Genomic DNA, 214,382 nt, shown 5'->3' on the forward strand with positions numbered 1-214,382 from the left:
CAGATTGAAAAGGCTGTAAAATGCTCAGCACAATGAATTTGACATTCATTTAACAAATACTAAGTTGAATGTGTGCTGTGCCTGGCGCTGTTCTAGGAACATGGGATCCATGAGTGTGAGGTTGGAGGGAGAGATCAGTGATGCTTCTGCAAGCCGGGGAGCATCCAAATGCCAGCAAACCACCAGGAGCGTGGGAGTAGGCCTGGAACAGGTTCTTCCTCAGAACCTTCAGAGGGAACCAGCCCTGAAGACACCTCGACCTTAGACTTGTGGCCTCCAAAACTGTGAGTGCATAATTGTGTTGTTTTCATCACCCGGTTTGTGGGATTTTATTATGGCACCCTGAGGAAACGAATGGACTTCCCTGGTGGCTCAGATGGCAAAGAAACTGCCTTCAGTGCAGGAGACCCCAGTTCAATCCCTGAGCTGGAGAAGGGGATGGCAACCCAGTCCAGTATTCTTGCCTGGAGAATCCCATGGACAGAGGAACCTGGCGGGCTACCGTCCACGGGGTCACAAAGAGTCAGACAGGACTGAGTGACTAATACACACACTGAGAGGAAACGAATACAGTGGTGCCTTTATTTTCATACCAAAGGTTCCAATTTATAAACAGAATGACAAGTTTTACAAGTTGATTTTAAAGCAAACAACTAAAATCTGAGATAGTTGCATGCAACAAAGCACCCCCTTGGATGTTTAAAAATCCACGTAACTATACGGGTCTAATTCTGACCATGTATGTTTTCCTAACTCCAAGATTGAAAATTAGGACTTGTTTGTCCAGGAAGTCCTATAAGATGGGGTGAGAAATGGCCGGAGAAGTTCAGAGGGGTTTGGAGAAGAGCGCTGTGCAAAGGCCCCAGCCCTCCACCAGCACCGGACTCCGAGGAGCCCAGGCACCCAAGTGCGCAGCTCACTACGTCGGTCTAGGGTGCCCCCTGCCGTCTGTGCTTAGTCACTGCGTCTCCCGACCTTGAATCCTGGGTGGCCCTGGCCGGAGCGCCTCTCCTGCTCGGGAAATGTGGCTGGAACAACCACGAAAGAGGGTGTAGGGCTGTGGCAGAAGAAAGCGGGGAAAGCAGCAGGTTAGGTGGGTCTTTCAAGCGGCTGTTACTCCGGCTGTGGGGTTGCCAGATACAGCACAGGATGCCCAGCTGAAACTGAATTTCAGATCAACAACTAATACTGGTTTAGTGTGTGTGCTAAGTATCTTCTTCAGTCTTGTCGACTCTTTGCGACCCCATGGACTGTAGCCCGCCAGGCTCCTCTGTCCATGGAATTCTCCAGGTTAGAATACTAGGCTGGGCTGCCCTGCCCTCCTCCAGGAGATCTTCTCTACCCAGGGATGGAACTGGCTTTTCTTATGTCTCCTGCATTGGCCAGGTGGGTTCTTTACCACTAGCACCACCTGGGAAGCCCCTGGTTTAGTATAAGTATGCCCCAGATAGTGCGTAGGACAGTAGTGCATATGCTGAAGTATTTGCTAAATCTGGCAACCCTATCAGGACTGGGCCAGAAAAGGACAGTTTGAACTCAGAGAAATAACTTTATCTGACTTTGTTTTAAAGTGTAAGATAACTTTGAAATTAGTTCGTTTATCCATCTTGTAACTGAGAACTCTTTGGGGCCTTCCCAGGATGGATCCCCTCCCCCACGTCCTCTGTTCTGGCTTCTCTTGGAAGCGCCTAGATAAAAGTATCTGTTGCACAGATCCTGAGTTGTTTTACAGGTGCTAACAACCACCACCAAATGGAAGAAATTAACTTCTTGATGACCATGAGTGTGAAGCCCCAGACCTACTGGTGCTTAAAGGATTGATAATGTTAACCCAGTGACACCATGCATCATAACCCTGTTACCACCACCACCCAATCAGAGAACTGTGTGTGAGCTCATCACATACCCCGTGACGCCCCCTCCCTCACCTGGCCTTTAAAAATGCTTTGCTGAAACCCCCTGGGGAGTTGGGGTATTCCAAGCACCAGCTCTGCTGGACTCCTTGCTCAGCTTCCTTCAATAGATGTCGCTCTTTCTTTCACCATAACCCGGGGGCAGTAGATGGGCTTTGCAATGAACAAGAGAGGGGACCCAAGTTTGGTTCAGTAATAACCTGACTCCTATTTATTAAACATGTATTATTTCAGACAGGGTGCTAGACTCTGGACATTCACCTGTAAGCAAAATGGGCAGGATGCCTGCCATTGTAGGCAGCTCACTCTACCCCCTTGGCATACACCGATCTATCCTTGTCCTTCAGAACACAGTCAAGCGTCCCAGTCTCCAGGAACTTGTCCGATCAAGCCTCCACTAGCAGCACAGTTTAATACACTCAGCACAGCACCTAAGCCTGTCTAAGCACTCTAAAACCTGTTTTTGCCAAACTTGTCTATGCCTTAAGTAAGACATAGTTTTTCTTCCTCCCTCCTTTTAGAAATGTCTGGAAATTGTCGTCCATCCCCCCACCCATGTGTCCCCGGGGTCTCTTGGTCCCTGATGCAGCACAGCTCTGAGCCCCGTGAAGAAGAGATTAGGTCTGTTTTGCTCACAGCTGAGTCCTGGGGCTTAGGGCATGGCCAGGCTGAATGAGCATGTTTTGACTGTGTGGCTATTTGTCCACGCTTGGTTCTCCAGCCTTCCCTGCTGGTGAGGTGAGCAACTTCCCATCTTTTCATGATATGTATTTTTTACTTCTATTTAATTGGAGGATGATTACTATATTGTGATGGTGTCTGCCATACATCAACATGAATCGGCCATAGATATACATATGTCCCCTCCTCTTAAACCTCCCTCCCCATCCTACCCCTCTAGGTTGTCACAGAGCAGGGGCTTTGGGTTCCCTGTGTGTCTTTTCATGATATTTATTTTATTTATATTTTGGCCGCACCTGGAGGCTTATGAGATCTTATTTCCCCCACCAGGGATCGAACCTGGAGCCTTGGCAATGCCAGCTCAGAGTCTTAACCACTGGGGAACTCCCTACTTCAGTTCAGTTCAGTCGCTCAGTGGTGTCCGACTTTTTGCGAGCCCATGGATCGCAGCACACCAGGCCTCCCTGTCCATCACCAACTCCCAGAGTTTACTCAAACTCATGTCCATCTAATCGGTGATGCCATCCAGCCATCTCATCCTCTGTCGTCCCCTTCTTCTCCTGCCCCCAATCCCTCCCAGCATCAGGGTCTTTTCCAATGAGTCAACTCTTCACATGAGGTGGCCAAAGTATTGGAGCTTCAGCTTCAGCATCAGCCCTTCCAATGAATATTCAGGACTGATTTCCCTTAGGATGGACTGGTTGGATCTCCTTGCAGTCCAAGGGGCTCTCAAGAGTCTTCTCCAACACCACAGTTCAAAAGCATCAATTCTTCGGCGCTCAGCTTTCTTCACAGTCCAACTCTCACATCCATACATGACCACTGGAAAAACCATAGCCTTGACTAGACGGAACTTTGTTGGCAATGTGTCTGCTTTTTAATATGCTGTCTACATTGGTCATAACTTTCCTTCCAAGAAGTAAGTGTCTTTTAATTTCATGGCTGCAATCACCATCTGCAGTGATTATGAAGCCCCCAAAAATAAAGTCTGACACTGTGTCCACTGTTTCCCCATCTATTTCCCCACATCTTTTCAATTAAATCTGTTTGGTTAAGATAAACTAGGCTTGGCTTCTGTTGCTTGCAACAGGGAACCTTGATGAACCATCTCCCGTGGGAGCAGTTTTTTGAAGTGATCAGACCAGAGGCGTAGACTAGGTGAAAAGCTGGAGCTCCTTTTCTGCACTCCTGGAGCACCTGCGCATTAGCTCAGGCAGTTAGGGCCTTTCAGAGAACAAGAGACCCCCGGGAATCACGGCTGGGGAATGGACGTCTTTGAGTTTTGTCTTCCCAGCACTTTTCTCCCGGAGAAGGCAATGGCACCCCACTCCAGTGCTCTTGCCTGGAAAATCCCATGGACGGAGGAGCCTGGTAGGCTACAGTCCATGGGGTCTCTAAGAGTCGGACACGACTGAGCGACTTCACTTTCACTTTTCACTTTCATGCATTGGAGAAGGAAATGGCAACCCACTCCAGCGTTCTTGCCTGGAGAATCCCAGGGATGGGGGAGCCTAGTGGGCTGCTGTCTATGGGGTCGCACAGAGTTGGACACGACTGAAACGACTTAGCAGCAGCACTTTTCTCCTGGGTGGGGTTTTTTTTTTTTTTGGCATACAGACCTTACACCTTTGCAGTGGCTGTCACATTGCCCATTCCACAGCTATTTCATGATTTATTCATGTGCTAGTTAACAAAAGAGGGCAAAATGACAATTTCCAGACATTTCCAAAAGGAGGGAGGAGGAAAAACTATGCCTTAGTTAAGAAACCTTGAGGAACCACTTAAAATGACATTTTCATTCACTTAGAAATATACATGTAATAGAATATTAAGTACAAAAAGCAACATAAAAATTATACTCTTTTTCACAAGGTTGCGTATATATATAATACACCGTCCAGTGAAAAAAGATTGGCAGGAAGGATGCCAAGACCCCACTAGCCGTTGTTTCGGGGCGGTGGGGAATTCGGATTCTTTGATCCTTTATCTGGTTTTCTGCATTTTCCAAACTGCATTTAGCAGTGCCAAATGCTCTTGATACACGAAGTTTCCACGCTGTGAGATTCGCAGTGATGAATAAAAATAGCACTGAATTGGAGAATCCTACTCCCCAGTTAAGAAGTTTCAGGGGCAGCTTGCATTTTTCCGGTGAAAGCCTCCAATTCGCTCTAAAAAGTCTCCTCCCCTCTCCTTAAAGGCCCCAAGGCCTCAGTTGTTTTATCTGGCCCACGGGGGTGACTACGAGGACAGCTGCAGCCCGGGCGGGCGGGCGCCGGGTGGAAGTCAGCGCAGCGGACTCCGCCGGGGAGGCGCTCGGCCCGCTCCATGCAGCGCAGGCGTGGATATCTGGTAAGTGAGCCGGCGGCGCCATGTGCTCAGGTGGCCGGTTAGCTCAGTTGGTTAGAGCGTGGTGCTAATAACGCCAAGGTCGCGGGTTCGATCCCCGTACGGGCCACAGACGACAACTTTTTCGTTTTTTCTTTTCTCCAGCTTATGGGTTTGTTTCCCAGCTGCCTTGAAAAATAGGCTTCTTGAGTGCCCTGCGCCGCGTGCAAACAGAAGGAATCGCGGAGTCACTCTGGGCTTGGGTCGGAAGTCGGGGCGGGGTGCGGAGGGAGGGCAGGGTAACTCAAGTCCCCGCGCGCTGGGGGCGTGCTGCCTCTTTAGGGCCTATTTTAGGGTGCTCTCCGATGTGACTGCGGGTTGCTCCCCAATGCAGAGCTTCTGAGAGCCCTCGGGGGGACCTCAGTTTTCAGTTTTCTGGTGTTTCTTAGAGTTGAAAATCCAGCCTTGGAATTCATTCATTCCACACGTTGTTTTTTTTTTTTTTTGAGATGGAACGCTTCACGAATTTGCGTGTCATCTTTGCTCAGGGGCCCTATCTCTGTGTCCTTCAGGTTTTAGTGTATGTGCTGCCAAAGCGAAGGCCATTCCACACGTTTATGCAGCGCCTACTGCATGCGTCTTAGTCCAGCTGGGGAACCCGGAAGGAGATTTGCATCCCGGCAGGCGTGGAGACAAGGACCGGCCCCATGACTGCCCAGTCTATAGTGAGCAGTTAGGGTTAGAAAGCAGACAGGGTAGCAGGCCGGGGGGAACGAGAACCAGGCATAACTTTCAGGACGTGAGAAAAGCCCTTTCAGGCCTAACTAATTAGTGTTCTAAGCCTGGCCACCTTACATGTCCTTGAACAGGTCTCAGTAATAATGAGACCTGTTTAGTTTAAATGCATTTTATTTTTAGACATTAAAGACGCTTGTTCCTTGGAAGAAAAGCTGTGACAAACCTAGAGAGCATATTAAAAAGCAGAGACATCACTTTGCCGACAAAGGTCTGTCTAGTCAAGTCTGTGGTTTATCCAGTAGTCATACAGGGATGTGTGAGTTGAAACTTCATAGAAGGCTGAGCACCAAAGAATCAATGCTTTTGAATTGTGGTAGTAGGGAAGACTTGAGATTCCCTTGGACAGCCAGGAGATCAAACCAGTCCATCCTAAAGGAAATCAACCCTGAATATTCACTGGAAGGACTGATGCTGAAGCTGAAGCTCTAATACTTTGGCCTCCTGATACAAAGAGCTGACTCATTGGAAAAGACCCTGATGCTGGGAAAGACTGAGGGCAAGAGAAGGGGACGACAGATGAAATGGTTGGATGGCATCAATGGACATGAGCTTGAGCAAACTCCGGGAGATGGTGAAGGACAGGAAAGTCTGTCATGCTGCAGTTCATGGGGTCGCAAAGAGTTGGACACGACTTAGTGACTGAACAACAACAATTTTTAGACAACCTACATGACATGTGTTTTTCCCCCTCAAAAACCATACCTCCACTCCACAGGGAAGGAGAGGGTGAGACAAACTGAGACAGTAGCATTGAAACATATGTATTACCATTTGTAAGACAGAGAGCCAGTGGGAATTTGCTGTATGGGGTCGGGAGCTGAACCCAAGTGCTCTGTGACAACCTAGAGGAGTGGGATTGGGTGAGAGGTGGGAGGGAGCTTCAAGAGGGAGGGGACATACGTGTGACCTGTGACTGATTCATGCTGATGTATGACAGACCCCAACACAACACTGTAAAGCAGTTTTCCTCCGATTAAAAATAAATAAAATTTTTAAAATTAAAAAAAAAAAAAACACAAACCTCTGCTCCTGTCTGAGCTACCAGAGAAGCCCTAAATCAATGAGAAAATAAACAAAAAGCTCAGAATGACATCAGTCCCAGTTGTCTAAGTCCTGGTGTTGTGTGGATGAAAAGCAGCAAGCAGCCAGTTTTGAGGATAGGTGATTCAAATTCACAGCCAAGTCTGTTCACATTTTTCCATTTCTAAACCATCCTTAAGGAAAATAATGTATGGGATCACACCATCCTCACAGAAGTCCAGGAGAGCAACCATGCCGTCTGAATCCATGTTTACACTAATAAAGAACCAATAGTTTTTAAAACTAGTAAGGATGTGCTTGATTTGTTCCGCAGCCCCTGTCATAAAAGGTTTTAGTCTTTCTGGTCTCTTCTTCAAGTTTCCCTTTGATTGACTTCATGTAATCTTTCATGTGTTTCTTGTGAAACCGTGCAACCCACATTGGGACTTGAGCTCACGGTCTTTTAACTGAGATCACACACCTGGTCTCAGGACTTAATGAAGCTCAGGTCTTGATGGCTCATCACAGGAACAACTCAGTGAGAGACAAAGTGATAGGTAAGAAGTGGATTTATTTAGAGAGAAACACTCCACAGACACAGCGTGGGCCATCTCGGAAGGCCAGAGCGGCTTCAGGGTATGGGGCTGTCACTTTTTATTGGGGTGGGTAATTTCATATGCTAATGAGTGCCTGTGGGTGTGCCACTTAGCTTGCTGATACGTTACAATGAGCTTATACGGGGGGGCTCAAGGTCTAGTGGAAGTCTGGTCACCGTCTTGGACCCCGCTGGCTCTAACCATTTATATTGTATCCTATGGCCATGCCATTCTTTTAAAGGTTGTGCCCCGCCCCCTTTCTCTCCTGTTTCACTTGTAGGCTTCTTCTGTGATTTCCTGCAAGTGATGGTTCATGACAATATCAATGTCAGTGATTGCTGTGCTTTCAGCACCTTCATCCTTGGGGTCTTCAGCGGAGAAATTTCCACCAGTGAATGAGTCATCAGTGTTACCCTCTGTCCTACTGGCCATATTCCCTTCCACCTCCAGACACAATACGTCCACGACAGTACGTCTGCAACCTCCCGGATGTGGGGGATGTCAGAGCACATCTCATCGTGGCTGATGAGGTCCTCGGAGATGACTATGATGGTGACTGGAGGGAGCCCACAGCGGCGCTAGCTTAGTAGGAAGCTAGAGCCCAGAGCAAACACAGTGCAGCCTAAAGTGGGGGTGAGCAGGAGGAAAAGCTCAGTAATAACAACCTGAAGGGCACAAGAGAACAAGTTGTTATCCGGCAAGAGAAGTGACAGAGCCAAAGATAGTGAATCCGTTGTAAAGACTCCCAGTTCTGTTTCAAAGATAAAGATTAGCCTGAAGCACTTTCTTGAGCTATTTTGCAGAATTTAAACTCCCTCCACCAGATCTACTGGAACCTAAAGGCCCGTGATGTTGACCTTTTCTGACCCTCCTGATTTCAATCGACATCTTTGCCCCAACTCTATGCTGAATTCTCCTCTGCTCAAGCCCCTTCACAAACATGTGTATACCACCCAAGCCCCTTCCCCAGTTTTGCTGTTTGAACTGACACCACTTTAGGAAAGAGCCCTGGTGTTCTCCTTACTTCCTGCAAGGAGCGCATCCTTCCTTCCTTCAGTTTGTGACGTGGCTGTGTTTTGGGTCCATGCTCACCTAGAGGCGAACCCAACTTTTGGGTGACAGAAGCATCTGGAGATCTTTTGCTACATTTTGTTTTTTGTTTTTCAGAGAGATCTCAGACTTCACATTTTCTGTTAACTTTTTATTTTGTATTGGGATATAGCCAGTTAACAATGTTGTGATAGTTTCAGGTGAACAATGACGCGACTCAGCCATTCATATACAAGCATCCATTCTCCCCCAAACTCCCCTCCCATCCAGGCTGCCACATAATATTGACTGGAGTTCCGTGTGCTACACAATAGGTGCTTGTTGGTTATCCATTTTAAACAGAGCAGTGTGTACATGTCCATCCCAAACTCCCTAACTATGCCTTTCTCAGCAATAAATTCATTTTCTAAGTCTGTGAGTCTCTATTTTGAGTTCATTTGTATCATTTCTTTATAAATTCCACATATAAGAGATATCATGTGACATTTCTCCTTCTCTGTCTGACTTCACTCAGTATGATACTCTCTAGGTCCATCCATGTTGCTGCAAAGGGCATTATTCATTCTCTTTAAGGGCTGAGTAATATCCCATTGTGTATATGTACCACATTTTCTTTTTTTTTTTTTAGCACTGACTAAATATCTTTTTAATAGTTATATGCACAAATATACAACTATGTGAGCTTTAATTGGCCGCTCTCTTCTTTTTTCTCTTCTTCACTGGCTTTTTACTTGCTGCTTTTACTTGTGTTGCACTGATGGTCTGTGTTCTTATTTTCTTTGGATTCTTATCTGGTTCTAAAATGATCATTTCTTCTTCTTCACTGTCCGAGAGCACTATAGGGGCATCTTGGCTTCCAATATTAGAGACTTCTACACCTGGGTCCATTTTTACACCATCAAGAATGACAGCTTCATCACTGCCACCTTCATCCTCGTCTTCCTTCTCAGAGTCTTCAAGATGACCCCAGGAGTTTTCTATTCCCTCTCCAATTTGGGCGGTTCCAGGAGTCCACAGCACAGGTTTAGAAACAACTTCTGAAGGAGGTTCAGCTTCAGAAAAGATTTCTTCTGCTTTCTCTTCTACATCGGAGGTATCAATAGGGGCCTTTTCCATTTTAAATGCTGTAATCCTTTGATTTGCCATAGACTCTGCAAAGCCAAACTTTCCACCTTCTTTCCTAACTTTCTGGTCATTCTCCAAAGCTTTTTGTATTAGCTCTGTAATTTCCACTACTTTCACACCAGCTATTTTACTACATCTCAAAACTTGATCTTTTAGCAGCATTATCCCACCACTGGACTGGATGGTACAAATCTCTCGATGCTTATTCATGGCAATCACCAGCAAGCCATCCATTACACGTTCTTCTTGTTCACTGGGATCCACCAATAAATATGTTCCTTGCCGGAAGAAGGCAAAACTGACACAAATGGGCATGTGATGGATGCTCAATGGTACAGGATCACGTTCTTCAAGTGTATACAATGTGACTTCATCTCCTTGGACAGAGACATCAGGCCTTTGGAAGTGACATAAGGCTACAATTGCAGCAATGCTGGCAGCATCGATAATATTTCCATCATGATTTAATAAATGCAGGTCCACGCGTATTTGCCAAACCTTTTCACCAGCAACAACACAGAGAGATTCAGTGTCTATACACTTCGAGTTTCCTAGACATCTTTGCAAGAGGCGATTCAACTTCACCAAGAGATCTGACTGCCTGCCAGGTTCAAAAGCTGGGGCAGCCATCTGAGAGAGTTCAAGGTTAAAAAAAAGAATACCTTCTGTTGCCCTATTGAGTTTTGGAGAAACAAGTTCACAGGAAACCTGTCCAAGAACTCTTGTTTTCCCAAGCTCCACAATGCAGCACCCATAATCTGTTCCAAATGAAATCTTGATGTTCCTATAATCATAGGTTTGTCTGCCATCCAGCCACTTTTTCTCTTCAATGGCTCGGAGCAGAAAGCGGTGCTTGCAGTTTGATAGCGGCGTCTCCTTCATGCCGTCGAATCAGGAGACCAACAAGTACTGGAATCCGCGGGGAAAACAGAACTCGAACCTCTTCACACGCGCCCAGCTCGCACCGCGGCGCCCCACATTTTCTTTATGCATGCCTCTGTCGATGGACATTTAGGTTGCTTCCAAGTCTTGGCTATTGTAAAAAGTGCTGCATTGAACATTGGGGTGCAGGAATCTTTCCAGACCATGTTTTTTTCTGGATATGTGCCCAGGAGTGGGACTGTAGGGTCATATGATAGCTCTGGGCTTCCCGGGTGGCTCAGTGGGTAAAAAACCTGTCTGCGATGCAGGAGATGCTGGAGATATGGGTTCGATCCATTGGTAAGGAAGATCCCCTGGAGGAGGGCACGACAACCCACTCCAGTATCCTCGCCTGGAGAATCCCATGGACAGAGGAGCCTGGAGGGCTACAGTCCAGAGGTTGCAAAGAGTTGGACACTACTGCAGCGACTGATCACAGCACATGGTAGATCTATTTTTAGGGTTTGTTTTTTTTTGGTTTACCATCTGGTGGCTCAGTGGTAAAAGGAACCCCCTGTCAATGCAGGCAACCCACTCCAGTATTCTTGCCTGGGAAATTCCACGGACAGGGAAGCCTGGCAGGCTAGAGTCCATGAGGTCGCAAAAGAATCGGACACGACTTATCGACTAAAAAACAATACTGTTCTCCATAGTGGCTGTACCAATTTACATTCCTCCCCACAGTGTGGGAGAATCCCCTTCTCTCCACACCCTCTCCAGCATTTATTGTTTATGGATTTTTTGATGATAGCCATTGTGGCTGGTTAGACTTCACATTTCTTCTTCTTAGTTCTGCAGTATGTGGCGAGAGGGCAGCTGGATGAATTTCTCACTCATAGTCCAAGTCAGGCATTTTTAGATTTTTAAAAAATATTTGTTATTTATTTGGTTGCCCTGGGTCTTAGCTGAGGCAGCGGAATCTTCCATCTTCATTGCGGCATGCAGGTCTTTAGTTGTGGCATGTGAGCTCTTAGTTGCAGCACGTGGGATCTAATTTCCCCACCAGGGATTGAACTGGGGCCCCCTGCATGAGGAGTATGGAGGTTTAGCCACTGGACTGCCAGGGAAGTTCCCAGGAGTTTTTAGTTTAGTGAAGGCTTTTAAGGGTGGATGCCATCTTACGTCAAGGTTCAATCATGTTTGAGAAAATCCCAGAAGAGAACATCTACTAGATCATTCATTCATTCTTTTCTCAAATATGCCTTAAGCTCTGATTTAAGTGAGTAACAGCTCACATCCACAACTACAGGCTTCTCGCCTTTGGCAGGTGCTCACTGTGTACTAAAAGTGTGATGGAGGGCTTCCCTGGGGGCTCAGTGGTAAAGAATCCACCTGTCAACGCAGGACGCAAGGGTTCAACTTCTGATCTGGGAAGATTCCACATGCCATTGGGCAGCTAAGCCCGTGCACCAACCACGACTGCTGAGCCTGTGCTCTAGAGCCTGGGAAGCAAAACTACTGAAGCCTTTGTGCGACGAGAGAAGCCATCGCAACCACACCGCACACTGCAACCAGAGTAGCCCCCGCCCCGCTCCCTGCACCTAGAGACAGCCTGCATGCATCAGTGAAGACGCAGCACAGCCAAAAATTAAATAAACAAATAGATAAAGTTATTTTTATTTTTTTTTAAAGTTATTTTTTTAAAAAAAGTGCGATGGGACTGTTATTATTATGAACAGTTAGTTAGAAGGAATGCCTGGGGCTCCTGACCCCTAGAATAGGCACCTGTACTCAGATTGCATTTCACACTGAAGTCAAGCAGGACCCTGTGGGCTCCTAGGCATGGAAGCCTTTATTATTTTATTATATTAATTTATTTTTGGCTGTGCTGGGCCTATGTTGCTGCGCAGGCTTTTCTCTAGTTGTGAAGAGTGGAGGCCACTCTGGGTGTGGGCTTCCCTTGGCGGTGGTTTCTCTCGTTGCAGAGCACAGGCTCTAGGGCACGCGGGCTTCAGTAGTTGTGGCTCCCGGGTTCTAGAGCACAGGCTCAGTAGTTTTTGGTGCATGGGTTTAGTTGCTCCACAGCATGTGGGATCTTCCTGGATCAGTGATCGAACCCATGTCTCCTGCATTGGCAGATGATTCTTTACCACTGGGCCACCAGGGAAGACCCCGGAAGCCTTTCTGTCCCCCATGTCTTGTTTGTAGGCAAGACTCCAGCCTCCATGACCTTCCCGGAGTCCCAAGGACAAATTCCAACAGTTGCTAATCGAGGGAGGAACAGCTAAGAAAGGGCCTGAGGCAAGACTGAAAGCCGCAGAGGAGCACCAAGATTAGGAGACTGACCACTTGAGACTCCTGGAGTACCGGCCCTGTACACACTGTAGTCTTGTCAGCAACCCCACCCTGGGGCTGAAGCTATAAAACGCCTCATCAAGTCCTCCCAGGGGAGGACACACTATATTGAGAGACACAAGGCCGCTGCGTCCCCCTTTGCCTGGCAAAGCGATAAAGCTATTCTTTTCTACTTCACCCAAAGCTCTGTCTCCGAGATGTGGTTCCGCACCAGTGCAGAGAGGCTGCGCTTTCGGCATCGACACGTTGGGTGTAGATGACAGGCACCTTCTTAGATGCAGAGACCTCGCAGAGGAGGAGCCAGCCTAAGTTGCTGTCCTCCAAGCCCATAACTTTCCCTAAACAAGGGTTGAAAGAGTCCAGAATTCACCTCTATGGCATAAAAATTATTTTTGAACAGAAGCCGTTTTAGCTCCTGAAAAGTCTCTTCTGCCTAAAGTAGAGCCTTCCAAAAGAATTCGGTTGTCCCAAATCCTCTTCCTTGGCAACAACCAGGCAAGGCTGACTTTCATTACTGGACAGGAGAAGCCGCCATCACCCCTAAGCAGGCATTGTCAGGAAACTATCTTACCTCCCATCTACTCTAGGTAAGGGCCTATTTATCTTTTCTATATTGTTTGTTTTCCCATAAGTGCCGTCTCCACCATCCCTTCCCCTGTTAAGATAATGTGTAAGCCCCACATTCTAACTGCCACATTTTTCTGTGAATTCCATTGGTACATTAATAAAAATACATTATATTAAAATTTGCCTGTTCTTTTTCGTGTGTTTAGGTGTGTATTTTGGCCATGCAGCATGGTTTGCTGACCAGAGATTGAATCCAGAATTCCTCAGTGAAAACACCAGATCCTAGCCACTAGGCCACCAGGGAACACCCTAACATTTGTCTTTTCTCTTGTTAATCTGTCTTTTGTCAGCTTAATTCACAAGCCCCCAGAGACTGAACATAAGAGGATAGAGGGAAAGTTCTTCCTCCCTGACGGGCTCAAAAAAGATAAACAGTATACTATGTTCTAGATGAGGGGACAGTTCTTTCTTAGAGAGGACTTGTCTGACATTTGAGGATGAAAGGATGAGAAAGTCTTTCATTCAAAATTTTTTTTTAAATGAAAGAAGAAAAGGATTAAGAAATTGGAACAAATTCCACAAATCTGATCTCTCTTTTGGCCAATCCTTAGTGAGGCTACTAATGAATTAAGTTAGACACTGCAGAGAGCATAGTGAATGCAAGATGATATGATGATGAGATGATGGTGATGATGATGCTGAATGATGATCGTGGTGGTCCAGTTGAGAGAAAAATTATCAGAAAGATTACTGGAAACTTTTCTGTATAAATAAGCCTGGCCCCCAGCTTCCCCAACCATGAGCATCACGGATTTACCATATTATGCTGCAAACGCTAGTTTCCTCACTTCCAGCCTAGACTGTATGTGGACGGCAGGGATGATGACTCACCCAACAAGCGCTTAGTCAGTACTTGTTGACCTACGGCCCTATGCCCCCATTAGTGCTTGTGGCTATAAGACACTGGGAACCAGGAGGGTAGAGGAGGGGAGACTGGGAAAGGAAGAAGAGGGGGCGACTGACGTGTGAAAAGGGGTGGGGAGGTTCCTCTGCCCATTCATTCATTAATTCATATTCATGCATCTATCATTCATTCCCTGAGCGTGAACCAGCAGGCACTGACGAGTGAAGCATGCCCTCGAGGTGCGCCCCCTCTGGGTGAGTGGGCAGGAGGGCTGGGCTGACAGGGAGACAATTTTGGGGTTGGGGACCACACGTGATAAAAATGCACACTTTGAACTCCCTCTCAGTTCAGTTCAGTTCAGTCCCTCAGTCGTGTCCGACTCTTTGCGACTCCGTGGAGGGCAGCACACCAGGCTTCCCTGTCCATCACCAGCTCCCAGAGCCTGCTCAAACTCATGTCCTTTGGGTCAGGGATGCCATCCGACCATCTCATCTTCTGTCATCCCCTTCTTCTCCTGCCTTCAATCTTCCCCAGAATCAGGGTCTTTTCCAGTAAGTCAGTTCTTCACATCAGGTGGCCAAAGTATTAAAGTTTCAGCTTCAGCATCAGTTCTTCTAATGAATATTCTGGACTGATCTCCTTTAGGACAGACTGGTTTGATCTCCTTGCAGTCCAAGGGACTCTCAAGAGTCTTCTCCAACACCACAGTTCAAAAGCATCAATTCTTCAGCGCTCAGCCTTCTTTATGGTCCAACTCTCACATCCATACATGACTACTGGAAAAACCATAGCTTTGACTAGATGGACCTTTGTTGGCAAAATAATGTCTCTGTTTTTTAATATGCTGTCTGGGTTGGTCACAGCTTTTCTTCCAAGGAGCAAGTGTCTTTTACTTTCATGGCTGCAGTCACCATCTGCAGTGATTTTGGAGGACCCCCCCCCAAAAAAAATAAAGTCTGTCACTGTTTCCATTATTTCCCCATCTATTTGCCATGAAATGATGGGACCGGATGTCATGATCTTAGTTTTCTAAATGTTGAGTTTTAAGCCAACTTTTTCACTCTCCTCTTTCACTTTCATCAAGAGGCTCTTCAGTTCCTCTTACCTTTCTGCCATAAGGGTGGTATCATCTGCGTATCTGAGGTTATTGGTGTCTTGATTCCAGCTTGTGCTTCATCCAGCCCAGCATTTCACGTGATGTACTCTGCATATAAGATAAATAAGCAGGGTGACAATATACAGCCTTGATGTACTCCTTTCCCAATTTGGAACCAGTCTGTTACATGTCTGGTTCTAACTGTTGCTTCTTGACCTGAATATAGATTTCTCAGAAGGCAGGTAAGGTGGTCTGGTATTCCCATCTCTTGAACAAATTTTTCAGTTTGTTGTGACCCACACAGTCAAAGGCTTTGGTGTAGTCAATAAAGCAGAAATAGATGTTTTTCTGGAACTCTCTTGCTTTTTCAATGATCCAATGGATGTTGGCAATTTGATCTTTGCTTCCTCTGCCTTCTGTAAATCCAGTTTGAACATCTGGAAGTTCATGGTTCACATACTGTCGAAGCCTGGCTTGAAGAATTTTGAGCATTACTTTGCTAGCATGTGAGATGAGTGCAATTGTGCGGTAGTTTGAACATTCTTTGGGATTGCCTTTCTTTGAGATTGGAATGAAAACAGACCTTTCCCAGTCCTGTGGCCACTGCTGAGTTTTCCAAATTTGCTGACATATTGAGTGCAGCACTTTCACAGCAACATCTTTTAGGATTTGAAATAGCTCAACTGGAATTCCATCACCTCCACTAGCTTTGCTTGTAGTAATGCTTCCTAAAGCCCACTTGACTTCACATTCCAGGATGTCTGGCTCTAGGTGAGTGATCACACCATTGTGGTTATCTGGGTCATGAAAATATTTTTTGTATAGTTCTTCTGTGTATTCTTGCCGCCTCTTTTTAATATCTTCTGCTTCTGTTAGGTCCATACCATTTCTTTCTTTTATTGTGCCCATCTTTGCATGAAATATTCCCTTGGTATCTCTAATTTTCTTGATGAGATCTCTAGTCTTTCCCATTCTGTTGTTTTCCTCTATTTCTTTGCATTGATCACTGAGGAAGACTTTCTTATCTCTCCTTTCTTCTTTGGAACTCTGCATTCACATGGGTATATCTTTTCCTTTCTTCTTTGCATTTAGCTGCTCTGCTTTTCTCGGCTATTTGTAAAGACTCCTCAACCACTTTGCTTTTTGCATTTCTTTTTCTCTGATTCCTAGAATGTCGATGTTCACTCTTGCCATCTCCTGTTTGACCACTTCCAATTTGCCTTCATTCATGGACCTAACATTCCAGATTCCTATGCAAGCAAGATTGTTCTTACAGCATCTGACTTTACTTCCATCACCAGTCACATCCACAACTGGGTGTTGTTTTCACTTTGGCGCCATCTCTTCATTCTTTCTGGAATTATTTCTCCACTCTTCTCCAGTAGCATATTGGGCATCTACCGACCTGGGAGTTCATCTTTCAGTGTCCTATCTTTTTGCTTTTTCATACTGTTCATGGGGCTCTCAAGGCAAGAATACTGAAGTGGTTTGCCAATGCCTTCTCCAGTGGACCACATTTTGTCGAACTCGCCACCATGACCCGTCCATCTTGGGTGGCCCTATAACGCATGGCTCATAGTTTCATTGAGTTAGACAAGGCTGTGGTCCATGTGATTGGTTTGATTAGTTTTCTGTGATTGTGGTTTTCATTTTATCTGCCCTCTGAGGGATAAGGATAAGAGGCTTATGGAAGCTTCCTGATGGGAGAGATTGACTGTGGGGGAAACTGGGTCTTGTTCTATTTGGCAGAGCCATGCTCAGTAAATCTTCAATTTTCTGTTGATGGGTGGGGCTGTGTTCCCTCCCTGTTGTTTGACTGAGACCAAACTATGGCAGAAGTAATGAAGATAATGGTGGTGATGGTGGTGGTTTAGTTGCTAAGTCTTGTCTGACTCTTGTGACCCCATGGACTGTAGCCCGCAAAGCTCCTCTATCCATGGGATTCTCCAGGCAAGAATACTGGGGTGGGTTGCCATTTCCTTTTCCAGGGGATCTTCCTGACCCAGGGATTGAACCCGGGTCTCCTGCATTGCAGGCAGATTCTTTACCAACTGAGTTAGGAGGGAAGCCCTGACGAAGACAATGGCAACCCCCTTCAAAAGGTCTCATGTGCACACAGCTGCACCCAGTGCCCCTGACCCTGCAGCAGGCCACCGCTGACCCGCGCCTGCCTCTGCGGGAGACTCATGGACACTCACAGGAAAGTCTGAGTCAGTCTCTTGTGGGGTCACTGTTCCTTCCTCCTGGGTCCTGGTGTAAAGAACATTTTGTTTGTGCCCTCCAAGAGTCTATTTCCCCATTCCTGTGTAAATTCTGTAACCAAATCCCACTGCCCTCCAAAGTCAAATTCCCCTGGGGGTTCTCAGTCCCTTTGCCAGATCCCCAGGTTGGGAGATCTGTTTTAGGTGCTAGAACTGTCTTAACAGCGTGAGGATTTATTTGGTGTAACTGTTCTGCAGTTTGTGGGTCATCTGCTCTGTGACTCTATGATGGGGTTAACCTCCAACCTCCTCCAAGAGGGCTTATGCTGCACCCAGGCCTGCTGCACCCAGAGCCCCTGCCCCTGCCGCAGGCCACTGCTGACCCATGCCTCCGCAGGTCCAGACAGGGTCTTCAGGTGACGCTGAGAGCGTTTGGACAATATGACCTTAGGCCAGGAGCTCTGAAACCTCGAAGACTTTTTGCTGGACACCTCTTGCTTGGGGTGATAGGTGAAACATGAACAAGGCCTGGCAATGAGGCAATGTGGCTGGGTAGCCTCCTCGGGGTGGGGAAGGGGCGGTAGGGCGGGGCCAACTGAGGCCCCGCCCACTGGCCGGCTCTGTCAGGTGCGGTCGCCTTCCGCCTTCCGAGGTGTCTTGGCCTGAGGGGCACTCGTAGCTGGCTCCTGTCCCAGGTGACGCACATTTGAGCCGCCGGCGCTCAGCGACCCGGGTTCGAGTCCCCGCGTCGGCTGTCATGGCGGACGCGGAGCCGGAAGCTGAGGATGGCTGTGAGGACGGCTGCAGAGGCGGCCGGGCTCCCTTTTCCCAGCGCGGGAGCGCCGCTCGCGTGGCCCCACTGGGCCCCGAGCAGCTGCGCCGGGTCCTGGAGCAGGTGACGAAGGCGCAGCCGCCCGCGGAGCCGCCGCCGCCGCCGCCGCCGCCCTGCGTGCTGGACGCGGCGCGGCGGCTGCGGGACGCGGCCCAGCAGGCCGCCCTGCAGCGCGGCCCCGGGGCCGAGCCCCCGCGCCCGCCGCGCCTGCTGCCTCCGCAGGTGAGGCGCCGGGAGGGGCCATGGGGAAACTGAGGCCCAGAGGGGGCCGAGAGGCCTCGCGCGGGGAAGGAAGGCTTCTCCGCTTGGGCCTTAGAGCCTTCCTGCCCGAGAGACCGGCCGTTAAAGTTCAGGGCATCCCCATACTCGGCTCCCTGGGGACGGCAGGCCCCCCGCCCCTGTCAGCGCGCCGGCACCGTCAGCTCCACGCCGCCGGGATCCTGCCCGGGGCTCCTCTCGCAGACGTTTCGTCCCGATTTCGTTGAGCACTCACGGTGTCCGGGCGCTGCGGCGGGTGCGGCGTTTGAACACAGTCTGTGAAGAGGGGCCGGACCTGGGGGCTGCTCCAGAGTGAGGGGTTCCCAGGCCTGACACCGGAGCGGAGACCTGAATGGATTAAGAGGAACCAACGTAGAGAGTCTTTCAGGTGGAAGGTGCTGCAAGTGGCCCGGCCGAGACTCGGGGGCAGAACGAAGTACCTTCTAGTGACTTGATGCAGCACCTTCCGCTCGCAGTGGTGGCGTCTGCGTTTGCAACCCCTGTTACAGACCCGGCCGCTGCCTGACGTTCGCTTAATGAATGAAACCCTGATTCCCGGGTCACACAGCTCTTGGCCGCTAAGGAAGCTGCAACTCGAACATGGGTCTTCCCATCCCAGAGGGTCCAGAGTAGCATCTGTCCCTGAGGTCGTTCATGTCACCTGTAAAGTCTCATCCGCTTTCAGCACTGGGCTTGTAAATGTCACCTTGCTTCTTACTCCAAAAGTGCCACAGAGATCCTGCCGTTAGACGACATAGGTCGAGAATAGAATCAGCAGGCTTCACTGAGTTTATGTTTTTGTTTCTGACTGAGGGATTTGGCCAGCTAAGAGTCGTACCCAGTTGGTCATCAAGACTGGAGAGTTGTCTCACTAAAGTCTGGGGAGACAAGTATGACTGCCCAAACATCAAACCTTCTTAGAAGTGTGACCTTGGGTACTTCTAACTCTTTTGACTTTGGCTTCCTCATCTGTAGGAGGTTTGTCTCCTCCTGCGCTGAGGAAACAAATGCCTCCCACTGCAGTCCTGCACGGCAGGTCTGTGGAGTCAGAAGGGCTCCGGTGGCTGAGTCTGTCCATCTCCTCTCTGTATCCGGCACTGTGCTGGACTGCTTGGGTCTCAGCAACCACACAAAAGTGTTTTTATCAGTATTTTACAGATGAAGGAGGAGCTGAGAGAGGCTGAGTGATTACCCCCAGGCTCCCCGAGGCGTGGCTGCACTCCAGGGCCTGTTGAATGTGGCTCTGGCTTTTTGGATTAGATAACTTAGGAAAGAGTCCAAAAATGATGTATTCCCAAAAATGAAAGCAAACTTAATTGGAGTTGGATAGCATGATCATGTTCTGTAGCTCTTCTCATTGGGGTGATATAAATACTTAATGTATTCACGATACTGTGGTTTTGCATTCAGTTCTTATAATACCCTTTGCCCCTGGCTGTGCCACAAAGGCCACAGAGATGGAGGTTATGATGTGACCAGGAGGTGACTCATCACTCAGATAACTTCTGGTCACGGTCAGAAAGCTAGAGATACTCACTAAATAGGACAGTGAGCCAAATGCACTGAGAAAGGGCAAGGTTGTTTCTGGCCAAGGGGATGAGAAGGGGTGGTCTGAACTAGACCTGGGAGGGTGGGTCCGAGTTGAAAATGCAGAAGAGGAGAGGCAATGGGGACGGGGACCCAGGTGTGATTGGAGAACACAGGCAGGGGAAGATGGTGTGGATTAGAAGGTACAGACTGAGTGAACACACTCCCTCAGGTCAGCTCCTACCCCTCCCACATATATCCTGCCCCACAGAGATATTTCCGGTTTCCTCCACACAGTGCCCCCTTTTCATGCATCCATGCATTCACACATGTTTTTCCTTACACCTAGAATATCTGTTCCAAAAATTCTACTCATCCTACAAGTTCCCCTGCGGAGGTCACCTCTTCCGGGAAGCCTAGCAGCCCTGAGCTGTTGCTTCTCTTACTGCACCTGTTGCACCACGGTGGTGGTGTGTTCCTATCAGCATTCCTTGATTAACCTAGTCTGCCTTCAGATTTACCAGTGGAGCTTTTGAAAGTACAGATGTTGAGGCAAAGTACAGACCTGAGTCAGCAGGCCTGCAGGTGACAGGCATGGCAGGGGAAACCCCGCCTCCCCACGGGTGAGGCTGGGACCTGACTTGTTTATGAATTTGCCCCCAGTGATTCTTAGGAAAAGTTTGTTGAATGAAATAGACATATAACAGGTATCAGGTAGAATACCCACTTGGTAAACTAGTCTTCGGAGCAGATTAAAAAATCAGACCAGCTTTGCCTCTGTGGTAATTCAGAAACAATAGGATTTGCTCTGTGTTGGGGTGTGTGTGTGTGTCTGTCTGTCTGTCTTTATTGGCATTATCTGATAATACCTCAAGAGCTTAGAGAAACATTCTAAGTGATTGGTAGTAAAAAGAAACAAATGTGACTCTTAAAAGATATGCAAAGTAAAGCTAGTTGTCATTTGATTCATAGTGACTCAGGGCCAGCTCTGCACACCTCCTCAAAAACCAGTATATTGAATTGTCTGCTGTTTGTAGTAAGTATATAATGTGCAGACAGATCTATTCCAACCTCCAACTTGATTTCAGTGTGGGTTTTCATTCTGTCCTGTGTTATATTTTGATTGACCCTCTCCTTGGTAGAGGGGTTGAGTCCCGGCCTGTTGGTGGCCGCCCTGTTAGTGATGGCTCTCAGCGGGGGCAGTTTTGCCCCACAGAGGGCACTTGGCACGTCTGGCGATATTTTGGTTTTGGTTTTCATCTGTTTGGCTGCATTGGGACTTAGTTGCGGTTCACAGGGTCTTCATTGTGGAGCACAGGCTCTGGAGTTCGGTGCCCCAGCTTAGTTGCCCAGAGACACGTGGGATGTTAGTTCCCCCAACCAGGGGTGGAACCCACATCTCTTGCACTGGAAAGCAGGTTCTTAACCACTGGACCCCCAGGGAAGTCCCTGGAGACATTTTTGATGATGACAGCTTGGGGAGTGCTGCTGGCTTCCGCTGGGTGGAGGCGGGGCTGTGCTCAACGCTGCCCAGCTCAGCTGGCATGACAGACTTACTGGTCCAAGATGTCAGCTGTGGCGAGTTGAGAAAGCCAGCTCTGGGTGATGAGGTTTATCTGTCTTTTCTCCCTGAAGAAAGATGCTCTTTGTTTCTGCTCAGTGAGGGCAGGAACCTCGTTTTGCTGCCCCTGTTCCCCTCGACGTTGTATCAGGCACAAGGTCACTGCTCAGTAACTTGGTGGGGACTTCCCTGGGAGTCTGGTGGCTAAGACTCCACACTCCCAATGCAGGGGGCCCAGTTTGATCCCTGGTCAGGGGACTAGATCTTGCATGTCACAACTAAGAGTTTGCATGCTACACTAAAGATCCTCTGTGCTAGAGTAAAGATTGAAGATACCGAGTGTTGAAACTAAAACCCAGCATGGCCAAATAAATAAATACTCTTTTTAAAAAATACTTGTGGAACCTAGTTGGCCGCAGCCCTCCCCTTTGGTGGGTGCTTTCTGTTACAGACGGCGCTGCCTTCACCCTCCTAGACTTACATCCCTGTGACAGTGCCAGTGTTTCTTCTGGGATCCAAGAAGCAAGATTGCGGGGTCGAAAAGCACATGCATTTAAAATTTTGTTAGGGACTTCCCTGGCCATTCAGTGGTTAGGACTCTGCTCTTTTACTGCCAAGGGCTCAGATTCTATCCCTGGTCGGGAAACTAAGATCCCACAAGCCATGGGGACAAAAGGATAAAATAAAAATTTGTTAGATGTTAAAAAATAAAAGCTGGTGAAGAAATGCAGCCCATCTCCTAGGTGTGTGCCCTGGTGTGTGCACACACATCTGCGATCCGTGACGGCGCAAAGCAGGCGGAGAGCGCAGGGCGGGAGGCCACCTGTTGCCTCTTGCTACAGAGCAATGAGCGCGCGCGGGCTGTGCACCTCCCTACGGGTGAATTTCACAAGCAAGGTAGGGAAAAACCCCACCAGCATACCAGAGATGATGGTCACGTATATAACGTTTGAAAACACATCAAAACAGAACTACTTATTTTTAGGGATACCTACAAGTATAATGTGGGCTTCCCTGGTAGCTCAGCTGGTAAAGAATCCACCTGCAATGCAGGAGACCTGGGTTTGATCCCTGGGTTGAGAAGATGCCCTGGAAGAGGGCATGGAAACCCACTGCAGTATTTTTGCCTGGAGAATCCCCATGGACAAAGGTGGGCTGTGGTCCATGGGGTCGCAGACTTGGACACGACTGAGCGACTAAGCACAAGTGTGACATAAAGAACATGTGCAAACGACAAACAGCATGTCCAGGGTAGGGTGAAAAAAGGCACACCGACGGGGGCCAGAGGACGTCCCAGTCTAGTACTGTGGCGCGGCATAACGTAGGTGGTGGGGACCCGAGTTGCATAGTTCTTTATGGTTTTTTTAATTTCCAGAATTTCACTGAAAACTTTAAAAAAATAAGGCCACGTATTGAACTGAGTCCAATTTAGAGTACTAAGAAAAAGTACACGTGGTAAAACTATAAAGAAGGATATTTTTTAATGGTTCATGAGCTCAACTGAGTGGATTTTTTTTTTTAAATGATGTAGTAGATACTGGTTTAGCTAAAAAGTTGATTCGGTTTTTTCCATAAGATTGTACAGAAAAACCTGAATGAACTTTTTGGCCAACCCAGTGCTATCAGAAGGCATTTATGTAGGAGTGGTCAGTAGTTATTTGAACTTTTTGTGTATATAAGCAAATGCTTCTTATATATGCAAGTACAAGAGATGTGCTATTAAATGTGATATTAACATCAAATAGATGTGACGTAAAATAGATGACTATGGACTGGGCAGAAGGGTTGAGAAACGTCAGTGTAAACACAATAGATGTAGAGTTTTTTTATATATAAGATGTGTAAGAAAAAAATTTCAGCAGTGCATTTAAGATGGGAACAAAATTGCGGAAATGTTGATAAGCACAGTGCTTCTTTTCTTTTTCTGTCTTTAAGCAATTGGAAGCCATTTGCATCAAGGTAAGATCTGGAGAGATGAAAGGCCAGGAGAAGCCGATGCCCGCGCTGGCCGCCATCCAGCCCAAGTCGGCCAGGCCAGGCCCGCCGCCCAGCGGGCGCTGCAGCGCGGCGGGGCTCCGCTCTCAGCTGCTGGGGACACCGCCAGGAGTCCTGAGTCACCCACCCCCGCCTCCCGTTCACGTGTTCATCCAGAGGCCACTGCCCGCCCTCCGGCCAGTCCCCGTGAAGACAGTCTTGGCCGCTGAGCCTCTGAGTGGACAGAGCACTGCAGCAGTCCCTCCGTCGGCCTCTGACCTGCCAGCGATCACATCTGTTTCATCCAGTTCAGCAAATTTATTTATTTCCAGCTCGCAAACAAAACACGCTGAGAAACTAAAGAAGTCTTTAAAAGTGAAAACACGTTCTGGACGGATATCTCGACCTCCCAAGTATAAAGCTAAAGATTATAAATTCATCAAGACAGAGGATTTGGCCGATGGTCACCCATCCGACTCCGACGACTACGCTGAGCTGAGCGTGGAAGAAGACGAAGACCAGAGAGGGAGGCAGGCGCTCTTCGACCTAGCAAGCTGCTCCCTGAGGCCCAAAACTTTCAAGTGTCAGACTTGTGAAAAGTCATACATAGGAAAGGGGGGGCTGGCCCGGCACTTTAAACTTCACCCAGGCCACGGCCAACTGGAGCCTGAGGCATCGCCATCTGGGAAAGCCAACGGGAGCATGATCACGGGCCCCACGGAGGGTGAGACCAGCAGCCTGGCGTCCCGGGGGCCACCTACGCCAGCTCTGCCAGTTGAGGAGGGGGCTGCACCAGCACAACGTGGCCGGCAGGTAACCTTTCTGTCGGTGGTCGTGTCCCCGTTCCTGCACGCTGTCCTTGGCTTTACGTCATGTGTCTGCACTGCTGCTGGGTGGTCACGGAGAGGTGTGTCTCCTGTCTGGGCAGCCTGGCTCACTCAGTGCCCGGGAACACAGGTGCCGGTCCTTCAGGGCCGGTCAGGGAGACATCGCAGGCGCTCTTGCTGACGCTGACGTGACAGTGGCCTTGGGGAAGGTTTGCGGGGGGCGCTGGTCCACAAGGCTGCTTCCTGGACCGTCTGCAGTGACATGCGGCCTGCCAGGTTCTCTCCCCGCTTTTCCCCTTTTGAAACTCACAAAGCAGGTCCAGTCACCGTGGATTTGCATTACCACGCTAGCATTTATTTACTGAAACCCAGTGTGTGTGGTGAGCATTTGTGTGCCGTGTACACTAGTCCGTTATTTCAAAAACAGCAGTTGAGGTGTTTCCCTGGCAGTCCAGTGGTTAGGACTCTGACCTTACACAGCCTGGTTAATTTTCTAAAATCCACCTCTCTGTATATTTCTAAAGGATGACTTTTATGGTATTTGAAGTGTATCCAATAAAAAAAAAGTTTAAAAATCATGGGTGAATTATGAATTAACGAAACTCAGGTCAATTTTTTAGGTGCCAGTGACATCAGATGAGTTTTTCGTTTCATTTTGGGCACCACTCCATGATTATGGTTTGTCAGCCCAGATTTGCAGGCTGGTGTTCATCTGATATCTTAAAGGGAACCTTTGTTTAAGATGCATTGATTATCATTAATGTGTCTTGATTATGCCCAGAAGAATAATTTACAAGTTTCTTGCTTTGACGATATTTTTTCTGCTCTAAGGTTTTCATTACAGAGTATAAAGCATGATTGTTTTATTTTGGTTTGGGTGTGCACCCCAATCTAGAATGGTCAGTCTGTGGAAGTTGAAGAAGCGCTGGTGTCTGAACCAAAAAATGGAAGTTTTTCAGCCCTTTTGGGATCAGAGAGACGTCCCGGACCTAGAAGAAGCGGCTACTCCGTGGTCCCCGCAGAGCCCAGCATGGCCGTCCTGGAGCGGAGTGGCGCGGCTCATCCGCCGGGGGGTGCTGGGGCCGCCAGGAGCAGGGCCAGGCTCCAGGAGGTGCGTCGCTCTTAGAGCCCCGTTCTTGAAACCCGTGTCTCTGGCATGGTATGTGGCAACTCACTCCAGGTTTCTGAATTTCCGAGTAAAATGCCCAGATCGACTCAGACAGTTCACCTGATGTGTAATGAGATGAATGCTCTATTCAAATATAGCATTGCCCGAAATAATTCCTAGGTCTACCAGCTGCTTGCCTTTCTAACTCATAGAATAATTATAACTTGGGTTTGCGTGGAAGTAGTTTAGAAAAGAACAGAAATGATTCTTTTTTTTGGTAAAAAGTCTCAAGATATAAAAGTGTGTTTTGGGTTTTGAACTCTAGAATCTCCATTCCAGCCCCTTGAAAGTAGTTTTATTGAATTTAGTTGGATTGGCGTAGAAGAGTGGGACCCTAAACTTACATTGTCTTTGGCGAGGATGTATTTATTTGCCTGCATCTTAAAGAAAATAAGTAAAAAAAAAAATAGCAAAGGGAAATCACAGATAAGGTCGTGAGACAACCGGCCCCAGAGAGAGTGGCTTTCTGGGCCCTGGCCTCCAAACTACACATGAGGGGAAAGTGGTTTTCAGAGAGGAAATGGCTTTCCTAGAAAGCGTAGGAGGCTGCAGGGTCCAGCGGGAAATTTAAACCCCGGGTGAATTAACTTTCCTCCTCACGGGCTTGTTACCAAGTCCTGGCTGAGTGAGCTTTAGGAGTAGGAGGTCAGGTGGCTTCTGATGCTTTTCGCTCACTAACATTTGAAATGAGCGAATGGCTTCCATCCTGGGAGCGCTTCCTGCTGGGTTCCAGCTGCGCTCAGTTCCCTGTGGGTCAGTAGCTCCACTTAGATGAGGAACTGGAGCCTCAGAGACGCTCCCCGCTGGCTCCGGGTCACCCCACGTAGGGCGGTGGCAGACGCAGCCCTGGGTCAGGCCAGTGAGGCCACCGGAGCGTGTGGCCTGGACCCGCAGCACCGTGCTGTCCCGTGGAGAATCAGGGGCCCTCTGAGGAGCGCCTCTCTTGATCCTGCGCAAGAGAAGCTCCCCAGGGATGGGCACTGGTTTACACACGACTGGAGGTGTCCGGTATTGGGCCCCGTCCAGGGTGTGGGGGGACACCGTGCCCACGACGCTTCTTTTCCCATCACTCGCTCCAGTCCCGTCCCGAGGACTGCACCCTCCTGCGTCTTCCACGCCCCCCAGCCCAGCCCCTCCCCAGGTCCTCGTCCCCTCCTGCCTACACCGCACCCTGGTGTGGCCTCCTGGCTGCGGGCTGCCTCGAGACTTGCCTGCGTTTTCGGCTCTGGCACCAGTTGATGAGCCCTGGGAGTAGAAACCCATTTCCCCACCGCGAATGTGTCCTTATCCAGGGTCTGGTACCCACTGCTCGCTCAGGGCTCTGTTGGAGGGTCAAACTCTGAATGCAGAGTTGATCACAGGACTTGTTATACGTGAGCATGTAAGCTATATAGTAATAGGCACAGCGCTCCCAGTTGAGAGTTGCTTAGTCACTGAGACTTTAGGGAACTTTCTGTCTTCTGTGGTTTTTGTTGCACCAACTTGCTGGCTGCTGGGAAATTCTTTCAAAGATGTCAAATGCTTGCTTCCGGCAGTTTCTCCACCAGTGTGACCGGGCCGATCTAGTGGAGTTGGCTCTGCCTCAGCTGGCTCAGGTCGTGACCGTGTATGAATTTCTTCTGATGAAGGTGGGTCTTCTTAGTGTTTCTGAGTGACTGGGGGGACGATCTGAAATATTTTCTTAGAAGGAGCCAGGCCTTGGGAATCATCTCCTCTCCCCATGCAGGGCTGAAGTGGGCCGGCTGGTCCTGCCCGGGTGCCCCACACGGGGCCGCCAGGCAGGCCCGCATGCCCCGGTGTGCGGGAGGCGCCAAGTCACCTTTCCTCTCGCACCCACGCCCCTGCCCGTCGCCTCCTCTGAGATGCTCAGCAGGATGCTCCCCAAGGAGCCCACTCTGAGATGCGGCCTTGCCGCCTGCACCCACACTTCCAGGAGGCACCCCCAGGAATGGAGACCTGGCCCTCCCCCAGCTGCTGGCCCCAGAACGTGCCTGTTTGGTCCTCAGGGCCTGTCTGTCCTGTTCCCCGGCCACTGTTGTCCGGCGGCCCTCTGCAGGGCTGGCTTGTTTCCTGGGCTGCTTCTCCCAGGCCATCCGCTGCCCCACGGAGCACAGTGCGGGGCACAGGTGGGCTCTCGCTGAGGAGTGAAGGCCGAGTCTGCTGACAGCGGCTTGGGCTTAGGAATGTCCTTCCCACCTTAAGATTCCTCTCTGTATTTCCCACATCTTTGCCTTGGGTTTAAACATTTTTTTTTTTTCCTTTGTCATCTTTATCTTCACTGAGGTTGAAAAAGGTCATCTAGCAAAACCTCTCTTCCCAGCTGTATACAAGGAGTTTGAAGAGCTGCATAAAATGGTTAAGAAAATGTGTCAAGATTACCTCCATAGTTCTGGACCCTGTTCTGAGGAGCCCCTGGAAGTAAACAACAGTAAGGTAATAAGCTCCCGTGGGAAGTTCCACCCAGAGCCAAGGAAAAACTGTTCAGTAGAGGAGGACGAGGTTTATTTTAGTCATGACTTCTTCATAGTCAGCTTCTGTTTAGCTCTTTCTTCCATCAAGGAGGTTTTTTTTTTCTTAATATAAACGTGATACATGCTTTTTTCAGAAAACTCAGAAATGCAGATAAGCTATTAAAAAAAAATGGAAACACCCACCATCCTCCTCCTCACCGATGATCACAGTGAATAGGTGGTATCTTTTCTTCGTTATGTAGGTTTTTGCAAAGGGATGAGTTACACAGGGACCAGCAGTTATTGTCTGTGGTTGTGTTCACAGAGTTCCCATTTCAGTATCCTTGCCTTTAGCTATTTTGGGTCCTTGACAAAAATATGTGAACTGACGTGGTTTTACTTGTTTTGGGTAAAACCTTCCGCTGGGCAGAGCATGTGCCCGTGGGCAGGTCATCCAGGGGAACTTCTTGCACCCAGCTCAGAGACTCAGGTCCTCACCCCACCGAGCACCTCCGACTGCGCCAAGTCCCCACACCCTCCCCCCTCGGCGGAGGGCAGCACTGAATTATCAGTCGTCTTTTCCGGCTTTCACAAAACCAGTAGTCTGGTTTTGCCACACTCTTTTAACAGCATGGGTGAGCTTGGAGGGTATTATGCTGAGTGAGAGAAGTCAGACAGAGGAGGGCAAATGCTGTATCATCTCACTTACATTTAGAATCTCAAAACGTACAACAAACCAGTGAACACAGCAAGGAAGTAGGTGAACGACGCAGGGTCAGGTGTGTTAAAATCAGTAACACTTAGGCCATGTTGACTTTAACTGCTCCTAACATCTGATCATACCGACGATGGAGCTGCCTGTCTAGAAAGGGTAGTGTTTCAGAGTCACTACTTCTATAGCAAGAAGTATCTTGATCCACATTGTCACATACCATATGGGTTTTTTGGGTTGTCCACAGTAGTTTTATACAAATTCAGTACTTAATATAAACGGATAAACGTCTGTTTTCTTTGGCTGCGCTGCGTCTTTGTTGCTCCTGCGGGGGCTTTTCTCTAGCTGCGGTGAGCAGGGGCTGCTCTGAGGCAGTGCTGGGCTTCTCCCTGCACTGGCTTCTCTCGTGGAGCACGGGCTCCAGGGTGCTCATGCTCAGTAGCTGTGGCTCCCGGGCTCCAGGGTGCTCACGCTCAGTAGCTGTGGCTCCCGGGCTCCAGGGTGCTCACGCTCAGTAGCTGTGGCTCCCGGGCTCCAGGGTGCTCAGGCTCAGTAGCTGTGGCTCCCGGGCTCCAGAGTGCTCATGCTCAGTAGCTGTGGCTCCCGGGCTTAGTTGCCCCGAGGCGTGTGGGATCTCCCTGGATCAGGGATCAAACCTGTGTCTCCTGCATCAGCAGGTGAATTCTTTACCCCCGAGCCCCCAGGAAAGTCCTATGTTTTATCTCCTTAAATGACGTAGCTTTTAAAATGTAATGGATTTTTTGCTAAGCCTCACATAGATGCCCCGGTGGGCAGTGGTCACCTGCCTGTTTATAACCTGCCAGTTGAGCAGGCATGGATGCCATCCAGGAAGAAGAGTGGGCAAGAAAGTTACCGTGGTGTCAGATGAACATTATTCTTCTGTGACCACAGTTCGTCTGCATCCTTCCCATTGTCTTCATGGCACCTTGCTGTACAGAGGGATGCCACAGGGTTAAACTCAGTCCTGTATCCTTAAGTGCGGACATGCTTCTGAATCTTGTGTTTTGAGTGAAGCATCTCTATGGGCCCCTTTCTTCTCAGGTTGCCGAGTCCTTAGGAATCACAGAGGAATTCCTAAGGAAAAAAGAAGTACATGCAGACTGCATTCCCTGCACGTGCACCAGCCCGGAGGAGGCCCCAGAGGAGCTGAAGGAAGCGGGTCCACAGAAGAGGGCGACTGAGGTGGGCGTGGCCCGAGGGGCACCAGGCCACCGTCCGGCCAGTGGGGAATTGTTGGGGTCGGACCACTGGGACTCACAGCGCTTCTTCAGGAAGAAGAGGGGCCGGTTGGCCTGTTTCTTCCTAGTCTTAGCTGGTTGGGTCTTCTCTCCCTAGATTGCAGAGGACGGGCTGGCCTCAGTGAAAAGGACCAGGAGAGACGCTGTGCCCCAGGACCCCGCGGAGTGTCCTGCTGACGACGGGGGCCTGCAGAGGCCGGTCCCGTGTGCCCCAGCGGCCGGTGCAGGTAAGACGCCCCTCGTGGTGTGCGCCCTGGGACTCAGAGACCTGCTGCTGGGTGGGGACGGCGCGCCTGTGGCCACGTTTCAGAGACCCCTCTGGATTCTCAAGAGTTTTACCCCAGCCTCCCAGTGTTTATTCCCCAGGAGTCTTGGGTCTTTGGGGTTTTCTTGAGCCCTTTATTGGAATGAAGAGCTGTCTCGTGGTGCTGAGTGGGTTGTACCTGGGAGGGCCCCGAGGAGCTGGGGAGACCCAAGAGCAAGGCCAGGTCCCAGGACACATGAGTCCGTGGCTTGGCGTTCATGAAAGCCCTTTGGCTGTCAGTGCCAGCTGAGAGTTGCCATTTGAAAACAAGACACATTCTAGCTTCTATTTTGGTGCTAGCCAGAACAGATCCATGAGGCACCTGGAATATATTGCAGGCATACTCAGAGTGATTATGTAACTTTCTAAAATGTTATCACAGCTTCCTGATAACCTTACCTGATCCTTCAGTCAGTCAGTCACTTCAGTCGCTCAGTCGTGTCCGACTCCGACCCCATGAATCGCAGCATGCCAGGCCTCCCTGTCCATCACCAACTCCCGGAGTTTACTCAAACTCATGCCCATCGAGTCGGTGATGCCATTCAGCCATCTCATCCTCTGTCGTCGCCTTCTCCTCCCACCCCCAATCCCTCCCAGCATCAGGGTTTTTTCCGATGAATCAACTCTTCGCATGAGGTGGCCAAAATATTGGAGTTTCAGCTTCAGCATCAGTCCTTCCAACTGATCCTTAGGTCTTTAATATAAAGAGGCCTCCTCCACTTCTGAACTTAGGAATTAATTCTTCCAGACAGGAGGGCAGGTTTATTCACTGAGAAGAATGAGGACTCTGACACCTGTTTGGAACACAGCTCCCCTCGCCTCACAGGTCTGAGCTTCCTCATAGTTTCATCCATTCCTGGAAGCTGCCAAGTAACAGGGAGGATTTATGTTTTTGTTTCGGGGGCAGGAAAGTTACTTTGGACTAGCTTGGTTTGGATAGTGATATGTGACCGACAACAGTACACAACTGACTGTTTTTCCGAACCGTTTAGGTTTTGCCCCTGGAGTGAATGGGGGCGCCTCTCCGCACCCCGAGGAAAGCCCCGCGACGCCGGCTCCTGAGCGCGAGAGCAGCGTGGCACAGGCGGGCCGGCGGCCGGCAGCACTGGCTGGTTGGGCAGCTCACAGTGGGCCTGCAGACCCCACTGCCCCGCGCCAGGGTGCCCTGGGCCGGGGCTCCCCTGTCCCTTAGGGGCACTGGGGACACGGGCCCAGCACCAGGTGGCAGCGTTCCCCGGGGAGAGCGTCCAGACGCTGGGGCTGGCCTGGGGAGCCCGGCTCTCTGCAGCACCTCAGTCTCCAGCCTGGAAACGCAGAGGCAGGAAGTTTCCGCGAGGCGTGTGGCTCCCACCTGAGCAGCCCCGAGTCCAACCCCAGTGAGGCCCAGCCTCCGGAGGCCCCTGCCCGTCTGCCCAGGAAAGCGTGGTCCATGGACGCCGTGCCAGCCGACTGTGCGCACGGCACCGCGTCTGAGCCGGGGCCTCAGCCCAGCCACGGCAGATGCCGAGTCCAGAGGGGGCCCTGCAGGCCGCAGGGGCTGGGACCAGCTGCCCGGAGAGACACGCAGACCAGGGGCTGGAGGCCGCGCCGCCGTCGGGGAGGCCGTGGCTTTTGCACTCAGCGACGGGTGCCCCACTCTGTCATCTCAGGAAGAGGAGCAGACGGTTCAGACTCCGATGGGCTTCTCTTGTTCCATCTGGGTTCCGTAGTGCCTGGGGAGGGGGATGTGGTCACAGTGACGGACGCGGAGGGGCCTGCCCTGCAGCTGGGCCCCTGGAATGGCTCCTCTGGAAGCTTGGAGCCGCAACCCTCTCAGTGAGATGGGGTCAGAGCCGCAGCCCTAGATCTGTGTGGATTTTACCCAGAGAAGGTCTGTCTCAAGGAGTGTATTTTTCTAATGTGAATACTGACACAAATGAACATTTTATTTATAAAGAATAACGTCTTTCTACCTCACTGTCTACCTTTTTCTACCTCTTGCTTATTGTGATGATGGCAGATACGCTACCTGGTGATGCACCCCTCCGACATGTCTAACTCTGGGCTCCTCTGACAGCTGTTGCTGGTGACACCGCTGCCCTGGTTCTGGGTTGTCTCCCCTGCCCCCCAGTCACAGAAAACTACGTCCCCTTTCTCCTCGGTGGTGTTCTGCTTTATACCAGACTTGGTCCACACGAGAAGCTGCTTCCGGGTTCAATAAATAAATACGTAAGCTTGCTACCTGGGCAGCACTTTATTGGGAAGCAGGGAAGCATGTTGTCTGTGCTGACACCTGGTGGAGAAGAGTGAGGCACGGGACGGGAGCCGCAGCCCCGCGATGTCCCGCTTGTAAAGCCACTTACCAAGCGAGGTCTGTCCGTCTCTTCTCGGAATGTTTTCCTTGGCTCTATCCTGGGGAGAAAGAGAGGGCCATTTGCCCACACTCAGATGAGAGCATCGAAAGGGCACAGCTGTCCTTCCCCGCACTGGCCGACACCATCAGGAAGGACCCTGGATGGCTGGGGCTGGGGGCTGCACCCTCCCTGGGCTGTGGAGGAGTGGGCTTTATTCTCGGGGAGGCGGTTGCCATGCCCTCCTCCAGGGGATCTTCCCGACCAAGGGATCAAACCTGTGTCTCTTGTGTCTCCCGGATTGGCAGGCAGATTCTTCACCACTGCACCACTGGGAAGCCTCTGAGTTCAAAAGGGCAGGTTCAAACAGTTGCTAATCAGGGAAGTTGGACCGAGGGACTGAATTGAACTGAATCAGGGAAGGGAGGGTACAGAGAGACAAGGGAGGGGCAGCTGAGAAAAAGTGCAGCCTTGGGGCAGGGTCACGGTTCCTCCTCCAGTGTTCAGTCGCTCGCTCAGTCGTGTCTGACTCTGGACTCCATAAACTGCAGCACGCCAGGCTTTCCTATCACCAAGCCCCGGAGCTTGCCCAAGCTCATGTCCATTGAGTTGGTGATGCCATCCAACCATCTCATCCTCTGTCGTCCCCTTCTTCTGCCTTCAGTCTTTACCAGCATCAGAATCTTTTCTAAAGAGTCAGTTCTTCCCATCAGATGGCCAAAGTATTGACGCTTCAGCGCCAGTCCTTCCAATGAATATTCAGGATACACAGAACAGTATCTTTGAGCTCTTCTGTTGGGCAGGTGTCCCAACAAGTGGAACGTGTTAACTACTCGATGAGACTTTCTCCAGAGAGAAGGTCAGCCCCTGACTCCAGATGACCTCTGGCTTTAAAGAATGCAGGCCCTGTGGGCACCCTGGTCCTAATCGGAAAACCCGCCCCCTTGACTGTAAGGCCACACAGCGCCTCGCCCTCACCCCTGGTTTTGTTTATTTATATCTGGCTGCAGTACTGGGTCTTGGTCGCTGTGCGGGCTTTGCTTCGGCTGCTGTGAGTGGGGACTGCCTCGGGCTCCTCACTGCCGGGAGTTCTCGTGGCGGGGCACGGGCTTGGCAGTTGTAGCACGGGGTTTCATCGCCCTTGCCACGTGGGATCTTCCTGGCTGAGGTATTGAACCTGCGTCTCCTGCATTGGCAGGCAGATTCTTCACCACTGAGCCACCATGGAAGCCCAGGATGCAGTTTCGAGGGCATTAGCCCAGCGTGGCCCCCTTCACCTGGCAAAGCAATTCTTTCCTACTTCACGCCAAACTGTCCCCAAGATTCAGTTCCGTGCTGGTGCACGGAGGCTGGGCTTCAGCATCAGCAGCATCGTTCATTCCCATTAGTTCTCCCGGGCAACCAGGGTGTCCGTGGATGAGGTGCTGAGAAGACAGGGAATGTCTGTCCTCCAAAGGCCGAGCAGTTCTTCAGTGTCTCCCCTGAAGAACATTTACTCTTTTTTAAGTACCACACCCCATCCCAATCCTAAAATCTGATCCATGCCTCCAAGGAGGGCTGGTCCCACCCACCTGGCTTGGGACAGCGGCAGGGAGCCCTGGGGGCAGGATGCCCCTTCTGCCGAATGCCAGCCAGGCCGTTTCCAGGCTGCAGGACATCTGACGGACTACTATTGTGATGGTTGGGTTTTAATAAATACTGCAAAGGAGAGGAACAAGAAGTTCTAAGAAATGCTGCTTTGGAATGCTTTGCACATGCCAACTTACAGTGAGATTCACTCCAAATACACCCCCATTATACATAAAGTCTTTTATTTTTGGAATATTTTCTTTCTTTGCCTGGGAAGCACTTGTTCCTGAGCTGCTAGGACTTCAATGTCATGAGACACATCCCGTATCACATAGCATGAAGTTTCTCAGACTTCTGTTTCTGGGGGAGCAATGGCAGAACTGACCCCCAATATCTGGTTGCAAATATTGCCAAACTATAGGATTTAAACCAGAAGGACATGGAAGACACTTCGCATGGCCAGTCGTGGCCTAAGTACAAAGACAGGGCAGTGTTTTGGTAGCTAGTTTTCATTTGCATGACGCTGATCTTTACTCGGTGACCTCTCAGGTATTCTAGGCACTACTTGTAATTACAAAGCTAATCTGCACTCAGTCGTGTCCGGCTCTTTGCGACCCCATGGACTGTAGCCCACCAGGATCCTCTTGTCCATGGAATTTTTCAGGCAAGGATACTGGAGTGGGTAGCCATTTCCTTCTCCAGGGGATCTTCCCAGCCCAGGAATTGAACCCAAATCTCTTACATTTCTTGCGTTGGCAGGCAGATTCTTAACCACTAGCGCCACCTATTTTAGTTGTAGTTACAAAGCTAATACAGCCCCCAATTTTAACAATACAGATATTAAGCCAGGGATTTTCTACACAAGTGGAATCTATGTAAAATAGACCTAATTGACAAAAACCAGATCACTCATTTAGTTGAGGAACTCATTTATTTCATGCAGAAGTCTTCATAGATGCCACATTCACAACAGGTGCAGACAAGGTGGACGGCAGGCAGCAATCAGTGTGTCTGGCGAGGCCGCAGAGAGCGGGTGGAAGGATCAAGCACAGGGCCTGACTGCGGGATGCAGCCGGGGGGCGTGATCCCGGGGTACCGCCCAGCGCCCACCTGAGTGTGTCCGCCGGGGGGCGCGGGAGGTCACAGCGCGCGGTGCCCCGTCTCCAGCAGCATGCTCTCCAGAAGCAGCCTGCTGCTGCCCTCCAGGTAAGGCTGGTGCAGCCACATGGACAGGTAGCTGAGGGCGAGGTCGCGGTCGGTCGCGTGTGCCAGCTGCTCCACCACCACGCGCTTCAGGCGGAGCTCCAGGCCATACATGTCGGAGAGCTTGCGGGAGACCTCGTCTGCAAGAAACGCGAGCCCCCTCGAACAGCGGCATTTGCTGGGGGGAGCCCGAGGCTGGGACGACCCGCTGCTATTTTAGTTTTTTTGGCCTTGCTGCGCTGCTTATGGGATCTTAGTTCCCGGACCAGGGATGGAACCCATGCCCTCTGCAGTGGAAGCACCAAGTCCTCACCACTGGACCACCAGGGACTTTGAAAAGCTGCGCGTTAAAAGCCAGAGTCAGCAACAGAACTGGGAGGAAGGTGGACTTCGGCCAGTGTAGGTTAGGGTCAGATAAGAAGGGAAAAGAGTGTCACGGGATTAAAGAGCAGCTGTAACCTTTTCTGCGCAGTTCTTAGGAGCCTCAGTCACTACACAGAGCACATTCACCTCAAACTGACACTATTCAATGAACACCTTACATTAGGTGATTTTACCCTTTTCTCCCTTATTTAGAAGTGAGGTCTCAAAGCAACATTAAATAGTTTAGCCCTTCTTTTAAACTAATAAAACTAAAAACAGTCCTTACTGCACAACTTAAGTAATGGAGTTTGTTTTCCCAGCAGCCTTTCTCCATGGGGCAGGCTAAAGTGACCCCCACTTACTTTTTAAACAAAGCTAAACAAAAAGTGAAAACCTAGCTTTCTACAAAAAAAAAAAAAAAAACTCTACCTCTGCTGAGGAGGCTAAGTTCATTCTACCCATTGGCTTTAAAGGACTAATGGCAGCTTGCTTCATGGGTCTCTAATGATGTTTAATATTCTCTGCTGATTGTTGTTCAGTCGCTAAGACATATCCGACTCTGTGACCCCATGAACTGCAGCACGCCAGGCTTCCCTTCACCATCTCCCGGAACTTGCTCAAACTCATGTCCATTGAGTCGGTGATGCCATCCAACCATCTCATTCTCTGTTCTCCCCTTCTCCTCCTGCTTCTCAATCTCCCCCAGCATCAGCAGCTTTTCCAATGAGTCTTTGGAAAGTAGGTAATTAGTAGGTAATTAAAGCCAAGAAGAAACGCTCATCTAAGATGCCTCCATCTCCCTCCCTCCCAATGGATCCTCCTGAATTGAGTTTTGTCAATTCAATCAAAGTCTGTCAGCTTTAGAGGGCTAGATCTAAATGGCATGAAATGCTCTCATGATCTACCCTTGAAAATAAGGCAGAAAGAACCACTTACAAAAATGGGCTGTGGGCCACGTGTGGAAGAGGGGGGGGCGTTTTCTCTCCTCCCCGTAATGGTAATCTTCTAGTTCACAAACGCCCTTGGTGGTTGAAGACAGCTTTTCCATCTTCAGCTGTATTTTGGCCTGAAAAAGATATTAACTTAGACTATGAGAATATTATTTGAAATTCAGTCTTAGATTCAGTAACTTTGAAGATTTCAAGGCTAAGAAATGTAAGTCTGCTGAGACGTTGAGATGTAAGTCCAATAATTCAACACCATTCACTCTGTGTGCAGCATATTTCCTGGGAGATGGAGGTAAACGGTTGCTTCGATTTCACAAGTTTGTATTACTTCAGTAATAAACCCTGGATCTCCAGTGCTGGAGAAGGGGAAGCTTGCTGAGTCCCACCTCACTGAGCTCTCTGAATATCACTCATTTTTTGGCACCAAAGGCCTAGATGGGTGGAAAGGCAGGCTCTCCCTTTTACGGAATGAGAGACAGAAGAGGCATTTAATGAGCTCACTCTGACTCTGGGCAACTGCCTTTGAGTTTGATGCCCAAAACTCAGCCTCGGTGCACCAGTGCTGAATCAAGTCTTGGACAGAGTTTTGGGTGAGGTAGAAAAGAATAGCTTTATTGCTTTGCCAGGCAAAGGGGGACATGGCAGCCTCTTGCCCTGAAAAACTGTGTCCACAGCCCAGGAGTATTTCACGAGGAGTTTTACAGCCACGTTCAAGGGGTGGGGTTGCCAATAAGATCAGGGTGTGTGTAGGGCCTGGGCTCAGGTGGTCTGGTCTTATCTTGATGAGCTTCTCTGGTTCCTTTAATCCTGCCTCAAGTAGTTTCTTGACTGCTCCTCTCTGAATTAGCAACGGCTGGAATCCACCCTTTGGAACTCAGGGAAGGTCAGGGAGGCTGGAGTCTTTTTTTTAATTTCTTTATTCACTACAATCGTATGTAATGATTTTTGGCTGTGCTGGGTCTTTGCTGCGGTGCGGGCTGTTCTCTAGTTGCAGCGAGCGGGTGGGGGGCGCTCTCTAGTTGTGGTGCCCGGGCTGCTCACTGCAGGGGCTGCTCTTGTTGCCAAGCATGGGCTCTAGAGCAGAGGCTCGGGAGCTGTGGCTCACGGGCTTAGCTGCTCGGCAGCATGTGGGATCTTCCCAGATGAGGGAATCGAACCCGTGTCTCCTGCCTTGGCAGGCGAATTCCTTACCACTGAGCCACCAGGGAAGCCCCGTATTTATTTATCTAGCTGTGCCAGGTCTTAGCTGCGGCGCTAGGGATCTCTGAAATTCTCTGCAGCACATGGGATCTGTAGCTTTGGCATGTGGGATCTAGTTTCCCGGTCAGGATCTAGTCCCCAGTCCAGGTCCCCTGCAGGGGGAGCGCGGAGTCTTAGCCACTGGACCACCAGGCAGGTCTCGAGACTGGGTTCTTGCCTACAAACCAGAAAGGCGGGACAGAAAGGCTTCCGTCGTCCTGCTTGGTTTCAAGTTCACTGAAACCTCTGAGGCTTGGTTTCCTTGTTGATAAAACTGTAATAACGAAAGGCAGCCCAGCACACAGGGAGGAGGCAGTGGCCACGAGGCGCTGACGGTGCCTCGGTGCACGTCAGGAGCTTGCTGTCGGGACCGGCCCGACAGAGTGCCCACTGACACGGGGGCCTGGTTGGAGCTACGTCAGCGTTTGTGAAGTAAGACACACGTGTGCAGGGACCAAGCTTTCAGATTTCAGCAGCACAGGTCTGTGTGCGTCCGTGTTTAGTCATTCTAGTCTCGTCCAACTGTGTGTGACCCCACGGACTGTAGCCCACCAGGCTCCTCTGTCCTGGGATTCTCCAGGCAAGAATACTGGAGTGGGTTGCCATGCACCCCTCCAGGGGATCTTCCTAAGTCAGGGGTCGAACCGTGTCTCTCACGTCTCTTGCATTGGCGGGCAGGTTCTTTACCACTAAGGCCACCTGGGAAGCCCCATCGCAGGTCTACTGGACCACAACTCTAGGTCCCAAGTATGGAGTTAGCTTTATATACACGGGGGGGTGGTGGTGTGTGTGTGTGTGTGTGTAAGGCAAGCTCTATCAGTCGTCAGAATCTTAACTCCCTACACTTGGTCCTTTGAGCGCTCTCCAACTACCTCTGAAGCGACTGCACTAAATTTAGCTAACATTAATTTTTAAAGGACCAGACTCTGTTCCCAAATCTTTCCAGGTTCGATATTTCATTTGGCCCAACCCCAGGGGGTAGGACTCATCATTTCCGGATGACAGCTGGGAAAATTCTCAAGGTTGCTGAGCTCGGGAAGGACACCCAATCCCCAGCCCTGCCCTCTGCATCCCGAGGCAGCTCCCCACTGCCACCTAACGCTAAGAGGAACTGACAACCCAAGGACAGCAAAGGGAACCCGGGAGACTCGAGCCTGGGCCGGAGGGGCCAGCTCCACCCGGGGCTCGTTCATCAGTAACGACACCAAAGTCACATGCGCGCAGCCCCGAAGTGACACGCTCGCGGCTCCATGTCCCTCCTAACGGCAACAGCCCTCACTGCGAAATGTTCGTCCAGCTGACGGACACGGATACCTCCACCCCCCACCAAGGTCAGATTCAAGGCCAAGTCAAGCCCGGGAAACCATCCTCTCCAAAGGCTGGAGGAAAATAGGAATAGTGATATCAATATCCTCATAACATCAACTTTGGTTTTGAAACTGAGTGAGGGCTAATTCTCAAACTACTTTATTTCTTTTTGGCCATGCTATGCAGCTTGCAGGATCTTAGCTCCCCAACCAGGGATTCAACCCACAGCAGTGAAAACTTGAGTCCTAACTGCTGCACCACCAGGGACGTCCTTCGAACCACTTATTCCATTTAAAACAGAATAAATCCACTGGGGCACAGAACTTTGGGGCCTGACAACTAGCACCCATGGGCAGCCCAGGCTCTGTCTGAAGGAAGGCCTTGGGAACTAGGGCCACTGTGGGGCATGCGGTCACCTCAAAACTAGCAGCCACTTTCGGCTGCCCTGCCAGGCCACCTGCTGTGGGTGGAGGGGCCGGGGACAGGACGTGTCACCTGCTCAGCCCATCAGGCTGGGTTTTCTGGACCTTGACTCAGGTCTGACATCCTCCCAGGCCGCCCCTCTGCGTGGTCAGCGGGGCTGGGGAACGGGGTCCCGTGGCTCCAGACAGCCACGCGAGAACAGGGAGAACTGGGCCCGCACGAGCAAAACCAGTCAGTCACTCCTGACTTGCCTGAAACGGGAGGCGAACGCCTCTTCCCCTGGTTCCTGCCCAAGCCCTCCTTCCCCAGCGTGGTGTGCATATGTGAAAGTGAAGTCGCTCAGTCGTGTCCGACTCTTTGCGACCCCATGGACTGTAGCCCACCAGGTTCCTCCTTCCATGAGATTCTCCGGGCAAGAATACTGGAGTGGGTTGCCATTTCCTTCTCCAGGGGATCTTTCTGACCCAGGGATTGAACCCGGGTCTCCCTCATTGTAGGCAGACGCTTTACCGTCTGAGCCACCAGGGAAGTCTATAAATGAGGGACGTACCTGCTAAAGAAAGCCAAATGGCATTTAGAAACAAAATCCTTCCCAGGGTTTTTACACCTCGTTAAAAGTCACGTTAGCATGTGTCCGAAGTGTTTCTCGTTCTGATCCAGCTGGGGGATTCTGTGAGATGTTTTGTGCGGAGAGGGAGCTGGTAGGCCACGGATGATGATGCTCTGGTGCGAGTGTTGTCACGTTGAACCAACAGACGACTGCCCGGCTGCATGTGCTTAACTTTGTGTAAAGCATTTCAATACACACATGGAACTATATTCTAAATGCCGTAACAGACCATCATGGGAAAGGATGTAAGAGAGGACGTGTACATATGTATAACTGAACCACTCTGCTTTGGAGCACAGAGGAACACAGCGTTGGAAACCAGCTAGACTTCAACGAAACAACAAGAACTGACAATTAAGAGCTAAGTGTGACCAGGAAATAAACATTTCAGTGTAGGAACTCAGCCCTCCAGTTTTTTCTCTTCCAAGCAACGTGTGCACTGGTGTTTTGTCCAAACAAAACCACTTGCCATAGTCAAATGGGTTAATGTGGGGGAAAAAAAAAATACACGTGGTCAGTTTTCAATTGGATTTTTCTGGAAATTTGACTGATTACTCTGCCTGTGTTAATTCAAGAAGCCTAGGTCCAGAAGCCGAGGTCAATTACCCAATTACTGGAGACGCCGCAGTGAACGTGGAGATACGACAAAGAAAACACCAGGCCCAGACACCTTTTCCTCCAGCCTTCCTAGGAGTGGGGCTTAGAATGTAGCGACTGATGACACAGACCTGTCCTGTTTCTGCTCGAGCACCACGTGCAAGGGGTTGGGCAGGCGGGCAAGTGTTTCTTATCACAGCACAACCCGAAGGCGGTGTCACAAGACAGGACAATTACAAACGCTAATCGTTTACTTAGAGACCAACAGCCCCCCGCATGGCAACATATTCTGAAGTCAGTAGTGCCTTTCGATCAAAGTAAAAGCGAAACCACCAAGATGTCCTCAGTGCCCTATTTATTTTTCTCATTTTCATGTTTCAGAAACCATTACACCTTATAATGGATGTGCTTCTTTTCTGAAAAACTTATAAACCTATAGTCTGCCTTTTAATAGGTGGAATCCTAACTTTGAACAAGTGGTATCTTGAAGAAATACAGTGATACTCGACATATGCTGTTTAAAAAGATAAGGAAGCATGTAAAGCATTAGAAACACTTACATCAAGAAATGTTAGAATATATAGATGCTCTTTGTGGAGCAGCTTTAGTTACCTGTGTTGAAGATGTGTGAAACCCTATCCCTGTGTCTGGCTGAGATGAGGTGTTTCATCCACGTGATGGCTAGTGTGGTAGGTACCGACATCCAGCCTTGAGTTAAACACTTCAGAGCATCCCTTATGGACGAGATCAGGGCTCTCAGGCCAGATCCAGCTCGGTCTATTTTTGTGCATCCCTTGAGCTTAGAATGGGTTTTACATTTTTAAGTGGTTGGAAAAAAAAAAATCAAAAGCAGAATATTTCATGTGACACATGAAAGTTATATGAAATTCACAGTTCAGTGTCCGTAAATAGAGCTCTGCTGGAACGCAGTTATGCCCACTCGCCTCCGGCCGGCCTCCAAATAGAGGCAAGAGTCCCCCAAGCCTAATCCGCTTCCTGTGGGGAACCGGGAGCCCCTGCGACACGCCGACCAGAAGGAAGGTCAGGACAGCATCTCGGAAACAAGGTTTGTGGGGCAGGCAGAGCGAGAGACCAAAGAGGAGGTGGAGGGGGGACAGAGAGAATCCTGGCGAATGGCAGTGTGGGACGCCGCCGGGCATTTGTGCACACCCGGCCCCGGGGATGGGGGCGGCCCCTTACCAAGCCGTCCAGGGTGGTCTGCAGCTCCTCACACAGCGCCTCCAGCTCCCTGCTGTATTCCGGGTGCTCCTTTTCTGCAGCGTCGTCGGCAGCCAGGCCGCTGCTCTCTAATTCTATCTTGTCTCTGCTCCTGGACCAGGTGGAAAAGCGGGAACAGAACACACGCCGTGAGGTCGCCTCCCTTCCTTAGGGTGAACCCTAGAAAACTCAACATCCGTGTACACGCGTCATCGTTGACTGTTCCCACCGGTGTCATTTCACATCATTATGTTTACATGCTATTTACGTACACGAGGAATATGCCCATCTGCTGTTCGAGTCTGCCCTAGGACAAAGTCAGTTCAATCCAGCCCTGTGGCAGCCTCAGTGGGCAGGACACGGTCATTTCCTCAGAGCCTGCCAGCTAGGAACGCGTTTTGTAAATGGAAAGCTGCGACCCACGGCACCTGAAATTAATCTAGTGGCTCCACAGTCAACATTTAAGTGAAAAAATGAAACATTAGATTATCAGAGAAGATCTTCTCGTTGTTGTTCATTTTGTAGTCCAAAAAGTTTAAAAAAAGTTTTTGGCGCATCCTTGATTTACAATGCTGTGGTAGTTTCCACTGCCCAGCAAGTGAATCAGCCACACACAGACAAAGAGCCACTCTTGTTTTAGATTCCTTTCCCATCTAGGCCATTACAGAGTATTACAGAGAGTTCCCTGAGGTACACAGTAGGTCCTTATTAGTTATCTATCTTATTTACAGTAGTGTGCGTGTATGTGTCAGTCCCAAACTCCCAATGGATCCCGCCCCCCACCTCCAACTTCAGAGAGCACCTTATGTAGTCAGGTAAGAGCTGCCTCATGGAACCTGCTGAGCAGGAGAAGGGGACCAGAGGGCTGACATATCTGATGTGCTTGGGAGAGCTGGCGAGGGCCAGGGGTCCAGTCCAAGAAGTTAAGACTCTAGACTCCGGCCAGTAGACAAAGATATGCAGCTTTGAGAAATTAAAACTGTTATATATAGATCCTCACTCATGTTTCTCTTCAGGTCATTTAAATCTTTCGCCTTTTACTAAAATATTTCCATGGGTAGGAACAAGCTTGAGTCTTGACTAAATTTTTTGAGGCCTTGCGTAAGCCAGGCTGATTAAAACAAAAACAAAAACAAAAACAAAAACACCCACACTAAAAACATATATATAGGAAGTGCAAAGAATAATAAAGCAAATCTTTCAATCAGAACTGGCAAAAACAGTTTCTTCATAATATTTTTGTCTTTTTAAAAGAACTTGCTAAGGGAAATCACACTCCAGCATGGGGAGCTCTGAGCACCCCACTCCACGTCTGACTCCTGGTCACCATAGGGAGACACCCAGGGCAAGGTCTGGGAGGGTCTCAAGCCCAGGGGCTTCTTTCCCTGTGGCATCTGGGGTAAGGGCACAGGGAAGCGTTCAGGTCCCCAGCCTAGAAGCTACCCAAACCCTGTCCTGGGTTTTTATGGAGGCTTCCTTATGAAGCCACAATTGATTAAATGCTTGGCCGTCACTGATTAACTCAACCTCCCCAGAGTGCAGGTGAGGGGGCAGGTCTGACAGTGTCAACTCCAATCACACGGCTGGTATCCCCCTTCTGAGGGGTTTTCCAAAGGCCCCGTTATTAACACAGGCTCGGACGTCTTAGAAAGGGGCCTGTGATGACCACAGGGCACTCCTTAATCTTTCTGGAGCTAATTCAGGAACTGGAGGACCAAAGAACAAATATTACTATAACTAAAGAGTCTTCCATAGCTCGGGTCCCTAAGGAAATCATAAGGGTTTTAAGAGCCATGTGCCAAGAACAGGGACAAAAAGACCAAATCTATGTATTTTCTAGTGATAGTCACAACACCGCAGAAATAAAACGCAGCACTCTGGAGATGAAGTGGTACCTGCCCTACCGTCCCACTCAGTCCTCCTAGAAGGTACCAGCGCCTCAGTCTGTCTCCTCCCAATCCACTTTGATCATTTGACATGCAGATGTAACCACGAACAATTTGTAGCATAATTTTGTTTTTAAAATGCACGTACATTTCATACCTGTGTGCATTGTTTTATCAGTTGCTTGTTTGCTTTATTTATCCATGTTGCTGGAGGCCACCCGGCCCACTCTAAAAGACGCCCATGAAATGTGTGCCCAACCCGCTAAGCGCACAGAACATGTTCTGCCAGTACTTACAACAAACTGATTTTCATGTTGGCAATATTGCTTGCAGTAGCAAAACCTCCATCGTTGAGGGTTTCCCATTTCAGGATTAAATTATGCCAGTCGGCCGCATTGTCCTTAATTTTTCTTGCACTGACAGATAAGACAGGTTTTCTTGGCGTTACAGTTCCGAGAGTCTTTCCTGACAGGGAGGAAGAGAAACATCACTTTGTGAAATTCATGATCACAGTTGGGGGGAAAATGGTCCTTATGATGTGCGACAGTGAGACTATCTAAAACACTACATAGACAGGACAGATCGTGTTGTTGAAACGAAGACACGCGGATGAATGTGAAAGTTCCTGGGATGAGACAAAGAGAATTGTTTCTACCTTTAAAGTCTTGGCAGATAAAGCCGAGTTCTCTCGAAGCATAATGGCTCCACACTCTCACCCCGAGCACTCTGATGTGAATGTTAAAGTCACTCAGTCGTGTCCAACTCTTTGTGGCCCCATGGACTGTAGCCTGCCAGGCTCCTCTGTCCATGGAATTCTCCAGGCAAGAATTCTGGAGTGGGTAGCCACTTCCTTCTCCAGGGGATCTTTCCAACTCAGGGATGGAACCCAGGTCTCCCACATTGCGAGCACTCTGACCACTTGCAAAGGTCGGGATGGAGGCAGAGCTGTAGCTTTCTGCTGCCAGGCTCTGACGCCCCTGCCTTGGCACTCCCATTCTCTAGCCTCAGGCACTCTGATACCCGGCATTTGCTCTGAGCCCTGTGGGAAACTGGTGCTAGCCACTCCAAGACTGACAAGACTGGACCCCAGAGACGCAGTGATGGTCTCGACGCTGCCAACACAGGAGGAGGTCCAAACTCCTTCAGGACCTGGCTCCCTCTGGGCCTCACTGCAGCCCCGCCTTGAAGCCTCTCAATCACTAGCTAAAATCAACTACTGGCAACTCTTGAAAAGTTCTCTGCATGTGCAGATCTCTCTGCTAGAAAGTTCTTTCCTTCCTCAGAATAATGCTGTCCATACACTGGGACTCACCCAGACCCCAGCTCCTGTGGAAAGCAACACCCAGACCACTCAGGCTGTCTGGCCCTCCCATCCCTCTCTTCTTCTCTACTTAGAATCCCTCAGGGACTTCCCTGGTGGCCCAGGTTCAAGCCCTGGTCAGGAAACTAGATCCCACATGCCACAAATCAAGATCCTGCATGCTGCAATGAAGATCGAAGATCCCTCATGCTGCAACTAAGACAGAACACAGCCTTAAAAACCAAAAAAATCCTACAAAGGCATCTCATGACCCACAGGATAAGGTCCAAATTCTCAGAGAGGTCCTTAGGACTCCAGGACACACAATAGGTTGGAGTCTAGATTCTAAAGACCAGACTGACTGGGTTTGAATCCCAGCTGTTACAGCCACCTGTGCAATCTTGGGTAAGTTAGTTAACCTCTCGTGGCCTCAAAGTGTCCATCCGTAAAATGGGGATAAACCACATCTACTTCCGAGTTGATGTGAAGATGAAATAATATACGCAAAGCTGTGAGGGCCTGGCATATGGCAAGTATCCAACACAGTATGTGTTACCGCAAGGGCCTCTCCAATGTTTTTTCCACCACCACCAAGCAATGCACTCAACCCTGACACTGTCTACTGGGAGTCAGCAACAGATTCCACAGGTTAATGGCTCAGTCCTGTAAGACTCCTCTCCTCTCCCTCCACTTCAGATGCCAGCCTCAAGTCCAGGTTGCCACCTGTGCCTCTGACCTACAGGCTATAGATCAGAGGTTCCAAAGGCCCCCCTCCTGAGGCTTGATTAACTTGTTAGAGTGGCTCACAGAGAACTCAGGAAAACGTTCTCCTTACTAGGCTACCAGGGGGAGCCAGATGGGAGAGACGCAACGCAGGCGGGCAGGGGAGCAGAGCGCTCTCCTTGCACCCCCACCTGCTCACCAACCTGAACATTCTCACAACCCTTCACTTTTGGCTTTTTATGGAGGCTTCGTTACATGAGCACAACTGATTAAATGAGTCACCGCTGGGGCTGATTTAACTCCAGCCTCTCTCCCCCAGTTGGAGATGGTGGTTGGGGTGGGTGGGACTGAAAGTTACAACTCTAATCACATGGGTGGCTCCCCCTTGACAACCAGCCCCCATCCTTAGGCTACCCAGGAGCTTCACTTTTAAATATCATTGATTTTTTTCATTCACTTTTTATTTAGACAACTGTCCAGTATTTGCTGAGTGCCTACATTACACCAGACATGGGGGAGGAAGTGAGCAAACTACATAGACCAGGACCATTTTCATGGAACTTACTTTCCAAAGAGGAGGTGGATAACAATTAGGTGATCATCAGGTTTTTTTTTTTTTTCTTTTTGGCTGCACCATGCAGCATGTGAGGTCTTAGTTCCCAGACCAGGGCCTGAACCCAAGTCCCCTGCACTGAGTCTTAACCACTGGACCGCCAGGGAAGTCCCTATGATCATTAGTTATATATCATAAACACCAGAGAATAAAACAGGATCTTGTGTTGAGTGAACCCCGAAGACACTGTCATTTAGGCTGAAACCTAAATGATGAGAAGTCAACAGCAAGGACCCTAAGTGAGAATGAGCTTGGTGAGTGTGAAACAAGACCTATGTGGCTAGAATGAAAAGGAGAGGGAGTAGTAGCTGAGGAGGCAGTCAAGACAGCCAGAAACTTAGAGGCCAAGATAAGACGTCTGGGTTTATTTCAAGTCAATGAAAAGCAAGCTGGAAGCTTTGAGTAGCTACACGACCCGATGTGGGTTTTTAGAAAGTCACTTCCACAAAGAAGTCTTCTTGGATCCCAAGGTTAGGTTAGGACTCACTGCACTCTATACCTGAACACCCTCGACTTCATTAAGCTTCATTCATGACACTCACCTGTGCAGTGTACTTGCTTGTTTAATGCCTAATACATTCCTTGACAGACTAAGTTCCACCACAGTCGTGACTAAGGCTGTCCTGTTCCCTCTTACAGTTTCAGCACATGGTGAAGGAAAGTCACTCAGTCCTGTCCAACTCTTTGTGACCCCACGGGCTATACATTCCATGGGATCCTCCAGGTCAGAATACCGGAGTGGGTAGCCTGTTCCCTTCTCCATGGGGTCTTCCTCACCCCGGGTTCGAACCCAGGTCTCCCGCATTGCAGGCGGATTCTTTATCAGCTGAGCCACAAACGAAGCCCTCAGCACATAGTAGGTGCTGACCAGAACGTGTTAAACGGAGAAAAAAACCTCTTACCGCCTGTACCACAATCTTCTAGGGAGTTACCTCACCGAGTAGGGGCTCCTTGCGGGCGAGGAGCACGTGAGAGTCATCATCTGTCTGCCCCATAACACAGCACATATCTAGGAACCAAAAACAACGCTCTGACTTCAAGGAACTCAAATGAGATCAGTTATCAGCCACAGAGCAGGACAGCAGTATAGCGAGTATCTTACTTATTTTCTCCAAGCCTCGACTTCCCACCTGTTGATGACACTTCGAGGGATCGCGGTGAGGCTCCGTGAGCACTCGCTGAATGACAGCTTGTATTACAAGCAGGAAACTCTGTGGCCGGGAACTCTGACTGACGGGATTTCAGGGAAAGCGATCTGCTGGTGCTAATTTATAACGACAATTTCAGTGTCAGGATCTGCTGACGCTCCTTTGTATCATTTTGGCAAAACTGACTTCCAGGCCGACTGCGGAGGCTGTGCCGGGGCCAGGCACGAATCGGCACGCAGCTCGGGAGACTTCGGCCGCGGGTCCAGCTCCAAGACCTAACCGCACCACTCGCACCCTTCAGCTTGGGGAAACTGACCCTTGTCACGCACCTTCCATGCCTTCCGCAGGGATCCCGGGAAAGAGACCCGAAGCCCCGCCCACGGCACCGGAAGTCCGCCACCGTCACTTCCGACACGCCCACCGCCCCTAGATAGGGCTCTGCCGCTCTAGCCGGCGGCGGAGCCGGCAGTTCCTCGGCGGTGCCCGTCGCGTTGCCCAGGGAACGGGCTCCCGGCAGTCCCCGCGGCCCGGAGTCCATCCCCACCTCCTCCGGCCCTGCCGGGCCGACGAGTCCGGAGGGGCTGCCGCGGGAGGTGAGTCCCGCCACGCCGCCCGGCCCCGCGCTTCCCCGCCCGAGCCGAGCTCCCGCGCCTCAGGGTCTCACTGCCCGTCTCGCCCCCGTTCCCGACCCCCGCCTCGCCCGCGCCGGGTGGCCGAGGCCGTGGCCGTGGTGCACGAAGCGTCGGGCCCCGTTCCGGGCAGAAGCGGGCGGCCGGCTGAGGGAGCCGTCGTCGCCCACGCCTCTGGGCGCCGCGGGTCCGCCGCCCCGCGCGCGCGGCTCGCTCGCCCCTCAGGTTCCGCGCCTTCCCTCTGCCGGGCCGCGCCCTCGCACCCCGCCGGGCCCGGGAGCCGAGCTCCAGGGTCTTTCTGAGGAACCCTGTGTCCTGTCCCCCACAGCCTCTCAGTCCCGGTCCCTTCATCCGCCCACCAGCGCCTGGCACCAGGCCTTGGCTCGTACCCAATCGATGCTATTAACTGTTCGTTAAATGGATAAGTGAGCGACTCGCCCCTCAGTCCTTTAAGGCCTCAGGCAAGATAGTGAGTGCAGGTTGAACTCTGCGGCACCTCGGAGTCAGACCCGTCCCATAGCACTGCCCCTTCTTAGCTGTGTGCTCAGGGCAAGTGATGTCTCCTTTAACTTGAGTTTCATCGTCAGTAAAGTAGGGATTGATAATAGTTTCCAGCCCTGGCTGGGTGAGAGGATTAAATGGGTCAGTGCTTGTGAATTGCTCAGCACCGGCGCTGTGCATTTCAATAAAGGCTGGCTAGCCCCTGCGGTCCTTACCCACACACCCTACTTTTCTCTTCTCTGCTTTTTTGTTCTTCATCCCTTTTCTTGCTGAGATTCAGGAATTTTATTCCGTCCTATTGCTTCTGTTAACATTTGCTGGCAGAGTGTGGGGTACCAGCTTGGCAGCACCCTTGCCTTATCTGCTGGAGCGATCAGTTGCACTTGGACTTGACTTCCTCCTAGTAGCCAAGGTCTTGAAAACTTTTAAGGAAAGGAGTTCTGGAAATCCCCAAACCCAGATCCCAGCATGGGCAGAATCTGGGGACAAAGTCATTGTAGCCCTTGTGTTCAGCAGCCCTCCTGGTCCCCTGAGCTGCAAAACACTTTGTACTTTCTCTCCCTTAGAAGCTGCAGTGCACCTTGATAAAGCTCTGAAGTTTGGGTTTTTTTTTTTTTTTAACATCCTTTGTTGGTTCATTCAGCAGGTAGTTTTTTGGGGCCTGTTTTATGTCAACCACAGTACCAGCTTCTAGAGATGCTGTGGTGGACCAAGCAGACCCAGCTCCTGCCCCCAGGGAATTTTCCAGCTTGAGAATCAGCAGGTGTAGGTACTGGGGATGCTCTGCTCCAGTTTTCAGGACTGGCTTGGAGGCTGGTGGTGGAATAAGGGTGGTCCTCTGCTGAAAGAGTGACTAGTAAGGAGCTTTTGTTAGGTTTAAGATACTTTGTAGTCACATTGTCTTTTTCAGCGCAAGATTGGCTCCTGTTGGATTTGCTTTCCCTTTTCTCTAAGAGAAACTAGACTAAGTTTGGGGAAGGCCTCATTTCATCTTAGCTTCTGTGTAGTTTGGACAAAATGGCTCCTGGAACTTAGTGGGGAAAAGGGAAGGAAGCAGGCATGAGGCAGAGCAGCTGACTGAACTTAGAAAAGTGGAGAATGGATTGGAAAACAGTTACTCCTAGCAGAAGCAAGTCTGGAGTCAGGCCTGGAGAGATATCTAGATAGAGAAGAGCATAAGAGCGTGGTAGAATCCAGGGGACTAGTTCATGGCTCTGTGAACTGCTGAGGCAGAAGTGAGCTGTCATTCAAAGTGTGTGTCAATTTTAAATGAATGTATTCTTTGGCCCCAGACATAAAGAGACCATTGAATTTTTGCATAATGATGGATGTAAGTGATGTGGAGTGGTTTTCTGTGTTGTTCTGTCATACCTCAGGAATTCTGGCAGTGTTTAGAGAGAGAGTAATTCAACAGATACGTGTTGATTGTACCACACTCCCTGGTGGTCCTTTGGAGACGAGCAGGATGTAGGTGAAGACTGGCAGGAAGCCACGGAGGAGGACTGAGAGCAAAGCATGTGGTCACTGCCCTCATAGAGTCCTGTGAAGGCGGAGAGAGACCAGCGAGGTGTCAGAGGGAGTCTGCAGGCTTCCTGTGGCCAGTGTGTCCTTACAAGATATGTGTGGGGGAAGGCGCGAAAGGGACTTTGCAAAAACCATGGGTGTTCTGGGCTGTGGTGGCAAGCTACTGTGGCTGCAGTGTGGGGTATGTGGAAGGAAGAGTGGCCTGAGATGAAGCTGGATGCAGGCTGCCTTGTTGAAATGCTCCGCTTCATGCTTTGATCAGACGGCAGCCTCTGAGCACTGGCTAACCAGCAGGCTTGAGATCAGGGAAGTGACCGAATTTAATCTGAAAGGTAAATGACTGCCTCCATCTCAGTATGCTCAGCCATAAGATTTTACACAAAGTCAAGTGGGCCGTAGGAAGTATCACCAGGAATAAAACTAGTGGAGGTGATGGAATTCCAGCTGAGCTATTTCAAATCCTAAAAGATGCTGTGAAAGTGCTGCACTCAATATACCAACAAATTTGGAAAACTCAGCCAGTCTAGGACTGAAAAGGTCCATTTTCATTCCAGTCCCAAAGAAAGGCAATGCCAAAGAATGTTCAAACTACCACACGATTGCACTCATCTCACATGCTAGCAAAGTAATGCTCAAAATTCTCCAAGCCAGGCTTCAATAGTACGTGAACCATGAACTTCAGATGTTCAAGCTGGATTTAGAAAAGGCAGAGGATCTGGAGATCAAATTATCAACATCCGTTGGATCATCGAAAAAACAGGAGAGATCCAGAAAAACGTCTACTTCTGTTTTATTGACTACGCCAAAGCCTTTGTGTGAATCATAACAAACTGTGGAAAATTCTTTAAGAGATGGGAATACCAGACCACCTTATCTGCCTCCTGAGAAATCTGTATGCAGGTCAAGAAGCAGCAGTTAGAACAGGGCATAGAACAACAGACAGGTTCCAAATTGCGAAAGGACATCAAGGCTGTATATTGTCACCCTGCTAATTTAACTTATATGCAGAGTACATCATGAGAAATGCTGGGCTGGATGAAGCACAAGCTGGAATCAAGATTGCCGGGAGAAATATCAATAACATCAGATATGCAAATGACACCACCCTAATGGCAGAAAGCGAAGAAGGACTAAAGAGCCTCCTGATGAAAGTGAAAGAAGAGAGTGGAAAAGCTGTCTTAAAACTCAACATTCAGAAGACTAAGAGAATGGCATCTGGTCCCATCACTTCATGGCAAATAGATGGGGAAAAAATGAAAACAATTGACAGTCTTTATTTTTTTGGGCTCCGAAATCGCTGCAGATGCTGACTGCAGCCATGAAATTAAAAGATGCTTGCTCCTTGGAAGAAAAACTATGACCAACCTGGACAGCATATTAAAAAGCAGAGACATTACTTTGCCAACAAAGGTCTGTCTAGTCAAAGCTATGGTTTTTCCAGTAGTCATGTGTGGATGTGAGAATTGGACTATAAAGAAAGCTGAGCACCAAAGAATTGATGCTTTTGAACTGTGGTATTGGAAAAGACACTTGAGAGTCCCTTGGACTGCAAGGAGATCCAGCCAGTCCATCCTAAAGGAAATCAGTCCTGAATATTCATTGGAAGGACTGATGCTGAAGCTGAAACTCCCAACACTTTGGCCACCTGATGCCAAGAACTGACTCATTGGAAAAGACCCTGATGGTGAGAAAAATTGGAAGGCGGGAGGAGAAGGGGACGACAGAGAATGAGATGGTTGGATGGCATCACCGACTCAATGGACCTAAGTTTGAGCAAGCTCTGGGAGTTGGTGATGGACAGGGAAGCCTGGCATGCTGTAGTCCTCGGGGTCACAGAGAGTGACATGACTGAGCTACTGAACTGAACTGATAAGATTTTAACACTTAAAAGAATCGTGGGTGTTGTAGCCAGACTTTAAAAATAGACTGTACAACAGGGAGACTATCACTTCCTAGAGATTTTGGAGAGAATCCTTAAACCATTAGAGTTGTCAGGGTGCTTTGGTAACTTATAACCATTGTACTAAGTGGATGATTTAGACCATTGTACCAGGTGGATGATTTTTAAAAACTGCCAATCAGGTATTTCGGTGCTATCAGTCCGTGTGAAGTCAGCTACCACCTTCTAGATGTGTGGATTGTGGTTATAATGGGGGAGGGAGTTATCCTGTCTTGAGGAAGAATGTTGTGATTTTTATGTATTTAATGGAACTATCCATGACTAGGGAAGCATTATTGATTTTAAAGATTGGATTGAGAATATTCTTTTGCAGTAAGACCGGAAGTTAACTTCTTAAATTTTTTCATTCAGCAGATTGGTATTGAACATCTACTCCATGCCAAAGGTGTTGTTAGGTACTAGGCTTTTCACTGGCAAACAGGAGAGAATTTGTGTTGCTTACAGTGTCATGAGTGAGATGATCATTAAACTGTTTATCAAATAAAGTAATTAAAAGTGTGATTAGAATTATGAAGGACAAGATGAAAAGTTGAGGGATGTGGGGACTGATGGACACTGTCAGTGGTCTGGTCAGGGGATGTCTTTCTGAAGCCAGATGTGTGGAGTGAGATGGATGGTGGTGGGGAGCAGGGAGGATAGTCAGTTCTGAAGCCAGAGGAGGGAGTGAGTGGGTGGTAGAGACAGAGCTTAGAGGATGAGTGGGCAGAGGTGGACGTGCGATGGGGGAGCCGGGAAGGGTCAGACCACACAGAGCCTTGTCGGGCACAGAAAGGTATTTGGCTAACTCTCAAAGCACTGGGAAGCCCCACTGAAAAATTTTGAATAGGGTGAGTGATATGAGAGCCACCCATTTCTTTCAAAGAACTTTAAAAAAAAAAACCCTTTTTCGGGGCTGTTTTAGGTTTACAGTAAAACTGAGGGGAAGCTGCAGATGTTTCCTTATACTCCCTCAAAGTGAAAGTGAAAGTCGCTCAGTTGTGTCCGACTCTTTGCGATCCCATGGACTATACAGTCCATGGAATTCTCCAGGCCAGAATACTGGAGTGGGTAGCCTTTCCTTTCTCCAGGGGATCTTCCCAACCTAGATTGCCTTCTTTCATTTAGTAATGTGCACTTCAAGTTCTCCATGTCTTTTCATGATTTAATAACCCATTTATTTTTAGTGCTGAATAATATTCCAGTGTCTGGATGTACCAAAGTTTGCTTATTCATTCACTTACTAAAGGACATCCTTATTGCATCCAGATTTTTACAATTATGATTGAAGGTGCTATAAATATCCTGGTGAAGGTTTTGTGTGGATGTAAGTTTTGAACTCCTTTAGATAAGTACCAAGGGCTGCATTGCTGGATCATATGATAAGATTATGTTTAGCTTTATAAGAACACTTCATATTGTCTTCCTAAGTGGCTGTACCATTTTGCATCCTCACCAGCAATGAATGAGAGTTCCTGTTGCCCCACATTCTCACCAGTATTGGTGTTGTCAGTATTAACAGATTTTGGCCATTCTACTAGGTTTATAGTGGTATCTTGTTTTAATTTGCATTCTACTGATGACATATGATGTGGAGTATCTTTTCATAGACTTATTTGACAACTGTATATCTTGTTTGGTAAAATGTTTTATTAAGATCTTTTGCCCATATTTTAATTGGGTTCTTGAGTTTTAAAAGTTCTTTGTATATTTTGAATAGCAGCCCTTAATCAGGTAGGTATTTTGCAAATATGTTTCTCCCAATCTGTGACTTGCCTTCTCCTTCATTTGCATAGTCTTTTGTAGAGCAGAAGTTTTTAATTTTAATGAAATCTAGCTTATTAGTTACTTCTTTGATGGATCCTGCCTTTGGTGGTGGTATCTAAAATGTCGTCACCATACCCAAAGTCATCTAGGTTTTCCCCTGTATTGCCTTCTGGAAGTTTTATAGTTTTTGTGTTTTACATTTGGGTCTGTGATCCATTTTGAGTTAATTTTTGTGAAGAGTGTAAATTCTGTGTCTAGATTCACCTTTCTCCCCATGGATGTCCTGTTGTTCCAGCACCATTTGTTGAAAAAGCTATCTTTACTCCATTGTATTGCCTTTGCTTCTTTGTCAGAGATCAGTTGGCTATGTTTATGCGGTCTATATCTGCACTTTCTCTTCTGTAGATTCATTTGTTCTTTCTCCAGTACCACACTATCTTGATAATTGGTGCTTTATAGTAAGTTTTGCAGTCAGATTATATCGGTCTTCCAACTTTTTTTTTTTTTCCTTCAGTATTGTGTTGGCTGTTCTGGGTCTTCTGACTCTCTATAAAACTTCAGAATTATTTTGTTGATATCCACAAAATAACTTACTGGGATTACACTGAATCTAAATCAAGTTGGGAAAAACTGACATCTTGATAATATTGAATTTTCTTAACTATGAACATGGGATACTTCTCCATTTATTTAGTTCTTTTGATTTCATTCCTGTGACTTTTGTAGTTTTCCTTGTATAGCTCTTTACATATTTTGTTCGATTTATACTTAAGTATTTTATTTGGGGGGATGCAAATGTCAATGATAACTGTGTTTTTAATTTAAAATTCCACTTGTTCATAGCTCCTATATAGAAAAGTGATCGACTTTTGTGTATTACTCTTGTATTCTGCAACCTTGCTATAATTGGCTGTTAGTTTCAGGAGTTTTATTATTTTGGATTTTCTACACAGATGAACATGTCATCTGCAGAGATAATTTTATTTCTTCTTTTTCAGTCTTACTTGTCTTCTTGTATTAGTTAGAACTTCCAGTATGATATGGAAAAGGAGTGGTGAGAGGGGGACATCCTTCTGTACCTGGTCTTAGTTGGGGAAACGTTGAGTTTCTCACCATTAAGTATGATGTTAGTTGTTGGATTTTTTGGTAGATATTCCTATCAGGTTGAGGAAGTTGCCCTCTATTTTTGATTTACTGAAGCTTTTTGTCTTGAGTGAGTGTTGGAGAGCTGATACTTTCTTGTTGTTTTGGTAAAAGCTTCATTGAGAATTCACACATCATGTATATTACCCATTTAAAATGTCCAATTCAGTGTTTTTTAGGATATTCATAGAGTTATGCAGCCACCACTACAATCAATTTTAAGACATTTTACCACCCTAAAAAGAAACTCCATACCCTTTAGCAACCATCCCCACCCTCACCCTTTTCTCCTCCCACCTCTAGGCAGTCACTTAACTGCTTTCTGTCTGTAAACTGGCTTACTGTCTCCATTTGCGTATTTCATGTTGGTGGAATCATCCAATGTATGGTCTTCCGTGTCTGGCTTCTTTCACTAGGCATAATGTTTTCAAGGCTTATCATATTATAGTGTATATCAGTACTTCATTCCTTTTTATTGCTGAGTAATATATTGTTGTATGGATATACCATGTTTTGTTTATCCATTCATCAATTGACGGACAATTGGGTTGTTTTACTTTGGTTTTATGAATGGTAATATTTTGAAATTATTTAACTTTTTGTGTAGACGTATGTTTTCATTTCTCTTGGGTATATAATTAGGAGTAGAATTGCTGGGTCGTATGTAATTCTGTGTTTAACCTTTTGAGGAACTGCCAGACTTTCCCACGGTGACTGCCTCCTTAATTTATTCTCTACCAGCCATGCGTGGAGCTTCCGGATAGTGCTAGTGGTCAAGAACCTGCCTGCCAATGCAGGAGACACAAGAGATGTGGGTGTGATCCCTGGGTCAGGAGGGTCCCCTGAAGTAGGAAGTGATAACCTGCTCCAGTATTCTTGCCTGGAAAATTCCATGGACAGAGGAATTTGGCAGGCTACAATCTGTGGGGCCACAGAGTCGGACACGACTAAGCGTCTAAACAGCAATGTATGAGGGTTCCAGTTCTCCACACCTTTGTTAACACTTATCTGTCTCTTGATTATAGCCATCCTAGTGAATGTGAAGTGATAACGTCATTGTGGTTTTGTTTTGCATTTTCCCTGATGATTAATGTTGTCAAGCATCTTTTCTTGTGCTTATTGGCCATTTGTATGTCTTCTGTGGATAAATTTCTATTCAGATCCCACTATTCAGTTGCTCACTTGAAAATTATCTTTTAATTATTGAGTTTTAAGAATTTTTCATGTAATTGTGGATGTAAGTCCTTTGTCAGATAAATGATTTTTTCCCAGTATGTTGGTTGTCTTTTCTCTCTTTTTTTTGGCTGCGCTTTGCAGCATAGAGGGTCTTCGTTCTCCGACCAGGGATGAAACCTGTGCCCCTGTATTGGGAGTGCAGAGTCTCAACCACTGGGCCACCAGGGAGGCCCCTCTTCCCATTTCCTTTCTTTCTGTTTGGCTGTGCTGGGCCTTCGCTGCTGCGCGCGGGCTCCCTGCAGCTGTGGTGAGCGGGGGCTGCCCTTTGTTGCAGGGCTTCTCACTGCCGTGGCTTCTCCTGTTGCGGCGTGTGGGCTCTCGGCGCATGAGCTTCAGTAGTTGTGGCATGCAGGCTCAGTAGTTGGCTTGTGGAATCTTCTAGACCAGGGACGGAATCCATGTCCCCTGCTTTGGTAGGTAGATTCTTCTCCATTGTACCACCAGGGAAGTCCATCTTGTCCCTTTTTTTTTTTTTTTTGGATGATGCCTTTGGAGCACAAAAGTTTTTAATTTTGATGAAGTCGGAGAGCTCGCTGTGCCTGCCCTGTGTGAGCCTCGACTCCGGGGGCAGGTATGGAAGCAGGAGAGCAGTTGTTCCAAGGACCACAGGGTGGTCCAGGTGAGAGGGGTGCTGGCTTCAGCTCGGGCATGGCCACAGGGCTGGTGAGAAGGGGCCAGCGGGAGGCAGCTGGGAGACAGAGCTGGTGGAACACGGTGAGGGATTGCTGTAGTGGGAAGGAGGGAGGGAGGGAGATCAGATGGATGCTGGATTTCAGCTTAGATGATTTCAATCAGCTGCCTGTCGCCTGCTGTAGAATTACCTCCGTTCTTAATGGTGCTTGGCAGGTGAGTCCTGTAGTCCCTTCTCAGACACTTGAAGTGGCTTTTGGTTGTGTGATCACTGACTGTGCCAAGGAGATGGCCCAGGGACCCTGACCTTCTGTATTATCCTCTAACATCTCCTAAGCCGCCTCCACCAAACATGTCGTGTATGTTATAATAGTGTGCCTGCCCTGCGGGTGCAGCTTTGAGGCGAATCCTTTGCCCCCTTCTAACCAGACTGCAGTTTCCAAGCTCCCGTGTGGAGATTGTGGAGCTCTCAGCGAATGGTGTCAATTCAAGTGAATGGGTTTTTGAAACCTAAATGTCATAATTTGACAGAGCTACTTTGAGGGAAAAGGCTTTAAAGGAGGAAATAACATTCGCTGACTTTTGTGAAGTGCTTGGCACACCTGCCTGTTTCCTCGGAGACCTCATCAGCTAGAGCAGAAATGAAAACACCGGGAAAATTTCGGTTTTTGAGTCTACTGTGTTCTCTGTAGTTTTTTTAAGTATAGTCATTAAAATTAAAAATCTTATTCTAAGGGAATATTTAATGACGTGGCAAATGCTCATGATTTATTAAATAAAAATCTGTTTGTCTATACACATTTATAATGTAGCATATCTCTGATGGGATTATGAGTGGTGTTTATTTCATTCTTTCCTATATTTCCACATTTTTTGAGAGTGAACGTTTATTTTTTACTTATTTCTTGTTTGGGGCTGTGCTGGGTCTTTTTTTTTTTTTTTTTTTTGTGCTGGGTCTTCATTGCGACGCGGGGGCTTCTCTGATTGTGGCGCGGGCTTCGTTGTCCTGTGGCCTGTGGGAACAAACCCACGTCCTCTGCATTGCACGGCGGGTTCTCAACCCGACCACCAGAGAAGTCCCGATAGAGAACACTTGTAACTTGTAAAAAATAAAGTTTAATTTTAAAGGCGCCATGTAGACTGGGGCGCGTCTGAGCGTGCACGCGTGAAGGGAGCACGGCGTTTCCTGCTCCAGCGCTGCCTTTCCCGTGGAGACGGAGAGGAGACTGTGGAAGTGAGACCCACATTTCTCGCCAGTGAAGTGGAGGTAACAGTGGTCAGTGATGCCTACCTCCTGAAGGTTTTTGTGAGGATTTAATGAGTTCCTGTGCTGAAATAGTTTCCATTAAGTAATTATGTTTGCTGTTACCATTATTGCTATTTGCCCTGTTATTTTGGCTTTCATGTCCCATGTCCTTATAATGGTCTGCGTGCTTTCCCAAGGTGACTGACCGTGGCTGTTCTCTCTAGAGTTTGCCTGATAACCACTTCATTTTCACTTGATTTTGGGGTCATGTGGGTCTTGCCCACCTCTCTGGAGTACTTAGACAAATCGAGGACTGGGGAGCATGTGCATTGCTTAGCTAAGACAGCTTTGCGCTTAGAGTTGTCAGTTTATGAACTACGTTGCTGCATGGCCAGGATCGACATTCACTGTCGAAGCTTCCGTTGTAGTAGCCTCTTGCCTGAACAACAGCAAAGCTGTTGAATCCGTGTGACCCTAGGCACGTTTCTGAACCTCCCCGAGTGCTTCAGCTCCTGCTGAAAGAGGGCGCATTCGTGTTCTTAACCGTCGCTTGTGCTTGTACTTAGTCCTCAGTTGCGTCCGACTCTCTGCGACCCCGTGGACTGTAGCCCGCCAGGCTTCTCCGTCCATGGGATTCTCGAGGCAGGAATACTGGAGTGGGTTGCCTTGCCCTCCTCCAGGGGATCTTGCCAACCCAGGGATCGAACCCAGGTCTCCTGCATTGCAGGTGGATTCTTAACCGTCTGAGCCACCAGGGAAGCTGAAGAATACTGGAATGGGTAGCCTATCCCTTCTCCAGGTTAACTTCCTGACCCAGGAATCAAACCAGGGCCTCCTGCATTGTCGGCAGATTCTTAACCAGCTGCGCTACCAGGGAAGCCCTTCATCAGCACAGACGGACATTGTTATTCATTTACAGGAACCGTGCTTGTAAGTTACCCTGCCTGCTTCATTGTCCGTCTTGTCTGTTGTGACTATCAGATGAAATAGGGATTTGAAAATGCCTTACAATCTAGAGGATTTTTATTCCAGCGTTGAACTAGGGCCATACTGGAGAAAAAATGAGATTGTGCTTCTTTTCCATTCTTGCACTCATTCCTCCCTTGCAAATTTTCCCTTTTCATAACTCATTCATTTATTCAATAAGTACCTGGTGCCTCTGATGTACCTGAACCTTTTCTGGGTGCCAGGGGCTAGAAGGGTGAGTGAGGTGGATGTGTGGGCTCTGCTTTTGGGGTGGCTTACACCAGTGGGGGGTCAGAAAGAGAAGGCCATCAACAGGAGAGAAAGAGAGTGTGTGGAGAAAGTGCAGCAGGGGTGGGGGTGTGATGGAGAGTCCTGTGGAAAGGGCTCAGGACTGCTCAGTTGGTAAAGAATCTCCCTGCGGTGCAGAAGATCCCAGTTCGATTCCTGGGACAGGAAGATCCCCTGGAGAAGGGAAAGACTACCCACTCCAGTGTTCTGGCCTGGAGAATTCCATGGACTGTATAGTCCATGGGGTCGCAAAGAGTCAGACTTGACTGAGAAACTTTCACTTGCAGGACTTGAAGGGCAAAAAGGCATAGATTCAGGTCTTGTCCATGGGCCTTGGACAAGTCCTGTGGTCCTCTGGCCCTCAGTAGCTCATGTAAAAGTTTGTAGGTTAAGGATTTAATGGATGAGTGAGTGCTTCATAAATTATAACACTATGTGATGACTGAGCATCTTTATTGAGGGAAGCTTTTTTTTTCTTTAAGTTATCTATTTATGGCTGTGCTGGGTCTTGCTGCTGGATGGGCTTTCTCTAGTTGCAGCAAGCAGGGGCAGCGCTCTTGCTGTGGTGTGCAGGCTTCTCACCGCTGTGGCTTCTCTTGCTGCCAGAGCACTGACTCTCGGGCGTGTGGGCTCAGCAGTGGTGGATCCCGGGCTTGAGAGCACAGGCTCAGTAGTGGCGATGGGGCTTAGTTGCTCTGTGGCATCTTCCTGGATCAGGGATTGAACCCGTGTCTCCTGCATTGACAGGCAGATTTCTTACCACTGAACCCCTGGAGAAGTCCAAGGGAAGCTTTGAATCCACATTTCTGAGAGGTGTGGGTGTCAGGGTGACACAGGGGAGGAGCTGTGTGGCTGAGGAGGCTGTGGGCGTTTCTCCACCACCTCCACATGGTATTCCTCCATCTGGACTGGCCCACTCCTCTCCTAGTGCAGTGTCTTTACTGTTTCTTTTACACATTATTATTATTATTATTATCTTTTTGGCCGCATGGCATGTGGGATCTTATTTTTCCAACCAGGGATCGAACCCATGCCCCCTGCAGGGGAAGCACAGAGTCCTAACCACTGGGCTGCCAGGGAATTCCTCTTTTCAATGTTCTCTGCTTCCTGGTGGGCTTCAGAGTTTCCAGTGTTTTCAGAGAAGCTTTCTCCACTCTCTGGTCCACGCTTGCTCTCTCCTTCTTCTCATTGAGACTCACAGGTTAGCACCAGTCATATCTGGTTTTGTGTCTTTTCAGTTTCTTTTGCCTCCCTGACTAGATCATAAGCTGCTTGAGATTCAGAGCTATATTTAATATTCTTCCCACCCCTTCCCCACCACTTATCATGATATAAATTACAGGGGGCAGAAAATATTGAAGTGAGTTTTGATTTACAATTTTGTTCATTTATTTATGACTGTGCCGGGTCTTCGTTCCTTTGTGCGGGCTTCCTCTGCTTGCAGTGAGCAGTGACTCCTCTGGTTGTGGTGCCCGGGCCTCTCGTCACAGAAGTTCCCCTGCTGTGGAGCGCGGACTCCAGAGTGCAGGCTCGGGAGTTGCAGCTTGAGGGCTCCCAAGTGCACACTGAGCCCTGTGGGGCATCGGCGTGTGGAATCTTCAGAACGAGGGGTCAGACCCGTGTCCCCTGCACTGACAGGCAGCTTCTCACCCACTGAACCCCAGGGAAGTCCTCAGAATTAATCTTAATGACACTTGGTTTACCTTCCCTGTGGAATTAAGCCCTGACTATAATTTATACCCACCTGAAAGTCCCTCATTCCCACTGTGAAACCTGATTTGTCTTTGCATGACTAGACATTGAAAGCGTTACAATGCCTTGTTCTTCAGCCCCAGGTTTCCCCAGATGCCGGTTAAGATCCCTCATCCTGCCTGAAGATCAGCGGTGGAGACCTTGGCCATGGCGTCTGTGTCGGAGCCTGTCACCTTCAGAGAGTTCTGCCCGCTCTACTATCTGCTGAATGCCATCCCCACGAGGATCCAGAAGGGGTTCCGCTCGCTGGTGGTCTACCTCACGGCGCTCGACACCAATGGCGACTACATCGCGGTGGGCAGCAGCATCGGCATGCTCTACCTGTACTGCCGGCAGCACGGCCAGATGAGGAAGTACAACTTCGAGGTGGGCGCGCTCGTCTGCCCGGAGCCGGGGCCCTGGCTGGCGTGTGACACGCCCGTGAGTCCAGGGTGGGGGGTTGCTTCCGAGCTACTTCGAAGCGTGGCCTGAGTGTCCCACCCAAAGAGTACCTTACAGCCATCCTTCAGGTGGAGCGCAACTAAAAATGCAATGTTTTAACTTGCTTTTCTTGCCTCCAGAAATCCAGCATTACTTTATCGTTCCAATTTTAGTATATGTGCTGCCGAAGGGAGCACCCAGCATTACTTTAAAAGAGAACATTACAGTGTTTAACACTTTGAAAATAGGCAAATTTTCTAAGAGTTTTTTTTTTTTTCTTCTTTTTAAAAAAATTTTTGGCCATACCATGCGGCACGCGGGATCGGACTTGGATCCCCTTCAGTGGGGGCGCAGAGTCTTAACCACTGGATCATCAGAGAAGTCTCTCAGAGTGTTTTCTGAGTGTTTTCTGAGAGTACTTTGACTGACTGGCTCTCAAACAATCTAGGTGTTCTGGCAAAATTATTAAGAAAAATGGATTGGGATCAGTGTTGGCTAGGTGCCGGAACACGTATGTGGACTCCGCTGTAGCACCCTGGCCGACCTCTGTTCTGGGTTGCTGCTTCAGGCACCTGTGTGTGTTGTAGATGCGGGGGATGGACCATCACTGTATTCACCTGTTTCGTTAGTACCTTTGATTTATAAGAACGTGGGTTTTGTGAGAGATGCAAGGGCGACCGAGTTGTGGCTCCTACCACATGGGGCTCTATGCTGCGGTTAGTGGACTTCTGCAGACTAAGACAAGGCTTTCGTATTTAAGAGAAGTATTTACAAATATCTATACTTTAATCAGTATCGACTTGTTAAAGTTTAATTTATAAAGTTGGTTTTTCTTAAGCCTCTGTAGTCAATTAAAATAACACAAATGGTTAGCATCCATATAGTACTTACTATGTGCCAGGCATTATTCTAAACCCTCTGCATATATTAACTCATTTTATTCTCACAGAATTCTATGAGGTAGACAAAACAGCCCTATGTTGTTTTGTCATCTCCGTTTTATCAGGGAGACAACTGAGGCTCAGAGAGGTTGAGTGACTTGCGAGACAGTCAGAAAGTGGTGACACTATGGTCTGAACTTGGGCAGATTGGCTCTGGAGTTTGTATTTTTTGTATGAAAATTAAAACTATTGCTGTTTCTTTTCTTGGTTAATAGGGCATGGGTTTGACTGATCTAATTCCCCAAACGTTTAAGACCACTATATATTTAGTCTTTTAAAACTGTGGCTGTGAATTGTTGTCTTTGTTCAGTCGCTCAGTCGTGTCCGACTCTTTGCGACCTCATGGACTGCAGCACGCCAGGCTTCCCTGTTCTTCACCACCTCCCAGAGCATGCTCAAACTCATGTCCATTGAGTTGGTGATGCCATCCAACCAGCTCATCCTCTGTCACCCCCTTCTCCTCCTGCCCTCAGTCTTTCCCACCATCAGGGTCTTTTCCAATGAGTCGGTTCTTTGCATCAGGAGGCCAAAGTACTGGAGCTTCAACTTCAACGTCAGTCCTTCCAATGAATACTCAGGGTTGATTTCCTTTAGGATTGCCTGGTTTGATTTCCTTGCTGTACAGTAATTATGAATTAATCTGAAATCTCTTAAATAGTTTAGCACTGAACAAGGAAAACTTAATGACTCCAGCAGTGACCGCCCCCTGCACGGGATAGAGCAAAGAAATTCATGCCCAGACACATTCTAATCAAACATCTAAAAACTCAAGACAGAGAGAAATCTTAAAAGCAGCCAGAGAAAATGACACATTACTTGTAGAGGACAATTACTTGAATTATGGGAAGTCTCTCATCAGAAACTAGAAGATGTTGGAACAGCATGTATAAAGTGTTGAAAGAATTGTCAGCTCAGAATTTTTATCCAGCAAAAATATCTATTAGGAAAGAAGGTGAAATAAAAATGTTGTTGGATGAAGGAAAACTAAAGGCATTCATTGCCAGCACCCCGGCTCTAAATAATTGCTTCAGGAAGTTCTTTAGACAAATGATAATTGATACCAGAAGGAAACTTGGAACACCAGTAATGAAGGGAGAATAATAGTAAATACACTAGGCTGTTTCCCTCCTCTTGAGTTTTTTTAAAATATATTTGACAGAAAAAATTATATCATTATCTGATCGAGTTTTCAGTTTATACACATGGAGTAATATATAAAAAAATTATAATGTAAGAGGGGAGAGTAAGGGACCTATAAGGTAGTAGGGTTTCTTCATTCTACTTGAAGAGGTTAAATGCTGAGTCTAAATAGATTTTGAAAAGTTGTGTGTGTATATGTATGTGCGTGTGTGCATTTGTATGTCTCCCACATTTGATATGGTAATCCTTAGAGCAGCCACTTAAAACCCCTGTACAGCATGTTATAGTAAAAAATTACTATAGACATACCAAAATAGAATGTTAAAATATGTTGAGACAGTTCTCCGAAAATCAAGAAAGGTTAAACAGAAGAAGGAAAAACAGGAGTAACAAACAAAAAACAAATAAAATCATAGACTTAAATCAAAACATGCCAATGATTATGTTAAATGAAAATGATCCATGCACATCAATTAAAAACAATTATTGGGATGGAGAAAAAACTCATAAACAACTATTTGTTGTTTATAAGAAACTCATTCAAATATAATCACATGTCAAAGGATGAAAAAATATACTATGTAAATGCTTATCAAAAGAAGGCTGAGGGCTTCCCTGGTGGCTCAGTGTAAAGAGTGCACCTGCCAGTGAAGGAGACAAGGTTCGATGCCTGGCCCAGGAAGGCCGCAGCGCCGCAGAGCAGCTAGGGCTGTGTGAGAGCTGAGCCCGGGCCTAGAGCCCTTGGTGCCAGCGCAGCTCCTGCAGCCCGCCTGCCCTGGAGCCCCTGCTCCGCAGCAAGGGAACCACTGCAGTAAAAAGCCCTTGCCCCGCAACTGCAGAGTGGCCCCACTCGCTGAGACTGGAGAAAAGCCCCCACAGCAGCAAAGACCCAGCACAGCCAAACGTAGATGAAAGTGTTAAAAAAGAATGCTGAGTGGCTATATTAATATCAGAGTAGTCCTCTGAGCAAGGAAATAACCAGAGAGACAGTATTTAATGACAGAAGTCATTATGCCTTCTCAGTTCAGTGAGAAGGCATAGTGGTCCTAAATGTGTATCGTGTTCCTTAACAGGGCTTCACAACATATGAAGCAACAACTGACATAGCTGAAAGAAGAAGTAGAAAAATCTGCAATTCTAGTTGGAGATGTCAACACCCCACTGTCAGTAATAGTAGCAGACAGAAAATCAGCGGATGTGTAGCAGACCCAAGCAGCCCCATCCAGCTTTGTGATCTAAGTGATGTTTACAGAGCACTCCACCCAACAGCAGCTCAGAGCACATTCTTTACAAGTGAACATGGAACAGTCACCAGGACAGACTGTATTCTTGGTCATAAAACACTCCTCAATAAATTTAAATGGGAGCAGACTTTACATAAAAACCACAGACCTTCAATTTGTAAAATAACACTGTGTCCGTGAAGCACAATAAAACGAGGCATGCACTACTTTTAAAATTTCAGCCTCCAAACTAAAAAAAAAAACTTAAGGGAGCAAGAGTTTAGTACTCCCCAGAGTGAAAGTACAAGTTGCATCTGATGCCAGTTTCCTGGTTTTACTGGAACTAGTTTTCTGTTTATTAGATGAGCCCAGTGAACTCTGGAGGGGTGTGCCGTGTGAGGACAGCTTCTGCAGGGACGAGCAGAACTGGGGGGATATGGTGCAGATGACTGGACCTAGGAAGGAAGAAGGGGACCCTGGGAAGTTCCATGCACAGGGTCATACGAGAGCATATTTTACTGGGCCCAAATCCACACTCAGCAACTCTGAGTATCAAAAGGGTTTTTGAATACCCATTGGGTATAGAATTTAAGCATATTGTGGAGAATCACAAAGGAAGTAGAAAATAAAACTTCTCGCTTTGAAGAGAACAGAGAATTTGGATTTAGAATATTAGGGTTTGAAAGCAAAGTTAAATGTCTGTATGTAAAACACATAGGAAAGGATCTGGAGGGATCTATTCATTATGATGATAGAGGGGACTGAGAATGGGAGCAGGAAGAGAAGGGAAGTATCTTTTTTTTTCTACTTTATTATTTTTTATTTTAAATATTGTGGACTTATTGGAATTTGGACAATAAGTATATATTCATCTGTTACTTGTATAAACACAACAACATAAAGATTTGTTTTGAGCTTTGACTGTCAGTCTTTAGTTGTGTGAGCTGAGGATGAATTAAATATTTATGTCATTGTTACTGTAATTTTGGGCTTCAGAGCTGGGAGTCTTAGAATCATTTGGTACAATCCCTGTGTTTTACAGATAAAAGAAACAGTGATTCCTGCCCCAAGCCACATAGCTGGTTGCCTAACCATTTTGCTGTCTTCCTATGTGGGAAGGCAGGGCTTCCACAAAAGTCTGGATTTAGAGGACAATAGAAACAGATTAATTAAGAGTTTCTTTGGAATTTCATAGTGACAATTGAGAGGTGCATCAGCTAGGTTTTTTGTTGTTGTTGTTTTAATTTTTAAAAATTCTGGCCACACTGAGACTTATGGGATCTTAGTTCCCCAACCAGGGATCAAACCCATGCCCCCCTGCAGTGGAGCATGAGGGAGCTCCACTGGAGCATGAGGGAGGTCCCTCAACTAGTTTAGTTTAGGGAATGTCTAAGGTTTTATGGGAAGGTAAATAAAAATTAGTTTCGTTGTCGTTCAGTTGCCTAGTTGTGTCTGACTCTTTGTGACCCCATAGACTGCAGCTCTCCAGACCTCTGTATCCCTCCCCATCTTCAGAAGTTTGCCCAAGTTAATGTCCATTGCATCAGTGATGCCGTCCAGCCGTCTTATCCTCTGACGCCCTCTTCTCCTTCTGCCCTCAATCTTTCCCAACATCAGGGAATTTTCCAGTGAATCAGCTGATCGTATCAGATGACCAAATTACTGGAGTTTCAACTTCAGCATCAGTCCTTCCATTGAGTATCAGGGTCGACTTCCCTTAAGATTGACTGGTTTGATCTCCTTGCAGTCCACGGGACTCTCAGGAGTCTTCTCCAGCACTGCAGTTCAAAGGCATCAATTCTTGGGCACTCCACCTTCTTTACGGTCCAGCTCTCACAACTGTGTGTGACCACTGGGAAGACCATAGCCTTGACTGTTACGGACCTTTGTCAGTGGGGTAATGTCTCTGCTTTCCAGCACACTGTCTAGGTTTGTCATCGCTTTCCTGCCAAGAAGCAAACATCTTCTGATTTCACGGCTGCAGTCACCACGCGAAGTGATTTTAGAGCCCAAGAAGAGGAAATCTGTCACTACTTCCACCTTTTCTCCCTCTATTTGCCTTGAAGTAATGGGGCCGGATGCCATAATCTTTGTTTTTTAATCCTTAGTTTTAAGCCGGCTTGTTCACTCTCCTCCTTCACCCTCTTCAAGAGTCTCTTAAAAAAAAAAAAAGAGGCTCTTTAGTTCCTCTTCTCTTTCTGCCTCACTGGTAGAGGGAATGGCAAACCACCCCAGTATACTTGTCGTGAGAACCTCATAACTGTATAAAAGGACAAAAATTAGTTTACCCTCTAGTAAATCCATGTGTGGCATGCATGGGTGAAAGATTATGTTTTTAAATGAAGTTATTTTCCAAAAGAAGAAAGCAGATCTTTTATATGATAAAGTCTGACGTGTTTTCAAGAATAATGCTTTTAGAAACCTTTTTTCCTTACACAAGTTAGTGGGAGAGGGCAGATGGAGACAGGAAATGCTTCCTTGCTAAGTGCAAAAGCATGAAGGAGATGCTGTGAGGAGCTAATAAGTACAGAAGTGTTATAAACCTGTGGTTAAATATATGGGTGTGACATACATAAGAGACCAGAAAGACAAGTTGACCTGTGTTTCTGGTTTTTTGCTTTGAAATTAAATGTGTGATCTCTCCTTAGCACCTAGCTCGTTGTTGAAATTTCATAGATTTGCCTTCAAAACTGCCTTTATGTTAAGCCTAACTGTGAGAGTTCTCATTTCTGCAACTTTTCCATACTGGTCTCCTGGTGAATTTATTCAGTAAGTATTTATTGAGCGTTTACCATGTGCCAGGCCCATTTTAGGACTTGGAAATGCAATGGAGAACACACCATTTCTAACGTGGAGAGCAAAAAATGAGTATGAGAAGGCCGCTTGGCCGGGTGGGGAGCAGTGCTGGGGGAAGGGAGCAGCGCGGGGAGAGGGGAGCTGCCAGCAGGAGTGGCCGCTGACTGAGAGGTGACAGGTGCACCCAGGCCTCCAGAGGGAGCAGCTCCACCAGGAGGAGCTTCCTGGAGGGCCCAGGGGGAAGGAAGGGGAGCCCTGGGCGTGTGAGGGAACGTTGTGAATGGCTCATTGACTGATGCCTGTTGTATTTTTTAAAGTGATGCAGAAGTGAGAGCTTTTGAATCACCATGTCAGCCAAAGGTATCTAATGCCTCCTGTGTCCTGATGGAAGTAATAACCCTTACATTTGTTGCTGAGTAACAAGACTTGTAAAGCTTTGGTGATTAAGACAGTGTGGTGTTACTGCAAAAATAGATAAAGAGGTCATCGGAACAGACTAGAGAAGCCAGAAAATCCACAAAGTGATAATACAAAGATTTTCTGGTAAATGGTGTCAGCAGTTGGACTGGAATATAGGGGTGGAAGTGAAACTTGATCCCTCCCTCACTTTGTATGGTTATTTTGTCTTAGCACTTCAAAGGTGCTATACCATTGTCTTTCGACTGCTGAGACTTCTGCCAGAGGTCTAATTGTTTTCCTGTAGGTAATCTGCCTTCTCTGTGTCCTTAAGATCGTCCCTAATGATAGAGTCCCAGGCCCTGGGACTTACTTCAAGCCTAGTAGACCTTTCCTACTCCGATTCGCCTCAGGGAATTTAATTGTTCCAGAAGAAGATGCCTTGGTTTAACTTTCAGATCATTAAAAAGTTGTATAAATATTGAAACTTTAAACTGTGGTTCTTTGCTAGTGAAAGAATAGTGAAACAGTTCTTACGAATTTAATGAGTTTATATCTTATTTGAGTCTTCTTAAGCATTTCTGAGTAGCTCAGACTGGTTGGTTGCGTGATGTGCCAGCAGCTCCTACCGAAGGCTCAGCTTTGACGCCGGAAGCAGCTCATGAAGCCTCGTCAGACCCAACAGCCTCCTCGGGCTTGCTCACAAAGAACACTCTCTCCCTGATGCTTTCTCTTTGTGTATACAGGGAAAAGTGCCTGCCGAGGAGCCTAAGAAACTTGGCTAAGGCCTATTGGTGAAGTGATTGTCCAGAAAACCGCTGCTGGCTTCTTGCAAATCAGAGGTTTTTCTCTTAAGCTAATTACTAGATTTCTGTTTGAGGCAGTTAAGTTGCCACTTAGAGGCAACAAGAAGTGTCCCCACCCCACTGCCCGGAAGCTGGAAAGGAGGGAAATAGAAGAGTTAAACACATAATAGATTAGCTCTTCCGAGGACAGAGTCTCCTTAAAGAGACAGAAGAGTGGCTCCCAGGCCAGACTAGGACAGAAGTGTTTTCATTTCAAAAGCAAGAGTATATGACAGAGGAGAGGGCAGGCAGGCTGCTGTGTAACTTCGGGAAATTGAATGTTGAGCTGAACCGGGCTTTGCTGGAGGTGGGGGTAGCGATTCCCTGAGGGCTGTGATGCCCTTGGTGTGGCTGGTGCTGAGGCTTACTGAGGTTTCATCAGAAGTTGCCCCATGCTTGCTGAGCAGCTTTTGAACTAGAACTTGCTGCCCACCTACATCAGCCAGCGGGGGCGGAGTGCTGCTTGTCTCCACGTGAGCCTTCTGGTTTGTGCAAGCATTCATTCACTGTGAAACAGTCACGCATTGGCTTCAGGGTTTGGCTTCGTGTGAGTTGGGTGATCACAAGACAGCCCTCCGGGGCTGATGAACAGCAGGACACTGAGTGGATTGAATACCTGGTCAGGAGGCTGGAGGGCAGATCCTTCGGGTGCCGTTCACCAGTGTGGATCTGTGTCTTAGGCACTTCTGTACATGTCTATGTGTAAACACACAAGCGTGAAAGCTCCGAGTAAGAGCATGGGAGTGATGGACCCCAGTCCCACAGCAGTGGTCTGGTGGAGCGGGGTGTGCAGTCGGGGGAGGGGTGCAGGGCGTAGAGGGCTTCCAGGGTGCTCTTGGTGTCCCCTTTCCCGGGATGCGTGGGCACTCCACAGGTGCTCACTTTGTGATGGCTCTTCTAGCTGTTTATCTGGTCATGTGTGTCAGTTCAGTGCAGTTGCTCAGTCCTGTCCAGCTCCCTGCGATCCCATGGACTGCAGTACGCCAGGCTTCCCTGTCCATCACCAACTCCTGGAGCTTGCTCAAACTCATGTGCATCGAGTCAGTGATGCCACCCAGCCATCTCATCCTCTGTCATCCTCTTCTCCTCCTGCCTTCAGTCTTTCCCAGCATCAGGGAAATGAGTCAGTTCTTCACATCAGGTGGCCAAAGTATTGGAGCTTCAGCTTCAGCATCAGTCCTTCCAGTGAATATTCAGGACTGGATTTCCTTTAGGATTGACTTGTTTGATCTCCTGGGACTCTCAAGGGTCTTCTCCAGCACCCCAATTCAAAAGCATCAGTTCTTTGGTGCTCAGCTTTCTTTATGGTCTAGGTCTCACATCCATACATGACTACTGGAAAAACCATAGCTTTGACTAGATGAACCTTTATCAGCAAAGTAGTGTCTCTGCTTTTTAATATGCTGTCTGGGTTGGTTGTAGCTTTTCTTCCAAGGAAAAAGCATCTTTTAATTTCATGGCTGCAGTCACCATCTGCAGTGATTTTGGAGCCCAAGAAAATGAAGTCTTTCACTGTTTCCATTGTTTCCCCATCTATTTGCCATTAAGTGATGGGACCACTGGAGCAGGGAATGGCAAACCATTTCAGTATTCTTGCCTTGAGAACCCCATGAACAGGCAAAAGATAGGACACTGAAAGATGAACTCCCCAGGTCAGTAGGTGCCCAATATGCTACTGGTTATCGGTGGAGAAATAACTCCAGAAAGAATGAAGAGACAGAGCCAAAGCAAAAACAACATCCACTTGTGGATGTTACTGGTGATGGAAGTAAAGTCTGATGCTATAAAGAGCAATATTGCATAGGAACCTGGAATGTTAAGTCCATGAATGAAGGTAAATCGGAAGTGGTCAAACAGAAGATGGCAAGAGTGAACATCGACATTTTGGGAATCAGCAAACTAAAATGGACTGGAATGGGTGAATTTAACTCAGATGACCATTACATCTACTACTGTGGGGAGGAATCCCTTAGAAGAAATGGAGTAGCCATCATAGTCAACAAGAGAGTCTGAAATACGGTACTTGGATGCAGTCTCAAAAACGACAGAATGATCTCTGTTCGTTTCCAAGGCAAACCATTCAATATCATGGTAATCCAAGTCTATGCCCTGACCAGTAACTTTGTCTATCAGATCTAATCCCTTGAATCTATTTTTCACTTCCACTGTATAATCATAAGGGATTTGATTTAGGTCATATCTGAATGGTCTAGTGGTTTTCCCTACTTTCTTCAATTAAAATCTGAATTCAGCTGAAGAAGTTGAAGTTGAACGGTTCTATGAAGACCTATAAGGCCTTCAAGAACTAACACCCCCCAAAAGATGTCCTTTTCATTATAGGGGACTGGAATGCAAAAGGAGGAAGTCAACAAATACCTGGAGTAATAGGCAAATTTGGCCTTGGAGTACAGAATGAAACAGGGCAAAGGCTCATAAGAGCTTTGCCAAGAGAATGCACTGGTCATAGCAAACACCCACTTCCAACAACACAAGAGAAGACTCTACACATGGACATCACCAGATGGTCAATACCGAAATCAGATTGATTATATTCTTTGCAGTTGAAGATGAAGAAGCTCTATACAGTCAGCAAAAAACAAGACTGGGAGCTTATTGTGGCTCAGATCATGAACTCCTTGTTGCCAAATTCAGATTTTAATTGAAGAAAGTAGGGAAAACCACTAGACCATTTAGATATGACCTAAATCAAATCCCTTATGATTATACAGTGGAAGTGAGAAATAGATTCAAGGGATTAGATCTGATAGACAAAGTGCCTGAAGAACTATGGGCGGAGGTTTGTGACACTATACAGGAGGCAGGAATCAAGACCATCCCCAATAAAAAGAAACGCAAAAAGGCAAATGGTTGTCTGAGGATGCCTTCTCTTCTATGAAAAGAAGAGAAGTGAAAGGCAAAGGAAAAAGGAAAGATATACTGATTTGAATGCGGGGTTCCAAAGAATAGCAAGGAGAGATAAGAAAGCCTTCCTCAGTGATCAATGCAAAGAAATAGAGGAAACCAATAGAATAGGAAAGACTAGCAATCTCTTCGAGAAAATCAGAGATACCAAAGGAACATTTCATGCAAAGATGGGCAAAAGAAAGGACAGAAATGGTATGGACCTAACAGAAGCAGAAGAGATTAAGAAGAGGTGGTAAGAATAAACAGAAGAACTATACAAAAAAGATCTTCATGATCCAGATAAGATATGATCACTCACCTAGAGCCAGACATCATGGAATGCAAAGTCAAGTGGCCCTTAGGAAGCATCACTACAAACAAAGCTAGGGGAGGTGATGGAATTCCAGTTGAACTATTTGAAATCCTAAAAGATGATGCTGTGAAAGTGCTGTACTCAATATGCTAGCAAATTTGGAAAACTCAGCAGTGGCCACAGGCCTGGAAAAGGTCAGTTTTCATTCCAATTCCGAAGAAAGGCAATGCCAAAGAATGCTCAAACTACCACGCAGTTGTACTCATCTCACTCGCTTGCAAAGTAATGCTCAAAATTCTTCAAGCCAGGCTTTAACAGTACGTGAACCATGAACTTCCAGATGTTCAAGCTGGATTTAGAGAAGGCAGAGGAACCAGAGATCAAATTGCCAACACCCTTTGGATTATCAAAAAACCAAGAGAGTTCCAGAAAAACATCTACTTCTGCTTTACTGACTATGCCAAAGCCTTTGACTGTGGATCACAACAAACTGGAAACTTCTTAAAGAGATGGGAATAACAGAACATCTTAGCTGTCTCCTAAAAAATCTGTATGCAGGTCAGGAAGCAACAGTTAGAACAGAACATGAAACAACAGACTGGTTCCAAATAGGGAAAAGGAGTACGTCAAGGCTGTATATTGTCACCCTGCTCATTTAACTTATTTGCAGAGCACATCATGAGAAACGCTGGGGCTGGATGAAGCTCAAGCTGGAATCAAGATTGCTGGGAGAAACGTCAATAACCTCAAATATGCAGATGACACCACCCTTACAGCAGAAAGCAAAGAAGAACTAAAGAGCCTCTTGATGAAAGTGAAAGAGGAGAGTGAAAAAGTTGACTTAAAACTCAACATTCAGAAAACTAAGAAAATGGCATCTGGTCCCATCACTTCATTGGCAAATAGATGGGGAAACAGTGGCAGACTTTATTTTTGGGGGCTCCAGAATCACTGCAGATGGTGACTGCAGTCGTGAAGTTAAAAGATGCTTGTTCCTTGGAAGAAAAGCTATGACCAACCTAGACAGCATATTAAAAAGCAGAGACATTACTTTGCCACCAAATGTCTGTCGAGTCAAGGCTATGGTTTTTCCAGTAGTCACATGTAGATGTTAGAGTTGGACTATAAAGAAAGCCTAGCACCAAAGAATTGATGCTTTTGTACTGTGGTGTTGGAGAAGGCTCTTGAGAGTCCCTTGGACTGCAAGGAGATGCAACTAGTCCATTCTTAAGGAAACCAGTCCTGAATATTCATTGGAAGGACTGATGCTGAGGCTGAAACTCCAATACTTTGGTCACCTGATGTGAAGAACTGACTTGTTGGAAAAGACCCTGATGCTGGGAAAGATTGAAGGCAGGAGGAGAAGGGGACGACAGAGGATGAGATGGTTGGATGACATCACTGACTCAATGGACATGAGTTTGAGTAAACTCCGGGAGTTGGTGATGGACAAGGAGGCCTGGCATGCTGCAGTCCATGGGGTCACAAAGAGTCAGACATGACTGAGCGACAACTGAACTGAACTGATGGGATCAAATGCCATGATCTTAGTTTTTTGAATGTTGAGTTTTAAGTCAGCTTTTTTATTTTCCTTTTTCACTTTCATCAAGAGGCTCTTTAGTTCCTCTTCACTTTCTGCCGTAAGGGTGGTGTCATGTATATGTCATATATATAGTCGTGTATTTATGATCATATTTCATTGTTTGAAAAATACCATGCCACGAGACACTTGGTGTGCAGCTGACTGCACCCTGAAGGCAGCAACCTTGCCAGTCCATGCCTCTCCTGAGCATGTCGAAGCTATCCGCGTCCTTCCTGGGCCATGAGACCCCCTGAAAGCAGCACCTTTGTTTGTGTCCGCACAACAAGCACAGTGAAGACATCAGTAAACACTTAACTGCTTAACCCTAGTTCATCTCATTTTAAACTAGCAGTTTTTTTATATAGGCTCCTTGATATTATTAAGGTCTATCTCATTTGCAGACTTGTATGAAAGAATACTAGATTGGTATCTTAATGCTGTTAGTGCAGTAAAAATCCCATTATTAAGTAATGTGTTAAATGAAGGATTGATTTTATGAAATAGATGTATTGCTAAAAATTATGATATTAACAGTGGATTTGAGCTTGAGTGTGTGGGTATCTTAAAAGCAGTTTTATGTATCAATGCAGTCATGAAAAATAATCTTTAAATATATTATCTCTCTAAAGTAGAATTGTTGGCAAAGTCTTTGTTTTTAAAGAGGGACTCACAATAAATACTTTTTAAAAATTGTTTTGTTTTTTTTTTTAAATTTATCCTCTTGGCTGTGCTGGGGTCTTCACTGCTTTGGGCGGACTTTCCCTAGTTGAGTGAGCCGGGACTGCTCTGTTGCAGGGTGTGGGCTTCTCACTGTAGTGGCTTCTCTTATTGCGGAGTGCAGGCTTCAGTCGTTGCGGCCCGCGGGCTCAGGAGTCGTGGCTTGCGGGCTCTAGAGCACAGGCTCAGTAGTCGTGGCGCATGGGCTTAGTTGCTCTGTGGCATGTGGAATTTTCCCAGACTGGGGATCAAAGTTTGTGTCCTCTGCCTTGGCAAGCAGATTCCTATCCTCTGCACCACCAGGGAAGTCGGTTAATTCTTTAAATTCTGTGTGTCACTTGGTGATAATCTGACTTCTTTCCCACCATGGGGATGGATGGTATATCGAAACCCACCACTGCTTATTCCATGGCACACCTCCTCCTGGCTGCTCCCAGGCTGTTCCTCTTTCAAGGTTGCAGCCTGCATTGTGACCTGATAGTTCTTCCTGCCTTCTCCAGCTGCGTCCCTTTTTCCCTCACAGATTTTTTTTCACAATAAGTGCCTCGAATGTCTGATTCCATCCTCAGGGCCTGCTCTCTCTGCACACAGACTAATGCAATAGTGTAGTTCAGTCTTCCAAAACTTCTGCAGCCAATTTGTTCTGTCAGTTACTGTGAGAAGAGTGTTGGAATCTCCAAAGTTAAAGTGTGTGTGGTTTATCTTTCTCCACTCTTAGTTTCAACTCATCTATGCCTTTAAAGTGCATTATTTCATGTTGATAGTGTGAATTTGGGTCTTACTTTTTTAGTCCAGTTTAACAATCTCTACCTTCTAATTGGCATATTTAGGCCACTTCTATTTAATGTCCTTATTGAGATGGTTTAAGTCAGGGTTTTTCAACCTGACATTATTGGCACTTTGGTCTAGGGGTGTTGTCCTATGTGTTGTAGAATGTTTAGCAACATCCCTGGCGTTAAACCACATTTTGTCATGGTATCCTTTTTAAAAACTCCTGCTGTATTTTAGTAATATTTTGTTCAAATTTTTTTGTGTCTGTATTCATGGAGGGATATTGGCCTGTAGCTTTCCTATGATGTTATTATCTGGCCTTTCTCATTATGCATGTAACTGTTTAGTATTTTCATTCTCCATTTAACTACTCAAGTTGGATGTTGTTATTATTATATTTTATAATCACTGTTTAGATTTCCTCACAGCTTTACCAGTGTCTTCACTTGCCATCCCTTGTTACACCTCATTTTCCTTCTTGCTGGAGTGCGTCTTGTAGTAGTTCTTGTGTTGAAGGCTTTTGGTGGTACTTCAGAGTACAAAATCAAGTTCTCCTGATTGTTTGTCTGACTGTCTGCCTTTGTTTGTTGCCATGCCACATGGCTTGCAGGGATCTTAGTTCTTTGACCAGGAATTGAACCTGGGTCAATTGTGCTGAATCCTAACCACTGGCCCACCAGAGAATTTCTGTGTCTTTGTCTTTAAATTGTTTAGAAAGACATACTATTCAAGGCTATCAGTTCTGTCTCTTAGCACTTTGAGGATGATACTCTCCTGTCTTCAGGACTCCTTTGTTGAGACATCTTATTAATAATTATTTGTAGTTATTTGCCTTTTTTCTCTGACATATGAATATGTCATTACTTCTGAGGTTTTATTGTTTCATTACAAGATATGTATGTGTGTATTTCTTTTCATGAATCTTGTTCAAAGCTTGTGTTTCTGAGGATACAGGCCTTTCCTTAGTTTTGGATAATTTTTAGCCCTTATCTCTGAAGACACTGCCTTCTCTTATCCTATTTTATTTTCTTCTGGAATCCCAATTAGACGTAGGTTGGACTTTTGTATTCTATCCTCTATGACTCTCAACTTCTCTTTCTTCATTTATATCTTTGCCGCACAGATCTGTCATCTAATTCAGGGATTTTTCTTTCAGCTGTGACTCCTGCTTTTTAATCTGCCACTGAGATTTTAAATTCTTTTGATTCTTTTTCATATGTATTTAATTATTTCTGATAGTGGTTTGCTCTTATGTTTCAGTTTCCTTTATATTCCTTTAAAACTTTAAAGCCTTTTTTGTTATTGAAGTGTAGTTGATTTATCGTGTTTCATGTGTATAGCAAAGTGATTCAGTTACATACTCTCTTTCAGATTCTTTTTCACTGTAGGTTATTATAAGATATTGAATATAGTTCCCTGTGCTACACAGTAGGTCTTTGTTTATTATTTTATATGTAGTAGCACATATCTGCTAGTCCCAAATTTCCAATCTATCCTTCCCCTTAAGCACATTTCCATTGCGGTTCTGGTTCTTCTCCGTCCACATGGAATCAGTGGAGCTGGGCTGAGTTCTGGTTCTCCTCCGTCCACGTGGAATCACTGGAGCTGGCTGACGGGTGTCAGGTTCTGGTAGTGCCTTTTCAGCTGAGTCCTCTTCATGGGCCTGTTTCCCTGTGGTCATCTCTAACTGTGAGCTGTGTGGCTGGTCCTAACACCTGTGAATCCTGAGGGGCCTGGGCTGAGACTGAGTCCCCAGAGGTGGCGTTTATGGCCCCTCTGCCAGGCCCCTTGAAGTGTTACAGACAAGGAAGCATGTCAGATCAGCTGCCTGCATGGAGCTTTTGACTGGGAAGGGAGAGTAACTTCAAACCCCAGTGCTGGATGGGGCAGGTTTGTGATTACAGATCCTTATGGACTCTTCTTATTCACTCCAGTCAGTGCCTGAGATACAAGACTGAGTTCCTTGTCAGCTCCGTTTGCCAGCAAATTGATTTTTCCTTAGTTCACACTTTTGCTGAGCATTAGGTCTTCACGGGTTCTGGCTTTACAGGGAGGTCAGGTCCAGCTCCCCAGCTCGTCTGGCCCGAAGCCTTGTTCTCATTAACCCTGCTCACTGAGGAATTCTGGGTCTGGGTGTTGGCTGGATCACTGGGTAGCCTGTGGCTTCAGAGCTGGCTTCTGTTCTGTTCTGGCTTCTGTTCTGGTTTGACAGGACTCTCTTTGGTTTCGGCTCTTGTAGATTTTCTTTTTTCTTTTTCCATTTATTTTTATTAGTTGGAGGCTAATTACTTTACAGTATTGTAGTGGTTTCTGCCATACATTGACATGAATCGGCCATGGATTTACATGGGTTCCCCATCCTGAACCCCCCTCCCACCTCCCTCCCCATCCCATCCCTCTGGGTCATCCCAGTGCACCAGCTGCAAGCACTTGTCTCCTGCATCCGCCCTGGACTGGCAATCTGTTTCACACTTGATAACATCCATGTTTCGATGCTGTTCTCTCAGATCATCCCACCCTCGCCTTCTCCCGTATAGATTTTCTTTACTTTATAGAGATCAGCTGCCCATTTCAAAAAGTGTTTTATGTGTCTTATTCAGCATTTCTAGGTGTTTGGAGGGGAATGTTTTCCAGAACAGCTAGAGTGTTATCCTGTCAAAAGTTGAAACTTCATATTTTGTTTCTATCTGAAGTATAGTCGGGTATGATAGTCTGATTCTTTGGATGTTTTGGTTCTTACGTCAAGAATGATGACATTTATTAGTAATCATATTAAAGAATGTTAAGTCAAGCTTAGTACATTGGTTTATTGAAAGCATGTTTATAGGGCATTGCAGTTTCCAGCCCATCTGAGCGATGATTTTTATTTTGAAGACATTCATTCAGAAAAATTACACAGCTGTTCTGATTTTGTGCTACGACATGGCAAGATCTCCAATAAGCAATTTTGATTCCTGATGGAGTAGCAATTTTTGTAATTACAAATTCCCAGGAAAAATATTCTTTTTTATTTTGGCCATGCCATGCAGCATGCAAGATCTTAGTTCCCCAAACAAGGATCAGACCTGCACGCCCTGCAGTGGAAGTGCAGAGTCTCAACCACCAGACCACCAGGGAAGCCCCGCTGGCGTGTCAGACGGTACACGTGTAAGGCGTGCTGTGTCCCTTTCTTGCCTGCGAGCGGAGGTGGAGCCGTCCCTCACAGTCCCTGCCCTCTGCTCACTGTCCTGCTCCTCCTTGGCCGACCCTGCCTCCCATGTCCACGGCCTGGGTCTGCTGGAGCCCCGAGGCCGAGCAGGGCTTCACTCTGTATTCACACTCAGGCAGAGTCCTGACTCGGTTCTCCCGGGCTGTGTGACCTGAGAACAGTTTCACAGCCTTGGTATCACGAGGATAGCTCCAGCACCCACGCTCTTGGTGGTCTGAGGATCCCAGGGGGTAACACCTGTGCAGTGCCGGCCAGGCGGCCTGTGCCCTGTCCCTCGCTGCTGCCGTCATCCTGACCAGGCCTCCCACTCGTCTTTGCTCCCCAGGTTCACCACCCTGGTGCCTGTGGAGTTGGCTACTTCTCTTGACTGGGCGCGAACTTGCTCCGCCTGAACTGGCGCAGAAAGCTCCCAGCTGGTCCTCTGCCTGGGCCCACGACCTCCTCCTTCCAGCCTGTTCTGGTGGGCGTCCCAGTAAGGCTTCAGACTGGTACACCTGCAAAAGCCGGCGTCTTCAAGGGTCCTGCTTTTCCTTCCTGTCGTTTAAGATCTAGCTCCCTTACCCCGTGTCATGCTCTGGCACCAGGCATGTTTATAGCCTGAACAGGGCCTGAAAGCAAGCTCCGGCGTGACCACCTCCGCTCGCTGGGGGCGGCTCTCTGGTGCACGTCTCACTGCTGCAGCCCCGCTCTGAGAGGCCGGGCTCTCGCCCTGCCGTGTGTTAGCCCAGCAGCTGACTCAGGATCCTGAACTTGGGGGGGTGCTCTCAGGTTTGACAGATTGATTGCCATGTAAATTACTGCATCAGGGTTCAAAATGGCTTATTGAAGATCTTGCCATGTGTCTTAGCAAGGTGGAAATGGTTGTGTGATTTTTCTGAATGAGTGGTTTCAAAATTAAAAAAACGATTATTCAGGTTCATTGGAAGCCCAAAGATCTGTATTCAGTGCTTGACATATGCTTTTTACTAAACGAACGTATTAAGCCTGCATTAATGTTATTTAACATGATTATTGATGTAAGAATCAAACACCAGGAGTAAGTTTATGAAGCACTCTGAAGTGTGTTGTCTTGTTGATCCTCCCTCCCGCACACCTCTGTGGCAGGTACACGTCATGGATGACAGTTGGTGGGTGACTTGTCCATGTTGAGAGAGCAGGAAGCAGAGCTTGGGAGTGGGACAGGTCTTCTGATTCCAGACTCTGGTTTCGGGGGGAGCAATCTCTCTTGTCCAAGCTCCTTAGAATTCTCTTGAGAAGAGCTCAGTGGTTCACACTTTGTTATTTCAAAAATAAAAAACCTGGAAAGAAAAAGAGATATAATTATCTTTCTGAGCTATATACATTTTCCATCAGGAATATGTATAGGCTGCTGTGTGGTGAGGTTTTCCATTTCATGCAGGCACTGTTTCACAGTTTGGAAGCTGGCCCAGTGGCAGGCCCATTTGATTTCAGATGCTTGCTCTTTCAGGGGAGAACCGAGTCCATCACGGTGGTGAAGCTGCTGAGCTGCTTCGACGACCTGGTGGCCGCAGGCACAGCCTCTGGGAGGGTTGCAGTTTTTCAGCTTGTATCCTCGCTGCCAGGGAGAAATAAACAGGTAAGTGCCAACCATTTTAGCATTTCTTAATTTCTTGGCAAATTCCTCACATCCTTTAAAATGAGAAGTCGTCATCTGCTGAGAAAGTATTTGCTCAGAAAAGCCTAACTCTGTGCTCTTCATAGTCAGATAGCATTTTGTTGCTGGTAGGACACTTGGTGAAAAGCACACATGGGTAATTTAAATTGTTTAGTAGTCTCTGGCTCCTCCCCGTCAGTTTTCAAGGTAAATAGACAGATGGGTCCTTGTGCAGGGTTTTGCATGGAAAGCAGCTTGGAAGAACACCAGTTCCTCCACCAAACGGGAGGGATTGCATATCACCTTGTCCACACAGCTCTATCTCACAGTGTCTCTCCTTTTCTTCTTCTTGTGTGTATTTTTATCGTTTATTCATAGCTTCGGAGGTTTGACGTCACTGGCATTCACAAAAATAGCATAACAGCTCTGGCTTGGAGCCCCAATGGGATGAAACTGTTCTCTGGAGATGATAAAGGGAAAATCGTCTATTCTTCTCTGGATCTAGATCAGGTAAATCATTTTCAGAAGTATTGCTAGTCTGATACTTGGAGAAATTATAGCTGGTCAGTTTGTATTCTTGAACCTTGTCCCATTTTTTCTGGCTGTGCTGGTCAGCTGTGGGATCTCAGTCCCCCAACCAGGGACTGAACGCAGGCCTCGTGAGTGAAAGCCTGGAATCCTAACCTCTGGGCCACCAGGAAACTGCCTGTTGTCCTTTTACTCTCAGTTGTTGTTTGTAACACTTTCTTTCCAGGGCTTTCCTGACGCTTTGTAAGCTTCTACTTCTGTGTGTTAAGAATCGGCCTTTCTTTCTACTCAAACACTTTTCTCATTCTCCTGTTGTCTGTTGCTACCACTTGGAAAAGAAGCCACTACCGAGCCTTATTCCTTGACGATTTGTAGAGGAGGGTATGAAACATTTCAAAGTCACGACTGTTGTCAACTAAAAAAAAAAAACAATCTAAAAGTTGAGAATTTTTTTTTATTCAGTGGACTTCCTGAGGACTTAAGCCTGGGAGACAGTTTCAGATAACTCTGAGGGATCCTTTCAAAGAGGTGGGGAAGGAACCAGGATCTATAGGAGCTTTGAAAAAACAAACCTGATTGTTGAACATCAAGAAGTGTGCTAATTAAAGAAGAAATAAATCTCAAGTTAATGAATTTAGCACTTTTCTATATGTGGGAAGATGCAAGAGTCTGGGCTCACTGAAATCACAGTCCTTTATTTGCACCTTAACTGTCTAGGGCCATTGTCCCGTGCTTTTCCATCCTGAACCCCTTCAGCCACCTGTTGAGGGCAGCCCGCAGTGGCTGATGGCTTGATGCAGGGTAGCCTGTGTATCTCCACCCTGAGTTCCCTGAGGGTGCGCCCTGGGGTGGGGAGAGGACAGCCCTGTGGCTGATGGCTGCAACCTCCTTTGTATACTGATACGGCAGGCGGCAGTCTTGGTCCACTCTGTGGACAGTGGTCGGAGTGGGTGGTGAACTCACCCCAGGCCAACTTTGGTTGTGGGAGAATGGTGGAGGAGGAGGACGTTTGGTGGCAGCAGGGAGCCAGCTCCACCCCTGTATTTGCTCTTTAAGCCTCTGGACAGAGCCCTAAGCCTCACATTCTGATCTTTAGTCAGTAGATAAGAATCCCAGGCTCCCCGGGGTCCAGGCACCAGGTCATGCCCAGCAGAGCTCGGCTTCAAACTGAGGGTCTGCTTCTGTTGTGTGGGTGGCTTTAATCCTGCCTGGGCTTTGTTTTGTCAGACGTCTGCCTAGTTGGGATGCACTCCTTGGTGGTATAGTCCTTTCGTCTTATTTGTAGCCATTATTCCTAGTGCGTCCAGAAATTCACCGATTACTAGCTGGGTAACTCTGAGTCCCTCTAATCTGAGACTGACCTGTCTATCATGAATATTCTGTCGCAGTAGTTCTCAAACTTTTTGGTCCCAGGACCCCTTTACACTATACCTCTGAAAAAGAGCACTCCAGAGGTTGTGTTTGTATGGGTTAAGTTTTTGTATGTTTTTGTGAAAATAAATACTACTGAGAATTCCCTGGTGTTCAGTGGTTAGGACTCTGAGCTCTCAACACCGAGGGCCCGGATTCAATCCCTGGATGGAAAATCCCACAAACTGCAAGGTGAGGCCAAAAACAAAACATGGAACATGGGACTCGCCAGGTGGTCCAGTGTTTAAGACTCCTCGCTTCCATGCTGGAGGCCTGGGTTTGATCCCTGGTTGGGAAACTAAGATCCCACATACCTTGCAGTGTGACAGAAAAAAAACCCAAAAAACTACTACTACTTTGAAGAGCAGCATTGCTTTACGTTTTTGCTTATCTCTTTATATCTGCTCTGCCTCAATAGAAGACAGCTGGGTTCTGCATTCGGTTTGTCACAATACTTTGCTTTGGTTGGGGTCTATCAAGAAAATTTGGCCTCACACAGGCATGTGGTGGGAAATAGGAGTATTTTACTAGCCCTTCCAGAGAATTGTATTATGTTCTTCTTTAATCACATCCCCAAACTGACTAACGGTAGTTTCTTTAAAGGTTGGTTACAACATGGAATCTGAAAGCATGTGGATGAATTTTTGTTGCTCTGTTACAATGAAATCCATTGGTCTGTCTTGCACTTCACAGGACTCCTTGACTCATTTTGTGTGATTTTGTAATTCTGTAAGTTTGTGTGTTGGTCACTTGGGAAATATTGATATACTGAGTGATGCAGATCTTCCAAATGTTGATACATTTAATTTTATGATATAAAGCAAGAACAGCACCTTTGTTAATATCTCCATCATTCTGATGAGAAAGGTCTTGAGCTGTTGGGAATGTCAGGTTCACAAGAGTGGGTACAGGTTTTCAGATTCTGATCTTCACTTGTGAACTTGAAGATTAAGTCTTATTATCAGCAACAAATACCCTCACTTATTTTCCTTGAAGTGACAGATATGCTTTATTCCTTCTGAGAAAATGCCTGCCAAATACCCAACTTTGAATAATTCTAGTATTTCAAGTAAAAATGTATTTTGTGGGGGAAAGAAGTTCAGCTCCCAGCTCGTACAGTTGTCCAAGTGCTCCTCCTCAAAAGAGCCACAGGACTTCAGCTTCAGCCGGAGAGCCGTGTGCAGGCCCGGTTTCATCACAGAATACAAGGACAGGTGTCCCCAAGGTCAAGATTTGTTGGGATTGTCATTTTCCTGCATAGTAGACCTTCTGAAGTGAAATTCACGTTTCTGCTGCACATGCCCAGTGGCTGAGGGCACCGTGACAGCTCCTGGAGTTTGGTGCCCTGCTTGCCTTGGGGTCCCCCCCACCCCAATCTTTCAGGAGCTCTGTCCACCAACAGTATGAACCACTGCTCCGTGAAGAAGGCAGATAAAACCTCACATTATGATGAAAAATGACTTTGACCTCGAGAGGTCCTAGGGGACCCTCGGGGACCGTGGCCACACTGTGAGAACTGCCGCTCTCCAGGAGAACGTTTTGTTAAGGTTTCCGGGACCCCGTGCTTGCACTTCCTGGTGTCGCTCCCACAGTGAGGGTTGCACCCTGGGAACACTGCTCACGCACGTCAGGAAGTGGGGGGAAGAGCCGCATGCAGAGGGCACTGTCCTTGTGTAGTGCTGACCCACTCCCAGCACCGATCGTCTCGCTGTGTCTCACTGTGAGCACTGTTCCCTGAACCCACGGTAGGCAAGGCGCGGGCTAAGAGGCTGGAAGCAAATGTGGGGCGCCGCAGGAACTGCAGACACTTTATTCTCTCCTCGCTGACACAGCGGACAACATAACCGCCCACAATCCTTCAGGGCTTTTCCAGGTGAAGCTTGTTTATACTTAACCAGAACAAAAGTAGCCTGTGGCCAGGCGCGTACCTCCTGACGCACACGCACAGTGCCTTGAGCAATCTCAGCTGTCAAACAATGCACAGTCATTGTTTACAGAACGGGGACTGAGAGAGCCTGACTGGTGCCATCTTGTTAATTTCCTCACATCTTGGCATCCTGCTCATTTGTTCCCAGCTTTATTGAGGTTCTGATCATTTTTTTAAAGCACAGGTGTTTGATGAGATTTGCAGAAAAGATGTATGGTTTTGCACAGTGAAAGTCGCTCAGTCCTGTCTGACTCTTTGTGACCCCGTGGACTGTACAGTCCATGGAATTCTCCAGGCCAGAATACTGAAGTGGGTAGCCTTTCCCTTCTCTAGGGTATCTTCCCAACCCAGGGAGCGAACCCAGGTCTCCTGAATTGCAGGTGGATTCTTTACCAGCTGAGCCACAAGGGAAGCCCTTTGCACAGTACAATACAATGAGTTTAATTCCATTACAAGCTAAGTTGAAAGCTAAAAAACTGCAGCCTGTGTAAGTACAGATGGGAAGGAACTCTGGCTTAATGTCCATGATAGTGGAGGTAATGGGAATTCCCCCGTCTCAGTCACGCTGGTGGTTACACACCGGCATGCTTTTGTCGACATTCATAGAATCATATATCTAAAAAGGGTGACTTTTACTGTATGTAAATCTTACAGTAAATCTGATGGCTACTCCCTTTTCCCCCACAAAGGCCTACAACATTGCATCAGTGTTTCCTAAACAATTAAAGAAGCAGGCTTTTGGAGAAGAGTGACTTACGGGAGCAGATATTGACGCAAAGACACGTCACTTGTGTCAGCAGCAGAGTTCTGTGCAGAGCTCTACTTCGCTCTTTAACATACTTAATACCATTTCATTTCTTGCTAACCTGTCTCTTCTGACCCTTTCAGTGGGCCAGGATGTAATATCCCCAGAATTACTTTGAACTCTGTGGAGGAGGTTGTGATATGAATTTTGATGGTTGTCACAGTAATTTTTTAGAAAGTCCCATTGTGTTCTGTTGGAATAAACAGTACACATGGTGCAATGTATTTCCACTTAGATCTTTATGGATTCCTCCTTCTTTGAACCTTGTTGTAGGGAAAGAGCAAATTAGCCAGGATGGCGGTGGCCATGGCCTCTTGCACTCACCCCACGAGTTGTAAATTCATGGTTGTGTAACAGCTGAGAGTGTTTGTAGCACTGCGCACGCGCAGTGACCTCTATACGCCCCATCTGAGAAACTCAGGAGCGGCGAGCCGAGGTGTGTTGAGTTGGATCATTGTCGTCGCTGTTGCATCAGCCGGTGGAGAGTGAAGCGGGTCTGCCTTGCTTCTGGGAATGAAGGATGCCCGCGGCTCCCGTGGCTCCTCACATTCTGGCTTACCCGCTTGTGCCTTGCCTACCCCAGTTCAGTGAACAGGGAGGTACAGAGTGACACATGTACTGCAAGCATTTTCTAAAATCATACAGAAGTGTTAAGTGTTTCTTGCTAACCTTGCTGTGGCCTGACACAGATGGTGACCCTGACGGTTTTCTCACCAGTGAGCGCTTCTCCGGGTAGTATCATCGCGGTGGGCTGACACTGAACCCGTGAGAATGCGCGCCTTCATCTAAGGCAGACAGTGGCCGGAATGCAGACCCAGGAGGGCCCGGGCAGCCCTGGCAGCTGGGGCGTCCCTGGAGCCGGCCCCGCGGGCCTCACGCGCCTCTCTCCGCAGGGCGTCTGCCGCTCGCACCTGCTGCTGGAGGAGCCGGCCTCCATCGTGCAGCTGGACTACAGCCAGAAGGTGCTGCTGGTCTCCACGCTGCGGCGGAGCCTGCTGTTCCACACCGAGGAGCGCTCCGTGCAGCAGGTCGGGGCACAGCCGCGGAGAAGGTGAGCCTCGCTGGGGCCGCGGCCTGAGGGCCGGCGCTCCAGGTGGGCCCCCAGCCCCCCCCGCAGCTCACGCGGGCGTTTGCTCCTTGCAGGCCACTGCCTGCACAGCTCGCTCAGAGGTCAGGGTCGGGTGGGCATTCCCGCCTCGCTCCCTCCGTGAACCACGCCACTGTGGACGCAGGTGGCCTCAGCGCTACTGGCTGTGTTCCCTGCCGTGGAGCCTAGTGAGGGGTGCGGCCAGGATGTGGGCTGTAACCCGGGGTGGGGTGTCCTGAAGAAGGGGGGCCAGGCCTGGAAGGGGTCAGAGCTCCTGGCTGAGAGGGGACCCCTTCCGTGACCTGCGCCTGCTAGAAGAACAGCTGCAGCAGGGTCGGTCCAGCCCCATCCCTGGCGGCTGGAGCTGGAGGAGTGCCAGGGGAAGGAGCACTGCTGTCTGCAGAGGAAGGGGGTGGGGGACGGCAGGGGGGCACCGGAGCTGGGAGGGAGTGGGGTGGGTGGATGAGCGCGGGGCTGGTGGTGCCAGCCTCTGGTCCTCTCAGCGTCCGTTATGCTGTGTCCTGGGCTTTGCAGGAACACAGTGCAAGTTTATTCCTTCTGCTTGGCAGAGCAGCCCATGGCTGTTCAGATGGTCACATCTTCCCTTTGGCTTTGCCTTTCTGCGTTGAACACCCCGTTAATTCCATTGACAGTTGATCTTCGTACAGCGATCATCTCCCTTTTGGCTCCTGGGAAGCCCAGCAGGACCCGCCGCTCAGGCTTGGTGGCCCTGCAGACTTGGCTGGCCTCTCCCTCTGCCAGGGCCCTGCTCTCCCCCTCACGTCTTGTCCTGGCTTCTCTGTCGGTGTCTTGCTGCGTTTTGTCTTTTTGGAGGGAAGGTGGCGTGCAAAGAGAGAGACTTAAAAACCAATTACCTTCACACGGATCGTGTACCCAGCAGTCTTTCCCTTCACACCTGGCCTTCTCACCGCCTGCATGATGCCTCAGCACCTCCGAGTGACCCTCTCCTGGTGGGTCTGTGTGGCCAGGCATTTGGGCACACTTGCTGGGCACCATCTCAGATGCAGAGACAGCTAAGTGAGTCCCCTTTCTCTTAGGGAGCTGTGTTAGAGACGTGGGGGACCACAGAGTGAACAGAAATACTTCTAACCTGTGTCCTGACAGCTTGTCTCTGTCATGTGCTGTTAGATCGTGATTAGAAAAGGACCCCAACGACCACTGCCTCCTGGAGCTGTGGCTTCGGTCACCAGACATCCCACCGGGCGGCATCCGGGGCTCAGCAGGGAGCCAGCCTCTGCCCTCGGAGATGCCGGTCTCGGCATGGGCCGTGCTCGGAGGCAGCATCTGGGTGAAGGGTTGGGTGGGCGCGGGCAGCCAGTGGAGGCCTCTGGGGAGGAGATCCTGGGCTGAAGCCTCCAGCGTGCAAAGAACCTTCCAGTCTCGGGAGCAGCAGGTGCCAAGGCCCTGCATTGGGCCCAGGCCTGGAATGTTCAAAGAGCCAGAGGGGAACTGGGGCGGCTGTGAAGGGCAGGCAGGTACTGGAAAGGAAGACCCAAGCCAGTCCTTGCCCCTGAGTTACTCCAGGCAGGATGGGAAGCCAGGGGGCTTTAGGCAGGAGGAGGGCGGCCTGAGTGCGCCTGGTTCTGCACATCGAGGCGGCGGCTATCGGAGTCCTGGGCGCGACGTGGAATCCACCTGGGCCCCCGGCATGAAGAGGGGTGGGAGGGGGAGGTAAGGGTGATTTGGGGATGAATTCGATATAGGGGGCAAGGGGAGAACAGAGTAAGGAAGGATTTCTGTGCCCTTGGCTAAAGTAGCTGGATGGAAAGAGAAGCCCTTTAACTTAGACAGAAGCCCTGGGTTAAGGTCTGGACGTCTGGATTCTCTCTTGGGCGTGTTGTGTTCTAGAGGCCTGTTAGGTGGCTAAGCCGGAATCCCCACTGGGAGTAACGTGCTCGGCTCGGCCGGAAGTGAAGATGAGGCGGTCAGATGCAGGTGACACTGAGCCCCCTGGCCTGGATGAGGTCACCTTGGGAGCGTGTTTCCCATTCAACCCTGGAGGGTCCTTCTTGGGTGTCTGCTCTGCCTGGTGCCCTTCGCAGTCTGGGGAAGACCGCTCTGAGCAAGGGGGACAAGAGCTCTGGTCTTCAGGAGCTCACGTTCCTGTGGGGGAGACTGACGTTAAATAACCAGGTTCTAGAATGTTCAGCAGAAGTAATAAATGGGTGGAGCTTCGAGGATATCTGCCTTGTTGTTTTGCGTAGGCAGACGTGTCCCTACCCTCCTGTGCAGCGGGGTCTGAACCCATTCCTGGGAGAGGACGGGGGGAGCCAGGAGGACCCCTCAGAGGGGCGCAGGCCAGGTGTGGGGCGCAGAGGAGGGGCTGGGAGCCCGTCCACAGGCTTCACGGCCCCGCTTGGGGCTGTGTTCCTCCAGCGCTGTGAGAGTCACAGGCTGTGTCGACTCTCGCCACCCTGTGGACGGGGTGAGGGCGGCCGCCACGGAGACCGCCAGGGTCCCGGGTGGCCGAGGTGAGAGTCGGGCTCACACCAGGGCAGGGTGGCAGGGATGCTTGGAAGGCAGAGCCGATGGCTTGGCTGGCTCTGGGTTGTGGGAGCAGGAGAGCCGTCGGAGGCGGTGGTCCGGGCAGTGGGTAGAGCGTCACTGCGGGCAGGGCGTGGTCTTCCTCCGGGGCCAGGCTGGGGTGGCAGGTGGGGGCGTGCATGTGCCCAGGCCCGCAGGTGGCCGCGGAGTGCCCTTGAGGGCCTCTAGACGGCATTTAGAGCTCTGGGACCTGGGAGCTTACTGATGTGTGAGTGTCACTGGCCCCGAGCAAGGCGCCCAGCTGGACCTCCGGCTCTGGCAGCATGGTGGCCAGGCACACCTCCCTTGTGGGGGCTTCCCTGGGGGTCTAGTGGTTAGGACTCCGCTCTTCCACTGCAAGGGGTGCGGGTTCAATCCCTGGCCAGAGAACTAAGGTTCTACACGCCATGTGGCTTGGCCAAAAAAATCCCACCTCCGTCGTGGGGCACAGGCCGCACGCTGGGTGGGCACGTGGGCCCGCCTGCGGGGAGACCAGGTGGTGGTGCAGGTCATGGCCCTGAGCCCAGGAGGGCTGCGGCGGGCCCGGCTTGGCCCGAGGGCGGCGGAGGTTGTCCTGTCAGCGGGGAAGCCGGGCCCAGGACCAGCTGCAGGTGGTGATCCAGCCCGTGAACCCCCTCAGATTGAACAGAACAGCACGTTTGTGTCTCCCAGAAGACCGCAGCACGCAGCCGTCCGCTTCTCCTCTGTGTCTGGCAGCAGGCCATCCTGGGGCCAGGTGGGTGTGGAGCCTGGGCCCCGCCCAGCCACGTTGGCCCTGGGGCAGCTCGCTGTCTGCCCTCTGGTGCCTTTGGGCATCCGGCTGTCTGGCGTCCAAGCTATGACTTGTCGTCTTGTTTCCGGCTCTCTGTCTTGCTCAGTGTTATTGTACATAAATTAGAAGATCTGATTTATGGTTAGAATTTGATAACTAGAAACACTTCTTTCATGTTGGTGTGTCTCATAAAGGAAATGAAGATATTTTTTAAAGTCATCATTGATATATCTAGAAAACAGCCCCACCAAAGTTGAGAAACTAGGTTGATTTATGATTTTAGAATCCTGCAGAGCTTTGACCTTAAAAGTTGGAGTTTTTGTGTCCGATTCAGAATGACATCAGCCGGTGCTGGGGAGTCACCCTGTGTGTGGGTGGCGGCCAATTCGGGGTGGAGGGCAGTTTGCCCTGGGCGGTATATAGCCAGTTATCCCTGGCTCACCACCTTCTCCTAGCCTGCTGCCGACACGTTTCAGCGGCTCCTTGGAGCAGGGCCCCCGCCTGCCGTGCTCAGCTTGTCCTTCCCCAGAGGGTCATGGTCTGCTCAGTGTCCAAGGTCTAGCCTTCCACGCCCCAGGCAAAGCGTGTCCCCTTAGTCTAGAGGCCTCGAGCAGCTCTTGGAGCTGCGGAGGTGGCGCGTCTCTGACACACGTCGGCTGCAGTGTGTTACACGCCGGGGCCAAGACCTTCCTCCTGCATCTTTCACGTTGCCTGCACCACTGCTTCTCACATGGTGTGGGAGCTCGCTAAACATTGGTTAAAATGAAGGCTTTAGTCATGCCACTTGAAGTGGCAGATTTTTAAGAGAACTTCTAGTAGAAGGAAGATACTTAGATTTGGAAGTTGGATCACCAAACAGAAATTGACAGGAAAGGCAGGAGAAAGAGGTTATGGGCTGCCCTGCTGGAACTCCTGTGGGCATCTCTGTTGGAGAACCTTTCCAGAACAAATCACCAAAGGCAGTAATCACCACTGCTGACCGTGGAGTTGCCAGAATGACCCATGGTGTCAGGTTAGTCTGACGATCTTCACTTCAGAGTTGAATTGATATCGTGTCCTCCTTGGACCCTGTCCAGAGGAATGCAGTGAGATGCTGAACCGCAGAGAAGCACCCAGCTAAGTTGGCCTGCGTGGGATGTCCCGGGGCGCTGGGATGCCGCCCTGGGAGTCCAGGGCTGCTGTGCAGGCTGAGGTGGGGCCCGGCACCCACAGGAGCACGACGGGAAAGGTGGAGGTCGAGGCAGGTGAGCGTTTGGGGGGCCTACCGTGTCACCGGCATTGCTTATTATCTTGGATTATCATTCAGCCTCATGTCAACCTTTGAGGTGGGAGTTATCCCTGGTTTACAGATTAGGAAGCTGATATCCACAGCATGGAGTGACTGTCAGGGCTGTGGGACTTCCCTGTGGTCCAGTGGCTAAGACTCTGCACTCCCGACGAAGGGGGCCTGGGTTCAGTCCTTGGTCAGGGAACTAGGTCCTGTGTGACACAAATAAGAGTTTGAATGAAGATCAGAGATCCCGCATGCTGCAACTAAAGCCTGGCGCGGCCAAGTAAGTATTAAAAAACAAGCCACAATTCCTTCTGCTGTTTAGAATCAGGGAAGTACAGAGAATCAGAGGACTTAGGGTTAAACTGAACTCTTACTCTTTGAACCCTGGGAGACACAGGGGTTCGGCAGAGATGTGGAGCAGCAAGAACTCCCAGGTTGCTGATGGGAGTGCGGGCTGGTGTAAACACATTGTGAAAAGTTTGAAATTGTCTTCCTGACCTGAATCTGCTCTTAATCAGCAACACAGCAGTCACGCGACAGTCCAGCAGTCCACTCTGAAATGTCCATGACAAACTCTCAGACCTGTGTACTAGGAGGGTATGTGCAGACATGCTCATGGTGAGCACGATTCAAAGTGAAAAAGTGGAAATAATTCAAATACCCATCAACCTGAGGGTGAATAAATCAGGGAGTCCCATATAGCAGTGGAAATGAATGAGCCACAGCGCTTTTGTCAACAAGGATAAAATCTCAGAATTATTAGGTTAAAAGCAAGTTGCAAAAGACTACAAATAGCATCGTACTTTGTAGGACAAATGATAGACAAAAGTATGTCTATACCAAAGTATGTGGTGTTTAGGAGTACGTAGGTATGTGGTTAAACTTTTGATAGAAGCAAGGGAGTAATAAACACAGAATTCAGTGTAGGACTCACACCTGGGGCCCGGAGGGGCAGGAGCTCCTTTGGAGCAGGAGAGCATCAACGATATGGCTGTTGGCTTTATTTCCAAAGTTGAGGGGCAAGTTCCTGGGTGTATATATTGTTATTTATTTGTTTTAGATATTTCATGGTACTAAACATAGGAAAACAAAAAACACACCATGCCTGAGGATCAGAAGGGAGATTGTGGGTTTAAGAGAAATTCTGAAAGGGCTGCCCCAGTTCTGGGCCTGAAGCATGTTCCCTGGGGTGCTGGGCTGAACACAGCAGCGGGCGTCGGAAGGAGCAGACTTTGAGAGCAGGGAGGCTGCTCGGCCCTGGGCCTCTCTCGTCCTGCCTCCGCTTCCTCTTCTCTAGAACAGGAGTCCTGACTCCAGCCTCATGGGGCTGTGGTTAGGAGTACACCAGCGTGGGGTGTGTAACTGGGATGCGTGCTCTGCGGGGTGCACCCTTCTGGTGGTGCTGTGGGGGTGTGGGCAGAGGCCGTGTCCGCTGTGGGCTCGGGGTGGACTGGTGGTTCACGTGACCAAACACACACAGTAGGAAAGGGTTCAGAAAGAATCTTGCTCTGACTTAGTGCAGAAATTCCTGTTAGACTTAAGATGAGGGGTTGACAGTTAGCACTTTGAATCAGTCCATGTCTCTTTCTTTCTTCCCTCCTTTTTCCCTTGTCATCTCAGCACTGGGAAATTTGGTGCCTGCTTCATACCAGGACTCTGTAAGCAAAGCGATCTAACTTTGTACGCATCCCGGCCTGGGCTCCGGCTGTGGAAGGCTGACATCCATGGGACTGTCCAGGCCACGTTTATCTTAAAAGACGTCTTCGCCGGAGGAGTCAAGCCTTTCGAGCTTTATCCACGCCTGGACTCTGCCGCGCGGGGAGGGTGCAGCTCTCCTGAGAAGCACTTGGGGCTCGTGTCGTGTTTCTTCCAAGAAGGTTGGGTGTTGAGTTGGAATGAATACAGTATTTACCTTCTGGACACCGTCAACCAGGTGAGCCAAGTGATGGTAGCACAGCTTGGCGTCTAGAGGCAGGAGGGTGTGTGTAGACCTCTGCTTCCCCTCTTCTCAGACGGTGGGACAGTGTGGGTCCGACGCGTTGCCTTTCCCAGTGAGCTAGTCACGGAAACCAGGTGAAGGTTTGGTTGTTTTTGTAGATTTGAAAAAATATTTGGTTTAAATATTCGTAGTCCTGTCCCCTGCTAAGAAAGTGTGTGTGTGTGTTTTATTTAAGCAGAAAAGTAAATTTGTTCTTTATAATTTCTTTGGATCTTGTGTTTTATGGCTACCAAACTACCGTGAGCGTAATGAAAGGAGATCAAACCTCAAACATAACCAAGAGTGAGACAGGGGCCCCGTCCCCAGGGGCTCCCCAGGGTGCGGCTGAGCACGGCAGAGCCTCTGGCCTTCTTTCTCCCTCTTGTGCCCTTGTCTCTCCTCCCAAGTGGAGCCACTTCGTTCTGCCATTTCCCCCACTTTACTTGATGATGTGTTTGGACAGCTTTCCAGCATTATCAAATCATGGTTGGAAACAATTTCTGTTTAAAATAGGGTGATGAGATTATTGCCAATAGAGATTGCTTTAGGAATTTTTTTTAAAAAAAGAAACTGTTCAGTTTCAGTGTATTCTTTGTTTTAAAATTTTATTTATTTGTAGTTGCACTAAGTCTTTGTTGCGACATGGGGCACGGTGGCTTGGGGAATCGCCAAGGTGCCTTTTAGCCCTGAGTTTCTCTTCTTAAGGAATGTTTTGAAAGACATTTTTGTACTCTTCCCCAGGTCTAGAGAACACAGCTTTTCTTTTTTCTTTGGGTACTGTTTGAACGTAATGTGTACTTACTAGTTGGTGGGGTCAAGGGATTCTATAATTGTACATCAGTTTCTCTCTTCTGAACACTTACCCAAAGCTTTCCCCAATGGGTGTAACTAACTTCATCTTGTGGGTGGAGAAGTGTAGCCAGAGAGGTGGGTCACGCACAGTCTGAACGTGACAGCGCGGTTGGGAGCTTTCAGACGCTGCCAGGATTAGTTAGGGATCAACAAAGGACTTAGACCCATTTTCCCCTCTGCGTTGAGCTAGTCTCCTGTTTGCTGTTGAGTGAGAAGCAAGAATGTTTTTCAGTCAGTGAGGGCTCAGGGTTGTCCTGTGTTTGGGGTGCTGTTGGCTTTCCGATGGCGTTGGGGGAGTCCTGTCTCCCTCCTCATTCATTCACAACTGCGACTTGCAGCACCCGCCCGGCCTCTGCCATGGGAATCCACACGGTATGCACCCTAGCCCTGCCAGCCCAGGAGGGCCGGGCCGGGCGGGGCTTTGTGTAAAGGGCTGTGAGCTCTGAGAGTCCTGGGCGTTGCTGAGGAGGGCCCGCTTGTCAGGGACACTTCCCAAGGAGGGGGCGTCTGATTCGAGTTGAAAGTCCCAGTGAGCAGGGCCAGGGAGAGAATCCGAGTGGAGGGCATGGCGTCAGGAGGGTCAGGGCCAGGTTCCGGGCTGGCCAGTGGGTGCGCCTGTGGCAGGGTGGGCTCAGGAGCGTGATGGGGGCCAGCGGAGAGGGCAGCCAGCCAGGGCCAGGGTCCGGACTGGCCAGTGGGTGCACCTGCTGCAGGGCGGGCAGGGAGCGACTGCAGGCTCAGTCCCGGAAAGGTCCTGACGGGCACTCAGCCACCATCTGTTGGGTATTACCTCACTTTAGGTTGAATCACTCCAAGTTTCAGAAAGTCATTATAGCAAACAGCAGCTGTTTGACTTCTTCGGATTCCAACACATGCTTGTACAGTTTGAGCTATTACTATTGCCTGGTTTTGTGATTTTCTTTTTCTGGACAGGCCACAATTGCTGGTTTGGAAGGATCAGGTGATATTGTGTCTGTTTCCTGCACAGAAAATGAAATATTTTTCTTAAAGGGAGACAGGAACATTATACGAATTTCAAGCAGGCCTGAAGGACTAGCATCAATAGGTTTGTATTTGTTATAAAATGTATTTGTTACAAAACTTTGTTATAAAATATGTAATTAAAGTTTATAATGTAGAAAACTTACCACTTTTATTTTCATTAAGTGATTGTAACTTTAGATAAAGAGTTATTCAGAGGGTATCCTTTGATTCCTAAAAAACGGTTTATGATACTTTTCTTGAAAATCACCTACTTTCAGTCAGGGTCTCACATTTGCTGGAATTGTTTCTGTGGGTCTGGAGGGTGGGGGGTTGGGTGAGTAGGAAGGGGAGCTCAGCACCCACCCGAGTAATCTCCATCTGATGCTCTGAGCCAGCCTGTGGGGTTGATGCATGAGGTTTCTGAACATTGAAGTCTGTCACCTAGGACACATGTTTTTACCTTTAATAATAAGAGCACATCATCTTTCCCTCCAATAACCACAGTTAAACCAGCTTCTTTACCAGTGCGGGATGGTCTGGAGACATCAGCGTGCTCAGAGCAAGTCCATGGGCCGCGTGCAGAGAAGCTGCCGGCGGCCACGCCTTCCGAGACGAGGCTCCGAGGCTCTTCAGTGGCCAGCTCTGTGGCCAGCGAGCCCAGGAGCAGGAGCAGCTCGCTCAACTCCACGGACAGTGGCTCCGGGCCTCAGACAGCCCCCGAGCTGGGCAGGGGTGGCCCGCTCACCTCGAAGAGGTTCAGCGTGATCAGCTCGGAGGACTTCGACCAGGAGCTCGTGGTGAAGCCTCTCAGAGTGAAAAAGAAGAAGAGGACGAAGAAGACAGGTACCGTCCGCAACAGAGTGCGAGGGGCCTCCTCCCTCCGCAAGGGTCCTCTCACCAGACTTGGGAGGGGGCGGGGGGGCGCTGAGGGCACAGGCAGCGATGTCTGTCCTCCTCAGAGGAGTTTCACTGTGAAATCTTTATCCGTTATTTAACACAAAGCGATGAACAGTGAATGCAGCTCACCAGCCCTGCTTACAGGTCTGGGTATTAAACTTTTCAATACTTCAGTTAAAAATTTGGTTTATTCGTGTATATCATCTATTAGACCAGAGAGTGATGAACTTGGAAGGAAAGCTATGGAAATCTTCAGATGCATCAGTTAATGTTTAGTGTTGGGTATGTCATCAGATACGGGATTTTTTTTTTTTTTGGCCGTTCTGTGGTGCTTGTGAGATCTTAGTTCCCCAACCAAGAGATGAACCCAAGCCCTTGGCAGTGAACTCGCAGAGTCCTAACCACTAAATTGCCAGGGAAGTCCCCAGATACGGGTTTTTTTTTTAGAATTAATTAGTTTTGGCTGCACTGGGTCTTTGTTGCCGCACCCAGGCTTTCCAGTGGCAGTGAGTGGGGGTTGTGCTGCACGGGCCGCTTCTTACAGGGGCTTCTCGTCGCGGCTCGCAGGCTCCAGAGCTTGGCCTTTGGTCATTGTGGCTCATGGGCTTAGTTGCCGGTGGCAAGTGGGATCTTCCCGGACCTGGAATCAAACCCACATCCCCTGCTTTGGTAGGTGGATTCTTAACCACTGCCACAGGGAAGTCCTGGATATGAGATTTAACATGGAATTTTCTTAACTTATTACTCCTTGGTGCCGACTGAGCCTCTCTACTAAAGATCGCTGCAGTATTGAAGGAAAATGTTACCAGATGCTTTAATATCTTAATTACTTTAAAAAGCTGTTCTGTGATCCCTCTGTCCCTTTGTTCTTGCGTAGTTAACATTCATTGAAGGAAGCCTCAGAGCCCATCATGCGTACAGTATTCGCATCCATTTAAAACACCCCTGAGTTGGGATAGTTTGTACTTGAGAGATTTATTCGTCACCAATCACAGCTCCTTCATTTAAGATGCTTTTTTCTTTTCTTTTTTTTTTTTTTTTAATCCCTAATATTTTATTTTATTTTATTATTTTTTTTTTAATTTTTTTATTAGTTGGAGGCTAATTACTTCACAACATTTCAGTGGGTTTTGTCATACATTGATATGAATCAGCCATAGATTTACACTTATTCCCCATCCCGATCCCCCCTCCCACCTCCCTCTCCACCCGATTCCTCTGGGTCTTCCCAGTGTACCAGGCCCGAGCACTTGTCTCATGTAAGATGCTTTTTTCTTAAGCCAAGTTTTTGTTTTTTAGTTCGTGTCTTGCCACTTGTGTGGAGTCCTACCTAATCTTAACTGTTCTTGTTTCAAGTAGAAGGTGGGAGCAGCACCACGGGCCCCAGCTCCCTTGAGTCGACCCCCGGCTGTGAGTGTCCTGGGGACAGCCCCCAGTCCGTGAGCATGGACCTGCCATCTGTGGCCTCCAGCTTGGGCAGCATCATGGACCGGTCCAGCACAGGGTCTCCTGACCAGGAGAGCAGTCTCAGCGGGGAGGCCGCTGGTGTGCTGCCGGAGTATAGCGACCCTGAGGCATTCAGTGTCCTGGAGGTGCCCCTGCCTGCCCCTGACCTGCTAAACCGAGGCGGTGACGGGAGAGCTGAAATCCCCTTGGACGACGGCGAGGGCGGGACAGAGCTGCCCGCTGGGGTGGTGAGCTCCTCCTGGCGCCCGCCGGAGCTCGTGGAGGGCTCTGAGGACATCGTGGAGCTGGAGGAGGAGCCTCGTCCCGCGGACGGTGGGCCGGGTGGCGCGGCGGAGGCCCGAGGGGACGGGGCCATGCAGCCTGACGGCCCCCAGGGCACTTTCTCAGAAGCCTGCATCCTGGACTCGGCGGCGGTGCCTTCCCACCTCAGCTGGGCCCCCAGTGCAGAGCAGCAGCTTCCGGGGGCCACGGCTGATGAAGGCAGAGCTGAGGAGCCTCCCGAAGAGCAGGGCTTCCTGATGCATGTGGGAGCCCCCCATCACCTCAGCCTGAGTCCCTGGCACGGTGCTCCTGACGCTGACACGGGCCAGACGGCGGTTGTCACTTCCGAGCGTGACCTGGGCGGGGGAGGCCAACCGCCTCCCTGGGCCTCGGCCTCAGCAGCCGGTGCCCAGGAGCAGCCCCCACGGGACCAGGTGCTGACCTCCAGCGACGAGGAGGACATCTATGGCCACGGGCTGCCCTCTTCGTCCTCGGAGACGAGTGTGACGGAGCTGGGAGGGGGCCGCTCCCTGCAGGACCTGAGGCAGCTGGGCGCAGACGACCCTGGGCTGCTCAAGGCCGATCAGGTACAAGGGCTCCTTAAGGGAAGTCACGGGCAAACTGACACTGGGAAGAAGTGAGGCTCCCACTGTCAACCCTGAGAGCCAGGTGTCGGGAGGCCCGGACTTGAGGGGCCTTCCAGCACAGGGATCTGAAATGGCCTGGGCTCCTGCTGACCCGTCGTTCCCAACCAGTAACCGACGGGAGCGGCCTCTCGCCGTTGCTTCTGACCCGGGAGGGCCGGCCCCGCGTGGGCACCTGCAGCTCATCGTCCCGGGGAGCAGTTGGGTTGGCCTGGGGCCACTCCAGGAGGAACCCAGTGGGCAGAGGCCTGGCCCCTCGTGGAGGAGGAGGCGAGGAGCAGGCCGGAGGCCGGGACTCCCCGCCCGCCTCTCCTCAGACACACGTCTGTGACTCAGTGTCGGTGCCAAGGCATGACGGGCGTAGAAGGGAGCTTCTCCCTGCAGGACCCGAGGCGGCCAGGCACGGACGGCCCTGGGCTCCAGGCGAGAGAGCGGCAGTAGTCTGGGTCCCTGGGCTCCAGGGCACAGGCTCAGTAGTTGTGCCGCATGGACTTAGTTGTTCCTTGGACGTGGGATCTTCCCGGGTCAGGGATCAAACCCATGTCTCCTGCACTGGCAGGCGGATTCTTTACAGGGAAGCCCAGCCAGTAATTATCATTAGACATGTTTGGTTTCAGCGCTGTGTATTGTAACTCTTCTTGCTGTGTGGCTGTGAGGCATGGCCTGTGCGGGTGAACTTACAGCCTTCCCCAGACACCTCTGGAACCTCTGTCCCGCCGAGGCACCGTGTTGGGGCAGCACTCACGTGGGCCAGGGGCCACGTTCCACACTTTACAAGTTCAACTCGTTTACTTCTCTGAAAACAAAACCCACGAGCTAGGTGCTCCCATTTCACAGGAGGAAGTGGAGACAGACACTTCGTGGGCTTTATCGGGTCACGTAGCAAGTGGGGCCACGGTGGCCCCAGGGTCCCCTCTCTTAAACTTGGGTGCTGTCTGTCCTGCCTCGAAAGCAAAACGTCCTGCTTACTTGGTTTAAGACAAAGTGCCCTTTCCCTCAGTTTTCTGTGTGTTCACCCTTTCTTGAATGCCTGCAGCTGCCAAGGTCTGTGTCTGGCGCTGGGACGCTGCAGTGCCTGTGACGGGCAGCCCTGGGTATCAGAGTTAGGGAGGAGCCAGACAGTCTGCAGATACTCCCAGCTGAACAGGACTCGGGCGCTGGTGATGAGCATAGGGCGGGGAGGGGGTGGCAACAGGGCCCCCACTGGCCCCGGCATTAGCCAGGCAGCTCTGGCCTGCACGGTTGGGCTTCTTGGGCAGAACTTTAGAAAGTCCTCGGTGAGAGGGCCCCTGGCACTGTGAGGACCTCACCTGCCTTCACCCAACTCAGCCACCTGGAAAGCCACATTTTGGTGGGTTTCGAGGGGGTAGATAAGGCGTGCCCTGGCGAGCAGGGGCAGCTGAGAAGCACTGGGCATCACGCTCTGCAAAGCAGTGAATGTCCTTGTGTGGGTGATTGTGCAAATACATGCGTTTCTTTTGCTGTTTTAGAAAGCTCTTAAAGTACACACTTTATTTAGCTTTGCCTTTTGAAAGACTCCTAGCAGCTAAACCCTAGTCTCCAAAATCCAGTCAGGCAGTGTCCTGGCCAGATGTCTATCAGCCACAGGGTGGACCGCCCGTTTGGTGGCTGCAACAGAACTTTAAAACAGTATCATGTGAAAGCAAAGATAGTGGTAGTGCCATTTCTCCTGTAATGATTAGATGTTCAAAAAACCAGTCTGCATACAAGTGTGAAGTGAGGCATACCTGTAGAATAATAATGTGAGCCCTGGGTTAGGGAAGAGGTTATAGTATCTACGAGAAAGTGTTTATCCAGGGGTGTTGTGGGGTCTTTGCAGGGGACAGCAGCTCCCATCTCACAGTGTTTCTGTTAGAGCTGGTCCAGAGACAGCGGGGCCGGTCTCCGCATGGCTGCTCAGAGGGCCTTTCACAGACACACACACAGTCACACGTACACAGCCCTTTCAGCTCCACGACTTCAATGCTGGCGCACTTTTCGTATTGCCAAGTGTGGGGCATGTGCAGCTGTGTCTTCTGTTGCCGACTCAGCAGGCTCTGTCCTTGTCAGTTTGCAGAAAGCTGGATGGGCTACTCCGGGCCCGGCCACGGCATCCTCAGCTTGGCGGTCTCTGAGAAGTACCTCTGGTGCCTGGACTACAAAGGCGGCCTGTTCTGCAGCGCGTTGCCAGGCGCTGGGCTGCGCTGGCAGAAGTTCGAAGATGCTGTCCAGCAGGTGGCAGTCTCGCCCTCAGGTTTGCCCCTGGCTCCCTGTGCCCGGTCCCCTCCCCACCCCACGCAGCCGCCTGAGCACTCTGTCCGAGCAGACCTGGCCTTTCCTGCAGGTTTGAGGGCTTTTCTCCATGGGACGTGGACTGCTTCATTTGACATCACTGGAAATTGTGTAAATGCAGTTCAGTTTTTAGTTTTTTTTATTAATTGCAGTGGTAACACATGAACATACTCTTGTTAAGTTATACAAATAGCTTGAATTTTGAGGGTATTTTTTAAAGAAATACTAACGTACACACTTCTCATAAGAATAAATGTGTTTCTGTTTCTTAGTGTTGCTTTAAAGCAACTGAACTAATGAAGATGGGCCCATGGATGTGTTGCATAAATTTGAAATATTAGGTTTCTTTCTTAGAAATTGTTTTTAAATGAGCTATACACATCTTTGGGTGAACAAGCTACTCCTGGGCTGTGAAAAGAAAATGCGTTCAGTCCTTTAAGCCGTGATCAGGCCGTTGTTGTCAGTGGGCTGGGACAGACACTTCCTGGGTGAGGGTCTACCCCTGCCCCCATCTGTACAGAGTCTCGTGTTTGTCATAATGTTGGCTGCTCTACCTATTTAGGGAGGGGGGTAGAACAGAAGTATATATGTGTATTTACCTGGTTGTAGCTGGTTTGTCAGAACATCAGAAAGGAAGGCAGACAAAACTGAGCCTGCGGCTTCTGTTAGAGACTCCCTTCAACTCTCCTGGCCTTTGTCACCATGTAAAATGCTAGTTTGTTCAGGGTGGTTTTGTTCTATCTTTTGCTTGTTTGAAAAATATTTTTCCTTGGGGACTAAGATAATCTGTTCCATTAGCTGGCTTTATATAATTGTGCAGTTTAACGCTTTCCCTCTCATTTACCTTTGGGTTCATCTCCCCAGCCAGTTATAAACTTTGGTTCTTTGCTGATTCTGTGAATTACTTTGTGTCTCCACACCATTCAGTCCCTCACCGCTCCAGTGGGAGCTCTGTCTCCACCAGGCTGGTGCTCTGGCTGAGCCGTCCTGCAGGGCCCCGACCAGGGTGGGCTCTCCTCCGCCCGCGCCTCGGGTCGGACCCTCTGTCCAGCCTGTGCGCTCTCGGTGACACTGGTGGTTTCTGACACCTTGCCTCGGTCTCCATAGACAGGCTTCCTGTCTGCCTTCCCTCCTGCCCTCCCTGTCTTCTGTTTAGTAGAAGCCTTCTCTAAGTGGAGAAGGGGACAGCCCAGCTCAGACGCGTCCTTTTCCTGCACCGTGTCCCCTTGGCTGGCCCAGAGCTCACGCTGCCCCTTGGAGTCCCGTCGGGCGTTCTCTTTCTTGGGACACTCACCGTGCCTCAGGACGGCCATCCGCGTCCTCACCCGGCACACCAGTGGCGCCCCTCCTCTCCCATGCGGTGCGGGCCCCTGACGCCCGCCCTGTGTGCTGTGTCCTTGAGGCGGGCTCCCCTCCTGACGGCCTGCGTGGTGCCGGCGATCCCCTCCCACACATGAGGAGGCGGCTGAGGGGGGCCCAGGGCCCGGGGGCTCACGCCTCGGCACTGCCCTTCCCCGGTTGGCGCAGCAGCAAAGGGAGCATGTTGGAGAAATCGCTTGCCCGCGGCACCCAGAAGCGAGTTTAGCGGGTAAGAATTCTTGGCGTTCATTGGCCCGTGAATAGAATTTTTATTTCCACAGGCGCCCTTCTTTGGAAGATTGAACAGAAGTCTAACCGAGCCTTTGCGTGTGGAAAAGTGACCATCAAGGGGAAACGCCACTGGTACGAAGCTCTGCCCCAGGCGGTGTTTGTGGCCCTGAGCGACGACACGGCCTGGATCATCAGGACCAACGGGGACCTGTACCTGCAGACAGGTGGCTGCCCCGGGGTGACTGCACTTTGGTGGCGATGTGCTTAGAGGCGGTGACGGAGGGCTAGATGCAAATCTAAGTTAAAACATTTCTGGAAAGAGAGTATTTGCCATTGGGATCTATTAGCAGCTTTCTGCTATTCACTCACTTTCAGCCCAGGACATATTTATGGCAGGAATTAATAAAATTATTTAGAATCTTATAGGGCTAACCATTGCATGTCCCTTTTCCTGTGGTATCAAATCTGAAGAGGAAAGAGTAACGGAGAGATGACCTTAGAATCATTTTTCGCTTTAACTCATGACTGAGTTTTTTCAGTCCGGTCAAAGCCCTGCTTCCGTATCCTTATTTACACATGGGTCAGGAAAAAACAACGAGAAATAATCTGCTCCAAGTAGCAGTTTATCTCGTCCTAGGGAACTGCCCTGAGGGGAACGTTTAGCTACTGGAAGAGACTCAGTGGGACTTGTTTATTAAAAATAAACTGTAACGAGAGTCACTGTTTATGTACTGTCAGCAAAATGGGATACGGGTTTCCAAAAACAACATGATTTAGCAGTACCTGGAAATGAGTACAGGGCAGGAGCTCTTTTTCGGTTGTCAAGAGGCCCTGTTGGATTTACGTAAAGATGAGTCTTTTGACCATTAAATACTGCTGCCTCCAAGAGGATGTTTCCGTCTCTGTCGGGAACGGTCAGCCGGGGACAGCTCTGGGACTGGAAGCCCTTCGCACCTGGCTCGCTCTCAGGTGTGGGGGTGCCAGCCTAACAGCAGCTCCTGCCTCAGCCCAGGGGCAGCCCTGCCAGCTTCGGGCCTGTGTGCCCGCCAGTCTCTCCAGCCTGTACCTGTGGCTTCCTTGAAAGTGAAAAATAGCTGGGAAGACGGGCACGTCCAACTTCCAGAGGCATCTGAATGTCATTCCTGCTGGGGAAAGAGGGCGCTTTGGCCTGGGGGTGAGGAGGGCCCCAGGAATCACCTGGGCAGTGATTTCAGCCCAACTGAGACCCATCCAGAGCTACCAGGTTAGAGTCTCTGGGTTTGGCCTGAGGATTAGTGGTGTAAGAAGTCCAGTAGGTGATTCCCACCGCGTTGAGTCCAAGGAAATGCAGCCCAAGGACTATGATACCAAGGGGCACTTTAGTGATGAGTAGGGGCACGTCAGGGAGTGCAGAGGCCCAGCTGCAGGCCAAGGCGGCAGGGACAGGGTTAGGCAGCAGCTGCTCTGCCAGCTCCCTGAGGAGTGGCCTCGGAGCTCATTAGATAGGACTTGCAGAGTCTCCGAGGGCCGTGGCCACTGAGTGTGGAGGGCGTCTCTGCGCACCGGCTCCGCTGGGCCTGGGCCCTCCTGGCTCGGGTCTGGCTGCTCTCCTGCACTGGACTTTGTGTTCTTTCAGAACTTGTTTAGCTACTTGGGGACACTAGAAGGTCCTGAGTTGTTGTTATTCCAGTTTCCAAAGAGCATCCAAAAACACTTCAGGTAGACGTTATATTTAAGCACAATTTAACCATCTTATTTGACTAAACCTTAAAGAGAGAAAATACTGACTACGAAAGGAAAGGATATAACAATACCAAAAAAGAAAAATAAGCCAGCAACAGGATGAGAATGGGGAGTGAAATCCTGACAGTGTGTCTCTGGGGGCTTTCCGCCCTCCCCGGCAGGTCTCAGCGTGGATCGCCCCTGCGCCAGAGCCATGAAGGTCGACTGTCCGTTCCCGCTGTCCCAGGTCACTGCCCGCAACAGCGTGGTGTGGGCGCTGACGGAGCAGCGAGCCCTCCTGTACCGGGAGGGGGTGAGCAGCTTCTGCCCCGAGGGGGAGCAGTGGAAGTGCGACATCGTCAGGTATGCACGCAGGGCGGCCACTGTCCGTGTCCTCTCTGCACCCTGTCTGCTCTCTATCAGCCTGACGCCCCTCAAGGGACCCGTGTGAGCCTCTCCCAGGCGGAGCTGCTTCCCTGAAGGTTTCCAAGGTCGCCGTGTCCTCCAGGATTGTCAGAGTCAATGCCAGCAGCCTGGCCTTGAAGGCGTTCTGTGCCTCCCTCTCACTGGCAGACTGGATGTTGGATCAGAGCTTAGTTTTTAAAATGCTGCTACCCTTGACCAACATTCATCTGTGACCTTGAGCCCCACATGCTCACAGGTCTCTCGTGATGGTTTTTCTGCAGAACTTCCCAGAGTCAGAAAGTTTCTGTTGAGAGTCTCAGATGACTGAGCCAAATATTTTCCTTTAGTATCCTCCTCGTCAGTTGAAATTATCCATGAATTACAGTTTATTTGGTTGCTTTCTACCAGTCAAAATTTTCATTGCACAATTACTGTCAGGTCATTTTTCTAGTGTGAGGTTATTAGTAGTCCTTAGAAAAGTTAGATTAGGATATTCATGGTTTGAGTTTAGCATCCCGGGAAACTTGAGTGAGCTCCTGTTGAGAGCTGGGGGCGGGGCTGGGCTGAGCGTGTGAACGTGACTCTGCCCTGGCCTCACAGAGCTCCCATCTGGGGGAACCACCACCTGTTAGTGTAGATGGTCCTGAGCCGGATAGGGACCTGCCTCACGGGGGCACCCCGGCCCCCCTGCAGAGGTCAGGGAGGCGCCATGCTGGGTGGACCGCAGCTCAGCCTTGAAGCTGCTGGGGACGTCACCACATGGCAGAGGGAGGGTGTTGTCCGCCGAGAGGGCGGGTCTGCCAGGCTGCTGCTGCCCCGCACAGCCTGGCGCTGGGGGTTTCTGTTCACTTAATCAGTGGAGGCAGGGGTGGGGCGATGGAGCACGAAGGTCTGGCATCCCCCACACGCCTGTGCTTCTTCCCTGGGTTGTCTTCTCTAAGGAGAGCTCCCCACCGTCTGGGCCTGCAGGGTGTCCCTCAGGTCCCACCGCCCGTCTGAACGGTACACACTGCACAGCCGTTGAACTCAAGCTTTTTCCCTTGGAACGTGCGGGTGGGGCTCATCTCTTGTCCCACACCGAGCCCCCCCTCCCCCGACACTTGATGTCAGCGTCCCAGACACGCTGGGGGGCCAAGAACCTGGGTGCTGACCCCACACTCTTGTCCTCGTTTCCAGTGAGAGGCAGGCTTTGGAGCCCGTCTGTATAACTCTCGGGGACCAGCAGAGCCTGTGGGCCCTGGACATCCGAGGAAACCTGTGGTTCCGGACTGGGGTCGTTTCCAAGAAACCCCAAGGAGACGACGGCCACTGGTGGCAAGTAGGTGTTCAGCCCAGGGCCCGTGCCAGGGCGCCTCCCACTTAGCGCCCCGCCCTTCTCAGGAGCTTGGAGAGCTTGGGTTAGACCAATGGTGCTCCCTCTTACTGTTTGATGAGCTGTGCATGCCCAAGCGTGTCTGACTCTTTGCAACCCTGTGACCTCCATGAGATTCTCCAGGCCAGAAGACTGGAGTCGGTTTCCGCTTCCTTCTCCAGGGGATCTTCCTGACCCAGGGATCAAACCCACATCTCCTGCACTGCAGGCAGATTCTTTACCCCTGCGTCACCATTAGAGCGCATTAGGAATATCGGGGCTTTTATCACAGAAAGTAACTTGGAACACTCTTTTTGCCTAAATATGCAGGCTGTATTTAATTTTAATTTTGGTGTTATTTAGAAATTTGATACTACACGCTAAATAAAACCTAGTGACATCCATCTGAAGACCTAGGTAATACTAATATTTATCTCTGAAAGAATGTACTAAGAAAAAGAGATTAGATAATAGGTGTGAGAAAACCAACCCACAATTAAAACTCACTATCTCTGCTTGTACAGAAGGCCTGTAAATAAGTGGTATTTGAACAAAGAGAAGGGGAATTTTCCCAGAAAGGTAAACACTGACAAGCAGTGTGGTATAATCGCGCTCTCTCTGCCCCTCCGGCAGCGGTCAGCGTAAGCGTTCGCCCGCAGCCCCCAGCGTGGTGGGCGGAGCCGTGCCTGCGTTCACGCTGTGGGGCGCGCCGTGCGTCTTCCTGCGCGGGCCCCGCAGGCCAGCGTCGTCGAGGGCAGGTCTTCCCTTGGCTGCTTTTAGGTCTTTCAGATGAGCATGTGGAAAAGGAAGTTGTGTTTGCTCTCCGCCTCTAATTAAATATGTCAGGTGCTATTTGAAAAGTTACACAAATGATTCAAAAATATTCTGTGTATTTTGTAACCGTATTACATGGTTTTACACACACACACACACACAGAGTGTATACACGTACTAAATTCTGTGCTTAAGTAGCCTAAAGAAAGCTAGATACCATTTTATCATGGTATTCAGAACATTACCTTCAGAGAAATTTGACAGAGTCATCGCTAGGGTATTTGGAAGCAGGGCTGTTTTAGTTACTATAGGATTGATTGTTCTGTAGGGCTCGAGTCAGTGTTACGTTTGGCCATTAAACCGTTCTGTTCTTTTTTTTTTAACTTGCATCCTACTTATCGGCCAGGCCTGGAGCTGGGACTGAACGTGTCCCAGGCTTTCTGTGTGGTCTGGCGCCATACCCCATGAGGAAGGGCAGTGGTCCCCAGGCTCTGCCTGGCCTCCTGTGGGCTCTGGCAGAGTCTGCCCGGCCAAGCTGGCATGCGCTCTGCCCATAAGAGAGAAAGAGGCCACAGGCTCTGCAGCCAACAAACACCATTTGCTTGAACCTTGGTGCAAACAGCAACTCGCAGTCAGCCCGAGTTCCAGCACCGTGAGGAAGGGCTGTGTATACACACGGAGTGCAGTGCTGATTTTATAGCTGCTTCCGTTGCATTTGTTTTGTTTATTACACGTGAGATTCCCTGTCAGGAGTGATTTCACATCACTCAGCATTTTGTTATGTGTGACCTGGGAGTGTGGCCTGCCTGAGGCCGTCCTAAGCGTGGGGCCGTGACGTTGTCTGTAATTAAATCCACCAGGGCAGACAGACTCGGGAAGCTGCGCAGTCAGAGAGCGGTCCAGCAGCCGGAGCTGCCCAGCCAGGAGGGGTTTCCTTAGACGGTGGGGCAAGGCCTCTTACAGGAAAGTGCGAGGAGCGCGTCTGGAGCCTGAGCCCAGGTGTGCTCCACACGTCCAGGACAGGCCCAGTCTGTGCTGCTGCTCCGGCATAGTTACCAACGGTGCCAGTGAGGTCAGGGCCTCCCTGGTGCCTCAGATGGTAAAGCATCTGCCTGCAGAGCAGGAGATGGGTTTGACCCCCGGGTCAGAAAGATCCCCTGGAGAGGCGTGGCTACCCACCCCAGTTTCTTTTTTGGTTGTGCTGGGTCTTCATTGCTGCACTGGCTTTTCTCTCGTTGCAGAGAGCAGGCTTCTCATTGCAGTGGCTTCTCTTGCTGTGGAGCGTGGGCTCTCGGTACACAGGCCTCAGTAGGCGCGGCTCCCAGACTCTAGAGCACGGGCTCGGGAGTTGTGGTGCACAGGCCTAGTTGGCTCTGAGGCACGAGGGTTCTTCCCGCATCAGGGCTCAAAGCCACTCTTCCTGCGTTGGGAGGCCGATTCTTTACCACTGAGCCACTGGGGAAGCCCCCACACCAGTGTTCTTGCTTGAAGAATCCCGTGACGGCGGAGCCTGGCGGGCTGCAGTCCATGGGGTTGCAGAGTCGAACATGTCTGAATGACTAACACGTTTACCTCCCTGTTAGGTCATGAATCACTCCATCACTCTGCCTGTACTACCCTTTTAAAAACCATTTTATGATTCTAAGTATTGTACCGGTTGTCCTTTGGAAATTTAAAACAAAATAATCCTCTCTCACTGATGTAGAATAAAAGACTTATGGGGTGCAGCGGGGTGCTATTTAGTCATAAAAGGGATACACGCTTGTAAGAGGTGCATGCGGTAGAAAAGTATGTAAACTACAAGGCAGATGTTGGCATCCCCCTGAATCGACCCCTTGGAGGTAATCGCAGTCAGCAGCCGGGCTGTCCCCACACCTGTCCCCAGTCCTCACCCAAGCGCACGCGCCCGCGGGTGGGGGCGGGGCCTTGGCTCTCAGGCCGCGAGCATACAGGAGGCGCTTGTGACCGCACTGAGAGCGGGCCGCCTGCCCGTCCCCCTCCAGGTGAGCATCACGGACTACGTGGTGTTCGACCAGTGCAGCCTGTTCCAGACCATCATCCACGCCACGCACTCGGTGGCCACAGCGGCCCAGGTGCCCGTGGAGAAGGTGGCGGACAGACTCCGCACAGCGTTCTGGTCCCAGCAGCTGCAGTGCCAGCCGAGCCTGCTGGGCGTCAACAACAGCGGCGTCTGGATCTCCTCGGGCAAGAACGAATTCCACGTCGCTCGAGGGAATCTCATCGGTGGGTGAATTACTTGCAAGTCAGCTTGATGGGCAGCTCCACTTAGAGTCAGCATTTAAAGTTCAGCTTTAAGATCTCCACTTGAAAAGATCATTCAGGCCAGTGGTATGCAGCGTGTGTGATGGAGGCATTCTCTATGCTCTTTATCAGTGTCCTTTTTCTCGTCTGTCATTCCTACAACTTGGATTCACGTGTCTACCTGGTACGTCATCAGTTTCCACTAGGGATGTCGTAGGATATAAGGAGAGCACACGGAGCTTGTTTTTATGTCAGTAATTTCCATTTAAATGAAAAAGTCCTCCCATACTTAGAGTCTAGTGAGAGAATAGTCTGTTTCCAAGAGGGAAAATTATCGCACCATGGAAGATGTGAGGCTCTGGCCAGATCTGTAAACATAGGCATAAATGCTCACGTGCCGCCTGGGGCTTCGTTTCTGTGAGTGAACCCTGCTCGGCGGGTCTCCTCCAGCTCGTCTCCCCCGGGTGGCCTCCCCCGACCCTGGGCAGGACTGCAGCTCTGCCCATTGGGCTGGCTCTCACAGTGCCGGTTGGATCTCCAACGTTAAGGGCCCTCCAGAACCAGCTGTGAGGGGTTTTGAAGACCAGTTGAGGCCTAGAACTGAAGTTCTGAAGCGTTCTGAAGTTCTTCTTTCTTTAACACACTCTTCCCTTATTCTTCCCAGGCACTTACTGGAATCATGTTGTTCCCCGGGGGACCGCCTCTGCCACAAAGTGGGCCTTTGTGTTGGCGTCCACTGCCCCCACCAAGGAAGGTGGGTTGGGGTGCCATTGAATGGTTGCATCCATGGTCTGATGTGGTCGAGTTGGGGTGGGAGCCTGGCCATGGTGGTGTCACGGGCGAGGGCCCCCGAAGCTGGACAGGAGAGAAGGGCCTGGTGTGGGGTGCTGAGGGAGTCTGGAGGCGAGGCTCCTTCTGAAGGCCGGGCGCGTCCAGTGTGGCTGCGGAGGCTGGCAGCTGGTACTCCAGCAGCACGTCTCGGGGCCATAGCACAGGCCAGTCAGCACCAGGCTTGTCCGGGTGCCAGGCCATCTCCCCTGTGATCCTGGTTTACGGCGCCTGCTGGCCTCAGTCCCACCATCCCCCTGGCAGGCAGGCCTCCCGAGTCCACTCAGAACTCAGCCCCTTCTGCAGCTCAGGGCAGCCAGGTGGCCCTGCTGGTGGCCGAAGCATCCGCCCAGGATGGTGCTGAGTCCAGCGAGACGACGCCGTGAGTCTGTGGTTCAGAGGGAGTGGCTGGTGAGGTCCAGCCTGTAGCCGCCAGAATGTCGAGGATTTGGTCAGTGCAACAGAGCGCTCCCTCGCCGGACGGTCTGACCGCAGTGCTGAGGGAGAGAGCTCTGAACACCACGGGTGTCCTGAATGCAGCCGCAAAGCTGAGCTGAGCTGACGGGAGGCCCCGCCCGCCCTCATCTGTCCTGTGGGTCGTGACCAGGATACACTGCATTGTAAAAGCCTCACTGCACTGCCTGGGTTGGGGGTGGGGGGTTACCAACTGACTCCTCGGGGCTGTTACTTAAATATCTGGCATGGCCATGACCTTATATTTTCAAAATCCAAAAAAAATTTAATTTCAAACTGTACCTGGCCCCAGGTTTTAAATAATATATTCTGATTGAGATTTTAAAATTTCCTCAAGTGTGGTTTGCATTTTAAAGTGAGTTAAACCTCAAGGACTCTAAATGGAGAGAATGAAAGCATGTAATTTGAGGGTGAGGAAGGGGAGAAGATGCTTCCTGGCATTCTGGGCCTCCTCCAGCAGCCTCACCCCACCACCCGCCTGTCACCCGGGCAGAGGCTCCTCAGTGGCGTACTGCCAAGGAGCCGCCAAGTTTGCTTCCTCGGGACCCTGGCCGACACACCACGTTGAAGGCTTCCCGGTTCATTATGGAACATCCAAGCTCTGGGCTACTAAGCCAGTGATGTGGGCTTCCGAGATCTGATTTCTTTTGTTTCTTCCGAGTGTGTCGGGCTGGCTTCCTGGTCACTGGCCCTCCTGCCCCGCGGAGGGGAGCGAGGGTGGGCGCCAGGCGGGGCCTCGTGGTGACGCTGTGACCTCTCTGCAGGAAGCTCCCTGTGGCTGTGCCAGAGCAGCAAGGACCTGTGTCGTGTGAGTGCCCAGCACGCCCAGTCCCGCCCGTCCACCGTGCAGCTGCCCCCCGACGCCGAGATGAGGGCCTACGCTGCCTGCCAGGATGCCCTGTGGGCACTGGACAGCCTCGGCCAGGTGTTCATCCGGACGCTGTCCACCAGCTGCCCCACGGGCATGCACTGGGCCCGGCTGGACCTCTCCCAGCTAGGTAGGCTGCCCGCACCGCCGCCCCACCCGCCTTCAGCCACATCGAGGGGGGACGCCCGACCCGCCTCCCGGGGCCCTGTGTTCAACCACGTGACTTCTTGGAGGCCTCTCTGCAACTCACTAGATTTCAGGAAGCCGATTAGCCGCTCTTGCGGGTTAACAGGCCTCCTAAGGGTCTTGTGAGGAGCCTCTCCTCTCCGCCCCGCCCCAGGTTGCAAGGTCCAGAACCCAGGAGGAACGTGTTCCAGAGAGGGGCCAGGAGAGCCGCTCCTGCCCATCCTGCAGTGTGGCTGCCTCTGCCGCTCTGTGCTCGTCCAGTCTGGGCGCCGGGGCCAGGCCCGAGGCCGGGGCAGCCTTCGTCCCCCCGCTGCCTGTGGCGTGTGGGTCCCCGTGCGCTCTGAGTGTTCCCGCCAGGGCAGCAGCCTGATGCTGCTTATAAGTAATTCATGCCCATTCTGGGAAATAAGAGAGTGAGCCGCACCTTCAGGTCATCCTCCAGGCAGAGTGTCAGGTGTGGCTGTCAGGAGGCCAGGCTCCCGCAGCCGCTCCAGGGCCCATGTGAGCCTTAGGAATACTTCCCTGTTGGACGGGTTCCCACCTGGTTAACTGACAACCAGTATTCTGTTTGTTAGGGGATAGACCTGAATTTTACAAGCATTTAACGTTTGAGAATTCAACCACATGTTCTCATTTAACAAATAAAAAGGAAGGACAAGAAAGCGAGAAAGGAGGAGGGGGCGTTGTCCGCCTCCCACCCCGGCAGCCCTCGCCGCGCCTCCAGCGGGCGGCCCTCCCCATCCCATGATGCGCAGAGGCACCGCTGTTCTTTGGTCCCCCACGAGGCCCCCAGGTGTAATCAGCTTAGCTGGAGAAGTAGGTTGGTTCTCAGCTGAAGCAGCAGCAAGCTTTGTTCCAAAGCTAGGAGTTCTCCAGGGTCATTTTGATTGTCTGTGCTTTTGGCCTCTCCGTGGTTTGAACCTAAGCCCTGCACCAGGGCAGGTCGCGGTCCAGCCAGCAGAGCGCTCACCCGCCGCCACCCCCGGGAGGACCAGAGTGGCTGCTCTGGCCGTGCTCCTGCCTGCACTGTGGGGCGCCCTCCTGCCTGCCCTGGGACACTTTGGTTGGGTCAGACCCTGCTGGCCTGAGCCTTCTTCCATCAGCCCCAACCAGGCCAGCTTGGGAGTTTCTGGAGGCAGAAAGAGGAGCACAAGGTTTGTGTTCTTGCTACAGAGTCTTGAGAGCAGTGGGAGGCTGCACCCTCGCCCCGTCTGAGTCAGAAGCAGCGCTCATCTTTGTAGAGAGGCCACTGTGAGTGCAGCGTGATCGGCTGTCAAGCCTGGCTCCACTGTGGAACCAGCCCTGCCGGGCCTCCCTCCCAGTTCAGGCCAGTCCTCCCGCAGTGGTTCTTTGGCCGGCGTGTCATAGGTCTCGGAGCTGCCCATCTGGGTTTCCCTGGAGTTGGCCGTTCCATCGAGGGAAGAAACTCAGCTTGGTGGCAGGGGTTGAGTCTCAGTTCAGAGCGGGAGCCCACCGACAAGACCGTCCTGAGTTCAGGCTGCACTTCCTTCCCAGCCTGAGGAGGGCAGGGGCTCACGGAGCTGCCCTTCCCCTTGTCAGCAGAAGCGTCTGGAATCCAGCCGGGGCTGGAGTGGGTCACAGATGGCCTGTGCAGGTGGGCGAGCCGAGACTCGGGGGCTCACAGCAGCAGGAGCCGCGCTGGCCGTGTGCGGGGCTGGGCCCTGGGCGAGTTTCCGGGTCACCTTGAAACCTCTGCTCCCACCTTTGTAATAGTAACAGCAGTCCCCACCCCAGACGGAGACCGCACGTGAGCATCCTGTGTGAGCGCTCGCTCTCCCAGGCAGGGCTGACGGCTGCTGAGGGTGTGGGGTGGGGGGGCGTGATTCCAGGGAGCTCCGCTTTTCTGGTTTTTATCCTGCCTGAGCTCTGAGTTTATTTACCTGAGTTACTGGCTGATACTGAGATGACAGATGAAGACCCTTTCACCATTTTCTGAGCATCCTGGGAGATGGCAGCAGCATGCCCAGAGTTGGGAGGCAGGGGAGGTATACGGGGAGCCACGAGGGTTGCTGGGCCAGGGTGGGGGTGGCAGAAGGCCGCGAGGGCTGCCGGCTCCTCTGTTGTTGGGCTGTCTGCAGGGCTAGGCTGTGGAGCCTGTGGGACAGCGAGTTTTTAATCGGGGTTTCCAGAATTATTACTTAGAGTAGGAGATGCAGATTCTGAATTCAGGTGTGTGCTCCCTGCCCAGACTCCCGTCTGTGTGTCCGTGGCAAACGATCGTCAGGCAGCTCCGCTGAGCAGCAGTGAGTGGCATGTGGTGATGCGGATGCCGTAGGTGTTGCCTGGCTTGCACACCTGGGCTGGCCTGGGATGCTCCACGTTCTTTTAAAAGCTGGCTGTGGTGGTGCTCACGGTGGGAAAAGGAAGCACAGCCTTGCAAGCCCATGGTTCTGCATGTGAGGATTCTGTTCAGTAGCAGCTTCTCTTTCCCAAATGCACTTTTTTTTTGGTAGTCACCCTATGGTATTATATTAGCCTCAGATGTACAGTATAGTGATTCAGTATCTTTTTATAGATCACACACCATACAGAGTTGTTGTCAACTATGAAATGCCGACTGTGTTCCTTGCGCTGCACATCACATCTTTGTCGTCAATTTGTTTTGTAACTGGTGGTTTGTACCTCTTAATCCTCTTCATTTATTTTGCCCCCCTTCCCGACCCCAGCCCCATCTGGTAACTGCTAGTTTGTTTTCTGAATCTGTGAGTCTATTTCTGTGTTATTATATTTGTTCATCTGTTTTGTTATTTAGACTCCACATTTAAGGGCTTCTCTGATAGCTCAGTTGGTAAAGAATCCACCTGCATTGCAGGAGACTCCAGTTCAATTCCTGGGTCTGGAAGATCCCCTGGAGAAAAGGGGTAGGCTACCCACTCCCGTGTTCTTGGGCTTCCCTTGTGGCTCAGCTGCTAAAGAATCCACTTGCAATGTGGGAGACCTGGGTTTGACCCCTGGGTTGGGAAGATTCCCCTGGAGAAGGGAAAGGCTACCCACTCCAGCATTCTAGCCTGGAGAATTCAGTGGTCTGTATAGTCCGTGGGGTCGCAAAGAGTCGGACGCGACTGAGCGACTTTCACTTTCACTTACAGGTGAACCATATGGTATTTGTCTTTCTCTGACTCCTTCAGTAAGTGTGACGCTCTCCAGGTCCATCCGCATGGTTGCAGATGGCGAGCTTTTGTTCTTTCTCCTGGCTAGTACTCCATGTGTATATGCACCACGCCTTCGTCTGTGCCTCTGCTGATGGAAGCTCAGGTTGCTTCCGCATCTTGCTGTTGTGAATGGTGCGGCTGTGAACAGCTTGATGAGGTGCATTTATCTCTCCAAATTCGTGTGTTCATTTTTTTTTTCAGATGAATACCCAGGAGTGGAGTTGCTGGATCATATGATAGTTCTGTTTCTAATTTTTTGTGGAGTGTTACTGTTTTCCACAGTGACTGTACCAGTTTACATTCCCACCGACAGCGTACTAGAGTTCACTTTTCTCCACATTCTTGTCAATACTTGTTATCTGTTGTCTTTTTTATGGTGGCCATTCTGATCGGTGTGAGGGGTAATACCTCATTGTGGCTGTGGTTTGCATTTTCCTAATCATTACTGATGTTGAGCATCTTTTCTTGTGCCTGTCAGCCATCTGTATGTCTTCTTTGGAAAAATGTCTTTTCAGGCCCTTTCTCCTTTTTTAAATTGGATTGTTTATCTGATTTTGAGTTGTATGAGTAATTTATATAGTTTGGATATTAACTCCTTATCAAATGTCATTTGCAAACATCTCCCATTTAGTTATCGTTGTTGTACAGTCGCTAGGTTGTGTTCGACTCTTTGTGACCCCACAGACTGCAGCGCACCAGGCCACCCTGTCCTTTCCCATCTCCCAGAGTTTGCTCAAATTCATACCCGTTGAGTCAGCAATGCTATCTAACCATCTCATCCTCTGCTGCCTCCTTCTCCTTTTGCCTTCTATCTTTCCCAGCGTTAGGGTCTTTTCTAATGAGTCGGCTCTTTGCATTAGGTGGCCAAAGTATTGGAGCTCAGCTTTAGCAACAGTCCTTCCAATGAACATTCAGGCTTGATTTCCTTTAGGATGGACTGGTTGGATCTCCATGTAGTACAAGGGACTCTCAAGAGTCTTCTCCAGCACCACAATTTAAAAGCATCAATTCTTCAGTTCTCAGCCTTCTTTACGGTCCAACTCTCACATCTATACATGACTACTGGTAAAACTATGACAATGTGAATCTTTGTCAGCAGAATGATATATCTGCTTTTTATTATGCCGTCTAGGTTTGGATTGCTCTCCTTCCAAGGAGCAAGCGTCTTTTAATTTCATGGCTGCAGTCACCATCCGCAGTGATTTTGGAGCCCAAGAAAATAAAGTTTGTCACTGCTTCCACTTTATCCCCTTCAGTCCGTTCAGTTCAGTCACTCAGTTGTGTCCAACTCTTTGTAACCCCATGGACTGCAACACACCAGGCTTCCCTGTCCATCACCAACTCCTGGAGCTTACTCAAACTCATGTCCATCAAGTCAGTAATGCCATCCAACCATCTCATCCTCTGTCGTCCCCTTCAGCTCCTGCCTTCAATCTTTCCCAACATCAGGGTCTTTTCCAATGAATCAGTTCTTTGCATAAGTTGGCCAAAGTATTGGAGCTTCAGCTTCAGCATCAGTCCTTCCAATAAATATTCAGGACTGATTTCCTTTAGGATTGCCTGGTTGGATCTCCTTGCTATCTAAGGGACTCTCAAGAGTGTTCTCCAACACCACAGTTCAAAAACATCAGTTCTTTGGTGCTCAGCTTTCTTTATAGTCCCACCTCTCACATTCATACATGACTACTGGAAAAACCATAGCTTTGACTAGACGGACCTTTGTCAGCAAAGTAATGTCTCTGCTTTTTAATATGCTGTCTAGGTTGGTTGTAACTTTTCTTACAAGGAGTAAGCGTCTTTTAATTTCATGGCTGCAGTCACCATCTGCCGTGATTTTGGAGCCCCTCAAAATAAAGTTTGTCACTGTTTCCATTGTTTCCCCATCTATTTGCCATGAAGTGATGGGACCAGCTGCCATGATCTTAGTTTTTTGAATGTTGAGTTTTAAGCCAGCTTTTTCACTCTCCTCTTGTACCTTTATCAGGAGGCTCTTTAGTTCTTCTTTGCTTTCTGCCATAAGGGTGGTGTCATCTGCATATCTGAGGTTATTGATGTTTCTCCTGGCAATCTTGATTCCAGCTTGTGCTTCATCCAGCCCAGCATTTCACATGATGTACTCTGTGTATAAGTTAAATAAGCAGAGTGACAGTATATAGCCTTGACATACTCCTTTTCCAGTTTTGCACCAGTGCGTCGTTCCATGTACTTGTTCTAACTGTTGCTTCTTGTCTTGCATACAGGTTTCTCAGGAGGCAGGTAAGGTGGTCTGGTATTCCGTCTCTAAGAATTTTCCAGTTTGTTGTGATCCACACAGTCAAAGGCTTTAGTGTAGTCAATGAAGCAGAAATAGATGTTTTTCTGGAATTCCCTTGCTTTCTCCATGATCCAGTGGGTGTTGACAATTTGATCTCTGGTTCCCCTGCCTTTTCTCAACATAGCTTGTACATCTGGAAGTTCTCAGTTCATGTATCACTGAAGCCTAGCTTGAAGGATTTTGAGCATAACCTTGGTAGCATGTGAAATGAGTGCAATTGTATGGTAGTTTGAAAATTCTTTGGCATTGCTCTTCTTTGGAATTGGAATGCCAACTGACCTTTTCCAGTCCTGTGGCCACTGTTGAGTTTTTCAGATCTGCTGACATATTGAGTGCAGTACTTTTAGCAGCATCCTTTTTTAGGATTTTAAATAGCTCAACTCGAATTCTGTCACCTCCACCAGCTTTGTTCATAGCGCATACATGCGTGTGTGCTAAGTCGCTTCAGTCATTTCCGACCCTTTGTGACCCTATAAACTGTAGCCCACCAGGCTCCTCTGCCCATGGGATTCTCCAAGCAAGAATACCGGAGTGGGTATTCTTGCCATGCCCTTCTCTAAGGGATCGTCCCGACCCAGGAATTGAACCCACATCTCTCAGGTCTCCAGCATTGGCAAGTGGGTTCTCTACCACTAGCACTACCTGGGAAGCCCTTTGTTCATAGCAATGCTTCCTGAGGCCTGCTTGACTTCACACTCCAGGATGTTGTTGCCTTTTCATTTTGTTGATGGTCCAAAATGTACTCTTTCCTGACTTCACTTCTCTGTTCCATTAACTTCTCTGGCTGTTTCTGCTTCTCTGCTGGCCAGTGTGGTCGACGGTGTCTCTTCCGTCTTCCCCAGAAGGTCTCCTGGGCTGTCTTATCCTCTGCTTCCCTCCACCAACTGCCAGGGGCAGAGCTCCGCCCCCTCCCGCACACACCCCTGCAGACAGCCCTGCAGACACCCGCCTCTCGGCTCCGGTGTGCCCCGCTCCTGCCACAGCTGCCTGAGCTGTCCTAAAACTCTGCTCGGGACACCACCCGTGCTTGACCTTAACTGGCTCCACATGCCCTGGAGTCAAGTTCCAGTCTTGGGGTGACACCCGCACCTTGGTGGCCTGGCCAACTCAGCCTGCCTTTTTCACTCTGAGGGCTTGGTGCAGTGGGGTTCTCAGTGCTGGCCGTCGCTCTTGCCGTTTTGGGGTCCCCTTTCTTCCCGTGGTCTAGAACATCCACTCTGCTCTTGCCTTCCTCAGTCAGCACGCTCGGCCTGGTGTTTCTCTTTGAGCACCCTGTTCCCACTCTGTCCCAGCACTCACTTCTTTCAGACCCTCGAGGAGCTTCCATTGGAGGTGGAGGGCCTTGCGCATGGCCATATCCACCCACAGCAGAAATTAGACTGTCAGGCCAGTTGTCGTCATTTTGCAACTCCATTTCTAAGTAATTCTGGAATATGGGTTTTGATTCCTTGTTACTGATCATCACAAATAAAACTGTCTAATAGCAGGTACAAGATGTCTTCACCATAATTCATTAGTCCAACTCCACATTATCATCCACTTGCCCAAGGCGTGAGGTAGGAGATGCTGGCTTATCAGAGCTGTTCAGAGATGTGCTTTATTACCTGGTTCCCTTTCAGTCCTGGCCTCCTCTTTACGGATGTCCTGACACTGAAAACAAACAGAAACCCATCTTCCCAGTGCTAGCAGTGTGATCCGGGCTGCCTCATGCCGACCTTGAACGTGGCCAACACCAGGTCATTTAAAGTCTGGAATGTCACCAGTCCTTACAGTGCAAGCAGATATTTCAGTTTTAAGAATGAGTTTAGCAAAGTATCAAATCATGAACATGCTTTCTGTCTTTAATTTCTTTTTCAAGATGTAGCGTCTGTCTTTTCTGTCGTACAAATTACCAAATCTATTGCTGCTTTGGAATTAGATTAAGGGAATTATTTTTCTCTTTTTAAATTCAGGTATAGTTGATTTACAGTGTTGTAGGGTTTTTAATTCATTTTTATTGGAGTATAGTTGATGTATAGTGTTGTGTTAGTTTCTATTGTATAGCAAAGCAAGTCAGTTATAAATATACATCTATCCACCCTTTTTTTAGATTCTATTCCCTTATTACAATGTTGTATTAATTATTGCAGTACAGCAAAGTGATTCGGTTATACATACATACACATATGTATATATATTATTTTCCATGATGGTTTATCCATCATAGAATATTGAATAGTCTATGAATTTTAGAATATCATAAAATATTGACTGGTGTGCCCTGTGCTATATAGTAGGACTTTGTTGTTTATTTATTCTACATGTAACAGCTTGATATGTACTAACCCTAACCTCCGGATCCATCCCTCCCTTAACCCCACCCCCTTGGCAACCACCAGTCAATTCTCTATGTCCCTGATTCTGTTTCTGTTTCATAAATAAGTTAATTTGTGTCAAATTTTAGATTCCACGTAGAAGTGAAATTATTATAATATATAATGATTATATATATATACAAAATTTATTATATTTGTCCTTCTCTTTCTGACTTCACTTAACATAATAATTTCTAGTTGCATCCATGTTGCTTCAAGTGGCCTCACTGGCATCATCCCAGATCTTCATCCGCTCACCATCGATGGACGTTTAGGGTGCTTCCATGTCTTGGCTATGATGAATACTGCTGCTATGAACGTACAGGTGCTTGTATCTTTGGGAATTACAGTTTTGTCCAGATATACACCCAGCATAGGATTGCTAGGTCATGCTACCTCTGTTTTTAGTTTTTAAGGAACCTCCATACTGTTCTCCACAGTGGCTGCAGCAGCTGACGTTCCCACCAAGGGTGCAGGAGGGCCCCTTTCTCCACACCATCTCCAGTGTTTATTTTTCGCAGACTTTTTCTCCCGACAGCCGTTCTGACGCTGTGAGGCGGTCCCTCACTGCAGTTTCAGGCTGCATGTCTTAGATTGAGAGACGTCTTCAGTTCAGCTGCTGAACTCAGTCACAGAGACTAAATATAAAATATTATGAGATATGACAAGCCTAGTTTTTAGAAAAAAGTTGCATCGTTTAGCAGATATTTAAGATGCTCATAACATTTCATTTCCCAGTACACGTAAATATGCCTGTGTCAGGCACTAGAAGGTTTAGCAAGCTAATATAGTCTGTAATTGAATTCATCTGGTCACAGGATTTGATGAAGACATATTCAGCGTCAGTTCATGCCTTTAGGTAACAAATAGGACTAAATTACATAGTAATTTATGCAGAAAAGCAATTTTATAAATAGTAAAACACCAAATAAATGCCACCCTTTGTTCTAAAGTATATGTTTAAAAAGTATAGTCTTAAAGGGAAAATGTCTGATCTGTTGAATAAAGTAATTAAAACTTTTTTTTCACATGGGAGGGAAAAGCAAAACAGGAGACAGGAAAGTTGCAGTGTGTCTGTGTTACTAGCTGGACTAGTGCTGTAGTTAACAAGCCCCGGATGCCCGCGGCTCTCCGCTCCCACGAGGCTGGCGCTCACCCTGTCGGCGTCTCGCGGGCGCTGGCTGGCCGAGCCCACTGCCGCAGGGACCACTGAGAGGAAGGCCCTCTTGCCAGCTCATTCATGCTTCCGCTCAGGAGTGAGGGACCACTTCTGCTCACAGCCCGTTGTCCAGAACCTGTGGGGGCGGCGGTGGCCCTTAACTCCAGGGGCTGCCACGGGCCCGGGGTGCTGGGGGCTGTGTGTGCCGCCACCTGTTTTCACCCCATATGCCTGTGTCCAGGCAGCCGGGAGACCCTCTGGGAGGTCGGACACCGCAGAAAGGCCCTCGACTGAATGTTTTCTCTCTGGACCCGTCTCTTCCGTTTAAAATAAGTTCATATACACACAGGCTTTTATAATTGCTGTAGAAGACGCTGACCTCCTAGTGTGAACTCCTGTTTCACGAGGGGCGGTGTTCGCTGCTAACTCTGAGGTGGTGACCCAGGGTGTTTCTGTCACCAGGTAACTTTCTTCACAGGAGCAGTTCCTATTAGAGCAGGTTGACGATTCCAACATAGAATCATTTTAAATTAACATATTAAATTGAGATTTGTTTCTCAGCTATTTCTGTAATTTCCTGCTGGAAGTACTTTATTTGGATTGCTACAGATCTTTTAACATGTAATCTTTTAATATGTAATGTTAGAGCCCTGGGATGTCTATTTTAACTCCCTCTGTAAAAGATTTTTAAAAGACAATTTGTTCTGGTATAGAGAAATCATCATCTTTAGGAAATTTTTTCAGTAGCAATGGACTAATACTTCTAAGCTAAATGCACGTGATGAGATTTTCCCACCGCCGGATCCACGCCTGTACCTTCTGGTGATGACACGGCGGTCACCTGATGCTAGGGACAGCTGCGGGAGGTCGCCGAGAGCCCCCGCCGGTGGACGCAGCTGCAGCACCTTTTTCCTCCTTTATAGTCAGAATGACTCATTCTCCAACTTAGTCACCAGAAGTCAAACCATTCAGCTTGAAAAATGGGCAAAAGGCTTGACAGATACTTCACAAAGGAAGTGCCCCCATAAGCACATTGAAAGGTTCTCAGCATTACTTGTTATCAGAAATATGCAAATTAAAACCATGACAAGATGCCACTTTACTTCTACTAGGATGGCTGACGTGAAAAGGTACCCAGAGTGGATGCTGGTGAGGGTGTGGGCTGCAGGTGGGCGTGTAAGATGAGGTACTGGCAGTCTCTTTGGAAGTTAAACATATAAACGTCATAGCCCAGAGTCCCACTCCTAGGTGTTATTCAAGAAAAACAACACGTGTTCACCACTAAGTCTTCTTCAGGAACGATGATAGCAGCTTTGCTCCCGGTCGCACAATGTGGAAGTGGCCGAAGTGTCTGCCAGTAGGAGACACTAATGGTGGCTGTTCCCTACGGTGGAATATTACTCAGCAGTGAGGAGGAGTGAATGGCTGACTGTCCCGTCCTGACATCACCCTGAGTGCAGGAAGCCAGGCCCGGGGGAGTGCTGGCCTTGATCCTGTCCTCCTGGACATCTCGACCAGACTGACTGGATCCATGGCAACAGGAGTCAAAACAGTGGCTGCCTCGGCAGAGGGTGTGACCAGAAGAGGCTTGAGGGAACTTTCTGGGTGGTGAAAACGTTCCGTGATGGGATAAGACACAGGTCACTCGGGTTTATTCACTTGTCAGCAGTGATGAGGCTGAACTTGTAAGATCTGTGCACTCAGCGGGTGTGGAGCCCGAGGTCAGAAGCAGCCGACGGGGAGGAGGCAGGCTGGCCTGGGTTCAGACCCCAATGCACCCTCGCCTCCTGGCTTAGCCACCTTCTCCCTGGGATCTTGGGCAGATCTGTTCATGTCCACGTCCTGATGGCCTCACGGGTGAGCTGGGGCAATAATAACCGGGTATGCTTGTGATGAGGTTCAGTGATGTTATCTGTTGCTCTTTTTCCCAGATAAACTCTTAATCGAATATAATTTCTCTTTAAACACTCCTCCCACTTCCTTCCCTCTTAAAATTAGTTTAATAAGCAAGGGGAAATGTAAAAAGAAAAATGAAGATTCCAGGAGGCTTCAGTAGTCAATTGTAATTGGAAGATGCTGAAGCTGAAACTCCTAGTACTTTGGCCACCTGATGCCAAGAACTGACTCATTTGAAAAGACCCTGGTGCTGGGAATGATTGAAAGTGGGAGGAAAAGGGGACGACAGAGGATGAGATGGTTGGATGGCATCCCCAACTCGATGGACATGAGTTTGAGTAAGCTCTGGGGGTTGGTGATGAAAGCCTGGCCTACTGCAGTCCATGGGGTCACAGAGAGTCAGACACGACTGAGCAACTGAACTGGGCTGAATTCTGATTGGGATCAAGATTATCCAAAAGATGAATTCTCTCACCCAGACCCAGAATTTGCTGCTAACAGTTGTGTATGTGATGAAGCTAATTGTGAGGCTCATGCTGAGGTATTAACCCGTGCTTGGTGGCTCAGGGCGTGTGCTGATGGTGTCTTGACTTCTCTGTCCCTGGCATGGCAGGGCTGCAGTGTGGCGCCGGGCGGGTGGCCGGGCGCCCAGAGGCCTTGGTGACCCTCGCGCGATAATATTCTCCAGCCACAGAGTTCAACTGCACACACAGTGTCATTTCTTCCTTGGAAGAACAAAATCAAAGTTCAGAGCTTACATGAGCCGTGAGTCATCACATGAAAGTGACTGGCACGTATGCCTTCTCTCTGTTGACAGGAGCTGTGAAACTCACGAGCCTGGCCTGTGGCAACCAGCACGTCTGGGCCTGCGACTCCAGGGGTGGCGTTTACTTCCGCGTTGGCACCCAGCCACTGAACCCCAGTCTGATGCTTCCGGCCTGGATAGCGATTGAGCCACCTGTCCAGGTAAGCAGAGGTTACCTGATCCCAGCCCCTCAGTTGGCTGGTCAGGTGCTGAGCTGGGGAGAGGACCGCGCCTGCCGGCGAGAGCCTCCCAGCAGACAGGGCGGAGGTGTGTGTCTGGGCGCCAAGGATGAGTGTGCCCGGGGTCGGCACACGCTCACCCCCCGGCGTTCCAACTCGGAGTCTGGTATTTGTGGAGTTTAGAGCTGAACAGGTTATGATTGTCTGAGCCAGGGCTACTTTTGCTTTCTCAAAATAAAAATGTTTTGTTTGTAACTTGTTACAAAATGAGCATTTTTTTTTTTTAAGCAAATGATATCCAAAACGAAGAGAGTAAAAGTCCCATAAAGATCTTGTGATGAGAGAGCCTATTATCATTATTTTGTGAGTGCCTTTTCTATTTTGTTGAAGAAATTGTTTTTCCTTTTTTTAAAATATTTTATTGTTTGCTGCATCAGGTCTTAAGTTGTGTGTAATGCGAGGTCTCTCACTGCGGCGCAGACTCCCCGGTTGTCCCGCGAGGTCTCTCACTGCGGCGCACGGACTCTAGCTGTGGTGCACGTGCTTAGTTGCTCTGAGGCACGTGGGATCTTAGTTCCCCAACCAGGGATTGAACCCACATCCCCTGCTTTGCAAGGGGGATTCTTAGCCACTGGACCCCCAGGGGAGTCCCCAGAAATTATTTTTCTTATGCATCCCATCCCATCCCCAGCCCCTGCCGTATTTCAGTCTACCATGTATCCTAAGTGGTTTTCTTTTGGCTGTTCTGCCACTCAAGTCAAAAGCTGAAGTCTGGTTTTAGTGCACTCTTTGGTTACCCTTAAATAGCTAGTGGCCCTGGTGACTATGCTAAGTGTACTTCTGTTAAAACTTTTACACAGAAGGCTGTGACTTAATGAGTTATTTACTCCCATGCTTCCTAGTCCCCGTTTTGTGACTTTGTTGGGGAAAAGAAAAAATGAAGTCTTCATGTGCAGAGGTGACAGGAGTGGTTCGTCGAGCAAAAATGTGTAAATGGAGATAAGGAGTCAGGTGTTGGGGTGGATGCCTGTGTTGGTGACTGTCTACATTTGGGGCATCATAAACCCCCTGGGATGGGGCAGCAGAGGTCAAGGTGCAAGGCTGAGGACCATCTGTCCTGCCCAGGAGACATGGGACATGTGCTGGAAGCCCCTGCAATCAGAGTCAGCGGCCAAGTTCTTTCAGGCCACTGGTCAGCGGTCACGGCCACAGGGAGGCTCCACGTGGATCTTCCTCTCACAGGGTCATGGCGAGAGTGAGTGGAATCGTGTCTGAGTTAGAAGGTGCTGTGTGTGCACGCCAGCCCCGCGGTCCTCTGCACACAGTGCTGGCTGACAGCTTCCGTCCACGCAGCTCAGAGGAATGGGTGTGGCCCGCCGGCCGTGTGGTGCTCTGCTGACGGGTGGTGAGGATTTCATTGCTGTTCTCAAACTCTGCTTAGACGAGCCGGCGCCCTCTTGTTGTCCGACTCCTTTGGTAGTCATTGCCACCTCCTAGCAGCTTTATGTTAAAGGGTCATAATTCACCCTTTACGGTATACAACTCAGTGCTTTTTAGTATATTTGCAAAGCTCTGCAACCATCACTGCTCTCCAATCTAGAACTTTTTCACTTGAAAGGAAACCCCTGACCCACTGGTAACCACTCACTCCCCTTTCCTCTCAGAACCCTCACCCCACAACCCTGGCGTCCATCCATCATCTTTTTCTATGCACTTGCCTGTTCTGGATTTTCCTATTTCGTATGAATGGGATCATGTAATGGGTGGCGTTTTTATCTGCCACCCTTCACTTAGTGTCATCTTTTCAGTGTTCATCCACACTGTAGCATGTGTCAGGACTTCATTCCTTTCATGCCTGAGGAGTATGCCATTGGAATAGTTCTCCATTCCATTCCACCAGGGCTTCCCTGGTGGCTCAGCTGGTAAAGAATCTGCCTGCCATGCGGGAGACCTGGGTTCCGTCCCTGGGTGGGGAAGATCCCCTGGAGAAGGGAAAGGCTGCCCACTCCAGTGTTCCTGCCTGGAGGCTTCCGTGGACGGTGTAGTCCGCGTGGGAAACAGCTGAGTGACTCTCACCCTCAGTGTTCCATTGTGTGGGTATGCCGCGTTTGGTTACCCTTTTGGCTGCTGTGGATAATGCTGCCTTGAACATTCTTGTACAAAATTATATGGACTTGTGTTTTCAGTTCTGTTGGGTCTATAACTTTAAGTGGAATTGTGGGGTCATATGGTTGACTGTATGTTTAGCTTTTTAAGGAACTGCCAAACTGTTTTCCACACTGACTGCACCATTTTACATTCTACCAGCAATGTATGAGGGTTCTGATTTCTCTATATCCTTACTGAAGAGTTTTTTTTGCCCAGTTTAAAAGGCCTGTCTTAGAGGGTGTAAAATGATATTTCATGGTGATTTTCTTTAAAAACTTCATTGAAACAGGAAAAGCTAATTTTTATATTGTGGGGGTTACTGAATGTTCTGGTTTGTATTAGAATAGTCCTATACAGAAAGGGAAGCTGATCTGATCCAAATTGGCACTTTTTGTTATAATTCTATTGAGGTTTTTTTAATTTAGATAAAATTGATGTGTAGCATTGTATTAGTTTCACAAGCACAAGATAATGATTTGATGTTTATATACATATTGCAAAGAATTGCCACAGTAAGCCTAGTAACACCTGTCACAACACACAGTCTCCTCCTGTGATGAGAACTGCGGACCTGCCCTCTCTGCACCTTACAGGCCTGCGGTGCAGTGTTGTTGACTGCGTGCTATCCGTTGCATCCCCAGGTCCTCACGGTCTTGATTTGCATTTCCCGAAGGGCCAGGGAGCATCTTCTTGTGTGCTTATTGGTCGTTTATGTATCTTATTTGGAGAACTAACATATTCAGATAGTTTGCTCAATTTTTAATTGGGTTATTTGTCTTTTTATTACTGAGTTGTAAGGCTTTTTCATATATTCTGGATGTGTGCGTCTCACATGTGCATACCCACTCGCTCAGTTGTGTCCCAGACCCTTAGGAGAATTATGATTTACAAGGGTTTTCTCCCACTCTGGGTTGTCACTTCACTTAGAAGTTCTTCACTTTCTTTACAGCACAGAATTTTTATTTTGATGAAGGCCATCTTTTCTCCGTTTTCCTTCAGTTGCTCATACTCTTGGTGTCATCGAGGATGATGTGAGACCAGGAGCCCCTCTCCTTTCAGCATCTAGATTCTGAAATAGCCTCTAGGAAGCAAAGCTAAAACCGGGCGACGTAAGCTTTACTTGGAGTGCTGTATTGACTGTGGGCTTCCCTTTTGGCTCAGTTGGTAAAGAATCCGCCTGCGGTGCAGGACACCCCGGTTCGATCCCTGGGTCAGGATGATCCGCTGGAGAGGGGTAGGCTTCCCACTCCAGTATTCTTGGGCTTTCCCTTTGGCTCAGTTGGTAAAGAATCCGCCTGCAATGTGGGAGACCTGGGTTCAATCCCTGGGTTGGGAAAATCCCCTGGAGAAAGGAAAGGCTATCCACTCCAGTATTCTGGCCCAGAGAATTACATGAACTGTATAGTCCATGAGGTTGCAGGGTCAGACACAACTGAGCAACTTTCACTTTAACTATAACTAACTATTGACTGTGGGTTGATCAAAGCTTCACCCAAGAAAATGCCAAAATAGAACAAATTCACATGAAAGGGCCTCAAAGCTGTGCTCTGAATAAAGTGGTGATTGCTCAGTGGGCTGTTCAGCCTTAACTATTTCAGGCACTTCTGTTGAATGGACCACATTCTCTTACCCAGTAGCTCTCAGCGTGCTCTAGGAGAAGTGCGCGTGGAGCTTGTAGCTATAGAACTGCTCCTGTGGGTAAAAACCAGGCTTTACGCTTGCACAGGCCTTTTGCCACGCTCTTCCACTATTTCAGGCACTTCTGTTGAATGGACCACATTCTCTTACCCAGTAGCTCTCAGCGTGCTCTAGGAGAAGTGCGCATGGAGCTTGTAGCTATAGAACTGCTCCTGTGGGGAAAAACCAGGCTTTACGCTTGCACAGGCCTTTTGCTACGCTCTTCCACGCTCTACTGAGGACCAAGGCCTGGGCCGCCTACTGACTGCAGGAGCCGCCGTGGAGTGCCGAGTCCAGGCAGCGCGCCACAGGCTTGGCCGGCGGCCCCCCAGGCGGGGCTTTAGGACAAAGCCTAACTTCAAATTGAATTTCAGATTAATCTTCAAGTTGCAGAAGTTCCTGAGAAGAATGGCCCAGTGGCGTGGTGGGGATGGTACGAGGCCTTGTGAAATGGTTTAGAAAGTCGGGATGGTTTGATTGAATGCAGGTATTAGAATGTAAATGGTGTTTTCATGTTTTGATCATAATTGACCTCTTTCCATTTTATTTACTCTTGGGCATGAGCGTCCTGGTCTCCAGGTAGGACCTGTATAGCTAAAGTCTGCGGAGGCCATAACAGACCTTAAAGGGCACAGAGCGGTGAAGCCGCAGGGATCTCTGAAATTAGCAGCAGCTTCTCTATTTCTGTGTCCTGTTCTCTTCTCTGGTAACACCTTCCTCCTGTAGTAGTTTTGGGGTGAAGTTTTAACAAAGTACGCAAAACAAATGACTCAGTTTTCAGACTTGCTAACATTTGGAAGGATTTGGAAAAAATATTTATAGTTGTGTTTAGCATCGTTTCTTTGGAGCTTGTGGCTTTGGTGGGAGCGTTTTCTGTCCACACTGGCGGTGCCTCTCAAGCAGCGCAGCTGATGGTGTGACTTCACAGCACCGTGGGCACCATGAGCCCCCCGCCTGCACTGGCCCCACCGCTGCCTTCCAGGGGTCTTCCCTGCCCTCCTGTGCTCCCCCCCACCCCACCTCTGGGCAGTCCCTGCTCCTCCCTAACACGCCCAGTGTCCAGGCCTCCCGAGGTGGGTGGCTCCAGCCGGTCTCCGGGATCGTTTACTCGGCCTGGATTACAGCTTTGCCTGGAAAAGAGAGACCAGCAAGATCAAGACTCATGCGACTGGCAAATGGCCAAAACTTAATTTAAATTCAACTACTCTAGGTATGTTTAGCTTTATGAACAACAACTGAAAAATACAAACCTGCAAGCATGGTAACAGGTAATCCCATGAGAAGGTCATGCTCACAGGTGGTGCCGGTGGGGACATAAGTTGATGCTACTTTACACAACCAGGTCTCAGAGAAGTTTACAGCTCAGGGCAGTGAGGCTTGCTTTGGAGAGGCGTTAGAGTGAGAAGGGACCCTGCCCGGCTGGGACCTCACAGGTAAAGTGGTCCTCACCCTCTCTACTACCAGCCAGGGCACGTGGGCAACCCTGGGTGCAGCTCCATACATGCCCACCCCCCGCATGGCTGGCATAGGTCACTCAGGTGGGGACAAGATAGCAGAAGGAGGTGGCAGCCACACCCCACAGCCAAGCTCTACAGGTCTAACCTGGGGCCTGCTTCCAAGAGTCTTGGCGTGTTCTGAAGACTCATGTTCCCTCTTGACATCACAGTACAAGGCCTTGGGGTAATGAAACCAGATTCTTCTCACTGCACCTGGGGCACAGTGGGCTAAATCCCTCCACACAGCCCAGTAAGCGACCTCACACAGGAACACCGCACGGCGTCCTGGGATGGGGAGCTCGGAGCTCTGCCTGCCAGGCTTGGGACACAATCGCATCTTAACAATCCCTGGTTTTTAATAAGAGAAAGAGAAGGGCTTCCCTCGCGATTAAGAATCCGCCTGCCAACGCAGGAGACACAGGTTCAATCCCTGGTCCGAGAAGGTCCCACATGCTTCAGGGGAACTGAGCCCGTGTGCCACAGCTGCTGAGTCTGTGCTCCGGAGCCTGGGAGCCTAGAGCCTGCACTCCTCAGTCAGAGCAGCCACCACCACTAGAAAAAGCCCACACGGCCACAGAGCCCCAGCGCGACCCAAGAGAAATTATAGAAGAGTAAGAGAGAGAGACGTTGTGAGCTACATGCCTAGTGTCTCAGAGGCCTCTGCGCCTTGAGGACGTGGCCGGGGGTTTGCCGTGAGGTTTGCCGGACACGGGCAGTGAGGAGGAATCTTGCCTCCCACGGAGAAGTGCTCACAGCACACTGTTGAATAAAAATGTCAGTTACCAAGTCTGTCTGACGATTCTATTTTTGTGTAAAAAAAACATGTGCATTGAGAAAGTCCATGAAGACCTCCAGCCAACGGTAGCGTTGGTGACAGCGGCACGGTGACTGCTCGCCCGCCTGCTGCTTACTCCTGCTCTGTGAGTGTCTCGCAGTGAGCTCACATTACTTATGGAGTAAGTCCTGCGTTCCTAACTGAATCGTCTACTAGCGAGAGTCCACCTTGGAAAATAATCAGAAATGTCCAAAGCTCTTGTTGTGCTGCTGTTTATGACGTGTCCAGTTAAGAGATCGCATGTGGGGAGTGAAGCCGGGTGGCGCCCACCCCCCTCTTGTGAAGAGTCTGCAGTTACACTAATTATGAGTGGTTAGGACGCCATGGAAGCAAGATTGCCGGGAGAAATATCAATAACCTCAGATACGCAGATGACACCACCCTTATGGCAGAAAGTGAAGAGGAACTAAAAAGCCTCTTGATGAAAGTGAAAGAGGAGAGTGAAAAAGTTGGCTTAAAGCTTAACATTCAGAAAACTGAGATCATGGCATCTGGTCCCATCACCTCATGGGAAATAGATGGGGAGACAGTGGAAACAGTGTCAGACTATTTTTTGGGGCTCCAAAATCACTGCAGATGGTGACTACAGCCATGAAATTAAAAGACGCTTACTCCTTGGAAGGAAAGTTATGACCAACCTAGATAGCATATTAAAAAGCAGAGACATTACTTTGCCAACAAAGGTCCTTCTGGTCAAGGCTATGGTTTTTCCAGTGGTCGTGTATGGATGTGAGAGTTGGACTGTGAAGAAAGCTGAGCACCGAAAAATTGATGCTTTTGAACTATGGTGTTGGAGAAGACTCTTGAGAGTCCCTTGGACTGCAAGGACATCCAACCAGCCCATCCTAAAGGAGATAAGTCTGGGTGTTCATTGGAAGGACTGATGCTGAGCTGAAGCTCCAATACTTTGGCCACCTCATGAGAAGAGTTGACTCGTTGAAAAGACCCTGATGCTGGAGGGATTGGGGGCAGGAGAGAAGGGGACGACAGAGGATGAGATGGCTGAATGGCATCACCGACTCGATGGGCATGAGTTTGAGTAAACTCCAGGAGTTTGTGATGACAGGGAGGCCTGGCGTGCTGTGATTCATGGGGTCGCAAAGAGTTGGACACGACTGAGTGACTGAACTGAACTGAACTGAGGACTCTATGCTTCCACTGCAGGGGATGCGGGTTCAACTCCTGGTCAGGGAACTAAGATCCCACAAGCCGTGAGGCTCGGCAAAAAAAAAAAAAAAAAACCTTGTATCAAACAGTAAAAACGTTTAAATGAATGCAGAACGGTGCTGGGTGTGACCGGGGGCGGGGTGGGGGGAGGCCACCTCTGAGGGAGGGAAGTGATAAGAGGCCACAGGCAGAGCGGGGATAGGCCAGGGTCCCAGCCAGGAAGGAAAGCCAGGTCACTGAGGGTTGCCAGCTGCGGCTTCTGTGGACCAAGTCGGCCTTGAACTTGCAGAGCCAGGGTGCGTTTCCGGTGAGCAGCAAGAAATTGGTCTGGCCAGTGTCTCTGAGCGGGGAAAGGCATTGCTCCGTGGTGCGCTGGGGAGGATGGCTTGCTGCTAGGGATGGTTCATCGCTGGGCACTGTTCGAGCCTGTTGAGGCATCAGTTTCTTGTTCTCGGCGCTGAGTCCTAAGTCTTGCCCAGCGAGCCCCTCTGCAGAGGAGGACGCAGGAGAAACATGGGGTGCTTGAGGATTCTGGTGAGGGCCTCTGGCTCAGGTTCTGGGGAACTTGACTGTCGGCCTGGAGAGCCCTCGGCGGACTCCAGGGGCAGCCGGCGTCCCGGGCAGCCAGCACAGTGGCTCTGGGTGAGGACGTCCTGTGGAGCCACCAGGCTCTTCGGCCCGGTCCCCTGGATCCGGAGCGCACGCACATCTGTGAGATCACTGCGCTGGGGGCAGGGGGTGGCGACCCTGACCCTGGATGTCTGGGCACAAAAGCCCGTCTGTGCTGGGGCGCAGGCTGCTCCCGGTGACGAGGCCGGCTGCCCCGTGTGCCCCAGCCCGCTCTGAGGCTGACCCGCCAGGTCTCGCCCAGGCAGCATGGCTTGTGTGTGCAAACTGGCGGACTCCACCCCAGCTGTCTGCACGCAGGTACCTGGGATAGGCGCGTGGGAGGGTGAGGCGGGCGACCTTTCCTCCTCAGCCGCAGGGGGCAGTGCTGGGGGCACTGGGTAAGGATGGCTCACTGGTCAGCGGGGTCTACCCCGTGAGCCACGGGCGCCTCGTGTCCCCTCACGGTCCCCGCTCGAGAGAACGACTGTCTCTTAGCTTCGTCTCCCTAAATAGCTTTCTAGGAATCTGAGTCTCCATCCTTCTAGTCTGGGGGGGTCTTCATTTGACTCCTGCTGGAAGGGGGAGGTGCCTCTCCCCCTAGCCCTGCACCCTGCCTCCCCACCTGCCTCCTCCCAGCACTGTGGCACTGTGATGGGCCGCACACCCTTCAGAGCTGAACTGGCAGTGAACTGCACCCCACTTTCTTATCTGCATGACTCTTTTCCATGGGCTTGAACGTTGTCTTGTTTTTCCATCCAGTTTTCTATATGGCTTACGTATTCAGCCTCAACGTCTCCCCACCACCTGTTTCCCCTCTGTACGCCCTGACACATCGGTTCTGTTCCTTTCTTGGAGCTGTCTCCCTGGACACCCTGGCCAGCTGCGGTCTGGCCTGCCACTCTGTCTTCCTGGGGTCACCCTCTGTCTTGCTGGTGTGTGGGATCTCTTCTCTCCCGGATCCTGTGTCTTCCTCTGCCTGTCGCTGTTGTGGTGGAGTTTCTCCTCCGGTCGGTTCCTGTGAAGCGTTTGTGGAGGTAACTTCTGGAGACACTGCACGTCTGAAAGTCTTTGCTCACGTTCGTCCTTGACCTTGTCTTGAGTTTTGCAGTCTGGGTTGGAAATTGTTGTCCTTTAGAATCTGTAGGTTTTCTTCCATCATCTCCTGGTGTCCAGTATTGCCGTTGAGGCGTCTGAAGCCATTCTGACAGTTGACCCTTGCTGTCTGACCTGTGTTTTCTCCCTGGAAGTTTGTAAGATCTCCTTGTTCCCAGAGTCCCGGGAGCAGAGAGTAGTGTGTGCCTGGGGGAGTCTGTCTTAGCCTTTGTGCCAGGAAGCCTTCCGGCCTGGAGCTCGTGGCCTTTGTTCTGGGATATGTCCTGTTTTCGTGGGGCGTCTTCTCCAGGCCTCTCCCCGACCCTCCCCACCCCACCCCCACCCCACAGGCGCTCTCCCTGGGAGTCTTGCTTTTGTGCCAGGGCGCTGCTTTTCTTACCTTTTCTCTCCTATTTTCTTTCTCTTATACTTTTATCCCATTTTCTTCTTCTTCCCGCAGTCCCTCTATGGGGCACTGTCCGAGCCTGTTGAGACGGTTTCTTGTTTTTCTCGGCGCTGAGTCCTCAGTCTTGCCCAGCGAGCCCCTCTGCAGGGGAGGACGCAGGAGAAACATGGTCTGCCGAGGAGCCTGGCGAGGGCCTCTGGTCAGGTTTCAGGGAGCTCAACTCAGCCTGGAGAGTTCGCGGCGGACTCCAGGGGTTATTTCTGTTAAAATATGTATGTATATAATATACATATGTAAATGTTAAAATATGTTTGTATATACTTTTTCTTCCCCACACTTTGTGTGACTTGTGGGATCTTAGTTCCCCAGCCAGGGGTTGAACCAGGCCCTCGGCCGTGAAAGCACTGACTCTGAACCCCTGGGCCACTGGAAAATTCTGTGATTATATTTTAATTTCTGGCCGGGCCTGTTGCTGTTTCACAGTTGTTGAATCTTCTCTTGCTCTCAAGGATGTTTTTTCCTTTCTTTGATTTTTTGACTCTGCTAGGTCTTTGTTGGGGCTTTCCAGGTGGCGCCAAAGGTAAAGAACCCGCCTGCCAGTGCAGGACACTTAAGAGAGAAGATCCCCTGGAGGAGGACGTGGCAACCCACTCCAGCATTCTTGCCTGGAGAATCCCATGGACAGAGGAGCCTGCGGGCTGCAGTCCGCGGGGTCTCAGAGTCGGACACGGCTGAGTGACTGCGCACAGCACAGACCTGTGTTGCTGTCCTGGGGCTTTCTCTCGTCGCGGGGAGCGGCAGCTAGCCTGTCGTCGTGGTGCCCAGGCTTCTGGTTTCGGGGGCTTCTCTTGTTGCAGAGGATGGAGCCCTCGAGCGTGGCCCTCAGTACTCGTGGCTCCCGGGCTCCGGAGCACAGGCTCCGGGCTGAGTGGCTCTACAGCACGTGGGATCTTCCCAGACCAGGACTCGAGCCCGTGTCCCCTGCATTGACAGGTGGACTCTCATCCACTGTGCCAGCCTGAGGCCCCCTGAGGATCTTTTGAGGTTTCTTCCCAGGCTGGGACCCCACGTCCCTTGAGCTGATGCTTCCTGTCTCTGCTGTGTCCTCCTCACACAGAGCTTTCCTTAAATGGTGGTGGTCTTGTGTACTGGGTGGGGTGGGGGGTGAGCGTACCTGAGGCTTGCTGACAGTGGTCTCTCCGTGGCGGTCGGGCCGTGTGGTTTGCTGGGGGGGGGGCGGGTTTCGCTCCACTTCCTGGGCCCCTTCCTGCTCATCCACTGCTTCCCAGCCCCGAGAGTTGTGTGGCTGAGCTCTGCTCGCGTCATCACCCCCAGGCTCCCTACGCTCCTGTGAGGGAGGTACCTGGGTGATCACTGCCCGGGAGGCTGAGGGCGTCACAGCTCTGCCAGTGGCTGGGACCCCTGCCCTGCGCTGAGCACCAGGGTGTCGCGCACACCTTCCCCCACCCTCGGAGTCAGGGCCCCTCGGAGGATGCGCCCTCCTGTGCCCCTTTCTTGGCTCCTCTGAGCACCCCTGGGTGGAGTCGAGGTGTCGGGGGGCTCCTGTCACACAGTCGTTTGATGCCCTGGGCGGTGCTGCCTGCGAGGGCAGGGGTAAGACCTCCAAGAATGGAGGCTCCCGCCGTTGGCCAGCACAGCTCCATTTTGAGGGAAAACACTTTTTGACACTGCATTTATATCCCGCCCCCCACCACCATGGCTCTGTTTGAACACCTGCTGTTTTGAGCTTCCGTCTCCTCAGACCCCATCCTGTTAGCCTCCCCGGGGCAGGGGGGTGCTGGCCCTGCCCTCTCTCCTCTCGCTGGGGAACTGTGACTCCCGGCCGGCCACCCCAGTCCTGCAGCTGACCCCTCACCACCTCTCAACCTGTCGATCCAGAGGCCGAAACAAACGCCCAGGGACCCTGTCCCAGCCGACATGTGTGTGCGAGTGCCCCCAGGGGCCCCTCCCGGGGCCTTGCCCTCTTGGCCATCTCTCCCCGACGGCCAGCCCCAGGCCCCCAGCACTGGGCATTCAGCTGCGCCGCTGAGTGTAAGAAGCCCTCAGAGCACCTGGGCCAGCGCCCCGGGATCAAGTCTCCGCGGACCTCGGAGCACAGCAACGCCAGCGCCCTGACGCTGACCCGGCACGCGGGCTGCGGGCTGCGGGCTGCTCCCCGGTCATGGTCGCCCCCGCCAGCCCCAGTTGGAGAGGATCAGAGCATGACCTCTGCCCAGGAAACCTGTTTCTGAGTGTTTTCCTTGGCACTTCCCCCAGCGGCTGGCAGCTGCTGTGTCTTGCTGGATTCCGAGGTCGTGCCAGGGCAGGAGTCACCAGTCACCCTCTGGCTTTGCTGTCAGCAGCGAGAGGAAGAAAGAAGCCGGGAACTTTGCTCCAGTCCAGAGCCCGCGTCTGCTGGCCTCGCCCAACTGGGTCAGCAGTTCCAGCAGCGCCACTCACTCTCCAGAGAAAATTCTGGACTTCAGCCAGACACTTTTAACACTCACAGCAGAATGGCTCCCACACAACTGCCCCGGGGGCCAAGGCAGCGTGCAGAGCGGGGTCTGAGGGCCTCGGGCGGAAGACCCCCAGCCTGCCCAGCAGGCCCCAGGGCAGCCAGGCCCACCATGTCCCAGCCCCGGAGCACGGACATCCAGCAGGGAGCCCCGCGGGCCATCCGCCCTCCGCCAGCTGAGGACGCAGAACGCGGGAGGGGCAGGGGACCTGCCCGGGGTAGCACGCTGAGAGCCCGCTGGTCCTGTATGTAGACACAGGCTGTTCACCCTGGTGTCCAGTGTCCAGGCCCCTGTGAAATGAGGAGTAGGCGAGCGCGGCACGGGATCCGCTCCGGGGAAAGCTTGGAAGAACTGAAGTGGCCAGACAACTCAGGAAGCGCGGCCACCTGGGGCCACGTGCCCAGGGGCTGAATGTGCCCGAGGCTTGGTGGCCTGGGGCTTCCCGCCCGTGCCTTGCGGTGCTCAATCCAGACCCCGCATCCTCCGGGAAAGGCAGAGTTCACCACGTGTCCCAGATGTTAAGTGGGTTCGGGGTTCATTTGGACTGAGGGAGGGGGAGCCCGCAGGGGAGGGAAAGCATGACTGGCCGCCATTCGGAATCAGGGTTTCTCTTCGGAAGCATCTTTCCCAGGGGGGTCTGTATGCTCGGCAGGCTCCCCAGTTCATTCACCTTGGTGTCCCCGAAATGTTCCTTCCCGTGAACTTTATCCAAGGTCACATGAAGTCCCTACCAGAGTGATTTGTCTAGGTAAACATTTACTCTGGCTGCAGAATTTTTGACTTTTTTCTTAAAGCCTGGATTTATTCACCTTCCTGGGCTTCCCAGGTAGCGCTAGTGGTAAAGAACCCACCTGCCAGTGCAGATGTAAGAGACGCAGGTTCGATCCCTGGGTCAGGAAGATCCCCTGAAGGCGGTCATGGCCACCCACTCCAGTATTCTTGCCTGGAGAATCCCATGGATGGAGGAGCTGGCAGGCTACAGAGTCCATGGCGTGGCAAAGAGTCGGACACGACTGAAGCGGCTGAGCACGCACGCACACTCACATTCTGACCGAGGGAAGCGTGTGTATGCACACGTGTGTATTCATTCCTTGGGATAAAGGCCCAGTCTGCCAGAAGTTTGGAGCCCTCCGGTCTGAGCCCTGGACACCTCATTTCTAGCCTCCGCTCTGGCCATGGGCAGGACCCTCACTTCTCAGCCTGAGTTTTGTCTATTTTCTCACCCAGAACGTGAGGGAGTTGGGTGTAACCGGTCTCCTAGGGCCCTTCCAGCCCCAAGTTGCTTTTGGTGAGCCCTTGACTCAGACCAGCCAAAGTGTTCTAGAGAGGCGGTGCTGACACTTCTCTCCTCCCGGAGGTTCCAAGCCTTACTGTCCCCCCGACGCCAGTTACGTGGGGGTTTCTTGAGCAGAGGCTCTGTGCCACCAGCCATGTGTGGAGCCCTGTGGGCTGTGGAAATGGAGAAAGCATGATGGATTCTGAGTCTACCCAGCCTTGAGGGGAGTGAGTGTGGGGGGCCCTTGGGGCAGGCCTTGTGGGGTGGGTCTGGACGGGTCCCCTCGGGCTGGTAGACAGGGCAGCATCTCCTTCAGGAGTCCTGTTTGCTGGGAGCCAGAGCTGTGGGGCCCGGCCAGCTGTGGGGCCAGAAGGGGCTGCTGCTCTGGGAGGGCATGGGGCGGGGGTGACCTGCAGGTGGCAGGGGCCACAGCCTGTGGTGCCAGCCAGCCACACAGCCGGGTGGGGTGGAGGCCGGCTCGGAGACCCCTGAGGCCGGCAGGCCACAGCGCCAGGCCCCGAGCTGGCAGGCTCGCGCCGATGAAGATGGCAGAGCAAAGGGTGGAGGACCTGTGGGTGAGCGCTCTCCCTGCTTCTGGTGCCACCAGCGGAGAGGCGGGCGCCCGGGGCCATCAGCTCCCTCTCTGCGTTCTTTAGTCACCAGGATCACTTCTCCTGCGGGTGCGTGGTCTGTCTGTGTTTTTAGCTTCCATCAGCGTGTAGCTGATTTACCGTGTTTCGTTAGTTTCAGGTGTCCAGCAAAGTGAATCAGTTACACACATATGTACTTTTATTTTTAGATTCTTTTCCTATACAGGCCATTACAGAGTTTGAGCAGAAGTTCTTGTGCTAAATGGCAGGAAGTTCTTATTAGTTACCGGTTTTATGTATAGCAGTGTCATATATATATATGGGTCAGTCCCAACCACCCATGTATCCCTCCCTGCCTTATGCCCTCGGCAAACTATTGTTTGCTACATCTGTGACTGTACTTCTGTTTTGTAACTAAGTTCATCTGTACCCCTTTTTTTAGATCCCACACGTAAGCAGTACCATAGGAAATTTGTCTGTGTCTTCACTCCCTTCACTCAGTATGACGATCTCTAGGTCCATTCACGTTGCTGCAAAAGGCATTATTTTGTTCTTTTTTATGGTGAGTAATATCCCATTGTGTATACGTACCACATCTTCTTGATCCATTCCTTCGTCAGCGGACATTTAGGTTGCTTCCGTGTCCTGGCTATTGTAAACAGGGCCACAGTGAACCTTGGCGTGCATGCATCCTTTCAAATTATGGTTTTCTCCCGGCATATGCCTAGGAGTGGGATTGGTGGGTCATGTTGTAGCTCCAATTTTAGTTTTTTTCAAGGAACCTCCACACTGTTCTCCATAGTGCCTACACCAATTTACATTTCCACTAACAGTATGGGAGGGTTCCTTTCTCTCCACACTTTCTCCAGCATTTATTGTTTGTAGGTTTTTGACGATGGCCATTCTGGCAGGTATGATGTGGTACCTCACTGTAGTTTTGGTTTGCATTTCTCTCATAATTAGTGGTGTTGAGTATCTTTTCACGTGCTTTTTGGCCGTCTGTATGTCTTCAGAGCATGTGGTCTTACCACAACCAACTTAGCAGCTATAGTCCAAATTCTTGGGACATCTACTAGATGAGAAGCTCGGAGTCAGGCCGACAAGTATTGTATGTAACTGGATGCCAGGGAACACAGAATCTGTCACACTTCTAGTACATGTTATCGAGGCTCAGGAGTACCTTCCTGGCACTTGGCAATTAACATGAATCCCGTCACCTGAGAGCAGTCACCCCGGGCCCCAAGCCGGGGCGCACAGCGGCAGGACCTTTGGAGTCCTGGTTTGGGAACAGTCTGTCACTGAGAACTTCACCCCTTAGCCTCAGTGTCGGGTCTAGTCAGGATCTCAGTATGTAAAGTGAATTCTAGGGAATAAAGGGTAATGGCTTATCCTGTAACACGGATGACTCGGCGTAAATGAAATGTGGTGTTTCTTGTTGGTAATTATTAGTGATGAGTGTTTATCTTTTGAGAACACGGGACAGCAGCTTGATGTGTTGACGGGCGTGAGCAGCCCCTTTGATTTGTAAACAGCAGAGCGTGTTGGTGGCTGTAATCTGGGTGCTTCCAGAAAGCGGGTGTGGCCCCCCCATCACCCGCCCTGCAGCTGCTCTTTAAAGGGCACCTAAAACTAAGAAGCAGGCGCACACCCACACACATACTCACACATGTACATACACACACACATTCTGTCGCAGTCTTTGGAAGCACACCAAGATTATACATGTTGTTTTTTTTTTTTTAGCATTTCCAAACGATTTTTAAATCTTAAATTCCTTATTTACCCCATTTTATAAAACAGCATCCTTCTTTTCTCTTTTTTCATTTTTGTGGTTTTGAATATGAATAAACCAAAATTTAAGGCTGCCTGTTGCTTTTCCTCATTGAAATTTTTATTGCAGTAATTGCAGATTCACAGGCCTCTGTGAGAAATCAGACCCTGTGCACCTTCACCCAGTGCCTCGCAGCTGATGACATTCTGCGTAACGATAGTACATGGTTACAACCGAGGCCTATCTGCTTTTTATTTTTTTTAAAAGTGTGGTAAAATACACATATGTAAGACTTACCATCTGTGACATTTGGTACGTTCACAACATTATGTAATTTCTGTCACTGCATCTTATCGGGACGGCTTCATCGTCCCAGAGGGATGCCCTGTGCCGAGTGGAGTCCTCCCGCCCCCTGGCCCCTGACAAGCACGCGTGTGCATCTCTCCGTGTGGATTTCCCGCTCCTGGATGTTTCTGTTAAAGGAGCCATACAACACGTGGCTTCGCGATCGGCTTCTCGCATCGAGCGTCCTGTTCTCAAGGTGCATCCGTGTGGTATCGGTCAGTACCACCTCCGTCTCTGTTGCCGAGTGCCCTTCCGTCTTGGGTGAGGCCACACTCTGTCCCCTGCTCATCACCTGGTGGATGAGTGCATTGTCTCCACTTCGGGCTCTTGCCAAGAACGTTGCCGTGACCACTGGGGTAGCTGTTTGAACATCTGCTCCAGTTCTTGGGGTGTCTGTCTAGGAGCGGGATTTCTGGGTCCCAGGGGAATTCTGTGTTTAGCCTTTGGAGGAACTGCCAAAGTGTCTTCGACAGCAGCTGCACCGTTTTACCTCCCCAGCAACATATATGAGGGTTCGTGTTTCCCCGCATCCTTACTAACACTTTTTTTAGCCATTCTGAGTGTGAAGTGGAACCTCATTGTGGTCTACGTCCCTGGTGACTGATGACATTCAGCCCCTTTTCACGTCTTTGTTGGCCATCTGTATATCTTTGAAGAAAAGTCCACTCACGTCCTTTGCTCTTTTAAAAATTCAGTTGTTTGTCTTTTTGTTGTTGGGTTTTATTTTTGTTGTTGAATTTTAAGAGTTCTTTATTCTGGATACTAGACCCTTATCAGGTATATGATTTGGAAATATTTTCTCCTATCTGTTGGTTTTTTCACTTTCTTTACAGTGTTCTTTGATGTACAAAAGTTTTTAATGTTGAGGAAGTTCAGTTTATCTTTTTTGTTATTGGTGCCTATCTAAGAAACCATTATGAGATTTAGCTCTTATGTTGATCTTTGATCCATTTCAGGTTATTTTTATATACAGTGTGAAGTAAGGATCCAACCTCGTTCTTTTATGTGTCTGCTCTCACTTGTCCCAGTACCATTTGTTGAAGACCGATCTTTTTATTGAATAATCTTGGCAACCTTGCCAAAAATCACTTGACTATATGGATTTCTGAATTCTCAATACCGTTCCATTGATTTACCTGTTTGTCCTTATGTCAGTATGACAGTTTAATCACTGTGGTTTTATAGTAGTTTTGAAATTCCAAGCATATTCTTTTTTTAATACTTTATTTATTTGGCTGCACCGGGTCTTTGTTGCATCACACAAGATCTTGCGTTGAGGCGCACAGACTCTAGTTGCCGCATCGGGCTCAGTAGCTCTGGCACACGGGCTTAGGTGCTCCACACCCTGTGGGATCCTAGTTCCCCAACCAGGGATCGAATCTCCATCCCCTGCACTGCTAGGCAGATTCTTGCCTGGACTACCAGGGAAATCCCCAACTGTGTTCTTCTCTGAGATTGTTTTGGCTGTTCAGGGTCCCTTGCAATTGCATGTGAATTTTAGGATCAGCTTTCCCTTTCTCTGCGAACCCTCGCTGGGGTTTTTGATAGGGATAGCATTCAGACCTGTAGATGGCTTTGAGTGGTATTGCCTTGCCTGCTTCTGCACCATAGAGCGGTGTTTTACAGAAGGCTACGGCATACGTCGCCTGGAGAGCTTGTGCGAGAGGTCCCTCTTGGGCTCCAGCCCCAAAGTCTGATGTGGAAGGTCTGACCCCCGGCCCAGAAGGGTGCCGATTTCACAAAGTCCGCGCATGAGTCCCCGGGACTCCAAGCTTTGAGAACCACTGTGGTCTTACTCATCTTCCTCAGGGGGGTCTGGGATTCAGCAGGAGCAAGCCTCCCAGTTTGAGATGGCCAGCTCGTGGGAGAGCAGTCTTCACAGCCGCCTCCTGTTCAGCCCCTCTCGGCACTCTGGCCCTGTTTGACCACGGGAGTCAGATGATTGAAACTTGTTCCAGTGACTTTTGTGAAGCAACCTCTGCCGGGCCGTGTTCGGGAGCTCTCGGGGCAGGTGGCCGAGGGTGGGTGTCCTTCATGGACTCTCGCTGGGCAGGCGTCTGTCTGCTTGCTGCTGCCTCCAGTTTAACCCCTCTTCTCATGGAGGCCGGGGCGGTGTGCCCGTCAGACCTGCGCTGAGTCCTCCATTCAGCTGGGAGGCCTTCTTATCATCGCGTCTTGTTTCTTGCCATCTGCCCTCGGATGTGTTTCCAAACCTCTGTCTGTCTGAATACCTCCAATCTCAGAGCCCTGGAGAGGCTGTCCACATTCTGGTTCTCAACAGGCTGCTCACACCAGCCACCCAGAGAGACGGCCTTTGAGATGCCTCACTGGGCATTCTGGTTGTGTCATGCAGGTAGGGTGGGGGGTGTTCGTTGAAGACACTTTTGTTCAGTTGTTACGCCATGTCCAACTCTCGGCAACCCCATGGACTGCAGCATGCCAGGCTTCCCTGTCCATCACCATCTCCTGGAGCTTGCTCAAACTCATGTCCATTGAGTCGGTGATGCCATCCAACCATCTCATCCTGTCGACCCCTTCCCCTCCTGCCTTCAGTCTTTCCCAGCATCAGGATCTTTTCAAGTGAGTTGGCTCTTCACATCAGGTGGCCAAAGTATTGGAGCTTCAGCTTCAGCATCAGTCCTTCCAGTGAATATTGAGGACTGATTTCCTTTAGGGTGGACTGGTTTGACCTCTTTGCTGTCCAAGGGACTGTCATGAGTCTTCTCCAGCCCTGCCTCGGCCGGTTCGCAGACAGTGGCCAATATAGGCCGTGGTGCTGCTGGCACACAGGGCGATACAGGTGCAGCCTGCCCGCCTGGCGGGGGGACCTGGGACAGCCGAGCCACCGCCCCTGCAGCGGGGCCCCTGGCCGGGACCACGCTCCTTCTGTTTCCCACGGGAGCACGAGCTCTTTGGGAACAGGGATGCAGGGGCAGCTCTACCTCCAGGATGTGTTCCCGCAGGCGGCTGGGGAGCCCGAGAGGCCCAGCGTGCTAGTTCACCTGTCGGCGGCCGGCTGCTGCCAGGTGCTTGATGCCCTGGAAGACCGTGAGCGCCACTACCACACTCCGCACGGACACGCCTGCCCCTTCTGCAGGCGGGCCTTCCCCTCCGGTCACCCGCTGGACACCCGCGTCCCGGAGGGGCACGCCCCGCCTTCTAGATCCCGGCCGAGCACCGGACATGTACCAGTGCCGGGTGGAGGGCTGCACGAAGGCCTTCGGGACCAACAGAGACCGGGACAAGCACCTGTGACGCGCCCCCTCACCCTGCAGACTCCGCCTTGATCGACCAGGGAAAAGCGGAGGCGCAGCTCACAGGTGTCAGCAGAGGCCAAGGGGGGGTACCGGGTGCCCTCGGAAGGAGACGCCACGGAAGCCTGCTCTGAGCACGCAGAGGCCCACCCAGAACCTCCGAGAGAGAGGCGGGCCTATGGCCACAGGATGCTGTCACCATCTGTTCCGGGCAAGGTGCCGCAGGAGGACTTAAAGCGCTGGGAAGAGAAACAGGCACCAGTGACGGCGGGCACACTGCTGGGCTTCTCCTCTCGGCCCGCGGGCGCCCGGGACCCGGCCCACCGCCCTCCTTATGCTGGGCCCCGTGATCGACCAACTGACCGAGGCCAGAGGCCAGGGGGGAAGCCATGGGGGACCCACAGGTTCTGGAAGGGACCCCTGTGTGGTGACCGGGGTGCAGGGAGCAGCCGCCATCCCGCTATGTCCTTAGACACGTGGACTAAACGGTTTTCCCTAAGTGTTGTAAACGGTTTGCGACACCTGGAGTAATGGTTTTCATTTAAGGGGGAAAAAAGTCTTCTCCAGCACCACAGCTTGAAAGCATCAATTCTTAAATGCTCAGCCTGCTTTATGGTCCAACTCTCACATCCGTACAGGACTACTGGAAAAACCATAGCTTTGACTAGAGGGACGTTCGTTGGCGAAGTGATGTCTCTGCTTTTTAATACGCTGTCTGGGTTGGTCACTTTAATAGGAGATTGAAGACGCAGGAAGGGAGCTTGGTGGGGAGGCACTTGAGGAGGGTGGGCTCCAGCTGACCCCGTGGGCGAGGGGCAGGCCGTGGAGATGGGGCACACTGCTGAGGACTGTCAGCCTGGCTTTCCAGGTGGCGGGGGCCCAGTCCCACACCTGTGCTCTGGGCCCACAGTGTCCTGGGGGGGCTGCTGACGGGCAGCGGGGCAGGGGCCAAGGGGGCCTGCGTTAGCTCAGAGCAGTCCAGGGGGTCGGGGAGCCTGAGGACCAAGAGCAGAGGGGTGGGGGGGTGGGGGGTGTCCCCCTCCTCCCTCCTCCCCGCCCTCCTCCCATGTGCGCACCAGCCCTTGCCCCCTCCCTCTCCCAATCCCCCGACCCCAGCACAGCCTTCCGGTCTGTCTCTCCATGTTCTACTCATCCACAACACACGGCCCCGAAAGTCGGTGTCTTCCGACCGCAGTTGACAGCAGTTACCTCTCAGGAGGCTGGGCCTGGGGTGTGGGCAGAGTGCAGCGTGGACGGCTCCTCTCTGCCTCACCGCAGCGGGGCCTTGGGGGCCATGCGTCCTTCTCTCCCTCCTCGGGACGCCCACACCGCAGACCTCACGCCCACTCTGAGAGGAGGAGCCAGGACTGCCCGCCCCTCCAAACCAGGCTCAGCCCTGCCTCCTCGACACTGACGTTGTGTTCTTTTGGTCCAAGAAGTGACAGACGGGGTTCCAGGGCTGAGCGCAGACCCCGTCTCAGTGGGGCCGAGGAGCTCACGGCCCCAGCTGACGCGGGAAGGCAGGGACCCTTTTCCTGCTGACCTTCTGAACTGAGAGGGTTTAGGGGGCGCCTCAGCTCCCAGCCTGGGAGTCCTGATCGCACCTCATGGACAGAGTGCTGCAGGCTGTGGTCGGCACGTGCTCCCCCCACCCCCCCCCCAGCCAGCTCGGGGTCCCCAGGGCGCGTCAGTGGCCCTGGTACTCTCAGAGCACCGTGAGGACGCAGCCCCACCGTCTCCGCTCAGGCCTGCTTTGAGCGTGAGCATCCCCTCCCCAAGCGCCTCACCCTCTGTGGGATGGGGTGTGCTGAGCAGGGTCTCTGGCTGCCTCACCTGCCAGCTAGTGTCCTGCGATGCTCTTGGCAGCTCCGTACGGCTGGCCCAGCCCCATCTGCCTGACAAGTGGCAGAAGAGAGGGGCTTGGGGCATGAATGAGGAGGCCCCCCTCCCACACCCCGCCTCAGCCCCCTCCCCAACCAGCGCCCCCTTAGATCGCGCTCCGGACGGGGTCACCTGCCTCCTCCCCAGGGGCCCTCTGTCCCAACATACTCTACAGCAAGTGCATTTTTTGGTGATTTTTATCTAAGATTAAGCTTTAGTTTTGAAATCTTTAGACCAACAGAAAACTTAGAGGCAGCAGACTTCCATGCTGACCCAGTGGTTAAGACCCCGTGCTTCCACTGCAGGGGCTGCAGGTTCGATCCCTGGTCAGGGAAGTTCCGTATGCAGCATGGTGCAGCCAAAAAAAAAAAAAAAAGCAAACTTTCGGGCAGGTACTGGTAAACTCTGATAGACTCACCCACAGTCACGCCCGCACGGGGCTGCGTGTACTCTCGCCAAGCATGACCCTGTGAGCGCCCTCAGAGGCCAGACTCCCGCCACCTCCCTCCCCGGTGGCCCCGACCGTCTGTCGCCGCCTGCAGGCCGCACACCCCCCCACATGGCCCCAGACCCCACGCGTCTTCTCCCAGCACCCCTCCCTTCTCATCACCCGGCCCACCCCTGGGTGCAGGACAGACGGCCGCTGGAGAGCCAGGCTCCGTGTTTGGGGGGACATCCCTCAGTCTGGGTCTGCTGGGCACCTCTGTCCCCGCAGGCCTGCCCCTGTGCCCGCTGCTCCCGCCGTGCCAGGCTGCTGCGGACTGGGGGAAACCTATCCCCCCTGCAGCCGCATGCCCCCACCTCCTTCCCTACTTCCAGCCCGCCGGGGTCACCTTGGTCAGCGTGCACTGCAGCCCCGACGACCAGACGCTGTGGGCCCTGGACAGCAGGTGGAACGTGCATGTCCGAGCTGGGATCACCGAGGAGATGCCAGTGGGGACCGACTGGGAGCACGTGCCAGGTAGCGGCGCCGGGCAGGCGGCGGCCACACGGGGCTTGTCAGACCGCCGACAGCAGGCGTCTGCGCCCATCCTCCCAGGGTGGGGGCCCCACCAGCAGAGCACCGCCTCCCAATCCCTGGGGTTCATTGCAGGACGGTCGTTTCCCGACCGCCAGGGCCTCTGGTCCGATGCTCACAGCCGCATCTTCCCTGCCGACGGGGCATCCTTTCCCGGGGCTCCCGCCCTGTGCCGGAGGGGGTTGGGGGGACGCAGGCTCTCGGGGAGGGTCAGTCCATCCCTTCTGCACCCGGGGTCTGAGAACAGACGCACACCCCGTTTGCCTGCAGGGCTGCAGGCCTGCCAGCTGGCCCTGAGCGCCAGGACCGTGTGGGCCCGCTGTCCCAACGGGGACCTCGCCCGACGGTACGGCGTCAGCGACAAGAACCCTGCCGGGGACTACTGGAAGAAGATCCCGGGGAACGTGACGTGTGTCACAGGCAGGTGCTGGGTGCCGGGCACCGTGGGTGGTGCGGGGGGGGTCTCAGGGGGCTGCTCCCACTAGGCTGGTTCTCCCAAACACGACCCATCCCAGGGTCATGCCTGACGGGCGCCCAGCACCGACTCTGCCAGGGTCTTCCGCCCGCTGGAAGGCTGAGGAGGCAACGGCGCAGGTTGAGGGGTGCCCGGGGCCACACCTAGGCAATGCCTCCGGAGGTGGAGCCCCGGCTGGGGAGTAACAGGTGTGTGGCTGGCTCTCGTCCCTGCAGTGACCTCATCGGACGAGCTGTGGGCAGTGGGCCCGCCCGGCTACCTCCTCCAGCGGCTGACGAGGACGTTCAGCCACTCGCACGGCGCCCAGGGCAGCCACGCCGCCACCCCCCACCCCGAGGACCTGGAGGACGAGTGGGAGGTCATCTGAAGGTGCTCCCGGGAGGGCGGACGCGGCGCCCCGAGCGGGGACACAGCCGGCTTCTGAGTCACTCGCCCTGGACACGCCTCACAGCCCCCATCAGACACGTCTAGCCAGGTCGGAGGGCCCACTCTTGTTTTCATCCATGTTCGTCTGAGTCTCGTCCCAGAACCCACAGCCTCGGCCGAGGGTCCGAGCCATCGCGGCAGCAGCGGGGCCTCTGGACTCCCGCGGAGGCCGTCCCGGGTGGGGCCGGCGGCGGCTGCAGTTGCATGTACTGCAGTCTCTGCCGTGCGCCATAGCCCCCGCCTCAGCACTAGCCGCCCCGAGCCCGGGGTCAACGCTGCCGGCTCCCGAGCGCGCTCCCGCCGGGGCCCTCGCCTCTATTCTGAGACGCGGTTCCCGGCGCACGTTCTGCACGGACCCGCCGGATGGGAAGCCAGCTGTGCCAGGACAGGGGCACGCAGCACACGCACGCACACGACACATGCACGCGCACGCACGCACGCACCCCGCCTTGGGGCCAGGCCCGCCCCAGCAGACACAGCTCAGCCGGAACAATAAAGCCGGTGGGCGAAGGGAACCGATGTGTGCGCAGGAACCCCAGGCACGGGCCGGCCGTGGGGCCTAGCCCTGCTGTGACGTAGGAACGTCTCAGTGACACTCAGCCCGTGCTGCTGGGGGCATCGCAGAAACCCGAGCACCCTCAGAGGGCGAACCTACTAATGATGGCCTTTTCTGTTTGTTGTATTACAAACCTACATGAGATACCTCATCTGAAATCCGATCTTGCAAGTTTGAAATGTATTTTCTGGACCCAGCGGAAGGCCTCGCGCCCCTTCTCGTGGTCTCTCCTGAGCCCGCACTGTTCTCCGCTGAGTGTCCTCCCCGGGCAGGGCAGCCCCGGGACCTGCCGCCGGCTCCCAGCAGTGCCAGCCTGTCTGCGGGCATCCACTTTGGGAGGGTGGACGCCCTCACAGGGCCACAGCTGGTGCCTGCGTGGTCCGCTGCTGCATGGGCCATCCCAGACTTCAGTCTGGGGCCTCGGCCCGAGGGGCCCACTTGCGTCGACGGGCGGGAGCAGCAGTCCCCGCCGCCCCTCCCTCCGCGGCCACCCTGGCACGACTCCGGCCGGGCTGCTTTTTTTAGCCTGCCGTTGGCGCAGGGCCCTGTTACTCGATGCCTGTTTTCTACTAGGCAGGCGTGTCCGAGAGCCCCTGGGCCACAGGTGAAAAGCGATAAGATATGTTCTGTGACAGGACCCAGCCAGCCAGGAGGACAGAGCTTTCCCAGGTCTACCTGAAGACGAGAAGCCGCAGTGCCCGCCCGCACCTTGCCCCTCACCCCGACAGAGCCCCTCACGCGTGCCGACAGTGGAGGCCCCTCTCCCGCGCCCGCTGTGCCTTGCCCGGCTCCTCTCCCCGCTCGGCAGAGCTCCGCTGAACCTGCGGGGCTTCAGTGCAGTGAGCCCCCGTCTGGCTGGATGCTCCCAGTGACTTGTAGCTTCAGTGCTCTGTACAGTTTCTGGTTTTTCAGCTCTGCTTTGAGACAGTGCAATAAACGCGCCTCTCCCCGTCTCGTCCAGCCTGACGTCTGAAGGGAGAAGCCGCCCTGAGTGGCGCTCTTGCAGGCTGTTCCCGCGGAGAACCTGCTGTGTTCCCGGCCCAGCCCCCCGCCAGGAGGGTGTGCCCGGGGGCGGCCCTGCGGAGTGTCACTCCAGAGGTGCCCCTGGGGGCAGGCTCTGAGGGCAAGACCTTGGGCCTGCATCTCCACCCACGGCCCAAAAGCAGATACCAGAAGTGCCCTGGTGGAAACCAGCAGGTGGGAGGAGAGCGTGTTCATGACACAGCAGGACGGCTGCGTGCCAGGCAACCACCTGAGCAAGACACGTCACTCAGTCAAGAGCCGGCCAGGCTTTATGGAAGACTTCCATGAAGCTTGACTGGGAAGGTGTGGCCGACATTCCTGAGGGCAAGCCACAGACACGGTGCAGACATCGTCCTCTCCAAAGGCATCTATGGGTTTCTCTCCATTTGTCAAACTCCCCACTGGGATTCTTTTTGTTGGGGGAGGCAGAGAAGACTCCATAAAATAATGTTTGTGCCCACAGGCATGCTCTGAGGGTCTCCCAGCTCACTGGGGCTCCGGTGAGACCCAGCGAGGGGACGTTGCTGGAGGCGGCACAGCGCGCGCTGGGATTGGACCCAGCTCTGTGGGCTCCAGGCCTTGCTGGGAAGAAACAGGTGAGCGGTGCTGAGCGATGACAGCCCGGAATGAAGCAGGCCATGGGTGGGCCGGCGGTGACATCAGGCAGCCCAGCAGGGACCACGGGCCTTTAGCCAGATGGAGGGGGGGGGAGGCGACTGCGAGCTGGCGTGGACCTCAGCCTAACCGCTCCGGTGAAGCAGATACGAAGTGGACGAGAGGATCTTAAAACCAGGGGGCAAAGGACGGTAACTGACTTCTGGATGGCAAGCACTTTCTAAACTCCAAAGTGGTGGGAAAAGTCAGAGGAAAATAGTATATTATTTCCTCAATTGATTTCCTCAAATTATAACAATCCTATACATTAAAAAAAAACAAAACATAAAACTAAAAGGGGAAACAATTGCAGCAAGTCGGAGGAACACCTGAGACCCCTGTGAACGGAGGCGAAAGGACACTGCCTTCCGATCCCCCAGGGCGCACGCGGAGCCGGCAGCGCCCGGCTCGGCCCTCCCGGGAAGGCCGCCAGCAGCCCGGCAGCAGCCTTACAACCCTCACACCTGTAGACCCCTACTTCCAGAAACCTGTCCCTGAGAACAAGCCCTAAGTCAGGCGTACGGCTGCGGCATCGTAGGAATTGTGAAACACTAAAACAGCTGACTGACAGCAGCTGACACGGGAACATCCCTCTCAGAAACAGCATATGCAGCTGTTACAAACCGCGTGTGCCCCTGGAGGAAATCTGCTGAGCAGTCTCTTAGGCAGTTTTACCGCATCAGCGCTAAATCTCTTGGGCGTGGTAAGGAGAATGTGGTTTTGTAGGACTTCATACACAGAGAGTAAGATAACACACGTGTCCGCGTTGCTCTCTTCTAACTTCTGGTGGGCTTGCAACCTTTCATAGTAATTCCAGGGGACACGGGAGGGGCAGACACTACACACGCAGCTGGCCTTGGTGGCTGGTGGTCGCCTATAGTGTGTACCTTTTTGTATCTTTTGAATTTGAGCCATGTAAATGTATTATTTATTCCAAAAATAAATAAAATTTACATTTTAAAGACTCAGTCCTAACATCAACTCCTTATCATACCAACACTAGTTGAATTAAATAATCACAAAATAAGCACCAGAGGCTGTCTTACACAATGTTTTACAACATATGGAAATGCTTATTCTACAGTTAAGTTTTTAAATACTTAATTTGATCTGATGTCAAATCTGTATGTAAGAAATAAGCATAGAAAAAAATTTTAGCATATGTATATAAGTGCATAGAAAAAACTAGAATACACCAAAATGTGCGCAGTGGTCGCCTGGGTGGTGGGGGGCCCGCAGGCAGGCGGCCCTTGTACTTGGGGGGAGCTGCACGGTCAGGGCTCTGATCCATCCTGCCCTGGGTTTTCCGGCACAGTCTGAGTGTTCTACCATGAGCCTGCATTTATAAGCAGAAATTCTTTTTTTAAAAAATGACTTAAGATATAGGAATCCCCTGGCAGTCCAGTGGTTAGGGGTCCAGGACTCCAAGCTTCCACTGCCAGGGCACAGGTTCCATCCCTGGGGTGGGGACTAAGATACCCCCAAGCAGCAGCCAAAAAAACCCACTGAAGATAGAAATCTCTTCACCTCTCTCTTGATTGGGGTGGTTACACTTGTACTGACAGCGGCCCTAACTCCTCAAACCACACAACTGAAGCCTGCATTTACTATACGTCAGTCATGCCTCAATTTTAAAACGGAGTGGGACAAAACCAGTCCCCGCATCCACTTGGGTCTCCTGGAGCAGAAGCTGGTTCTCCACCGCCTTCCCCAAGCACGCCTCCACATTTGCCTTTCAGGAGGCATCCTTGTTCTGAACAGGACTGGGGAAAGCTGCTCTCAGAATATTTGAAGGTTGAAGAAATCGGGAGGAAAGGAAATCAGTGGGGAAATCGAGGTAGTGATGGGAGAAGTCAGCACAAGAGGCGGCAAAGCAAGGCCCCAGCGCGGGGTTGCGTCACCACCGCCGAAGGGGGGCGCACTTTGGGGCTGTGTGTCCCTTCCAGGCTCCAGGAACAAGTCGCAGCACCTCCCCGACAGGCATCTGGGGTGCCCAGATTCTGGCCCCAGAGCTCTCCTGGTTGGAACTTCACCAGGCCCAGGGGTGGGCATGCTGGAGGCAATCTGGCCGATGCCAGCTTTCCTTAGACAAGGTCCATGGAATGAAGGAAGCAAACAGAGGAACTCTGCCCCAGAGACGTAGGCCTTGCTCCAGGCGGAGCCGTTGCCCATGAGAAGCCGCCACGGCCACCTGCCAACAGCGGAGAACCGCGTCTCCCGGCTGCCGCTGGCCCCTCCAGGACCCCAGAGCTCATCGCCAGGGCGGCGGTGGTGATGGGGCTGGGGAGGGGACTCTGCTGGCGTTGGAGGGCCCCGGGGAGCGATAAGACGAGCACGGGGCCCGGCCACCCACGCGCTGGCCAGCGGCAGCGGCCAGATAACCCCGAGGCGTCTCCACCCTGCACTGGGCTCCGGGTTCTCTGCTGACACCAGGGCGCCCTGAGCCAGGCGGCCCCAGGCCCCGCTCTGCCGCCGCAGGGTGTCCTTGGCCTCCCCGCGGCTCCCTGACTGGCCCAGCCACAGCGAGGACACCCCCACTGCCCTCCACCCCCCAAGGCGCCCTCCACCCCCCAAGCTATGAAGCTGGGCTCTGGCTGGGCCCCCCACCCCCGCCCTGGTGCCCACAACTCCTGCCCCGATCCTGCCCTGCACACAAAGAGCCTCCCAGGGGCCACCTCCTGCTCACTGGACAATGGCTTCTGTGGGGTCCCCACCAGGGAGCCCCCCAACCCTGAACCACCCCATCCTCAGCCCAAGGAGCTCAAAGGAGTTTGTCACCAACAGGGCAGCTGTAGGTCTAGCGGGGAAGCGAATGAGGGCCTAGCCCTGGGCCTCGAGCCAGGAGGGCTCACCCCACAGAGGACAGAGCCGGAAGCAGGGAGACACGAGGGGAAGTCTGCACACCCTGCAGGTGCCCGGGCTCTCTCCAGGCGGAAGCTCCAGGGCACGAGGGCACCCCGAGTCCCCAGCACCTCCCGAGCCCGGCCCCCAGGAGCCACAGCACGTGGTCTGCACTTGCCATCTCCTCCAAGGAGTGTGCCTCCCCCAACAACACAGCCCCGGTCTTCATACCCCAGGGCTCCAGATGCCCCACATTTTAAGGTAGAAGAAATGTTAGTATCCACTGCCCGCTAAGTGTCAAGGTTCAGAAAGGCTGTTTAACTGGGCCAGGACACACAGTGGGAAGGGAGAAGCCCTCACCCCCACCCGGAATCTAGGGTTGGCACTGGGCCCCACCGCCCTCCACTGTCCCCGCCCCGACAGGGCTGTGCTGCTGCCCACCCCACAGCTCCCAGGAACATCCTTTTAGGGAGCTTGGAGATGCTCCAAAACCCCTCTGAGGGCAGTCAGGGACACTGAGGCCCAAGGCAGGGATGTGCCCAAAGTCACCCTGAGATGTGCCAGATACAGACCAGAACCAGGGCGCTCCCATCCCTCTCCTCCCCTCCCACAGCCACCACCCTGGCACTGCCACTGCTTTCCAAGCCTCTCCCGCCCCTGGCCAGGCTCCCCTCAGGGACGCCAGGGGCAAGGTGGGCAGTCAGAGTTCATCGGGGAGCTCCTTAGCCCTCTGCTCCTGGCAGCACATCGTGGCCCTCCAGCCTAGCCGGCACGGGTTGAATTTCACCGCCCTGCAGAACTCCCAGGCACAACCTGGCCATCATCCCTGATCCCAATTCTCCTCTGGGCATGTACGCTGCTTTCCCTTGGTCCTTAAGGGTCATGGTAACATCTGTCAACAAGTCTCCATCTTCAAACCCTTCCTGCAGGAACCAGCTCTACCGGCTGAGGCAGAAGCACCTGCCCACAGGGTGCTGCCAGAATCCACAGGTGCCATCGAACACCGGGGGCTGGGTCTTGGGAGCCCATGCCCAGGGTGAGCAGGCAGGCCTGGAGAAAGGCACATCTAACCCTGGGTGAGGAGAAGCTGGAGCTGGGGGCCAGGGGCCGGGCCCCAGGCAGCAGCATCCACAAGAGCAGAGGTGAGAAGCAGGGGCCCTGGCACCAGCTGCCAGAGGAGAGAAAACGGGACAAGAGGGCGAGTCCAGGCCTTAGGCCTGTGTGCGTGGGAAGCGCTCCAACAACACCCAAGGAGCGGCGGTGGCCAGTGTGGGGTGGGGAGCAACAGGAGGCGCGGCCTGGGTCCTGCCCTCAGCACCCGGCGCGCGGGCCCTCCTCCGTCCTCAGCTCTCAGGACCCGAGCCCGAGCCCACAGGGACAAGGCCCTCTGGCTGACGGGGCAGAGGCCCTCCAGCTAGCGCCCACACGGCGGTTCCCTCGGGCTCCAGGCCTTTGCACAAGCCGGCCCCCGGCAGCTGCCCAACCCCTCCTCCTCTCAGCTGTCTCTCCCTCTGGGACACTTTGCCGGAGGCTCTAAATCAAGGCGGGGCGCCGGTTCCCGGGTCTGGGCAGGGAGCTGAGGACAGGGCCCGGCTCTCGGAAGTCGCCTGACCTCGCAGCCCTGCTCCACGCACGCACGGAGGTGGGGAGCTGAGCCCGGCCGCATCCGGAAGCCCCACAGCTCACGGCTCGCCTGCCCATCCTGGCCTGGCCCCCCAAAGCACGCCGACAGACGAGAACAGAGGTTCTGCCGTCCAGAAACAATTATATGTAAAGTGCCAGGTACAACGCTCTTAAAAATTGTATGCTCCAAAAGTCCACGGCCCGGGGCGCCCCCACGGTCTAGCCCTTGCCCGTGAGGTCCAGCGGCTGCAGGAAGGGCGGCAGCGGCAGCTCGTCCAGGGCTTCAGGGAAGCGGCCGGGCGAGATGGCGGTGACCAGCACCTGCATGGCGCGCGCGAAGAGCGAGGGCGGCGCGAGGCCCGCCAGCCACTGGAACTTCTCCTCACCCAGCAGCCGCCGCCAGCGCGGCCGGTCGCCCAGCAACTCGCGGCGGGCCGGGCCGGCGGCGTCCGCGGGCGTGTACAGCGCCAGCAGATCGAGCAGCAGCAGGCGGCGCTGGCGCGGCTCCCCGGGCGGCGGTGCGGGAGCCCCGGAGGCCGCGGAGGTGGCGGCTCCGGCGTCGCGGCCCAGCTGGCGCAGCAGCAGCTCGAGCGGCGTCAGGCCGCCGCCGTCACGGAGGCCCGGCGAGGCGCCATGGCCAAGCAGCAGGAAGAGGCACTCGGGGCGCACCAGCTCGCAGGCCACGTGCAGCGCCGTGCCGCCGCCCTCCACGCGGCTGCAGCCGCGCCGGTCAAGCAGGCGCGCGCGCTCCTCGGCCGGAAAGTCACGCACGGTGCGCAAGATGCGGCGCAGGATGCCCACGCGGTTGTAGCGCACCGCCAGCGCCACGTGCGGCCCGGGCGCCGCGCAGCAGCGGAATCCGGCGCTGGGAGGCGCGAGCGCGCGCCGCGGGAAGGTGGCCAGCAGGTAGTGCGCGTACGCCTGGTGGTCGTGCACCAGCGCGTAGAGAAGCGCCTCGGACGGCGAGTAGGCGGCGGCGCGGCCGCGCTCGTCCCAGTGGAAGGCCTCGCTGGCGCGCATGTCCTCCAGCAGCCAGACGGGCAGCAGGTCGCGCACGGCCTGGTAGAAGGCGAACGACGACTTGCGGCACTGCTTCTGCGCCCTGGAGCGCGCCGCCCCCGCGCCCTCGGGCCCGCCTTCCGCGCCGCCCCCCGGCAGTCGCGCGTCCCACGGCATGCTGGCTGGGCGTCCTCACCTCACGGCATGGGCCCCCGGGGCCGACCACCTGCGAGCAGAGGGAGTCCGGTGACGGTCGAGGATCCAGGCGGGAGACGGGGGTGTCGTCGGAGCCCCCCCCCACCTGGCGGGGCCTCCCTCGTAGCTGCCCCCCAACCCCCAGCCTCTGACTGGCCCTCCCGGCCACTCCTCAGCAGCTCGCTTCTCTCCCTGAACCGCCTCCCACATCCCGGATCCAGCGGCTGCGGGTGGCCCGCCCTGAGACTCGTCTCCTTCTCTGGTACCTCTGCTAAGGACCCTCTTCCCCTGCCCTCACAGCCCCCACATACCGTCGTCTAGACCACACTGAAACCTCACACCCGCTCCCACCTGCGGCAGCTGCACCCAACCCCAATCAAGGTAAAAGCCAGGTCGGGGGGGGGGGGGGGGGTCGGAGAGCTGCATCTCACATCTCCAGCTGAACCAAATCCTTTCGGTAGCCCAAACTCCCTCTCCCCAACTCCATCTAACCTTCACCCTGGCATCTGACCCCGGCCTGCAGCTAGGGGACCCTGCCCAGGGGCAGAGCTCCAGACTCAGACCTACCTGGTTAGTGCACCGCAACGACCAAGTTCCGTGCAGGTGGGTGTATCACTGTCCTCTGAGCCTCAGCTTCCTCATCTGTGAGAAAGAGGGAAGGCAGGCTGGGAGCCACAGCAGGGAGCGGGGCCTCCAGCCTTCCACCCAAACATGGTGTTTCCGCGCCGTCCCCGCCCCCAGCTCCCGCGAGGAGGCAGGGGGATGAAATCAACCCAGAGACCGGTGTGTACACTCTTCAGGGCCTGCAGACCCCGCCCCAGGTCTGCTGGCTCCCTTGGTCTTCCCAGAGGCTGGACGAAGCAGGGCTTGCCATCCCACTTTCCAGCAAGGGACAAACTTGTCCAAGGTCAGCCGGCAAGTCATGGCAGAGCCAGGCCTGGACCCAAGATCTCCTACCTCGTATTTCGGACTCATTCCAAAAGTGGGGGGAACCGCCAACCCACCGGGAACCCAGCTTGAGCCCTAACCTTGTCCCCGGAGCCTCCTGCACCAACCTGAGCCCCGACTTCCAACCCCTGGCCCCAGCTCCCCACCGCATTTTGTCAAGGGTAAGCCCTTGGGTCACAAGGGCCCTGGGTCAGCGGGTAGGCTGAGTCCACACACACCCAGTAACTAAGTTACAGAGACGGGCACGGGGCAGGGGGCGGGAGGGAGTTAGAGCCACAGCGCCCTTTAAGGGGGCACCGTGACTGGAGAGCGGCGCCCCACGCCGGGCCCTCCGCGCCCCGGGTGTACCTTGTGTGGACACTGGGCGCCGGGCGGGTTACGTAAAGTTGGGCCGGCCTCACGTCACCGGGCAGCGAGTCACGGTCGCGGCTCAGTGAATGGGGGGTGGGGGCTGGGCCACCGAGGGCAAGGCCTCGCGCCCAGGGCCGCCCGCCAGCTCCGCCCCGGCCCCCACCGGCCGCACTGCTGGACCTCGGGTCGCGGGGGTCGAGGCCAGAGTATCTGCCGGCCGGTGGCCGGCGCAGCGAGGGCTGCACCTGCGTGCGCGTGTGTCCAGGGAGGATGGGGGAGGGGGCGGCCAAGGGGTCGCGCCCGGGGCGGGAGCCGCACGCCGAGCGGGCCGAGGAAGGGGGACTCACCTTGGGGGCTGGAGGGGCCGCGAGCCTGGCGTCCCCGCCCCCGCTGCGGGCGTGAGCGCGCGGTCTCCCAGCGGGCCGGTGCGCAGGCGAAGCTCCCAGGACGGACGGACGGACGGACGGGAGGTTGCCGCCGCCGCCCGCGCCCGCCGCAGCAGCGCTCTGAGTCGCCGCTGCCGGATCGCTGGGCGGCGGTGCCGGCGCCGGCGGCGGGCGGGCGGCGGGCGGCGCAGTGCGGCCCCGGCCGGGCAGGACCGCTGGGCCGCCCGCCGCCGCCATTGGTCCGCGCCGCCGGCCTCCGCCGCTGCCTATTGGCCACCTCGCTGCACCATTGTTACGTCACCGGCCGGCGGGCGGGGCGCCCGGGGGGACCCGCGGAAAAGTTGGGAGAAACTTGCGGGCGCACGGGGGGCGGGGCCGCGATGGGAGGGAGCCGGGCGGGGCTCCCGGAAACCCGAGTCGCCGGCGGAGAAGGGCTCCGGGCTCCAGGCGGGGGGGCCACCCACGCCGGCAGGGCCCCCCGGCCTGCGGTCCCTCGGCTCAGCGAGTCAGCGCTCGCACTCAGGCGCCCGGGCTCCGCCGAGCGTACCTGTCCTCGGCACCCCACGAGACGCCTTCCACGTCCCCTTTGCACGGACCCTCTGTGACCTTGGGGATGACCTCCGGGACTGTTTTCCCGGGACCGCACGTGGAGGGGGCAGGGAGAAGGAGCTGTGACCCCTAAGGGTCCGGGCATCTGGAGCCCCTTCTCCAGGCTGACTTTCCCAGGGAATGGATGGTGAACCGGATGCAGACAATCACTTTTCAGTGCCTGGTTGCACCAATCGCTGTGCTAAAAACGCTTGATTTCATTTCATTTTCACAGCCAGTGGCGGTGGGAATTATGACCCCTGATTGACCAACCATGAAATCGGGTCTCACAGTGAGGTGACCCTCGTATGTTGCTGTTGTCCAGTTGCTCAGCCTTGTCCGACTCTTTGCGACCCCGTGGACTGCGGCCCTCCGGGCTTCCCTGTCCTTCACCATCTCCCGGAGCTTGTTCAAGCTCAAGTCCATCGAGTCAGTGATGCCATCCAACCATCTCTTCCTCTGTCGTCCCCTTCTCCTGCCTTCAATCTTTCCCAGCATCAGAGTCTTTTCTATTGAGTTGGCTCTTCCCATCAGGTGACCAAAGTATTACAGCTTCAGCTTCAGCATCGGTCCTTCAAGTGAGGAACACACAAAAGGGAAGCTGGACACTTGTGTTTCTTCAGACATTTATGGTTGAAAGTGCCCTGGCCGACCGGCCTTTCTACAAGTAGCACACATATGCCCAAGATCCCACCAGATCCTGCCACCTACCTTAGTGCAACAAGGCCCTGCAGGCCCTACCATACCTCGGGGGCGGGGGTGGGGGGTGTGGGGATCCATGATCAACACCATAGTGCATGCCTGCTCAGTCGTGTCTGACTCTCTGCGGCCCCATGGACTGTCGCCCACCAGGCTCTCCTGTCTATGGAATTTTCCAGGCAAGAATACTGCAGTGGGGTGCCGTTTCCCACTCCAAGGGATCTTCCCAACCCAGGGATCAAACCTGTGTCTTCTGCATCTCCTGCATTGACAGGTGGATTCTTTACCACTGGCGCCACCTGGGCAGCCATGGTCAGCACCAGATGTACAGAGATGGTCATGGACCAAGGTTGGGGGTCCAGGGGACACTGGGCTGGGAGTCCAGGCTCCACCTCTGCCCCACTTCACCTTTCATTGTGTCCTCCCCTCTTTAGGCCTCAGTCTCCTACATTTTCTCTCAGCTGTCCCGTTCCTGATGTTTCTGACGAGGGACAAGGCAAATGGAAATTCTGGGGTTGACGTTTGGCCTTTCATAGCCCGCAGGCCCTGGGGGACAATCGAGTGAGGTGGTGTCCCAAGTGAGCTCCCTGTGGTTCAAGACGCTAACCACACAGCTGCCAGTGCCCGTCTACTCCTCAAGGGCCGGAGGTGAGACCTCACACCGTCTCCATGGCTACCAGTGGACCGAGGGCGAAGGGGCAGCGGCGGGAGGTGCCTGCCGTGCGGCTGGCCTCTGGGCAGCTGTCTCTCCACCCCCCACCCTCTTGGCCCTCTGCTTCGACTTGCCCTCCCCACTGCTTGCTGCTGGCTCACCCAAAGGGCAAGAGCCTTTCTGAAGGCCTCTCTCGACATCAAAGTCTGGCCCCGTTGCTCCTCTACTTAGAAGTGGACTTAGCCAGAAAGAGCAGGTGAGGCAGAGGAAAGGTATTCCTGGTCAGGACTCAAACTGGGGGCAAAGGTCTGGACCGGGGCCGAGGGTGGTTGCCGAGGGCAGTGGGAGGGAAACCTAAGGCCTTGAAGGCCAGGACGAGGAGCTGGGGTTTGTCCTGAGGACCTGCAGGCGGAGGGGGTGGATTATCTCAGGCATAAATAATAGTATTAATAACTTTTCAATGCCTGGGAACCCGTGACCCCGGTTAGGAGCGAACCTGTGGGGACATCTGAAGGCCGGTGTGCCCGTCCGGCGGCCCAGCCCGGCGCTGGCACACTCCCCGCGGCAGTGGCGGACCGTGTGACCCTCTCCGTAGGCCCCGTCAGCTCCCAGCCTCGACAGGATGCCCTTCTCTCCCAGGTCACTTTCGGACTCGCCCTCTGGCCTACGTGCTGCTCTGGGTCCCGCGCCATCCCTGCGGAGGAACCTTCTACTGGCGAGAGCTGCCTGTAGAGCTGCCTGCACCGGTGTGGGGCCCCGGTGCTACTGTGGACGCCCTCCCCGCGCCTCCGCGGGGCTGTGACGGCTGCGAGCCGTCCAGGGGGGCCGAGGGGGCAGGTGCCACCTGCCCTCTGGGGCTGCGGACGGGGCTGTGAACAGAGCTTCCCCGGGAGGGCAGATGGGCTCGGTGGGGAGTGAAGGGGCTTGGGGTGGGGAGCGGGCGCAAGCCGGGACAGGGGGCTCAATTTCCACAGACTAAGGGGGGATCTGAGGGTGGGCAGACGGCCTTCTAAATATGGTCTTGACCTTTGACCCTGTCATGCTCCCACTTGGACCTGACCCGAGACACACTCCCCTCTCTCCGGGGAGAGCTCGTCTCACCTGCCGGCAGGTGTCTGCGTGCGCCCAGGTCCAGAGGGACCCAAGGGTCAGTGCGAGGACTGGGGGAGCAAGGGCTCTGAGCGGGGTCCTGGCGGGGGCCGGGGGTCTTTTCTCAGGCCCCTCTGGCTGCAGGGAGCCAACCCCAGGGGCAGAGGGAAGAAGCCTCAGCCCAGCCTGGGAAGGGGTGGCTGGGGTCAGCGTCAGGGAGCTCACAGGGGAGAAGCAGAAGCAGTGAATTGTGTGCACGCGGGTCAACCGGGCTGGGTCTGAGAGGGAGAGAACAGTCTAGAATGCCTCCCAGTCAGGCTAAGCCCGTGGAAGGGTGGGGAGGAGCAGCGGGGCGGGGGGGGGGGGGGGGGGGGAGTCCCTGAAGATGCCTGTCAGCCTCTTTGGGGCTTCGTGGCAAAGGGAAGCGGAGGGAGAAGCCCTGGCCGGTGATAGACAGAGAGAAGGTACTGGAAGCCTGACACGGGAGGGAAGGTTGGGAGGCCAGGCTTGACATGTAGCACATGGGGTAGGGAGAGGAGGCGGGCAGAGCCAGGAGCTAGGAGAGGCCCTCGGGGGTTGGAGGGCCCAGGCGCCCTGTGGAGGAGGGGGTGGCCACCTGGGACAAGTGCCACCAGAGGGTCAGGAGGGTCTGGCTACATAGAGGTCATGGTGCCCCTTCCAGAAGGTCACGGGCGGCCAGAGAAGCCTGTGGACAGGAGAGTGCGGGAAGGGCTGGGAAAGATGTGTAGGAGCAGAGGAAAGGGGCCGGAGGTGAGCGGGGCTAAAGATTGCAAGAGATGGGAATTCCCTGGCAGTCCAGTGGTTGAGACTAGGCGTTTTCAGTCAGTGGGCCCGGTTCCCATCCCTAGTAGGGGAACCATGATCCCATAAGTCTCATGGTTTGGCAAAAAAAATAATAAAGAATGAAAGAGTGAAAACTGAATACATGCGTGTGTGCGCATACGGACACGTGTGCACTATGGTCATGGCTGTCTGTGCTGTGTGTACATGCGTGTACACATGTGTCCATGTGCAGGGTGCTGCATCTTGCATGTGCATGTGCATGTGTGCTCATGTGAGCAGGACAGTGATGGGCCAAAACACTGATGCAGGAAAGACCTGTGGAGCCAGGACCTTCGGGCCCTCAGGGACGGCCAGCAGGCGTGGAGGGGAGGCCCCAGCCTCCAGCATGGACTCTTCTTCCTGGGTGGCATAGGGTTGGGCATGGGTGCCAATGGCAGCACAAGGACAGGTAAGTCAGGTCTGCTTTGATGGTTTCTGTTTCCAAGGTCATCTGCTGAGAGTGACAAGGGCTGCAGGGTGGGGCTTGAGAGGAGTTCATTGACCACACGGAGATCCTCCCTGACCTGAGTCCCGGCTGCCGCCAGCACGCCTGGCCTGTGGCATCAGAGCAGAGGGCATGTGGCAGGTGGCCTAGGCCTGGGAGCACAGTTTGGGGTGCGCACTGCACGGGGAATGGGTGGCAGAGAGCCTCCTGGGGGAGGCTGGTGCCAAATGAACTGGCCTCTAGTCACTGCTCACCAGCTGTGTATAACTGCGCCTGTCTGAGTGCCAGTCACTTACCTGTGAAACGAGTCAGGTGGATTTTTGGATCTCAGAAGGAAGGTGTTCCAGGGGGCAGGCTTGGCCATGGCCAGTATGGGAAGTGGCCGGGATCAGGGAAGAGGTTGGGAACAACCCTCCCACCCCCACCTCACCTGGGCCCTGCGCTTCCACCTCTGGGCTGGACCAGGCCAAAGCCCACCTGGCCTCCAAGGGTCTGTATTCAGAATCAATAAGGAGCTCCTGCAGCCAATTAGAAGGACTAACCCAGGAAGATGGGCGACGGGTACGAATAGGCAATTCACAGGTTGGCCGGTAAACTCCTGAAGACAATCAGCTCTAATAATTCTCCTAATGGCAAAAACTAGGAGACAGAAAACAGCCTGTGCCAACAAGGTCAGGAGTCAGGCCCCCACTCTCACACGGGAGGCTGGGTGGGGCCCACCGGCGGGGAAAACACTCGTGCTGTGGGTCCAACAGTACCTTTTGTGGGTATCTTATTCCAGATGAATACTGGCCCAAGTGCCAGGTGCCATGTACGATGCTCACTGCTATGGTTTTTGTTCACTTGCTTAATTCTTTACAGTTTTATGAGAAAATTCAACCTTAATTTTATAGGCAGACCTCAGAGATACTGAAGGCTCTGTTCCGGACACCATGATACAGCAAGTATCGCAATAAAAGGAGACACAAAAATATTTTGGCTTCCCCAGACGTGTGAACATTACATTCACACTACACCAAAGTTTACTAACTGTGTAATAGTAATATGTCTAAAAAAACAAGGTTCAGTTCAGTTGCTCATGTCCGACGCTTTGCAACCCCATGGACTGTGGCATGCCAAGCTTCCCTGTCCATCACCAACTCCCGGGGCTTGCTCAAACTCATGTCCATTGAGTCGGGTGATGCCATTCACTCATCCTCTGTCGTTCCCTTCTCCTCCCACCTTCAGTCTTTCCCAGCATCGGGGCCTTTTCCAATGAGTCAGCTCTTTGCATCAGGTGGCCAAAGTATTGGAGTTTCAGCTTCAGGATCAGTCCTTCCAACGAATATTCAGGACTGATTTCCTTTAGGATTGACTGGTTTGATCTCCTTGCATTCCAAGGGACGCTCAAGAGTCTTCTCCAACACCACAGTTCAGAAGCCTCAGTTCTTCAGCGCTCACCTTTCTTTATAGTCCAAGTCTCACATCCATACATGACTACTGGAAAAACCAAAAATGGTTTGGACTAGATGGACCTTTGTCTGTAAAAGATTGTGTCTGATCTTTAATATGCTGTCTAGGTTGGTCATAGCGTTTCTTCCAAGGAGCAAGCGTCTTTTAATTTCATGGCTGCAGTCACCATCTGCAGCGATTTTGGAGCCCAAGAGAATAAAGTCCCGAGAATAATGCTCCCGAGGTAGGGAGGCTGGGGTTCGATCCCTGGTGGGGGAACTAGATCCCACATGCCGCAACTAAGAGTTTTCTTGGCGCAGCTGAAGATCCCTTGTGCTGCAGTTAAGACCTGATACCATCTAAGAAATAAATCAATTTATTAAAAAAAATACTTCAGTGCTAAAAATGCCAAGTATTATCTTGGCTTCAGTGAGTTGTAGTGGGAACAAAACTGATGGCGGAAATAACAACAAATATAAATGAGAAAGTTGGAAATATTGTGAGAATTACCAGAATGTGATATAGAGACACAAAGGGAGGAAATGCCGTTGGGAAATGGCGCCAGTAGACCTGCTTGACGTGGGGTAGCCACCAGCCGTCCGTCTGAGAGACACGCAGCGTCTGGGAAGCACTGGGAAGCGCAGTGCGCTAAAGTGAGGTCTGCCTTGGAAGACAGTGCGGGCTAACTACCAAATATACAATCACTGCTGCGGGGTTTTTCTCTGTATTTTTTTAAATTATGAAAATATACTGCTGTGTTTTTAATAATAAAGAACTGGAAATGTCCTAGGTGGCTGTCCGAGGGGAGCACAAAATAATCATGGGGCCTTTTCCCAGCTGGGAGGCTTGCATCCTCCCCCACGCCCGGGGCCCTGCTGGCTCTCAGAGGGGACCTTGTGTAGGCCTGCAGCCTAGGGCACACCTCCCTCACACCCCCCACACCCCCCACCACTGTGAGACACTCTTGATAGCATCTCTGGGTCCATGGGGAATCCCTGGAGACAGCCATGCCTGAGGACTCCGGCTCTCTCATTAAGTGAGCCAGCTGGATTTTTATTTTTTAATTTACTAAATATTTTATCTAATATTTATATTAAAATATAGATCTCTTATTTAGTATTTTATTTAATATTTAAATCATCTAGTTTTAGGATTAGGCCAATTGGAGACAGGGCTTTGTCACTTGAAAAAGCCCTGACTCAGAGTATTTGCTCAGGACAGTCCCTGTCATCTCAGCGCAATTGTAATAGTGTCTCCCTTGTATTAAAAAGCAGAGCCATCACTTTGCTGACAAAAGGTCCGTATAGTCAAAGCTATGGTTTTTCCAGTAGTCATGTATGGATGTGAGAGTTGGACCATAAAGAAGGCTGAGCACGGAAGAACTGATGCTTTTAAACTGTGGTGTTGGAGAAGACTCTTTTTTTTTCTTTCATTTATTTTTATTAGTTGCAGGCTAATTACAATATGGTAGTGGTTTTTGCCATACATTGACATGAATCAGCCATGGATTTATATGTGTTCCCCATCCTGATCCCCCCTCCCACTTCCCTCCCCATCCCATCCCTCTGGTTGAAGAAGACTCTTGAGAGTCCCTTGGACTGCAAGGAGATCCAATCAGTCCATCCTAAAGGAAATCAACCCTGAATATTCATTGGAAGGACTGATGCTGAAGCTGAAGCTCTAATACATTGGTCACCTGATGTGAAGAGCCAGCTCATTGGAAAAGACCCTGATGCTGGGAAAGATTGAGGGCAGGAGAAGAAGGAGGTGACAGAGGATGAGATGGTTGGATGGCATCACGGACTCAATGGACATCAGTTTGAGTAAGCTCTGGGAGATGGTGAAGGACAGGGCAGTCTGATGTGCAGCAGTCCATGGGGTCCTAAAGAATCGGACACAACTGAACAACAACACTCTCAACAGGTCCTTGTTTAAATTTTTTTTTTCCTTCGCAGCTTGCAGGATCTAGTTTCCTGATCAGGGATTCAACCTGTGCCCTCTACAGTGGAAGGGCAGAGTCTTAACCACTGGACTGCCAGGGAGATTCCTGCCTGGCTCCAGTTCAGGACGGAAATCTACAGCTGCCCCATGACTCATGCTCATCCCAGGTGTTAATATCAAGCAGCCACAGCCTCTGGTAAAGAGCCCGAGTCTCCCCATCTGTCGGTGGGGATCAGAGAGCTGTCCTTGAGAAGTTACAGCATTCTGGCAGGACTCCGTTGTGCTGGGCACGGAGCTGCCCTCAATAACTGAGTTCCTAGGATTAATTTTCAACATTTCAGCATAAAAATGTTAAAAGAAAAAGCATATATATATATATATGTTTTGGTTTTTGGTCACACTCTGTGGCAAGCGGGATCTTCGTTCCCTGACCAGGGATCAAAGGCCCCTGGTGCTGGGAACACAGAGTCTTAACCCCTGGACCCCCAGGAAAGTCCCTCATGATGTTTGCAAAATACTGGAAGCCACACAATGATGTGTGGGTTGCGGGGCCTCCTGGAGAGAAGGTCAGGGAGGAGGAGGAAGGAACTCTTCACTCCCTGCACCTTCTCTGTGGTTTGAGTCATTCACATATTCAAATATTATTTGTGTAATTAAGGCAAGTTTTTAAAGAGGCAGGTCCTGTGGGCGAAAAGCTGTCTCATGGATCTGCACGGTGAGGAAGGCTGCACCGTCAGCCCACTTTCCAGGTAGGGAGTCGAGCTCAGAGAAGAGACAGGGCTCTGCCCACGGAGTTGGAGCAGAGAGGCCTCATCCCGGTCTGGGAAGGGAAGGCTCTGCTTTCGTGAATTCCCAAGCCTTGGTGAAAGCTGACACAAGTTCTGCTAGAAATCTCTGCCTCTCACAGGATGGCGGGGGCCTCGGATGCAGGTGGGGGTGGTGGGGAGCCCCTTCATCCCTGGCCAGGGGACTTGGATGGTCAGCCAGCCCTTCTGAGCAGCCTAACTGGGTAATTCAACTGACAAGCCCCTGGAGCCTACTCTGAGGACCAGAGGTGAGTGGGCAGGAGAGGCTTCCTGGAGGAGGAGGCCACCTGAGATGCAGAGGAGTCAGCAGCACCCATCACATCACGCCCAGGACTCTGTGCAAACACCCTGCCCCCCTCCACGCCACTCCGTCCCCCCTCCCAGGGGCCAGGTTGCCCCGGCCCCTCCAAGCTGCAGCTTCAGCCTCAGCCTCCTTCTGTCTGAGGGGACCCTATCAAAACAAGTCAACTCAGCCCTTCTCCTGGGAGCCCTCCCTGCTCAAAGGTGCCGCCCACCTGCCTGGAAAACCCCTGCTCTGCCTCAAGGCCAGTTGTTCAGTTGCTCAGTCGTGTCTGACTCTTTGTGACCCCGTGGACTGCCACACACCAGGCTTCCCTGTCCTTCACTATCTCCAGGAGTTTGCTCAGACTCATGTCCACTGAGTCAGTGATGCCACCCAACATCTCAGTCCTCAAGGCCGAACCCCTTCACATTCCAGGAGAACCTTGGCCTTCAGGCCCCAGAAGTCCGAAGGGACTCGCTTCAGGTGAGTCCTGGCTAAAGGAGTGGGCCCTGCCCGTCGGGCCGCATCACCTACAGCGTCCCGCAGTCTTAGGGGTTTCTCCTCTGTTGGCTCATAGGGTGGGGCCTGCCCGTCCCGGGGGAGGGTAGTAGGTGCCCCATAAATGTGTGTGACTAAGTGCAGAAGGAGTTGATCAGGGTGGGGCTGGGGCGGGCTAGGAAGTGCGGGAGCAGGCTGGATGGGAGCCCGGCAAGGCCTGGTCACCCAATGGAGAGCCGGCCGACCCCTGAAGGGGCTAATTCACCCCTGCTGCACCAGGGTCCCGGGCACCAGGGAGCCCTGGGCGCGAGGGGACCCAGCTGGGGCCCAGCCCAGGCTGGCAGGAGCCCACAGAACTCGGACCTGGCTCCTCCTGGGGGAGGCCAGCTGGCAGAGCAGGACGCAGAGGGTGGGCTTGCCGTGTCCGAGAGCCTCCCAGCACAAAGGGGCTGCACTCCCGCCTGGCTATGCCTTTAAGCCCGTGCTGCCCCCTGAGGCCTGTGAACATCCGGAGGGGCTCCCGCCAGGCCTCAGCTGCTCTGGGGCGGGGGGAGCCCCCCACTTCGTGGCACCTCCGGCTTTGTTTTCCACGTCCCCTTGGGTAAATAGTTGTGGTCGGCAGTGAAGTGAGTCAGCAGGGGAAACTGAGGCCTGGCCCTGGCCATTCAGCTCAGCCAGCCGCGCACAGGAGCCTCCGCCTTCCCGAGACCCCAGACGGTCGGGGTCTGGATGCCCGCGTCCTCACTATCACTTTCTCGGGGGACACCAGGGGAGGCGGCGCCAATGGAGGTGGGGCGGCGTGAGCGTCAACTAGGTTTACAGGACTCTTCAGGTCCAGCGCTTGGGGAGGTGCGGATCCCGCTGTGCAGCCACAGGGAGGCGGCGGAGGGCTGGGGGCAAGCCCTGACTCAGTTTCCCCGTCCGCTCAGTCCCGGACACGGCGTCCGGTCCCACCGCCCGGCGCGGGCCGACACCGCCACCTGGCGGCATCGTGCGTCAGCGCAGCCCGCCGGCCGTCTCCGGGCCCCGCAAGGGAGCCGGGCGCCTCGGTCACCGGAGGACGAGGGTCGTCTGAGCGCCCTTGCCCGGCGTCGGGGTCTACGAACGGCGCCCTCCCCATCCCGCCCTCACTCGCCCTGCGGCCGCCACCGACCCCTTCCCATTCTGGATCCGCCTCTGCTGTGACAAGCGTGCCCATCTTATGCCTGTGGCCGCTCGGCCGCCCCCTCGGGGCCCGCGAACCCCGCTTTCCTTCCGCGAGAGCGGTCACCCAGGGTAAGCGGCACCCCCCTTTCCTAGTGCGCGAGGCCACTGCCCCTAGAGGCCACTGCGAAATCCGGGGGCGTGGCGGGGGGCGAAGTGGGGCCCCTCCCTGCGTTACCCCATCCAGGCACCTCCCCTCCTGGGGTGCCCCCCTCCAGGGAGGCCTTGGACCCCAGCAGGGCGCAGGGTGGGGAGGGCAGCAAGGCCTCTGGCCCGACAGAGGCCCCAGTGCCCCGCCCCGCCCCAGCCCTCCGCAAAGGCCTCCTCTCCCCCAGGGAACAGAACTTCCCGCCAGCTGTTGCCTCTCCCGGAATGCAGTCCACCCAGCTGAGCCTGCCTGGGCAAGCGGTCTAACTGCCCTCTCCAGGGCAGAGTTCATCCTACCTCGGGCCCATTTTACAGGATGCTGGCACTGAGATCAGAATGTCTGGAGAAGCGGGTCCCAAGGTGCCTGCCTGGGAGGTGGCCTGGTGGGAAACAACGGTTGGTCATGGCCCCCTGCTGTGCCACCCACCCCCATGGCACCGCGTCCCAAGCCTGTCTTCTGCTCCTACTCCAGGGGACAATGGACAGCACATGCCTGGCAGGGCCCTCTGAGGGTCTCCTGCGGTCTGGAGGGGAGGCTCAGGGATCCCCCCGGGGACCGCTTCTCACTCTGCCACCCCTTCTCCAGTGGGGAGCTGAGGCCCTGCAGAGGCAGGGAGGGCCTTGTCAGTTGACACAAGGGCCTGAGCTTTCCCGATGACCCCTGTGGAAGGAGCATGGAACTGGGCTGTGAGGAGACAGGTCAGTAAGGCCTGGGAGGGACTTCTCTCCAAGGACCGGGAGGACTGGGCAAGCTGACCAACTCCAAGAGCAGTGAACAGGAAGGGGGCAGGAGTGTTGGACGGGTGAGTGAGCTGCAGTTAGTTTGCCAATAAGCCCTGAGAGACCAAAGAGTCTTCCACAGGTGTATCGGTCATCTACTGCTGTGTAACAAACAGCCCCACATTGGTGGCTTGAAACAGTGATTGCTTATTTCTCACCATCCTCTGGGTTGACTGGACAGCTCTTCATATTTAGCTGGCTGAGATCAGTTATGCAGCTGCAATTAGCTGGGGGCTCCAAGGGGGTGAAATGTCCAATGTGGCTTTACGCACACAGCTGCAGTTAATGCTGTCAACTTGGCAGTCAAATAAATACATATTTTTTAAATACTAAAGTATACAGAAGGGTATTGCATAGGTTATATGCAAATACTGTGTCACTTATTATTTATTTTTTGCTGCAGCACATGGCCTGTGGAATCTTAGTTTCCTGACCAGAGACTGAACCTGGGCTCAGGCAGTGAAAGCCCCGAGTTCTAGCCACTGGACCACCAGGAACCCCCTGTGCCACCGTGTACCAGGGACTTGAGCACCCTCGGATATTGGCATTTGCAGAGGTCCTGGCACCAGCCCCTGCGCTTTGCCCTCCTCTACTTGGCCTCTACACAGGGCTAACTTGGGCTTCTTCACAGCATGGCAGCTACGTTCCGCTGAGACAAGCTTCAGTATGCAAGCGCTCATCAAACCTCTACTTCCATCACACTTGCTAGTATTTCATTGGCCAGGATAAGTGACATGACCAAGCCCAGAGTCAGTGTGGAACGCGACTTCCCCAGGACATCAATACCAGGAAGCATGAGCCATTGTGGGCCACCAACTTTGCAGTTTACTGGAGTGGGAAAGGAAGGAAGACAGACAAGAGACAGGAGAGCTTCGGGGGTCAGAATAACCAAGGAGGCCTCCTGAAGCAAGAAGGGCTTGGCTAAAGAGGGCTGGGAGCTCTGTTCTCCACCCTCAACCCCATCCCACCTCCACCCTGCTCCATCCTGGGGCCCATGGAGGCTGGAGGATAACCATCCAGTGAGTGAAGATACAAACTGGGAAAACATCTGGAGATGCCTGCTCTGTGGACAATGAAAATAGAATGATGTAATAGGGTGACCGGATGTGGGGTTGGGGCACCTGCTTTAGATAAGGTGGTCAGGGAAGGCTTCTCAGAAGAGGTGACATTTAGGCTGAGTTCAGACCAACAAAAGGAGCCAGGCCTGGGGAGTGCAGGGGAAATGAATCACAGGCTAAAGCACCGGCCCTGAGATGGGAATGAGCTTGCTGCTTTTGAGGATTAGCGGACTGATCAGGGTGGCAAAAGAGGGGTGGGCAAGGGGGCAGAGTGGGTACCGTCGGATCGTGTTGAGTCTTCTGTGTGCTATGCCATGCTCAGTCGCTCAGTCGTATCCAACTCTTTGCGACCCCCTGGACTGTAGCCTGCCAGGTTCCTCTGTCCATGGGATTCTCCAGGCAAGAATACTGGAGTTGGTTCCATTTCCTTCTCCAGGGAATCTTTCCGACCCAGGGATCTCACCCACGTCTCCTCCCTCTCTTGCACTGGCAAGCAGATTCTTTACCACGATTCGTCTGGGAAGCCCCTGTTGAGTCTTGAAGGCCTGGACACTGAGGTTGCATTTTCTCCAAGGGCAGCACAGTGTCTCCCAAGGAACAATACGACCCAACCCAAGTCAGGGCTCAGCGTCTCCACGGTAGGTGCTCAGTGCTACTACGGAGCAGCTACTGTCTGCCAGGCACTGTTCCAGGCACTTGGGACTCACTGGTGATCAAAACAGAGAACCACCCCTGCCCTTGTGGAGTGTGGTTTGATTTGGGATTTAAAAAAAAATCACTGCTGGAACTTCCCTAGTGGTTCAGTCATTACAATCCACTCATCCCGTGCAGAGGGGTTTGATACCTGATCAGGGAACTAAGATCCCACAGGCCATGAAGTGCAGCCAAAAGATAAAAAAAAAAAAAATTAAAGTCATCACTGAAATGGAACAAAAGGAGGTGGTTGAGTGTGAGGAGAAAAAACTGAGGAGATGAAACTGTCAGATCTAGGAAGTGGGGGTGAAAGGTAAGAAGGTAAATTCAAGAATGAGCTTGGGAGATCATCTTCATGATCTTGGGTTAGACAAAGATGTCTCAACTTTTTTTCCTATAAAACAAATAAAAAGATTTTGATAAATTGGTGGCTGTTGTTCGTTGTTGTTGTTCAGTCACTCAGTCGTGTCCGACTCTTTGCGACCCCATAGACTGCAGCCCACCACGCTTCCCTGTCCTTCACCATCTCCCGGAGTTTGCTAAAATTCATGGCCATTGAGTCAGTGATGCCATCCAGCCATCTCATCCTCTGTCATCCCCTTCTCCTCCTGCCTTCAATCTTTCCCAGCATCAGGGTCTTTTCCAATGAGTTGGCTTTTCACATCAGGTGGCCTAAGTATTGGAGCTTCAGTTTCAGCATCAGTCCTTCTAGTGAATATTCAGGGTTGATTTCTTTTATGATTGCTGTCCAAGGGACTCTCAAGAATATTCTTCAGCACCACAGTTCGAAAGCATCAATTCTTCAGTGCTCAGCTTTCTTTATGGTCCAGCTCTGACTACTGGAAAAACCAACTTTGACTAGACTGTCGGGAAAGTGATGTCTTTGCTTTTTAATACGCTGTCTAGGTTTGTCATAACTTTTCTTCCAAGGAGCAAATGTCTTTTAATTTCATGGCAGCAGTCACTGTCCACAATGATTGTGGAGCCCGAGAAAACGAAATGTGTCCTGTTTCCATTTTCCCCTGTCTATTTGCCATGAAGTGATGGGACCAGATGCCATTTGATCTTAGTCTTTTGAATGTTGAGCTTTAAGCCAACTTTTTCACTCTCCTCTTTCACCCTTCCCTGGAGAAAGACATGGCAACCTATTCCAGTATTCTTGCCCAGAGAATCCCATGGACAGAGGAGTCTGGCGGGCTATGGTCCAAGGGATAGCAAAGAGTCAGACACGACGGAGCCACTATCACTCATCACTCTATCACCTTCATCAAGAGCCCCTTTGGTTCCTCTTCCCTTTCTGCTATTAGAGTGGTACCGTCTGCACATCTGAGGTTGTTGATATTCCTCCTGACAATCCTGATTCTTGAAATCACGAAAATGAAAAAGATGCACCATATCAACTCTTGACAAGGAAGTGGAGTAGCTAGAACTCTCATCTGTTGGGAGTGGGGTGCAGCCACTTTGGAAACCTTTGGCAGTTTCTGGATGACCCAGCAATTTCACTCCCAGGTATATATCCAAGAGAAATGAAAATATATGTTCCCACAAAGACTTGTACATTCACCACGGCATTGTTCATCACAGTCCAAAGATGGGAGCATGTGTCCACATGCCATTAACTGGCAAGTAGATTAATAAATTGTGGTCTGTCCACATAACAGGAAATTATTCACCAATAAAAAGGAACAAACTCTGGGCCTTCCTGGTGGCTCAGTGGTGAAGAATCCACCTGCCAATGCAGGAGACAGGACTTCAATCTGTGATCCAGGAAGATGCCTCCTGCTGCAGAGTAACTAATTCGGTGCACCTCAGTTATTACGCCCGCGCTCTGGAGCCCAGGAGTCGCAACTACTGAGCCCACACACGGCGTCTACTGAACCCCACACACCTAGAGCCGGGCCTCCTAGAGCTCGGCGCTAAAAAAAGCCACCGCAAGGAGAAGGCCGCTCTCCGCAAGTAGAGAAAAAGGGCCTTCCAGCAGTGAAGACCCAGCACAGCCAAAGATAAATATTTACTTAATTTTTAAAAAATTTTAAAGGAACAAAGTCTGATACATGCCACAACATGGAGGAACCTCAAAAATACGATGCTAAGTAAAAGAAATCAGACACTCTAATGGTCAATAAGAATGTGCTGCACACTTAAAGTTGCATTAGGAGGATAGATCTTATCACAATAAAAAACATCTTAAACAAAAGAAAATCTTAGAAGGAATCCCTAAACAACTTGGGGCTTCCCTGGTGGCTTAGATGATAAAGAATTCACCTGCAATGTGGGAGACCTGAGTTTGATCCCTGGAATGAGAAGATCCCCAATCCAGTATTCCTGCCTGGAGAATCCCCATGGATGGAGGAGCCTGGCGGGTTACAGTCCATGAGGTTGAAAAGAGTCAGACACAACTGAGTGACTAAGCACATCACACACACACACACAAAGAAACCACACACAAAAGAGTACATATTGCATGGTTCCATTTTAGCAGTGCACAGAAAAAGCAAGTATATAGGTGGCTTGCTGAGGGCTGGGGTGGGAGCAGGGATTAACTGCAAAGAGGTGCTAGGAACATGGGTGGGGAGGGGGCTGGAATGACCTAGAACTAGACTGTAGTGGTGGCTGCACCATTCTATAAACGTGCTGAAGATCACTGGGTTGTGCCCTTCCAACTCGGGAAGCTTCATGGCACAGAATCGATACATCAACAAAGCTCTGAGAAGGAGAAAGAAACCAGGGCTAGGCCTCCAGAGCGGGTGGGGCTCGGCTGAGGGCGCACCCTGATGGAGGCGGCCCCAGCCTTCCGGGTTTCAGATCCCAGACCCGCGGGGGCCTGTGCAGAGTTATTGCGCCCTGGGTGCCACCCTTGCCCCTTAGGCCAGGAACCCCAGTAGGGTAGGAGCCCAGATGATGAGGGATCCCTTCTAAGCTGTTGACAGAAAACCCGCCGCGAGCGAATGAGGCCTGCTGTGAATGATCAAGGCTCCAAACCAGCAGATGTCACCCCCCAAGTCTGAATCCTCCTAACCTGGGGAAATCAGTTTCCTCCCAGTAACGAGCTCCAGTCCCAGGGGAGGCCCTGCCCAGCTTCACAGGTGAAGTGGCAATTAGGGAGGCTTCTCTGTTGGGGTGGGGGCCTGCTTCTCAGTTAGGAGTAGGGGGGCAGAGGAGAGGGGAGTGAGGGGAGGAGGGGGGGCGTGGGGGGCGGAGGAGGGGGGAGTGGGATTCTGTGCCAGCAGCCCCCGTCTGAGCCCGTTGGCCTCCACACCTAAGGGGCTGCTGATGGGCGAGGTGGTTTTCCATCTGCCACTGTGAGGTCAGCAAGGGTGGCATCCGCGGCTGCCTGCCAGGCCCCCCAGGTTGGCAACGTGCACGCCAGCCTCTCACCCCAGAGCCCTGCGCTCATCTGTTCCCTCTGAGTCACAGAGCAGCGTGGGAGGGAGACGGGCAGGGCGAGGAGCCGTGTGCCCACTTGACAGAAGGCAGCACTGACGCCGGGAGAGGCCGGGGGCCGCGCGGAGAGGGGGCGCGGCGCTGAGGGTCCCGCTGGAGGACTCTGGCCCCAGCCCCTCATGGTCCTCTGGGTTGGATCTTGATTCCAGCTGCCTAGCCACTGCCAGGCAGTAGCTTGGGTATCTTGGGGTGGGGGGGAGCGCGGCTTCTCTCACGTGTCCCCCAGGATGAGGAGGGCTCGGGGAGGGATGCAGCTGCACCCAGAGTCCCTGGAGCTTGGGGTTTCCCTGGAGATGTCAGAGCCACAACCTGGGAGTAGGGATTGTTTATACCGCCAGGCCGAATCACTGCAACCTTCCATCAGTCAGTCTGTCTGACACCTGGCAACCTGGGATGGGGGAGGCGGGGGTGCAGGCAGGTGCTTCTGAGAACAGATGCTGGGTGGGCTCAGGGGCTTTGGGACATGTCAGCAAAGGCTGAGCAGGGGGGCTCCCGCCCCCTTCCTTTCAACTGGGAAGAAGGCACTGTGTTCTTTCACGGGTCTGAGTGAGATTTCCTCACTCAGGGCTTAAGCTACTTCAAAAATATTTGGGGCCCCTGCACTCCCATGATGTGTCAAGTCACAAACCCCAGGGCCTGCTCTGCACCCAGACCTGGGGGTTCCTTGTGAAGTCCCCTTAAAGAAGACACCCTGGGAGAGGAAGTCAGACAGACCCAGCTGGAAACCCAAAATGCCAGTGTGTGCTGTTTAGTCGCTCAGTCCTGTCCGACTCTTTGTGACCCCGTGGACTGCAGCCCACCAGCCTCCCCTGTCTATGCGAGTCTCCAGGCAAGAATACTGGAGTGGGTTGTCATGCCCTCCTCCAGGGGATCTTCCGACCCAGGGGCTGGTGAGCGGGTTCTTTACCCACTGAGCCAGGGGCTTTCATGAGATGGAAGTTAAGTTTTCTCTCATACTGCAGATGGTTAGAGGTGGGCAGGGCAGCGTCAGGAGCCTGGGCTCCTTCCATACATGGCTCTGCCATGCACAGTTTTTATGTGAAAAATCAGCTGTGGTCCAAGATGGCTGCTGAAGCTCCTGCCATCATATCTGCATCACAGGCAGCAGGAGGGAGAACGGGGAACTGAATGTGCCTTGTCCTTTAAAAACCCTTTCTGAAACGAAAGACTATTTACATCTAGGCCAAAACTATATGGCCACACCATACCTAGATGTAAGAGGGGCTGGGAATTAGTTCCAGGCAGCAAATGCACAGACAGACCTTCAGCGGTTTTATATCCTTGAACACTGGAGGTGGCGGGGTGGGGACAGGAACCTGAGGGGCAGTGAGAAGTCTCTGTCCCAAGCTCTGACAAGCTGTGTGTCCTTGGGCAAGCCCCTTCACCTCTCTGAGGTCCTGCCTGACTTTGTGAACCAGGCCTGTAGGAAGACTGTCTCCAAGGCCCTTTTCTGCTCTGACATCTCATGATGCCCAGGGAGGCTGAGACCCAGGGTACAACAGCTCCTTTTAAAAAGCGCCTGTTCCAAGACGTACAGATCTGCAACAGCTTAAAACTTGACTATTGATTTTCAAACTGCAAACTGATTAACACAGCCTGGGAGACCTTTTGGGGAGGGGGGCATGGAAGGTTCCCAAGGTCTTCCTGAGACAGGAGGGATCTGAGGGGGCGGAAGTCGGCTGGGCCGTCCTCTCTTAGGGCGGCAGGGGAAGAGAGGACCAAAGCTGGGATGGGTGCCTTTGGGGAGGGGCTCTGGGGCTGGTGAAGAGGGACAGCAGGGAGGGGGGGTCACCCCCAGGAGCTGGGATGGCTCTCTGGGGGTGGGGGGGCAGGGAGCAAAGAAATCTTGAGTTGTTTTCCTCCCAAGATTTTCTGTTTCTTTTTTCTTTAATATCTATTTTATTTACGTATGTATTTGGCAGCGCTGGGGATCTTTTCTTAGCTGTGGGTGTGAGATCTAGTTCCCTGGCCAGGGATTGAGCCCAGCCCCCTGCTCAGTGTTCTTAGCCACTAGATCACCAGGGGAGTCCCCCTAGAGCTCCTTTTTCTCCTAATGGCATCCCTTGTACAACCGTGATAACAAATATTAAAGAGTTCTAGAGACTTCCCTGGTGGTCCAATGGTTAGGACGGACTTGACACTCTCACTGCCCAGGACCTGGGTTCAACCCCTTGTCAGGGAAGGAAGATCCTGTAAGCCACGCAGTGCAGCCAAAAAACAAATAAAAGAGCTCTTCAAAAAACTGAGGAGTCATCTGACCTGCCGGAATCGGGGAGCTGGGGCTTTGGGACACCCCACTTGCTGTGCTCAGGCCCCTGTGGGGCTGGCAGGAAGGGGTAGGCCCTGGGGAACTGCAGGGGGTCTGCTGTGAGGCAGGCCAGGGGGTGGCTTGTGACTCATGTGTGATCAAAGGGTGATTCCTGGCAGCCAGGCCCTGGGACCAGCCCTTCCCCCTCCCTTCCTGTCCCTTGACCCCCACCTCTGTGGGGTGGCCCTGGCGGTCAGGAAGCCAGGAAGCCTGGCCCCGTGACGCAGCAGATTCCCTAGTCCTCCTCCAGGCCTGAGCAAGGCCCAGGGGTGCCTGGACTTTCTATGGGATGGGGTGAGGGGTTAGGAGGGGAAGAAGCACATTCTCCCTGTCTCAAGGTGGGGGCTGAAGCTGTTTGATACAAAAGACATGTGACCCTGGTGAGTAACAGCAGGGTTTCAAGTTCCCAGCCCTCCACGTGCCAGCTGGGTAACCCCAGGCCAGTTCCACAGCCTGTCTGTGCCTTACTTTTCTCATCTGCAAAATCGGGAGCCAAGTGAGACCCTCACAGCAGCTCTCGGGGCGGCCCACGTGCGTGCCTTGTGTTCAAGCCCGTCTCCCAGTCGGGTCCGACTCTGCAACCCCGAGGACTGTGGCCCACCAGGCTCCTCTGTCCGTGAGATTCTCCAGCCAAGAATGCTACAGTGGGTTGCCATGCCTCCCTCCAGGGGATCTTCCTGACCCAGAGATCGAACCCTGGTCTCCCACATTAGTGAAAGCTAATAGGATGGCTGAGGGTAGTCAGTGATGATGACGGGAGACGCAAGGCCCCCGAGCCGCCCTGACAAAAGCCAAGGGCCCTGGCCACACCACAGCCTCACGGACGAGCCCAGAGCACACGGGCCCGCCCGCTTCTCCTGCCCAGGTGGAGACAGGAGACCGTGTGGAGATGAGACTCGTTTGAAAGGCAGACAGACGCCACTCTGCTGCCGCCCGTATCCATACCTGGACTCTGAGGACAGTAGGACTGGCAGAGGGCTTCTGGGGTCCCCTGACTCCTCAGACCTCAACTGCGATGGAGAGGTGACCTCCAAGGGGGGCCAGAGGAAACAGGGGGCTCCTCCACCACCAGCGGGTGGTGGTTGGGGCAAGAATGTCATGGGTGCTCAACACAGTCCTCTCCATGGACCCACAAGGCCTGCGACCAGCTGCCCCGACCTGCGCCCAGCCAAGCCCCCTGACCAACGCCCTGGGGGCCCGGGGAGCAGGCTCTGTGCTCTCAGCGGCCCCAGGCCAGGGGCAAACCCGCTTTCTTGAAATCTGGACCCCTCTCTCCATGGATCCCTGCTTTGGACAGTTTCCTTCTTCAGGCAGGAAGATTCCTCCGGCAGTTTCCCCCTCCTCCCAGGGCAAGACCTGGAGTCCATTCCTGCCCCTGACAGCCTGACTGACCTGCATCTCGTCAGGGGCCCCAGAGGCCCCGTGCGTGCAAGCTTAGTCCTGTCCAGGCCTCTCTGGCCCCATGGACTGTAGTGCTCCAGGCCCCTCTGTCCATGGGATGTTCCAGGCAGGAATACTGGAGTGGGTTGCCATTTCCTTCTCCTGGGGATTTTCCCCACCCAGGGATCAAACCCGCGTCTCCTGTGTCTTCTGCATTGCAGGCGGAGTCTTACCACTGTACCACCTGGGAAGCCCTGAAGGCTCACTGACCAGCCTTTAAATCAGCTCTGTCACTTCCAGGCAGTGGGCTTCAAGCAAGTCACTTAATCTCTCGGTGCCCACTTCATTAGTAAACTGGGGATAACGTGGGATTCTCATGAGACTATGAATAGCATCTGTTGATTTGTGTGTGTTTCTGTCCCTCAGACTCTCCTACTGTCCGCAGTACGTTTGCTTGGCAGTTCTTGGTGCTGTGTCCTTGGCTCCCAGAGCAGGAGGTGTAGGCCCTTGCCCTTGACGGTGTCCACTTCAGTGGGGATAGGTGATCAGGCTGATGATCACCTATTCATAGCTCTGGCTGATGAATTAATTCCAACTGAGGAGGAGCCAGTCTGAGGACTGACAGATGGGGAGGAAGGCAGGCCTTGCTGGCAGGGGCCCTGGCAAGGGCAGAGGCCTGAGGTGTGAATCTCAGAGCTGCAGCGTGCAGGCCAGTAGGGGAGCCGGGGGCAGCCTGGGCAGGCAGGAAGGTGCACCTGTGGGGCTGAGCTGCGGGGAGGGGCTGGCCCAGACAGTGGGGGGCTTGAGGGGACTTCCCGGCTCCTGCACTGTCCAGCCCCACTCCCTGGTGTTCCTATGGAGAAACAGGCCATGTGCAGAATCTGCAGTGAGTCCAGTCCTGGTGGAGGACTGAGGGTGGGAGGGTTGGGCCCCAAATCCCAGCCCTAAAGTAGACCTGGATCTTGTAGAAGTTTCCAGATGTTTAAATGCCAGCCACCGGCCCCACCCGCTTTGAAGTTCTTGGCACTCCATTCCCAAGGCCACCAGGCTAATGGGGGAGAGGGGCAGGCCACATGCCAGGCTGGCACATCCGGATGTTCTCTGGTCCTCACCGCAGCCCTTGAGGTGGGTTATTCCCACTCCGCAGGCTGGAGACCGAAACTGGGCAAGTGTGAAACGCTAGGGCTTTTATTGACCCCTGGGGGCTCAGATTCCCGACTCTAGGCCTGGCCCCAGCCACAGTTTGGGGCTCCTCGAGGCTCTGCGGGGGTCCATGGTCTGATTAGAACATCACTTGATGCTCGAGTCAAGAAAGCTCCTCCCAGAGACCCTGGGGTGCGCCCCACCCCCGCCTAGAGCGAGCTCCTGGCATGCCCTCTGTGCCCGTGACCACGGAGCTCCTGAGGCTGGGCACGAGCCAGCTCCCAGCTGCCCAGGCAGGGTGTGCAGGGCCCCTGACAAGCGGTGGGCGTGGGGATGTTTCGTTACATCAGCCCCCGCAGCCCCTCAGCGCGAAAGGTGGGTGCGGAGGGCACCCTGGGAACTAAGACACGGGAGGCTCCGGAGGCCCCGCCCCCCGGGTCTCCCGAGGCCCCGCCCCTCCCGGGTCTCCCGAGGCCCCGCCCCCCGAGTCTCCCGAGGCCCCGCCCCTCCCCCGGGTCTCCCGGAGGCCCCACCCCCGGTCTCCCAAGACCCCGCCCCTCCCCCGAGTCTCCTGGAGCCCCGCCCCTCCCCAGGTCTCCCAGAGGCCCCACCCCCGGCCTCCCAAGACCCCGCCCCACCCCTCCCCCAGGGTCTCCCGAGGCCCCGCCCCGCCTGGAGCTGCAGCTTGGACCAGCGCCGGCTTGGCCTCCAGGTCACTGCAGTCCCGTGCTGAGAAGGATGGGTGGGTCAGTGGGTGGACTCCGCCGGCCCTGGTGTCCTCAACCGGATAAGGCGCTGTTGCTCCCTCCGGTGACCCTGCAGGGCAAGGACAGGAGACTTCAGGGTGGGATTGAGCCCCAACGGCGGGATTCACTCACCCAGGATCAGAGACCAGGAGACTCCGAGAAGAGAGCCCCAAGGTTCCGCAGGAAGAGCTCCATCCTGCCCGCCATTGCTTCTGAGGCCTCGGACCTAGGGGACTGAACGAAAAGCGCTCAGCTGCCTGAAGGACGGGGACGATCTCACACGACCCCCAGCAGCCCAAGCTCTGGAAGCCTTCCTTGGTCCAGGCTTCCCTGTCCTGGGGTTCTGGAGTCTGAGAGTCCAGGAGCTGGGTTCTGAGGTCCTGGGTTCTAGCTCCTGGGGTCCACAACCCCTCTAGTGACCTGGGAAGGAGGTGATGGGCGTGGGATGCAGAGGGGGCCCCCAAAGTCCAGGAGATCCAACTGCGCGAAGCCCAGCCCTGCCCAGGTCACTCGTTTTACAGAAGTGGAGACTGAGGCCTGGGCCTTTGGGGCCGGCGGGCATCTGTCCCAGGGCACTTTTGAGCGGGGATCTGGTGTGCGGGAGGCGGGGCGGGGAAGGCGACCCTGGGCCTGAGATGACCCTTCCCCTCCTCCACCAGCTAGGGGTTTCCCTGGTGGCTCAGGCTCATCTGCCTGCAATGCGGGGAACGTATCCCTGCGTCGGGAAGATCCCCTGGAGAAGGAAATGGCAACCCACTCCAGTACTCTTCCCTGGAGAATCCCATGGATAGAGGAGTCTGGTAGGCTATAGTCCATGGGGTCCCAAAGAGTCAGACACGACTGAGCGACTTCCCTTTCTTTCCTCCACCAGCTGGAGGCGCTGCCCTCGGGGCCGGCCTCTCCGGGTGGGGGGGGGATGGAGGCCCTTCCTGGGGAGGCCAGGCTGCCCGCTCTCCCGAGCCCGCAGCTTCCGCCCCCGCCCGGTCTCCTCCTCCGGAGCTGGGACTCGCTGCCTGCTGCCAAGAACGCCCACGGCCTGCCAGGCCGGTGGGGGAGGACGCGCGGGCCCCACCCCAGCCCATCCGCACGGATCCTCCGGGCCCTGGGCGGGTCTTCTTGGGGGAAACTGAGGCCCAGGGGGCGGGGCGGGGGAGTCAGGGCCCCCTGGGTCCCCGGGGTCCGCAGGAGTTTTGGAGGCTGTGCTTTAGTGGGGTCTCTTCACCCGCCTCTTGAGAGTGTTGAAGGGGAGGCTGCCGGGCTTTGAGCCAGGGTCGGGGTGGAAGGGGGAGTTGGCAGGGGTCCTGGCAGGAGGCCCGGCAGGGGGGAGAAGCCAGGGCCCCTCTCGGGGCTCCCTCCTGACGCCTGCCTCCCCTCAATTCTCAGCCCCCCATCCATACCCGTGATTTTCCAGCAGGCTGCCTGGCAGGCTCGGAGGGTGCTGGGGCCCAGAGGGGCTGAGGGCTGCTCTGGGAGGCCCGAGGCACCACACCCCCAGGCTGCAGGGAAGAGGGTCCTGATGGGATCCAGGGGACCCGGGCCGCTGGTCACACATGGCCTCTTAAGAATAAGCGTTTCCCTTGCAGCTTTGTCCTGGGGTGTTTGGCAGAGTGGTGTTTGAATTCAGAAAGAAAGAGGCCAAAACTTTTCTTCCTCCAGCTATAGACTGGCCCTGGGGCGGGGTGTGTGTGTGTGTGTGTGTGTGTGTGTGTGTGTGTGTGTGTGTGTGTGTGTGTGCGCGCGCCCGCGCGCGGGTGTGTGTGTGTGTCCTCACTGGGTCAAAGTTACACCTGCACTCGGGTTGAGCTTGTTGGTGACAGTCTTGGGCATGTGAGAGGCACAACCACTGAGCCTCGGTGATGGATGGGACACAGAGCTTCACGTGGGGGTGGGCAGGGATGCTCCCTCAGCTGAAGCTCTTAGAAGCCCCAGAGGCTGGAAACACCATTACCATGTGGGTAATTAAACCACAACCTTGAGTCAGCTCTTCACTGACTCACTGGAAAAGACCTGGTGCTGGGTAAGGTTGAGGGCAGGGGGAGAAGAGGGCGGCAGAGGGTGAGCTGGATGGCATCACACTCGATGAACATGAGTCTGAGCAAACTCTGGGAGATAGTGAAGGACAGGGCAGCCTGGATCCCTAGACCACGGGGTCCCAAAGAGTCCGACAGGACTGAGTGACTGAACCACAGTCTCAGAAGTGATGATCCTATCAAGTCAGCTCTTTTCATAGAATAGGTCATTACCTCCCAACCACCCTGAAGGGGCAGGCATTATGCCCAGGTGTGAATACCACCGCCAAGATCATTTGGGGTCTTTTTGAAAGCTGCCCACCACGATCTCAAGGAAAAGATGTCCACTTTGAGTGGGATAAGGGTCTTCTCAGACTCTAACACACTCAGCACGGAGCATTTGCTGTGGGCGCTGATTCGGGACCACTATCTGCTACTCTGTATGTGCTTGCTAAGTTGATTCAATCATGTCCAACTCTTTGCGACCCCATGGACTGTACCTCGCCAGGCTCCTCTGTGCGTGGGACTCTCCAAGCAAAAATACTAGAGGGGGCTGCCCTGCGCTTCTCCAACCACGCTGTGAGGTCAGTACTATTATCCTCCCCATTTTGGGGGGGACACAAAGAGGGAAGGAGCTTGTCCTCAAACCCCACAGCCGGGATCAGGCTGGAATTCGAACCCACACGGGTTGGAGCCCAAGGAGGAAGCTGGGTTGGGCATGGTGTGTCTGAGGAGCCTGCAAGTGCCCTCCGGGGAGCCGTTGTTTGGGTCTGAAGTTCAGGAAGAGGCAGGTCGGAACTGGCACGCGATGGGCGCCCTGAGCTGCGGGAGTGGTGGGGGTGATGAATCCTGGGGAGGCAGGCTCGCTCCCAGGAAGAGTGGGCACAGACCGGGCAGAAGTGGGGTACAGACTACCTCCCTTGACCGCCACAGCATCTGCCTCCTCGGAGCGATGGTGGGAGGGGGGCAGAGACAGCCCGAGAGTGAGGGAGGCCACGGGGTTGGGCGGGTGGAGGCGGGGGGGGGGGGGAGGGGGTACTATCTCTAGAGAACAGCCCGGCTGTGTTAGAACAAACCTTAGAACAAACCCTGAGGTTTCTGTTGGGGGGGCGGCGGCGGGGCGGGGGGGGGGGTGTCCCGGCCCTGGCCACACCCTCTGCGCTCTCTGCGGGGCGGGGCAGCCCCAGGCCCCGCCCAGGGTGACACCCCCGGATGCGGGCTCCCGTGTCACCAGCCTCCAGGCAGGAATGTGTCACGGGTGCCGCGCCCAGAGTCTGTGCCCCCTCCCCAGCCGGTCCTACCCGTCTGCCGGGCGCCGGTCGGCGGTCCCCTGCCCTCAGCCCCTGCGGCCCCCACCGCCGTTCGTGGAGCAGCCCACCGCCTCCGAGCAGGCTATCGCTCTGCCAGGCGCCTCCTCCTCCCGGGAGCCCGCTGGGCCTCCTGACCACTCCCAGACCCTTCGAGGGGGCCGATGAGGGATCTGTGTAGAGAGAGCTGCAGGAGTCATCCTCACCCCACAACAAAGGCAGACACGTGATGCTTTCTCCCCAGAACCAGCTGCCCGGCGCTCGCCAGGTGCCACAGGCTGGTCCTCCTTCCCCGCCCGCCTCCAGACCAAACGGACCATCTCTGGAACCTCCGGGCTGTTCCCCCGATCCCATCTGACCGCCCAACTCCCCAGCTAAGCCTCCTGCCCTCGGGCGGGCGGATGCCCTTCAGCGAGCTGGGTGCGCGCCCTCTGGACGACCCAGCTCTCCGCAGGCCCCGCCCGGGACTTAGCCCCCGCATCCTGGCCCACTGCCTTCGCCCAAGCGGGTCCCCTGCCTAACACGCAACCCTCCCTCCCCAAATGCCCAGATCGCCGCCGAGTTTGAACCAGCGACCTAAACACTCTGGGCCTCAGTTTCTCCGGCTGCAACAGGAAGCGAATCCTGGTCCGGGAACGGGGAGGAGCGAAGGGCGCGCAGGCTGTGAGGTTCCTGGCGCAAGAAAGGGCCCAGAGCCTCGCGGCCTTCTGGGCCCGTCTGCCAGCCCGCTGTGCTCCTATTTCCGGCCAGGTGCTCGCCGAGCCTTGCCAGGTGGTGATGACACCACTGGCGGCCCATCCCCACCTCCCAAGAGCCAGCGAAGGGCCCTTTTAGGGGCAGGGAGGCCCGCGGGGAGACCCTCTGTGTGCCCGCTGGGAACAGGTGGCAGGGTGAAATCCGAGAGCCCGGGGCTCCGCCTGACCCGGGGCTGGGGGTGGAGGGGGCTGTGTGTGTCTGTGTGTGTGTCTGTGTGTCTGTGTGTGTATGCGTGAGAGCCCCGGGCTCGCCTGACCTGGGCCTGGGGGTGGGGGTGGGGGGCCTCTGTGTGTGTGTGTCTGTGTCTGTGTGTGTCTGCGTGCGTGTGTGTGTGATGTTTTGCCCGCTCAGCCTGGCTGAGCTCCAGGAAGACTCGGTCCCGCCCCCAGCCGTGCGCCTCTGTGAAATGGGGCGATCGCGCCGCCTCCAAGTCGCACCCCTAACTGCGGGTCTCTCGAAGGAAGGTTTATTGTCCAAGATCGACAGTAATGCACAGTCACTGGGGGGGGGGGGAATCAGAAAATAACTCCCGTCCCCCATAAAAATACCACCAAATATGTCTATGACCCGAACTCCACCCCTAGAAGTACTCTTGCAGCTACGGGGCGGGGGAGCGGAGCGCGACCTCAGGAGGCAGGTTTTATTATTAATATTATCCCACATTTCGGGGGGGGGGACAGGGAGATACAGAGGCGATGAGTGGCCCCCAAGGTCTCAGGAGGGTGAGATGCCGGCGAGATTCGAACTCCGCCCCCCCCCCCCCCCCCCCCCCCGCCACACACACACACCCTTGCACACTCCATCAAGGGCCGCCCATCTTCTTGGTAAGGACTCGCTACTGTCAGGCACCTGCCCCAACTCAGCCCAGGAGCGACACAGCACAGCCCGGGGACCGAGACGGGGGACCGAGCGGGGCTTGAGGATGCGGGTGTCGCGTCCAGACGCGAGCCTGTGGACTTGGGGCGCCACATCGCGGACCCCCGGGGGGCGGGCTCCTCCAGCCCAGGACGCATGCGCCCCTCTGCCTCTCACGCGAGGAGATTACTTGGGAACTTTGAACCCTGTCCCCAAGCCCCGATGGGGAAGATTAACCCGATTGTTTTCAAACGCTGGCCTCGCAAAAGAGCCCCGCACCTAGGCTGCCAGCCCCGTCTCTCAGGCTGGTCTGCGACGCCCTCTGGCTTTGTGCTGGGCGATTGTTGACCCATTTCACTGGCGGCGAATGGGCCGGGGATCCCAGGGACTCTTTCCTGTGGGTGTGGACGCCTCCCTGCCCGCTGGAGTCCCAGCTCCAGAGGCCCACCTCATCCGGGAAGCCTACTCTCCACTTGGTGACTCACCGCCCGGGAGTGGGTCCTTTGTTCAGTGCCCTGGGCGCTGCGGGGGAAGGAAGGCAGGCAGGCCCCTGCTTTATTCCGCCAGCTCCCAGCGGGGCCACGGTGCGGCCCTGCCCCGGACCAGCACTCGAGGTGCTGGACTCAGTGACCTGGGACAGCTCTGCAGTGCTGAGTCTCCTGGGGCCCCAGGGCTGGTCCCACTGCTCTGGGCTCACCCTGAGGGGTGATGTCTATTCCCTCCTTCTGCTAAGAGCACCCTGGTTTTCCAGGGGAAACCCTACCCAGCCACCTTCCAGGGATACAGTGTGGGGGTGGTACCCTACCCTCCTAGTTCTAGGTCCGCAACCCGCATTCTGCCCCACTGGTTTGGAGGAGGACACCCCGCCCTGCGGGTGGGGAGGGGGCTGGTGACCTGGGGCCACCTGGGCTACCTCAGGCGGGGACCCCGTCCAAGGGAGGCTGAGGGGCAGAGAGCGCAGCCCTGGGCTCAGCGCGGCTGGGGCTGCGTGCACGCTGCACTTGTCCGCTTGACTTTTTGGCTTCAGGCTGTTGATGGGTTTCACCTCACCACCCGACCCTGAGGATCCTCTGGACTTGCTTATTTGCCCACTGGAAGCTGCACAGTGGGTTCTGCTGCCCATGTTCCTGCATTCAGCACCTACTCTCAGACGGGACGTGTCCTGAGTGAGGCAGACACAGCCCTGCCCCCCGGGGCTCCCAGCCTGGGGATGGACAGGGGGTCTGTGCCGCGGAACTGTGGGGAGCGGGACGTGAGGGGGGCCGGAGACTGCCTGAGGAGGAGACCCTGAGAGCCCTCAGGAAATGACTGGAGGAAGGGCCTGGAGTTGAAGGGAGAGAAAGAGCTCCAAGTTTTGCGCCCGGAGACTGGAGAGGATTCCTGGTCTCCCTTGAAACAACGACGAGGTGGGGGCGGGGCGCGGAGACCGCCCGCAGAGCATTGTGGGCCTTTGGATCTTAGCCCAGCCACACATAGATGGGCTGCAAGCAGGGGTTTAGTGCGGCCAGTTAGGGTTTTAATAGATCCCTCTGGCCTTGGTGCTTTCCCAGGGCTCTGCCAGCTTGTGAAGGAAAGAATTCCTTGCTTGTCATGCAACCCTGCCACAATGCCTCCTCACCCTGGTCGGCTTCATGGGGATCGAGGGACATGGATGGGGAGCCCCACTTTGCAGACCTTTGTGGATGCGAGATCCCGGACCACTTGGAGAAGGCTTCCTAGGAGAGGGGCCCCAGCCTTCAGCCGAGTGGAAATCATGGGAAGATTGCCCAGAGGCGGGGGAGGAGAGGAATCCCAGAGAAGGGACAGCATGTGCAAAAAGGCACGGAGGCAGGAAAGAGCGCAGTGTGCCCAGGGAACCCCTGCATGAGAACTGAGTGTGAAGGACTTGGAGTGTGTCTGCGCGTGTGTCAGTGTCTCTCTGAAGGTGCAGGCAAGCAGCAGCAAGAGGCCTCTGCATTGGGTGGGCTGGTGGTTGCAGGAGGTGGAGGTGGGTGGTGGAGGATGGGCAGGGGGGCAGGGAAGACCGCATCAAAGCCAAGCTGTCAGATGGGGAAGGATTAGCTGGTGGGTAGAGGCGGGAGGTTAAACCTGGAGACTAAACCTCATGCTTACCTCTGCTTCCTCTGGAAACTTCATAAAAATGATGGCAAAACAGTTTTAAAAGGTATAAACACAAGACAGGAGAGTTCTGCAGATGAGAGGGGCCTCACGTTTTAGGAAGATGGAAACTGACAGGGTCTTCCTGGGGTGGCCTGTACCAGAGACTGGCACCCACAGACTGGCAGGGACTGCTGGCGGGGCTGGGTCTGGGCCCACTGTGGATGGTGGGGGCGGGTCTGATGACAGCCCTTGTGGTGGACAGACCCTATTATGACCCCAGCGATTTCCTGCCCCCTGACGTTCACACCCCTGTGTAACCCCCGGCAGGAGCTGTGACCCGCTTCTAACCAATAGAATATGGCGCAGGTGATGGGACGGCCCACCCCTGTCTAAGGAGACCCTCCTGGCAGGCTGGACGAGGTGAGCAGCCTTGGAGAGGAAGCCCATGAGGCAAGGGACGGCATGTGGCCTCCAGCCACCAGCCTGCAAGAAGCCGGAGCCCTCAGTCACACAGCCGCAAGGGCAGAAATCCTGCCAGCAACCGACTGAATGAGCCTGGAAGCAGATCTTTCCCCCAGTAGACCCTCCAGTTGGGCACGCAGTGAGTGGCACCTTGATTGCAGCCACGTGAGACCCCAAGCAGAGGAGCAGCCCACCTACAACTCCAACCCTTAGCAACTGTGAAAGAATAGATGCCTGTGGTTTTCAGTTGTTCCGCCTGTGGTCATCTGTTACTCAGCGTAGAAAACACATATGCTCCCAGGCCCTCCCACAGCTGCTCACCATTCACTTCCCTGTTCGCACCGACCCCTCCTGCGGAAGACAAAATGCATCCTCTCTGGAGAGAGATTCCAAAATCAGGACCTCGGGCAGGGCAGAGGCAGGAATGAGTGTGGAGCTGAAAAAGATGCTTGAGTGACCACGCAGTCCCAATCCTTCCCCGCCCTGCCTCGGGAATGCCAGCAACCAAGTGTGTGTCCCTGGGCGGAAGATGGAGGGTCTTCTGTGGACACCCAGAAGCACCAGCACGGGAAGACTCCGCATCACTCACTGCGCCGTGCTGCAAAGGCCACGTGACCCGCTTTGGTGAATGAAGAGAGAGTGGAAGTGACATGTACTTTCTGAAAATGTGAGAAGTCATCCTGTGGTCCCACCACTGCTCTCTTTCTCTGCCACAGAAGACGGCGTCCTACACGGAGGCAGCTCCTTCAGCCCAGGGCCCAGGATGACAAGGACACACGGAGCAACCTGCAGGCCCCAAATACACCTTTGCTGTTGTGTGTCTCTGAGATTTGGGGGGATTGTTTGTTACTGTAGCATAACTTTGCAAGGCCGACTGATAACACCAGGAAAGCTGCCTGGATGCCTGAAAATCCAGGGAGTCCTTTCACACACAGAGATTCCAACTGGCCTGTCTATGCCTTATGTTGGTGTGCGTGGCTGCTGAGTGTCATCAGACATTAGAGGAAACCCATCAGTGGAAGAACAGAGACCAAAACAAAGAGAGAAAAGGAAGTAGGATGAAAGGAGAGGAATCAGGGGGCAGAAGAAAAACGTCAGAATTAATCCTAATTCCTCAGAGAGGACATTAAACCAGAACAATGTTATTTGTTTTAATGGAGCCAAGAGCTTTTAGAAGTTTAAAAGACAATAGTTGAAATAAGGATGGGAGTAAAAGGTAGGGAAATCCCTAAGGAGTAGACCTAAATGACAAAGAAATAGGGGGGAAAAATTAGAGGATAAGTGCTAAATCCAAGTACAGAAGTCCCAGGAGAGGCCTGCAGGGTGTGAGTCCCCAGAGTGCAGAGGCCTGCCCTGCACAAGAGTTGCACCAAGACCATCCCTCTCTTCCCCTTCCGTCAAGGCAGAGGGGTTCCAGAGCACCAGGGATAAAGCAAAGATACTAAACACTTCCAGAGAAGAAAAGGATGTCTCATGGAAAGGACTGAGAGTCAGAGATGCTCTGGGCTTCTCACCAGCAGCACTGGGAGCGAAGAAGTCAATGGAGAAATGCCTTCAAAATGCTGTTGAAGGAACTTCCCTGGTGGTCCCGTGGTTAACAATTTACCTCGACGTGCATACAATGCAGGTTCAATCCATGGTCTGGGAACTAAGATCCCACATGCCACATGGCATGGCCAAAATGTTAAAAAAAATAGTTCAAGTATTTTTAATTAAAAAAAATTAACTAAAAATAATTGCTGGCAAAAATGATTTTTAACTCAAAATTCTATACTTAGCCAAGCTATCACCAAGCATGATGTTGGCTGAAGACCTCTTCAGATGTGCAAGAGTTATACTAATCAATCTTCCATGCTCCTTTTCTCTGGAATTTCCTGGAGGAGGTTCTCTAGCAAAGCAAGAACAAGAAAGACTGTGTCGAGGAAATAGAAGCAGCCAGCATGGATTGTTGAGGGGTGGTGATGGTGGTGGGGTGGTTCTGGCAGGGAAGGTATGGACTGAGCCAAACACAGTTTCTTTGATAGGTAGGAAATAATATTGGGAAACTGCCCACCATCGGGTAGACTTAGAAATGGATATGAAGTAAGCTACTAGTAACCGATCATTGCCTAACAAATTCCCACAAATTTACCTTCTGGGCAAGTCTAGGCATAACTGAGCTGTGTCCTCGGCTGAGGGCCTCACAAGGCTACATGCAGGGTGCTTGATGGGACTGCAGACTCATCTGAGGCTGGACTGGGGAAGGATCCATTTCCAGGCTCACTGACCATGTTGCTGGAACTCGGTTCCTTTTTGTGTGGGACTGAGGGCTTCAGGTTCTTGCTGACTATTGCCCAGCATCTGCCTTCGACTTCTAGAGGCCACAATTTCTTGCTGTGACCACACGACTTGGCAGCTTGCTCCTTCCTAGCCAGGGAGGGTGCAGCAGACACCTGCGTGACGGGCTCTGCCATCTTATACCACATGACCATGTCTATCCCGTTGCCTTTGCCATGTTCAGTTGGTTAGAATGAGTCAAGGTCATGCCCACACTCAAGGACAGGGGCTGCAAAAGGGTGTGAACACCAGATGGTGGGGTCTTTGGGAGCCACTTATTTTTATTAAGTAATTTTTATTGGAGTATAGTTGCTTTACAATGCTGTGTTAGCTTCTACTGCATGGCAAAATGAATCAGCCATACATATACGTATTTCCTGTCTTTTTTGGATTCCCCTCCCATTTAGGACACTGCAGTGCATTAAGCAGAATTCCCTGCACTCTACAGTATGCTCCCATCGGCTGTCTATTTTACGCATAGGATCAACAGTGTATAAGTGTCAATTCCAATCTCCCAACTCTTCCCACCCTACTCCCCCTTGGTATCCATACATTTGTTCTCTGTATCTGTGTCTCTATTTCTGCTTTGCTTTTCACCTATACCGTTTTTCTAGATTCCACATATATGCATTAATATACGATATTTGCTTTTCTCTTTCTGACTTACACTCTGTATGACTCTCTAGGTCCATCCATGCCTCCACAAATGATCCAATGTCATTCTTTTATATTGGGAGCCATTTTCTTAAAATGTAGGACCCACTTTTAAAGCAACTTAAGCAAAGCTAATTATTAACTTCATGAAAAACTAAAAGTTAAACCAGAAAGGAAATGCAACCACATTACATTACTTGACTCAGAGGCAAACAGTGTTTACATAATCGTTAAACAACTGAATATTGGTTGAACTAAAAATTGTTGCATATTGGTAATAAGAAGTGACAGAGGGGGAGAGTGTTGTGTGGGTGTGTAGCGGAGGGGGACTGTGTGTGAGAGAGCTCAACCCTTGTCTTCTGTAAGAGGAAGTCAGTAGATAATGGCTCAAATTGGTAAATCAAGTAACAGCAGCACAAGCATGTTATTTATAAACACGGAGATAAAACCCAGAAGAAGAAGCCAAAAGCGTTGACTGTGGTTGTTTCCGGGGAGAGGTGGGGGTGGGGCGGTTGGGGAGGGCCTGCTGCTCGACACTGTAGGCCTGTGTATCTTGGAAAATTCTGTGCGTGTCAAGTGCATATACTTTAAACTATTACATTGCTTCCATAAAAATACACATTAATTAATAGAGAAAGAGATAAGGGGGAGGAGATCCATCCCCTGGAGGGAACAGTGGAGTCCCCGGGGAAGCTGAGCCATCCGAGCTTCTCCTTACCCTGCAGGGAGGGGTTCTGCGGATCCCTGGCAGGAAAGGCAGTCCCCGGGGGTGGGTGGGTGGGGGGAGAACCTGAGTGGCACATACTCGGGGGAATGTGGTAACCGGAGCTTCCATAGGGAGAATACGGTAACAACGGGGTTGGGGGGGCGGGGACTGGGAGGGTTTGGGAAGGAAGCGGGGAGGGGGAACCGGGATCCCTCCCCCAGCGTCGGGGGAGCCTCAGGCCCCAGGCGAGATGCCCCCACCTTTGTAGTCCCCCTCTTCGTAGACATTTCTTGGAAAAACTCTGAAGGTTCCCGTGAGGTTTTGTTTTTCGTTCAGTAGATTTTGTATAATTTGTTTTTAATCTAAGTAATAAATGTTCCTGGCACAAACACTGGGAAGCACGGGATGTCTTGGAAAAGCACAGCCCAGTAGTGATGTCCAGCAGGGAGGCTGCTGTCAGGCCCCCAGGTCCCCAGGTGTCCTCCTGTTCCTGCTGACATCAGTCTCTCTCTCCCAGGCATGCAGGGGTCTCTCTCTCTGCACATCCGTGGTCTGCACCCTGCTTTATTCACTTTGCTGCCTGGCCAGGCACCCTTCTCACTCAAAGACCCCCAGAGAGAGCCGTCTCACCCCTTTTTCCAGACCCCTGTGCCAGGAGCTCCCCCATTGGTGTGCCCAGTCCCCAGTGGTGGGTGTTCAGCTTGAGTGTAGAATTTTGCTCTTAGTAACTCAGCTGCCAGACATGAGTTTGGGCACGCTCTGGGAGTTGGTGATGGACAGGGAAGCCTGGCGTGCTGCAGTTCATGGGGTTGCAAAGAGTTGGACACAACTGAGCGACTGAACTGAACGAACTCAGCTGGGACTGGACACCTCCAGGCAGACAGCCGGGCTTTCTCCCCACCCCCCCCTCACTGCCCTGGGAGCCCGAGTCTGGCTGGGAACACGTCACAGGCGTGAGTCCTAGGACCTCACAGCAGTGTGGCCTGAATGTCTGAGGAAGGTCTGGTGCAAAGAAGCTGGGAGGAGAGGAACAGTGTGAGAGGTGGAGACAGAAAGGGATCTCTGGGGGTGTCTGGCACCCATGCAAGGCATGGGGCCACGCTGGGCTGGCCACCTGCCAGGCAGGGCTAGGACTGGCTGAGACACCCTGTGCCGGGAGCATTGTGGCTGGAGGACAACTCTGGCTTCGTCACTTCTTCCCTGCACCTGCTTTAAAGTGGCCTTGAAAACCTGCTTAACCTCTCCAGGCCTCAGTTTCCTCATCTGCAAAATGGGGATGCCAAGAGCACAGCTGTCCTTGGAGGGGAGGCAGGAGACAGTGAGGAGGTCAGAGAGAGGATCTGGGGGCCCTCCAAGGGGAGAGTGGTTGGGACTGGCCCATGAGAACAAGAAGATCCTCCCGAGTAGAATCAGAAGGCAGTGTGCATCAGAATTGGGGTCTGAACTGCCTCCCCCCCACCTGCCCGCCCCAGTGCTCCAGCCCCTCTCGTGGCTGGGCCCCAGTCTCCTGCCCTCAGTTGACTCAACCTGATATTGGGCACAGCAGCCCCAGCTGGAGGGACAGCTTAGAGCTAATAAGAGACGCGTGCCTGCCCAGGGGACCCTGCAGCCCAAGTCCAAGGCCCTGGGGGGGAGCGGTGTCAGGCTCCTTTCCCGAGCTGGCACAATCAGGGCTTGGGATGTAGCAGGGGAGAAAATGCTGACCATGGGGATGGGGTCCAGGAGGAAGGGCTGCTAAGCAGCAGAAGTCGGGCTGCCTCCCAGGCTTCCCTGGCTCTAGAAGGAGGTGGGGACCACCCAGAGGGTGGGGCTGAGAGCAGGGATGGCACACCCTCCCAGGGACCGTTGGGGGTCCCACTGCCTGAGCCCAGGCCTCCGGGTCAGTTGATCTCTTTTCAGACACAGACCACTCTCTCCACTCCTACGCTTGCCCAGAGCAAGGCCTGCTGAGTTCTGACACGGACCCCCACTTGCCCCCGACCATGGGCACGGGGTACTCCCGAGCTGGTTGCTCCATGCGGTGGCAGGAAGCATTGTATTCTACCCTACGCCCTGCACATACATCTTCAATTACAGAAAGGAAAAGCTTATGGAATAGAGCTTACCCTTATTGCATTTTAAAAAATGCTTCATTTGTAGTTGTCCCAAACTGGAAACAACCCAGGTTTCCATCAGCCGTGGATGGATAAACAAATGTGGTGTATCTGTACAAAGGAATGCCGCTTTGCAGTGAAAATAAACCACTCTTGCACAGGGCTTCCCTGTTGGTGCAGTGGTAAAGAACCCACCTGTCAGTGCAGGAGACGTGGGTTTGATCCCAGGGTTGGGAAGGTCTTCTGGAGAAGGAAATGGCAACGCACTCCTGTATCCTTGCCTGGGAAATTCCATGGACAGAGGAGCCCAATGCGCTACAGTCCATGGGGTCACAAAGAGTCAGACACGACTTATTGACTAAACAACAATACACACAATACCATGTGTGAATTTCAGACATGAGAGTGAGCTGAAAGAATCCTGGTGGAATATTACCTACTGTATGGTTCTGTCTATGTGATGTTCTAAAGCGGGCCAAGTAATCTGTGGTGATAAGAAGTTGATCTGTGGTGGCTGGGGGCCCAAGGATTGATGGGGAGGGGCACTGGTGAACATCTTGGGGTATGGAAATGCTGGTTCATGACTGATGCATGAACTTAAAGAACTAGCTACTTAAAATGGGTGCATTGCCCTGTATGACATTTTGCATAAAAGAAAGAAAATGCTGCTTGTTCCATAAATTGATTTCATGACCCGCTTGTAAATCAGTGGCCCACCATGGTGGCTGCTAACATCTGCTGAAAAGAGGGGCAGGGAAGTATAGATGGAGGGCCTGACCACGCTGGTGAGGTGGAAAGATTGCTTTGAGAAAGAAAGTCTGAGGGGAGCATGAGAGAATTAAAGCAAAAGAGGTGAGGGCAGGGGTGCGTACAGGCAGGGGAATGGCAGGATTAAAGACCCTGAGGTAGAATGTAGCCAAGGCCATGTCGGGGTTGGTGGGGGGGGGGTGGTGGAATGGCAACTCTTGCAGCCTGAGTGCCTCTGGAGGTCTTTGTCCTTCTCATTCTCTGATGTACCCCCAGCACCTGATACATTGTTGCTGTTGTTATAGTCCTATCTGACTCTTTGCAACCCCATGGACTGCAGCATGCTAAGCTTCCCTGTCCTTCGCTATCTCCTGGAGCTTGCTCAAACTCATGTCCATTGAATTTGTGATATCACCCAGCCATCTCATCCTCTGTCACCTCCTTCTCCTGTTTTTAATCTTTACCAGCATCTTTACCAGGGTCTTTTCCAATGAGTTGGCTGTTTGCATCAGGTGGCCAAAGTATTGGAGCTTCAACTTCAGCATCAGTCCTTGGAATGAATATTCAGGGTTGATTTCCTTTAGGGTTGACTGGTTGGATCTCCTTGCTGTCCAAGGGACTCTCAAGAGTCTTCTCCAACACCACAGTTCAAAAGCATCAGTTCTTTGGCGTTCAGTCTTCTTTATGGTCCAACTATCACATCCATACATGACAACTGGAAAAACCATAGCTTTGACTATACAGATCTTTGTCAGCAAAGTAATGTCTTTGCTTTTTAATACACTGTCTAGGTTTGTGATAGGTAGTAGGTTTTCATTAAACGATAACAGCAAAGTGAATGCTGGGAGCAAGGGTGGGTAGTGGCAGGTGAGACTGTAAGCTACGGGGAGCCCACTGACTTTATCCCCATGGAAGGGTGGTTGGATAAATTATGTGGTTTATCCATCCAGTAGTGTATATTCAAGGCTTCAAAAGGGAAGGAAACTCTAACAGAAGCTACAACATGGATGAACCTTGAGAATGTTATGCTGAGTAAAACAAGCCAGTCACGGAAGGGCAAGTCTCCATGATCCCATTTATGGGAGGTACTTGAGCAACCTCGCTCAGAGAGGAAAGTAGAAGGGTGGTTGCCAGGGGCTGGGGGAGGGGCAGATGAGGAGTGGTTTAGTTTTGCAACATGAAGAGAGTTCTGTGGATGGATGATGGTGACGGCTACACACAACGTGTATTATTTAATGCCACTGAAGTGCACACTTTTATTATTATTAATATTTTGGTGGAAAGTAAAGTTTATTTCAGATGCTGGGAATGGGGCTAGGGACTGGGGTGGGCAGGTGGGAAGGGCAGAGTCCTGTCCAAGGGCTGATTCCCTGCCCTGACTGTCAGGGGCAAGAGTTTTTATATGCAGAGGGAGGAGGCTACATGCAGAAATAGCCGTCAGCTCTGACAGTCATCCTGAAATTGGTCATCGGTGGTCTGACTGGCATCATCTTGTCTTTTTTTTAAATGTGTTTTTTAACTGGAGTATAATTGCTTTACAATGTTGTTAATTTCTGCTGTACAACAACTGGAATCAGCCCTAAGTATGTATATACCCCTCCCTCCCGAGCCTCCCTGCCCCCTTCCCCAATATTAGTATTATTCTAAGGGAAGTATAGTTGACTTACAACATGGCAATAGTTTCTGGTGTGCAGGAAGGTGATGGTTACACATACACAGGCACACACGCGCACACACATATATACATGTTTTCTTTTTCATATCCTTCCACTGTGGTTTATTTCAGGATATTGAATAAGTTCCCTGCACACTTTAAAATGATAAATTGTATGTATAAAAAATAATAATTAAACACAAAACCCTCCATTGGCTCTGCAGTGCCTCCATGAAGACCAGCTACATAATTTGCAGGGCCCAGTGTAAAAGGAAACTGCAGGAACTCTGTTCAAAAATTAAGAATTTCAGGCTGGGCAACAGCAGAGCTGGGGACCAAACGCCGGCTCCTCTGGGCAGGGGCCCGTGGGGTCGCACAGGTCGGAGCCCAAAGGGCCAGCCTCCCCCCAGGTCTCTGCGGGGTCCTCCTGTGACCTGGCTTGCTTTCAGCTTCGGGAGGGAGGGCCCCCAGACCTCTGACGTCTGGATCTTTGTCTATGCTGTTCCCTCCGCGTGAAGTACCCTTCCCTTCAGTGTTCTTTGTCACCAGATCCAGGCTCAGCTCTTCCTAATACCGGCTGGGCTGGCGGCCGGCGGTGGAGATGTGGTCTGCTCAGTGAGGCCGCCGCCCCGCACCAGCTGGGCGTGCAGACCCGGCCCCCTGGCTAACAGATGACCCAAGCCACCACGTGTTATTCAGAATGATGGCACTGGTCACCAAGGAGCGGGCACCTGCCCCGTGTCCCTCGGCTCCTGGGCGCTCCCCGCCACCGCCTGGGATCTCACCCACGTGACACGGGCGGGAAGGGCGCAGAGGCCCCAGGCCACTCAGCAACCCCTAAGGAGAGGGTCCGGGGCTCCTCCGGCCCCTCCCTGGCGGCGGGCCAGCCCGTTTGCCGGGTCTGGAGACGGAGGCCCGCCCGCCCGCGCCGCCGGCCGCTTCCCGCCCCCGCCCGCGGCCGGGTCCTCGCCGCCCCGCGCAGAGGAGAAATCCCGCCGGCAGCGGGCGGAGGCGGCGCGGGTACGCGTAGTCATGGTGACCGCGGGAGACAAAGAACCCGCGGCGCCCGCCGATGGAGGCGGCGGCGGCGGGGGCGCGGGCCTGCGGGGACCCCCGCGGGGGCCGGCGCCCGCCGCCGCCCAGCCCGGGCCTCCGGGTGGCTTCGGGCCAGCCTCGCGCGCTCTGGGCCTCAGTTTCCTTGTCTGGACAGCGGGCCCGGACACACTGGCTCCTCTGACCTCGCTCGCTGGGTTTGGCCGCCCTTTCCCTTCCTTTCACGGCCTCCTCCCTCGGAAAGATGAATCAGTCTGGAAGGTCCTTCTAAGGGGGCCCCGGGGAGGGAGTGCGCTGGGCGGGCGTGGAGCAGCCCCCCTCATCACAGGAGAAGCAGACAGGCGCGGAATGGGGATGGAGGGTCCCCCGGCCCCTGCTGAGGCCCAGGGCCGCCCCTCCCAGCGTGGGGCAGGATGTGAGGAGCCCCGAGTGACCGGGATGGCCCCCCTCTTGGCCTGACCCTGCCTCGGCACTGGCTGCAACCCAGGGGGCCCCCCAGGACCAGGTGGCAGAGGCCCCAGTCCCGCCTCCACTTCCGGCCTTTGGTGCCTTCCTGGTGGAGGGGCAAGGCCCAGCCTGGCTCCCCACCTCCTCCTTGAGAGCCCCAAGAGTCTACAGGCTGGGGGACACTGGTCCTCTCCTTTACCCCAAGCTGGGCCTCAGTTTCTCCATTTGTAAAAAGGGGCGCACAGAGGTTTAGACTCAAGCTTTTTGCAGCCCCAAGGTCCCTGTGGGCTGATCTGAGGGGTGACAGAGCTCTTGGTCCCTCTGGGCTGTGTGCGCCGCCCTGGGCACCCGAGGAGATGCTGCAGGTGACAGGTGAACCGGTGGCTTTCTTCTGTGCCCAGTCCCCTCGGGGCGAGACTCCAAGCCAAGGGCCCAGTCCCAGTGAGGGTTGGGCCTGGGCCCTGCCTCCCGGAGCTCCCAGACTCAGGACCCAGCAGAAGGGCAGGAGGAGCTTGGCCCCTCACCTCACACTCCACAGTGACCCCAGTTCCTCCCCTTGTGTGTGACCGGCGGGGAGGGGCCGGATCGGACAGGCTCTTCCTAAATGGGCAGTGAAGAGTGAGGGGTCTCTCCCGGGGTGGGGGGTCATCAAAGAGGCCCACCCACCCCCTGCTGCTCAGGGTCTCGGGAGCCAGGGCCCCAGAGGCAGGCCAGCAGGAATGCTGCCCCAAGCCTCAGCCCATCCCACCGTGGGACCGCCCCCTCCAGCTGCAGGGTGCCGGAGGGCAGAGGCTTCACACTGACCCTCTCCTGCCTCCCAACGCCTGGAGTGTCCTTCACATCCTTGGCTGCCTGGCAAACCTTTGATTGTCCCTCACCTCTCAGTTCACATCTCCCCTCCTCCAGACCCCTCGTGGATCCACACAGCACTCTTTAAAGTGTGTGTGTGTGTGTGTGTGTGTGTGGTAAAAGTCGTGGGGTGGCAGAAGAGTCAGCCAAGACTTAGCGACTAAACAACAGCAACAAAAGTCACATAATACGAAACATGCTGTTTTAACCGTATTTCACGGCACGGTTTGGTGGGACATTCACACTGTTGTGCAACTCTCACCATCAGCCGTCTCCCGAATTTTTCTCCCTTAAGCTTCCCAGTGGCTCCGATGAGCCTGGAGCCTGGTGGGCTGCAGGCGGCGGAGTCGCAGAGTCGGGCACCACTGAGCAGCCGCCAGTTTCACTTCTTTCAAGCTGAAACTCCATGCTCGTTAAACACTCACTCCTCATTGCCCCTCCCCACCCCCACCCCCGGGCATCCACCAGTGTACTTTCTGACTTTGAATTGACTATTCTAGGCATCTCATGTAAGTGGAATCAAACAGTGTTTGTCTGGATCTAATGTATGGTGCTCAGTCGCTCAGTTGTGTCTGACTGTTTGCGGCCCCATGAAGTGTAGCCCGCCAGGCTCCTCTGTCCGTGGAATTTTTCAGGCAAGAATACTGGAGTGGGGTAGCCATTTCCTACTCCAGGGAATCTAAATCGGGGATTGAACTCAAGTCTCCTGTGTCTCCTGCATTGGCAGGCGGATTCTTTACCACTAGCACCTAATATTGGAGAAGGCAATGGCAACCCACTCCAGTACTCTTGCCTGGAGAATCCCATGGATGGAGGAGCCTGGTGGGCTGCAGTCCATGGGGTCGCTAAGAGTCTGGACACGACTGAGAGATTTCCCTTTCACTTTTCACTTTCATGCATTGGAGAAGGAAATGGCAACCCACTCCAGTGTTCTTGCCTGGAGAATCCAAGGGATGGGGGAGCCTGGTGGGCTTCCGTCTATGGAGTCGCGCAGAGTCGGACACAACTGAAGCGACGCAGCAGCAGCAGCAGCAGCAGCACCTAATGTATATTGGAATACATTTTGAAGGTTGACATATATCCTATAAACAGATTGTGCCTTCTCTCCCGCCCCCCACCACCGTGCTATACAGTAGGTTCTCATTAGGGATCTCTTGTGTACATAGAGCTGTATATATCCAGACAGCACTATTACCCACCCTGGTGGCACAGTCCCTTTGCTGGTCTGTCCCCCCCACAGCCAGGGAAAGGACACAGCTCTCTGTGGGGTCGCTATCTCCGCCCCAGTGGGCCTGCTGTATTTGTGGGACAGATAGAGACTGTCCTCTGAGTCGGGAAAGACAGGATCCTCCTCCCCCTGGGTGAGGATAGGGACACTGAGGCCCTCCCACAGGAAACGATGTGGCCGAGGTTGCAAGTGGAACCAGAGCTGGGGCCACAGCTGGGTGCTCTGTCAGGCAGGGAGGGGCACTGTGGTTCAGAGGGCAGCACCAGGGTCCGGCTCTGCTTGGGTTCAAGTCCCCGCTCTGCCGCTGTCTCACCCGCGTGGCACTGAGCAGGTCACTTCTGATCACTCCTGTGCACAAAGGGGACGATGACAGATGACAGCTTCTCGGGAGCCAGCAGGTTAATCCGTGGAGCATTGGCAAGAGCTCACCGGGGCTAACTCTGATGAGTAGAGCCTTGGCAACCCCCTCTTTGGCGTCCCTGCACCTGCCCCCGGCCAGAGACAGGGCCAGGGGCCTCTCTGCGCCCCGTTTCCCTCCTACTTAGCCTCCAGCAGCAGAGACTGGGACCAACTAGACAGGCTAGGGAAGGGCATTCCAGATGAGGGAATGCAGTGAACAAAAGGGAGGGATGGGATCAGCTAGCGGCCTTCCAGGAACAGTTTGGGATCAGGTTCCTTTTGCAGGAGCCCCGGGCATTCACGTGATGGGAGAGGCAGGGACCAGACCTCGAAGGGCCTTGACTGCCAGGCTGAGGAGCTTGCTTTGGCCTGGAAGTGTCTGGGAGTCATCAGATGTTCGGGGCTGCGACCAGCCATGGTCATGTAACTGGGGCAGGACCGGAGGGTCTGGTGGAGGCCCAGTGACTGGTAGGGTGGCCTCCAGGACAAGGAGGGTGTCCAGCGGGTGCAGTGCTGTCCCCAGTACCCAATTCAGGGTTGCATGGTGCAGACCCTTGACTAATGAATGAATGAGGCTGTACTCGGGATGGAAGCCACTGAAGAAGTGGGCCCACGTGTCCCCTGAGTACTGCAGTCCTGGTGAAACCGCTGGGAAGGGGCTCTGGGGAGGGGGGCTGTGATTCCCTCAGCCATGCACGGAGCCTGAGAGAAGAGTTGGCTCTGTGTTCCTGGCAGAAATGTGAAATCACCCGGTTCCATCTTGGCTGTGATTATATTTGGGGATCCAGCTGCCTCCTGCATAGCAGCTGCCAGGCAGTCTCTCTAGGGAGCCACAGCTGTCCTCCAGAGTGGGACATGGGGAATAGAGGGGGGCTGCCCAGGTACCAGGCCACCAGAAGACCCAAGGTCCAGGACCCACCAGGGTCACAGTCTCCATTCCACCGCCAGGGGAATGTGGCAAGGGGTGGGTGGCCAGCCTTGCTGCCCACCAGCCGTGAGGTCTGGGCAAGTCCCTTCCTCTTTCTGAATTATATTATACAGGATGGGCTAGGGTATGTGGTTCTAATAAGCAACCTCAGAATCTTTTTTTTTTCACCTACAGATTTTAAAAAATATAGCAGGTTTATTGAGATACCATAGAATTCCCCACCCGAAATGTACAATTCAGTTAGTGCACTTGCAGAGCTGTGTAACCATCACCATAAGCAATTTTAGACTGCTTTCATCACCCCCCAAAACAACCTTAAACGCATTGGTAATCTATCTCCATTAACCCGCTCTATACTCTCAGCTCCTGGCAACCACTAATCTTTCTGCCTGGATAGCTTTATCTATTCTGGATGTTTCATGTAGATGGAACCTTGTATGTTGCCTTTTGTGACTAGTTTACTTACCATAATTTGAAGGTTAACGCATGACGTGCTTCGTTCCTTTTAATGGTTGAATAATATTCCGTCATATGGGTAGAAAACATTTTGCTCATCCATTCACCAGTTGATAGACACCAAGTCCTTTCTGTGTTTTAGCTATTATGAATAATACAATTGTGACCATTTGGGTACAAGACTTTTGTAGACCTAAGCTTTCATTTATCTGGGGTGTAGACCTAGAAATGGGATTTCTGGGTCTTATGGTAACTCTATGTTTAACATTTTGAGAAACTGCCCAAATGCTTTTCTAAGTGACTGTACTATTTCACATTCCCACCAACAGTGTATGAGGGTTCTACTTTCTTCATTTCCTGCCAACGCTTGGTATTGTCTGTCTTTTTGGTAAAAGCCATCCTTCTGGGTGTGGAACCTCACTGTGGTTTTGCATTCCCCTCCCGACTAACTGGTGAGCAATTTTTGATGTGTTTATTGGCCATTTATATATCTTCTTTGGAATGACATCTATTCAGATCCTCTGCCCATTTTCAAATTTTAAAATTTTTAATTGTAGTTGATTTACAAAATATAATTTCTGATTTACTGTAAGATGGTTCATATATATATATATATATATCTTTTTCATAGTTTTTTCCATTATGGTTTATTATATGATGTTGAATATAATTCCTTGTACTATACATTAGGACCTTGTTGTTTATCTATTATGGACTGTCTTTTTTTAAAAATTAGACTTTATTTTTTAGGTTCACAACCCAGTGAGTTTTCCCATATGCCCCTCCACCCCTGTTCATTTGCTAGAGGCACAAAACAGCAAGGAACGTTTTCTTGGCCTTGTTTCACGTCCATCATGGGCTGGCGGGGTCTCTGCTCCAAGTCTCCTCACTCCAGGACCCAGGCTGTTGGAGCTACACTGGGGGCCATGGCAGGAGAGGGAAGTGGAAGAGGAAGTGTTCACTCACCCACTGGCTCTTAAAGCTTCCACTCAGAACACATCGCTTGGCATCTCAGTGGCAAAGTGAGTTCCCCAGCCGTGCCTCCCTCCAAGGAGATATGCAGTCTTCCCCTGAGCCTGGAAGGAGAGGATTCCGATATCTTCGAACACCTCTGATGACTCATAGCAGCTGAATGGCGTCCTTTCCTGCGGACTTCTCAGTGCCTTTACTGTGTCATTGTTCACTGTCCCTCTCTGGAGAGGGTGCGGGGCAGCAGGCAGAGGAACCCAGATTTACTTGCCTGGGAAACCCTTTTCTCCCAGAGCATCTCATGGGCTGACAGTTTCCTAGAATCCCCTTTGGAAAGCACTGCCAATTCCTAGAACAGGGATGGGCAGACTTTTGGGGAAGCATCGGATAGCAAGTAGTTTAGGCTTTGCGGTGGGGGGGGAGCCTCTGAACTAACTCCATCTTTGCAGTGAAAAGCAGCTGCATGCAATATGTAAACAATGGGCGTGGCTGCATTCCAATAAAATGTTATTTATAGAAACGGAAACTTGAATTTCAGACTCTTTTGATTTTTCCAACCATTTAAAAAAGTAAATAGCCAAAGTGGAAACAGAGACTTCCCAGTGGTCCAGTGGTTAAGAATCCTCCTTGCAATGCAGGCAACTCGGGTTCCATCCCCAGTCGGGCAACTAAGACCCCACTTGCCTCGGTGCAACTACTGAGCCCGTGAGTCACAACGAGGGACTCCACGTGCTGCAGTGAAAGATCCCTCACAATGCAACCAAGACCCTAGGTGATGCAGCTGAGACCTGACGCAGCCACATCAATTAATTAATTAGTTAATTTTTTTTTTTTTTTTGTGAGTGAGTGAAGTTGCTCAGTCGTATCAGACTCTTCACGACCCCATGGACTGCATGGTCTACCAGGCTCCTCTGTCCATGGGATTTTCCAGGCAAGAGTACTGGAGTGGGTTGCCATTTCCTTCTCCAGTGTTAATTAGTTAATTTTTTGAAAAAAAGTGAAACCATTCTCAGCTCACGGGCTGTACCAACACCATTGATGGGCTAGATGTAGCGCCTGCGGGTTGGTCTGCTCACTCCTGTCCTGGGGGATGAAGCCCGACCCTTCACCTGGCATTCAAATTCCTCATGTTCCTCAGCTTCATCTGCTACCACATCTCTGCACAGGACTGGGCTTGGGACATGGTGGGTGATTCTCCAGGAACAAGTCATATTCTTTCCCTCCCGGGCCTTTGCACAGGCTCTTCCTCCCCGGGGAGTGCCCTTCTGGCTCTTCTCACTTTGGCAACGCCGCGACCTCTCTTGGCCCTGGGGGAGGGTCAGGAGCTTCCACAGCCCTCGGCGCCTTCACTCCCAAGGCGCTCTTGCCTTGGATCCTGCCCTCATAGCTCAGCTGATAGAGAATCTGCCTGCAGTGCAGGAGACCTGGGTTGGATCCCTGGGTTGGGAGGATCCCTTGGATGAAGGAAATGGCAACCCACTGCAGTATTCTTGCCTGGAGAATCCCATGGACAGAGGAGCCTGGCAGGCTGCAGTCTGTGGGGTTGCAAGAGTCAGACACGACTTAGTGACTAAACCACCACCACATTGTGATTTTTCATAGACGTATTTGCTTCCCCAACTCTGAGCTTCTGGAGGGTGGGGACCTTGTCCTCCTGATGTCTGGGCCCAAGGGAGGGAGAGCTGGTGTGGCCTAAGGGCCACTAAAGAGGAAAGAAAATGAGACCAGGTTGGGGCTGGGGGTGCTCCCCAGGGGATCCCAGCCCCATCCAAGGTCCCAAGGTGGGGACACGTTTGGAACCTGGAGGGACCCAGACACCAGTCTGCCGCAGCCGGGTGGGGGGCGACAAGGGACACGCAGGGGGCTGCAGGGCGACGCTAGGGAAGGAGGCCTGTGTGGCTCAGCAGCAGGCGCCACGGAAGGGTCTTGAGCACAGGAGGGCCTCATTTTGCACATCTGTCAAGCAGGAGCATTGACCCCCATGCTGGAGGCCTCCTGCGGTGCTGTGAGGGTCAAATAAAGCCTGGTCTCAAGTGGACTGGGGCCAGGAGAGAGCTAACCTTGATGGGGGACCCTGTCGCTGTGTCCCCGGCACCTGGCTCATCAGGGCGCGCTCGAGGTGTGGAGCCGACGTGAAGAGGGACGGAGGCTGATGGGAATTCCCTGGTGGTCTAGTGGCTAGGGCTTCCCTGTGGCTCAGCTGGTAAAGAATCCACCTGCAATGTGGGAGACCTGGGTTCGATCCCTGGGTTGGGAAGATCCCCTGGAGAAGGGAAAGGCTACCCACTCCAGCGTTCTGGCCTGGAGAGTTCCTTGGACTGTAAAGTCCGTGGGGTCACAAAGAGTCGGACGTGACTGAGCGACTTGCACTCGTACTCACTCGTGGTTAGGACTCTCCCCTCTCACTGTCAGGGCCTGGGTTCAATTCCTGGTCCGGGAACTAAGATCCCACAGCACAGTCAAAGAGTGAAGGGGGCTGTGGACTTCCCTGGTGGTGCAGGGGTTAAGAATCTGCCTTGCAATGCAGGGGACACGGGTTTGATCCCTGGTCCGCCATGTGCAACGAAGCTCGTTCGCCACAACTACTGAAGCCCACGTGACTAGAGCCTGTGTTCTGCAACTAAAGAAGTCACCGCAATGAGAAGCCTGAGCACCGCAATTAGAGAGGAGCCCCTGCTCGGCGCAACTGGAGAAAGCCCACAGAGCAAGGAAGACTCAGCGCAGCCAAAACTAAATAAAAAAAAAAAGAGTGAACGAGGCTGAGAGTGGGCTTATGTGAAAGGGACTCAAGTCTCTGAGGTTCAGATAAAACCGCTCAAGCCTCAGCAGGGCTGACACATGGCGTCAGACCTTCCTGTAGCAGATCAGGTCCCATATGGACCTGAAGCTGAGGCAAAAGCCTCCCACTTTACAGATGGGGAAACTGAGGCCAGATAACCGCAGGGAGGGGCTCAGGGGCCCTCGGGTGGCCCTAGTACAGCAAGTCCTGGCCCAGGTTCAAGCTCCACCGCCTTCTGCCTGGGGGTCCCCTGGCAGCACCCAGAGAGTCTCGGCCACTGTGCTCTCTCCCCAGGAGACACAGATGCCAGGATGTGCTGGGAGTCGGTGCTGCTAATTAGTCACATCATTTTTGGCATCTCACATAGCCTCGGGGAAGTGGAGAATGTCATTGTCAAAGTATTTTTGAATATTTGCCTTCTCAGCAAGAAGACGCTGTGAGAACACTCCGTCTTGCATTCGGGCAGCTACTAACAGAAATAACAAGCGCCGTGGGCTGGAGGGATCTGGGAGCCCGAGAGCGAGGCCTGGAGGAAACCCTGGAGCTGCTGGTCACAGCTGCAGTGCTCTGCCCCTCTGGGCCCCGTGTGCTCACCGTAAAGCGATTCATCCATTTATCAGATGTTTATGGAAGCCCACCGTGTGCCATGCACTGCCCTCGGTTCTAGAGAAACAGAGTGAGCAAAGTACACAGGAATACTTGCCCTCAAGAGGTTGTCATGCTAGGCGCAAGCCAGACAGTGTTATTTGTGGTTCAGTGGCTCAGTCATGTCCAACTCCTTACAACCCCATGGACTGCAGCACGCCAGGCTTCCCTGTCCATCAGCAACTCCTGGAGCTTGCTCAAACTCACGTCCATTAAGTCGGTGATGTTATACAACCATCTCATCCTCTGTCGTCCCTTTCTCCTCCTGCCTTCAGTCTTTCCCAGCATCAGGGTCTTTTCCAATGAATCAGTTCTTCACATCAGGTTGCCAAAGTACTGGAGTTTCGGCTTCAGCCTCAGTCCTTCCAATGAATATTCAGTATTGATTTCCTTTAGGATTGATTGGTTTGATCTCTCTGCGGTCCAATGGACTCTCAACAGGATTCTCCAGCATCATAGTTCGAAAGCATCAATTCTTTGGCATTCAGCCTTCTTGATGGTCCAACTCTCACATCCGTACATGACTACTGGAAAAACCATAGTTTTGACTAGATGGACCTTTTTTGGCAAAAACACACCAGCTGATGACATGTGCAAATGAAAAAGTGTGTTGGGTGGAGGGTGGCCCGTTTCAAAAGGGCAGTCAGATCTGATAGAGGTGAGGAGTGAGCCGAGGTGGTCTCTAGTGGAAGAGCATTCCTGGCACAGAGGACAGCAGGTGCAAAGGCCCTGAGGTCTGGGCAAGCTTGGTTTGTTCAAGGAGCAGCAGGAAGGGTAGTGAGGTTACAGCCAAGCTGTGACCGAGAGGAAGCCAGGTGACAAGACAGGGTCCAAGAGGTCCCAGGGGCCTGCTTGGGTGGGGCCTTCTGAGCCACTGGAAAGCTTTTGTTTCCATTCTGAATAAGGTGGGAGCCACTGGAGGGTCTGAAAAGTGAAAGTGTTAGTCACTCAGTTGTGGTGTCCGACTCTGCGAACCCATGGACTGTAGCCCGCCAGGCTCCTCTGTCCATGGGATTCTCCAGGCAAGAATACTAGAGTGGGTAGACAGTCCCTTCTCCGGGGGATCTTCCTGACGCAGAGGTCAATCCCAGATGTCCTGCATTGCAAGCAGATTCTTTACTGTCTGAGGCACCAGGGCAGCCCGTGGAAGGTTTAGAGCAGGGGAATGACGTGATCTGGTTTCTGTTTTCACCGTCTTCCTCTGGCAGAGGCCAAGAAGTCAGTTGTAACAGTCCAGGTGAGAGGTGACAGGTCTCCTCCTGGGTGGGGGCGGTGGAGGAACCAGCGGAGACTGGATTCTGCACCCGCCTGGGGGCAGAGCAGATGGCGGGTGTGGAGTTTGAGGAGAGAAGACAAGCAAGATGCCTCCAAAGTTGTGAAGTGAGCACGTGGGAGAAGAGGTGACATTCCCCAGGGTGGGGCCCAGGGCGTGATGCCCGTGGGCCCGCCGGACAGTCCTGAGCAGATGGAGCGGGTGGCCGGGCTTGAGGGGCGAGTTTCTGCGGGAGACACAGACTGGGGAGTCATCGGGTAGAGGTGTTCCTGAAGGCCGCGGGCCAGCCTGAGATCTTTGAGGGGTGAGCGAGAGAGGAGGCCAGGGGCGGACAGCACCAGCAGCGTCTCCCGTGCAGGCCCGGGTGCTTCTCTCACTGTGACAGTCATGCCTGACACCCAGGCCGCTCCATCACAGACCACGTCCTCCTCTGGGACCTTGGGCTCCTAGCCCAAGAATCCAGGCCAGACCTGGGGCGGCAACTAAGCCCGTGTGTTGCAACTACTGAGCCTGTGCTCTGGAGCCCGGAAACCACAACTATCGGGCCCACAGACCCCAGAGCCCGTGCTCCACAGCAAGAGAATCCACCGGAGTGAGAACCCCTTGCACCGCAGCTAGACGGTAGCCCCTGTCGCCACGACCGGAGAGAAGCTGCAGCAACAAAGATCCAGCACAGCCAAAATATATTAAAATTATAAAAATCATAGTGGAAAAAAAAGAGCTGGGGTTGGAAGGCTGAGGGACAGATGGCAGGGTGCACAGCTGTGTCCAGATGCAGGGCTGTCCACCACCTGCCCCACCATCCCCTCTGGCCCTGTTGGGGGGTCCTGGCCTTGAATTTGAAGGCTGGGCTCCAACTCTGGCCCCTCAATTCCTGTGTGTGTGTGTGTGTGTTTGAGAGAGAGAGAGAGAAAATACACATAAGATGTATCATTTTACCATTTTGGCGCCTGCCTATAGCTCAGCTGCAGTTGGGTCCATCCACAGTATTGTGCAACCATCTCTATTATCAGTTGCAGATCCTTCTCCTCGCCTCAGCAGGAAACCCTGGCCCCATAAACAGTCACTCCTATCCCCTCTTCCCCAGCACCTGACAACCCAGATCTGCTTTCTGTCTCTGTGGACTTGCCTGTTCTGTATTTCACAGAAATGGAATCAGACACCGTGGGGCCCGTTTCCTTCACTTAGCATGTTGTTCTCAGGCTTATCCACGCAGTCTCCGTCTGCCCACGGTTCATGCCTTTCTCTGGCCGGGTCCCTCCATCCTTCGCCGGCTCTGCCACCTGGAGTCACACAGCTTAGTTCATTGGGTTGACATGAAGAGGTTTAAATACACCAGAAAGTAGTGAACCCTCCTCCCCCTGGGCCGGGGCCGGGGAAGGGAGGAGGGCCTTGTGCCCACAGTGTGGATGGGGGGGCTTTGGGGGTCTGCACAGTCAGGGGCGACCCCTCAGCTTCCCCCACAGTGGGACTTGGAACCAGCTCTAGCTGTGGGTGAAGTCAGTGACCACTCACCCACCTGATTTTTGGCTTCCAAGATTTTGCTGATCTTGTTTCTGTCCGTTTTGGTGGGGCTTGGGGCAAGACTGAGGGCTTCCCTGGTGGCTCAGAGGGTAAAGCGTCTGCCTGCAATGCAGAGACCTGGGTTTGATCCCTGGGTCGGGAAGATCCCCTGGAGAAAGAAATGGCAACCCACTCCAGTACTCTTGCCTGGAAAATCCCATGGACGGAGAAGCCTGGTGGGCTCCAGTTCATGGGGTTGCAAAGGGTCAGACATGACTCTTTTCTGGGGCAAGACTGAAGGTGAATGGATGGGTTCCACCGACCATCGTTCTGTTCCTTCGAAGGCTTTCTGAGATTTCTGAGGCAGCCCTCAGGGACAGACTTCACCCGCTCCTCAGAGGGGAGTCTGGACAGGTGGAGGCCGCTCCCCAGAGATGGAGCGGGGCTGCCCCAGGTCTGCCCCATTCCCCCCCTGGCTCTGAAAATGTTGGGTGTTTGGTAAATTGTCTTGACACTATTGAGTTGTGCCCTTGCCTGAAAGGACGCCTCCCTCTGGGGCCACCCATCAGACCCCCTAACTTTCACCGAGGCCCACGTGTTCCAGGCCAGTGGGAAGACAGACATCAGCAAGACCGATGTTCGGGGGATTCCCTGGTGGACCAGTGGTTGGGACTCTGCACTCACTGCTGAGGGGCTGGATTCAATCCCTGGTCTGGGGACTAAAGTCCCACAAGTTGTGTGATGCTGCTAGAAAAAAAATCCTTGTCCTTGTTCAGTTGCTGAGTCGTGTCTGACTCTTTGTGACCCCATGGACTGCAGCACTCCAGCCCTCCCTGTCCTTCACCATCTCCCAGAGTTTGCTCAGACTCATGTTCACTGAGTCGGTGATGCCATCCAACCATCTCATCCTCTGTTGCCCCCTTCTCTTCCTGCCCTCAATCTTTCCCAGAATCAGAGTCTTTGCCAACGAGTTGGCTCTTCGAATCAGGTGGCCAAAGTATTGGAGCTTTAGCTTCAGCATCAGTCCTCCCAGTGAATATTCAGGGTTGATTTCCTCTAGGATTCACTGGTATGATCTTGATGTCCAAGAGACTTTCAAGAGTCTTCTCCAGCACCACAGTTCAAAAGCATCAATTCTTTAGCACTCAGCCTTCTTTATGGTCCACCTCTCACATCCATATATGACTACTGGAAAGACCACAGCTTTGACCAGATGGACCTTTGTCAGCAAAGTAATGTCTCAGCATTTTAATATGCTGTCTAGGTTTGTCATAGGTTTTCTTCCAAGGAGCAAGTGTTTTTTTAATTTCATGGTGGCAGTTGCCGTCCACAGTGATTTTGGAGACCAAGAAAATAATACCTGTCACTGCTTCCACTTTTCCCCTTCCATTTGCCATGAAATGATGTGATCGGGTGCCATGATCTTTGTTTTTTGAATGTTGAGTTTTAAGCCAGCTTTTTCACTCTCCTCTCTCACCTTCATCGAGGCTCTTTAGTTCCTCTTTGCTTTCTGCCATTAGAAAAAATAAAATAAAATCATTTTTTTTAATTAAAAAAAAAAAGATACTTGGGCCATAGGGAGGAAGACCAGTGAAAGGGTGGGAGGACCAAGGAGAGGCTTCTGGTGAGCTCTGCCCTTGGGCCACGGTAGCCCTTCCTGCAAGCGGTGAGGTGGTCTTCTTCCGGCCTTACTTTCACCTGCACCACTCTCAACAGCCCCCCACCCCACGTGGGCACCACGAGGAGGACCTGGAGGTATATTTTCCTCTAGGCCAGGCACCGGCCAGGGCTGGAGCACGCTGTGAGCGGGACAGACAGACAGGCCCTGGTGCCAAGGTGGAGTCTAGTGAGTGAATGATAACACAGAAGAACAAAGAGCCACAACTGTCATTGAGATAAAGCCGAGGGCCTGCAGGAGGAGGCCTTGGCTGCTGGAGGTGGGAGGTGGGAAGGCTCCCAGGAGGTAATGGCAGAGTGAGGGGGGCAGGGACTCCAGGCCAGGAACAGCCTGTGTGCAAAGTCCTGGAGGAGGTGAGGGGGCGGGCAGGGATCGGAGGACAGGAAGGGAGACCCATACCCACCTGGGGCCTGGAGCTTGCTGAGGGGGCTTTGAATTTTATCCTCAGCAGGAAGCCTGGGGGTTGCGAATTGGGAAGGCAGGTTCCAGTTCCGGTTTTAAAGATGATCTCTGACTGTCCTGGGACTTCCCAGATGGTGCAGTGGTAGAAAATCTGCTCGCCAATGCAGGAGAGGCAGGAGACTCGGGTTCGATCTCTGGGTGGGGAAGTTCCCCTGGAGGAGGAAATGGCAACCCATTCCAGTATTCTTGCTTGGGAAATCCTGTGGACAGAGGAGCCTGGTGGGCTACAGTGCATGGGGTCTCAAAGAGTCGGATAGGACTGAGTGACGGAGCATGCACACACATTGTCTGGATGTCCTGGGGCATAGGGATGGTGTCCGACATTCAAGCGGGAAGGGAGGAGGAGCTGCCCAGGTATCCTGAGCTACCCTGCCCAGGAGAAGACCCCTCGAGGCTCCCCTGAGCCTGGCACCTGCGGCAGTGACCTGTCTCTAGGACCCAGTGCTCCCACAATCACCTGCCAGGGCCATCTGTCTCCCCTGTCCGTGTGTCTGTCTGTCTCAGGGGGACTTTAGCAGGTTTGCCTTTTTCTGACCCAGCATCCTGTGGAGTTGGGGTGGGGAGGAGTAGCTAACTCCCACTGTCCCTCCTGTAGATAAGGGGTGCGTCCTTGGACAGGAAACCACAGGCTGGAAGGCAGTTTCTAGATGAGAGACACCTTGTCTCTGAGTGTCTAAATGTCTGGGTGCAGCTGGCGGCAGCCTGAAAGCTGGCATCTGCCAGCTGCGGGGCTACCTGGGAAGCCACACATGCCCAGTGTTTATTGCACGGCGACACGTTTACACTCTGACTCGGGTTTTGTCCAAACATCCCAGACTGACCCCAGGACCCTTAGCAGGGGTGACTGAATGAACCCTGCTGTGCGTGAGGCCCTCAGACCAGAGTGGCCTCATGGAGCTTACTTTCCAGAAGGAGAGAAAGACAGAGCCGCACAAGGTGACTGGTGCCAGGAAGCAGGATCACAGGGACCCGGGCAGGGACAGGGGCCTCAGGTGGTCAGGGAGGGCAGAAGGGCTCCCTGGAGGAGGTGGCCCCTGAGCTGAGATGTGACACAGTGGGCCACAAGGCCTGGTGGGAGCAGCATGCCCCAAGCAACCCCAGGAAGGCAGAGGTCCCCCAAAGTGGGGAAACGAGATAGACCTGGGGCTGCAGGGCCTTTGAGCTCCAGCGAGAAGACCCTGTGGCCACCTGCCGGCCTGGGGCTGAGGTCTGTCTCGGCTGCAGGCAGCGCTCCCCCCGCCACTTACCCCAGGCCTGTGACCATTTCCCAATCTTCTTGGGGAGGCTTCTTAGCTAAAGAGGGACATATTCCTGAGGATACTTGAAGGAAGGGAGGCAGGAACAGGGCAGGAAGGACCTGGCCCTGGTACTTCTGCTCCCAAGTCCTTCTCTGATGGCAGGCTCCGACTGGGCCTCGGACCCCCATTGTAACGGGAGTGTGGAGGCCACAAAACTGCACCTGGGGGCTGACAGACTGCACAGCGGGGACCTGACCGAGCAGGGAGCTGCGAGACAGGACCTCAGGGGCCCTTCCTGTACTCACCACGCTGGCCCTGGCATCCTAGTGAAGTCAGGACTTCATCAGCCAGAGGAGGCCGGTGTGGAAGCCGGACCCGAGACCTCCAGGCCCAGCAGGGAGGCTTGACTGAACACAGCTTTATTGAGACCACTCATGAACCATACAATGCACCCATCTCAAGTGTGCAGCTCAACGTGTGTGTGCGCACTCGGCTGCTCAGTTGTGGCCGACTCTTTCCCACCCCATGGACTTCCCAGGCGGCTCGGTGGTAAAGAGTCTGCCTGCCCATGCAGGAGACACAGGAGACACAGGTTCGATCCCCGGGTTGGGAAGATCCCCTGGAGGAGGAAATGACAACCCACTCCAGTATTCTTGCCTGGAAAATCCCATGGACAGAGGAGCCTGAAGGGCTCCAGTCCATGGGGTCGCCAAGAGTCGGACACAATTAGCAGAGATCAAACCTCTCTCTCTTGTGTCTCCTGCATGGGCAGGCAGATTCTTTACCACTGCGCCACCTGGGAAACCCATACAATTCAATGGTTTTTAGTATATTCAGAGTCTGGGACCAGCACTACCATCAGTTTGAGAACATCCATGACCTCAGACAGAAATCCTATACGCACCAGCATTTCACTCCCTAGTGCCCTCCTCTCCCAGCCCTTGGCTACCTGCATTCTTCTTTCTGTCTCTATTCATTTGTCAACTCTGGACATTTTATATAAATTGCATCACATAACATGTGCTCTTTTGTGACTGGCTTCTTTCATCTAACATAATGTTTTCAAGTCTCATCCATATTGTAGCATGTGTCTATTTTTTCCTTTTTATGGTTGAATAATATTCCATCTTATGGGGGAATTCCCTGGTGGTCCAGTCGTTAGGACTCTGCAGGGGGCATGGGTTCAGTTCCTGATGGGGGAACTAAGATCCCACATGTGAAGAGGCCAAAAAAATTAATTAATTATATAATAAAGTTTAAAAAATTCCATCTTATGAATAGACCACATTTTGTTTAACTGTTCATCAGTTGATGAACATTAAGCTGTTTCACTTTTTTTTCCCTTTTATTTTGGCTGCACTGGGTCTTCGTTTGTGAACTTCTCTAGCTTTAGGGTGTGAGCTTAGTTGCCTTGAGGCCTGTGGGATCTTAGTTCCCCAACCGGGGATCCTACCCGTGTCGACCATGTTGGAAGCTGAGTTCTTTTTTCTTTTCTTCTGACATGACATTTTATTTGGAAGGTGGATTCTTAACCATTGGACTCTCAGAGAAGTCCTTGTTTCCACTTTTTGACTATTGTGAATAATACCACTATGAGCATTTGTGCACAAGTTTTTGTGTGGGTGTATGTTTTCATTCTTTTGGTTATATACCTAAAAGTGGGATTGGTGGGTTGTATGCTAGCTCTATGTTTAACTTTTTGAGGAACTGCCAGACTATTTTTCAAAGCAGCTGCATCATTTCACATTTCCGCCAGCAGTGTAGAGGGTTTCAACGTTTCCTCATCCTCCCGAATACTGGTTATTACCATTCTTTTTTTATGATAGCCATCCTATGGGCTAGGATACCTGGTGTGATCTCACTGCAGTTTTGATTTTCCATTTCCCTGGTGGCTGCTGTTGAGCATCTTTTCATGTGCTTATTGGCCATCTGTGTATCTTCTTCACAGAAATGTTTAGATACTTACACCCATTTTAAAATTGGTTTAGGGCTTCCCTGGTGGCTCAGTGGTAAGGTATCTGCCTGCCAATGCAGGAAACATGGGTTCAGTCCTTGCCCTGGGAAGATCCCACATGCCGTGGGACAACTAAGCCCACGCACCACAACTACTGAACCTGTGCTCTAGAGCCTGGCAGTCACAACTACTGAAGCCCTCCCACCCTAGACCCCCTGCTCCACAACAAGAGAAGCCACCACGAAGAGGAGCCCGCACATCGTAACTAGAGAGTAGCCCCTGTTTGTCGCAACTAGAGAAAAGCCTGCAAAGCATCGAAGACCCAGCACAGTCAAAAATAAATAAATAAGTAAATAGGCCTATTCATCTTTTATTATTGAGTTGTGAAAATTCTTTACATATTCTAGATCAAACCCTTTACCAGGGATGATTTGTAAATATTGTCTCCCATTGTGTGGACTGTCTTTAACTTTCTTGATAGTATCATTCGTAAAAGAAAAACAAAATATTTAAATTCTGATGAAGTCCAATTTAGCTACTTTTTTCTTTTTGTTCCTTATGCTTTTGGAATTGTGTTTAAGAAGTCTGTGCTTAAAAAAAAAAAAAAAAAGTCTGTGCTTAACTCTAAGTCTCTCCTTGTGAAATGAAAATTTACTCCTGCATTTTTTTCTTAGGAGTTGTATAGTTTTAGCTCTTACAGTTAGGTACACGATCCATTTTGAGTTTTTCTTCAGTTATTAACACATTTAAGTAACAAGATCTGGAGGCAGGTCTAATATCTGCTGTGATTTTGGAGCTTAGTGTACGCACTGTTCTGAGATCTCTCCAACACGTAATGTGATGAGACAGTATCATGATTCCTATGGGTAGACAGAGCCCCAGTCATTGCTAATACCGCCTACATTCATAATTGGAGAAAATGATAGATTTCAGTTAAAGGTTCATTTAAATAAATCTGTAACTACCCTCCTGGGTTCATGGTACCTCTGAGCTCTATCCACAGGTTTCAGGTTAAGAACTCCTAGAATAGCTAAAATTCATGCCCAGAGTCTCATTTTCTGAAGAGTCTTCTGGGGGAATGAATCCTCCCAGGACAGGCTTCTGGCTGTTTTTCTGCCACAGCCCAGCACACACGCTTCTTCCTGGCTCCAGCTTTGTAGAAGCTATTCTTTGCCTAGCAAATTTCTAACAAGTCATCTAACAATAATGCTAAAAAAAACAAAAACAAAAACAAACAAGAGTAGCAGTAAGAATTATAAACACAGGACTTCCCTAGTGGTCCAGTGGCTAAGACTACATGCTTGCAATCAAACCAGGGCCCAGGGTTTGATCCCTGGTCAAGGAACTAGATCCCGTGTGCCACAACTAAGAGCTCACATGCCGCTACTGAAAGGTCCCCCAACAAAGATCGAAGATGCTGCTTGCTGCAACTGAGAACCGGGCAGCCAGATATACAAATAAATGAAATAAATATTTAAAAAACAATTATAAACACTATGTGTAGAATCAGGGGGCTTCCCAGATGGTACAGTTGGTAAAGAATCCCCTTGCCAACACAGGAGACGAGGGTTAGATCCCTGGGTTGGGAAGATCCCCTGGAGAAGGAAACGGCTACCCACTCCAGTATTCTTGCCTGGGAAATCTTATGGACAGAGGAAACTAGCTGGTTGCAAGAGTCAGACATGACCGAGCACGCACACAGGCACGCTCGCACTGTATGTGTAGAATCAAACAAGGTCTTTTACCCACATCCTCAAACTTTGTCCTCCCTGCCTTCCTAGGTCTCTGGTGAGGCATGTGGCTTGCATGGCTCTGTGGCTGAGACCTGCTGTGGGGCACGTGGGGCCGTGTGGTTCAGATAGATGACTTCACCTCTAGGTGACTCAGTTTCTTTACCTACAAGGCATGGATGAGCCCCATGGGATTATTGGTTGAATTAAAAGAACCTAGGATCTCTACCCGGAGAACAGAACCAGGCAGAGTTATATTCCTGAAAACATTAGCTATTATCTTTAAGCCTTTCACAGGAGAGAAGGTGCTATTTCTCTGCCAGCATGCGGGAGACCTGGGTTCGATGCCCAGGCCTTCCCAACCTGGATTGGGAAGATCCCCTGGAGGAGGGCACAGCAACCCCTTCCAGTATTCTTGCCTGGACAATCCCCAGGGACAGAGAAGTCTGGTGGGCTACCATCCCCGGGGTCGCAAAGAGTCGGACGTGACTAAGCGACTAAGCACAGCACAGCATATCCATTCTCTCCTCCTACACTGGGTTAGTGCTTACTTATTTGTATCCTTCAGGATTCTTTGAGTTGTAGCAGGATCTCCAATCAATGGCTCTACTTAAAAAGCCAGGGTTTCAGGACTGGCTTACGGGGCATGGGCAGTGGGGACAGGTCAGAAGATTGTATCAGACTCAACTGGCCTTTCTGCATAGACTGGGGGTGTAAGAAGAGCTCCCTGGAACAGGGCCTAGACTGGCGTGGGCGAGCGAGCCCCCACAGGGCAAGTGCCTCCTCCAGCTTCTGGCCCCGCGGCCCGTCTCGCCTGTCCCATCCCTGGCCTGGCCTTGGAAGTTCTAGGCTTTAGAACCTTGGGTTCTGATTTCAGGGAGTGAGATCCCTTCCTCCCTAGGAGCGCCAAGAGAAAGTTCAGGCGAGAGCCTTGATTGGCCTCACCAGGTCACGTGCCCTTGTGGGGCCAATCACTGCAGCCAGAGTTCTGGGGCCCTGTGATTGGCCAGACCTGGGTCACGTCCTGGTCAGAGATGGGGAAGCCCCAAGCCAACAGCTGGGAGAGGGTGGTGCGCATGGCTGCCTCTTGGGAGATGCTGGGCTGACAAAACCCAAGGTCCTCCTCAAGGGCGTATTTCACGTTGTCTCCGTCAGACCTCACCTGTGCCAGGAACCCTCTCCTCCCTGGGCTTGGCTCCTGCTCTGTGTACGCACGGGCAGCCTGTGTTCCCTAAAATTACTTTTCACTCAACAAATATTTAACAAGTTCCTACGATATATCAGGCACAGAGAAGGGGGTCCAGGAGGAACCCCAACACCTACAAGTCGGAAGGAGAGGGTGCAAGCTGCAAAGGGGGCTGAGGGGGGAGTGGTCTATGAAGAAGGAGGAGAAGGAGGACCAAGGTCCAGGGAAGTGAGGGAATTTCCCAAGGGAGGAGTGGCAGACCCAGGTGCTGCTGAGAAGTGCAGTGAGAACAGGAAGTGACCGCTGGATTGGGCAGGAGGGAGCTTGTGGGTGACCTTAGCAATAGCTAAGGGTAGGGATAAAGCCCTGTTGAGGTGGGGTGAGGAGAGACTGGGAAGGGAGGGAGTGGAGAAAGCAGGTTTAGACTAGTCTCTGGAGTTCTCTATTGTAGGGGGGTGGGGAGAGCAGGCAGAAGGGGGCTTGGGAGCAATGGTGAGTCCCCCCCCCCCTTTTTTTTTTCCAAAATGATACCCAAGGGAAAAGAGAGAGAGAGAGGCTGATGGTACAGGAGAGCAGCAAGGGGAAGGCAGTAGGAGGTGGGTGCTTGAGATCAAGATACGGGTGGGAGAGCCTGAGGGGGAGGTGGATGCCAGGTAGGGAGATGTGCCAGTTTGGGTACTGGAAGATGAGAGATCCCAGCTGATGGATTCAGTTTTTCTCACTGAAGACATGAGGTGAGGTCATTTGCTGAGACTGAGGGCAGAAGGGCTGTGGGAGGTGTGTAAGGAGAGGGAAGAGGGTGTGAAATCTTAGTCTCAGAGGGTGGGGAAGAGTGTCCCGG

The 214,382-nt window shown here is 52.2% G+C and overlaps 5 protein-coding genes, 2 non-coding genes and 1 pseudogene across 15 annotated transcripts; 4 read left to right on the plus strand and 4 right to left on the minus strand.

The window, feature by feature from the left end:
- The first annotated feature begins 4,975 nt into the window (after positions 1–4,975).
- On the plus strand, positions 4,976–5,049 carry TRNAI-AAU. The gene has a single exon. It is a non-coding gene; the product is annotated as a tRNA-Ile (tRNA).
- A 1,840-nt stretch (positions 5,050–6,889) lies between these two features.
- LOC122419777 lies at positions 6,890–8,221 on the minus strand (annotated as a pseudogene).
- Positions 8,222–8,996: 775 nt separating this feature from the next.
- LOC122419735 (exosome complex component RRP45-like) lies at positions 8,997–10,475 on the minus strand. The gene has a single exon (XM_043434538.1). It carries the CDS (start codon positions 10,388–10,390, stop codon positions 9,068–9,070), a length of 1,323 nt encoding a protein of 440 aa, XP_043290473.1. The 5' UTR covers positions 10,391–10,475; the 3' UTR covers positions 8,997–9,067.
- Positions 10,476–18,157: 7,682 nt separating this feature from the next.
- On the plus strand, positions 18,158–32,582 carry ZNF839 (zinc finger protein 839). Its single transcript, XM_043434277.1, has 8 exons — positions 18,158–18,546; positions 23,606–24,457; positions 25,367–25,582; positions 27,175–27,267; positions 27,923–28,072; positions 29,864–30,004; positions 30,158–30,287; positions 31,357–32,582. The coding sequence occupies exons 1-8, from the start codon at positions 18,250–18,252 to the stop codon at positions 31,554–31,556; spliced, it is 2,079 nt and encodes a 692-aa protein (XP_043290212.1). The 5' UTR covers positions 18,158–18,249; the 3' UTR covers positions 31,557–32,582.
- A 2,593-nt stretch (positions 32,583–35,175) lies between these two features.
- On the minus strand, positions 35,176–48,250 carry LOC122419788 (cyclin dependent kinase 2 interacting protein). 4 transcript variants are annotated; one of them, XM_043434604.1, is made up of 6 exons: positions 48,171–48,211; positions 47,631–47,702; positions 44,354–44,522; positions 42,154–42,283; positions 36,766–36,895; positions 35,176–35,606 (listed from the first exon to the last, which is right to left on the minus strand). In XM_043434604.1, the coding sequence occupies exons 1-6, from the start codon at positions 48,175–48,177 to the stop codon at positions 35,404–35,406; spliced, it is 711 nt and encodes a 236-aa protein (XP_043290539.1). In that variant the 5' UTR covers positions 48,178–48,211; the 3' UTR covers positions 35,176–35,403. The 4 variants fall into 4 exon arrangements, with proteins under 4 accessions (XP_043290539.1, XP_043290540.1, XP_043290541.1 ...); XM_043434605.1 differs by lacking the exon at positions 48,171–48,211 and adding an exon at positions 47,796–48,151; XM_043434606.1 differs by lacking the exon at positions 48,171–48,211 and adding an exon at positions 47,824–47,841.
- Positions 43,168–43,284, plus strand: LOC122419937. Its single transcript, XR_006263138.1, has one exon. It is a non-coding gene; the product is annotated as a U5 spliceosomal RNA (small nuclear RNA).
- Positions 48,251–48,268: 18 nt separating the features above from the next.
- Positions 48,269–148,553, plus strand: TECPR2 (tectonin beta-propeller repeat containing 2). Of its 3 annotated transcripts, none has more exons than XM_043434597.1 (20): positions 48,271–48,434; positions 61,537–61,825; positions 80,184–80,312; positions 80,709–80,840; positions 85,894–86,051; positions 92,297–92,609; positions 94,440–94,572; positions 94,995–95,333; positions 96,744–97,702; positions 99,830–100,013; positions 101,692–101,865; positions 103,525–103,705; positions 104,924–105,065; positions 107,876–108,116; positions 108,799–108,888; positions 110,201–110,434; positions 122,204–122,352; positions 144,253–144,394; positions 144,722–144,871; positions 145,142–148,553. In XM_043434597.1, exons 2-20 carry the CDS (start codon positions 61,607–61,609, stop codon positions 145,291–145,293), a joined length of 4,221 nt encoding a protein of 1,406 aa, XP_043290532.1. In that variant the 5' UTR covers positions 48,271–48,434; positions 61,537–61,606; the 3' UTR covers positions 145,294–148,553. The 3 variants fall into 3 exon arrangements, with proteins under 3 accessions (XP_043290534.1, XP_043290532.1, XP_043290533.1); XM_043434598.1 differs by having other exon boundaries at positions 96,747–97,702; XM_043434599.1 differs by lacking the exons at positions 144,253–144,394; positions 144,722–144,871; positions 145,142–148,553 and adding an exon at positions 141,262–144,036 and having other exon boundaries at positions 48,269–48,434.
- A 3,621-nt stretch (positions 148,554–152,174) lies between these two features.
- On the minus strand, positions 152,175–155,150 carry ANKRD9 (ankyrin repeat domain 9). 4 transcript variants are annotated; one of them, XM_043434602.1, is made up of 4 exons: positions 154,890–155,150; positions 153,811–153,885; positions 153,245–153,274; positions 152,175–153,108 (listed from the first exon to the last, which is right to left on the minus strand). In XM_043434602.1, exon 4 carries the CDS (start codon positions 153,067–153,069, stop codon positions 152,269–152,271), a length of 801 nt encoding a protein of 266 aa, XP_043290537.1. In that variant the 5' UTR covers positions 153,070–153,108; positions 153,245–153,274; positions 153,811–153,885; positions 154,890–155,150; the 3' UTR covers positions 152,175–152,268. The 4 variants fall into 4 exon arrangements, with proteins under 4 accessions (XP_043290537.1, XP_043290538.1, XP_043290535.1 ...); XM_043434603.1 differs by lacking the exon at positions 154,890–155,150 and adding an exon at positions 154,299–154,809; XM_043434600.1 differs by having other exon boundaries at positions 152,175–153,274; positions 154,890–155,148.
- Between the last annotated feature and the right edge of the window lie 59,232 nt (positions 155,151–214,382).

The sequence above is a fragment of the Cervus canadensis genome, chromosome 17, assembly GCF_019320065.1.
Source record: "Cervus canadensis isolate Bull #8, Minnesota chromosome 17, ASM1932006v1, whole genome shotgun sequence".
NCBI lineage: Eukaryota > Metazoa > Chordata > Mammalia > Artiodactyla > Cervidae > Cervus > Cervus canadensis.

Coding starts and splice junctions, on each gene's coding strand:
- TECPR2 (XM_043434597.1), top strand. CDS start 61,607: ATGGCGTCTGTGTCGGAGCCTGTCACCTTCAGAGAGTTCTGCCCGCTC. Junction 61,826..80,183: donor TGAGGAAGTACAACTTCGAG/GTGGGCGCGCTC, acceptor TTGCTCTTTCAG/GGGAGAACCGAGTCCATCAC. Junction 97,703..99,829: donor GGCTGCTCAAGGCCGATCAG/GTACAAGGGCTC, acceptor TGTCCTTGTCAG/TTTGCAGAAAGCTGGATGGG.
- LOC122419788 (XM_043434604.1), bottom strand. Junction 44,523..47,630: donor CCGCAAGGAGCCCCTACTCG/GTGAGGTAACTC, acceptor CCTCCCTGTCAG/GAAAGACTCTCGGAACTGTA. Junction 36,896..42,153: donor AGACCACCCTGGACGGCTTG/GTAAGGGGCCGC, acceptor TATCTTTTTCAG/GCCAAAATACAGCTGAAGAT.
- ANKRD9 (XM_043434600.1), bottom strand. CDS start 153,225: ATGCCGTGGGACGCGCGACTGCCGGGGGGCGGCGCGGAAGGCGGGCCC.
- ZNF839 (XM_043434277.1), top strand. CDS start 18,250: ATGGCGGACGCGGAGCCGGAAGCTGAGGATGGCTGTGAGGACGGCTGC. Junction 25,583..27,174: donor GCAGGGCCAGGCTCCAGGAG/GTGCGTCGCTCT, acceptor TGCTTCCGGCAG/TTTCTCCACCAGTGTGACCG. Junction 30,288..31,356: donor TGCCCCAGCGGCCGGTGCAG/GTAAGACGCCCC, acceptor CGAACCGTTTAG/GTTTTGCCCCTGGAGTGAAT.
- LOC122419735 (XM_043434538.1), bottom strand. CDS start 10,390: ATGAAGGAGACGCCGCTATCAAACTGCAAGCACCGCTTTCTGCTCCGA.